Source organism: Tasmannia lanceolata, unplaced genomic scaffold (assembly GCF_043159265.1).
Source record: "Tasmannia lanceolata isolate RefF3 unplaced genomic scaffold, GAP_Taslan_0.1 ptg000037l, whole genome shotgun sequence".
Taxonomy (NCBI): Eukaryota; Viridiplantae; Streptophyta; class Magnoliopsida; order Canellales; family Winteraceae; genus Tasmannia; species Tasmannia lanceolata.
This window is the reverse complement of record NW_027518714.1, coordinates 45,569,095-45,857,452: the sequence shown is the minus strand read 5'-3', so window position 1 is coordinate 45,857,452 and position 288,358 is coordinate 45,569,095. Positions and strand designations below refer to the sequence as shown.

Sequence of the window (288,358 nt, the reverse complement as noted above, 5' to 3'; positions counted from 1 at the left end):
GCTTTAACTACCCTGATAAATGGCTGGTGACCAATTTTTGGGTTGATAACCCACTTTACAAGGTCAATGACCCAAAAAAATGGAAGGTTGGTAAGCCTAAATTTCAATTCCAGTAGCTTCACCTACCCGGGTAAATGGTTGGTGACCCACTTTTGGGTTGATAACCCACTTTAGAAGGTCAATCGCCCAAACAAATGGGAGGTTGGTAAGCCTAAATTTCAATTCCAGTAGCTTTACCTACGCTGGTAAATGGTTGGTGACCCATTTTTGGGTTGATAACCCACTTCACAATGTCAATCACCCCAAAAAATGGGAGGTTGGTAAGCCTAAATTTTATTTCCAGAAGCTTTATCTACCTGGTTAATAGTTGGTAACCATTTTTTGGGTCGATCACCCGCTTCCGAATATTGGTAACCTCGTTTTGAGGTAGTCGATAATCTGAAATCACTTATTAGCTTTAATACCGAGTGAATGGGTTGATAACCCATTCGTCAGTGACCCACTTCCAAATGTTGGTAACCCAAAAAAGTGGGAGTCGATAACCCGGTTTGTCAATTCCAGTAGTTTTATCAACACATGGATCTGATTGATAACCCAATTTTTGTGTCAGTAACCCATTTCTGAATCTTGGTAACCCCGCTTTGAGGGAGTCGATAACCTGGATTTTGAATTCCAGTAGCTGTATCAACCAAGGGAATGGGTTGATGATCCCATTATGTAAGTTGGTAACCTCACTTCCGATTGGTTGATGACCTATTTTGGGCTAGTTGATAACCTAAATTCCAACATTCCAGTAGCTTTATCAACCAAGGGAATTGGTTGATGATCCCATTCTGTGCGCTGGTAACCTCACTTCCGATTGGTTGATGACCTATTTTGAAGGAGTTGATAACCTGAATTCCAACATCCAGTAGCTTTATCAACCTAGGGAATGGGTTGATAATCCAATTGTGTATGCTGGTAACCAAATTCCTACTGTTGAGAAGTCCATTTTTTAGGGTGTACATGCAAGAGAGCAAGAACTAAATAGAGCACAAACAAAGAGCATGTCTATATATAAAAAAAATTGTTTGTGTATTTATGTTCCAATGACAACCATTCTTTACAAAATAACAAGAAGAAGTCATCACAGTATTTGAGTACATTCAAAAAATTCAATTACACCCATACAAGAAGAAGAGAGCTTGGCAAGGTACGCCCGACCTACTCTGTATGGGTGCAGAAGGCCCAATAACAGTTTGGTTAACTTGTTGTCTTACCACGGGAGGTTCTTTGCAACTTCTTCTATTGTGGCCAAGTTGTCGACATCGGGTATTGTTGTAATGTAATCCACCTTTCAATTCCCGATCCGTTATTCTCGTACGCGGCCTTCCTGGTGGTCGCTTTGTAATCGGCTGTAATATTGTCATCCAGGATTTTGGATTTAATTCCCATTGGGTTCTGTCTAGCGTTGGGTGCAAAACCTCAGCGTAAGTATCCCGATATCTCTCTACATGAAACCATTTCTTGCAGTAATCATACGCATCGAATTCTGTTATGCCAATGGCTGCCAATGGTGAATACGTTCATCTCCGGTACCAATACGTACTGCCTTAGGCCCTCAGCAACATAAAAAACCACCCCAACTATTTTCATTCTCCGTCTCAACAACCCCAAATGCTAATGGATATAAACTGTTATTACCATCGACCCCGATTGTAATCAATAAGATTCATAGATACTTCCCTCGTAGATGTGTCCCATGAACCAAAATTATAGGCCTGAGTGTTTGATGAAATGACCGTATGCTGGGACCAAATGTCCAAAATAAGCGAACAAATCGGTCATCTCCCCTAGGTCGTAAATCTCTCGCTCTAAAAATACGCATATAGGTGCCGGGATTTCTTCTCATCATCTGAACTGCAAGTGCAGGAAATATTCGATATGAGTCCTCCACATTCCCACACTTAATCTCAAGTATGATGTTCATCGCGTTGTACGCTTTACAATAGCTTATACTTATACCCCAATGCATCTTGATATATTCTCGTTTGATCCTCGTCCTCACATCATTTGGGCGAGCGAATAAGCGTAAACATGTCTGAGCAACCCAAGCTGCTGTGACAAGAGGGTGATCATTGCCCTTTAATTGAGTTGTACATGTGTGGTCAAGGACAAACGACTTCACTAACACACAAGTCATATGGTTAGTACCCGTTATACGCCATTTGCAACCTTCTACCTTGCATCGAACGGCATACTTCTTCGGTGTTGACTTTGACCTAACGAACACATACCTCTGTCGAATAACATACTCTTTCACAACCTTCTTGACGTGTTGCATATTAGATAACATTGCCCCAACCGTTAACTGCTCAAACTGAAGATTATTAGCATCTACATCATGGACCCCAACAAACATCCCATCTGCTTCCATTGGCCGACTACAGTCAGTCGGAACCGGTTGAGAACCCCCTCTGATAGAAGAATCTGCACTGATAGGCTGAGTGCATGGACTAACACCGATCTTTTCATGATCGTCATCCTCCTCCTCCTCCTCCCCATCATCATCGTAATCATCATCATTACCATTGTCATTATCATCATCATTTCTTTCTTCTTCTAAATCTAAACCCTTCACACAGAAACCATCTTCAAAAACATTACTGAAGTCCACTTCAATATCTCCCACATTTTGGAAGTCATCGATACCTTCAGTAACATGGTTGGCATGCAAACCACTTGCCAATGTTTCATTTAAGTCAATTTGAAACCTGCATAGTTCGACAATATATAATCAGTTTCAATCCATATGATTAATTCATAAATTGAAATATGAAAGTCTTGAAAGATTGCCAAATAACTACAATACCTTACGCCGGGTTTTGCTGGAGCACCTCCCATCTCTTCACTTACATATCTTCCATCAAATTCACTTTCGCAGTCTTTTTGCAAGTCCACTTCAAAAAGCGGACGTTTTTTAGACGGAATCGAAGTAGAAGGAATGTTACGATTAAGAGAGGGTCTACTGGTACAAATATTGTTTGGAGGAAGCATTGACAAATTCAAAGAATTATTACCATTGTCAATTATGCTCTTCGTTAAGTACATCATCACAGAATTGAACATGTATCTGTCAAACATCCACAACATTGTTTGGAGGACATCATCGTCATCGACATCAATTAAAGTGACTATATATGGATCGACAACATATCGACATTTTATCGATAGTGAAATTTGCCTTTCTGTAACACCAATTCTTCTTTGGATTTCAGCTCGAATTCGTCGAAATTGATTCCGTGGCTGACCGATAACAATATCTTCTTCCCCCCGACATATTCCCAAGAAACATCATCCTTCAAATCCCCATTAAAGTGTAAAAGAAGAGAAACCATTGTTTTGGACATTTTTCTAAAATTGTACACAGGGGTTCTAAACAAAGTTTATCAAGCCTCTGAAAGGGGTTATCAAGTTGTTGTTAAAGGGCCTTCTCATCTCTCCTTGAGGGCTATTCAAGTGTACACAATGGGTTGTCAAGTTAATAAATGGGGTTATGGACTCTAAATGGGGGTTTCACTACCTCAATGGGGGTTTGCAAGTCAATACAGAAGGTGTTCTAAGGGGATTATCAGGTCCCTAAGGGGGTTTCAAGTAGTAAATTAGGGGTTTTCAACTCTCTATGCAAGTGTGTTTTCAAGTACCTAAAGGGATTACCAAGTACATAAAAGGGGAATTACCAAGAATGTACAAGGGCTTTTCAACCCCTTCCAATGGGGTTACCAAGCCTCTCCGAGGTGTATAAAGTGTCAAAACATGTTTATCAGGTAAATATATGGGACTTACCAACATCAAATAAGGGATTATCAAGTGCAAAAAATTGTAATTCCTGTACAAAAGGGTTTACATAAACCATCTATATTCGGGTAATCAAACACTAGTACCAACTTTATTAGCAGGGTACCAAATCTAGAAGTGATTCAACTCACTTGTAGCAACTCTATAAGAACGGTTTCATAGATAATAGAAGCACAAGCCCTAAGTCACCATTTTAAAAGGGTTATAAGATAGGGTTATCAATCACAATAAAGACAGGGTTATCAATCACAATAAAGACAGGGTTATCACACACAATACAGACAAGGTTATTATCACACACTAAAGAGAGGGTTTAAACGCATTAATGGTAGCACAAATTCTAAGAGAGTAGATAAGCTACTAACCTTCACTTACACTTCGTGGGTTTCAGGCGTTAATGGAAAAATCTGCAAGAGGAAGGCGGTAAATTTTAGTAGGTGAAAAGTATGAAAGAGAAAAATCTACTCTAACGTGTTCTTTTTGCCATGAGGGGTATTTGAGTATAAGGCCATGTCAGAAAAAGGTGTTTTGACCTCCTTTCACAAGCTTTTAAAATGGTGTAACTCATCCACTATTTTGGCATTTTTGTATCACCAATTGACAATTTCCATATATATAACCAAGTGAACGTTGAGTTCTTGTTGTATACACTAGAATGGTGAATATACCACCTTCGCAAACGTCTCTCTCATCGAAGCTGAAACGATTGGAAATTGAATTAAATTGCAAAACTTTCACACCATTACGTATAAAATATTTAAATAAGCGGCTTATAAAGAAGTCAACAATTGAAATTTGATTCAAAATTTAAAACCTTTAAGGCATTAAAATATTAAAATATCCAACATGTTGGGAATGCAATATATAGTAATTTTTTATTCACCTGCCATCTTACCTTCTTCTCTTGGTAGTTGCACTCCTTACCCTTGGATTTTCGGTTACCAAGTGGGGATAACACGTGTAGCGGACCATCACAAGCTGGATCCATATAGAAGATTCGCTACATGTGTGGTTCGCACATGCAACCTCAAAATTCGGTCAATATTGGATTTGTCACTTAAGGCAACATAAAAACTAATAATAACACCACCATGTTAGTAATCAATCCCTGTAAATCCACCACCATGGTCTAATTACATGAAAAAATTTAAATGCTAGAAAATCAGTGGGCCCCACTTTTTAAAATATGGGAGACAGGGTTGACGTATGGCCTTCATCAAGCCGTTCAATTAACTGGCCATGGCACAAATTGGTTGTACCCCCACCCTATTTTCGTAGGTTGATCTCCGTCCAAATAATGGATGACAACATAAATGGGCTACACCCGTCAAATCATTTCTCAAAGATAATCCAGACCATTCAATTTATGGTCCAAAATGTAAAGTGTTTGTGTCCACACATCATTTCTATGGAATGATCCAAACCACTCAATTTGGATGATCTAAACTGTTCATTTAGTGGATCACTGGGTTGCGCCCTCTAAATCATTTCTAATGCACAATCCGAGCCATCCAAATTGTAGATCTCGATGTAATTTAATCGTAGCCCCAACTATTTTCATGGGCTGATCTAAACCACTCAGTTCATGTGCCACAATGCAAATTAGTTGTGCCCATTAAACCAATTCCATATGAAGATCGTGGCCATTGGTTGCATCCCACACTTGGATTCGGCTAAGATTTTTCCATACTTTAAATTTTCTTTGAAATTTTCTTTCATTAGCTCCATTTTCCTTGGAAATTTAGGACTAACCCTGAAACACCAAAAACAAACAAAATACCTTAGTAGTATCGCCCTAAACAGAAAATATGCATGTTTTTCCTACCTACAATTCACACATAAATTTGCTCCTCAGTGGCAGTTGATGGTAGGATCTTCATCAACGTTCCGAAGACTAAAAAGGAAAAGATTGTGGCTGTTGATGGTGGGTTTTTTTTTTTTACACTATTACCATTTCTACTTTCTTTTCACTAGATGCTTTATTAAAATAAGGTTTGTAGTATGTGCATATGTTTTTGAAATTAAACTCCATCATAAGTATTTTTTGAATGTGTCTGCACCATACACTATTGCCTAGAAAAACCTGCCATTCTTTTTTTTTTGGTATAGGTAAGCAGGGATCAAACCTCGCGGCAGTATCTTTTGTAAAAGGTGCCTTGCCCCCTTTTATCCTCCTTGGATGAAATCTTCCTTGTGTTCTATTCATTGTGATTGAAATTAAAATTGCCAATTCATTTCTTTATTAAGTTGGTAAACTTCCTTATATTCTATTTATTGATTGAAATTAGAGAAAATGACCAAAAAAAAGGGCTTTAATGTGATAATGATGTGTCAAGGGGGGAGAGTTCTAAATGACCAATGTAGAGTGATAGTGACTGGTTTGGGATTTTTAAGACAAATCTACCCCTCAGTTCAAAATCGTGGTTTTTACCCCTCAAAAGTTTACTTTTTTAGTTTCACCTCTCTCTCTCTCTCTCTCTCTCTCTCTCTCTCTCTCTCTCTCTCCGGCCGTCGGTGTGATCTCTCTGGCGTTTCTCTATCTCGACGGCACCCTCTCTCTCGACGGAACCCTCTCTCTCTCCCTCTCTCCGGCCCTCTCTCTCCCTCTCTCTCCGGTAGCCTCTGATTCTGAACGAACCTCCTCTCACAGGTTGGTAGTCACTCCCTCTCAGTTATTTTTTGAGATTTTAAGTTAGGGTTTTGAGAAAATCAGTTTAGAAACAAAAAATTAGGGGTTGTGAGAAAATCAGTTTAGGGGTTTTGGAAAAATCAGTACTCTCTCTCTCTCTCTCTCTCTCTCTCTCTCTCTCTCAGCTGCGAAAATTAGCAACTAAACCCCTATTTTTTAGAAATCTATGGTTTAAAGACCTAAAGTTTTGTTTGCTGGTGACTCTCTTGTTTGGCTCCGACTCCTTTGCTATATTCGGAGTCTCTTTGTGGATGTTTTGGGCTGTATTAGCTTTATATTCGGAGTCTCTTAGTATATGGATGCAGTTATTTGCAAATAGCATGAAAGTTTTATTTTCAGCATCTAAAATGAAACCTGTGTTGCAAACTTCATTCATGAAGAGAAATAAAGAGAGAGTGAACAATTTTCTTACCCGCAAATCCAACGCCGGAGCTGTTATATAATCAACCATTTTCTGGGTACAAATTAAAGCCTGTACATTATAGGGTATAAAACAATAAAATTTCTCAAAAAGCATATCTACACATAATGCTAAGCCATTCCCATATAAATTCATAATCTTCAGATGAATCCTCACTGGTTGAATTGCTGAGTGGTTGATTGCTCCCTAATCCAGAGGTTTTGGAGCCGCATCTAGTTGACGACCCCGGACTTCTTGAAGAAATCTAACATTGAAACAGTATTGGGTGCAAAAACAGGTCACCTACAAGGAAAATTCAACACGCCAGCAAGTTGTTTAAATGTTTCATTTGATTTTATGCATGGTCTTGAGAAAAATTCACATTCTAATGGTTCAAAAGAAAACAAAAATTACATACCAGAAGGCAGGCATGATAGAGCTCGAAACAGTTTCTATCAACGAAATCCAAGTCCCTTCAATTCAAATGATCCCAAAAATACAAAAAAAGGAATCATACTTTAAAGAACGGGGGCAAGCGGGATAGGCCGGGCCTGCAATAAAATTTACAAGAATAGTTTAAAGCCGGCACGGGTTGTATCGAGGATCATAATATAAGAGAAAACACAAGTCAAAAAATTACATACCGGTTTTCCATTGGTGTGGAAGGCCCGATTGGGACCGCGTTTGGCTGAGGAATTACGATTGGTGGATTCTTGCACGATCTCTTATTATGTCAGAGTTGACCGCAAGTACCGTACTTATGGTGCACTCATTTTGCATCCCTCTCTCCGTTCTCACTTTTTTCGGTCGGCCTGGCTGTCGTCTTGATTTTGGCAGCAATACCAACTGCAATGGATGGGTAGGCTCCGGCCATTGCGATCGGTCTAACGTGGGATAAATTGCTCCATCATAAGTCCTCCGATACGTATCGGCATGATACCATTCCTCGCAGTAACTGTATGGGTCTCGTTGGTCCAGTCTCATGGCTGCTATCGCATAGGAGCACGGCATTCCCATCGTTTGGAACAAACGACACATACATGTTTTCTTTTCTAAGTCTACCTCATCAACGTGGTACTTGGACTTGACCTCATATACGGTCCAACCACACTGGTGCGCCATATAACCACCTGCTAGAATACGTTCATCGGCCAACCAATCTTCCGCCTTTGGGGTCAAACTAGTCGTCCACGTTAAACATATGATATCTCACAAATTATTGGTTTAAACCATTGATGTTTCAAACTTTAGGAGTTTAAACCAACAATGTGTGAGAAATTATTTGTATAAACAATTGATCTTTAAAAGATTAGGAGTTTTATGAACTGATTTGTTATATATTACGGGTTTAACCCAATGAATTCTCAAAAATTATTGCTTCAAACCATTTATTTCTCAAACTTTAAGGGTTTAAGCCAATAATGGGTTTGAAACTATAGGTTTTAAACCATTGATTTTTAAAAAATTAGGGGTTTTCTCAAGTGGTTTCTGAAATATTAGGGGTTTAATCCAATGATTTCTGATAATTTAAGTGTTTCAACCAATAATGTATGTGAACTTATAAGTTTAAACCAATAATTTGTGAAAATTTACGTCTTCATCAAATGATTTACAAAATACTTATGGTTTAAACCAATAATTTGTTATCAATTGTTTGTATAAACCATTAATGTTTTGAAAATTTGGGGTTCATTCAACTGATGTTGGGGTTTAAACCAGATATTTCTCCCAAAGTAATTGTTTAAACCATTAATAGTTCAAAACTTAGTTTTTTAAATCAATAATTTCTGACAAATTGTAGGTTTAGACCATGAAGTTTTAAGACAGTAGGGGTTTTCTCAACTGATTTTTGAAAATATTAGTGGTTTAAACCAATGATATCTGACAAAATGGTGGTTTAAACCATTGATTTTTCAAATTTTAGTGGTTTAAACCAATAATGTGTCTTAAATTATTTCTATAAACCATTGATCTTTAAAAGATTACGAGTTTTCTGAACTGATTTGTTATATATTACATGTTTAACCCAATGAATTCTCAAAAAATATTGCTTCAAACCATTTATTTCTCAAACATTAGGGGTTTAAACCAATAATGGGTTAGAAACTATAGGTTTTAAACCATTAATTTTTTAAAAATTAGGGGTTTTCTCAAGTGGTTTCAAAAATATTAGGGGTTTAAACCAATGAATTCTCATAATTTAATTGTTTCAACCAATACTGTATGTGAACTTATAAGTTTAAACTATTGATTTGTGAAAATTTACGTCTTTATCAAATGATTTACAAAATACTTATGGTTTAAACCAATAATTTGTTATCAATTGTTTGTATAAACCATTAATTTTTTGAAAATTTGGGGTTCTCTCAACTGATGTTCGGGTTTAAACCAGATATTTCTCCCAAAGTAATTGTTTAAACCATTAATAGTTCAAAACTTAGTTTTTTAAATCAATAATTTCTGACAAACTGTAGGTTTAAACCATGTAGTTTTAAGACAATAGGGGTTTTCTCAACTGATTTTGAAAATATTAGTGATACCAATGATATCTCACAAATTAGTGGTTTAACCCATTGATTTTTCAAATTTTAGTGGTTTAAACCAAAAATGTGTCAGAAATTATTTCTATAAACCATTATCTTTAAAAGATTACGAGTTTTCTGAACTGATTTGTTATATATTACATGTTTAACCCAATGAATTCTCAAAAATTATTGCTTCAAACCATTTATTTCTCAAACATTAGGGGTTTAAACCAATAATGGGTTGGAAACTATAGGTTTTAAACCATTGATTTTTTAAAAATTAGGGGTTTTCTCAAGTGGTTTCAGAAATATTAGAGATATAAACCAATGATTTCTCACAATTTAAGGGTTTCAACCAATAATGTATGTGAACTTATAAGTTTAAACCATTTGTGAAAATTTAGGTCTTTATCAACTGATTTACAAAATACTTGAGATTTAAACCAATAATTTATTATCAATTGTTTGTCTAAACGATTAATTTTAAAAAACTTAGGGGTTTTCTCAACTGTTTTTGGGGTTTAAACCAGATATTTCTCCTAAAGTATTTGTTTAAATCATTAATAGTTCAAAATATAGTGGTTTAAATCAATAATTTCTGACAAACTATAAGTTTAAACCATGAATTTGTCAAAAATTTGATATTTCCCAACTGTGTTTCTAAAAATTTGTTGTTTAAACCAATGATTTTTCACAGATTACTAGTTTAAACCATTGATGTTACAAAATTTAGGTGTTTAAACCAATACTGTCTGAGAAATTATTAGTTTTAACCATACATTTTCCAATAATGTGTTCCCAATAACTTAAGGAGAACAATAAGTGAAAAAAATTAGGGGTTTTCCAGACTTTATGGGAACAATAACTGAAAAAATTGAAGGAGAAATTGACAGTGAGAGGGGCGACCCGCCATGTGGGGAGCACCCTCTTTTGTGCCGGTGTCGGGGAAAGAGAGGGCCGGAGAGAGAGAGAGAGAGAGAGAGAGAGAGAGAGAGAGAGAGAGAGAGAGAGAGAGAGAGAGAGAGAGAAGAGGTTTGGGATTTTCAAAATAAAATAGGTGAAGAGAGAAGTGGTTAGGGGTTATAAAAATAAAAGAGATGAAAGGTAATCATCACCTGCAATTTGATTTGATAGGGGGAGAGAGAGAGGGAGAGGGAGAGGGAGAGAGAAAAACGTATAGTGAGGGGCATTCTCATCCAAAAAACTCTACATTGGTCATTTCCAAGTCTCCCCTCTTGACAGGTCATTGTCATATCAAAGCCCTTTGTTTTTGTCATTTTCTCTTGAAATTAATATTGTCAAAGCATTTCTTTTTTTCTTTTTCATTTAAAAAAAATCAGTTTTAATCTATCCATTTATAATCATTTACTATTTTGGTCGCCCCGTGCATCCCACGGGCTGTTAACTGGTTATAATTATTTCCGTATAAGTTAATCATTTTTCTTCTTCGTATATTGATTTGTTGGGACATCTCAGCATTTCTTTCTATTTGTCTAAACCAATGGAAAAGGAAGGTGATATTTTCACCCCTCTACAGTACGCATTCGCCCCCTTATAATGTAACAAAGTCACGTGTCGAAATCGAATCCAAACACCAAACCAACTAGTAAGTCAAAATAGGCAAAAACCAATTGCTTTCTTCCCACTTTTTTGGGTTTGGCTGCCCAAATCAATCCATCCAAAAAATACAAATAAGAATGCTAAAGACATCATTGGCCATCTGTCTCTTTGTTGACAGTCATTTTTTGGGCCTCATGCATGTAGACCTGGCAAACAGGCGGGCCGGGCAAACCCGGCCCGTTTACGGGTCACTAAGTTTGGACCCACACCCGGCCCGTATGGGCCTGGTTGATCTGTGGGTCACCCGGATTTTTGACATATATTTTAAGATTTTTTTTGTTTGCGGGTCACCCAGATTTTTGACATATTTTTTAAGATTTTTTTTGTTTGTACAGGGATTTGCTAGCCACCTTCGCCAACCATTTATGTTCACTGTTTGAAAGATTTGTCTTATTGTCGACGTGGTGCAAACAGAAGTACGATTTGTGAAAAGTTGGTTACCAATAAATAATAGCAATAAATAATAATCATGTGGTACTAAGTTTTAAATGAGAAATTACGGAAAAATGGTAGCAAAGTAGTAAAATTAAGAAAAAAAACCGAAAAATATACTGAGATATGACAATTACTGAAAAAACTACAAAGAAAATGCAAAAATTATGACAATTACTGGAAAAAAAAATCAAAAGGTACCAAAATAAAACCTTTTGCACTTCTCTACAGGCACCCGCGGGTCCACCCGGCCCGGCCCAGTTTTGACTGGCCGGGTGGACCTGCGAGTCAATTTCAAACGGGTCAATGATTAGTGACCCGGACCCGTAATTTACGGGCGGTCCGGGTTGACCCGCGGGTCCGGGTCACTTTTTGCCAGGTCTACATGTATGCTACTTTTTTTTTTTTTTTTATGACGTAGGGTGTCCCCACCCCACTTTGTAGAGTAGGACCAATTCCCTCCGGATGCGGGCAATCACCCGTAAACCTCACGCGCATTGACCATAGTTTAAGCCAAAGAGCCACCTTGACATGATTGTGTTGATTCAACCGAATAACACATGTTCGGCCCATTGTCATTAATCCCAACTTAACCCATAAACCTCGTTACTGTTCAGAAAAGAAATGCTAAACTGTTGATTTTTATGCTAAACCTCATTAATCCCAACTTAACCCATATTGTTCGGGTGATGCAAACCATTCAATTGATTGGCCCTCACATAGATAGGGTGTCCACAAAAAATCAGCTCCATAGGATCATCCCAACCTTACGATTTGTGGAGGTAAAATGGACGTGTATGAACCTTCACAAATTTGTTCATTTTTTGCCTCCACGGTTCGAAGGGTTAGGATGATCCTATGGAGCTGATTTTTTGTGGACACCCTATTTGTGTGAGGGCCAAGCAAATGAATGGTTTGGATCACCCAAACAATGTGGGCCTCCACTGTATTTTAAGCTAGTGTGTAGATAACTTATCTACACTTGTGTGTAGAAACCGTTTTCTCTTATTTCCGTATACGTTAATCATTTTTCTTCTTTGTATATTGATTTGTTGGGACATCTCATCATTTCTTTCTATTTGTCTATACCAATGGAAAAGGGAGGTGATATTTTCACCCCTCTGCAGTACGCATTCGCCCCCTTATAACGTGAAAAATTCTCACTACTATTTTGTACCCGTTTTATCTTATTATAATGAAACAAAGTCACGTGTCGAAATCGTATCCAAACACCACACCAACTAGTCAGTCAAAATAGACAATAACCAATTGCTTTCTTCCCACTTTCTTGGCTTTGGGCCGTTTGGCTGCCCCCAAATCAATCCATCCAAAAAATACAAATAAGAATGCTAAAGACACCATTGGCCATCTGTCTCTTTGCTGACAGTATTTTTTGGGCCTCATGTATGCAACTTTTTTTTTTTTTGATGACGTAGGGTGTCCCCACCCCACTTTGTAGAGTGGGACTAATTCCATCCGATGCACGCAATCACCCGTAAACCACGCGCATCGTGGAAGCCCAGGGGTATTTGAACTCTCGTCTCTGGGGAGCATGCCCAAGATTCTAATCCAAAGAGCCACCTTGACATGATTCAAACCTTTACATTATCGGATGTGTTGATTCAACCGAATAACAAATGTTCGGCCCATTGTCATTAATCCCAACTTAACCCATAAACCTCGTTTTACTGTTTAGAAAAGAAATGCTAAACTGTTGATTTTTATAGTTATTTATCTTACGGATGAGATGTCCATTCTACAAGGGACCAAGATAGTTTACAGGAATGATCTTAATTACATATAATGCCCCCCTTGAGCGACCCAAAACAAATTATTAAGTTAATGTGGGACTGCTACCACAAATAACTTAGCCAACAAAGTGAGAAAAGAAAGCCTGCCTCTATCATTCACTGCACGAGATTTGGTCAAGAAAGGGCAATATGTTAGTGTTAGAAATGCATGAACCAAAAAGATCTCACTCGCCATGAGAAATCCATAATCCAAACGTCACTCTATATCTCACCACATGAGATTTGGTCAACTAAAGGCCACGATAGATAGAAAGAAGATCTATGAAGAAGGTCCCACTTGACATTTCAAGCATTCAAAGCAAAACTCTCTCTCTCGACTCTCGACTCTCGACTCTCGACATGTCTATAAATACATTGTCTTATTTCATAACAACAAAACTCAAAAACAGAAAACAGAAAACAGAAAACAGAAAACAGGAAAAAAAAAAAAAAGAAGGCTAAACCGTTAATTCAGAATGGATTCTGCAACCTTGGCAATCCGACCATCTTCTTCTTCTTCTTCTTCTTCTTCTTCTTCTTGCTTGCTGAGATCCCGAAACCCTATCCCTAATTGGAAAACCTCCTTTCTCAAGTTTGCAAAACGCGCACACACCACTAACCCCATCAACAGCAGCAAAAACACTAGCTCTTTCTTCTCTGCGAAATCGACCATTCCAAACCCTAACCCTAATTTTCGTTTCTCTCTCTCCTCCACCTCTGAATCTCCGTCGAACGACTCTGAGCTACCTAGCTGCAAGCTCCAACGTATAGTCTCCGAGTTCCAATCTCTACCAGAACCGATCGACCGAGTAAAACGGCTTCTCGACTACGCAACACTCCTCCCCCGATTCTCCGACTCGGACCGAGTCCCATCAAACCGAGTCATGGGTTGCACAGCGCAGGTCTGGTTAGCAGTTTCAATGGATGATGATGGCAGGATGCGTTTTTCAGCCGATAGCGATTCGGAGATTACTAAGGGATTCTGTTCTTGCTTAATTTTGATCCTTGATGGGGCATTACCAGAGGAGGTATTGGGGCTGAATATGGAGGATTTGGGGGCGTTGAATGTTGGATCACTGCCCGGTGGCACCCATTCGAGGGTCAATACATGGCACAATGTGTTGATGAGTATGAAGAAGAGGACAGAATCGCTTGTTCCAGAGAGAGAAGGAAAGGAGTTCATGGATCCTTTCCCTTCGTTGGATGTTAGAGAGGATGACATTGATGCAAAGGGGAGCTATGCTGAAGCTCAGGTTAGAATTCGTGTTGTTTCTCTATTGATCTTGTTGTCATTTTTTATGTTTGGATTTATGTATTTATGTACTTTGTTCAAGGAAAAATGATAAGGGGAGTGGAACTTTTATAAGAATTGAGTGTTACTTACCTTGGAATAATTGAAGATATAGGTGAAATTGAAGAGGCGGAAAAAAAATGTTTCATTTTGACGTTTGAATATGTAGAGGAATGGATAATTTAAATCAGATCTTAATCTTTGAAGAAAATACTAAAACAATTGGCTTGTTATAATTCATTCACACCCGTTCGGGTCTTGAGAAAATTATTTTTTCTGTGTGGATTTGTAGTTTCATTTGTGGGACAGACGTTAAGAAATGTAAATCAAGAATGATTGATGAAGGACGATGAGAAATGTAAATCAAGGGTGATTTGTGGGTCTGTCATGCCTGGTCCAATCTTTGGTCTCTAGAATTTGAAAATCATTTTGCTTCTAGTGAAAGGATTCATGAACCAGGAGCGGTAGTCTTACCTAGGAAGAATATTCTGGTTCTTAGGATTCGGAAATACTTCTAATCATTAGTGGCATTCTCAGAATGGAATTAAACAACAACCATTAAAACAAATAGTAATTGCATAAAATTGTTCAGAAGCAGTTTGGTCAGTGGGGCCTTGCAAAATTGAAAAAGAGTGTTTTGCTATGTTGTGGAAATATGCTTTTCTGTCAAAAGAAAATGTGTCAAAACCCTGCTCATTGGAAGTCCTACCGTGAGCACACAGAACTTCGTCAGGAATATCTTAATAGAAGAATATAATTGCATTCATGAAGGAAACCAAATGAAATTTGTCATTATAAATAAGCAATATCCGTTTATTTATACAGATATTTGCAGAGAGGCATAGGTGATGGAATGTTCCTCTGATATTTTCCTGACATTATGTTCTGTCCCTTTCGTTCATCATGCTGCTCTGTGGAACTAGTCACTAAAAGCATGATTTGTTAGAAAAGGTTGGTGGCTGTTTAATGTGTGTGGCATGAATAAACAGAACCATTTACAATTTTGCTTCTCTCCGAGGGAAAAAAGAGTTGTTTTCTTTTACTTTTCTTTAATTTGAGTTAGTTTCTTGCATAGTAACTGGAAACTCGATGGGCGGGTGGGAAACTCGTTTTCCCTCAAACGCGTGTCAGAAACATTTGTGAAACGTGATGAAAAAATAGGGGAAATTTTCCCAAATGCATGAGAAACATATGGGAAAATATGAGAAACTTATGTGAAACATGTGTGATACGTGTGGGAAACATATGGAAAACTTGTAGAAAATGTATTGAAAAGTGTGGGACACATGTGAAACTTACGAAAATCGTTTTGTAAAAAGCACACCAAAAAATTGTGGAATATAGATATTGAAAACAATAGCATATATATTGTAATAAAAATAAAAATAAGAAATATTCAAATAGAAACTTGAAATTAACAAATTTTAAATGTACAAACCATACACTTTGTATTCCTCGTCTTTCATATGTTTTCATTAACGTTTCTGTGTTGTTTTGAAATGTTTCTAATGCATTTCATAAGACGTTTCTTAATGCATTTCTCATACGATTCTCTATCGTTTTTCCATTTCTCATTTCACCTTTATTTTTTCCCTGCGTTTCTCGATTCTTTTTTACGTTTCGCTTCCCAAATTCGTTTCCCACCCTGATAAATATGGTTTCTTGGCTGTAGCAAAATTCTAAGTTCAATTATAGTATAATTTCAGGCACAGTTTTTGTTCCCGGACGAGTTAAAGGTTAAAGAACTTGCCAGTTTGTTAGAGGAGAAGAAAATTGGCATTGTTGCACACTTTTATATGGATCCAGAGGTCCAAGGTGTCGTAACTGCTACACAGAAGCAGTAGCCACACATCAGTATATCTGATTCCTTGGTTATGGCAGATATGGCAGTCAAGATGGCAAAAGTTGGATGTCAACATGTCACGGTTCTTGCCGTAGATTTCATGTCGGAAAACGTACGTGCAATCCTTGACCAGGCCGGTTTTGGGAAGGTATGTCTATATTTCTCAATAATGTCTTTCCTATTTTCTGGCATTTATAAAATGAGGGATTTGCTAGGGAATTTCATAGAAAGGCATTTCACGGCTGAATGTTGCATGAGAGAACAGTTTGAGTGTTTCAGTTGGCACCAAGTTTGAATGTCCAAATGCGAATGACTTGATGTTGATGGCCTCCGCAATTCTCTTCAGTAATCCCGCCAACTTATGTGAGAAACTTTCATTGTATGTTCTTATGGTCAAAGGTTATAAATTTTGATTTTGATTTCAGTTTTAGTTGCGAAAAAAGAAATGTTTCTTTTTCAGTTGGAAATTTTTGCGGAAATCCTGTAAAATAATAGAAACATATGGAATCACATGCAAATGATAAACTATGATAAAATTTAAAGATGAAACTTTAGAAAATGCTAGAATAATCACAAATACACACTCAAAAAAAATCAAGACATAAGCAAGACAATTATTCATAATAGTTTAAAAACATTGAACATGACCTTTGAAGTAAAATACCTACCAAGTTGAAGGGAAAGTTTTATAAGACAGTTGTGAAGATAGCCATCTTGTGCGGCTCAGAATGTTGGGCCACCAAGAAGCAGCCTGTGCATAAGATGATTGTAGCGGAGATGCAAATGCTTAGATGGATGTGCGGCCACACAAGGTTAGATCGAATTAAAATGAAGACATCCGTAAAAAAGGTGGGGGTGGCAACAATTGAGGAGAAGATGAGAGAACACCGCTTAAGATGGTTTGGGCATATCCAACGTAGGCCTTTGGATGCTCCAGTGAGAAGAAGTGACTCGTGCCAAGTTCATAGAGTAAAAGGAGATAGGGGCAGACTGAAAACAACTTGGGTAGAAACAGTGAGGAAAGACTTGAGGGCTAGGAACATAACAGAGAACATGACCTTGGATAGGATAGAATGGAAGAAAATGATCCATGTAGACGAACCCAACTAGTGTCAGGATTAGACTTAGTCAATTTGAGCTGGGTAGATCCTTTCACCTTCTTCATGAAATTTTTTCTAAGGGATTCATTAGCCGACCCCAACTAGTTTGGGACAAAGGCTTAGTTGAGTTGAGTTGAGTTGAGTTTAAAAACATTGAACACCTAGTGACACGCACGGGCACATGCACTGGCATGCATGTCTGATAATTTAGTACATAGCCCGCCCGCCCGGTTGTTGAGCCCCTTTCTGATTCCCTCACCCAATCTCATGAGAAGCAAGCCCAGCAGGTCTTGCCTTAACCTGTCCTCACCAGGCTGGCATTGCTAAATGCTCCGCCATGAAGCAAGCTCTCCCGAATACGACAGATGCGGAAGTGGGGAAGCCGGAAGTGCACAACGAAAGAGGGAGGACGAAGAAAGTAGTTGGGCAATTGTATGCATGAGGGTACATAAATAAATCTTCTGGGAATTGGCAACATTTATACATAATAAATGCACCACATTTCGCATCCAATTTATATAAATATATTTCTGTAATGGGAAATGATATCAGCACAACCATGTTTTGATATTTTCACTAACTTATCTTGTCTTTTAGTCTTTAAAGAGTTGTCAAAGGTTATTATAATTCCCAGAAAGCTCTCACAAGCCAATTAAAGGAGAAGAGAAGAGCAGGGTTTGTTCAATTACTAAAACATGTGTAGTTGTAGTGATATCATTTCCCTTATGTAATACATACGGATATAGGAGTTTTTATATGGTGTGAGCCCGTATAGTCCAATAACTTTAAAAAAGAGCGTCCCACACCATAGGATGATCCAAACCGTCCATTTGATGGGCCACAATGTAAATCGGTGGTGCCCAAAAAATGACTTCCATAGGATGATACCGACCCTTCGATCTATAGAGGTTTCCATAATATGCAGTTCCTCTATAGATAAGAGGGCTAGGATCATCCTATGGAAATGATTTTTTGGGCACGGCCGATTACGTTGCGGCCCACCAAATGGACGGTTTGGATCATCCTATGATGTGGGCTGTGCAATGGTTTTTTAAAAACACTGGACTATATGGGCTCACATCATATAAAATCTCCTCATATACCACTACTAAACTTACGATTTTGGTTTATACATTTCGGTCTTTTCGGTTTCGGTTTCAGTTTCAGTGGGGATGAAAATGGAGAAACACTTAACTTTTTGATGATTAAATTAATTGAGATCTTCTCTCCCAGAGTCTTTGGATTGTCCTCTCTGAAAATATGTCGTTGGTGTCGGAGGAGGAGAGGTTGGTGTCGGAGGAGAAGTTTTCGGCTCCAAAGGTATCAGCCGAGATCTTAAAAGGCAAGCCTGTGGAAAAGGATGCTAGGGATAAGTTGACTATATGGTCAGGTGACTGGCCGTGCCTTTATTGCAAATACTATAACTTCAGTTAGCGGAAAAGGTGCAGACGATGCAAGCAAGACAAAGGGAAAATGATCTCTTCAACTGTTTTGCTAACTGAGAAAAGTAACCCACAGCTATATGTGGGGGGGGGGGGGGGGGGGGACCGCAAATGGGGACCTAAGAAAAGAGTAGGCTGCCGCATGGGGACTGGTTTTGCCCCTCCTGTAAGTAATTCAACTTCAAATGGCGGGATAAATGCTGTTGGTGCTGGCAAGCAAAAAACTCTTTAAATCGGATGACCCATATTAGTCCAACACCCTCTCTGGAGGTTGATTGTTCTTCGTTGCTTCAAAACTCGAGGACGGTTTTTTTTTAACCAGGGGAGAATGATGTAGAACGCGTGGCGTTGAACAAGTCTTTTACTTTCTATTTTCTATTTTCATCTTTTTATTTGTAGTATTTTTTTGGGGCGTCAAAACTTGTCCAATTAGCTTGATTTTGGTATTTTTGGAAGGGTTTTTCTATTACCTATCTAAAGAGCCAAAGATTACGATATTTGGACTTGATTTGGGTAAGTTATAGGCGTTTACAGATATGGTATAAGGCTATTACGGGATTACTATTTTAGGTAAATTTTAGTCAAGATTTTAGGTTCTATCCATGTTATTTTAGACGGACGGCTATTATTAGTTTCTTGGGTATTAAGTTAGCTTTTAGGGTTTCTTTTATTATAAATATATGTTACGTAAGCATTGTAATGGACTTTGATTATTGAATGAAATTTGCCGTTCGGCTTTTGAGTTCTTTGAGAACTTTTCTATTTTATTTGGCTTGATCTCTTAATGTGCTACTAAAGATGTAAGCACCTATTGATCGTGGTTCACTTCATTGTTTCATTGTTTGTTTGATTTTTGGAATATATTTGGGGAAATCTAATGTTTTACTAGATTTGCCGAAGTATTTCCATCCTCATCCGAGTTTGATTCACTTCCCATCCTGCGGTTTCGCTGCAATCTCTTCCGGGATTGCATCACATTCTTCCATGATCTTCGAAATATCTAGCAAGAGCAATGCTAGCTAAGGTCTACAGATGAAAAACAGTTCTAAGTCTTTTGAAAGGTATAAACCCTAAAATACAGGAGTGAAATACATCATGGTGGGCTTCACCCTCTTTTGCCACACTTATGAAAGGAGTTACACCATGGGTTCACAGCAAGGGCCCACCCTAATCAACCTGTCTTGCTTCAATTTGATCATGATTAGATGATTTCTGGTCATCAAGTTGACTATCAAATCATGCCAGAAGCAAACCCTGAAGATCTTAATGATTAGTCATTGATTATCCCTTAAGTGATAAAATGTGGTTCAAACATTGTGGACTTGCCCTAATCAAATTCTTATAAGCCATCGATGAAATGGGGTTTGAAGCACGGTTTTAAATTTTGGCCGAAATCTGAAATTTCGGATTTCTGAAACTGAAACTTCCGAAATGTACAAAATTTCTGCTAAAATTTTGAAAAAAATAATATTTTTTATTGTTTTACAGAATTTCGGGCGAAATTTCTGTAACCGACATTTGAAGACTTTTTTACTGAATTTCGACCGAAAATTCGGTTTCGGCAAGGTCCGAAATTTAGTCCAAAACAGAAATTTTAAACCTTGGTTTGAAGTTTGTCTTTTATCTGCAAGTTTTTAGGGAAGAGATATATCCGCCCCTTTTGATTACTTGCGACACCCAGCAGCGGTGTACATGGCAATCAGGCCCATTGAATATTTCTGACATGAAGTACATCAGCCCCTCTGCAGTCATTGGACTCATTGATACACTGCTACTGGGTGTCCCAAGTAATCCAAAGGGGCAGATTTATCACTTCCTCGTTTTTAACATAGGTACTTTTATATTGCACGACCATGTTTTGATAATAGGTGCGAACTCAGCTTTGGCAGCTAGTCAAAGCATATGGGACAAGTTGAGTTCGTGCCTATTATCAAAGCATGGGTTGCGTATATCAGTTGCTTAAAGTTAATGTGATTTTTAAGAATTCGGTTTTACATATGAATTGCACAGGCTCACATATATTCACAATTTTTTTAATCTTTTTTATTTAAAACCAGAACATATTAAATTTGTTTAAGTCGTTAAACATATTTTTCGTATTTCCATTTATTGGATCAATTTTTATTACATATTTTGAACAATTAAACCTGAATTTCCCCTCTCAATTTTGTGTTGTATCATGTTTTGTACTGCTCAGTCCGTGAACCATTCATCGCAACCATGTTGTATGCTTAGAGTCCACTACTCTTGTAACCGAGATTAGCCAAACCAATTTGTGTATGGAGGCAAGGCTTGATGCTGGTTGTATTCAAAAAGAGATGCCAAGTCTCAACCCCATTCAGGAACATTTAGGCACTATTTGGATACGCGGATTTTAGAATCCAGGTTTTTAGTTTGAAAACAATGTAAAAGAGGGTTAGAGAGAGAAGAAGAAGAGGACCAGCCGTCGATTGTGACTCATTTTTTACTTCTCTCCCTTCTTTCCATCAGCAAGAGAATAGCAGATCCTCCCATATTTCTAGGTTTTAGAAATCATAGGATGTAGGAGAGATTCTTAAAATCTGATTTTCTTGCTTAAAATCCAAGAAATGCTGCCACGACAACATCCAGCAGCTTGATTCATACCCTCTTTTACACTGTTTTCAAACTGAAAACCTGGATTCTAAAATCCGCATATCCAAATGGCCCCTTAAGGTCTGCGAAAGAACTAGAATATCATATCTCCCGCCCCTTAGGATCTCTGAATCCATGGGCATGATATTTTTACTTTGCTAAGGACAAACATGTCACAATGTGAAAAGCATGTTACACATTCCTTTGATGTACCCATTAAATGTCTTGAAATTCTTTAATTAATCAAATGCACCACAATGGCTGGCTACTGGGGCATATACTCATAACATTGACATCTCCAGCTCACTCCCCAGCCAAACGGTGAGGTCAACGACGTCCAGTTGCAACCCCCCATGCCGACCAATGGGCGGTGCCGCCAGTAATCTTCACTTTTAAGACTAACTGTAGTTGCCTGACAACCGTTACAGTCAGTTAACCACCGCCGTCCGGCCGAGCACCACTTTTTGGAATTACGGGATCTGCCCCACCCCTAAGCAATAAATGGAACACCTCCCTTCGAGAAATAAAAGGATAATTACGTATATATAACTCCCAAACAACACCCCCCCCCCCCCCCCCCCCCCCCCCCCCCACACACACACACACACACACACACACCACACACACACAAAAACCAACCGCATACAAAACACCGCGTCCCTCAGAACCAACATTGTTGACCTCTCGCGCTCTTGAGCTCTACTAACTGCAACTTCAAGGAATCCTTTTGAGATACCGGTGCCTTCAGCTACAGAAGCCATTGACCCCTAGCCGCGCGTGTTATAACAAGGACTTTATTGGCAACTGCTGAGGAGCGCAGTCAGACCTAATAGGTATACCATTCATCGCATAAGCTTTGCATTGCCTTCTAATATTATGATAGTCGTGTGATTTTATCGACCACCAACTTTTGAAGAAGGCCGAAGAAGGTAATAGAAATGCCCAACTTCGCGGGTAAGGACCTTCAGACTAGGAATTGAGTCCCCTAGAGCAGTCGGTGATCTTAGCTCTGACGAAAGGAAGGGTCCCATCGCGCACGGATCCATCCCTGTAAGAAGGGGTTCGAGCAGACCACCTCCCTTTGTAGATCTCTCCTTCCTCCACTCCATCTATCAACTGGAATAAAAAAGAGAGAAATCGATGCTATCAACCCTTTAAGCTTTCACTTTGCCCAGGAAGCTAAATGAATATTGTCTTTGCTTTCCACACTAGAGACTGATTATCAACCAGGCGGAACCGGTGTGTAACTCTTTCTAGCTTTATAACTAGGTTCCTTACTCGGAATCTCAAGCACATTACCAAACAGAGTCACATTGGGACTTAGGAGCCGTTATTTCTTACATGGCGACTTTTTAAAAAGAAAAAGAAAAAGAGACATGTCACTCATTCCACGGGGTCATGGCACGCCTTCTAGAGGTATGTCCCTTATCGCTAAGGCCACATACCTCCTCAATACGGAAAAGAGAGAAATCTCTATCTCATATCCTTAAGTCAGCCAATAAGAAGGAAATGTGCCTATAGACTATAGACTTACCACCGAAACTCTTCAAGGTGCATGTAGTACGCAAGAGATTGTGGATACGGCTGATTATGTTAAATAGCAGGAGTTTGTATAATTGTTCGGACATTTATATTGTGATCACGTTATAGTTTGAATGATTCTGGTATTAATTTTTATCTGCTACTCTATTATTTCTTGTAGACATGACTTGAATATTTTGTAAGAAGCAGAATGTCTGTAAAAGATATCAAGTGGACCACTACATCTCTATTGATCATGTTGGTGTGGGGGTCCTAATTTTAATATTTTATGGCCATAATAGTAGTCATTTGACTGAATGAATGTTTACATGATCCACTAGTAATAGCTTGATCACTTAACAAAATGGGTGTAAAATAATTGGACATTGACTTGCCACATTATTGATTTTTCAAGACAATGGTTCATTTGATTTTTTTTATTTTGAATGATTAAGCTCAAGTTTTTAAAGCTTCGTGAATGAGAAGAGGCATACAAAGTCTTTTGCTTTTCCATTTTGAAATAACAATACAGCTTACATATTCTTGGCAAAAAAAATTCACATGGAGCAAGCATTGTCTTCTATGCTCTTAGACAATCCATCTAACACATTCTACTCTCAATAAGCAATGACCAAACATTGCTTCGAACAAATGATCCTAACCCTTCGATCACTTATGTCCCTCATAAATGTCAGTATCACAAAGTCATCGTACATTGCTCATCCGTTGGGTGCACTGTCCTTATGTACGAAATTAGAATAGAAATGGATAACAACTATGACTGGAAAATGTCTAGTCAAATGCAATAATAACGCCAGAATAAAACATAGGGAAAATTATTAAAAAATGTGCTGAAATTATGAATCAAGGGCAAAGTTATCAAAATCATGAGAAAGGGGTGTCAGGTATGGTCAACGGAAAGCACGTCTCTCTCGCTGGAAAGCACATCCCGAATGTGAAGGAGTTTGTAACAAAACCACTGAAATCCTATCGGACGTCCGAAGGGGACGTTCGGACGTCCGATTCGGACATCCAATGGTTTCCTTCGAACTCCCGAATGTGTAGGAGTTTTTAATAAAACTACTGGAATCCTATCGGAAGTCCGAAGAACTTCTTCGGACGTCCGAAAGTCAAAATTTGCATCCCATTAAATAGTGGGTCCTAGGTTTAAATTAGTGGTTCCAATATCAAAATAGTGGTTCCAAGGACAAAATAGGCTCACTTTAGAATGTTAGAGCCACTTTAAAATGTTAGAACCACTATTAATAAGCTATAAACCACTATTACACTCTCGGAACCACTATTTAGTAGTCTGACGTATAAATAGTGGTTTCAAGTGTTTAAATAGTGATTATGAGTTTAAACCACCATTGATACACTCATGATCACTTTTAGAACCAATGAAATACTATTAGAATGTATGAACCACTATTTAATCTATCGGGTCTAAATAAAGGTTCCAAGTGTATACATGGATGTTCTAAGTTTTTAAATAGTGCATCTGGTTTTTTATAACGTTTAGAACCATTAAAATACTATTAGAATGTATGAACCACTATTTACACTCTTGGAACCATAATTTTGTGGTTCGGGGGTCTAAATAATTGTTCCAACTATATAAATAGATGTTCTTGGTGTTTAAATAGTGCCTCTTATTCATTAGATGGGGTCATGAGTGTATGTACACACTCATAACAACTATGTATACTCTAGGAACCACTATTGATTGGTTTCAAGGAATAAACAGTGGTGTCGTGGTATAAATAGTGGGTCTGAGGTTTAAAAACTGATTTTGAGCCCTTTTAATCAGTGGTTATGTTTGTATAGATAGGAGTTCCATTTGGGTTTTCCTCTATAGAGAGAGGTCAAACCAAACATGTAAGCAAAGAAAGAGAGCACTATGAAGAGGATGAAAATAAACCATATCACTGTAAACAGAAAACATGCAAAGAACATGTAAAACCTAAGCATAGTTTTATTACCCAAAGTAAAATAACGATAACCAATGGAGTTTTTTCCTAATGGCAATGGCAGTGGGGTTTTACTGTGTGGAAAGGGTTGGCGTGGGCACGAAGAAGATAAAAGGTGGAGGGAAAAGATAGAGATGGGTAATGGCAATGGCAATCGCTTGGGGAACAAGAAGATAAAAAGGTGAAAAGGGTTGGCGAAGTGCATTGGTATCCATTCCTAAAAGGTGTAGGGAAAAGAAAGAGAAGGGTATTCTTATCCTAAAACACCTCTGACTATACCTGACACCACTTTCTCATGATTTTGAGAACTTTGACCTTGATTCATAATTTCAGCAAATGTTCACATTTTTTTAAGGTAAATGATTTCAGCGCTCCATTGTTTTGATAAACACGTGCCGCACTTGTTTGTCCTGTAGTATTTAAAGGTCTTTAAGAGCTTTTTGAAAAACTGTAATATTCCTCTAACAGCCCTATAATTACTACACGATAAAAATTGGAATGTCTTTTATCAAAACATTGGAGTGCAGAAATCAGTTCCTTTTTTAATAATTTTCCCTAAAACATACTTTCCCGAAATGAAGAAGCACATATTTTGGCTAGGGAAAGAAATGGCGCTTTTTTGAGGGAAAAGCGCGAGAGTCGCCTTGGTCTATGAAGGAAAAGCTCAAGCTGTATCTCCTTGCTTGTACATGCAAGCCGTGAGCCGTCTTCTCCCCCCATCTGTTTACTAAGAAGAGAAGAATCAAAAGGATCGCAACTAGGAAAGGGAAAGCCCTCAATAGTAGGATTACCAGTTTGTTTGGGGTCAAGCCCCCAAGCCCCCAAGCTACGGAAGCTCAACGAGACCGAAAGGCGATATACAGTGCTGTGGGGTTGTCACGGATTGGCCGGCCATACGGATAGGGCCTACGCTTACAACTCACCTACGCTCTTGCAGCGAAAGCAGGTTGCTTGCTTTTACCCCTTCCGCTAAAGGGCGGTAAAAGGCGAAAGGGGCTCCCAGGCCGGGATGTCTGGCAACTCATGCATGAAGAAATGAAGATAAGATAGCCGACCCAGCTTTGTCTTAAGCATAGAGCTGGGAAGGGCCATCTTAGGAAGCGGAGCACTCCGCCCGCCACCGCATATGTAGAAAAAGAGGGAGCGGAGAATAAAACATAGGGAAAATTATTAAAAAATGTGCTGAAATTATGAATCAAGGCAAAGTTATCAAAATCATGAGAAAGGGGTGTCAGGTATGGTCAGAGGTGTTTTAGGATGAGAATACTGATCTCTTTCTTTTTCCCTCCACCTTTTAGGAACGGATCCCAATGCACTTCACCAACCCTTTTCACCTTTTTTTATCTTCTTCTTTCCCAAGCCATTGCCATTTCCAACTGGTAAAACTCCATGCCATTAAAAAAAAACTCCATTGGATCTCTTTATTTTGCTCTGGGTAATAAACCCTCAGCATGTCTCTCTTCACTGCCAACCCTTTTCACCTTTTTATCTTCTTCTTCCCTCGCGCCGGAAAGCACATCCGGAATGTGAAGGAGTTTGTAACAAAACCACTGGAATCCTATCGGACGTCCGAAGGGGATGTTCGGACGTCCAATGGTTTCGTTTGGACTCTCGAATGTGTAGCAGCCTAATGGATATTAGGCTGATCCATTAAAATTTTGTTATGGATCCTAGCAAATCCACTGAAGTTTTACAAAAGGGGTTTGTGGTGGCAACTGATGTTGACATTGCTATGCTTTGATAATTCCTCTTTATTAACAAAGAGGGTTTGTTAGGGTATATGACATAAGGTATTTCACAGTTGGTCCGTTGCATGGGAGTGAAGAGAGACATGTTGAAACGTCAACCCTTTTCACCATCTTGTGAATAATGACAAAATATGTTGAAACGTCAGCCCATGTGGCTGCTCTCTCTTGCAGCAAATGCTCCATGAAATGCCCTTTTTGTGATGAGTCTTGGCAAATCCCTTAAAAAAAAAAGGGTAGCAACTGCCATTAACACCATCATCTGTTGATAACAAAGGGTTTTCTAGCATCCATCAAATAAGGCATTTCCCAGATGATCTGTGTCATTTGTGAGCAGCCATCTCGTAATGAAGACAAAATCTGATGAAAGGTGGGCTTTAGTGGCTGCTATTACATGCAACAGACCCTCTAGAAATATGCTTGCTGTGATGGACATTAGCAAAACCCTTATGATAAGGATGTCAAAACCCCAAGCAGCTAACCCACCCTTGGCTAGACCCGATTCCCCCTTTCTCACCCCTGAACCCACGCCATTAAACCCTGCACTCAACCCAACCGCCCATACGCAGCCCCATTTAACTACCCTGTACGCATCCAACTCAGCCCAATTACCCCTGACTCACTCCCAACTCACCCAATCCAACTGATTTGACCCAACCCCCACAACCCCTAGGATCATCGGGTTAACCTGGGTCTAAGATGGATCTAACCCAACCTATCTAACTCAAACTGGACCCGTTCGGTCCAACCCAACTCAACCCACCCCAACCCGAGTCAACCCGACTCAGCCCACACCTAACCCGAGCCACCAACTCAACCAACTCAACCCATTCCATGACTCGACCCAACTTACAACCGACCCCACCCACTTAATTCTATAGCAGATAACCCATACCCCATTAAAACATTAACATCCCACAGCCCTACACCTACTTACCCTCACCATATATCCATCATACATACACCATCTCCATACCATTATACTCAATAGACCCCGCAACTCATGCAACTGCCCAACCCAACCTAACCCGTGCCCCTAGCGCGCACCCTAAGCCGCACCTTAAAGCTGCACCCCCAATCCGCACCCCAATCCGTGCCCCTAAGCCGCACCCTAAAGCAGTGCCCTAAGCCGCAACCTAAAGCCGCACCAATCCGCTCCCTAGGCCGCACCCCAATCCGCTCCCCTAGGCCACACCCTAAAGCTGCGCCCTAAGCCGCACCGTAAAGCCGCACCCCAATCCGCGCCACTAGGTCGCACCCCAATCCGTGCCCCTAGGTCGCGCCCCAATCCGCGCCCCTAAGCCGCACACTAAACCCGCACCCTAAGCTGCACACTAAAGCCACGCCCTAAGCCGCACCGCTAAGCCGCGCCCTAAAGCCGCACCCTAACCCGACCCCGAGCCGAAACCTTTTACTCAACCCGGTCTAACCCAACACGACTCGACCCGGTCTAACCCGAAGCCAACACAACTCAAACCCGAAGCAACTAGCGTCCAACCCGACCCTACCTGACTCAACCCGAGTCAAGCCCAATTCAACCCAATTCAATGTGACTCGAATCCAACCAACTCGGCGTAACCCAACACGTCTCAACCAACCCGACCCAACCCAACTCGGGTTGCACCACCCTGCTGCTCCCTTTGGTACCCTCCAACTCGCACCAACTCAGCCCAACCCAAACCCAAACCCATACACTGTACATGAATAAGAGTAAATTCTCAAATCATGTGAATCATGTATGTTATGCATACGTGCAAATTATCCAACTACCAAGTGAATTGTGTGCACTGTACATACATGAGAGGATAAATTCTCAAAACATGTGAATCATGTATGTTGTGCATGCATGCAAGTCATCTAATTCCAAATTTGTATGACGAGCCATTCCTATACTAGTGGACCCACCCGGTCCAATCTGCATACATCCAACCCAATCCCAATCTGACCTGTCCCTACTTAACCTGACCTTAACCCAAGCCGCACCTAACAGGGTCCTACCCGGACCCGGTTCAACCCATACCTCACATCGGTTCAACCCCACCCAATCGGAGTCACTCTACTTGACCCAATCGGTTCACCCTCACCTCCCCATGACCCATCATCTCACTTTAGTCAGATTCCTTGACCCCATGCCCATCCCCATAGCTTTTACTCACCCATCTATCACTAATTAATCCAAACAGCACCTAAGACCCATTTCCAGCAACCAAACAGCACCTAGGACCCATTCCCTACAACCAAACAGCACTTAGGACCTATCTCCAGCAACCAAGCAGCACCTAAGACCCATTTCTAGCAACCAAACAGCACCTAGGACCCATTCCCTACAACCAAACAGCACCTAGGAGCCATTTCCAGCAACCAAACAGAACCGGCACCTAGGACCTATTTCCAGCAACCAAACAACACCTAGGACCATTTTTAGCAACCAAACAACACTCAGGAACTATTTTCAGCAACCCAAACAATACCTGGAAGCCATTCCCTGTAACCAAACAGCAATCCAGAACTCTTTCCCTACATCCAAAAGACATCCATAACCCCTCATTCCCTATTTGGAACTACGATGGCTTGATCCCCACCACCGGGGTACGTAGGCAACTTGGCACCACCAAGTGCAGCCATATCCTCCCCCATCTTTCCCTTTCCCTCACACTCTCCCATCTTCCCCATTCCCCTCCATTCTTCTAATCTTTTCACTCTTCTTCTTACAAATTGCCAGTTTACATGTTTAGTTTTTGCATTGCATGATCGTTTGCTTTGTCCCTTTCGTTTAAGTCATTGCTTGCTTATAATTTGCTTGTTTAGTGATGTTTGATGAAACGAATGGAAATTTGAAAGGGAAATCCTAAATCTAAAATCCTAAAAGCTTTAGGTTTTAGAATCTCAAGATAGGAGAACTTAGAAAGCACTCTAGATTCCCAAAGTAGCATCTTTAGAGCCTAAATTCACAAACACACTGAAAATGCAAATAGGGCCTCCGCAATTAGTCTTAGGTTCATGTAGTGTAGGTCACACCACTCCCAAATCAAATAATCCAACTCAAACTTATAACCTCTCATAATACATTCAAAACACTCACCTAGGCACTTAGGCATCCTAGCTCGGCATTTAGGAAAAACGCAAATCCTGGCCCGCACGAGTATAAATTGTGAACGCCTAAGCAATTAGAATGTACTTAAGTTAATAAAATTCACATTCAACCCCTTAGTTAAACCTAAATAATTAAAGCTTTTAAAAGTTAGGCAAGGTCGGTGTTGTACACTTCGTGCGGTACACCTTCCGATCTCGTAAGCAGGTAACTTACCTAGAACTCAAAACGTAGACCAAATTCACAGAGTTAATCATGGGTCCTAGATCCCTAATCTAGGTGGCGACTTTGGTCATGGCTTCTCTTATAAATTAGGAATTTCATCCCAAATTTACGAGAAAGGCAATCATATTCAAAATCAATAAACGAAGGCGTTATCATCATAAAAACACAGACCCTCGGGACGGGATCCACAGATTGGCGAATCTGCTGGGGATTGATTACCTAACTTCACAACTTTTAAAAGCTTTAGTCATTTAGGTTATAATTAAAGGGAATAAGTGTAAGACAAAAAATAAAATAGTCAAAAAGTCAAAAATAAATAAATATAAAAAACAGAAAAAAAGAACCAAAAGATGTTGTGTGCTTACTTGTGTATGGAGAAAAAGAACTTCGGTGTTGCTTCATTAATGAACAAAAAGGAAAAAAGTGAAAACAATAATGCATGCTCATAAAATGTAATCACGCAAAACTTCAAAAGAATAATTAAATGACTTGAGGGCATTAGATACGAATCCCTAAATTGCACACTTACATCACTTGCATCTACACCCTTGCATATCATATTCACACACGTCCTATTTAGAAACCCGAAATGTTATCTAGCATGGTTGACTGGGAGGTCATGACCCGGTGCCTCTATGTTAGAGAAGCATTCCACCCTTAGCCTAGTACCTTTATGGTGCATAAACAAATCTGTTGGTTCACGTACTACTACTCTGGACACCGGTAGAGTATATCAAACACGAATTCGCGCTAAGGGAACTCTTGGCCTTACCCCTATATTACCCCACGCATGCATATAGCACGGACATGCGTACATCACATGTGTGAGCCTAGATTAGGATATTCTACCCATCTGTGTTTAGATTAGGCCGTGGTCTATCTTCCAATGGCTACGATCTGTCTTAGGAACATGGACAAAGTCATGAACCAAACCTCTTGGTTCCGCTAGATTAGGGGTTAGGAATTGTGCCCTCCAAGTAAAGCACAAAACAAAAAAGAAAAGAAAATGCCTTTGAGGTTGGGATAATAATCTTGTTGCTCTTAGATCTAGAAAATCCCATCATTTCCTACCAATCATCTCTTATCAACGACTCATTTTCACTGATCGTGGGTTGATATCCTTTAGATTATGGTTCACTTTCATGATTCATCTCATAGCCATAACTTAGGACTTCATCCCCCCTTTAGACTAGGGGCATCTTTTTCCAGCTCATTTTTAAAATTTCATCTTCCCTTACACTAGGGACACTCCTTAAAGATTATCTTTAAACCCCTAAAGTTTATCAAACCTTTCAGACTAGGGGCATCTCTTTAAGGTCCATCTTTAAAACCCTGAGTCTTCATCCTTTCGTAGTTGGGGCATCCCCTAAATATGATGCTATCAGTACTTATTTGTCATAATATCACAACTACATCCTATGTCTCACTCAAATCTATCTGGTTGTGATTTCCTAGGGTCATATTTTCATATTCATTCTATAATATGGCCATCGTTGTTATTCACACTCTGGTGATGTGAAATTTGCAATCTTGGTTAACTTAAGAAATGAAATGCTCCCTAAGAATCGAGCCTAATATTTTTTGCTTCCGTGGCAGGAATTCTACTGAACAAGTCTCCATCCTTGAAGCCCATCCTGTTTGAATGGCTGAACTATCTGAAGTTCCCACACTAGCCAAAATGGAGAAACTTATCATGAACCTCTCTCTACAAATCGCCATGGTAGCTAGCGAAGTCAGTCAAGTGAAGAATCAGATACAACATATGTCTACCCATTGTTGTCAATGTCAAAGCTTCGAGCACTTCATCAACATGGATATCATGACTAAAGATGTCACCCACCCAAGGCAGTATTGCCCAAAATTGCAAGATACCTCCTGAGTCTTTAGTCTACAAGGAAGAGAAGCCAGCTCTAAAACAGGGAAGAAAATTCACTCAGTTGCCAACCTCCCAAGCTAATATTCTGAAGTAGTTGATTGAAGAGAAAAAGTTAAAACTAAAGCCTTTTCTTAAACCCCTTCCCAGGTTCTGCAATATGAGTAAATTTTGTCATTACCACCAACGTCCTGGTCATACCACCGATCGATGCCAGAGCATGAAGCATGCCATTCAAGACCTCATAGATAAGGGCATACTCATTTTCCCTCAAGGTCCAGAGTGCAGTACTACTATCTGTGCCACCATGGAAGAAAGATTTTAGCAAATTATGAGAGGAGGTGTGAAGAATGCCCATCTCATGCCAAAAAGCAGTCTCCCCCTATCAGGGAATCGGGAATCAGAACAATGAGATACTTCAGAATTGTCTCTTCTAGACTCCCCGCTCCAGCACAAATGAAGAAGGCACACTGTTCATGAACTTACAGTGCTGGATCATTGCTGCTGAAGAGTATCTGAGTCAGTCTATCTCCAAATTCGAGTCCAATAAATAAGTCCATTTAGAGTCTTCTTTATATATGTTATGTCCATCAGAGTCTTCTCTTACATGTATAGCCCCATTGATGAGTGCGTCAGATTGATCAGTTCTCAATGTATTCTCATTTATTTCCAAAGCAAGAAAATAGTATTTTGAGCATATTTGAGTGTTTGCTTCTGGACCTAATGTTATAATTAAACTAATTCCCTTCTCAAATGAGAATGCTTGCGAAACTCCCCTTAAGATCTAAAAATGGTCAAGTAAGAGGAGATTCGTTAAGCAAAGCTATTTAAAGAGGACATCGAAATTGTGACTATTGGTCTCGAAACCCGAATTTAGAAAATATAGATTGGCAAAACGTTATCTCCTTAAAAAGCGCAAAGAATCAATCAACCTACTTAGAAAGTTCATAGAAGCCTTGTATGGTCCTATTAAGAGAATCCAGAATTTACAAAGATATTATCCAACAGAAAAATATCCAAATCGATGGAGAAAGACAGCTTTATCAAAAAGTGTTGGGATATCCAAACCCATCTGAAGATCATCCTAAGCAAGGATCCCAAGAATATTCGGAAGCCAAGAGTACAAGAAGTCTCATAATCCCAAATGTCAGCCTATGGTCCCAAAAAGCAAATTCAAATCCCACTAAAGACTTGCCTGGAAATGCCCGCCAGACTCCTCGAAAAAAAGAAAAAAAGATAGAAGAAAAGGAAAAAAAATAAGCCAATGAACCTCTATCAACTCCGAATTCCATGCCTTAACACCAGAAGGCAACCTTCGATTCACTGTATCCAAAAGAAAAAGCCAACGAAAAAAAAAAAAAGGCAATAAAAAAAAAAAGGGAAAAACTCCCAATGCTGGAAAAACTCTTGTAAACCCCTTCGAGCCAGTAAAAAAAGAAGCTAATTTTTTATTTTTTTATTTTTTAGGATTCTGAATCCAGGGGCATCAGCTCTGAACTACGCATGACTTGATTCCTACACTAGGATATGTAGCAACCTGGATACTTGGGTTCGGTCGAAAATTTGTAAAAATCCAAACTCTCTGTTGGAAACCCATTCCCACTTGAAAGTCCTTCTGGTGTAACAAACAGAGGTTCAAGGAAAAAAAAAAAAGTACAAAAAGAGATATGGAGTCTAAAGACTCGCTAGACTGAAAACCTGAAAAGACAGTCTAGGCAAAATTTAGGGTCACTTACCCGCTAAGTCGAAAACCCGAAAGGGCGGCTTAGACAAAAATTAGGGTACTAGCTCGCTGGATTGAAAACCTGAAAGGGCGGTCCTGGCAAAAGTTAGAGCAAGCGGTCCGCTAGATTGAAAACCTGAAAAGGCAATCTGGTCAAAAGGCAATGACTTCCAAAGGTGCAGATCATCAGAAGACAAAATAATCCTTCTACCATCAAAGCAGAATTCAAGATCTAAGAAGTACCAAAAGAATCCGTCTACCATCATAACAGAATTAGAGATCCGAGAAATACCAATAGGAGACAAAAGAATCCGTCTACTATCAGAGCAGAATTCAAGAATCCTTCTACCATTAAAGCAGAATTTAAGATCCGAGAAATATCAACAGGTGACAAAAGAATCAAGCAGAATGCAAGAATTCGAGAAATACCAACAGGCTTACTTTGATACTTCTCTAAACTAGGGGCATTGAAACCGAGCAATCCGAAAAGAGATAATAACCATGACGGAAATACCAAAAGAGGAAAGTAAAGCCTTCAGACACAATATTCAAAATACTCTAAAAGTAGCTAGCCTTACCATTTAAAACATGCATCAGGTCCAGAAGCAAATCTAATTCTTCAGAAAATCCCAGTACTCCACCAAATAGAAGCATTTCTCAAGTCCACTTCATTTTCTCACTTCTCTTTCTACCAAATCTAGTCATTTCCCAAGTCCTCTCCATCCCCCCCTCTTTCTGAAGCTAAAATGTCCGACGTTGGAGAAAGCGGCAGTATGCTTTCCAGGAAAACATAGAAGACTCAAAACCTCCTGCTAAACAAGGAACCACGACTGTAGACACCCCATTTTGATTTGACCGGACCATTTTCCCCAAAATCGAATAAATCTCTGAAATCGAATAAATTCTCGAATGAAATTTCGAAGCCGAATCCTAGAATTCCTGAGAGAGGTGGGCCCCAAGTGCAGAAAAAAAAAACTTCAAAATGGTACCCGCCCGCTGCAGTGCAAAATCCATAAGAGGCTGCTAATATCCCTAGGAATGCTTTTATCAAAGCGTGTGTGTGTCAAATCACTTTCCCATGTTAAACAGGAGGGGAGTGAATTAACCAGCTTGGGGTTGTCCATGGAAGAAAGAGAGGGCAAATATATGCTTCTCTTTATAAAAAAGGGGTGGGATAGCCGAGCATGGGTGCCCATTAAAGCAAATAAAAAAGGGGGTAATGGGGATGTTGATAAAAGTGTAAAATCCTCCTCTAAGGAGGGCATTTTTGGAAGCTTGCATTTCTTTCTCTACAAGCCACAAACATAGGCCATTAGATTAAAGAGATGAGGTGTAGGGCTTGGCTCAGCTAGGCACTCTAGGTTTTAGGGTTTCTAGGATAGAATTAGGGCAAGAGGGATAAGGAATCAAGGGTGTGGATGATCCAATTCATCAAAAAGGGGAATGGATGGCTGAGATTGAAAGAGGGTTTCAACCCTAGCTATAAAAAAAGATGAGTCTCGTAGGTAGAACGAGGAGCCCCATTTTCTAAGAGGAGAACGACAGTAGAGGGAGAGAAGGAGAGAGGTAGAGGGAGATAATTTATAGAGAGAGGGTTTGAGAGTGGGAAGGGAGGAGAGGAGCTCAGTCACCGTCAATCCTACCCGATTCAGGCCTCCATCTCCACCGCGCCACCACCAACCACCACCAGCCACCATAGCCTCATCTTCTTCCTTCGTTCAACCATCATTTCCCACCATTTATTTTCGTCATTTTGTCCTCTGTTTTGGATCCGAAACCCGCACCCCCATACCCGATCACCACCACCATCTTCAACCTTCAAACACCACCACCACCACCTCCGTTTGCAACCTCCCCCACTAGCTCCTTTGTTTTCAAACCCAAATCTGTAGAAATAACCCTTCTTTTCGAAACCAGAGATTACCCAAACCCACATCAGAGCCACCATTTTTGCCGGCCACTTCGTCTTCTCCGACCATTCCCTCCGGTAAGTCTCCATTAACTCCGACCATTCCCAACCTCTTAAACCCACCTTCTTCTACCTCCAAACCCTTGTTCTCTTAACCCCATTGAAACCCTCTCCACTACGACCATAACCACCTCCATCTTCTCCATCTCCGTCCAGCCTAAATCCCAAGACATTCACCTCATCCGGCGGTTATCATCGGAATCCGGCCGGTTCCGACCACCCTACCATCGATCCGACCACAAGCATCATCTCCAGGAACTTCTCCGGTGACCCGAGCCATCCCAGCAGCCCAATCACCTCAAGCTTCTCTAACAAATCCCTTCCAAATCTCTTAAATCTGAGATATTCGAGGAATTTCTAGAATTTGCAACGAGTAATAAAGAAAAATCAAGGATCTAGTTGCAATTTCCAAATCTTCTTCGGCAATTTCATCATCTCTGAGAAGGGGGTTTGCTTGGGGGCTGTAAATCAAGAAGGGCAGAGCACCATCAATGTGGGGTTCCGATCATCGCCATCGCATTCGTATAACACAGGTAATTTCATTTAAAATCCCATTCCCTATTCTGTCTTCATGGTTTGAATACTGTATATCCTCATTTTCCCTTGGATTTCCCTCTTGAGATATGAATTTGATTTTTACCTGACTTTAATCTCAACCATGATTTAACCTCAATCCGTGCTAGCAAAGGGTAATTCAAGGTGTGATTGGGTTGATCCCATTTGCCTAATAGAGGCTTCCTTGTTCATCATGTAAATTGATTATGATATTGGCTAACCATGTCTTGATGGTTGCATGAAATCAGCTTATCTTTTCTATCTTGATTGAGTTATCCGAGTCCGCTTTGGAGCTGCAAAAATCTCATGAGGCAATCTCATCAGTAAAAGACAAGAAGAGTGTAGTGTGATTAATAATTTTGATGGTTGTGCGAATATCTTTAGTGGCTAGCCTTCTTACCTTCGTATGAATAAGAAAATTTCTTGGACAACAGTAGCTTTCCATCTTATTTACATACAAAAGGGAGTTCCAAGTTTGACAACTTGCAAGTACAGTCGTTAAGTTTAAGGAGAATTTTACAAATAAAGGAGTTCCTCCCATTTGTAAGCCAAAATACCGGGCAAGTTGTGTTTAGCCTATAGAGGCAAACCCAAATGGCCACGTGTTAGAATCTGTTCTTGGAGTAGCCTGCAACTTGTATGTTTCCTAGCTTGAAGGCTCGAAGCATACTAGGACTGTCATAATGGTTTAGATTCTCAGACTTATCCTTCATTGTGCCATTTCTTTGAACTATTACCCTCTTCCATCATCGTCAGCAGCTTCCACTTTATGAGCCTGTAAACCTCTTGCTAGGAGGGTGGTGCAAGTTATCTTTTGATCACGAGTGAACCTAGAGAGGAGTATAGAGTTTCCAATTCAGCCTTCAATGAAATTTTGGTATTTGGAACAAGACCAGACCTCTTCATCCTTGTACTTTCATATTGTAATTCCAAATTCCAAGGGCCGTTTGATTTTAGAAATGAAGTAGAGTTCGGGCTTTTGCTCTAGTCCTTCAAGGTGTATGTCTGAATAGCATAGTGAGAGGGTTCCATTGTTTCTCCTGGATTCTATCGCGTATGTTGAACGACATAGTGGTGGACTTGGGTCCACTACTTTAGCTGTACTCGAATTTTGAAGTTATTGTAAGTGTTCACTTGCACAGTGCAAGATAATGGTTGGGTTAGCTTACTTTTCTTTAGGTTCTCCTTCCTACCATGATCTGTGGTTCCCTTCTATTTTGTCCTTTTCTTCCAAAAGGCAAAATCAACTTTCTCTCTTTCTATTTGCTGTGGGTTAGAGTTTGAGACCGGTGTGCTTGCTCAAAAGAAAAATGGATGTGTGTTTGCAAGTGACTTTACTTGTCTTTCCCTTGTAATCCGTAGTCCTTCTCTTATGCATTTGAGGGACATAATGGTGGGAGTTGGTTGTCAGAAATAGTCTCGCTTTGGTTTCGCAATTCTTAATGATTTATTCGAACAATCTAGGGAATGGGTTGGGTGTTTAGTTTCATTTCTCCTATGATTCTCAATTTTGAGTATATATATATATATATATATATATATATATATATATATATATATATATATATATATATATCTTGACCAATCGTGGGCAAAGCCTAGCTTTGAACTCAATTGCGATAGAGCTGTGGCCTTGGGTTTGATACCCGGGAGGAGTCCCTCATTTTCTTTCTTTCTCTTTAGAGATCTTCTTTGTAGTTCCTTTCGTGTCAGGCGATGACGGACGGCAACCTCTTGAGCCAAAACCCCCTTTCAATCAAAAAGGATAAAAACTCATAAAAATAAAAATAAACAACAAAAACATCAAAAAACACTCAAAAGCGTTTTTCGAAAAGCTGTTTCGAACTACATTGGCTTGATCCCTTTCTATAGGGTACGTAGGCAGCTTGGGATCTTCATCCCAAGTTCAGTCAAACCTTTCAATAAAATCATTTAAACCCTTCAAAAAATCATTTCAGCATCCAAAAATATCTTTCAAGCTTTTCCCGAAAGTACAAAAACCAAAATGGGCAAGGATGGTGATTGCCAGGTCACTCGGAGCCTTCTTTTCATTTCATTTCCGATTTTGATCGTGGTTTGCCGGTTTTATCGGTTTTCCGACGTTTTATCGGGTTTTGGGATGGGCGACGACGTAGCGTGGCCCCTTTACAGGGATTCTCCTCGCTGAGCCCAACGATAGGCTATGACGATCGTGAGACTTGTCCGATCTTTAGCGGATCAGGATCACTGAGCTCGATTCCTTTAGAATCGCTCCCTGAGTCTATCGTATGTCCCATTTTATTTTCCCTGCCATTTTGGGTTTGCGCATACCGTCTATTTTCTGATTCCTTCCTTCCCTCACATCTTTTAGTTTATCGTGTGTTTGTCTTTGGTTCCTTGTGTGTTTACTTTCAGCTTGATTATTCTTTGTGCGCTTAGTTTCACATGCTTAGCTGTGGCTATTTACTGCTTTTCTGCTTATCATATCTGCTATTAGTTGCTTAGCCGTAGTTGTGCATGCGGATGTTATTGCTTTCCTAGATGTGATGGGTTAGGAGTAGATGCAGTGAGTTAGGATTTGGATGTTTATTTTTTTTTGCCCATCCCCGGGTCATGTATGCTTAGATAGACGTTTCTTCGGGGGTACTCGTTCCCATTTCACATGATTTTAGCCCAAAACTCTTCAAAATTAATTAAAAATGGCATAAGAGACCAGGTGCTTGCACTTGGGTGAATTGGGGGCGCTTAATACCTTCCCCATTCGTCATCAGGCACGGACTTTTGTATCTCTGGTTATCCGTTGCAACAGAGTATTTCATGGGATCCAGGGCCTAGTTCCTTGGATGGCGACTCTTCTTTGTTATAGGTACATCTTGGTTCCGGGCTGGTCCTTGAATCGAGAGGTATCTCATTTATATCGCCACCCATGCTGTGAGTGGCATCATTTCGAGAGTTCCTTGGTAGAGCTCTCCTTCACATTGTGGAGATCTTAGAGGATTGACGCGGGATCTCGTGTCCCTCGCCCACTCGTCCTCGGGATCGGGGTCCACAACGACGTCCAGGCAAGAATAGTAAAAAGAAGATTCCTGATGAAGTCAATCCTATTGGTCCTGCCATTTGACCTAAAATTCCTGCTATCGAAATAGCAGTCTTTACCAGGGGCATCTTATGGACATGTTTGTAACCCATCAAACATGGTCATAAAAGCCAAGAAAATAACAAGAGCAATTGGGAGCATTTTACCACCTTGAGCAAACCAAGATCTGGTTCCACACTCTTAGTATCTGCCTAGCATCTCGACTGGGTTTGTCCATCCAAAGTTCTTCAAAAAATGTTGAAATCCTCAAAATCCATATCTGTCCATCTCTCCTCCAAGTCATCTTACTCTATCTCATTCAAAGTCATCTCAACAAAAGTCGACTACATCCATCTCAATCAATCCAGGTCACCTCGACCTATCTCAATCAAAGTCATTTTAATCCATCACCCACCTGCACCTCAAAATCTGACCTAAGTTGCACCCGCGCCCATTTGCACCTCAAAATCTGACCTGAGTTGCAACCGCACCCACCTGCACCCCAAAATCTAACCTGAGTTGCACCTGCATCCACCTGCACCTCAAAATCTGACCTGAGTTGCACCCATCACCCATTTGCACCTCACAATCTGACCTGAGTTGCACCCGCACCCAGCTGCACCTCAAAACTGACCTGAGTTGCACCTGTATCCACCTGTACCTCAAAATCTGACCTGAGTTGCACCCGCACCTAGCTGCACCTCAAAATCTGACCTGAGTTGCACCTGCATCCACCTGCACCTCAAAATCTGACATGAGTTGCATCCATCACCCATTTGAACCTCGCAATCTGTACTAAGTTAAACCAATCACACATTTGCATCTCAAAATCTGACCTGAGTTGCACCCGCACCCAGCTGCACCTCAAAATCTGACCTGAGTTGCACCTGCATCCACTTGCACCTCAAAATCTGACCTAAGTTGCACCCATCACCCATTTGCACTTCAAAATCTGACCTGAGTTGCACCCATCACCTATTTGCACCTCAAAATCTGACCTGAGTTGCACCTACACCTCAAAATCTGACCTGAGTTGCACCTGCATCCACCTGCACCTCAAAATCTAACCTGAGTTGCACCCATCACCCATTTGCACCTCAAAATCTGACCTGAGTTGCACCCATCACCTCTTTGCACCTCAAAATCTGACCTGAGTTGCACCTGCACCCAGCTGCACCTCAAAATCTGACCTGAGTTGCACCTGCATCCACCTGCACCTCAAAATTTGACCTGAGTTGCACACATCACACATTTGCACCTCAAAATCTGACCTGAGTTGCACCCACACCCAGCTGCACCTCAAAATTTGACCTTAGTCGCACCTGCATCCACCTGCACCTCAAAATATGACCTAAGTTGCACGCATCACCCATTTGCACCTCAAAATCTGACCTGAGTTGCACGCTCATCCATTTGCACCTCAAAATCCGACTTGAGTTGCACCCATCACCCATTTGCACCTCAAAATCTAACCTGAGTTGCACCCTCATCTACCTGCACCTCAAAATCTGACCTAAGTTGCACCCATCACCCATTTGCACCTCAAAATCTGACCTGAGTTGCACCCGCACCCAACTGCACTCCAAAATCTGACCTGAGTTGCACCTGCATCCACCTGCACCTCAAAATCTGACCTGAGTTGCTCCCATCACCCATTTGCACCTCAAAATCTTACCAAATCTGACTTGAGTTGCACCCATCACCCATTTGCACCTCAAAATCTGAACTGAGTTGCACCCGCACCCAGCTGCACCTCAAAATCGGACCTGAGTTGCATCTGCATCCACCTGCACCTCAAAATCTGACCTGAGTTACAGCTGCACCTTAAAATCTGACCTGAGTTGCACCTGCACCTCAAAATCTGACCTGAGTTGCATCCACCTGCACCTGAAAATCCGACCTGAGTTGCACCCACACCCATTTGCACCTCAAGGTCTGACCTGAGTTGCACCCGCACCCACTCGCATCTCAAAATCTGACCTGAGTTGCACCCTATCGCCAATCCAAATCCTGACCCTTTTGTCTCACCGACCCTAGTCTTACCAGCCTCGTCTGTCGACAGACAAGCTACTTCCGGAGATAGTCGCTTCCACTGACAGGCTATTAATCCATCCTCAATCCTCATATCCCCAAGTGGACAATCGTCCACAAGAACCATATTTCGGCCTCCGGTTGAATTCCCTATTCATTTGGACCAAAACTCCATCCCTAACCTTGTTTGAGTAGACCAAGGTCTCCTATCATCATCTTTTCAATCATCCGTAACCTTCAGCTACACTTCTGTCATCCCATCTTGCATCATTAGGATAGAAAAGCATATTGCATGAAAAAATAATAAAAATTACAAAAATTCTCCATTAGTCTGCATTTAGGATTGCATTGCATTGGAGGGTATCAGGTTGTTTTGTTTAGAACATTTCATTTAAATCGCCATAGAAATACAAATTGATACATCACATCGTCCATCTGAATGGGACTATTGTCAGTTAAAGTTTTGCAAAATGAGAAGGTCTCTTTAGCTTTGGCATGCGGTTACTAAGTAACCTTTGCCAAAGAGGGGCATCTGTAGACACCCTCATTTTGCTACACTTTAACCAACAATAGCCTACTATATTGATCCGTGGAATTTCACTGGTAAAATATGCATCCTCACATTCCCTGGAAACTAAAATGATAAAGAGATGTACCTGGTAAGATAATTTGATCCGAAAAAATAGAAAAAGACCCTGATTGGTGGCTTTAGTGTGTTAAATCCATGTAAGAGTCCCTCTATCATGGATTTATATGTTTTAGGTGATTAATATCTCGATCTAACTTTACGGATCATCAATTGGGACAAAATAAGCTATGGTCATTTCACAGCCCAGGCCCTGATTCCATCCCAAGACCCGATTTCCGTAAATCGTTAGATCGAGGGCAGATCTTGACCTGGGTATCTTCCTTTACCAAGAATTTATGATCATTTAGTCAAAATAGTATTAATCAAGGTCGATCTCAAATTTGGATTAAACATTGGGCCACTTTAATTAAGCAAAAACCAAGTGAAAAGTTACAGAACAAGGCGGGATAAACGAGATCCGTCGAAATTATCTCATTAAATCATCGATATCAAAACTTTCTAATGTCTCAACTATTGTCAATATCATGGTTTAATAGTTTTAACCGTTGACCCAAAGTTTATCGAATCGGTTGGTTCGTTTGGACCACCGATTTGCTCGATCTTTAGAAAAACAATCTACCGACGGAGATCAGGGGCTCGCATTGGTCGAAAATTCTGAACACAGTATTTCTATGGCAATATTGGGCTTAAATGAAAGAGGAAAAATCAATGATTCCAATGACGAAAGAATTATCGAAATCGGACACCAAAATCTCCCGAAAATGGCATTTTTCGTGTTTCCATAGGGTTGCTCTTTCCCCATTTTCTCTCTCCTCTCCCACATGATTTCCCCACTTGGGGAAAAACGTGTGAAACCAAATTCATAACTTATTTGGGCAATTTTTATATTACATAACATTTGGAAAATCTTTGCAAAGATTCCAGGATATTTGGAGACCCCATCTCGCCCGTTCTTTCGATCACATGGAGATTGCAGTTAATCGCCGCCATCCAAATCGTTGCCATTCTCTACAAAGGCAACCAAATTGGACATTTTCCTTGTCCCAAAATTTGCTTCCATATTCAAAAAGATTCCAAGGATAAATGGCATCATCCTGGACCTTGAATTGATTCGGAATCTTTAGTGCTAGATCCTGGCCGCACAAATGCTTGCCATTTTTTTACATGGCCATGTTCAAATGAGAAACTGCTAAAAAGTGGAGAGAATATTCTAGAAGGATTCGATCTTTGCCATTCTTTTCCCTTCCTTTTTCCCTCACTCAATATGTACTCTACACCTCTAGGCCCTAAAGATGGCAGCATAGCCCATCCCTCACCTATAAATACCCCCTCCCCCCTTTCATTCTAGAGATTACTTTATTTTTCAGCCCTCCCCTCCTAAGAAATTCGTCCCCCTCTCCCTCTCTCCCCTACTTGGCCAATCATTCCATTCCCGTCACCAATTTTGCCGAAAGATCGAGCCGCATCGGGATCATCACTTGAAGCGAGGATCGACACCAAACAATGGAGAGGTAAGCCAAAACCTATGATCAACCGAATGAACCCAACCTTGCTAGACCATTATACTACCATTTAACCCGCAACCCGAACCCAAATCAAGGACCCACCCGGTCCAACCTCAACTTGGCCCAACCTGAGTTGTGGCCCCAACTCAGGCCTCGCCCAAGCAACCAACCCAGCCTAATGGATATTAGGCTGATCCATTAAAATTTTGTGATAGATCCTAGAAAATTCACTGAAGTTTTACAAAAGGGGTTTGTGGTGGCAACTGATGTCGACATTACTATGCTTTGATAATTCCTCTTTATTAACAAAGAGGGTTTGTTAGGGTCTATCACATAAGGTATTTCACAGTTGGTCTGTTGCATGGGAGTGCAACCATCTTGTGAATAATGACAAAATATGTTGAAACGTCAGCCCATGTGGCTGCTCTCTCTTGCAGCAAATGCTCCATGAAATGCCCTTTTTGTGATGAGTCTTAGCAAATCCCTTAAAAAAAAGGTAGCAACTGACATTAACACCATCATCCGTTGATAACAAAGGGTTTGCTAGCATCCACCAAATAAGGCATTTCCCAGATGATCTGTGTCATGTGTGAGCAGCCATCTCGTAATGAAGACAAAATCTGATGAAGGTGGGCTTTAGTGGCTGTTATTACATGCAACAGACCCTCTAGAAATATGCTTGCTGTGATGGACATTAGCAAAACCCTTATGATAAGGATGTCAAAACCCCAAGCAGCTAACCCACCCTTGGCTAGACCCGATTCCCCCTTTCTCACCCCTGAACCCACGCCATTAAACCCTGCACTCAACCCAACCGCCCATATGCAGCCCCATTTAACTACCATGTACCCATCCAACTCAGCCCAATTACCCCTGACTCACTCCCAACTCACCCAATCCAACTGATTGGACCAAACCCCTACAACCCCTAGGGTCACCGGGTTAACCTGGGTCTAAGATGGATCTAACCAACCTATCTAACTCAAACCGGACCCGTTCGGCCCAACCCAACTCAGCCCACCCCAACCCGAGTCAACCCGACTCAGCCCACACCTAACCCGACCCACCAACTCAACCAACTCAACCTACCTCGTTTTCTTCCTTTAGATTATTGGTTTTTCATTTGAGGAATACCACGACTACTAGATGCAACTTCTGTTGGAGGTATTATAGTTTGAGTCACACTTGATTGTTTAAGAGGAAACATATCCTCAAAGAATTCTGCATCTCTGGACTCTAATATAGTGTTTACATCTATGGAATTATGTTCAGATTTTACCACTAGAAATCTATAAGCTGCACTATTTTGTGCATACCCTATGAACACACAATCCATTATTTTAGATCTGTGGACCCCGATCCGAGGATGATGAGGAAACGAGTCCCTACATCCTCAAAGATCTCCACATGAAAGAGAACTCTACCAAGGAACTCTCGAAACGGATGCCACCCTCATAGCATAGCACGAGTGGCGATATAAAAAGAAAGAGATATGTCTTGATCCGGAGCCGAGGCTCGAAACCAAGACATACCTAAAATAAACTCAGAGTCGCCATCCATGGATAGGCCATGGAACTCCAAAATCAAATCCTCTGTGCAATGGATAACCAGAAATATATATGGGCTCGTGCCTGATTACGAATGGAGAAGGTCCGAAGAGCACCCCCAATTCGTCCGACTGCAAGCACTTGGTCTCCTATGCCATTTTTATTAACTCCAAAGAATTTTGGGCAAAATCATGTGAAATGGGAACGAAATATCCCCGAGATGACGTCTACCTAATCATGCATGACTCGGGGATGAAATAATAAGCACATAAATGTATAAGGTCTGAACATGAAAGTAAGAAACACATGCATGCTACGACTAAAGGTATAAGGTCTGAACATGAAAGTAAGAAAACATAACAAAATACGCAACAAAGACAACACAATAAATCCTAAGACTCTAAACGATTTGACCCGAGTCTTCGGATGGTCTGATGTTCATCCAAAGAAGCCTACGTATCCCCGCCTCCACAAGAATCAGAGTCACATAGTTCTTCGCACCTATTCTAAACTATGATACCTAAGACATCTAGACCTCTATCCTAGACTCGATCTAAAAGACCGGACTAGTTATTAAAGCTTCTTGTACGATTATTTACATTCCAGTGAATTATTGATTTTAGGACACCCTATATGCCTTAACTAAATGTAGGTTAGCCCTAAGCTAATGCAGGTGGTTCCTACAACCTATGTGTAACTAGCCTGTGTTTCCTAAGAAAAACAAAGGGTGGACTAGCGCATCCTATTCTAGTCATCAGTCGGCAATATGGATCGCTAACTGACCGGACGGAAGCGTTCCTATAACTCTAAGACAAACCCCTAACTCTAAAACAAGCATAAACAAGCACACAACAAATCAAAGACCAAACCCCAACTCTAAAAAAAAAATCTATCTAAGACAAAGTCCTAACTCTAGAGGAAGATCTTTTTGAGATCAAGGCTGTAAAGTTGATTTATTCAAAAAGGTTTAAAATACTACTTACAAAAGTTAGACTGGACTTGGGATACAGATCCTAAGCTGCACTACGTACCTCGTGGAAGAGGATCAAGCCAACGTAGTTCGAACAAACTCTCCTACTACTACAAAAAATTAACACTTCAAATGATTTTGAATTTTTCCAGTTTTCAAATGTTTTTGGATTTTAAGATATTTCGATTGTTTCAAGTGCTTTTGGATTTTTAGAATGTTTTCACCCTTATGGTCAAAGACCTAAGGGAATACCCAAAGCAAAACCCTAGGGACGAACCCTAAGGCTAACAGGGGAAACCCCTAAACCAGGTAAGCTGGTGCCAAAGACAAGGAAATAATCTAACACTACCAAAGGGACGAATGAGTCAAAGACTCTCTAATAATGCCATCACAAAGATAGATGAGTCAAAGACTCTCTAATAACACCTCCTAAATAAACAAATGAGTCAAAGACTCTTTAATAAAACCGCTAAAGGATAAATGAGTCAAAAGACTCTCTAATAACACCACCTAAATGACAAGTGAGTCAAAGACTCTCCGATAATACTACTAAATAGACAAATGAGTCAAAGACTCTCTAATAACATTACCAAGAGGACGAGTGAGTCAAAGACTCTCTGATAATACTACTAAAAAAGATAAATGAGTCAAAGACTCTTTAATAAGGACAAATAAGTCAAAGACTCTCCAATAATATCACAAAAAGGACAAATGAGTCAAAGACTCTCTGATAATGCTCCTAAAAGGACAGACGAGTCAAAGACTCTCTAGATGAGACAAGGCTTGTCTCCAAATAGGGGCTCTATCAATGAGGCAGGGCATGCCTCCTAGACACAAAGGTGGGGCTCCAAGTACCCTATCATCGCCCTCGCGATGATAAGAAAGGGATAGGCAAATAAAAGACTAAGTTAGTCTTCAACTAATAGGGGGTGTACTGACAATGAGACTTGGGTAATCTTCTATGAGTGACTCACGAATGAGACAAAGCATGTCTCAAAAAGGTATAACTCTTCGTACATGAGGCATCCTGACTCTTAAAAGGGGGGGGGGGGCTCTAGAAACAATCCGCCCTAGCTAGATTTGAATGATAAACCCTACACCACTTGCTTCAACCCTTAAGCTCATCTCAACAACTAAGCACAGCTAAAAATAACTCTAGTCGATCATTGAAATAAACAAGGAAATGGATCTAGCTGATAGTCGAAAGAACAAATCCATAGTGCAAGTTACGAACACATCCACACTACTCAAAATGATATGATGAAAATTTCGACATTCAGCGGGTTAAACGATTACATTCTAACATTACTCCTGAACACGCAAGTATTTAGAAGAAAGTTTCTTACTCCTAACAGTTGTCACAATCCAACTAAAGAGAGCAAGCAAGCTAGGGCATATAGCAACAATCAAAGCATGGTTGTACTACCGAAAGGTCATTGTCATTCCCAAAAGGTTATCACAAGCAAATTAATGAGGAAAGGCAAGTTATGCACCAATGGACAGCAGATATGTGATTTTTCACTCAACCAAATTAACATTATAAAGCATAGAACCTGTAGGACAGCAGTTATGCCCCAATGGACAGCAGATATGCGATTTTTTAACTCAACCAAATCACCATTATAAAGCATGGAAACCATAGGACATCAGTTATGTACCAATGGACAGCAGATATGTGATTTTTCACTCAACCAAATTAACATTATAAAGCATGGAACCTGTAGGACAGCAGTTATGCCCCAATGGACAGCAGATATGCGATTTTTTAACTCAACCAAATCACCATTATAAAGCATGGAAACCATAGGACAGCAGTTATGTACCAATGGACAGCAGATATGTGATTTTTCACTCAACCAAATTAACATTATAAAGCATGGAACCTGTACATTTGGCTCAAACAGCTTTGAACATTTTTGTGAAATTTCTCAACGATGAGTTATATGACCAAGGTTTGTATGCATATACCGTGTTACACTTGGAACCAAATTCACTTTTTATCTTTCTTCCCCAGATGGGATGGTGATATAGAAATGAGAGGGGGTTGAACCAAAGATAAAGAAACTCACCAACTCATTTCAGAACATGGGCTGATATGTGCTTGAAACAGGGGCTGAAATGTGTTAAAAATAAGAGGTGAAATGTGCTAAAAGACAAAGCTGAATTGTGCATAACAAAGGCTAAATTGCTGACCAAACTACACCAAAACAGGGACCGAGTTATTGTGCAAAAGATTGAGTAACACTTGTACCAAAACTGGGCAGGTTTGAAGATCAAATCTGTACAGAAAATGAGCAAGACTTGTACAAGAACTGGGCAGATTTGAATACTGATTTGTGCCAAAACTTAGATTGCACTGTGGACAGAACTTCTACAAAAAAGATTCAAGCAGGCAAAATGTGGCTATCCAAATATGGTTGGACTAAGATAGCTCACCAACGCGGTTGATCATGACCCATTCTGCTCAAACAATCTACAAGTCTCATTTCATTCTCTCCCCTTTATTCATTAGAGTAACGGCAAAAATTAAAAAAAAATTGCAACACTAGTCATTTAAAATATACATAATGTAATTTCCTAAACAAATTACGCATAGAAGTCAGCCAATCCATTTTACCAACTAAAAAACAAACATGATCTATCTACTCGAATTATTCAGAATATCAGCTCAAACAATTTATCAAGTCACCATCACAAAGATAAACTTCGAATAGGCACTCATCGACGACTAGAAAATAATTTAAAGAAACCTTTTCACAGAAACTTAACCTGACCAGTCAAAATTTCAAATAGAGAGATTGAGTTAATTTTCAAAATATTTCATTAGCTTAAACCCCTACTACAATCTCAGTCATATTATAAATGTCCAAACACCTTTGAACTCATATATATATATATATATATATATATATATATATATATTACAAAAAAGTATGTCTAAACCCCTGAAATCACAATTGGCCAACAAATACTTCAGACAAAAAATTTATCATGAAACGACCATTTCTTACAGAGGACAAATTAAAAAATGAGCCAATTTCATATGGTTATTAAGAATTATAGCTACTTCCAACCGACTGAAACTTGTTAACTTTATGCCACCACAGATAGTGTGTTAGACGAACCAACAAGGCACACCAATTTTAAACTTTGCTCTATTTATTTTGGCAGCTTTACAAAAACCAAAATTACTGTGTAAAATAACAAAAAGAGGGGAATTCATCTTATAGCCCAACTAATGATGCATTACTCAAATCAGTTAAAATTTCCCTGCAACCTTATTTTGTAAAAAAAAATCATAGCAACCTGGATATCTTATCATAACATGAAATAACTCAAAATGTAAAGCCCTCCTTTACCAAAATTTCATTTCAGCTTCATACTGAAAAATCAACTTTACCAGAACATTATGAAACTGAGATTTTGTAGCACAAATTCCAGGTTTTATAACAGGTCCTTAGTGTTCTTGCAGAAATGCTCTTGTAAAGCTCAACAAATCTCATCATAAAAACATAGATACTAATAAGGAATACACTTTCTCATGAAGAATATTATTACTTAAATTTTTTTGAAAGAAGTCATTTAATTAATAGATGAAAATCACAAATCTAACCTAAATTGTAACTATATAACACTGAATGATCAGCCATGAAGAACCAGTGAATCTACATAACTCTCATAGTCACCAAAAGGAAAATAGCTACAGATCATGGAAGATTTACCAAAATTTTAAATAAAATTGTGTCTATACTTCAACCAGATGAATCATCAAAGAAAAATTATCATGAACTATGGAAAAATTATTGGAAATCTCAAGGAAAATCATAACTACGCATTATCAAGTGATAACTGAACAAAATAATTACAAATCATGTAGAATTTCAATCCATTTTAAACACAATCAGATCAATATGCCCCTCAAATGAACATCAAGGAAGAATTATCACAGATTAACAAGATCAAACAAAAAAGTAAAAAGAAAAAGAAAAATCGATTACCTTCTCTTTTCACCTTTCCTATATAAAAATCAAACAAGACCTTCTTCTTCGATTCTTAACAATCTGTGCTTCTTTCTTCAGATCTGTGTCCACGCTCCAAAATTTAACCGGATTCTCAACCGATGATGATACTTGCTCAGAAAAGAAGAAGGAAAGCTAAATACAAAATATCAAATCTGAGATTTTAGAAAATGAAGAAAATGCAATCTGTAACAAAAAGAAAATTGCAATGAATAAGATCTGATCGGATAAGAAAGAAGAATCGACGGAATTTTGACCGAAACCTCACCGGAAAATGAGGGATTTGGTTAGGGTTTCAATGATGGTATTCTCTGTTAGAGTTTATATGAGAAAATACAAAAAATCAATGACTTAGATGAGAATCAAGGAAGAAAACTAACGAGCTATGATGGCCGAAACTCGGATCGGATCTCAGGCGAGATCAATCGGAGAAGAAGAGAAAGGGTTAGCAATTTGGGAATTTTATTTTCTCAGATCTCTCTCTCTCTCTCTCTCTCAAATTTTTCAACAAAAATCCTATCTCTCCTCCTTTGATTTTGATCGGAAGCGGAGAATAAAAGAAATAGGGTTTTTGAGATCTGGGTTTTCTCTCTTCTCTCCCTCTCTCTCGCTCTGATTTTTCTCAATGAAAATGAACCGTCCTCTTTTTCTCCTCTTTCATTCTTTTTTTATATACCCAAAAAGGAGCTGTCAATATTGACACTAACCACTCTTGATAGATGCACAAAATTGATGGGCGCGCTAACAGTTGTGCAAAAAATGGGCTATATCAACCCCCTTTTTGCAAAAGATAACAGATTTGCCTTTTTTTCTTCCCGCGGACAGCCCCCGTCCTGACTAATTCAACCCCCTTATTACTTATATTACACTACACTATCTACCCCTCTCATTCTAAGCAAACCATGACGGATTTTGACGAAATTTTAAGGGGAACCTGGTGGGACGGTGAAACTTGGAGCTCTAAAACATTAGTTACTAGGACTACCAACCAAATAACGCTATTAGGGTACTGTCAAAATGGGGTGTCTACAGATCCTAACTTTGTTTTCTTAGGGGGAGGTAAGCTCACTTTAGCTTAACACCCCCACACTTTAAGGTATTTAAGACTTGATTTTCTACCTTTTCATAACTCGAATGGAGTTCCATTTTCATTTTTATAGGGTATTTTGTTTAGTATATGACAAGCTGACAATAAGGCTTCCCCCACATGCTGGGTGGTAGCCCTGAACTAGTTAGCATGGCATTTACCATGTCAATTAGAGTCCTATTTTTTTCTTTTTGCAATTCCATTTTGTTGTGGAGAATAAGGTGCCGTCACCTCATGAATAATTTCATATTTTTTACAATATTCAAAAAATTAATTTGAGGTGTATTCACCACCTCGATCTGATCTAAGTATTTTAATCATTTTTTCTAACTGATTTTCTACTTCAGTTTTATAAGTTATAAATTTTTCTAAAGCTTCATCTTTAGATTTAAGAAGATATACCATTGCATATTTAGATTTATCATCTATAAAGGTTATAAAGTATTTATTTCCTCCTCTAGTAATAGTGTTCTTTAGGTCGCAAACATCACTATGTACTAGTCCTAGGATTTCTAAATTTCTTTCTATTGATTTAAATAGTTTTTTGCAAAATTTTGATTCAACACATATTTGACACTTTAGTTTTTATTCAATGGAAACATTTGGAATCATATCTAAGTTCATCATCCTTTTGATAGATTGTGAATTTACATGTCCTAATCTACCATGCCACACATCATAAGATTCAACAATATAAGCAGAAAAATTAGAAATTTTATTGATTTCATTTATGGATACATTGAGCTTGAATAAACCCCCACAAGCATAACCCTTTCCCACAAACATCCCACCCTTGGTGAGGATAAACTTATCAGATTCGAAGACGAGCTTGTAGCCATGCTTGTTCAACAAGTAGCCAGAAATTAAGTTCTTCCTGACTTCTAGAACATAGAGAACTTGGTGCAGTGTGAGAACCTTGTCGGAAGTAAGTTTGAGATCAACCTTCCCTTTCCCCATGACCTTAGCCATTGAGGAGTTACCCATGAAAAGCATTTCGCTTTCATCTAGTTGATGATAGGTGACGAACACACTTTTGTCACAACAGACATGTACTGTAGCTCCAGTGTCTACCCACCAATCACTCACATTGAACACCATGTTCACTTCAGAGTCTATGGTTATAAGCTTCTTCACTTCGATTCCATGAATAACAGTCGAGGATTCCATCATATTGGCTTGAGGAGCGGGTTTCGTTTGAGAGTTTTCGACATTTTGGGAAGTGTCTTTCCCCTTTCGATGTCGACATTGTCTACCATAGTGTCCAAGTTTTCCGCAATTGAAACAACCCTCTTTCTTCTTATTCTTGTCTATATTTTTGTTACTTTTGAAGTGGTTTCGGTTCTCCACCTTCTTCTTGTTTTGATGAGACCCAAAGTTTTTTTTTATTTTCTTCTCACTAGTCTTAACAAGATTGGCCATAGAAAAGAGTTTCGATTCTTTGTCATTTTGATCACAATTCCTATCTTCTTCAATTCGGAGTGTTACTAGGAGATCTTCTAAAGATAATTCATCTTTTCTATGTTTAAGACTTTTCTCGAATCCCTTCCATGAAGGTGGAAGTTTATCAATAATGGCCGCTGAATAGAAACGGTCATCCATTTTGATTCCTTCTGCTAGGATCTCATTCAATAGGGGTTGGAATTCATAAACTTGTCCTAAGACAGATTTTTCATCTACCATCTCAAATCTAAGATAGTTTCCAACTACATATTTTTTCACTCCGGCATCCTCGGTCTTATACTTTTTATCTAAAGCTTCCCACATTTATTTTGGGTCTTCATTCCACAATAAATGTCATACAAGGAATTCGTCATGGCACTTGTAAGCCCAATGGTTCCCACCTTGGCATTCCCATCTTCTTTTGATGATTCAAATACACAAGTGATTTTATATCACTAATGTGTTTGAACGTCTAAGTTGTAGATCATGATTGTGTTAAAACAAGATTGCTTGGATTGAGGCCAAGAAGCTCTCATTGGACCGCATTAGGAAGGCCAAAGACATCGGAAATCCAAGACGCATGAAGACTTGAAGCATTACAATTGAAGATCGAAGTCGTTTTAGAATGTAAAGATTCAATCCTAGTTTAGATTTTAAGAGGCATAAATAAGTATCCACACACCCTAAATGCTTAAGTGGTTGTCCTTGTGGTGTTCCAACAATTTGGAACCCTCATAACAATCCCACTTGGTGAAGATTTGGAAGCCCAAATCAAATAAGAAACAAGAATTGAAAATCTGCTGGAAATAGGCTTCTCGGAGCTCCGAGCTCGGAACTCCAAGAAATTCCTCGGAATTCCGAGATTTGGTCCAGTAACATTTTCTTATCTTCTGTTTCATTTTCCGGAACTCCGAGAAAATCTCTCGGAACTCCGAGACCACTTGTTCGGGAATAAAATTATAGTCGTTGGGGTTTTTGCCAGAATTACCACTATGCCCCCAAACGGTCATATTTTGGGTTTTCTATATATATAGGTATTCTAAACTTTCCAACTATCAATTCTAACACTCTAAAAGCCTATTGGAATATCCTAAGAGTGTATTAAGCTTGTTTATGCCTGTCATCCTCTAGAATTAGGATTTGGATCATAGGCTCAAATTTGTACATCTTCTTCAACCTTGTAAACCCTTGTGAGAGATTTTTTGTTCTTTCTTTCTTGTTGAAACGATTGTATTTGGACGAGTGTTCGGAGAAGCGTAGCCCTCTCTCCGTGGTGAGGATTTCCACCAAGGTTAAAGGCAATTGGAATTGTAATTGGCACTGATCTTCGCCGAAGTTAAGAAGATCAACATAGTGAAGCCATCAACGGGTTTGGTTGGTGGAGTGGAGTAGGCCTCGCGTTTTGAGGACCGAACCACTTTAAATCTCGGGTGCACTCTCTCTTATCTCTTGCTTTACATTTGCACTGCACTTAGGATTTAACTTGTATGCTTAATTGTCTTTTTTATCTCTTAAATCTTCAAAATTGGGTTAGAGTTTTCAAAAGCTTAAAACTTGTTAGGAACCTAATTTTCTCTCCTCATAAGTTGCCATTAGAATAGTAAATATTATCCTAGTGATGAGCTTGTGGGTAAGTTGCTTAGGTCACTTCCTCCACATTGGGATCCAAAGGTAACCGCCATACAAGAATCAAAGGATCTCAAGAAGCTAACTGTGGAGGAGCTTGTAGGATCTCTTATCACTCATGAGATGCTCCTCACTAGCCGACAAGAGGAGAAGAAGCCAAAAGAGAAAGAAAAAGAGAGTAGATCCTTAGCACTCAAGGTGAAAGCGGACTCATCTTCCTCAAGTGAGGCGAATAGTGATGAAGAAGAAGCTTTGAGAAAATTCAAAAGCTTATTGAGAAAGAGCACAAAAAGGATAAAAAGAAGAAGAAAGAAGAAAGTGAAGTTGAGGGTGGTATAAGATGCTAAAATTGTAAGAAGACGGGACACAAAAGACCGGAGTGCCCTCTTCTCAACTCATCTTCCTCGAAGTATAAGGGAAAGAAGAAGGATTGGAAGAAGAACAATGGTCTTGTAGCCGCCTGGGATGCTTCTAGCACTTCGGGAAAAAGCTCAAGTGAAGGGGAAGCTAATAAGGATGATCTTTGCTTCATGGCACTCACCCATGAAGATGAGGTAAATTCAAACCCCTCTTGTAATTCATCAAGTAGTGATAGTGGAAACATATCTTATGATGAATTGTGCATTACCTTGCATTCTCAAATTTCAAAAAATAAAGTTCTTAAAAAATCTATTTCAAAATTAGAAAATGAACTTGATGTTTTGAAAAATGAATCTTCTTCTTCCAAATCTCAAGCTAAAGTAAAAATTAAAAATTTTAAACTTGAGATTGAAACCCTTAAGGGTAGTTTGGATGAGAAATCTTGCCAAATTGCTAAACTCCAAAATGTGGCAAGCTCTTCCAAATCTTATGAAGATGACTTTAATGATTTTTTAAATCAAATAACACATCTTCATAATGAAAATGAAAGGTTAAGATTATGTCTCCATGGATTCCTAAATGGTGATAAAATTATTGACATAATCTTGAAGAAGGCTAATCATAGACCTAATCATGTATTTTATGATAGGACTAGTCTATCTAACCCTCATGTTAGATGTCGTTATTGTGGAATCAATGGTCACTACCAATTCCAATGTGCATCTAAGATTAGGGATTGTGGTGGAACCAAGAAAGCTTGGGTTCCCAAAGCCCCCATATGATTCTCTTCATATGTGTTTTTAGATTAGGGGCTTGCACTTAAAATTGAATATCTTTGTATGGTTGTTTAAATATCCCCTCTTGTGTTGAATAAAAACTTTAAATAGGGAGAGTTCTATGTTTGTCTTTTTCCTTGAAAAAGGGGGAGCTTAAAATTGAAAATTTTATCCCTTTGATTTTCTTTCACCTCATCTTTTTGATTGATGCCAAAGGGGGAGAAAAATCAAGTGTAAGAAAATATATGTATGCTTTTATTGGAAAATCTCTTGTGCTTGTCATCATCAAAAAGGAGGAGATTGTAAGCCCAATGGTTCCCACCTTGGCATTCCCATCTTCTTTTGATGATTCCAATACACAAGTGATTTTATATCACTAATGTGTTTGAACATCTAAGTTGTAGATCATGATTGTGTTAAGACAAAATTACTTGGATTGAGGCCAAGAAGCTTTCATTGGACCGTATTAGGAAGGCCAAAGACATCGGAGATCCAAGACGCATGAAGAGTTGAAGCATCGCAATTGAAGATCGAAGTCGTTTTAGAATGTAAAGATCCAATCCTAGTTTAGATTTTAAGAGGCATAAATAAGTATCCACAGACCCTCAATGCTTAAGTGGTTGTCCTTGTGGTGTTCCAACAATTTGGAACCCTCATAACAATCCCACTTGGTGAAGATTTGGAAGCCCAAATCAAATAAGAAACAAGAATTGAAAATCTGCTGGAAATAGGCTTCTCGGAACTCCGAGAGAATTCTCGGAGCTCCGAGCTCGGAACTCCCAGAAATTCCTCGGAGCTCCGAGATTTGGTCCAGTAACATTTTCTTATCTTCTGTTTCATTTCCTGGAACTCCGAGAGAAATTCTTGGAACTCCGAGACCACTTGTTCGGGAACAAAATTATAGCAGTTGGGATTTTTGCCAGAATTACCACTATGCCCCCAAACGGTCATATTTTGGGTTTTCTATATATATATGGGTATTCTAAACTTCCCAACTATCAATTCTAACACTCTAAAAACCAATTGAAATATCATAAGAGTCTATTAAGCTTGTTTAAGCCTGTCATCCTCTAGAATTAGGATTTGGATCATAGGCTCAAATTTGTACATCTTCTTCAACCTTGTAAACCCTTGTGAGGGATTTTTTGTTCTTTCTTTCTTGTTGAAACGATTGTATTTGGGCGAGTGTTCGGAGAAGCGTAGCCCTCTCTACGTGGTGAGGATTGCCACCAAGGTCAAAGGCAATTGGAATTGTAATTGGCACCGATCTTCGCCGAAGTTAAGAAGATCAACATACTGAAGCCATCAACGGGTTTGGTTGGTGGAGTGGAGTATGCCTCGCGTTTTGAGGACCAAACCACTTTAAATCTCGGGTGTAGTCTCTCTTATCTCTTGCTTTACATTTGCATTGCACTTAGGATTTAACTTGTATGCTCAATTGCCTTTTTGATCTCTTAAATCTTCAAAATTGGGTTAGAGTTTTCAAAAGCTTAAAACTTGTTAGGAACCTAATTTTCCCTCCTCATAAGTTGCCATTAGAATAGTACTCGGGCCTACCCTTGGAATTTCAGCACTAAATATGTAACCACGACACAAAAAGTCATCATTTTCCCATTTTTGTGTAACCTCGGATTGAGCGGGTTCATGTTCTTCGGGACTAGGTTTGGAAGTGTTCAAGACATAAGCAACTTTAAGAGTTGAAAGCCAAAAGAATAAATGTTGTTGCCAACGCTTGAAGTTCAATCCGTCAAACTTTTCGGGACGAGTGTAATCTTCACCGGCCATGTTGAACTAATCTGATAATCTATCTTAAGATTGTTGGATAAAATCTTGGGGTCAAGTAGATTAGTTCAACAAAACTAGTGATACACCGTACAACTAAAATGAAAAGTACGGAATTACCTTTGATGATCTTGTAAGTAACCCACAAATATGTAAGCAAAGATCAAAGCAAATATGAAGAAATTCAAAAGAGTTGAGTGGTAGAGGCACGTTACGAATTAACGCTACCCTTAAGATAGATTATCGCCCCACCACGCTAGGTATGCAATCGGGTTCTCTTGCGACCTATCTCAAGGATACAACACCACTATCTTTGTCGTTGACGGTATGCACGCACCAGCTCGGATCTTGTGAACAACGATTGATGCCGAACAAATTGCCCAAAAGAAAAGATGTTGCAAAGCTTGAAGGCTTAAAATTTGCAAAATACTAGTGAAAATAGATGAACAATATGTTCAAAAGGAAAAGGAAAATTTGTATATCTAGTAAGATGAAAAGAGACTTGTGTATATATATAGGAAAAATTGTCAATTGGTGACACAAAAATGACAAAATAGTGGATGGGTGACACCCTTTTGAAAGCTTGTGAACGGAGGTCAAAACACATTTTACGTACATGGCCTTTTACATTAATGCCCCTGAGGGCAAAAAAACCCATCGTTTTAACTTTTCTTCATCTTTAACTGTTGAGAAGCTTTTATTTTTCACTTTTACTCTCTCCTTTTTTTCATTTTTAACCACCTGCAACTCATTTTCTTCTGCGTGAGGTGGTGACCGGCGTGAAAATCAACCCATTTTCTCTGACGTGGTGCGGTTTCCTGCGCTACTCGGACCTCTCTTCTCCGTTCTCAACCATTTTCCGGCGAAGGCTTCATTTTTTCCGGCGTGTTCCCCATCCCCATCGTCTCAAGGATGGTAGGGTGTCATGTTTCATTTTTTTTTACTTTTATTTTCCTTCTATTAAGTTACTTTTGTGGTGTATTGTTTCATTTTCACTATTTGGAAGCCTTTACACATCTAGGGTTTCATTTTTTTATTTTTTTCCCCTATTAAGTTGGCTTTGATGAGAAACTGTTAACATGTACTATTTCATTTTCAATGTAGAGAACCCCCTTTTTGATAATCTCCTATTTTCAGCGTTGAGAACCCCTTACCCCCTTTTCACTGTTGACAACCCCATCTTGAGATTGATAATCTCCCTTTTCCAGTGTTTAGAACCCCCTCTAGGTGGTTCATAATCCCCTATTTCCAGTGTTGGGAACCCCCTTTTGAGGTTGAAAATCTTCCATTTTCAGTGTTGAGAACCCCCTCCAGATAGATTGATAATCCCCCATTTGTAGTGTTGAGAACCCCCTTTTGAGATTGATAATCCCCAATTTCCCATGTTGAGAACCCTCTCATGGAATAGTTGATAATCCTCCATTTTCAGTGTTGAGAACCCCCTCATTTCCAGTGTTGGTAACCCTCTCTAGGATGTTGATAATCCCCCATTGCCAGTATTGAAAACTCCCTCTAGGTAGATTGATAATCCCCCATTTGTAGTGTTGAGAACCCCCTTTTGAGATTGATAATCCCCCATTTCCAGTGTTGAAAACCCCCTGTAGGTAGTTCATAATCCCCCATTTCCAGTGTTGTGAACCCCCTTTTGAGGTTGATAATCCCCCATTTCAGTGTTGGGAACCCCCTTTTGAGGTTGATAATCTCCGATTTTCAGTTTTCAGAACCTCCTCTAGGTAGATTGATAATCCCCAATTTTTAGTGTTGAGAACCCCCTTTTAAGATTGATATTCCCTAATTTCCAATGTTGAGAACCCTCTCTAGGTAGTTGATAATCTCCCATTTCCAGTGTTGAGAACCCCCTCATTTTCAATGTTGGTAACCCTCTCTAGGTAGTTGATAATCCCCCATTTCCTGTAGGAAAACCTTTTAATATTCATAGATGTTTGTTTTTTATGATGATCGTGGTAAAAAATTTAGTTTTTAATGGGGATTGGTAGAAACTATGGCAGGGGAGCTGTTAAATGGTAGGGGAAGTTGTTTGTGAATGGCTGGGGAACTTGTAAATTTTAAACAGGTTTTATGGTGTGTGTTTGTGTATGTGTTTCAATTTGAATAGGTGAAGTTGTTTGTGAATGGGTGGAGAACTTGTAAATTTAAACAGGTTTTATGGAAGTATGTTTCTGTTTGTAAATGGGTGAAGAACTTATAAATTGAGACAGGTTTTATCGAAGTGTGTTTGTGTTTGTGAATGGGTGGAGAACTTGTACATTAAAACAGATTTTCTGGAAGTGTGCTTGTGTTTGTGAATGGGTGGAGAACTTGTACATTTAACAGGTTTTATGGAAGTGTGTTTTTGTTTGATCATGGGTGGAGAACTTCTAAATGTAAATAGGTTTTATGGAAGTATGTTTGTTTTTGTGTTTAAATTTGAACATTGGAACTTGTTTGTGAATGGGTGGAAAACTTGTAAATTTAAACATGTTTTAGACAATTGTGTTTGTGTTTGTGTTTCAAGTTGAAATGTGTATTTTTTTTGTTAAAATGCTTATAGGTTAAGTACACAGCTTTCTATGGTCCTATGATGTGTTTCTGAGATCAGTAGCTTTATCTAGCCTGGTAAATGGTTCATGACCCATTTTTTGGGTGGATAACCCACTTTAGAAGGTCAATCACCCAAAAAAATGAGAGGTTGGTAAGCCTAAATTTCAATTCAAGTAGCTTTAACTACCCTGATAAATGGCTGGTGACCAATTTTTGGGTTGATAACCCACTTTACAAGGTCAATGACCCAAAAAAATGGGAGGTTGGTAAGCCTAAATTTCAATTCCAGTAGCTTCACCTACCTGAGTTAATGGTTGGTGACCCACTTTTGGGTTGATAACCCACTTTAAAAGGTCAATCGCCCAAACAAATGGGAGGTTGGTAAGCCTAAATTTCAATTCCAGTAGCTTTACCTACCCTGTTAAATGGTTGGTGACCCATTTTTCGGTTGATAACCCACTTTACAATGTCAATCACCCCAAAAAATGGGAGGTTGGTAAGCCTAAATTTTATTTCCAGAAGCTTTATCTACCTGGTTAATAGTTGGTAACCATTTTTTGGGTCGATCACCCACTTCCGAGTATTGGTAACCTCGTTTTGAGGTAGTCGATAATCCGAAATCACTCATTAGCTTTAATACCTAGTGAATGGATTGATAACCCATTCGTCGGTGACCCACTTCCGAATGTTGGTAACCCAAAAAAGTGGGAGTCGATAACCCGGTTTGTCAATTCCAGTAATTTTATCAACACAGGGATCTGATTGATAACCCAATTTTTGTGTCGATAACCCACTTCTGAATCTTGGTAACCCCGCTTTGACGGAGTCGATAACCTGGATTTTGAATTCCAGTAGCTTTATCAACCAAGGGAATGGGTTGATGATCCCATTCTGTAAGTTGGTAACCTCACTTCTGATTGGTTGATGACCTATTTTGGGCGAGTTGATAACCAAAATTCCAACATTCCAGTAGCTTTATCAACCAAGGGAATTGGTTGATGATCCCATTCTGTGTGTTGGTAACCTCACTTCCGATTGGTTGATGACCTATTTTGAAGGAGTTGATAACCTGAATTCCAACATCCAGTAGCTTTATCAACCTAGGGAATGGGTTGATAATCCAATTGTGTAAGCTGGTAACCAAATTCCTACTGTTGAGAAGTCCATTTTTTAGGGTGTACATGCAAGAGAGCAACAACTAAATAGAGCACAAACAAAGAGCATGTCTATATAAAAAAAAAATTGTTTATGTATTTATGTTCCAATGACAACCATTCTTTACAAAATAACAAGAAGAAGTCATCACAGTATCTGAGTACATTCAAAAAATTCAATTACACCCATACACGAAGAAGGGAGCTTGGCAAGGTACGCCTGACCTACTGTGTATGGGTGCAGAAGGCATAATAACAATTTGGTCAACTTGTTGTCTTACCACTGGAGGTTCTTTGCAACTTCTTCTATTGTGGCCAAGTTGTCGACATCGGGTACAGTTGTAATGTAATCCACGTTTCAATTCGCGATCCGTTATTCTCATACGCGGCCTTCCTGGTGGTCGCTTTGCAATCGGCTGTAATATTGTCATCCAGGATTTTGGATTTAATTCCCATTAGGTCCTGTCTAGCGTTGGGTGCAAAACCTCAGCGTACGTATACCGATATCTCTCTACATGAAACCATTTCTTGTAGTAATCATACGCATCGAATTCTGTTATGCCAATGGCTGCCAATGGTGAATACGTTCATCTCCGCTACCAATACGTACTGTCTCAGCAACATAAAAAATCACCCCCAACTATGTTCATTGTCCGTCTCAACAACTCCAAATGCTAATGGATATAAAATGTTGTTACCATCGACCCTGATTGTAATCAATAAGATTCCTAGATACTTCCCTCGCAGATGTGTCCCATGAACCAAAATTATAGGCCTGAGTGTTTGATGAAATGACCGTATGCTGGGACCAAATGTCCAAAATAAGTGAACAAATCTATCATTTCCCCTAGGTCGAAAATCTCTCACTCTGAAAATATGCATATAGGTGCCGGGATTTCTTCTCATCATCTGAACTGCAAGTGCAGGAAATATTCAATATGAGTCCTCCACATTCCCACACTTAATCTCAAGTATGATGTTCATCACGTTGTACGCTTTCCAATAGCTTATACTTATACCCCAATGCATCTTGATATATTCTCGTTTGATCCTCGTCCTCACATCATCTGGGCGAGCGAATCAGCATAAACATGTCTGAGCAACCCAAGTTGTTCTGACAAGAGGGTGATCATTGCCCTTTAATTGAGTTGTACACGTGTGGTCGAGGACAAACGACTTCACTAACACACAAGTCATATGATTAGTACCCGTTATACGCCATTTGCAACCTTCTACCTTGCATCGAACGTCATACTTCTTCGGTGTTGACTTTGACCTAACGAACATAAACCTCTGTCGAATAACATACTCTTTCACAACCTTCTTGAAGTGCATATTAGAAAATATTGCCCCAACCGTTAACTGCTCAAACTGAAGATTATTAGCATCTACATCATGGGCCCCAACAAACATCCCATCTGCTTCCATTGGTCGACTATTGTCAATCGGAACCGGTTGAGAACCCCCTCTGATAGGAGAATCTGCACTGATAGGCTGAGTGGATGGACTAACACCGATCTTTTCATGATCGTCATCCTCCTCCTCCTCCTCCCCATCATCATCGTAATCATCATCACTACCATTGTCATTATCATCATCATTTCTTTCTTCTTCTAAATCTAAACCCTTCACACAGAAACCATCTTCAAAAACATTACTGAAGTCCACTTCAATATCTCCCACATTTTGGAAGTCATCCATACCTTCAGTAATATGGTTGGCATGCAAACCACTTGCCAATGTTTCATTTAAGTCAATTTGAGACCTGCATAGTTCGACAATATATAATTAGTTTCAATCCATATGATTAATTCATAAATTGAAATATGAAAGTCTTGAAAGATTGCCAAATAACTACAATACCTTACGCCGGGTTCTACTGGAGCACCTCCCATCTCTTCACTTACATATCTCCCATCAAATTCACTTTCGCAGTCTTTTTGCAAGTCCACTTCAAAATGCGGATGTTTTTTAGACGGAATCGAAGTAGAAGGAATGCTACGATTAAGAGAGGGTCTACTAGTACAAATATTGTTTGGGGAAGCATTGACAAATTCAAAGAATTAATACCATTGTCAATTATGCTCTTCGTTGTGTACATCATCACAGAATTGAACATGTATCTGTCAAACATCCACAACATTGTTTGGAGGACATCATCATCATCGACATCAATTAAAGTGACTATATATGGATCGACAACATATCGACATTTTATCGATAGTGAAACCTGCCTTTCTGTAACACCAATTCTTCTTTGGATTTCAGCTCGAATTCGTCGAAATTGATTCTGTGGCTGACCGATAACAATATCTTCTTCCCCCCGACATATTCCCAAGAAACATCATCCTTCAAATCCCCTTTAAAGTGTAAAAGAAGAGAAACCATTGTTTCGGACATTTTTCTAAAATTGTACACAGGGGTTCTAAACAAAGTTTATCAAGCCTCTGAAAGGGGTTATCAAGTTGTTGCTAAAGGGCCTTCTCATCTCTCCTTGAGGGCTATTCAAGTGTACACAATGGGTTGCCAAGTTCATAAATGGGGTTATGGACTCTAAAGGGAGGTTTCACTACCTCAATGGGGGTTTGCAAGTCAATACAGAAGGTGTTCTAAGGGGATTATCAGGTCCCTAAGGGGGTTTCAAGTAGTCAATTAGGAGTTTTCAACTCTCTATGCAAGGGGGTTTTCAAGTACCTAAAGGGATTACCAAGTAAGTAAAAGGGGAATTACCAAGAATGTACAGGGGCTTTCAACCCCTTCCAATAGGGTTACCAAGCCTCTCCGAGGTGTATCAAATGTCAAAACAGGTTTATCAGGTAAATATATGGGACTTACCAACATCAAATAAGGGATTATGAAGTGCAAAAAATTGTGATTCCTGTACAAAAGGGTTTACATAAACCATCTATATTCGAGTCATCAAACACTAGTACCAACTTTATTAGCAGGGTACCAAATCTAGAAGTGATTCAACTCACTTGTAGCAACTCTATAAGAACGGTTTCAGAGATAATAGAAGCACAAGCCTTAAGTCACCATTTTAAAAGGGTTATAAGATAGGGTTATCAATCACAATAAAGACAGGGATATCACACACAATACAGACAAGGTTATTATCACACACTAAAGACAGGATTTAAACGAATTAATGGTAGCACAAATCCTAAGAGAGTAGATAAGCTACTAACCTTCACTTACACTTCGTGGGTTTCAGGCATTAATGGAGAAATCTGCAAGAGGATGGCGGTAAATTTTGATAGGTGAAAAGTATGAAAGAGAAAAATCTACTCTAACATGTTCTTTTTGCCATGAAGGGTATTTGAGTATAAGGCCATGTCAGAAAAAGATGTTTTGACCTCCGTTCACAAGCTTTTAAAAGGGTGTAACCCATCCACTATTTTGACATTTTTGTGTCACCAATTGACAATTTTTCCATATATATAACCAAGTGAACGTTGAGCTCTCTTGTATACACTAGAATGGTGAATATACCACCTTCTCAAACGTCTCTCTCATCGAAGCTGAAAGGATTGGAAATTGAATTAAATTGCAAAACCTTCACACCATTACGTATAAAATATTTAAATAAGCATAAAGGCTTATAAAGAAGTCAACAATTGAAATTTGATTCAAAATTTAAAGCCTTTAAGGCATTAAAATATTAAAATATCCAACATGTTGGGCAAGCAATATATAGCAATTTTTTATTCACTGGCCATCCTACCTTCTTCTCTTGGTAGTTGCACTCCTTACCCTTGGATTTTCGGTCACCAAGTGGGGATTACACGTGTAGCCGACCATCACAAGCTGGATCCATATAGAAGATTCGCTACATGTGTGGTTCGCACATGCATCCACAAAATTCGGTCAATATTGGATTCGTCACTTATGGCAACATAAAAACTGATAATAACACCACCATCTTAGTAATAAATCCCTGTAAATCCACCACCATGGTCTAATTACATGAAATAATTTAAATGCTAGAAAATCAGTGGGCCCCGCTTTTTAAAATATGGGAGAGAGGGTTGACGTATGGCCTTCATCATAAGATGATCTAAGCCGTTCAATTAACTGGGCACAAATTGGTTGTACCTCCACCCTATTTTCTTAGGTTGATCTGACCGTCTAAATAATGGATGACAACATAAATGGGCTACACCCGTCAAATCATTTCTCAAAGATAATCTAGACCATTCAATTTATGGTCCAAAATGTAAAGTGTTTGTGTCCACACATCATTTCTATGGAATGATCCAAACCACTCAATTTGGATGATCTAAACTGTTCATTTAGTGGATCATTGGGTTGCGCCCTCTAAATCATTTCTAGTGCACAATCCGAGCCATCCAAATTGTAGATCTCGATGTAATTTGATCGTAGCCCCAACTATTTCCATGGGCTGATCTAAACCACTCAGTTCATGTGCCACAATGCAAATTAGTTGTGCCCATTAAACCAATTCCATATGAAGATCGTGGCCATTGGTTGCATCCCACACTTGGATTCGGCTAAGATTTTTCCAAACTTTAAATTTTCTTTGAAATTTTCTTTCATTAGCTCCATTTCCTTGGAAATTTAGGACTAACCCTGAAACACCAAAAACAAACAAAATACCTTAGTAGTACCGCCCTAAACATAAAATATGCATGTTTTTCCTACCTACAATTCACACATAAATTTGCTCCTCACTGGTTGTTGATGGTAGCGTCTTCATCAACGTTCCGAAGACTAAAAAGGAAAGCATTGTGGCTGTTGATGGTGGGTTTTTTTTTACACTATTACCGTTTCTACTTTCTTTTCACTAGATGCTTTGTTAAAATAAGGTTTGTAGTAAGTGCATATGTTTTTTAAATTAAACTCTATCATAAGTATTTTTTGAATGTGTTTGCACCATACACTTGCATAGAAAAACCTGCCATTCTTTTTTTCTTTTCTTTTTTGGTATAGGTAAGCAGGGATCAAACCTCGCAGCAGTATCTTTTGTAAAAGGTGCCTTGCCCCCTTTTATCCTCCTTGGATGAAATCTTTCTTGTGTTCTATTCATTGTGATTGAAATTAAAATTGCCAATTCATTTCTTTATTAAGTTGGTAAACTTCCTTATATTCTATTTATTGTGATTGAAATTAGAGAAAATGACCAAAAAAAAGGGCTTTAATGTGATAATGATGTGTCAAGGGGGGAGAGTTCTAAATGACCAATGTAGAGTGATAGTGACTGGTTTGGGATTTTTAAGACAAATCTACCCCTCAGTTCAAAATTGTGGTTTTTACCCCTCAAAAGTTTACTTTTTTAGTTTCACCTCTCTCTCTCTCTCTCTCTCTCTCTCTCTCTCTCTCTCTCTCTCTCTCTCGCCGGCCGTCGGTGTGATCTCTCTGGCATTTCTCTCTCTCGACGGCACCCTCTCTCTCGACGGAACCCTCTCTCTCTCTCCCTCTCTCCGGCCCTCTCTCTTGACGGCACCCTCTCTCCCTCTCTCTCCGGTAGCCTCTAATTCTGAAGGAACCTCCTCTCACAGGTTGGTAGTCTCTCCCTCTCAGTTATTTTTTGAGATTTTAAGTTAGGGTTTTGAGAAAATCAGTTTAGAAACAAAAAATTAGGGGTTTTGAGAAAATCAGTTTAGGGGTTTTGGGAAAATCAGTACTCTCTCTCTCGCTCTCTCTCTCTCTCTCTCTCAGCTGCGAAAATTAGCAGCTAAACCCCTATTTTTTAGAAATCTATGGTTTAAAAACCTAAACTTTTGTTTGCTGATGGCTCTCTTGTTTGGCTCCGACTCCTTTGCTATATTCAGAGTCTCTTTGTGGATGTTTTGGGCTGTATTAGCTTTATATTCGGAGTCTCTTAGTAGATGGATGTAGTTATTTGCAAATAGCATGAAAGTTTTGTTTTCAGCATCTAAAATGAAACATGTGTTGCAAACTTCATTCATGGAGAGAAATAAAGAGAGAGTAAACAATTTTTTTACCCGCAAATCCAACGCCGAAGCTGTTATAGAATCAACCATTTTCTGGGTACAAATTAAAGCCTGTACATTGTAGGGTATAAAATAGTAAAATTTCTCAAAAAGCATATCTACACATAATGCTAGGCCATTCCCATATAACTTCATAATCTTCAGATGAATCCTCACTGGTTGAATTGCTCAGTGGTTGATTGCTCCCTAGTCCAGAAGTTTTGGAGCCGCGTCTAGTTGACGACCCCGGACTTCTTGAAGAAATCTAACATTGAAACTGTATTGGGTGCAAAAACAGGTCACCTACATGAAAAATTCAACACGCCTGCAAGTTGTTAAAATATTTCATCTGATTTTATGCATGGTCTTGAGAAAAATTCACATTCTAATGGTTCAAAAGAAAACAAAAATTACATACCAGGAGGCAGGCAGTATAGAGCTCGAAACAGTTTCTATCAACGAAATCCAAGTCCCTTCAATTCAAATGATCCCAAAAATACAAAAAAGGAATCATACTTAAAAGAACGGAGGCAGGCGGGATAGGCCGGGCCTGCAATAAAATTTACAAGAATAGTTTAAAGCTGGCACGGGTTGTATCGATGATCATAATATAAGAGAAAACCCAAGTCAAAAAATTACATACCGGTTTTCCATTGGTGCGGAAGGCCCGATTGGGACCGCGTTTGGCTGAGGAATTACGATTGGTGGATTCTTGCATGATCTCTTATTATGTCAGAGTTGACCGCAAGTACCGTATTTATGGTGCACTCCTTTTCCATCCCTCTCTCCGTTCTCACTTTTTCGGTCAGCCTGGCTGTCGTCTTGATTTTGGCGGCAATACCAACTGCAAATGATGGGTAGGCTCCGGCCATTGCGATCGGTCTAACGTGGGATAAATTGCTCCATTGTAAGTCCTCCGATACGTATCGGCATGATACCATTCCTCGCAGTAACTGCATGGGTCTCGTTGGTCCAATCTCATGGCTGCTATCTGTGGACCCCGATCCGGGAGAGAGGTGGGAGACGAGCCCCCAGCGGCCTCTAGGATCATCCACGTGTGAAGGAGAGCTCTACCAAGGAACTCTCGAAACAGATTCCACCCTCATAGCATAGCACGAGTGGCGATATAAAAGAGATACCTCTAGATTCGGGAACAAGTCCAGATTCGAAACGTACCTAAAAAAACTCAGAGTCCCCATCCATGGTATACGACCATGGATCCTTAAACAAAATACGCTCTGTATACCATGGATAACCAGAAATGTATATGGGTCTGTGCCTTATTACGAATGGAGAAGGTCTGAAGAGCACCCCCAATTCGTCCGAGTGCGAACACTTGGTCTCTTATGCCATTTATTATTAACCTTGAAGAGTTTCTAGCGAAAATCATACGAAATAGGAACAATTCTCAGAAATCGTCCACCTAAGCATGCATTTCCTGAGGATAAAGAAATAAGCATATACAAAATGAAATGAAAGATGTGTCGCCTAAGCAAAGCTAGGTTATGAGTGACATGCCTAATGGGTGTCTAAATTCTGGTGGACATGCACATGCAAGCTACAGCTAAAGGTATAGTATCAGTACAAGAAAGTAAGGAAACACATCAAAACATAAAACATAAATCAATTCTATACATGACTGGACAAGACGAATCCTAAAAACTCTAATGCAAGACTTGACTCGAACCAAGATGGCCGTCCATCCAGCTGCTCTACGTATCCCGGCCTCGGGAAGAATCGGAGTCAACGTAGTTCGATGACCTATTCTAAACTACGATGCCTAACCATCTAGAACCGCTATCCTTGACTCGATCCACTAGACTTGACTGATTTTTAAACCTTTTTACACAATTGCTTAAATTTATGTGAATTGTAAGTTTTAGGACTCTCTATATGCCCTAACTAATGCAAGTTTGTTAGCCTTAAGCTAATGCAGGTGAGCCCTACATCCTATGTGTATCTTGGTTGTGCAACCTAATGAAAATTATGGGCTGACTATATGCTTCCTAGTCTAGCCATCGGTTCGACTAAATGTCTAACCGATCGACTCGAGGCCTCCTAACTCTAGGGACACTCACACGACAGGACACACCATATCAATACAAACAGGACAGACTCCTAACTCTAAAACATCCCAAATAACTAGGACAGACTCCTAACTCTAGGGGAAGATCTTTTTGAATAAGGTTTTGAAGAAGCTTTGTATTTTTTGAAGGTTTGACAAATTTATTTTTAAAGGTTTGGCTGGACCTGGGATGTGAATCCCAAGCTGCACTACGTACCCTGTGAAAAGGGATCAAGCCAACGTAGTTCGGAACGAACTCTTCTACTACGCTCATAAAGCTCAAAAGTATTTCAAAATGACTTAAGATTTTTGATATTTTTCAAGTGTTTTTGAATTTTAAGATATTTCAATATTTTTGAATTTTTAAAATATTCAATTGTTTTTGGATTTCAAATTTCTAATGTTTTTGTGATTTTAAATGATTTCAATGCTCTTGAGATTTTAAGATTTCAATGGTTTATGAATTTTAAAATTTTAAATGTTTTCACCCTTTTGGTCAAAGACCAAAGAGAACACACAATGCAACACCCTAAGGTAAAACCCTTAGGGTAAAGGGGAAATCCCAAACCAACAAACTAGTATCTCAAAACAAAATGTAACAATCCACAAACAAGTAAACAAACGTCTCAAGAACAATGAAAATGATCTAAGAACCCTAACAGGTAAAAGCAACTTTAAAGGATAAACTTCTATCTAATAGACGAACTAAAAGGCTACGGGGCGAACTCCTAACATGTAGGATAACTAATTCTAAATGGGAAGCTAATGAGTCCAAAATTCTCGATTGCTTTATAAAGGAGGGTAAATGAGTCAAAGACTCGCTCTATAAATGAGGGAGACACTAACATGAGGTTAAGTAAATCTCCTAAAAGAGGAACTCCCTAAATGAGACAAGGCTTGTTGTGGACCCCGATCCGAAGAGGTAGTGAGGTGAGGGAAACTAGTCCCTACACCATCCTCTGGATCATCCACGTGAATGGAGAGCTCTACCAAGGAACTCTCGAAACGGATGCCACCCTCATAGCATAGCACGAGTGGCGATATAAAAAGAAAGAGATATGTCTCGATCCGGAGCCAAAACTCGAAACCAAGACATACCTGAAATAAACTCAGAGTCGCCATCCATGGATATACCATTGAACCCTAAAATCAAATCCTCTGTGCAATGGATAACCAGAAATATATATGGGTTCGTGCCTGGTTACGAATGGGGAAGGTCTGAGAGCACCCCCGATTCGTCCGAGTGCAAGCACTTGGTCTCTTATGCCATTTATTATTAACTCCAAAGAAGTTTGGGTAAAAATCATATGAAATAGGAACAATCCTCAGGAATCGTCTACCTAAGCATGCATTTCCTGAGGATAAAATAATAAGCACACATAAAATGAGATGAAAGATGTGTCACCTAAGCATAGCTAGGTTAGGAGTGACATGCCTAATGGGTGTCTAAATTCTGATGTGCAAACACATGCAAGCCACAGCAAAAGGTATAGGATCAGTACGAGAAAGTAAGAAAACACATCAAAACATATAATAACAACATAATAAATCCTAAGACTCTAAATTATTAGCCCGAGTCTTCGGATGGTCTAGTATTCATCCAAAGAAGCCTACGTATCCCCGCCTCCACGAGAATCAAGGCAACGTAGTTCTTCGCACCTATTCTAAGCTAGGATGCCTAAGACACCTAGACCTCTATCCTAGACTCGATCTAGAAGACCGGACCAATTATTAAAGTTTATTGTACGATTATTTAAATTCCAGTGAATTATGGATTTTAGGACACCCTATATGCCCTAACTAAATGCAGATTAGCCCTAGGCTAATGCAGGTGGTTCCTACAACCTATGTGTAACTAGGCTGTATTTCCTAAGGAAAACCAAGGGTGGATTAGCGTATCCTACTCTAGTCATCAGTCGGCGATGTGAATCGCCAACTGACCGGACGGAGGCGCTCCTATAACTCTAGGACAAACCCCTAACTCTAAAACAATCACACAACAAGCAAACAAACAAACAACCTATCAAAAGACACAACCTAACTCTAAAACTCTCTATCTAGGAGAAACTCCTAACTCTAGAGGAAGATCTTTTGAAAATGAAGGTTTTAAAAGTTGCTTATTCGAAAAGATTTAAAATGCTATCTACAAAAGTTTGGCTGGACTTGGGATATAAATCCCAAGCTGCACTACGTACCTCGTGGAAGAGGATCAAGCCAACGTAGTTCGAAACGAACTCTCAAAATAACAAACACTTACAGCAAATCAACTATTTTTTATGTTTTAAATTTCTAATGTTTTTGAATTTTTAAAATATTCAATGTTTTTGGATTTTAAAACTTTTTCCAATGCTTTTGAAGTTTTAAAGTGTTTTTTCACCCTTTTGGTCAAAGACCTAAGGGAAAATACAAAGAAAAAACCTAGGGCCAAACCCTAGAGCCAACAAGGGAAACCCCTAAACCAAGTAAACTAACGCCAAAGGCGAAGGAATGATCTAAGATCACAAGCGAGCACAGCTCTCCGAAGAAGACAAATGAGTTAAAGACTCCCTAACAAGAACAAATGAGTCAAAGACTCCTTAACAAGAACAAACGAGTCAAAGACTCTCTAATAACACCAACTAAGAGATGAAAGCGCAAAGACGAATGAGTCAAAGACTAGCCTGAAAGAGAATGAAACACGAGTCAAAGACTCCACTAATAACAACACAAAGGAAGCAACCGAGTCGAAGACTCTCTAATAAAAGCAACTAGAGGATAAAAGAGTCAAAAACTCTCTAAAGATACTGCAAAAGGAAAGGCGAGTCAAAGACTCTCCAATAAATCCAACTGAAAGAACAAATGAGTCGAAGACTCTCTAGAAAAACTGCGAAAGAGATAAATGAGTCAAAGACTCTCTAATAACAATACCAAAGGAATAAATGGACCAAAGATTCTCTAAAAGAAATGGAAACACGATTCAAAGACTCTCTAAGAGAGACGAAAACACGAGTCAAGGACTCCATTGACAACAACTAAAGGATATACGAGTCAAAGACTCTCTAAGAGATGGAAACACGAGTCAAAGACTCCACTAATGCTAATTAAAGGATAAATGAGTCAAAGACTCTCTAATAACACTACATTAAAGACAAATGAGTCAAAGACTCTCCTAATAACACCACCTAGAAGGCGAATGAGTCAAAGACTCTCTAATCAAGGGCTGACTCCTATGCGAAAGGACTACCGAATAAGAAGAGACTCACAAGCAAAAAGAATAAGAGACCTTGTGCATATTTGGCAAAGGTAAAAACATCCAGCCAGGCCGGACAGCTACCTAGCCCTCAGGGTGCAACAAATGTGCAACCCAATACCCATAAGGGTAGGGGTATGAAGCCAAGCCGAGTAGGGTGTTCTTCCAAAACCAAACGGCGCACAAAGAGGAGGTTTAGCAAGAGAATGAGACCGGACGGGTCTAAAAGAAAATAAGAGACTTTATGCATATTTGGCAGAGGTAAAAACATCCAGCCTGGCCGGACAGCTACCTAGCCCTCAGGGTGCAACAAATGTGCAACCCAATACCCATAAGGGTAGGGGTATGAAGCCAAGCCGAGTAGGGTGTTCTTCCAAAACCAAACGGCGCACTCTAATAACACCATCTAAAGGATGAATGAGTCAAAGACTCTCTAATCAAGGCTGACTCCTATGCGAATGGACTATCGACTAAGGAGAAGCTTACAAGCAAAAGGAATAAGAGACCTTGTGCACATTTGGCAAAGGTAAAACACCCAACCGGGCCGGACAGCTACCTAGCCCTCAGGGTGCAACAAATGTGCAACCCAATACCCATAAGGGTAGGGGTATGAAGCCAAGCCGAGTAGGGAGTTCTCCCAAAATCAAAAAGCACACAAAGAGGATTAACGAGAGAATGAGACCGGACGGGTCTCCCAAACACACAAAGATGGGCTCTAAGCAACCTTATCATTGCCCTTGCAAAGGGAGAAGCAAAGGCTAAGACAACTAATTGACCAAATTGGTCTCTAATTAACAAAGGAACAAACTGAAGTACAACCTCAGAGAGGATTCTACAAATGAGGCTTGCCTCCAAAGGAGGACTGCCTAACGAGACAAAGTATGTCTCCTAGCACAGGCTCTATTATCTAAAGAAGTCTAGAAGACTACGCTAGTCTATCTAAAGAGAAGAAAAAGGTTACTAAGTAAACTCAAATTTCATTCAATTATTATAAAAACAAATCAAATATCCGCAAAGTAAGGTCTACAACTAAAGAATGCACAATCTGTAATAATAACAATCATACAATGATAAACAACGTTAATTAGTCCAGACCAGCCGCTGGATAGCCTAATAAAGCAAGAAACAACATTAAACACTTCTATGCCCAACCACAAGTGCCACTGCCCCGATATGGGGGTGAAATCAGATGATGCTAAAGTAATCATCTGATATCACAAATACACAGGATAATATTCCTACAAACCGCCTTGAAATCAGACAGTACTCATGTCGATAATATCGAATAGAGTAGTCATCTGATTTCCTCCTTCAATTAAACAATTTATTGAAATAAAATTAATTAGCCCAGACCAGCCGCTGGGTAGCCTAAGTAAAATAAGCTTTCAAAATAGTCTCACCTGGACAGTCCATTCATCTTCAGAACCTAACTCAAAGTTTAGTACAAGAGAAGAATATTAAAATTTTTAATAGATTATACGAATGCATGCAATGATATTTCTGATTTTTATAAATTTTGATGCATAACAGGGGGCATATCTGAAAGGTTGAGTATGCCCACTAAACAAAAGAGGGGAGCGCTACTTAGATTGAGCGAGTCCCCTAAAGATGGGCTTGGGCTGTCGCCTTCATCGCCCTATCACTGAATGGGGCTACTAATATCTAAGAGGCATCTAAAAGACTAAGCAAGTCTACTATACAAATGAGAGGAACGCTACTTGGACTGAGCAAGTCCTAAGAAGCTGGGTTAGCTCTATAGAGACCTAAATTGTCTCTCTAAAGGGGAGGCTCCGACTATCGCCATCATAGCCCACCAGCTTATCTCTGTCCTTCGACTTCTAAGCTAACTTCCAAATACATAATATACTAACCTCAAAAGAATGCTAACATCACCAAAGTACACATTTCTTGATAAACAGGGAGAATGAAAAAATGTAAACAGGCTCATTATTACTATGCCACCATCACAACATAGATGTATTAGTTGGCAAAAATTATCAGCAGATTTAAGGAGCAACCTGAAAACAATGCAAGTAGACAGTGCTATGATATATGTGAATATTAACAAACTTAGCTACTCACTTGATTTCAGTAATATAATACCAAAGTCGGGTAAAAGAAACACATTTCATTATCAGTTGCCTTCATGAAACCAAACAAATTCAATGCAAATTCAATGAAATGTACTCATTGCATTCTATAAAAAAAAACTGTCTTATGTGAGCAAGTATATGACGAGGAATATTCAACATCAACAGCAATTAGAAAGGAGTACTATTGTTCTCATATCATCAATTTTGTCGCAGTTGTACTAGAGGCTTATAGAAATAGAACGATGATTTCAAACTGAGAATGACATTACAGGTAGAAAAATGATACAGCAACAAGTAATACATCCAATAAAGTTACAATGAAAAGCGGTCGGAGCATGATATAATAGACTACAGATTATTATTTTTCTATCCTATGGTTTACACCACAAAGCTCACTAGAACAAGCCACATAATGATGGGGTTATGACTTGGAATCTCAGGTGGGAATGTAGGTGTTAAACTTTCTTTTTATAGACCATCTATATGTATCATATGCACACCCAAAACAATGAGAAACCTCTAAATTTTGGACAGGACCCATAAGATGTCACAAGGGGCGGTGGCCACAGGATGGCAAAACCCAGCTAAGCAGCACCTCCTTGTAGGTGATTTTGGCCATCGGCATGCATCAATCTCAGCCCAACATCAGCCTCTTGCTTGTGCAAGAGTGGGCCCGGGCCAGTATCCGCCCCCCTAGTTTCTTGCATCTCTAGAACAATCTTAGCATTGTTCCTCTTCTCCACTGTGTCCTCTCCAAAGTCATGTAATCTACAGTTGATCAAATAGTGATCATCCCGCATGGAGTTGTGAAGGTTGGTGAACCAGACATGGAATCTCTTGGCACAGAAGTAGCCAATGCTGAAGAAAAGGCAACCCAGCCAGGAAAACCGGTAGACGGCAAAATTAACTAATAGTGGGTAGCCCAGTGCAGGGAACAAGTCCTTCGCCAACATGTAGGGCACACACAAGAATGTCAGCAGCTTTACCATGATGGGGATGACAATCTCACGCAAAGCCCACAGCCCCCGTAGTGGTGAGAAGATAATCGCCTCTCACTCTTTGAAAATTTGTTTTCCAACTTTCATCCACCAAGGACGCCATATGATTCAACATAGCCAGCCTGGTCCAGATCTTGAGGAAGATGAGTCCCAATGCCCAATCCCGATACAGGAAGAAAAATGGACTTTCGTCCACAGGCACACGCATTGGCACAATCACCAACAGCTCAAACAGTAAACCAAAAAAAAAAAAAAAAAAACCTGGATGACAAAGATCCATAGCGACAACAGTGCAGAACCTTTAAAAACAATAGCACACCATTTCCAGATTTCAGTCACCAAGTCCCAAACCCTTCCTAAAGTTGTACCCACACTTTCTGACAGACAGCAAGAAGGAGATTCTTTTTCTTTTTTTTTTAAACGGAAGCAGCATGTCACTAATCTGGAGAAAGGAAACTTTTGGGCTGAGATTACACAATTGAGCTCAAAATTGAAAGAAGTAACAACATGACAGGCGATTAATAAGTTGCTGTAACTCATACAAATGAAAGGCTGATGCCAAAATTATCAGCTAAACATGCCTTGGAGCATTCGGCCATGAACAAGGGACTAAAAAGTTGAAGCCCAAAAGTACTATAATAGCACCAATATGTCCAGCAACAAGGGAACTTAAACTTCACTCAAGCTTTTAATCAAACATGATAGCAATTAAAGGGAAAAAACAAAAGCAAGCTTCTAAATCTCCACCACAACAAGCATCTAATTAAAACAAATCAATTCCCATCTCCATTTAGAATGGGTGAGGGAAAATTCCAATATCAAACCAAAATTCTCTGGTCCCTCATTCTTTCAACATGAACATAGTTAATCTCTTATTTCTCCATGACCTTATCATAACACACCACTCGGACACAGGCACATAACTGATTTCCCAAGGACTACATAATCTACATTGGCTGAAATGCCAAAGAATGAGCATGATCATAGGGTAGTCATAATTCATGACACAGACAATTTCTAAAGGATACAGGCGTCAAAATATTATCATAATTCATTACTTCTCTGGGCATGCCACATAAGGTTCAAATCATATAAGATAAACTTTATCCTGATGCTTATCCAAATGTTTAATATGAAAGATACCAATGAAATTAGAACTGAGGATAGGATTTTGCTTCTTAATCATGAGATATAATAATCAAAGCTTCAGACAATCTAATTATCTTCTCTTAATCAAAGCTCTATGGACTAATGAACAAATTTCATTCAAATGTCAATCTTATGAACCTCAAAACTTGCACAGGGAGTCCATACACAAAGAAATAATAATAAAAACAAGAACATATTCCTAACCACTGATAATAAATATAAAAATCAAAACAATAAAGAAATATGGAATTATGATGAAGAGTACCTTCTTCAAATGAGGCTGCAATTTGATGTAAATTAAGGATTCACCAGATCTGATGTAGAGACCGGAAGATTGGTCGGAATTTGCTTGGATCGGCCAGAGAATGATTAGATCCTAACCAAATTGAAAATCGATCGGAATTCGGCAGATCTGATTGGAGAATAAGAAGAACTGAGATTTAGAGTTCCAGACAAGGGTTTCTAGTTTAGATCTACTCTCTCTCTCTCTGCTCTTTCATTTTTTTTTATATATATATATTTTTTAGATTTGAGATCTCAGATCTGAGATTTCTCAGATCTCTCTCACTCTTCTTTATAAACTTCGGAAATTTCTCCAATACCTTAGATCTAAGAGATTTTTCGAATAAGTTGTAATAGATCTAAGATATAGAAATAGAGATAGAGAAGAAACGAGTTAGGGTTAGAAATTACCAAGGTAATGACGGAGAAGAGGGTATCGATGATGAGATATGATCGGAGAAGCTTAGAAGGAAAGAAAATAGGGTAATCAAAACGAAAATTCCGGCTAGGACTTGGCCGGGATCCGGTGAAATTCCAATCGAAGAAGAGAAATCCGAGCTTAAGATTTGGGATTTCCCCTTTTCTCAGATTTCTCTCTCTCTCTATCTCCGACTCTCTCTCTGCTTTGATCGGAAGACGGATCTCCGACGAACGATCGGAGGAAGATGATCGGCGACGGAGGAAAAAGGAAAGAAAACCCAAATTTTCTGCTCTCGTTCTCTCTCTCTGTTTAAAAAAAAAAACGAAAGATGAACAGTGCTCTCTGTTTTTCTGATTTTTTTTTTATATAAAAAGGAGGCTGTTGATAATGGCACTACTATTTTTGATAGGGCGCGCGAATTAATAATCGCACCCTTCCCGCTTTGTCTTATTAGACAAAAGGCAAAACTTCGGCTATTTTACAAAAAGGCACCCCCCTGTGCGGATAATTTGCCCCCCTTCTGCATTTATACAACGACACTGACTCCGTCCGTTCGCAGGGCAAACCAACTCGGATTTCGACGAAATTTTACAGGGACCTATGGGGGACCCTAACCTAGCTTAGGGTGCAATCCGGGATCCTAGCTTGGTGATTGGATGGGGTTTTGCTCAAGCACCGCGAACTTGGGTCCGGTCAAAATGGGGTGTCTACAGATGCCCCTCTTTGGCAGAGCGTGTGTAACACGCGAATGGCAAAGCTGAACAGACGACACATTTTGACTGACCCGAAAGCAAAGCAAATTTTATTTTTTTTATTTTCAGTTTTAAAACGATATTCACAAATGTAAAACTCTACCAACAAAAGGGAGATAGCCTCTCACCGACTCTTAACTCGGCAACTAAGACATCTCAAAGAGATAGTCTCTCCCTAATACTCATGACTCAACTATCTAAACTAGTTAACAACAAAAAAAAAAATGAACGAACGATTGCAAAACACAAACACTTTTTTTTTTTTCAGGCTAAGCCGAAGTAAACATAACAGTTGCTCAAAGAGCACCAACCAAACAAACAAACAAATCATTTCAATCACTCAAAGAGTTTTCATTTTTTAGAAACCATAATGCAACTCGTCTAAGACAAGCATAAATCCAAACACTCAAAGAGTTCTTCCTTTTTAGAAACATGCAAAATAAGCTAAAGACCACTGTATTGAAATTCGTCCAAAACATATTCAAAACTAAACACTCAAAGAGTTTTTTTTTTTTTTTATCATGCGGATCAGTCTAAGACTTGACCAAATATTAGGGTATTCGAATATTTGAGCTAAACTCAAACATCTAATACCGAGGCGAAACTAAGTCTCCAGCCCGGCGGTAGATATACAGATCATTGCTGAAAATAAATCTGTTTAACTACCCGAGTAACTCTGACTCCTTTCTTTCAAGGTAGCGAATCACTCCGGATCACGCGGTTCTGTTAAACAGTTCCACATAAATCCAAATTCGTATGTCCTGCTAAACAGTCCCATACAAACCTCTTCGCAGATACACATGACTCCTAACACGTTAGGAAGCTGCACATTGCGGAACGATGATCATGCAAGTCACTACGTGACATTGCAATACTAATCATCGGGGTACTAAATACCCGGGAGAAAGAAGAAAAGACCAATCCGTGCAACACAGGATCGGAAATATTTCCTTATTAAAAATTTTCAAAAAGACCAAACCGTGTAACACAGGTTCGGTAATTTCCAATTCTATTAAATTCTTTCAAAACGACCAAACCGTGTAACACAGGTTCAGTGATTTCAAACTCTGTTAAAATCTTTCAAAAAGACCAAACCGCGTAACGCAAGTTCGGTAATTTCCATTTCTGTTAAAAATCTCTTTCAAAAAGACCAAACCGTGTAACACAGGTTCAGTAACCTCCATTATCTAAAACCTCTCAAAAATGACCAAACCGTGTAACACAAGTTCGGTAATTTTTTTCTTTGTAAAATTTTTTCAAAAACAGATTGAAGGAACAATCAGATAGTGCAACACTAAATCCGATAATTTCTTATTCTATTAAAACACTCTTCAAAACACTTGAAGAAAAGACCAGATCGTGTAACACATATTCTGGTAATTTCTATCTTTATTAAGAAAAACTTCAAGACAGCAGGAAGTTGAGAAACTCACAATGACTGAAAGAAAAGATCAACTCTTAATGATTTCATTGATAAACCAGTCATCTCTTCGCAAAGAGTAACTAAGATGCATGATTTTTATCAAAGACCGGACTCAAGTAACTTGACACAATTTTTGGAGGTCAAACCTTTTTCAAAGACGCAAAGCATTCTATTGAAGTTTAAAAATCGCTGGAGTAAATTCTAAACTCCTCTGAGACAAAGATTTTTCCAGGAATTTTAACTCCAAAGGAGAATAACCTGACTAAAAAGCTCAATACAAAGAGTGTTCGAACTTCTCTAGTCTCTATTTTATAAAGATATTTATCTCAAGTATCAATGATTACTCGATATCTTTTATGACATAAGTCATAAAAGATGCCCCTAGTATGATTACTTCCATGACAAAATTCATTAGAGAGCAACAAAAAGGGAATGGGCCAAAGGCTTTTATTACTGAATATTTGAGATTACAACAAATTTTCTGATAAACACTTGGGTTTACAAGGTTTTTCAATAGGTACAAGAAACTTGTTCTATTCAAAATTTTCTTATCTCTGCCATATGCTGATACCGGAACTGAGCTGAAAGCTTGTCGACATCTGAAAACTGCTCTGCTTTACATCATTCACAGGAATCACAAATTCTCTGCTTCTCTGAGCCTCTGAGTCTTTATCACCCCGGCTTTGAGAGGAATACTGACTAAACAGGACTCTGGAAATTGACTTTGACTCAACAACAGACTAACTTTGATAAACAACGACCAAAGACTTTGACGAGTTTTAAACAAGACTCCAAAAGAGACTGAATCTGCTTCTTAAACTGATAAACACTTTAAAATGGTTAAAGGTCTACCACTCTTAGAATCTTTTAAATACCATGTTTAAAGATGTTTTAACCTCTTTTCAAGATCTCCGTCATGGTTATTATCCCTTCAGATCGTTTAGTTTCAATTTCCTAACTCAAAGAGTAACAAAAGAAGCTCTGATGGTACTTACTCAGACATTAAAGAAGATCCAAAAAGAAAAATAGAAATTCAACCGGCTTTCAGAAAGCTCTGTCCTTCGTGAAGTCTTGCCATGACTAAATCGCCCTTTTGGGTTTTCGATTTAGCGGACCGCGTGCCTTAATTTTTGCCTGGACTGTCTGCCCTTGCAGATTTTCCATCCAGCAGGCCCAATGCCCTGATTTTTGCCTAAACTGCCCTTTCGGGTTTTCAGCTTAACGGGTCTAAGACTCCATCATTTTTTTTCTTTTTCTGTTTCTCTACAAACCTGGGCCTAAATATACCAGAAGGACTTTCAGGTAGGCTTAGGTTCAAAAAGGCTAAACCCTAATGTATTTGCATGTTACTGGACCGAATCTGGACCCTCCAGACTTCCTACGTATCCCTGAAGAAATGGGAATCAGATCCGCGTAGTTCGCCCTATTTGGCTTTGCAAAAAACGTGACCGAACCCGAATTAATCAGGCTACCTACGTACCCTTAAAAAGGGATCAGGTCATAACGTAGTTCAAACTACTTTCTTTTCTTTTCTTTTCTTTTTTATATATATAAAAAAATGCCCCTAGTTTGGGTTCATCAAAGAAACAAATTGTTTTATAGGCCCAAAGGGTTTGCAAAACGGTTTAAAACATTTAGGCTGCTGACTCAAAGCTCAGGTCGATCAAAGACGGCCTCCTGGTGTATTTAAGCATAATACTTTTTTAACTGATCCAGGTTTGTAGGTTCATTTAATTTTTCTCCATTTTCATTGAGGAGTCTTACGACTTTTCCAGGCAAGACTACATCAACGATGTAAGGACCAGACCAGTTTGGCCTGAATTTACCTCGAGGATCAAATACCCGTGCCCTGTAGGACTTTAAAACAAGATCTCCAGGTTTCAGATCTCGAACACGAACTTTCTTGTTGAAAGCTCTCTCGATTCGCCTCTGATATCCCTGGATATGGTACAAAGCTCTCAACCTCTTCTCGTCTATCATATGCAGCTCATCATGTCTGGCTCTAGCCCAATCAGACTCTGGCAAGTCAGCTTCCATCATCACTCTCAAAGAGGGAATCCTTACCTCAACGGGGAGGACTGCCTCCATTCCGTACACCAAAGAATATGGAGTTACACCTGTTGAAGATCTGATCGATGTCCGATAAGCCCACAAGGCATATGGAAGCTTATTCGACCAGTCTTTATAAGTCTCAGTCATCTTGCTAATAATGACTTTAACATTCTTATTTGCCGCCTCTACAGCTCCGTTTGTTTGAGGTCTGTAAGGAGAAGACTTGTGATGTCTTATTTTAAATTCTTCACACAGGTGTAACACCTCTTTCTTGAAATGCGACCCATTATCTGAAATCAGCTCATGAGGCACTCCATATCTGCAAATAATATTGGCACGAATGAACTTCGCAACTGTATTCGACGTTATGGAAGCATACGAAGCGGCTTCAATCCATTTCGTAAAATAATCAATTGCGACCAGAATGTATTCATGTCCGCTCGAAGATTTCGGATAAACCTTTCCAATTATATCAATTCCCCACACTGAAAACAGCCATGGAGAAGTCATAGAGTGCAACTCCGAAGGAGGAACATGAATAAGATTTGCATAGACTTGACACTTATGGCATTTCTTCACAAATGCGAAGCAGTCTGCTTCCATTGTGGGCCAATAGAATCCAAGCCTCAAAATCTTTCTTGACAACATTTTCCCATTCATATGAGGTCCACAAACTCCTTCGTGGGTCTGCTCAATAAGCTCTGCAGCTTTGTCTTCATCAACACAGAGAAGCTGTATGCCATCAAATGACCTTCTGTACAGTTCTTCACCACAAATAACGAAGTTGGCAGCCAACTTCTGAAGAGTCTTCCTCTCTTTACTTGAAGCTTCTGAAGGATGCCCTTTACCAGCAATAAAATTCTTGATATCTATATACCATGGTTTCCCATCTGGACACCTGGCTAAAATCTCTATTGCATTCACATGCGAAGGGGCCCACTGAAGTCTGACAATTAGCGGCTGAACCTCCATTGATATAGAAATGTCTAACATCGAGGCCAAAGTAGCCAAAGCGTCAGCAAAATGATTTCTGGTCCTTGACAAGTGAGTGAACGTAATGTTCTTGAACTTTTTGACCAAAGATTCCAAATAAGTGTTATAAGGGATCAATTTATCTTCTCGAGTTTTCCATTGTCCATTAATCTGGCAAATGATCAAGATAGAATCCCCAAACACATCAATATCTTGAATTTCCAAAGCTAAGGCTGCCTCTAACCCGGCGATGCAAGCTTCATACTCGGCCATATTGTTCGTACATTCAAACTGTAGCTTGATAGAAACAGGAATATACTCTTTTCGAGGGGATATAAGCACAGCTCCTACTCCTTGTCCTCGACTGTTTACAGCTCCATCAAAGTACATAAGCCACTTAGTACCCGAAGCTTCTTCTTCAATATCCATGATCTCTTCGTCCGGAAATTCTGCCTTCAGAAAAGCATTCTCTTCAACGGGTGCATCGGCCAACTGTTCAGCAACGACACGCCCTTTAATTGATTTCTGAGTGACATAGGTGATGTCAAACTCAGACAATAACAACAACCACCTAGCGGTTCTTCCTGTAAGGGCCGGCTTCTCAAACAAATATTTTAACGGATCCATCCGTGAAAGCAAAAAGATCTTGCTCGAAAGCAAATAATGTCTAAGCCTCTGGGTAGCCCAAACTAATGCTAGACATGTCTTTTCCAACACCGTGTACTTTAACTCGTACTCCAGCATCTTCTTACTGATATAGTAAATGGGCTTCTCCCTTTTAGACTCCGAATCTTGCTGAGCAAGCATGCAACCCATGGCTGTATCTGTGATAGACAAGTACAACAATAACGGCTGACCCGGAATGACAGGTGATAGAACAGGGGGCAAGGATAGACACTGCTTAACCTTTTCAAAAGCCTCCTGACACTCTTCATTCCATTTCTTTGAGGAATTCTTCTTCAGAAGCTTGAAAATGAGTTCACACGTCATCGTCAGATGTGATATGAACCGTCTCAGATATTGAACTTTGCCAAGGAAACCTCGGATCTGCCTCTCTGTCTTCGGCGGCTGCATTTCTTGAATCGCCTTAATCTTTTGCGGGTCTACTTCGATCCCTCTTTCACTGACCATAAACCCTAAGAGCTTTCCTGATGTAACACCAAAGACGCACTTATTCGGATTTAGGCGAAGCTGATATTTCCTGATTCGCTCAAAGAACTTTCTCAGGGCAACAGTGTGCTCAGGTCGAGTCTTGCCTTTCACAATCATGTCATCGACATATACTTCGACCTCTTTATGGATCATATCATGTAAAAGAGTTGTAGCAGCCCTCTGATATGTAGCACCAGCATTTTTCAGACCAAACGGCATCACCCTGTAGCAGTAGGTACCCCACTGAGTAATGAACGCTGTCTTCATCATGTCCTCGGGCGCCATCTTAATCTGATTGTAGCCTGAGAATCCATCCATAAAGGATAGAAGAGCATGACCAGCTGTATTATCAACCAGGAGATCAATGTTTGGAAGAGGGAAGTCATCTTTAGGACTTGCTTTGTTCAAGTCTCGAAAATCGACACACATTCGAACCTTCCCGTCCTTTTTGGGCACCGGTACGATGTTCGCAAGCCATTCTGGGTATTCAACCACTTGAATGAATTTTACTTCTAACAGTTTCTTTACTTCTTCATAAACCTTCAACTCCCATTCAGTTTTGAGTTTGCGGAGTTTTTGCTTCTTTGGCTTAATACCAGGGATTAAGGGTAAGCGATGTTGAACAATTTCTTCACTTAATCCTGGCATGTCATCATATGACCAAGCAAAAACTTCCTTGAACTCTTTGAGCAAGGTGATTAATTCCTCACGTTCTTCAGGAGATAAAATTTTGCCAATTCGAATCTCCCGAATCAAGGTTTCATCACCTATATTCACAGTTTCAATTTCCTCTTCGAGTGGTTTTGCTCGACGACTCTCATCCTGTTGAATCATGTATTTGATTTCAGGGGGAGTGTCGTCGGCATCCTCATCAGAGGGGGAGTCTTGATTGTTATTATTAAGTTTATCAGATTCTGAAACAGAAACAGTAGAAATAAAAGTAGAGACAGGAATGTACACAGAAGAATCTTTTATTTCATTGAATGTTGAATCAAGTACATCAAATGATGAATTACCCACATCGGGCTTTACAATGGACTCTTGAAACAAATTTACAGACTCAACAGATATATTGACATCTGTGTCAATTGACTCTGAACTATGCACTGAAATAATGTCAGAATCATCAATAGAAACAGCATCTGACTCGATCTCGCTGGAAGAAGAGGAATCACCATCGACCTCAGGAGACTCGACCTTTATAGTACCTGCATCAAAAGAATTGTTAGAATAAACAGACTCTGAATCAGACTCAAAGACTGACATGGACTTACGAACAACAGACTCTTTTGAAGGGACACGACTGCTTAGGTAAGTAACCTGAGGTATGACCTGAAAGGTCCAGTTAGTCAATGGTTCCTCTGCCGGGGTGATTAAGTGAGTAGGATTCAGAATCACGGCCCTCTGATCAATCACAGCAATAATCTGAGAATCTTCAAGGAACATTGAATTCAGCAGGCTCGGCTCTATATGCTCTGCCCAATCAGCTTCTGACTCAGCTTCTGTCTGCACACCGATCTGCTTGTCCTCTAACTGCAAATCGAAGAAAATTTCAAAACCTGGCAACCTCTGTCCTGAATTCTCATCTAGCCAAGTTTCGGCAAAGCCACAGAAAGGGACATCAGCACCCTCTTGTCTAAACCGGCCATTCATTGTCAAATTAATTGGCGCCATTGGTAATTCTAACCCTCTTCGGCGACATTCAGCCCATTTTCGCATCAACTGCTTCATCTCTTTAACCTCTTTCTTTGAGGGCTTGTATCCCAGCCCAAATAGACCGTTGAAGGATTCAAACTCAGGGAACTCAGTCAAACCCTGATGATATTTACCCAGCCCCGCACCTAGCATGTATCCCTGTTGGCGAATTATCCTGACGACATTCGAATTTGTACTGGTCAGAAAACAAATTTCCTCCTTTATAGCTTCCTTGAAGGTGATGGCAGTTACTTCTAGCGAGAACCCAGTTAAACTAATATCGTCAGCCTTCTCCACAGTCAGGTCCTGAGTAATCAGCCCTACTTCAAGATCTGGGTCTCCCTTTACAGTTACCACTCCGTTTTTGCGAAGAAACTTCAGCTTTTGATGAAGAGAAGATGGAACAACCCCAAACTTGTGCAGCCAAGGGCGGCCCAGCAATAACAGAAATGAAGCTTTGATGTCCAGAACTTGAAACTCTATTTCAAAGTCTTCTCCTCCGATCTGTATTTCGGTGACCAGAGTTCCGATCACATCTCGGCGAGTACCATCGTACGCCAGAATACCCTGTTCAGATGGGATGAAGTCTGCGGGACCAAATCCAAGAGTTGTAGCAGTACTCAGTGGGCAGACATTCAAAGCAGAGCCGTTGTCAACCAACACCTCTGGTACCCTCTTTTTATTGCAAACCACTGTGATTTTCAAAGATTTTGTGTGGTCTCGGCCTTCAGCAGGCAAATCATCATCAGTGAAAGACAAAGTCTTAGACACTCTTGTCATGGCAACCAAGCTCACCAATTCATCAGGAGTAGTGTCAACTGAAATCTGTGCTGAATTAAGCTCTTGAAGGACTAATTTTCTGTGCTTAGATGAGGCCATGAGTAAACCCCACACGGAATTATTGGCCTGAGTTTTTTTTAGCTGTTTCAACAAGCTCTCCTCTTCTTCATCTACACTGATCTTGTTCTGCCTCGGATTCTCTGCATTCCTTGCAAATTCTGCAGGATTTTCAACACACAATTCCTGAGGCTTGAATACACGCCCACCGCGGGTCATATGACGCATCTCATCACAATGGTCATTTAACAATAATATCCCATCTTCTTCCATTTGGACAAAATACGACTCTCTACTGTCATTCCTCTCTTCAAAGTCCTCAGCTCTTAGTACATACGGAACTGTCCTTGTATTTCCAGCACTGTCAGTCTGAAATACACAAGACTGAGAAGAAGAAGACTCAGCAAATTCATCATCATTGAAGGAAATCACGTAACGCTCTTTCCTTTCTGCTGCTTCCAGGTCCCTTTCGTCAAACTTCATGACATAGGTTTTTTCTGTGGTAATGGCACAAATGAGGTTTGATGGATCAAGCAGAGGCTTACTAGCAAAAATTGCATTGATAGTAGGAGGAGGCATGGCATGATGGTTAGGAAGTGGGTTCTGAGTGACGTTTGGTCTCTCCACTGCCAATTCATTTTTGTCAATCATATTTTGAATGGCATGCTTCAAGGCCAAACAATTCTCAGTCAAATGCCCTGGACCTCTATGATATTCACAATATTGGTCCATCTTCCAGAATGTGGGTAAGGGATTGGGTGGAGGTTTGATATCCGGGAGCCGGATCTTCCTGTCTTTCATAAGCCTTTTGAATATCATTATTATAGGATATGGAAGAGGATCAAACTTTCTGTCAAAGGTACCTCTCCTTGGCGCTCTGGCAGCTTCTGCAGCAACTCTGGCCACAGGCCTGGTGTAACTGACAGTGTGAACTTCCTTGGGCGGGACCATAGGTCTTTTCCCTTCTCGGATCTCTGTAGAAACTTTTGCTCTCAGGCCCTTTGCTATAGCATCTTCAGTCTGAGTACCAGTCTTGATTAGATGATCAAAACTTGGATAATGCTGAGGTGCCAGAAAATGGAAATACTGAGGAGACAAACTCTTCAGAACTAGCTTTATCTGCTCTGATTCAGTCATTCTCTGGCTTAGCTGAGCGGATTTGCGTCTCCAACGCCTGATAAAGAAAGTAAAGGTCTCCTGAGGACCTTGCTTCAACTGCTTTAGGTCTCTCTTCGTGACCTCAATACCTTCCTCCATCGAGAACTGCTCTATCAATTTCTCAGAAATGTCCTCCAGGGTTCTCACCTCTTCCGGTTTCAGCCTTAGGAACCATTTCTTTGCAATCCCAGTTAAAGAGATCGGAAACAACTGCGCCATCTGTTCACGGCTCAGACCGTACTGTTGGGACAAAATGATAAACCACCTCATGTGGTTACGCGGACACCCGGTTCCGTCATATTTGTCATAATCAGGAGCTTTGAAGTTGGGCGGCAGAGATACTGTCGAAGACAGTATCAGTTCAGAGACATCAAACTTCTTAGGCCCCTGGACTTTCATCTGCTCCATATCATGAGCCATCTTGCTAAATTTTTCAGACATTTCTTTTTCAAATTTTTCAAACTTTTCTTTTTCTCCATCAACTTTTGGAGCGCAATACTCTGCAGCGTATTGGGCGTCATCTATATCAACCTCAAAGGGCGAGATATCAGGTCTACGCGCTTCCGGAGACGCAGCACGAGTATGCTGAAGTACAGGTCTAGAGGTGGAAGTCTTATCACTTATCTGAGTCTTCATGTTGGCCATTTCTTCTTTCATCCCGGCCATGTCCCGAGTGAGATTCTTCATCATCTCTTGCATACTGAGCAGAAGGTCAGTTGAGTCAGCCATTTGGTTCACTTCAAAGGAACCGGAAGACTCTGGTGAAGGAGGTAAATGTACTGCGGATGACACAGGAGAATCAAAGTGACGAACAAGTCTAGACACTGAAGTAGGTCTAGACCAGGCAGGTTTAGCTTGGGAGTCCTTTTTGGGAGCGATGGTTGCTATCTTTCAGAATCCTGATTGGAAGTTAACAAACTAGATTAAATGATTGACAAATGAAATAAGATAGTTTGCACCAATAGAGAGAAAAGAAAAACAAACATCCTTTGTATTGATTATATGGACAGGTTACAACGCCAGCAATTGGTTACATGAAAAATGATGAAACCCTGAATTATCGACTGTCTATAACATGTATCAAGTAAAATTTCTTTCTTTAAATTTTCATCTATAATGAAATCAGATTTACAATTTTTGACTCTGATTATATTCAAGTAAAACAAATGAAAACAATAAAAGAAATGACAATCTCGATCCAAAGATCCTTATGGTTCACCAATTCGAGCTCTTCGGAATGCAGGCTCTCCAAATACTCCTCCCTTTCGGAGCTTAAACATGAAAGCGGATCTCCTCTCCGCGATTTTGTTTCTCCAAGCAGCTACTATGGATGCAATGAGGTCAGGAGTAAGGTCTTCACAACAAGGTGGTGTAATGACCTTAGGAGGACACAAAATTCCAATAATCTGGGAAGGAAAACACAAAGGTGCATAGAAAGATGATTTTTCTAAACCCATAAGATGGACAAATGAGTACGGGCAAGTACTGGTAATAATTTGTGGACATGATTGACTCACCCAACGAATTTGATTTTCTCCTATGGTCTGCAACCAATGGTGCCATTCATTAAGCTGAGGTTGCTTAATCTTTACCTTCCAGGAATGGAAACTCTTAAGGGTGTACTCAATGCGGTTTGATGGTTGAAGGATAGTGAGTTTTTCACATAACCACACGTATAACAGTTTGGCACATCCAAAAAAGTTATCCTGCACCTTTCTACTAGCGATAAAATCTAACCCATAAAAGGTTTCAGCCAGCATAGTAGGGACAGGATTTCTCCCCTCATTTATCTGATCTATTATTGTCAACAAAGTGAAAGGAGCGGCACTAGAATCTCTGCGAAGGACATGACGTGCAAAGACAGCAAATACTAAGGCACTACGTCGACACTGCTGAAAACGGGAGTCAGTAGGATCGACGTTATTAGAAAACAGTTCGATGAGGGCTTGAAATTGCACATTTTTCTCAGTTAAGCATGGCAAAGTTTTCACGATCTTATTTTCAAAAAGTTTGCAAAAAAGATCATGAGGGGAGTCTGTGCTTGAAGGTCGGATCCAGAGTCCCTCGGGAGGAAGCTCTAACAAGGCACACCAGTCCTCAAATATAGGACAGAATTGAAAGGACCCGAATCGGAAGACATGGAAAACAGGATCCCAACATCTAGCAGCTGCTTGAAGAAACTTCCAATTTATACCGCGACTATTCAGATGAGCAAATGAACCGATGAAACGCTCAGCCACACTCCATTCTTCACACCTCAGCGGAAAAGATTTAATGGTCTCGGCTATCCACTTGTCTAACAGATTATTCGCCATGATCAGACCTGACACTCAAATAGAACAAAATGATAAGGGAGAGAAAATAACCTTTAAGTAAACAATAAGAATGAATTTGACAATCAAATATACGGGAAGGATACAATCTGGGACATGGAATTTTTCATCAAAGATGAGAGATCATCAAGAGATCAGACAATAGACCACGGCCATAAAATGACAAAAGTAGGTCGCAAACCGGATCTAAATCTGGCGATGAATATCATCAACTATGCGATCAAAAGGATCAGAATGATAGATCATGGTCATAGGGATAACGGACAAGCCATCAACCAGATCTAAGACATAACAGGTTGACAAATAAGGATCTAATCCTACTGAATGATGTATACATGGGAATCCAGATAAGGTAGACCGACTCCAAAGGATAGCAATCATGTTTAACATATTTTTGGATAAAATCCAGCAGCATAACGGCTATACAAGGAGGTCAAGGTCCAAACTAAGTAAACTGACTCTAAAGAGTAGCAGTCATGCTCGAAATGTTTTGCGAAAAAATCGACAGCATAACGGCTAAACAAGAAAGTCAAGAGAAGGCAAACTCACGGTTTTCCTAACTCTAAGAAATAGCGATTATGCTCAAAATATTCTGCGAAAAATTCGGCAGCATAACAACGCTAGACAAGGAAGTCAAGAAAAGGCAAACTCACGGTTTTCCTAACTCTAAGAAATAGCGGTTATGCTCAAAATATTCTGCGAAAAATTCGACAGCATAACGACGCTAGACAAGGAATCCTCGTAACTCAATCAAAGATATATGAATAATGATTACCAGAGAAAGGTGATCAACTGAAAGACTGACCAAAGGTGAGAATGTACAACAACAGGTCAAATCCTATAATGAAGAGATCAAGGACCAAACCTGGCCAAGGAAATGGCAGTAAAAAAGCCATTGACTAGATCTAAATCTGAATAACGAATGGATATAACCAATTGAAATGAATAAGGAACTCTACCTAAGAGGAGAACCCTAATATACATAATCAGTATATATAAGTATATACACATACACACAAATCCTAACCAGGGGCACCAGCCCTAATTCTAATCTAGCGGAGTCAAGAAAATGTCGACTCAAGACAGACTGATGAGTGTGTACTAGGACCGTGTTGTAGTCATATAAAATGAGCTACCCTAGTCTATAAATGGGGCAAAGTTCCTAACTCTAGGCTCCACATGTGTGAGCAACACATGTTCGACCCTATATGAATGCAATACAGATGTATATAAACACAGGTACTTCCTAGTTGGATTTCACTAGGCCAGTAAGTATATACATAATATATAAAACAAAGTAGGGCTCCGGACTCAATCTAATGGGTACTATGCGTATGAAACATACTTAACATGTATAACACAAGTACGCCCCGTGTCATACATAGTATGCTTCATTGCTCATCGGCTGCTGTAGACAAAAGTACGCCCAATGTCTACGACTGCAGCTCTAGCGCATAGCTTGGAAATAGATTCAACAGTACCATCAGGGTGAAGACATCCCAGTCGGGTACGCATTGAATCTATCCCGTGGAGCCAAGAAGGAAAAACAATGAAATAAATAACAAAAATGATAATGCATGATGTGCAGTATGTTAATCCCTCGTTTTAATTACGCACATGTCTGGTGCCCCTGGATTCTAACGATAGAATTCCCATTTAAAATGATTTTAACTCAAATTTCTCCAAAGTTAGTAAAAATGGCATTTTTATAGAGTTAGGCAATGTTCCAAGAAATCCCCAGCAGAGTCGCCAGCCTGTGGACCCCGATCCGAAGAGGTAGTGAGGTGAGGGAAACTAGTCCCTACACCATCCTCTGGATCATCCACGTGAATGGAGAGCTCTACCAAGGAACTCTCGAAACGGATGCCACCCTCATAGCATAGCACGAGTGGCGATATAAAAAGAAAGAGATATGTCTCGATCCGGAGCCAAAACTCGAAACCAAGACATACCTGAAATAAACTCAGAGTCGCCATCCATGGATATACCATGGAACCCTAAAATCAAATCCTCTGTGCAATGGATAACCAGAAATATATATGGGTTCGTGCCTGGTTACGAATGGGGAAGGTCTGAGAGCACCCCCGATTCGTCCGAGTGCAAGCACTTGGTCTCTTATGCCATTTATTATTAACTCCAAAGAAGTTTGGGTAAAAATCATATGAAATAGGAACAATCCTCAGGAATCGTCTACCTAAGCATGCATTTCCTGAGGATAAAATAATAAGCACACATAAAATGAGATGAAAGATGTGTCACCTAAGCATAGCTAGGTTATGAGTGACATGCCTAATGGGTGTCTAAATTCTGATGTGCAAACACATGCAAGCCACAGCAAAAGGTATAGGATCAGTACGAGAAAGTAAGAAAACACATCAAAACATATAATAACAACATAATAAATCCTAAGACTCTAAATTATTAGCCCGAGTCTTCGGATGGTCTGGTATTCATCCAAAGAAGCCTACGTATCCCCGCCTCCACGAGAATCAAGGCAACGTAGTTCTTTGCACCTATTCTAAGCTAGGATGCCTAAGACACCTAGACCTCTATCCTAGACTCGATCTAGAAGACCGGACCAATTATTAAAGTTTATTGTACGATTATTTAAATTCCAGTGAATTATGGATTTTAGGACACCCTATATGCCCTAACTAAATGCAGATTAGCCCTAGGCTAATGCAGGTGGTTCCTACAACCTATGTGTAACTAGGCTGTATTTCCTAAGGAAAACCAAGGGTGGATTAGCGTATCCTACTCTAGTCATCAGTCGGCGATGTGAATCGCCAACTGACCGGACGGAGGCGCTCCTATAACTCTAGGACAAACCCCTAACTCTAAAACAATCACACAACAAGCAAACAAACAAACAACCTATCAAAAGACACAACCTAACTCTAAAACTCTCTATCTAGGAGAAACTCCTAACTCTAGAGGAAGATCTTTTGAAAATGAAGGTTTTAAAAGTTGCTTATTCGAAAAGATTTAAAATGCTATCTACAAAAGTTTGGCTGGACTTGGGATATAAATCCCAAGCTGCACTACGTACCTCGTGGAAGAGGATCAAGCCAACGTAGTTCGAAACGAACTCTCAAAATAACAAACACTTACAGCAAATCAACTATTTTTTATGTTTTAAATTTCTAATGTTTTTGAATTTTTAAAATATTCAATGTTTTTGGATTTTAAAACTTTTTCCAATGCTTTTGAAGTTTTAAAGTGTTTTTTCACCCTTTTGGTCAAAGACCTAAGGGAAAATACAAAGAAAAAACCTAGGGCCAAACCCTAGAGCCAACAAGGGAAACCCCTAAACCAAGTAAACTAACGCCAAAGGCGAAGGAATGATCTAAGATCACAAGCGAGCACAGCTCTCCGAAGAAGACAAATGAGTTAAAGACTCCCTAACAAGAACAAATGAGTCAAAGACTCCTTAACAAGAACAAACGAGTCAAAGACTCTCTAATAACACCAACTAAGAGATGAAAGCGCAAAGACGAATGAGTCAAAGACTAGCCTGAAAGAGAATGAAACACGAGTCAAAGACTCCACTAATAACAACACAAAGGAAGCAACCGAGTCGAAGACTCTCTAATAAAAGCAACTAGAGGATAAAAGAGTCAAAAACTCTCTAAAGATACTGCAAAAGGAAAGGCGAGTCAAAGACTCTCCAATAAATCCAACTGAAAGAACAAATGAGTCGAAGACTCTCTAGAAAAACTGCGAAAGAGATAAATGAGTCAAAGACTCTCTAATAACAACACCAAAGGAATAAATGGACCAAAGATTCTCTAAAAGAAATGGAAACACGATTCAAAGACTCTCTAAGAGAGACGAAAACACGAGTCAAGGACTCCATTGACAACAACTAAAGGATATACGAGTCAAAGACTCTCTAAGAGATGGAAACACGAGTCAAAGACTCCACTAATGCTAATTAAAGGATAAATGAGTCAAAGACTCTCTAATAACACTACATTAAAGACAAATGAGTCAAAGACTCTCCTAATAACACCACCTAGAAGGCGAATGAGTCAAAGACTCTCTAATCAAGGGCTGACTCCTATGCGAAAGGACTACCGAATAAGGAGAGACTCACAAGCAAAAAGAATAAGAGACCTTGTGCATATTTGGCAAAGGTAAAAACATCCAGCCAGGCCGGACAGCTACCTAGCCCTCAGGGTGCAACAAATGTGCAACCCAATACCCATAAGGGTAGGGGTATGAAGCCAAGCCGAGTAGGGTGTTCTTCCAAAACCAAACGGCGCACAAAGAGGAGGTTTAGCAAGAGAATGAGACCGGACGGGTCTAAAAGAAAATAAGAGACTTTATGCATATTTGGCAGAGGTAAAAACATCCAGCCTGGCCGGACAGCTACCTAGCCCTCAGGGTGCAACAAATGTGCAACCCAATACCCATAAGGGTAGGGGTATGAAGCCAAGCCGAGTAGGGTGTTCTTCCAAAACCAAACGGCGCACTCTAATAACACCATCTAAAGGATGAATGAGTCAAAGACTCTCTAATCAAGGCTGACTCCTATGCGAATGGACTATCGACTAAGGAGAAGCTTACAAGCAAAAGGAATAAGAGACCTTGTGCACATTTGGCAAAGGTAAAACACCCAACCGGGCCGGACAGCTACCTAGCCCTCAGGGTGCAACAAATGTGCAACCCAATACCCATAAGGGTAGGGGTATGAAGCCAAGCCGAGTAGGGAGTTCTCCCAAAATCAAAAAGCACACAAAGAGGATTAACGAGAGAATGAGACCGGACGGGTCTCCCAAACACACAAAGATGGGCTCTAAGCAACCTTATCATTGCCCTTGCAAAGGGAGAAGCAAAGGCTAAGACAACTAATTGACCAAATTGGTCTCTAATTAACAAAGGAACAAACTGAAGTACAACCTCAGAGAGGATTCTACAAATGAGGCTTGCCTCCAAAGGAGGACTGCCTAACGAGACAAAGTATGTCTCCTAGCACAGGCTCTATTATCTAAAGAAGTCTAGAAGACTACGCTAGTCTATCTAAAGAGAAGAAAAAGGTTACTAAGTAAACTCAAATTTCATTCAATTATTATAAAAACAAATCAAATATCCGCAAAGTAAGGTCTACAACTAAAGAATGCACAATCTGTAATAATAACAATCATACAATGATAAACAACGTTAATTAGTCCAGACCAGCCGCTGGATAGCCTAATAAAGCAAGAAACAACATTAAACACTTCTATGCCCAACCACAAGTGCCACTGCCCCGATATGGGGGTGAAATCAGATGATGCTAAAGTAATCATCTGATATCACAAATACACAGGATAATATTCCTACAAACCGCCTTGAAATCAGACAGTACTCATGTCGATAATATCGAATAGAGTAGTCATCTGATTTCCTCCTTCAATTAAACAATTTATTGAAATAAAATTAATTAGCCCAGACCAGCCGCTGGGTAGCCTAAGTAAAATAAGCTTTCAAAATAGTCTCACCTGGACAGTCCATTCATCTTCAGAACCTAACTCAAAGTTTAGTACAAGAGAAGAATATTAAAATTTTTAATAGATTATACGAATGCATGCAATGATATTTCTGATTTTTATAAATTTTGATGCATAACAGGGGGCATATCTGAAAGGTTGAGTATGCCCACTAAACAAAAGAGGGGAGCGCTACTTAGATTGAGCGAGTCCCCTAAAGATGGGCTTGGGCTGTCGCCTTCATCGCCCTATCACTGAATGGGGCTACTAATATCTAAGAGGCATCTAAAAGACTAAGCAAGTCTACTATACAAATGAGAGGAACGCTACTTGGACTGAGCAAGTCCTAAGAAGCTGGGTTAGCTCTATAGAGACCTAAATTGTCTCTCTAAAGGGGAGGCTCCGACTATCGCCATCATAGCCCACCAGCTTATCTCTGTCCTTCGACTTCTAAGCTAACTTCCAAATACATAATATACTAACCTCAAAAGAATGCTAACATCACCAAAGTACACATTTCTTGATAAACAGGGAGAATGAAAAAATGTAAACAGGCTCATTATTACTATGCCACCATCACAACATAGATGTATTAGTTGGCAAAAATTATCAGCAGATTTAAGGAGCAACCTGAAAACAATGCAAGTAGACAGTGCTATGATATATGTGAATATTAACAAACTTAGCTACTCACTTGATTTCAGTAATATAATACCAAAGTCGGGTAAAAGAAACACATTTCATTATCAGTTGCCTTCATGAAACCAAACAAATTCAATGCAAATTCAATGAAATGTACTCATTGCATTCTATAAAAAAAAACTGTCTTATGTGAGCAAGTATATGACGAGGAATATTCAACATCAACAGCAATTAGAAAGGAGTACTATTGTTCTCATATCATCAATTTTGTCGCAGTTGTACTAGAGGCTTATAGAAATAGAACGATGATTTCAAACTGAGAATGACATTACAGGTAGAAAAATGATACAGCAACAAGTAATACATCCAATAAAGTTACAATGAAAAGCGGTCGGAGCATGATATAATAGACTACAGATTATTATTTTTCTATCCTATGGTTTACACCACAAAGCTCACTAGAACAAGCCACATAATGATGGGGTTATGACTTGGAATCTCAGGTGGGAATGTAGGTGTTAAACTTTCTTTTTATAGACCATCTATATGTATCATATGCACACCCAAAACAATGAGAAACCTCTAAATTTTGGACAGGACCCATAAGATGTCACAAGGGGCGGTGGCCACAGGATGGCAAAACCCAGCTAAGCAGCACCTCCTTGTAGGTGATTTTGGCCATCGGCATGCATCAATCTCAGCCCAACATCAGCCTCTTGCTTGTGCAAGAGTGGGCCCGGGCCAGTATCCGCCCCCCTAGTTTCTTGCATCTCTAGAACAATCTTAGCATTGTTCCTCTTCTCCACTGTGTCCTCTCCAAAGTCATGTAATCTACAGTTGATCAAATAGTGATCATCCCGCATGGAGTTGTGAAGGTTGGTGAACCAGACATGGAATCTCTTGGCACAGAAGTAGCCAATGCTGAAGAAAAGGCAACCCAGCCAGGAAAACCGGTAGACGGCAAAATTAACTAATAGTGGGTAGCCCAGTGCAGGGAACAAGTCCTTCGCCAACATGTAGGGCACACACAAGAATGTCAGCAGCTTTACCATGATGGGGATGACAATCTCACGCAAAGCCCACAGCCCCCGTAGTCGTGAGAAGATAATCGCCTCTCACTCTTTGAAAATTTGTTTTCCAACTTTCATCCACCAAGGACGCCATATGATTCAACATAGCCAGCCTGGTCCAGATCTTGAGGAAGATGAGTCCCAATGCCCAATCCCGATACAGGAAGAAAAATGGACTTTCGTCCACAGGCACACGCATTGGCACAATCACCAACAGCTCAAACAGTAAACCAAAAAAAAAAAAAAAAAAAAACCTGGATGACAAAGATCCATAGCGACAACAGTGCAGAACCTTTAAAAACAATAGCACACCATTTCCAGATTTCAGTCACCAAGTCCCAAACCCTTCCTAAAGTTGTACCCACACTTTCTGACAGACAGCAAGAAGGAGATTCTTTTTTTTTTTTTTTTAAACGGAAGCAGCATGTCACTAATCTGGAGAAAGGAAACTTTTGGGCTGAGATTACACAATTGAGCTCAAAATTGAAAGAAGTAACAACATGACAGGCGATTAATAAGTTGCTGTAACTCATACAAATGAAAGGCTGATGCCAAAATTATCAGCTAAACATGCCTTGGAGCATTCGGCCATGAACAAGGGACTAAAAAGTTGAAGCCCAAAAGTACTATAATAGCACCAATATGTCCAGCAACAAGGGAACTTAAACTTCACTCAAGCTTTTAATCAAACATGATAGCAATTAAAGGGAAAAAACAAAAGCAAGCTTCTAAATCTCCACCACAACAAGCATCTAATTAAAACAAATCAATTCCCATCTCCATTTAGAATGGGTGAGGGAAAATTCCAATATCAAACCAAAATTCTCTGGTCCCTCATTCTTTCAACATGAACATAGTTAATCTCTTATTTCTCCATGACCTTATCATAACACACCACTCGGACACAGGCACATAACTGATTTCCCAAGGACTACATAATCTACATTGGCTGAAATGCCAAAGAATGAGCATGATCATAGGGTAGTCATAATTCATGACACAGACAATTTCTAAAGGATACAGGCGTCAAAATATTATCATAATTCATTACTTCTCTGGGCATGCCACATAAGGTTCAAATCATATAAGATAAACTTTATCCTGATGCTCATCCAAATGTTTAATATGAAAGATACCAATGAAATTAGAACTGAGGATAGGATTTTGCTTCTTAATCATGAGATATAATAATCAAAGCTTCAGACAATCTAATTATCTTCTCTTAATCAAAGCTCTATGGACTAATGAACAAATTTCATTCAAATGTCAATCTTATGAACCTCAAAACTTGCACAGGGAGTCCATACACAAAGAAATAATAATAAAAACAAGAACATATTCCTAACCACTGATAATAAATATAAAAATCAAAACAATAAAGAAATATGGAATTATGATGAAGAGTACCTTCTTCAAATGAGGCTGCAATTTGATGTAAATTAAGGATTCACCAGATCTGATGTAGAGACCGGAAGATTGGTCGGAATTTGCTTGGATCGGCCAGAGAATGATTAGATCCTAACCAAATCGAAAATCGATCGGAATTCGGCAGATCTGATTGGAGAATAAGAAGAACTGAGATTTAGAGTTCCAGACAAGGGTTTCTAGTTTAGATCTACTCTCTCTCTCTCTGCTCTTTCATTTTTTTTTATATATATATATTTTTTAGATTTGAGATCTCAGATCTGAGATTTCTCAGATCTCTCTCACTCTTCTTTATAAACTTCAGAAATTTCTCCAATACCTTAGATCTAAGAGATTTTTCGAATAAGTTGTAATAGATCTAAGATATAGAAATAGAGATAGAGAAGAAACGAGTTAGGGTTAGAAATTACCAAGGTAATGACGGAGAAGAGGGTATCGGTGATGAGATATGATCGGAGAAGCTTAGAAGGAAAGAAAATAGGGTAATCAAAACGAAAATTCCGGCTAGGACTTGGCCGGGATCCGGTGAAATTCCAATCGAAGAAGAGAAATCCAAGCTTAAGATTTGGGATTTCCCCTTTTCTCAGATTTCTCTCTCTCTCTATCTCCGACTCTCTCTTTGCTTTGATCGGAAGACGGATCTCCGACGAACGATCGGAGGAAGATGATCGGCGACGGAGGAAAAAGGAAAGAAAACCCAAATTTTCTGCTCTCGTTCTCTCTCTCTGTTTAAAAAAAAAAAACGAAAGATGAACAGTGCTCTCTGTTTTTCTGATTTTTTTTTTTATATAAAAAGGAGGCTGTTGATAATGGCACTACTATTTTTGATAGGGCGCGCGAATTAATAATCGCACCCTTCCCGCTTTGTCTTATTAGACAAAAGGCAAAACTTCGGCTATTTTACAAAAAGGCACCCCCCTGTGCGGATAATTTGCCCCCCTTCTGCATTTATACAACGACACTGACTCGGTCCGTTCGCAGGGCAAACCAACTCGGATTTTGACGAAATTTTACAGGGACCTATGGGGGACCCTAACCTAGCTTAGGGTGCAATCCGGGATCCTAGCTTGGTGATTGGATGGGGTTTTGCTCAAGCACCGCGAACTTGGGTCCGGTCAAAATGGGGTGTCTACACTTGTCTCTAAATAGGGACTCCACAAATGAGGCAAAACATGCCTCCTATGAGTACTCTTTGCTAAGGCAACCTTCTCAAGGATACGCTCTAAATGACTCTTTCATCGCTCAATCAAATGAAAAAGGAGAAGCTACCATCTAAAAGATTAGGAAAAATTCTAAACAAAAAGAGGGGAAACCCTACTGGGACTGAGCAAGTCCCCTATAGATGGGTTTGGGTTATTAATGCCCAACGCCCAAACGCACTTAAAAGGCTGGGCTAGCCTACTAAATGAAAGAGGGGAAAACTACTTGGACTAAGCGAGTCCCCTAAGGATGGGCTTGGGCTAGCGCCTTCATCGCCCTTTCAAGAGAAAGGGTCATCTAAGATTTAACGGTACCTAAAAGGAGAAGAAGAGAGAAGATGGTACTATCACAACCAGGTAAGTCCCTCTAATGATGGGCTTGGGCTAACGCCTTCATCGCCCTTTGAAGTCTACTATGATAGGAAGAGAAATCTTTAAAAAAAAAACTCAATCAGCCTCTAATAAGAGTAAGAAAGACACAATCATGAGACTAAACAAGTCTCTAAAAGATAACACTAATGAAACTTAGCGAACTAGGATAAAATGGAAGTTAGAGAAGCAACATTTAAGCTAGGAAAATAAAGGGAATGCTAAGGTAATAGAGTACACAGTAAAGAAATGGAACAAAGTATAAGAATATAAAACGTAATGTCAAAGCACTAAAATAAAGTCTAAAACTATGTAAGGAATTAAATGATATTGACTATGAGATGCCTTGGTAGAATATATGAGACATTTTTATATCCAATGAACTTCTAGAAAGATTTTACAATTTTCACAATTCTCAACCGTCCATTGAATACTACTCCAAGATTTTTTACAAACCTTACCAAAACGTAATTGTGCTAATGTTATTTCCAAACAGGGAACTAGACTAATTCAAAGCAAATACCCAAGCATGACTACACAACATCAATAACCACAAGCCTCATTACAGGTCACACTTTATTCAAATAATTATACCCACTTCATCTTATTCTAATGTAAAAAGAAAATATTACAACTACCATGTTATAAGTACTATTTTTCAGGGAAAAATTGATCAAACCCTTTGCAAACATCAAAGTATGAGTAATCAACGAAGTACACAATGCAATTATCAAAGTGAATAAAACCAATGAGCTGAAAAAAAAAAAAAAAACATTTGGCATCCAAACTTGAAGAATGCTTTAAGTTAGAATAAGAGGACTGTAAAAGTTAAAACCCTTAAATTCTTTTGTCTATAAACTGATACAACATGAGTTACTAAATAACAAATCATATCTGACTGTGCAACATAAAAAAATAAAAGAACTAGAAGTGGCACATTGTTAGCCCTGCTCCTACCAAATACCCATAACCTATCTCAAGCGTTGAATTCTTGCGGGTAACCAAACTAGAACTTGCCAAGCTATTATGATAACAATCAGTTGATATTGCTCATGGAACAGAAAGGAACTTAAAATACCCATGGATATTGTCTTTATTTTGGCATCTACATTAGACCCTCATTCATAAACCCAAGCCAATAACCAAACTTGATTATTCTATCCGCTTAATGAACACTCTGATAATCCCAAATTCTAAGAATGGAACAGGGCCAAATCAATTAAAATTGCAGTGTAAAAATTGCCTGTAGTATAATAAAACTGGTTTCAGTTAATTAGAGAAGCACAATAAGGTGAATTCTTGCCATATCCTTTTGATTCAGTAATGAAGGAACATGAAGGCTTCAATTCTACTGACCCAGATATCATTTTGAAAGATTATTTGAGATGCAACAAACAATTTCACGTCATTTTCTAGAGCAGATTTAACACAAATATAGAACACCAGAAAAGGGAGGAACATTACCTGAGCAGATAATGGCGGTAATTATCAGATTGTAGAAACAGAGCAGATCTCGTGAGCTAACCAAACTACTGATTCTATTTTCCTTTTACTTACTCTTCAATTTTCGTCAAATTCCCTTCCTCACGCTTGATCAGATCTGGAAATTCTAAGAATATAGATCCAAGGCTTTGAGAATGAAAGCTAGAATTGACCAAATTCTAGCTTGTCTATCGGAGAGGATAAAAGCAAGATTTCTTTCTATGTTGCAGATAAAGGATCCTTGAGGAAGAAGAAGAACTAGATGGTCGTAAGCATGATGATAGGGCTTCTAATCGGGTAAAAAAAATGGAGTTAGGATTAATAGAAATCGAAATTGAAACTTGCTGAGATGATTTTGGAAAGGTGAAAATCGGATCTGAGTTGTAACGGAGAAAAAAAAAGGTGAGAAATAGAACTAGAGGATGAGATGAACATAGATCTAAGATTTGACGAAGGCAAAGCTTCAGATCTGAGATTTGAGACAAGGATATGAAGCTATGCTTTGGAAATTCTGAAATAGAACAACAAGGAATGGAAAGAAAAGAAGATGAGATGGAAGTAATAACTGTAAGAGAATGATCAAGAACTAGTCAGAGCTAGATCGATCCGCGGAATTTTGACCGGAGGCTTGCCGGAAAAAGGAATACAAGAACTAGATTTTGAAAAACCTCTCTCTGACTTTTCTCTTGCTAGGATCTTTGATTACCCTCAATTTATACCTCAATGGCTTGAGATCTCCTTTTCTTCACCTTCTTAGAAATGATTGAATTCTGGTGAGATTCCAGAAAAGTTGCCGGAATTTACTGACTAACGGCCGGAGAAGATGATCGGATATTTGGCCGAAAAAATCAGATCTGAACCAGATCCGATCGGAGAAGAAGATATGAAGAAGGAACTCGAAATCTAAGGTTTCTGCTAAAGGAGATTTAAGGTTTGAGGAAGGGAAAATTATAGATCGGAGATTTGGCCGGAGTTCCGATCGGAAACGACCGAAGTTAGACCAGAGGATGATCGGAGAAGAAGAGAAATCAAGTTAAGGTTTGGGGATTTTCCTTTCTCTCTGAGAATTTTCTCTAAAAAATAATGAACAGTATTTTTTTTCTTTTTCGTTGATTTTTCATATATATAAAAAAGAAAGCCATTGATATCGACACACCCCAAATTGATGGGCGCACAGAAATGGTGGGCGCGCCAATATTTGATGAGCGCGCGAAATCGGCTTGGGTCCGGACGGGATTATGCACCCCCCTTTTATACGAAAATGATATTTTTATCTCCTTTTCCCCCATGGACAGCCCCTTTCTTGATTAATTCAACCCCTCCTATACACTTATACTACGATACTCTCGAGGCTCATTCGCTAGGCAAACGAGCTCGGATCTCGATGATATTTTACAGGGACCTTGCTAGGACCCTAACCTACCTTGGAGTGAAATTTGGATTTTTAAAACATTGGTTTGGTTATGTTTTGCTCAAACATGAGAGGTTTAGGGTACGGTCAAAATGGGGTGTCTACACTATCGCATGGGAGCACGGCATTCCCATCGTTTGGAACAAACGACACATACATGTTTTCTTTTCTAAGTCCACCTCATCAACGTGGTACTTGGACTTGACCTCATATACGGTCCAACCACACTGGTGCGCCATATAACCACCTGCTAGAATACGTTCATCGGCCAACCAATCTTCCACGTTTGGGGTCAAACGAGTCGTCCACATTAAACATATGATATCTCACAAATTATTGGTTTAAACCATTGATGTTTCAAACTTTAGGGGTTTAAACCAATAATATGTGAGAAATTATTTGTATAAACAATTGATCTTTAAAAGATTAGGAGTTTTCTGAACTGATTTGTTATATATTATGGGTTTAACCCAATGAATTCTCAAAAATTATTGCTTCAAACCATTTATTTCTCAAACTTTAAGGGTTTAAGCCAATAATGGGTTTGAAACTATAGGTTTTAAACCATTGATTTTTTAAAAATTGGGGGTTTTCTCAAGTGGTTTCTGAAATATTAGGGGTTTAATCTAATGATTTCTGACAATTTAAGTGTTTCAACCAATAATGTATGTGAACTTATAAGTTTAAACCAATGATTTGTGAAAACTTACGTCTTCATCAAATGATTTACAATATACTTATGGTTTAAACCAATAATTTGTTATCAATTGTTTGTATAAACCATTAATGTTTTGAAAATTTGGGGTTCATTCAACTGATGTTGGGGTTTAAACCAGATATTTCTCCCAAAGTAGTTATTTAAACCATTAATAGTTCAAAACTTAGTTTTTTAAATCAATAATTTCTGACAAACTGTAGGTTTAGACCATGAAGTTTTAAGACAATAGAGGTTTTCTCAACTGATTTTTGAACATAGTAGTGGTTTAAACCAATGATATCTCACAAATTGGTGGTTTAAACCATTGATTTTTCAAATTTTAGTGGTTTAAACCAATAATGTCTCAGAAATTATTTCTATAAACCATTGATCTTTAAAAGATTACGAGTTTTCTGAACTGATTTGTTATATATTACATATTTAACCCAATGAATTCTCAAAAATTATTGCTTCAAACCATTTATTTCTCAAACATTAGGGGTTTAAACCAATAATGGGTTGGAAACTATAGGTTTTAAACCATTGATTGTTTTAAAATTAGGGGTTTTCTCAAGTGGTTTCAAAAATATTAGGGGTTTAAACCAATGATTTCTCATAATTTAATTATTTCAACTAATAATGTATGTGAACTTATAAGTTTAAACCATTGATTTGTGAAAATTTACATCTTCATCAAATGATTTACAAAATACTTATGGTTTAAACCAATAATTTGTTATCAATTGCTTGTATAAACCATTAATTTTTTTAAAATTTGGGGTTCACTCAACTGATGTTCAGGTTTAAACCAGATATTTCTCCCAAAGTAATTGTTTAAACCATTAACAGTTCAAAACTTAGTTTTGTAAATCAATAATTTCTGACAAACTGTAGGTTTAAACCATGTAGTTTTAAGACAATAGGGGTTTTCTCAACTGATTTTGAAAATATTAGTAGTACCAATGATATCTCACAAATTGGTGGTTTAACCCATTGATTTTTTAAAATTTAGTGGTTTAAACCAATAATGTGTCAGAAATTATTTCTATAAACCATTGATCTTTAAAAGATTACGAGTTTTCTGAACTGATTTGTTATATATTACATGTTTAACCCAATGAGTTCTCAAAAATTATTGCTTCAAACCATTTATTTCTCAAACATTAGGTGTTTAAGCCAATAATGGGTTGGAAACTATAGGTTTTAAACCATTGATTTTTTAAAATTAGGGATTTTCTCAAGTGGTTTTAGAAATATTTGGGATATAAACCAATGATTTCTCACAATTTAAGGGTTTCAACCAATAATGTATGTGAACTTAAAAGTTTAAACCATTTGTGAAAATTTAGGTCTTTATCAACTGATTTACAAAATACTTGAGATTTAAACCAATAATTTATTATCAATTGTTTGTCTAAACGATTAATTTTAAAAAAATTAGGGGTTTTCTCAACTGTTTTTTGGGTTTAAACCAGATATTTCTCCCAAAGTATTTGTTTAAATCATTAATAGTTCAAAATATAGTGGTTTAAATCAATAAAGTCTGACAAACTATAGGTTTAAACCATGAATTTGTCAAAAATTTGATATTTCCCAACTGTGTTTCTAAAAATTTGTTGTTTAAACCAATGATTTTTCACAGATTATTGGTTTAAACCATTGATGTTACAAAATTTAAGTGTTTAAACCAATACTGTCTGAGAAATTATTAGTTTTAACCATACATTTTTCAATAATGATTTCCCAATCACTTAAGGAGAACAATAAGTGAAAAAAATTAGGGGTTTTCTAGACTTTATGGGAACAATAACTGAAAAAATTGAAGGAGAAATTGACAGTGAGAGGGGCGACCCGCCATATGGGGAGCACCCTCTTTTGTGCCGGTGACGGGGAGAGAGAGAGAGAGAGAGAGAGAGAGAGAGAGGTGGTTTGGGATTTTCAAAATAAAATAGGTGAAGAGAGAAGTGGTTTGGGGTTATGAAAATAAAAGAGATGAAAGGTAATCATCACCTGCAATTTGATTTGATAGGGGGAGAGAGAGAGGGAGAGGGAGAGAGAAAAACGTATAGTGAGGGGCATTCTCATCCAAAAAACTCTACATTGGTCATTTCCAAGTCTCCCCTCTTGACAGGTCATTGTCATATCAAAGCCCTTTTTTTGTCATTTTCTCTTGAAATTAATATTGTCAAAGCATTTGTTTTTTCTTTTTCATTTAAAAAAAATCAGTTTTAATCTATCCATTTATAATCATTTACTCTTTTGGTCGCCCCGTGCATCGCACGGGCTGTTAACTGGTTATAATTATTTCCGTATAGGTTAATCATTTTTCTTCTTCGTATATTGATTTGTTGGGACATCTAATCATTTCTTTCTATTTGTCTAAACCAATGGAAAAGAAAGGTGATATTTTCACCCCTCTGCAGTACACATTCGCCCCCTTATAATGTAACAAAGTCACGTGTCGAAATCGAATCCAAACACCAAACCAACTAGTCAGTCAAAATAGGCAAAAACCAATTGCTTTCTTCCCACTTTTTTGGGTTTGGTTGCCCAAATCAATCCATCCAAAAAATACAAATAAGAATGCTAAAGACATCATTGGCCATCTGTCTCTTTGCTGACAGTCATTTTTTGGGCCTCATGTATGTAGACCTGGCAAACAGGCGGGCCGGGCAAACCCGGCCCATTTATGGGTCACTAAGCTTGGACCCACACCCGGCCCGTATGGGCCTGGTTGATCTGTGGGTCACCCGGATTTTTGACATATATTTTAAGATTTTTTTTGTTTGCGGGTCACCCAGATTTTTGACATATTTTTTAAGATTTTTTTTGTTTGTACAGGGATTTGCTAGCCACCTTCGCCCACCATTTATGTTCACTGTTTGAAAGATTTGTCTTATTGTCAACGTGGTGCAAACTGCAAAGATTGGCAGAAGTACGATTTGTGAAAAGTTGGCTAGCAATAAATAATAATCATGTGGTACTAAGTTTTAAATGAGAAATTACGGAAAAATGGTAGCAAAGTAGAAAAATTAAGAAAAAAACCGAAAAATGTACTAAGATATGACAATTACTGAAAAAACTACAAAGAAAATGCAAAAATTATGACAATTACTGAAAAAAAAAATCAAAAGGTACCAAAATAAAACCTTTTGCACTTATCTACAGGCACCCGTGGGTCAACCCGGCCCGGCACAGTTTTGACTGGCCGGGTGGACCTGCGGGTCAATTTCAAACGGGTCAATGATTAGTGACCCGGACCTGTAATTTACGGGCGGGCCGGGTTGACCCGTGGGTCCGGGTCACATTTTGCCATGTCTACATGTATGCTACCTTTTTTTTTTTTTTTTGATGACGTAGGGTGTCCCCACCCCACTTTGTAGAGTGGGACTAATTCCCTCCGGATGCGGGCAATCACCCGTAAACCTCACGTGCATTGGCCAGAGTTTAAGCCAAAGAGCCACCTTGACATGATTGTGTTGATTCAACCGATAACACATGTTCGGCCCATTGTCATTAATCCCAACTTAACCCATAAACCTCGTTTTACTGTTCAGAAAAGAAATGCTAAACTGTTGATTTTTATAGTTATTTATCTTACGTCACTCTATATCTCACTACATGAGATTTGGTCAACTAAAGGCCACGATAGATAGAAAGAAGATCTATGAAGAAGGTCCCACTTGACATTTCAAGCATTCAAAGCAAAACTCTCTCTCTCGACTCTCGACATGTCTATAAATACATTGTCTTACTTCATAACAACAAAACTCAAAAACAGAAAACAGAAAACAGAAAACAGGGAAAAAAAAAAGAAGGCTAAACCGTTAATTCAGAATGGATTCTGCAACCTTGGCAATCCGACCATCTTCATCTTCTTGCTTGCTGAGATCCCGAAACCCTAACCCTAATTTGAAAACCTCCTTTCTCAAGTTTGCAAAATGCGCTCACACCACTAACCCTAGCAACAGCAGCAAAAACACTAGCTCTTTCTTCTCTGCGAAATCGACCATTCCAAACCCTAACCCTAATTTTCGTTTCTCTCTCTCCTCCGCCTCTGAATCTCCGTCGAACGACTCTGAGCTACCTAGCTGCAAGCTCCAACGCATAGTCTCCGAATTCCAATCTCTACCAGAACCGATCGACCGAGTAAAACGGCTTCTCGACTATGCAACACTCCTCCCCCGATTCTCTGACTCTGACCGAGTCCCATCAAACCGAGTCATGGGTTGTACAGCTCAGGTCTGGTTAGCAGTTTCAATGGATGATGATGGCAGGATGCATTTTTCAGCCGATAGCGATTCGGAGATTACTAAGGGATTCTGTTCTTGCTTAATTTTGATCCTCGATGGGGCATTACCAGAGGAGGTATTGGGGCTGAATATGGAGGATTTGGGGGCGTTGAATGTTGGATCATTGCCCGGTGGCACCCATTCGAGGGTCAATACATGGCACAATGTGTTGATGAGTATGAAGAAGAGGACAGAATCGCTTGTTCCAGAGAGAGAAGGAAAGGAGTTCATGGATCCTTTCCCTTCGTTGGATGTTAGAGAGGATGACATTGATGCAAAGGGGAGCTATGCCGAAGCTCAGGTTAGAATTCGTGTTGTTTCTCTATTGATCTTGTTGTCATTTTTAATGTTTGGATTTATGTATTTATGTACTTTGTTCAAGGAAAAATGATAAGGGGAGTGGAACTTTTATAAGAATTGAGTGTTACTTACCTTGGAATAATTGAAGATATAGGTGAAATTGAAGAGGGGGAAGAAAAATGTTTCATTTTGATGTTTGAATATGTAGAGGAATGGATAATTTAAATCAGACCTTAATCTTTGAAGAAAAATACTAAAAAATTGGCTTGTTATAATTCATTCACACCCGTTCGGGTCTTGAGAAAATTATTTTTTCTGTGTGGATTTGTAGTTTCATTTGTGGGACAGACGTTAAGAAATGTAAATCAAGAATGATTGATGAAGGACGATGAGAAATGTAAATCAAGGGTGATTTGTGGGTCTGTCATGCCTGGTCCAATCTTTGGTCTCTAGAATTTGAAAATCATTTTGCTTCTAGTGAAAGGATTCATGAACCAGGAGCGGTAGTCTTACCTAGGAAGAATATTCTGGTTCTTAGGATTCGGAAATACTTCTAATCATTAGTGGCATTCTCAGAATGGAATTAAACAACAACCATTAAAACAAATAGTAATTGCATAAAATTGTTCAGAAGCAGTTTGGTCAGTGGGGCCTTGCAAAATTGAGAAAGAGTGTTTTGCTATATTGTGGAAATATGCTTTTCTGTCAAAAGAAAATGTGTCAAAACCCTGCTCATTGGAAGTCCTACCGTGAGCACACAGAACTTCGTCAGGGATATCTTAATAGAAGAATATAATTGCATTCATGAAGGAAACCAAATGAAATTTGTCATTATAAATAAGCAATATCCGTTTATTTATACAGATATTTGCAGAGAGGCATAGGTGATGGAATGGTCCTCTGATATTTTCCTGACATTATGTTCTGTCCCTTTCGTTCATCATGCTGCTCTGTGGAACTAGTCACTAAAAGCATGATTTGTTAGAAAAGGTTGGTGGCTATTTAATGTGTGTGGCATGAATAAACAGAACCATTTACAATTTTGCTTCTCTCCGAGGGAAAAAAGAGTTGTTTTCTTTTACTTTTCTTTAATTTGAGTTAGTTTCTTGCATAGTAACTGGAAACTCGATGGGGCGGGTGGGAAACACGTTCCCCCTCAAACGCGTGTCAGAAACATTTGTGAAACGTGATGAAAAAATAGGGGAAATTTTCCCAAATGCATGAGAAACACATGGGAAAATATGAGAAACTTATGTGAAACATGTGTGATACGTGTGGGAAACATATGGAAAACTTGTAGAAAATGTATTGAAAAGTGTGGGACACATGTGAAACTTACGAAAATCGTTTTGTAAAAAGCACACCAAAAAATTGTGGAATATAGGTATTGAAAACAATAGCATATATATTGTAATAAAAATAAAAATAAGAAATATTCAAATAGAAACTTGAAATTAACAAATTTTAAATGTACAAACCATACACTTTGTATTCCTCGTCTTTCATATGTTTTCATTGACGTTTCTGTGTTGTTTCTGAAATGTTTCTAATGCGTTTCTTAAGACGTTTCCTAATGCATTTCTCATACGATTCTCTATCGTTTTTCCATTTCTCATTTCACCTTTATTTTTTCCCTGCGTTTCTCGATTCTTTTTTACGTTTCGCTTCCCAAATTCGTTTCCCACCCTGATAACTATGGTTTCTTGGCTGTAGCAAAATTCTAAGTTCAATTATAGTATAATTTCAGGCACAGTTTTTGTTCCCGGACGAGTTAAAGGTTAAAGAACTTGCCAGTTTGTTAGAGGAGAAGAAAATTGGCATTGTTGCACTCTTTTATATGGATCCAGAGGTCCAAGGTGTCGTAACTGCTACACAGAAGCAGTAGCCACACATCGGTATATCTGATTCCTTGGTTATGGCAGATATGGCAGTCAAGATGGCAAAAGCTGGATGTCAACATGTCACGGTTCTTGCTGTAGATTTCATGTCGGAAAACGTACGTGCAATCCTTGACCAGGCCGGTTTTGGGAAGGTATGTCTATATTTCTCAATAATGTCTTTCCTATTTTCTGGCATTTATAAAATGAGGGATTTGCTAGGGAATTTCATAGAAAGGCATTTCACGGCTGAATGTTGCATGAGAGAACAGTTTGAGTGTTTCAGTTGGCACCAAGTTTGAATGTCCAAATGCCCCTTGAATGACTTGATGTTGATGGCCTCCGCAATTCTCTTCAGTAATCCCGCCAACTTATGTGAGAAACTCTCATTGTATGTTCTTATGGTCAAAGGTTATAAATTTTGATTTTGATTTCAGTTTTAGTTGCGGAAAAAGAAATGTTTCTTTTTCAGTTGGAAATTTTTGCGGAAATCCTGTAAAATAATAGAAACATATGGAATCACATGCAAATGATAAACTATGATAAAATTTAAAGATGAAACTTTAGAAAATGCTAGAATAATCACAAATACACACTCAAAAAAAATCAAGACATAAGCAAGACAATTATTCATAATAGTTTAAAAACATTGAACATGACCTTTGAAGTAAAATACCTACCAAGTTGAAGGAAAAGTTTTATAAGACAGTTGTGAAGATAGCCATCTTGTGCGGCTCAGAATGTTGGGCCACCAAGAAGCAGCCTGTGCATAAGATGATTGTAGTGGAGATGCAAATGCTTAGATGGATGTGCGGCCACACAAGGTTAGATCGAATTAAAATGAAGACATCCGTAAAAAAGGTGGGGGTGGCACCAATTGAGGAGAAGATGAGAGAACACCGCTTAAGATGGTTTGGGCATATCCAACGTAGGCCTTTGGATGCTCCAGTGAGAAGAAGTGACTCGTGCCAAGTTCATGGAGTAAAAGGAGATAGGGGCAGACTGAAAACAACTTGGGTAGAAACAGTGAGGAAAGACTTGAGGGCTAGGAACATAACAGAGAACATGACCTTAGATAGGATAGAATGGAAGAAAATGATCCATGTAGACGAACCCAACTAGTGTCAGGATTAGACTTAGTCAATTTGAGCTGGGTAGATCCTTTCACCTTCTTCATGAAATTTTTTCTAAGGGATTCATTAGCCGACCCCAACTAGTTTGGGACAAAGGCTTAGTTGAGTTGAGTTGAGTTGAGTTTAAAAACATTGAACACCTAGTGACACGCACGGGCACATGCACTGGCATGCATGTCTGATAATTTAGTACATAGCCCACCCGCCCGGTTGTTGAGCCCCTTTCTGATTCCCTCACCCAATCTCATGAGAAGCAAGCCCAGCAGGTCTTGCCTTAACCTGTCCTCACCAGGCTGGCATTGCTAAATGCTCCGCCATGAAGCAAGCTCTCCCGAATACGACAGATGCGGAAGTGGGGAAGCCGGAAGTGCACAACGAAAGAGGGAGGACGAAGAAAGTAGTTGGGCAATTGTATGCATGAGGGTACATAAATAAATCTTCTGGGAATTGGCAACATTTATACATAATAAATGCACCACATTTCGCATCCAATTTATATAAATATATTTCTGTAATGGGAAATGATATCAGCACAACCATGTTTTGATATTTTCACTAACTTATCTTGTCTTTTAGTCTTTAAAGAGTTGTCAAAGGTTATTATAATTCCCAGAAAGCTCTCACAAGCCAATTAAAGGAGAAGAGAAGAGCAGGGTTTGTTCAATTACTAAAACATGTGTAGTTGTAGTGATATCATTTCCCTTATGTAATACATACGGATATAGGAGTTTTTATATGGTGTGAGCCCGTATAGTCCAATAACTTTAAAAAAGAGCGTCCCACACCATAGGATGATCCAAACCGTCCATTTGATGGGCCACAATGTAAATCGGTGGTGCCCAAAAAATGACTTCCATAGGATGATACCGACCCTTCGATCTATAGAGGTTTCCATAATATGCAGTTCCTCTATAGATAAGAGGGCTAGGATCATCCTATGGAAATGATTTTTTGGGCACGGCCGATTACGTTGCGGCCCACCAAATGGACGGTTTGGATCATCCTATGATGTGGGCTGTGCAATGGTTTTTTAAAAACACTGGACTATATGGGCTCACATCATATAAAATCTCCTCATATACCACTACTAAACTTACGATTTTGGTTTATACATTTCGGTCTTTTCGGTTTCGATTTCAGTTTCAGTGGGGGTGAAAATGGAGAAACACTTAACTTTTTGATGATTAAATTAATTGAGATCTTCTCCCCCAGAGTCTTTGGATTGTCCTCTCTGAAAATATATCGTTGGTGTCGGAGGAGAAGTTTTTGGCTCCAAAGGTATCAGCCGAGATCTTAAAACGCAAGCCTGTGGAAAAGGATGCTAGGGATAAGTTGAGTATATGGTCAGGTGACTGGCCTTGCCTTTATTGCAAATACTATAACTTCAGTTAGCGGAAAAGGTGCAGACGATGCAAGCAAGACAAAGGGAAAATGATCTCTTCAACTGTTTTGCTAACTGAGAGAAGTAACCCACAGCTATATGTGGGGGGGGGGGGGACCGCAAATGGGGACCTAAGAAAAGAGTAGGCTGCCGCATGGGGACTGGTTTTGCCCCTCCTGTAAGTAATTCAACTTCAAATGGCGGGATAAATGCTGTTGGTGCTGGCAAGCTAAAAACTCTTTAAATCGGATGACCCATATTAGTCCAACACCCTCTCTGGAGGTTGATTGTTCTTCGATGCTTCAAAACTCGAGGACGGGTTTTTTTTTTTAACCAGGGGAGAATGATGCAGAACGCGTGGCGTTGAACAAGTCTTTTACTTTCTATTTTCTATTTTCATCTTTTTATTTGTAGTATTTTTTTGGGGCGTCAAAACTTGTCCAATTAGCTTGATTTTGGTATTTTTGGAAGGGTTTTTCTATTACCTATCTAAAGAGCCAAAGATTACGATATTTGGACTTGATTTGGGTAAGTTATAGGCGTTTACGGATATGGTATAGGGCTATTACGGGATTACTATTTTAGGTAAGTTTTAGTCAAGATTTTAGGTTCTATCCATGTTATTTTAGACGGACGGCTATTATTAGTTTCTTGGGTATTAAGTTAGCTTTTAGGGTTTCTTTTATTATAAATATATGTTACGTAAGCATTGTAATGGACTTTGATTATTGAATGAAATTTGCCTTTCGGCTTTTGGGTTCTTTGAGAACTTTTCTATTTTATTTGGCTTGATCTCTTAATGTTGTACTAAGGATGTAAGCACGTATTGATCGTGGTTCACTTCATTGTTTCATTGTTTGTTTGATTTTTGGAATATATTTGGGAAAATCTAATGTTTTACTAGATTTGCCGAAGTATTTCCATCCTCATCCGAGTTTGATTCACTTCCCATCCTGCGGTTTCGCTGCAATCTCTTCCGGGATTGCATCACATTTTTCCATGATCTTCGAAATTTCTAGCAAGAGCAATGCTAGCTAAGGTGTACAGATGAAAAACAGTTCTAAGTCTTTTGAAAGGTATAAACCCTAAAATACAGGAGTGAAATACATGATGGTGGGCTTCACCCTCTTTTGCCACACTTATGAAAGGAGTTACACCATGGGTTCACAGCAAGGGCCCACCCTAATCAACCTGTCTTGCTTCAATTTGATCATGATTAGATGATTTCTGGTCATCAAGTTGACTATCAAATCATGCCAGAAGCAAACCCTGAAGATCTTAATGATTAGTCATTGATTATCCCTTAAGTGATAAAATGTGGTTCAAACATTGTGGACTTGCCCTAATCAAATTCTTATAAGCCATCGATGAAATGGGGTTTGAAGCACGGTTTTAAATTTTGGCCGAAATCTGAAATTTCGGATTTCGGTTGAGACTGAAACTGAAACTTCCGAAATGTACAAAATTTCGGCTAAAATTTTGAAAAAAATAATATTTTTTATTGTTTTACAGAATTTCGGGCGAAATTTTTGTAACCGACATTTGAAGACTTTTTTACTGAATTTCGACCGAAAATTCGGTTTCGGCAAGGTCCGAAATTTAGTCCAAAACAGAAATTTTAAACCTTGGTTTGAAGTTTGTCTTTTATCTGCAAGTTTTTAGGGAAGAGATATATCCGCCCCTTTTGATTACTTGCGACACCCAGCAGCGGTGTACATGGCAATCAGGCCATTGAATATTTCTGACATGAAGTACATCAGCCCCTCTGCAGTCATTGGACTCATTGATACACTGCTACTGGGTGTCCCAAGTAATCCAAAGGGGCAGATTTATCACTTCCTCGTTTTTAACATAGGTACTTTTATATTGCACGACCATGTTTTGATAATAGGTGCGAACTCAGCTTTGGCAGCTAGTCAAAGCATATGGGACAAGTTGAGTTCGTGCCTATTATCAAAACATGGGTTGCGTATATCAGTTGCTTAAAGTTAATGGGATTTTTAAGAATTCGGTTTTACATATGAATTGCACAGGCTCACATATATTCACAATTTTTTAAATCATTTTTATTTAAAACCAGAACATATTAAATTTGTTTAAGTCGTTAAACATATTTTTCGTATTTCCATTTATTGGCACTACAACAAAAATGATTTTTGGCAGCGGGCAAGACCGCTGCTCAAAGCCCACAAAACCGCTACCATTACCTTTAGTAGCGGTTATTTAACCGCTACTAAATCTCTCATCGCTATATGTTATAGCGGCAGTTCTCACCGCTGCTACATGGACCGCTTGTGTATGGAACTATTTAGCAGCGGTTATGACCGCTACTGTTTTCAACTCTTAATAGTCTAGGTTCGCCAATATAGCAGCGGTTCGAACCGCTGCTATATGTTTATATTTAGCAGCGGTCCTAACCGCTGCTAAATATCTGAATATAGCAGCGGTTATAACCGCTGCTGAAGTTGCTGCTAAATATATACATATAGCAGCGGTTAAGACCGCTGCTAAATATCTGAATAAGTTGTTGTCACCGCGACTAAAGATCTAACAAATGACTGGGTTTTGCACCATACGGCAGCGGTCATGACCGCCGCTAAAAGTTACATTTAAAAAAAAAATTATTTTCAGCAGATCCCAAAACACGGGAATAACAAATTTGTTTGATACATAACCTGTTTTACAATTAGAACCTGTTATGTTATATACACATCACATTTATAAAAACCAAAAACTATACTATTTCAATCAGTGGCCAGAGCAAATGGACAGACATCATCAACCTCAACTGAATTGTTTGTAGTGCATTCTTTCACTTCATATTCCTTTGCTTCTGTGTTTTCTGCCAGCGTTTGAGGGTCTGAATCCCCTTGAATATGTTCATCTGAATCTGCAAGTGGACAATGAGTTCTGTAAACACTATGAAATCACCATATGCCTCACCAGCGCACCAAATATTATGTATTCAAACCAACCAGATAAGGAGTAAACATTTGGGCATGTCATTGTACCTTTACACTGTATGAATAACTAGAGTGAACCCCCAATGCCAAAACTATAAAAATCAGCATATTATCCAATACAAAAATAGTAAAATTGAACCAGTGAATGACTGAACTAGTGCATAAACCAATGGGACAGTGGCCGAGTGTAATCACAATATGAGTGTATAAACCTGTGGGCAACAGCCATATACATGGTTATGAAATGTGAAAACTTGTAAAGTAGTGGCTATATGCTTATGACCAATCCCAAAACATAACCTGAGAATGTGAAAACTGATAGGGCAGCAACCCCGATATATCTGAACAAATACGAGTCATAATTGTAAAGTGCAGGAACCTGTAGAACAACATCTATATATGCTTCCAAACAAATGCCAATCAGAACTATAGAGTGTAACATGCAAGACAACGTCTATATATATATAAAAAAGCTATGCATACTGACAAAAATGGAAAAAAATTGGGAATGATATCTGTATCTTTCTTTGTTTGTCATTTTCTAAAATGAGGAAAGGAAAGGTAAGGTTACATTCAACATAACTAAAATTATAACTAAGATTGACACATGAATTTGTAGAAAGTGATATTTAAATATGGGCCAATTGCGAATATTTTGTAAAACGAAAGAATATATCTCTGGGCACCATCTTCAGAATCTATATAAAGGCGGCATACAAAACATAAGCACTGAACAGGATGATACCGGTATGCAGCTGCATGCAGGAAGATACGGAGGGTAGCCCATAGTGTATCTTTCGACTCTGACAACATTATTGTGCTACATTCACTGCCTAGAATGAATTCTCTTCTAGGATGATGTGCATCAGATACATCAAATCATTTGCTTTCTTCCCAAATTCAGTTAATCCCAAAACCCATCTGCATAAGAAAACAATATGCCATATGAGTTAGAGCAAACCACTAAATTTTCAGGGACAAAAAGAAACTCAGCATTAGTTTTCAATTACTACAGGGCTTACTTCATATGGTCCTTAAGGGGCTGTTTGGATAAGTGGTATTTAGAATCCACGTTTTAGTTTTAAAGACATGTAAAATTCTGGATTTTATCTATATGCCAAGATGAAAAATCCGGATTTTATGATAGCCCTCCCTAGGCCATAGCAAATGAATAATGTTACAATCTATCATTAAATTGTCCATTTGAGTTTTATGAAGTTACAAAGCTTAGTGAGCTAGATGGCGATTATTCATATCAACCAAAGGATCACAATGATCTAGAATAAAATTGATACAGTTGAGTGAGCATAAACCATACAACATATGAGGAAAATAGATAATTTGTGGGGTGCATTGTGAATAGAAAAAGTAGAAAAGTGGCCCGAGGGAAGGAAAATCACAATCCCGTAGACTAAATCCAAGAGAAAGAGCTCTCCAGAAACTTGTAACTTGCAAATATTGGTCTCTATTTCCTTGGTATCTTGTGCTTTTTTTGATAGGTATGCTAGGATCGAACCTGTAACCTCGAGGTTGAGATACAAAGCTTCAACCATTGAGCTACAGGTTGAGATACAAAGCTTCAACCATTGAGCTACAGGCCCACCCCCCTTGCTATCTTAAATGCTACGGTTGAAACAATTCAAAACCTCGGTCCACTTACTTGGTAGTTAGCCTAGAGTTCCAAAAAAAACATAATTCAAAATCTAAAATAAAACATATTGAATCAGGGAAAAAAAACAACAGCCCCCCTCTCTAAAACTGACTCAAAGAGATAAGACATGATGGCTATACAAAACAGATATCAGAAGGGGTTAGTGGGTTTATCTTCTCTTTGCCTAGGGAAGATGGAAGGTTACACAAAGATTACATGATAGTGTTTATATTAGTGAAGGGCAGACATAGACCCCAAACTTGATGGGTCAATTTCACCACATCCATGCCCCAATGTGCAGTTGCAAACAAAGTAGGTCTCGTGAAAGAAAAATCAAAAAGCTTTCTTGGAAGAAAGAAATTACAAAAGAAAAGCCTCGCAAATTTAAAGCCATACTCAACTCAACTTTAAAGCCATATTTATCTATAAAAAAGGAGGAATATTTTTTTTTTAGCATTTCCAAGATGCTGACTACTTTTTGAAAAAGATCAAGGTATTGTAGAAAGAACTTGAAGAATATCTTAAAGCTAAAGTCCATGTAATTTTCCACGATAATGCCCAAGCAGCACTTTTAGTGGTTGGACTGCAGTACACAACTAAAACACCAATATTTCAATCCATATATACTAAGAAAATATAACTGGAAACCGTAATTCAGCGGGGTTACAAAAATGATGCAATTGGAACTTGTAATTTAGCAAGGATTGTGTTAAAGATAGTGATATAATGGGAAGTACCTTCAATGTGAGAAGATGCCCATTGGCCTGTAACTCTGAGCAGAATATGCATCCCGTGCCAAACATCCCCATTAGGTTAAACATGGGATTGCTATCCTTGTGCCGAGCATCCCCATTAGGGTAAACATGGGATTGCTATCCTTGTGCAGAGCATCACCATTAGGGTGGTCCCCACCATGTCTCCCGTATGATATTGAACCATGGCAAGATACCTGAAAATTGAGTACACCATGGAGAAACATAAGTTTCGGCCAACCAAAAAAAAACATAAGTTTCGATGTCAAGATAGTACAAACAGTTTGTTCAATTGATAAAATCCTTTCCCGCTCTAGAATTTGTCCTGATCAAGTGAGGCATCCAAATAACTAATTGCAGTCACTGTTACGTAGCATAAAAGCATTGAAAAAAGGCATCCAAATGAATGATGGAAAGATAAGAAGTTACAAATAAGAAGAGAATAGAAGCTTTGGCTCCATGACATAGCTACTGTATAGCGAAAATGAGTTTTTTCCCAAGGTAAATAATGATACACAATAAAAATTTCCATATCAATAGTAATGTAATTTCGAATATAAGATTCTTTGCCCACAACATAGGTGTATTTGAAGCCATTTGATTAACTAACATAGCAACCATGTAGCTCAAAAATTCCACACCAACAGTAATGTAATTTCGCATATAAGATTCTTTGCCCACAAAATAGGTGTATTTGAAGCCATTTGATTAAAAAACCTAGAAGCCCTTGACGAACATAAAACAGGAACTCCAAAAATTTGACATTGAAAGGTTTCATGAATACTGCTCTCAAGAGACGCAACCTGTGAAAAAGAAAGTATGAACTATAATGTTTTGGTATTGCTATCTGGTTTTGACCTTACTTGATTCCATGGATTGACAGCCTTGTCTCAGATGGTTATAAATAAGAGGCAGTGAACCTATGGAAAAAAAAAGTAAGACATACTTCTTAGCACTTTAATTGACAACCAATTCTAAGCTAAATAGAGTAAAACCCACAATTCTCAACTCAATGGCATTTTTTCAACATTCACTAAAGCATGGACCATATTACCACTTTGTTGCACAGTGGAAGGAAATAAAGTTGCTTAAATTCAATGGGAATGGAAGTAGAGCCTCAAACCTGTGAGCAATGTCTTGCGGCCAGCAGAGCATGGAAAGGAAGGTGTTTAATTTTCTGCATGTCTTTTCTTGCAGGCCACTTTTACTAAGAGAAATTTGTTCACTTCTGTTGCATGTGAAGAAGCTGGATACATTAGTTTATTTTGTCTGACTGGAAAAAAGAACAGACTAAATTTTTACTATTGTCCCAAAAAGTTTGTGGGCTAAGTTGCGAGTCCAAATAAACAATGGCGTAGGTCCAAATAAAAAATATCGTGGGTCAATCTATGGCAGGGACCAATAAAAGGGTGGCCAAGTACACGAGGCTCCCGCCATTGCAGGGTCTAGGGAGGGCTAGATGTACGCAGCCTTACACCCGCTTTGCAGAGGGCGAGCCTTAGCGCAACGGTAAGGTTGTTCCATTGTGACTTAGTGGTCACGGTCATGCAAATAGGTGTGCTATTTTCCATGAGATAGAGTATTTTAGTTATTTTCTATAAGATGAGGGGATTTTGATCATTTTTATGACATAAGGGCCCTTTGGTCATTTTTCATAAAATAAGGGTTTTTTTTGCTTTTTTGAAAGTGCATCATCACACACATTCGCTTTTTGTGTGGAAGATACATAGCAAAGACAATCACAATCAACCACTTGAGACGTTATTTGGCACTTAATAGAGGCAGAGTAAAGAATAGAAAGCAAAAGACAAGTTACAAAATAGGAGACAATCTTAGCCTAAAGAACCATACAACATGGCAAGCATAAGAGAACCAGTAAGTTGTCAAAGACAAAATGTAATGCCTTGACACCTTATTTCTGAACCGCTTTTACACGCACTAAATCCTCTTCCAAAATTTTCATGTCAAGTCCTTGATATTAAAATATGTACGTTGCCTAGAAGGGGAAACTTCCAACGAGAAGAAAGCTTGTGGAATTCAACAAGCCAACTAAACAAGTCACAAAGTAGAGAAACCTACAAAACAACTTAACTATGTTCCATGTTTTTAAAAAAGTAAAAACAACAATCCAATGTATCATTAACTACCGCAGACACTCAAATGAAACTCAAAGACTTCAATTGGCTTAAAAACTACTGATGGTTAATAAGTTATAATATTACTCAACAGAGATGGTAGAGTAGCACAACAAAAGTTAATAACCAAGCTAAGACTTAACAACATAATGATGAGAGAGGACCCACAAAACCATCCTTCACGGCTTCACTACAGAGAATAATTGGGATCTCCATTTCACCCGAAAAGTAAATCAAATCATAAAATAGCATAGCAGCACAAAGCTCCACTCTAAAATAAACTCTAACTCAACAATAACAATACCAAGAACAATCAACAACTAATATCAACCAAACCATGAATATATTAAGAACAAAAACAGAATAAAACAGAGCAGCAAAAAACAAATGGAAGAAACAAGCAAAATCTTTTAAAAAAAGAACAAGAAAGAAAACGATAACTAATCCCAAAAATCAGAACTACAAAAATCTAATAATTCCAGAACCCAGCAACTAACAATCCCCAATATCATCCAATAAAACCACAAACCCAACAACAATTTCCACCCAATCAGAACACCACCAATCAATCCAAATTTAATCCCAACAATAACAACTTAAAATCAAATCAACAATCAAAGCACCACACATTCAAAAAAAAAACAAGTACTATCACAACAACCCAATTACCACCCCATCTTAAAAACAAAAAAGTATAAACCCAACAAAATCCAAACCGTCACGAAATTCCCCAGAGTCTTAGTCGATTCACAAGAAGACGTAAACACATCCTCAATCCCAGCAAACTGCAAAACCTTCTTAGGAACCCTAGCAGCAACAATCCCAGCCCCACGCGGAGCAGGCACCATCCTCACAGTAACAGACCCACATTTCCCAGTAACCTTACAAGGAACAGTATGAGGTTTCCCAATCTTATTCCCCCAATAACCTCTCCTAACCGGAATTACCGAAAGCTTAGCCAAAATAATCCAACCACGGGTGGAGCAGATAAGACAAAATGGGGGATGGATGGTGGTTGAAGGAGATGGGCAGAAATAGTAGATCTGACGTGGGGAGTGGAAATTGGTCGGAATCCGGCAATGCCTTGCCGGAGAAAATGAGGAAGAAGGGTTTAAGGAGGTTAGGGTTGGGTGGCTGGGACGGTGATGGGTGTTGGCTGAGATGGGTTTGAGGTAGAAGATGAAGAAGAAGATGGTGGAGCGATGATGGGGAAAATGAGTTTAGGAGATAGAAGAGGGTTTGGTAGTGGTAAGAATGAGGTGGTCGGTGGGGAAGGAGTATTGGCTGAGGTGGGTTTGAGGGGCGTAGAGATGGATGGAATTTTAGAGGAAGAAGAAAATGAAGAAGAGGGTTTAGTAGGGATTTAACATGGGAAAATCGGTTTGGGTGGTTCGGCTGATGCTGGGAAGGGAGAAGAGATGAAACCTCCTCGAAAGAAATGGGGCAAAAACAGTAACGGGGACGGAGAAAATACTCACGCGGGACGGAGAAAATTTTCGCGCCCACCTTGCTCGTATATACGAGCGGTCATATTTAATGTTTAGTAGCGGTCATGACCGCTGCCGAGTTTAGTCCTTCGAGGGACATTCAACAGCAGTCTAGACCGCTGGCGAATCAACAATTGGTGGCGGATTTTATGACCGCTCCTAAATGTCCGCTCCTAAATGTCACATTTGTTGTAGTGTGGATAATTTTTTATTACATATTTTGAACAATTAAACCTGAATTTCCCCTCTCAATTTTGTGTTGTATCATGCTTTGTACTGCTCAGTCCGTGAACCATTCATCGCAACCATGTTGTATGCTTAGCGTCCACTACTCTTGTAACCGAGATTAGCCAAACCAATTTGTGTATGGAGGCGAGGCTTGATGCTGGTTGTATACAAAAAGAGATGCCAAGTCTCAACCCCATTCAGGAACATTTAGGCACTGTTTGGATACGGGAATTTTAGAATCCAGGTTTTTAGTTTGAAAACAATGTAAAAGAGGGTTAGAGACAGAAGAAGAAGATGACCAGCCGTCGATTGTGACTCATTATTTACTTCTCTCCCTTCTTTCCATCAGCAAGAGAATAGCAGATCCTCCCATATTTCTAGGTTTTAGAAATCATAGGATGTAGGAGAGATTCTTAAAACCTGATTTTCTTGCTTAAAATCCAAGAAATGCTGCCAGGACAGCATCCAGCAGATTGATTCATACCCTCTTTTACACTGTTTTCAAACTGAAAACCTGGATTCTAAAATCCGCATATCCAAATGGCCCCTTAAGGTCTGCGAAAGAACTAGAATATCATATCTCCCGCCCCTTAGGATCTATGAATCCGTGGGCATGATATTTTTACTTTGCTAAGGACAAACATGTCACAATGTGAAAAGCATGTTACACATTCCTTTGATGTACCCATTAAATGTCTTGAAATTCTTTAATTAATCAAATGCACCACAATGGCTGGCTACTGGGGCATATACTCATAACATTGACATCTCCAGCTCACTCCCCAGCCAAACGGTGAGGTCAGCGACGTCCAGTTGCAACCCCCCATGCCGACCAATGGGCGGTGCCGCCAGTAATCTTCACTTTTAAGACTAACTGTAGTTGCCTCACAACCGTTACAGTCAGTTAACCACCGCCGTCCGGCCGAGCACCACTTTTTGGAATTACGGGATCTGCCCCACCCCTAAGCAATAAATGGAACACCTCCCTTCGAGAAATAAAAGGATAATTACGTATATATAACTCCCAAACCCCCACCCCCCCCCCCCCCCCCCCCCCCCCCACACACACACACACCACACACACAAAAACCAAACAAAACACCGCCTCCCTCAGAACCAACATTGTTGACCTCTCGCGCCCTTGAGCTCTACTAACTTCAACTTCAAGGAATCCTTTTGAGATACCGGTGCCTTCAGCTACAAAAGCCATTGACCCCTAGCCGCGCGTGTTATAACAAGGACTTTATTGGCAACTGCTGAGGAGCGCAATCAGACCTAATAGGTATACCATTCATCACATAAGCTTTGCATTGCCTTCTAATATTATGATAGTCGTGTGATTTTATCGACCACCAACTTTTGAAGAAGGCCGAAGAAGGTAATAGAAATGCCCAACTTCGCGGGTAAGGACCTTCAGACTAGGAATTGAGTCCCCTAGAGCAGTCGGTGATCTTAGCTCTGACAAAAGGAAGGGTCCCATCCCGCACGGATCCATCCCTGTAAGAAGGGGTTCGAGCAGACCACCTCCCTTTGTAGATATCTCCTTCCTCCACTCCATCTATCAACTGGAATAAAAAAGAGAGAAATCGATGCTATCAACCCTTTAAGCTTTCACTTTGCCCAGGAAGCCAAATGAATATTGTCTTCGCTTTCCACACTAGAGACTGATTATCAACCAGGCGGAACCGGTGTGTAACTCTTTCTAGCTTTATAACTAGGTTCCTTACTCGGAATCTCAAGCACATTACCAAACAGAGTCACATTGGGACTTAGGAGCCGTTATTTCTTACATGGCGACTTTTTAAAAAGAAAAAGAAAAAGAGAAATGTCACCCATTCCACGGGGTCATGGTACGCCTTCTAGAGGTATGTCCCTTATCGCTAAGGCCACATACCTCCTCAATACGGAAAAGAGAGAAATCTCTATTTCATATCCTTAAGTCAGCCAATAAGAAGGAAATGTGCCTATAGACTATAGACTTACCACCGAAACTCTTCAAGGTGCATGTAGTACGCAAGAGATTGTGGATACGTCTGATTATGTTAAATAGCAGGAGTTTGTATAATTGTTCGGACATTTATATTGTGATCACGTTATAGTTTGAATGATTCTGGTATTAATTTTTATCTGCTACTCTATTATTTCTTGTAGACATGACTTGAATATTTTGTAAGAAGCAGAATGTATGTAAAAGATATCAAGTGGACCACTACATCTCTATTGATCATGTTGGTGTGGGGGTCCTAATTTTAATATTTTATGGCCATAATAGTAGTCATTTGACTGAATGAATGTTTACATGATCCACTAGTAATAGCTTGATCACTTAACAAAATGGGTGTAAAATAATTGGACATTGACTTGCCACATTATTGAATGCTAATCGTATAAGATTGGTATTTAGATATGTGTACGCCAAAGTGGGAGAATATTAAAAAAAATTCCTTTTCTTTTGAAGCCAAGCCGTGCTAGGTCCATTAGACGTACCGTTGCCACCTTGCTTGAGGTTATTATTTTTTATACTTAACAACTTGCTAAGTTGAGAGTCATTTAGATGTTAATAGCATGTGCTAGTTTAGGGATGTGAGGAGGTTTGAGGTATGCCACTTCCATTTATAAAACCATACACACTCCGAAAACTCACCATTTTCTTGTCATTTGATTTTTTTATTTTGAATGATTAAGCTCAAGTTTTTAAAGCTTTGTGAATGAGAAGAGGCATACAAAGTCTTTTGCTTTTCCATTTTGAAATAACAATACAGCTTACATATTCTTGGCAAAAAAAATTCACGTGGAGCAAGCATTGTCTTCTATGATCTTAGACAATCCATCTAACACATTCTACTCTCAATAAGCAATGACCAAACATTGCTTCGAACAAATGATCCTAACCCTTCAATCACTTATGTCCCTCATAAATCTCAGTATCACAAAGTCATCGTACATTGCTCATCCGTTGGATGCACTGTCCTTATGTATGAAATTAGAATGGAAATGGATAACAACTATGACTGGAAACTGTCTAGTCAAATGCAATAATAACGCCAGAATAAAACATAGGGAAAATTATTAAAAAATGTGCTGAAATTATGAATCAAGGGCAAAGTTATCAAAATCATGAGAAAGGGGTGTCAGGTATGGTCAAAAGTGTTTTAGGACAAGAATACCCTTCTCTTTCTTTTTCCGTCCACCTTTTAGGAACGGATCCCAATGCACTTCACCAACCCTTTTCACATTTTTATCTTCTTCTTCCCCAAGCCATTGCCATATTTCCAAACGGTAAAACTCCATTGCCATTAGAAAAAAAAATCCATTGGATCTCTTTATTTTGCTTTGGGTAATAAACCCTCAGCATGTCTCTCTTCACTGCCAACCATTTTCACCTTTTTATCTTCTTCTTCCCCAAGCCAGTGCCATATTTCCAAACGGTAAAACTCCATTGCCATTAGAAAAAAAATCCATTGGATCTCTTTATTTTGCTTTGGGTAATAAACCCTCAGCATGTCTCTCTTCACTGCCAGCCATTTTCACCTTTTTATCTTCTTCTTCCCTCGTGCCGGAAAGCACGTCTCTCTTGCCGGAAAGCACATCCCGAATGTGAAGGAGTTTGTAACAAAACCATTGAAATCCTATCGGACGTCCGAAGGGGACGTTCGGACGTCCAATGGTCTCCTTCGAACTCCCGAATGTGTAGGAGTTTTTAATAAAACTACTGGAATTCTATCGAAAGTCCGAAGAACTTCTTCGGACGTCCGAAAGTCAAAGTTTGCATCCCATTAAATAGTGGGTCCTAGGTTTAAATTAGTGGTTCCAATATCAAAATAGTGGTTCCAAGGACAAAATAGGCTCACTTTAGAATGTTAGAGCCACTTTAAAATGTTAGAACCACTATTAATAAGCTATAAACCACTATTACACTCTCGGAACCACTATTTAGTAGTCTGGCGTATAAATAGTGGTTTCAAGTGTTTAAATAGTGATTATGAGTTTAAACCACTATTGATACACTCATGATCACTTTTAGAACCAATGAAATACTATTATGTATGAACCACTATTTAATCTATCGGGTCTAAATAAAGGTTCCAAGTGTATATATGGATGTTCTGAGTGTTTAAATAGTGCATCTGGTTTTTTATAACATTTAGAACCATTAAAATACTATTAGAATGCATGAACCACTATTTACACTCTTGGAACCATAATTTTGTAGTTCGGGGGTCTAAATAATTGTTCCAACTGTATAAATAGATGTTCTTGGTGTTTAAATAGTGCCTCTTATTCATTAGATGGGGTCATGAGTGTATGTACACACTCATAACAACTATGTATACTCTAGGAACCACTATTGATTGGTTTCGAGGAATAAACAGTGGTGTCGTGGTATAAATAGTGGGTCTGGGTTTAAAAACTGATTTTGAGCCCTTTTAATCAGTGGTTATGTTTGTATAGATAGGAGTTCCATTCGGGTTTTGAGAGAGAGAGAGAGAGAGAGGTCAAACCAAACATGTAAGCAAAGAAAGAGAGCACTATGAAGAGGATGAAAATAAACCATATCACTGTAAACAGAAAACATGCAAAGAACATGTAAAACCTAAGCATAGGTTTATTACCCAAAGTAAAATAAAGATAACCAATGGAGTTTTTTCCTAATGGCAATGGCAGTGGGGTTTTACTGTGTGGAAAGGGTTGGCGTGGGTAAGAAGAAGATAAAAGGTGGAGGGAAAAGATAGAGATGGGTAATGGCAATGGCAATGGCAATGGCTTGGGGAACAAGAAGATAAAAAGGTGAAAAGGGTTGGCGAAGTGCATTGGTATCCATTCCTAAAAGGTGTAGGGAAAAGAAAGAGAAGGGTATTCTTATCCTAAAACACCTCTGACTATACCTGACACCACTTTCTCATGATTTTGAGAACTTTGACCTTGATTCATAATTTCAGCAAATGTTCACATTTTTTTAAGGGAAATGATTTCAGTGCTCCATTGTTTTGATAAACATGTGCCGCACTTGTTTGTCCTGTAGTATTTAAAGGTCTTTAAGAGCTTTTTGAAAACTGTAATATTCCTCTGACAGCCCTATAATTACTACACGATAAAATTTGGAATGTCTTTTATCAAAACATTGGAGTGCAGAAATCATTTCCTTTTTTATTAATTTTCCCTAAAACATACTTTCCCGAAATGAAGAAGCACATATTTTGGCTAAGGAAAGAAATGGCGGTGATGTTTTAACAAAGGGAAGTGGTATATTCGCCCCCTTTTTTCCCTATGTCAACTCCCTCTAGTGTCTTTATGAATTATGATATCCTTTTACACCACAATGTAGACACCCTATTTTGACCGGGCCCTAAAAGTCCCAGAGTTGAGTCGAATAAAGGTCCCAAAGTTGAATAAACTCTCGAAAGACTAGACCTAAAATGAGAGGAAAGTTCAAGTTTCCATCAGCTTATTGCGCGCATTTGTGGGTACAAATTCCTCAAAAGGTTGATAATGGTCTCAAAGAATATGCTCGCAAAATTTCAAGAGAATGGGATGGAAAATGACAAAAGACGAGACCGATTAGTGCAATAATCAAAGCATCATTATACAAATACTATCTTGGCAGAAGGGGTGTGTATCATCGAAGAAAGGAGTGCCAATACCAGTTCCTACTTGCAAAAAAGAAAGAATATATTTGCCCCTTTCCTTGCCTAGCAGCCCCCATAGAGTAAAAGAGTAGTCAAAAAATACACCACCAAGGGCTGTCAATGGAAATGTAGAGGGCGAAAATGTCATTTCCTCTTAAAAGAGGATCCGATTAGGGCTTTGAGGGTGGGGGTCTTCATCAATTTTCTTTTGGGGTTAGGGCTGCAGAGAGAGAAGGGGAAATACAGAAGAGGAAAGAAGGGAGAGAACTTGAGCTTCAACTCATCGCTACCACCTCCACCATGGCCATGTCCACCACCTAGCTCCTCAATTGCCGCCACCTCCACCTTCCTCCATTACCACAATCACAGCCATCTCACCCCATCTACAGACTCCATCATGAATACACTTTTTCTCCCTAATCAAACATTACCTAAACCCATTTCATTTTCTACCTCCACCATTCCCACCACCTCTACACTACGTTTGCCTCCACCATTCCCACCACCTCTACACTACTTTTGCCTCCACCATCGTCATCTCCTCCACCCCCACTTGCCATCCATCACCTGCAGAACAACCACCATCTCAACCCAAGATCCCTCTTCCTCTTTGATTTTCTCATTGGTTTTCTAGATTTTAGGGATCTTCATTTTGGACAAGAGAAAATTAGAGATAGAGAGAAGTAGAGAGATCAAGAAGAGGGGAGAAAACCCTTGCAGAGAGGGGATTTGCAGAGGAGGCTCGAGCCTCATCCGCCACCACCAATTTCACCATCAGCCCAACTCCATTTCTTTCCTCAAAACCCCATTGCTTCAGCCCCAAATTCCTAGTCGTAACCTTGTTTTCTCCGGCAAGATCCCATCTGCCCGATCGAAACCCAAGATCTGACCCCTCTACATTATTTTTGGCAACCCCGCGGAATCCGGCAATTTCCGACCAATAGCGCCATTCTCTTTGGCAGCAATCCACTGGCCGCATCTCTGGAATCCACCTCGAATAAAAAGTCATCAATATCTGTCAATAACCAAGGTGATTCCCTTCCTTTTGTTTTATTCTTTGTGGATGTCATGCAATTATACAATTTATGTTAGCATATGATGTTTGGTTTGTTCTTGACGTGGTTAGTTGCATTCCCTTCTTTGCGCAACCATGTTCTGTGAATCGCTTAAACTCAGTTTGTCTAATCCACTTTTCTTTTGGACTATATTGGTTACACAACTGTTGTTACAAAAAGACAGGTTGAGTCGGTGCAATTTTGGGAACAAGGCTATGGAAATATTATTTTCGTCTTTTGGTATCAATGCATTCATGTTTTAGTGTTTACATAGACACTCCTTGTCTTTTCTCTTAATTCTGTTTGCCGAAGTCTCCTAACTTAACAATATGTTAAAATAGTCATTGAGCTAGAGTGTATTTTACAGATATGGTTAATCCTTCCATGTGTGGATAAGATACCCATGACTTGTTTTATTTGAACCATGAAGACAAGTGTTCAGGATGTTTGGATGTTGTAATGACCTTTGATGGCCATTTAAATCTTGCTTTTGTAACAAAAGGCAAGAATGGCTTAGTGTAATTATCAGAGCAGAGTAGAGTTCACGCTATTCCTCTGTACCATTTTCTTTTGATATGGGCACCACTATGTTTTGCTAATCACACCAACTCGGTTTCTTCTCTTCAATGGGTTTGTGAGATTTTATTCAAGGAATTGCCAGGATTCCAACAATTCTTCAAGACAAAATGAAGGGCAAGATGAGTTGTAGAAATACCTAACTATGGTTGTGCTGATGTCATTTTTTTTTCCTGTCTTCACATTTGGATGTTGACACTATCATGCTTGATAATTGTACAACCCCACCTTGACTTTTTCTATTCATTTGGGTTGTGAATGTCTTGGAAATGGTCATAGATTTTTGCTAGGCTTATAAATGCTAAAAGATGAGGTGCTTAAGTGTGAGTGCTAGAACATGTGAGAATTAACATCATCTTCCTGACTTCCTGGTTGTAATGCTTTATGGAATTATAGAAACCCGTTGAAGATTATTTGCATGTTAAATTACAAGACAAGCTAGTAAATATCATCATATCTTGAAGTCGTCTCTACCATATCATGTTGCATTTGTTAAGTACATTGGTTGTTTCCCATGAGCATTTCACTATCAATAAGATGAGCACTTAAATGAACAAATGCATCTCATATGTTGTAATGTTGTTATCAATATGTGGCAGTACAGATGGGCTTGATAACGTTAGATTTGTGCTAAATAAACTAATCATCATTGAGTAAGAAGATTTCTTGGGAATTTTTGGGAATCATGTTAGCCTCTGAAAATATCTTGTCTCTTTTTTGAAAGCTAAATTGTAAGACTAAGTGATAATGGTGCTACTAGAACTCCACCATCCTTCCTTTCGTTTCACTTTCTTTAGGTTGTATGTTAACACCTAGATTAAATCTTCTTAGAGTTACTTCATTTTTGCAAGCTTGTCATTGGAATTTAGGATTATCACCAAAGCTTGATCTCCTCATCGATTTTCTTAGACTTTCAGTAAACGGGCTATGACGGAATGCTTCTTGAGCCAACCCTTCCCTCCCTGTATTAGAATTTTCACAGGTTTAGGGATCTCTTCCTCTTTAGGGAGAATTAGGAGTCTGTCCTACCGTCATAAAGAGTTAGGAGTATGTCCTACCGTCATATAGTAATAGGAGTCTGTCATACCCTCATAGAGTTAGGAGTCCGTCCTGCTTTCATAGAGTTTAGGATTCTATCCTACCTTTATAGAGTTTAGGATTCTGTCCAACCCCCATAGAGTTCAGAAGTCTATCCTACCCTTATAGAATTTAGGAGTTTGTCTTACTTTTAAAAAGTCTAGGAGTCTGTCCCCCCTTATAGAGTTTAGGAGTCTATCCTACCCTTAAAAGAGTTAGGAATATGTCATTTCTTCATATAGTCATAGGATTCCGTCCTGCCCTTCATAAGATCTAGGATTATGTCCTTCTTTCATAAAGTAGTTAGGAAAATCTGTTCTGAACTACGAATGGCTTGATCCCTAGCTGAGGGGTACGTAGGCAGCTCAGGTTTGCAACTGGCATCCTGAGTCCAATCATAACTTCAAAAACTTCCACAACTTAAAAAACTTCCATAACTTCAAAACCTTCTTCACAATTTATAAATACAAAAATTCTTCAAAATAACCTTGCAAACCATTTAAAAAAAATCTTGCCATAGAGTTAGGAGTCTATCCTAGACGTTTGGTGTGCCTTAGAGTTAGGAGTCTGTTCTGGATGTGTTGATATGCCATGTCTGGTCGTGTGAGTGTCCCTAGAGTTAGGAGGCCTCGAGTCGTGGTCGGTCAGACACTTAGTCGAGCCGATAGCTAGACTAGAATACACTTAGATAGCCCATTGTTTTCCTTAGGACACGCAGCCTAGTCACACATAGGGTGTAGGGCCCACCTGCATTAGTTAGGACATAAAGGGGGTCCTAAAAATTACCATTCACTTGAACTTAAGTAATAGTGCAAGAAGCTTTAAAAACTAGTTGAGTATAGTTGATCGAGTCTAGGATAGCGGTCCTAGATGGTTAGGCATTGTAGTTTAGAATAGGCCGCCAAACTACGTCATCTCTTATTCTTCCCGAGGCCGGGATACGTAGAGCAGCCGGGATGGCCATCCTAGTCCGAGTCAAATTTCATTAGAGTCTATGGTTTGTCATGTTGTGTGTGGTGTTGAGTCGGATTGTATGTTTTGTGTGTTTTCTTACTTTCATGTACAAACCTTATACCTTTAGCTGTAGCATGCATGTGTTTGTCCACCAGAACTTAGACACCAATTAGGCATGCCAGTCATAATCTAGCTATGCTTAGGTGACACTTCTTTCATTTATTTTGTGCGTGCTTGTTATTCCTATCCCCTTGACATGCATGCCTAGGTAGACGTTATCTCAGGGATATTCGTTCCCATTTCACATGATTTTCGCCCAAAACTCTTCAAGGTTAGTAATAAATGGCATAAGAGACCAGGTGCTTGCACTTGGGCGAATTAAGGCTACTTAACCCCTTCCCTATTCGTCATCAGGCACGGACCTTTTGTATCTCTGGTTATCCGTTGCGACAGAGTATAGTATGGGATCTAGGGCCTACTTCCTTGGATGGCGACTCTTTCTTGTTTCAGGTACGTCTTGGTTCTGGGCTAGTCCCCGAATTAAGAGGTATCTCACTTTATATCGCAACTCATGCTGTAAGGGGCAATCTTTCGAGAGTTCCTTGGTGGAGCTCTCCTTCACGTGGATGTATAGACTTTTGGGGGGCTCGTCCCATGCCTCTCTCGGATCGGGGTCCACACACAAGTGGGTGGCCCATAGAAGAAAAAGAGATGAATATCTCATTTCCAACAAATCTAATTATATATAAGTAAATCTGAATGTCTCACAACGTGGTTGTGTCACATGTCCCATTCTTTATAACTCAATTCTTCTACAGAACAACAACCGTCAAGTACCCAGAGTAAATAGGAAAAAAAACGGATGAAAAAAAGTAGGCATTTTCTCGTTCCTATATTTTAGGCCAAAATCACCCCATTCTTTCTCATGATAGGATTGACGCGTAATCTCCCATTGTTAATCACGTCCTACTTAGTAGGAGCAATAGTAGAAATTTCCAATAGGGAAACGCCAATAAATATTGGAATATGAAATATCCTTTTGTTTTGTAGTTCTCCACCAGAAGTTTGACTCTTCTCTCCATGTCACCGTGAACCCCATCTAGATCTTTTGAGATGCGATACATATATAAGAGGAAGAAGATCGTGGCTGATTGTGATATTATATAACCGCAAGTGCACGGATCGCGTGTAGAAACGGGTCGAACTCAGGGAAGAGAATTGTGATTTCTACCCTTAAACTATTCGAAAAATAAACTTATGATATATTATTGCCTGGAATGTACTCAAGATTTTCGTGGACTACAACCTCGGATCCAATAATATATTTAAGTTTATAAACTAAATAGTTATGGATTGAACACAATGAAGAAACGATCACAAATTTAACCCTTATATTTAGGCAAAGTAACCAATAAAGGATTTCTATTAATTATCTAACTTAATTAGAAAATCAAAATCTAAAGCCTAAATTGATTGAAAAATTGGTTGGTGTAAGCCCAAGGGTTCCCATGGGTTAATCATTCACCTTACATCTTGTTTTGATGCTAGCAAAACAAATTGATTAGCATTTATGGACTGATGTGTTGCTTTGAGGTGTTGTGTTATATACAGGATTTTCATGTCATAATCGCTATTACACAACTCTTCTCAAAACATGGCTTGTGGATCAATGATCAAAGGAACCAAGAGCTTGGGCCTACATTAGAGACATCCTCATTTGAAGATGTTCAAGTCAAGAAGCTCAATATGAAGATCCCACAAGTTTCCTAAGCAAGTGTCAAGAAGGAGCCATGGTGACACCTCTTGTACCTCAACATGCATTGAAGATTGGAAGACAAGTCATAAGAGCCAAACAAGGTCAAGAAGTTCACTCACAAGCCGAAGAAGTCCAAGAAAGTGCAAATGAGCCAACACATTCTAAGAAGACTCAAGGTTCTTATTTTTAGAATGTATTTGAAGTCCTCTTGATTTTATGTTTAAATGCACTTTCAAAAGGTTTTCAAATGGTTTTTATACTTAACATTTTACTTCTTTGAAAACCATCAACACACCCAAAAATGTGTTTGAAAACCTTGGACTTAAGCCCAAAGACCATGGCCCAAAGCCCCTGATCTTTTAAAGTAAAAATGGAATTTTATATAGGGCCGGTCGACCGGGCTAGGCCGGGCGATCGCGGGATGGTACCTGGAATTCCAGGACATCTCGAAATTTATCGGGCCGGTCGACCGTGCTGATCCAGTTGACCGTGGAGATGTTCTTGGAAAGTCAGGAACAATCCGTCATGGGTTTGGGCGGACGACCGCAATGGGTCGGTCGACCGCAAATAGGTTTTTGAGCCTAATTTTCGAGCAGACAAGTTGCCCTCGCCAGACGACCGCCATGGGGCAGGTCGACCACGACGGTAAGAAATTTGAAAATATAAAAGGGCTCCCGATAGGGGCGGGCGACCGCAGTGGCTCGGGCGACCGCGGTGGCTCGGTCGACCGCGACGGTCAGGCAAACTAGCTGTTGGGGCGTTTTCTGCTTGACTTTTTCATGCCAGTTATTTGCAGTTTTACCCCAAACGGTCATATTTTCAATACACTATATATACATGATTAAAACCTATCTCTACAAGCTTTTGAACATTTGAGAAAGATCAAATCCCATTTCTTTGAGCTTAAACTTTTCATATCAAAAGTAAAAACCTCTTTGAGCTTGTATTTCTACATCTTGTTAAGAGGTACTCCATAAGGCTTTCCATTTGTATTTTCTTAGAGCGATTGTGAGCTTTCAAAGTTGTAATCCGCCTATCAAGAGGCATGAGAGTTTTTATTTTCTTTGTTCTTCATTGATTGTCTTCTCTTCGGCCCGTTAAGAATCTTGAAGACGAGGGTCTTCTCTTCGGCCCGTTAAGAAAGGTGAAGACGGCATATGAGGGTGTGTCCCTTCGCCGAAGGCTTCATGCAGATGGGCTTCGCTTTCGCCCTTGAGAATGGAAAAGCTTGGTCATGTAATGGCTTATTGATCCGGCCTTGAAGAATGATCGAGATAGTGGAACTCACGCGCGGACGTGAAGAGTGGAGTAAGTCTTGTGATAGACCGAACCACTATAAATCTTGTGTTCATTGTCTCTCTCTCTCTCTCTTCCTTTCCTTCTCTTGCACATATGGTGATTGGTAATCTCTTACCCTAACTTGTTTACTGTTTTAATGGAACAAGGGTTAGTAAATGCACTTGAATTAAATGTATAAATCCTAATTGCAATTATATATCTATTTGAACAAGGGTTAGTAAATGTGCATGATTAGAATGTCTAAACCCTAGCTATGATCAATATGCTTATTTGAACAAGGGTTAGACTAATTAGTGCTTAATTAAATAGATTAAGTTTTAATCTTCCTCTAATTAAGCCTAAAATTTCTAATTGACCAATTCATCTCCCATCTTGGGTTGTCACACTTGTATTTCAGTTGGAGACTGCTCTAAAGTAAATTAAAATTCTATTGGAAAAGTAATTAAAAATCTAATTTAAACCTTAATTTGATTAAAAGATTACTTAGGGTTAGAATCCACTATGGGATGAGATTGGATAATTAATTGAACCAATTTTTATATTAAATAGTATATTTGATAAATGCGGTCAATGGGGAATAAGATTAATGGATGTTTGCCCACGAGTGTTTGATCAAACATACTACCCAATTTTATAGATTATATAAGAAATTATATTTGTTTGTCGGCAATTACTCATACGAAAGGGGAAAGCCAATGGCATGAATAATTGGGAATCCACAAATATAAACCCCTATATATGATGTTATTTCATACCATTGATTCTAATCAACAATCTTTCTCCTTCCCCCATGGCTTCATCTAAACCTAAGTAAGTAGGGTTTAGTTACTCATGGAGAAAGGGAAAGAAACAAACATAAAGAAAAATAATGCCATTGAAGAACTTAGAAAAGAAAATAAACAAAGAGAACTCTTCTTTAATTAATATTGAAAGCAAAAATACATAGAATTGAAATTGAAACAAAGAACAAAAATTCAAGAAAACTTAGTCTTTTTCTCCTTGCAATGGCCAATGCTCCCTCCTTCAATGCCTTGATGTCACCCTTGATTGAGCCTTGAATTATGGTTGATTGGTCCTTGGTTGGAAGAGAGAAAAGAATGAGAGAATTGAGAGTGGAGAGCAAGACAGAGCGTAAGAGTGTAGAGAAATTGTAAAAGAGAGCCTTCACTTCAATATATAGAGGAAATCCCCTTCTATTTTCAACTCTCAAAGAAGTATACAAAAATAACTTGGCATTTATGTCCTTTTAGCAACTTCCACCTTTTTTTTGTAATTTGATCAACTTTCACTTTGTCTTGGTAATTTGAGCAATTGTAAGCAAATTTCAACAACTTTTCCTCTTTTCTTTGTAATTCAGGTTAACTTTTTCTCCTTTCTGGACGTCAATTGCAAGTGCCAAAATCGGTGGACTTGAATAGCAAGATGCCAAAAATCCAACCTTCGTTCACATGTGGAGTTTTATAGACAGCAAGTATCTTAAAATTAGAATAACCTTTAATTGCCTTTTATATGTTGGGAAAGTAATATATAGCAATTTTTTATTCACTTGCCATCTTACCCAAGGGTGAGCATTCGGTTTAAACCGAACCGAATTGAGCAAACCGAAATTTTTTCTGTTACTTAAATTTCTAAACCGAAACTGAACCACTTTGGTGATGAACCGAACTGAACCAATTTGGTGATTTCGGTTGTTCAGTTTTTTCGGTTCAAACCGAAGGAAGAAGAAGAAGAATAGCCCATGAATAAGCGGATAAACTCTTCAGGTTGAGTAGCTTCTTTGGTGAGATTGCTATGTACCGACCTCCGGCGGGTTTTTTCCCGGCCGGTGCCAGAGAATAAGGAAAAATCGACAAGTTTGAAACTGCGACGGTTATCACAATTTCTATGCCGGATTTCTTCAGAGCTCCGGCATCAGTAAGGACAACATTATGTTTCGTCATCCAATAAAAACCAAAAACCCAGATTGATTTTACTGAGCTCCGGCATCAGTAAGGACAACATTATATAAGAGAAAAAATAATACATTTCTTTGCTCTGTTTGTTGAAGTTTCAAATGAAAAGAAAAAACCCTGCACTTTCTAAGAAAAAACAGTTGGAAAATGGAGAAGAGAAGAAAGCTCTGGGCTTCTTCTCCTTCTTCTTGGATTAAGAAAACTAGGGTTATTATGATATATTCTCAATTCACCTATTTTTTACCCAGTACACCCCCTGACAGCCACCATTACTAATGACTACTCTTTTGTTCTTTTTTATACTAGTGGACCTAGTGGTGGCACTTTGAATATTATATTCCTTATTCACCCCTGACAGTCACCGCTTTGAATATCATATTCATGCCACCATTATTAACGACTATTCTTTCAGCCTTTTTTATTCCAGTGGACAATCCTCCCCATTCGGTTTTTCGGCTCTAACCGAATTATTTTATAAAAAACCAGCACCGAAACCGAACATCGAGATTTAATAGAAATAGAAACTGAAACCCAACCGAAATACCATTTAACCGAACTGAAATAACAGACTCAATTCGGTTTGGTCGGTTATTTCGGTTTTAACCGATTAATGCACACCCTTAATCTTACCTTCTTCTCTTGGCAGGTGCACGTGTAGCCGACCATTAGAAGCTGGATCCATATAGATGATTTGCTACATGTGTGGTTCGCACATGCATCCTCAAAATTACGTCAATATTGGATTTGTCACGTATGGCAACATACAAACTGATATTAGCACCACCATGTTAGTGATAAATCCCTGTAAATCCACCACCATGGTCTAATAACATGAAATAATTTAAATGCTAGAAAATTAATGAGCCCCACTTTTTAAAATATGGGAGAGAGAGGGTTGACGTATGGCCTTCATCATAGGATGATCTAAGAAGTTCAATTAACTGGCCATGGCGCAAATTGGTTGTACCTCCACCCTCTTTTCGTAGGTTGATCTGACCGTCCAAATAATGGGTGACAACATAAATGGGCTACACCCATCAAATCATTTTTCAAAGATAATCCAGATCATCCAATTTATGGTCCAAAATGTAAAGTATTTGTGTCCACACATCATTTCTATGGAATGATCTGAACCACTCAATTTGGATGATCTAAATTGTTCATTTAGTGGATCATTGGGTTGCGCCTTCTAAATCATTTCTAATGCACAATCTGAGCCATCCAAATTGTAGATCTCGATGTAATTTGATCGTAGCCCCAACTATTTCTATGGGCTGATCTAAACCACTCAGTTCATGTGCCACAATGCAAATTAGTTGTGCCCATTAAACCAATTCCATATGAGGATCGTGGCCATTGGTTGCATCCCACACTTGGATTCGGCTAAGACTTTTCCTTTAAATTTTCTTTGAAATTTCCTTTCAATAGCTCCATTTTCCTTGGAAATTTAGGACTAACCCTGAAACACAAAAACAAACAAACTACCATAGTAGTACCGCTCTAAACATAAAATATGCATGTTTTTCCTACCTACAATTCACACATAAATGTGCTCATCAGTGGTTGTTGATGGTAGGGTCTTCATCAACGTTCTGAAGACTAAAAAGGAAAAGATTGTCGCTGTTGATGGTGGGTTTTTTTTTAGACTATTATCGTTTGTACTTTCTTTTTACTAGATGCTTTGTTAAAATAAGGTTTGCAGTATGTACACAGTTTTTTGAAAGTAAACTCCATCATAAGTATTTTTTGAATGTGTCTGCACCATACACTATTGGGTAGAAAAACATGTCATTCTTCTTCTTTTTTTGGTATAGGTAAGCAGGGATCAAACCTCGCGGCATTATCTTTTGTAAAAGGTTCATTGCCCCCTTTTATCCTCCTTGGATGAAATCTTCCTTGTGTTCTATTCATTGTGATTGAAATTAAAATTACCAATTCATTTCTTTATTAAGTTGGTAAACTTCCTTATATTCTATTTATTGTGATTGAAATTAATATTGTCAAAGCATTTGTTTTTTATTATTCATTTAAAAAAAATCAATTTTAATCTATCCTTTTATAATATTTACTCTTTTGGTCACCCGTGCATCGCACGGGCTGTTAACTGGTTATAATTATTTCCGGAGAGAACGGTTTCTACACACAAGTGTAGATAAGTTATCTACACACTAGCTTAAAATACCGTTGAGGGCATATTGTTTGGGTGATCCAAACCATTCAATTGATTGGCCCTCACATAGATAGGGTGTCCACAAAAAATCAGCTCCATAGGATCATCCCGACCCTACGATTTGTAGAGGTAAAATGGACGTGTATGAACCTTCACAAATTTGTCCATTTTTTGCCTCCACGGTTCGAAGGGTTAGGATGATCCTATGGAGCTGATTTTTTGTGGACACCCTATCTGTGTGAGGGCCAAGCAAATGAATGGTTTGGATCACCCAAACAATGTGGGCCTCCACTATATTTTAAGCTAGTGTGTAGATAACTTGTCTACACTTGTGTGTAGAAACCGTTTTCTCTTATTTCCGTATACGTTAATCATTTTTCTTCTTTGTATATTGATTTGTTGGGACATCTCATCATTTCTTTCTATTTGTCTATACCAATGGAAAAGGGAGGTGATATTTTCACCCCTCTGCAGTACGCATTCACCCCCTTATAACGTGAAAAAATCTCACTAGTATTTTGTACCCGTTTTATCTTGTTATAATGAAACAAAGTCACGTGTCGAAATCGTATCCAAACACCAAACCAACTAGTCAGTCAAAATAGACAATAACCAATTGCTTTCTTCCTACTTTTTTGGGATTGGCTGCCCAAATCAATCCATCCAAAAAATACAAATAATAATGCTAAAGACACCATTGGCCATCTGTCTCTTTGCTGACAGTATTTTTTGGGCCTCATGTATGCAACTTTTTTTTTTTTTTGATGAGGCCCCACCCCACTTTGTAGAGTGGGACTAATTCCATCCGGATGCGCGCAATCACCAGTAAACCATGCGCATCGTGGAAGCCCAAGGGTATTCGGGGTATTCGAACTCTCGTCTCTGGGCAGCATGCCCAAGATTCTAAGCCAAAGAGCCACCTTGACATGATTCAAACCTTTACATTATCGGATGTGTTGATTCAACCGAAGAACACATGTTCGGCCCATTGTCATTAATCCCAACTTAACACATAAACCTCGTTTTACAGTTCTGAAAAGAAATGCTAAACTGTTGATTTTTATAGTTATTTATCTTGCGGATGAGATATCCATTCTACATGGGGACCAAGATAGTTTACAGGAATGATATTAATTACATATATAATGCCCCCTTGAGCGACCCAAAAAAAAACTATTAAGTTAATGTGGAACTGCTAACACAAATAACTTAGCCAACAAAGTGAGAAAAGAAAGCCTGCCTCTATCATTCACTGCACGAGATTTGGTCAAGAAAGGGCAATATATTAGAAATACATGAACCAAAAAGAGCTCACTCGCCGTGAGAAATCCATAATCCAAACGTCACTCTCTATCTCACTACATGAGATTTGGTCAACTAAAGGCCACGATAGATAGAAAGAAGATCTATGAAGAAGGTCCCACTTGACATTTCAAGCATTCAAAGCAAAACTCTCTCTCTCTCGACTCTCGAGATGTCTATAGGCAGTACATACTCTGGACAGATGGAAAAATGGATTGTGAAATTTTGAAATCCGGCCAAAAGGTTTCTCCTTCATCCCTACTTAGAGTAGATTTTGTGGGTTTCTCCAATTTCCTTTTAAGAAGCTTTCCTTTAGATCTAGACTTCCGGGCCTTGATTTTTAATCCAAGGGGGCTCAAGCCAGAAGCTCTAGGTTTAAGAGATTCCAAAATATTCCTTGATTTTGGAATATGACCAATCGAGATCCTCTTCCTGGTAGGAGGATCCATCCGTCTAGATTTTTCTTTTAGGGGTAGAAAGGTCATTTATCTTGGAACCGGACCCAGCAGGCAACGGGCAAGCTTGACCAAACCTCTTGTTCACAGATCCCAACGTGCCTCCCGCAGATCCATTCTTGGGCATTGCGCCTTTAGAATTTGATTGGTCTGAATTAAAATAAGAATTCAGAGAAGTGGGCCCAGGGGTTTAAGACATTACCCATCTGTATTATTAAAGACTAAGAAAATGAGTTTTGTGTGGCTTGGTGAAACGCTAAATAAATCCTAATAAAGTTGCTGGTTGGATCAATGGGCCTGCACATCCACAAGATGTGAACTGATTGTTGCAAAAGAATCTAAGCTTGCCTTTGGCAACTTTTTGCCAAACAGATTCCTGGGCGGAGAATGTGAAGGGCAAACGAATCTGAAGAATCGTGATCTGTAACCCCCGCCCCACAACACCCAATTCCCAAAAACTCATGTGTAAATGCTCTGGGGAATGGGATTTTTCGAAGCTACGCGGAGTCGCTCAGAGAGATTCGCGGAGAACGAGAATTTGATGCAAAGCATATTGAGTGCTAATACTTAGCCAGTTTTCTTTTAACCAGCTATTTTTCAGCCGTATATGGTTTTTGGGCAGTTCCTCCCACGCTGTTCAGCTGTATGTAAGAACGAAAGATTGAAAGCCTAACAAAATAAAGACTGAAAATCAAGACAGAAGGCAAACAGGTGAGAAATGCCAAAGGCCCGCTTTGCAATAACTCAACCATGCCTGCTGCGAAATGGGGTCCAGCTCACAAGGAACATGGGCCTTTGATCAAAACAACTCAAATGGGGCATGATCATCAATCAGTCCATCCCAATCGTCTATCAACTGCCTCCGAGTGAAGCGAGGCTCATGGATGGTTTGCTCATCAATAATTGAACAGATCGCATGACCCCGCCCAGCCACCCAGAATGTGCTCCACCCACACACGGGGCTTCTCTGATCAAACAAATTTATCTGATCACAGTAAAAATCACACCAATCGGACAAACCTGGCCATCCAAATTATTGATGCACACCAACAGTTAAAATTGTTACGTGGGCTAAATGATTGTGAGGATTCTGGATACACATAACATAGTTGGGATTTTTAGTCATCTAACTATTTAAACATTCATTTCATTCTCTGTCTGAAAGGGAAAAAAAGGGCGGCTCAGTAGTACACTACACCATTCTCTGAGCGAAATCCAGGAAATACCAGCATTCTCTATCTCAAGAAACCAAGGAAAGACTGCCTCACCATTCATAACTCAAATAATACCTTACATTAATAATTAATCAACAATATCTAACAACCAACCATTCAAAAAAAAAGCACCATCTAACTGCCGATAATGCCTTTAGTATCACAGAACTATTCTTAATGAAAACATCACAAAATTTGAGAGAACTTTGATGGTAAATCCTCAGGTTGGTCTATGTAGTTACATGTTTCTAATACGGTAATACCTCATTTACCGTTCAGATTGTATGCAGAGTTAGACTTATTCTTCTTCCTTGAGATGCTGCTAGGTTCATCTGATATGGATACCCTCTTCGCCCTGCTAATCAAACACTAATTAATAGCGATAAATGTTGGGTAAACGAATAGCTATGTGGAAGGGCAACATACCTTGTGGTGAGCCTGCCTGCTTCATCACCATCCTGTTTATCTTCATCCGCGTCATCTGATGAATTATTTTCATCTGCATCATCTGCTGAGCAATATGTTTTCAAAAACTTACTACAACTGCACTCAATTGGACACAGTAAGGAACAGAGTTCAATTTTAAACATCAATAGCAGAGGAAGAAGACTTTTTTGCATCATTCAGCTCATAATATATTGCCAATGTTGAAACCAAAAACACACTGCAGACTTAACTAATATATTAGTCAAAAGGGCAAATTGGAGTTTATCATCCATGCCAACTCCTGAGTTGGCAGAATCTGACTCAGTAGCCACAAAAGTTTAAAGTACTGGGGCATGTTTACTTAATTCTTTTAGCAATAGCACGTATACATCTAAAGATGCAGTTAAGATGCAGGTTTTTATGAAGCATGTCTATTAAGATGCAGTTACAAGCAATGCTCTAAAGACCGGACCAACCGGCTGGTTTAAACAGGCTTTTATGAAGCAATCTGTTACCTGAAAAAAAAATGAAACTCCAACAAAATAATCAGCAATCTTCTTCCTCTTTCCTCCTACATTCTCATCCCACGACACTCATCTCCAGAACCATGGTTACAGCCTTATAGTTTCTGCCTTTGTCTCTCTAAATTCCCTCCCTAGAAGCATATTTTGCTGCAACTAAAGAACCACCGTAATCAATCAAAAAATCAACTAAAGAACCACAGTAAAAGTGGCTTTGACAATCAGGGCAGAGAGAGAGAGAGAGAGAGAGAGAGAGAATCAGAAATGGATGGCGAGAGAAGGAAGAAGAGGATTTCCCTGCCTTGAAATTGATAGAGAGAAAGATGGTTTCTAGTTCCTTAATAAAAGGGTAGAATCAAAAGATATATTTTTATAAGTTGGGTAATTGAAGGAAAAACAAAAAAACGATGGAGGGGGATTGGTATTGCGAAGTTTGTGCTTATCAGAACTTCCAATGGAGGCGGTTTTGTCGCTGGGAAAAGCAACATAATCGGAAATATGCACCTGAAAGCATTCATCCAAATTCATGGCAGTGGAAAGAAGAAAAAAGAAAAAAAGGAGAGCTGAAGAGGGTTCTAAATGGGGAATTAGCAGATTGGCAGTGCCCCTCCTGTAAATATTTTAATTTTAGCTAGGGAGATAGATGCCGGAGATGTTGTTTGGAATCAAAGAGTGGGACTCAGCCTCCGGGTGAGAAACACAATAATCTAGCCTCCGGGTGAGAAACACAATAATCTGGACCCCGACTCGGATCCTGATGAATATGACCTTTGGCCCGACTGGGGTCTATCGCCTCCGAATAAAGAATCACTTCTATCAAGCTCCAGCTCCTTGATTTTTGGCTCTCAAATTCAGGAAAACTCTGCGTTGGTGGCGGAATGTCCGCCTGTTCTTTCACCCAGGGAGCCGTTGGACCCTCGGGGCCCTCCCCTTTGATTTCAAATGTCAAGCCTCCCTCCTTGTCAGAATGGTCTCCTACCTGAGGCCCGGGCTATATCCGGCCTAGTACCGGAAATTGGTTAAAGTTTAAGAAATCTTGGTGAAGAGCCCTTCAAGGCATGTCAGTCCTTTCCGCACTTGGTCAAGGAAAGGACGCTTTGCAGGAGCGAGGAAATATTGAGGTATTGTCAAAGAAAGATCTACCTTATCCCTTCCGAAAAGTTGCAAAGGGGGTTGCGTGAAGAATCCCCAAATAAAAATGCATGATGCAGACTTTCGTAGGGAATCCCTACCCAAGATAAAGGAAAAAGTAGTAGGGCCCCCCTTGGATTCATTTGGTAAGCCCGCCCTGCATCGTAATCCGCTTGTTTCTTGTAGATGAGGAGCCCTCCTATTTAGTAGATAGGCTTCTTATTTGGTAGAAAGGCCTCTTAGTTAAAATTTTGGACATTTCTGTTGTGGTGGTGGTTTGAGTAAGCTAGGAGTATATACAGTATTATCTTGTGGAATGAAAAAGGATAACGACACTTGCGTATTGGTATATGGGTTTATGGTGACGGCCCATTTTGGCGGTGACGACTCTTTTCGTCGATATTAGGATTTGCCTTGTCTGGAAAGCAACCTAATTTTGTAACAACTGACACTATCGAGAAGAGGTTGTGGGCCAAGGATGCGAAGATATGGGCTTTATTTAATAAGAGAGTAGGTCAATTTATCAGGTCTGTTCGTATTCTTAAGTAAAGGTACGTTTCTAGTGGTTAAGAGAATGGCTGCTCCTTCCTCTACTTCATCTATTCCCCGTACCTATAAAAGACTACGCAGAGAGATTCCAGATTATATGGAGTGGTTTCAACATCGTCAATGAGTTCGTAGCCTACAACATAATTCTGCAAAAGCCTCAGTGGAAGCCCCCCCCCCCCCCATCGCAGAACAAGTTAAAGGGATTATCAAGCGACAATGGAAGCAATTTCAGGAGGACTACAAACTAATTGCCGAAGAGTTCTTCCCTCTAACAGGTACACTCAATTTAAAGGAGTTTTGTACACCGGTGTAGAAATTTCCTTTTTTCCAAGGCTAGTTGGAGTATACCAATATCTTGCGACGGCTTGAATGGGAGGCAAAACGAACCTTATGCATTCGCAAGATAGCAGAGCTATCCGAAAGAACCCAGTGGAAGAGGTTCCCTATCCGCAGTTTGCCTCGGATTTTTTCCCTATGATATGAAACTGGAACTAGACATTGGGATCCTAATGGTGGAACTAAGCGAATGTGCGTGATAATCTCAAGCTAAGGTTAGCTTTGTTAATTTGTTTTTGGAAAATTGATGGATGGTTTTTTTGGAAGCTGAAACATAGAAAAATAAGCAGAATGAATCTTAGGTAATAGTTTATATGGATGATACACTTGGGGAATTTTAATTTTGCTTTTTGAAGAAAGAACGGATTGGTGGGAAGCCCGGGTGGGGGTCCTAATACTAGAAGAGATATGGGTGCAGGAGGGATAGTCCCAATACTACTTTGGTAAGTCAGGGTATGCCCTGATTTGCCCTTATAGATGCTATGTAATGTTACTAGGGACTTCTTGTCCCCTTTGTATCTTTCATGGTATCAATAAATATATGTCGCCTTTCAAAAAAAAAAAAAAAGATACATCTTTATTTTCTTTTTGTTTTTCAAAAAGTAATTAGTTTATTGAAAGGGGCATGGTTCAACCCCAACTGAAGCATGGTCAAACCAGGTTGGACCAAACCGGAACATCTTTCGGTTCTGTTACCTGTCCGGTTTTTAAAACATTGATTACCAGTAGGGGTGCAACTCGGGTCGGATTCGCCCAAACCTATTGGGTTCAGCCTGAAAAAAAAAAAAAGTCAGGTCGGGTCAGGTTGAGTTTTCCCATCCCGAGTTGAGTTATGGTCGCGTTCGCGTTGAGGGTTTGGGCAACCCGATCCGAGTGAAACCCGACATTTTTATCAAATTTTTTTTGTTTGTAAGCTTAAAAACTCGAGTTGGGTCCGATTGAACTCGGGTCAGATTGGAAAAAAGGGTAGAGTTCCTCGGGTCTGGTCGAACCTCGCCGGGTTGGAAATCAAGTCAGGTCGGGTTCGGGTTGGAAAAAAGGGGTTCCTCGAGTCGGGTCGGGTTGGCCTCGACCTGATCCAACCCCTAATCACAAGAAGTCCCACCCATCCAAGGCCATACAACTAGGCCCTCTATAAACAAAAAAAAGTGAAGCTAAGCTTGAGCAATCCACTGCCACAGAATTCACAAGGAACAAATAACAAACATAAACTTAGTTATCGATTCAGATTCGTTTGCTATTTCGTTATAGTTTAGTGGAACAGAATGTTTCGGTATTTTGGCCGTTTTGGGGTTCCGTTTTGGAAAAGATGCTACAGCCGGGGAAAATTTTCCTTTTAAAAAATCTAAGAAAAAGGAAAATTGCTAGAAAAATATACGAAACTATTATATGAACCAAATTTAATAAAAGAAACATGTTTTATTACTTAAACCACTGTTTAAAAACGTGGATGTGGCGCAGAACGCGGCGAAAGAAAAATCCTTGTCGACTCGGCGAGGGCATGGCCAAGAACGCAGTTGAAGCGGCTGGGTATGTAGTTGACGCGGTCATAACTCAGTAGAGTCAAAGGAGTTTTATTTGAATCTATAGGGCAAAACACGAAACACAGGGGCAAAACGTGGAACGCATCCAAGGGGAAAAGGAGACGACTTGCGGGAGTCCACAACGATGCCAAGGAAATATTAAATTTATCGCGATACATCAAAAAAAGAAAGAAACTTAATGGGGTTTAGATGTGTTTATAAAGAGTTTATGATGTAGCACAATACCTAATTTAGGAAAAATCCTACATTCCTAGTGGGATTAAGACTTTAGGACAATTTAGGGCTTACGCGGAAAACTAAAAGAACACTTAACAACTTACGTAGGGCCGAATTAACGACTAATTAATCTATGGGCAGCAGTAATAATGACTTAAATAGCATAAATAATTGTAAAGATTGTAATTAAGCATTAACTAAACCTTATACAAATCAATCAAAGTGATCAGGATTCGTTAGATGAATTGATAATAGAAAGATTAGTCTGAAACCAGGCCTACGCATGCAACCAATTAAAAGAAATAAAAGCTAATGTAAGTACCAATGAAATAGAAGTCACACAAGCATGAAAATAATAATATCCAATTAAGAAAAACAAAAAAAAATAAATAATAATATCCAGTTTTGGGTTGTAGGGGTATTTCGGTAATTTGGCAGATCTGTGATTTTTGTTTAATACTGCTATCCAAATCTTAGGTTACGGTTTAGAACGTAAAAGAAAGGTTAATCTAGGGTTTAGGCTCTAATTTGATAGTAGGTTTAGGAAAGTTTTTACATTGCTTTCATAAGATGTATTTATAAGAAAAGAAACCCTAAAAGATAACCTAAAGTTAAAAACCAATCTCAACCATTCATCTAATCTAAAGCAAAGCTAAATAAAGATAAAAACTTACATAAAATAGTAATCCCGAAAGAGACCTATACCACTTCCTAAAAACACTCATAACTTGCTCAAAACACATCCAAATCATGTGATCTTGGGCCCGTTAGATAGGTAATTGAAAAACCTTTCTAAAAATACCAAAAACAAGCCAAACGAATGAGATTTGATGCCTAAAAAGTAGGCTACAAATAAAATGACGAAAATGGAAAGTAAGTAATAAAAAAAAGACGTCACGTCAATGTCTGAGGCCCATGCTAGAGTCCCCGCCATCAGTCTTGTCCACGTCTACGCTTGTAAACCTTGAATCTACGCCAATTGTTGATGTCCCCATCAGTTTATGTGGGTTTATATAGGGTTTTCATGTTTGGGGAGGAAAAATGATTGAAAATACCCTTCAAGCAGCTATAAAACGATCAAAGGGCTAAAAATAAGGGTAAAACAAAAAACAAGTCGTTAAGGCGCAAACTGTAATTTTTTTTCAAAAAAAATTGAGTGTTTCAACCAAAACAGGGACGAAGCGGAACGAAACAGACGAAACGGAACAAAATGAGACGAAACGGCTGAAACTGAACGAAACGGAACAAAATTCTAGCCAAAACGGAATAGAATGTCTTAATGTTCCCTTTTTCGGACCGAAACGAAACGAAATTGATAACTAAGTAAATAGGCGGTCTCTAGTTTTCTCCCCCCTCCTTCAAAAGAATACATTAATTTGCAAGGTGGAATTTCTTTTTTCTTTTGGATGTACGTAACAAGTGTCACCTTCCCGGTAAGCATCAACCGACACAAAACTTCCACGTGAATTAGAATAGAGGCTCCCCATACGTTAGATAAGGAGAGGTGGATCAGTTGGAAGCCAATAGAATCAAGAAATTAGATTTGACAAAATACAATTGTGGGTCTTTCACCTAAATCCTCTTATTCGAACCAAAAGGAAAGATTGACATTATACAATGAATTCAACAGGATAAAAATACACTTGTACTCCTCACTCTTAAAAGATCAGAACTCTTCAAATAGAAGTATTTTGGAATCTTCCCCTAGAGTCGAAGAGAAGGGACATTTTTTAATCCTCCACTTGAGGTTCAGTGAAGGTAATAGGAAGCAAATGTGCTCATACGATCAAGCGTAATGTTGATGGGAGTTCGGAGCGCTACAAGGCGTGTCTAATAGAACTCGAGCACTGATGGACCAACGCCGCATACAATTCTCCTAGCTCCTTGATTATACCACTTGTAATGGAATTGAAAGGGGACGGGAAGCTTATTGGGTCTAACCCTAAGATAGGAAGACTCTTTTATTTGAATTTCGGTGAAGATTCATCAACTGGTGCTTGCCTTCTTGCTCCCTGCCTTACGCTAGCACCCACTAATAGGTGGTCCCCCATTAGTAAGTTCACTTGCAGCTTGCACCTTGATACTTTCAATCTAAAAAGGAAAGATTGAGTGACTGACCGGACTAAATGAGGGAAGCCTAATGCAAGTCAATAAATCATTCATTGTAGGCCCATACCCCTAAGCTCAAGTCGTCGTTTGTTTTACCGACATACAGCTAAAGAAGTTCGGGACACGGTCCATGAGCATCCCTTTGGCAACTTGTCCAAGACAGATTGTACTTCACCCTCGACAATTGGTTGCGTCTTCTACAAGTCTCTTTAAAAGTTGCCCCACGACAGAAACATTCATACAAGTCCTCTCCAGGAGGGCATTGTTCATTCATTCCCTATTTCTGATTTTTTTTTAAATGATATTCCCTATTTCTGATTTGGCGATGGATTTCCATGCTATTCCTTTCGTAGTGATGTGGGACTGTAGGAGTACTCTTCTTTGGGTTGAAATGGGCTAACGAAATCATTTCCAATTATGTATAACCCCCACTGGAAGTCCCAAAATTCTTTTTATTGAATTATGGAAAGTTTAACATCAATGATAATCTTCCATGGAATCTTGGTCATCAAGTACCTTCTTATTCCTCTAATACCCACAAGCCCCATAACATCGCATAAGGCGTTAGTCTCAATAGGAAGGGAAACTCTGAACTAATATGAATCGAGTCATCCAAAGTGTCTTGAAAAGTAAAATCGATGAACAAAAATTCTACAGAGCTCAGAGGCATGATGGCAACAAGAGAGCCCAAGGGGATGTGTGAATGGGCTGCAAGGGACAAGGATTGGCAGTGCTCACGGTGCCACTATCACATCTTTGGTTGGCAGCGTAACTGTAGAAGATGCCCACAGGCTAAGCCGCTCCTACCTTCCTCATCCGGTGCACCTTGTGGAAAGGAAAGGAAGCTATTGGGACATTCTAAGCATAATCGAGACCTTAGATCTGGGACTTGGTTCTGCTCTCCTTGCCAATATGAAAATTTTAGGTGGCGGGAAGGTTGTCGATGGTGCCGTAGGACCAGATCCCCCTCTAAATGGGTTTCTCACTTTACACCTAAGGAGGTATCCATTGACGGTGAGGTTGATCAATGGCCGGACTCGGGTAAAATCTCTCGTCTCCACAATCCAGGTCTTCCATTAGTTTCCATCTCGGGTTGGGAAGTGGATGTGCGAATGGGCTCCCTAAAAGCGTGCTTGATAGGGAAAAAGTTAAACCCTCTCGAAACCCTTCAGGATCTCTGGAAATGGGCTCAAGACTATTGGGAAATCCCCTCTCTTCATTGCCTTTCCTTATTGTCGCAGAATGAGGTCCTTTTTATGTTCGAATCTGAATCTCAAGCCTTACAAATCCTGGCAAAAGGCTTTGTGGCCCTAGATAATCATTTGCTGTCTCTTTCCCCTTGGACAAGGAATTTTGTTCAAGGAAGTCCTTTGGGTTCGCTTCTTTGGCATTCCCTTGCATGCCTGGGCTATCTCTACGGTGGAGGCCTTAGGGAGTCTCTTCGGCGAGGTAGTAGAATCTAAAATGGAAGGTCATCACCGAAACTGTATGAATTTTGTTTCGGCTAAAATTATAGCCCCCCGCTGGATCTTCCCTATTTCAGATGTTATCCTCAGAATCCAAGACCAATCTTATACTATAGGGGTTGAACTCATAAATGAACATTTGTCCTCGCCTGTGGATTGCCGTTTGGCGGGTCGGACCTGTTCGTCCGTCTGGCGTGCCGTTGGATCCTGTAGGGGATTCAAATTTCAAATTCAAGATTCCTATCAATCCTGGCGGGCCTTCTGAGAGTCTTTCACTAATTACTGACAAAGGTGTGATCGGACCTACAGTTTGGCATGAAGATGCTTCTGATTGTTTAGTGGGGCCCAAGTCTGGTTCTTATTTGCGTCGTAGCAACTCCAACTCTTCTCGCCTTCGCTCTTGTGCCAAAAATCCTCGATTTTTGGGATCTAGATTGCCGGATAGTCTTCTTATGAAATTATTTAGAAAATCCTTGGTATTAAAGACTAGAGCTAGAAGACTAAACGGTAGTCTATTGAAATTCCGAAAAATTCTCAAAGTCTGACAGATTTGGCCCTCTATAGACATTTTACAACGAAGGGTCCTGCAATAAAGACGGATAAATTTTATGATTGCATGTGTTAGGGGTGTAATCTGCTTTGGAACTTACTCTAGGTTGGGGCCCACTTCAAATGGGTCGGGACTTAGGCTCTAAGTTGGTTCGTCATCTTTCTTTCTCGGTCCCTTTGTATTGAAGGTAGTTGGTAGGGGTCCATCTTGGGAAGATGCGAGAAGACCCTAATGATGGGATGGCTTGGTTAAAGTAGAATTTTTGTCTTGGCACTAAGCTTTTGGGATGGGTCAGTTTCAGGGACCTTACAGGCCTATTCAAAAGGCGGTGAAGCACTTATGCAACATACTCTTGTCTATAGGAATGGAAGGCCAAGATCCCATGCATCAGGAATCCTCATCATGCCTAGGGGGGCGTAAGAGAAATTTATCCATGGAAATTGTGGTGCTAGAAAGCATCCTTCATAAGATTAGAAGGATGTCCTATGATGAGAGATTAGCCTCCATTAACAGATTTCTAGAAAATAGCAGAATCCGGAAAAGAACATGGGATGTCTCAAAGGAGATGGCTATTTCTTATTTGGAGGAGGAAATCGAAACTCGAAGAAGCCCGGGGTTCCTGAACAGTAATCCGGAATTGGCGACTTTACCGGTGTCTCTTCTACAAAGTCTTCTTGACAACCTTGGTAAATGCTCCCCTTAGTGTATAGGAGGTTTTGGTTCTGATGGAAGTTTTTGAGGCTGGGGGTCAGATTGAGGTGGGTTATGTAATGTCCCTAATGTGCTGGGATTTCTTCGGAAATCAGGAGTTTGGCTCCCTGAATTTCTCTGGTGATGGAAAATGAGGATTGAAGTAACTTACTACAAGGCTTTTTGTTTGAGAAGGTTGGGGAAAAAACTGTTCCATTGAGGGGTAAATCTTCTCTGGTCTAATTCAGGGTATAATCTTGTCAGCCTTTTCCAATACTATGTAATGTAAGTGGGACCTCTGGTCCCCTTTGTAATTATTATAGTATCAATAAAATATGTCATCTTTCAAAAAAAAAAATCGATGACCCATTTCGCTTTTGAAGCCCTCTAAGAAACCTCAACAGTTATCAAACTAATGACATTACAAATTGACTTAAATTTATTATTCAAGATGCGATTGATCTGGCCTTTCCAAATTACCCAAATAGTTAGCGAAAATAATAAATTACATAATGGATCGATTGCAGTTCCAAATGTGATGCGCTCTAGGGAAATGGATGAATAGGTGGGTAGAGGTTTCCAAGGGAAACCCGCAGAAAATGCAGTCACACTCATCACATATATTTCTCCGAATGAGCTGGTCACTCATTAGAATTTTACCATGAAGGGAATGCCAAAGGAAGGGTGTGGCTCTGAACACAGAAGAGAACACAATAGTCTTGGAAATCTCGGCCCTGGAAAATTGGCACAAGAGATGGCAAAGAAACACTTAATAGGAAAATATTTTATTCTGGGGTCAAACCATATATCTGCATACTATATGTAGAAGAAAAATAAAGAGTAACAAACATCCATTAGAGATTCTTATTGAGTCCCCATCCTGAAAGAGCAAGAGTAACAACCGCCTAAAGCCTTCCCCATCAACATAGTCAAAAACCGACACCCCAGGGTTGATAGCAAAGGCATGGAGGTATGTAAAGGACTTATCCAGAGATTCCCCATACCAGTTATCCAACCAAGAAGAAGTGCTCCCCACCATTTCTAATTTTGTACGAAGGTTAAGAAGAGAGAGTGGAAGATCATCTTCTAGTTTCACTGTAACAAAGATTCAGCATCTACGGATGTTTTTAATGCTCAGACCTTTATAAAACTTAGGGCGGTAGATCATTCTCCCAATTTATATTGTGAATTCCCCTCAACATAAAATCATCATTCGAAATAAATTATTGTAGAAATCTATTACAATTTCCAAAAAGTTCTCATTTCTCAGCCAATCAAATAATAAAAGACAAGGTGAGTTCGTCTCCTTATCAAAACATGGCAGTGCAAATAACATTAACCATTTTGAAATATCATATCTACTCTATCCGCCATATGGGGGAGGGATCATGTACATAGATAGAAAGTATGTAGGGATGTTTGAGAAAGACGCATTAAGCAAGGTACTCCTCTCAGGAAGAGAAAGGTACTTCCAAATTCATGATTCCAGAAGAGGTTGAATCCTATCAACTATCAAAGGTCCCAATTGTGTTGGCAGGGGTTTCTGTCTTTAATGGGAGGTCAAGGTATTTTAACAGAAGGTAGGGCACACATAATCCTAACACGAAAGCAATAGACTCCAGTTCGAGGAATCCACATTAATGGCTAAATCTAAAGATTTTGTTTTGCTAATTATTTGACCAGTGGTCTCTTAATTAAGGGATGGATATGAGGACATTGCTAGATGCTTGGGGCAACGATGCATCCGAAAAGAGAATAGTGTCATCTTCATACTAAGGTGAGAAATAAGGAGGTCACCAGGGCATACTTCTAGGTCTTTAAGAAAACCGATCATGCAGCTTTTGAGATAAGGTGAACGATGTTCTCTGTTGCCAGAGTAAAAAGGAATGGGGATAGAGGGTTCCCTTGCCTGACCTTTAGGCCTTAAAGTATTCAACCTGACCACCGTGAAAAAGAATAGAAATATGGACAGAGGATACATTGTCAAAGCTATCTTCCTTTTCTTTCTTTCTTTTTCCCTCTTCGGTAGGACTTTCAAGTGTCATCTTTTCAAATCATTTGTAACATCAAACATAATCCTCAATTTACACAAGGAAAAATCTCTCCCATTGTTGGGACAAGCAACAATAAGCAAATTCTACAAAGCATTCAAATCGAATAAGAGAGTAGTATTCATCAACAGAACTACATAGAAAGAGAATATCGTAAAATTCCAAATCCCACCAGAAGATTACTCACATCAAATCATTAAGAAACTATAAGAATTATTGATGACACTGTTAGAAATGGAGTTAGGGTTAGAGAGAGGAAGAAGAAGAGAAATGGAGAGACGGAGAGTCTCCAGACTCTCCACTAGGGAGCTCCTCATGTAAATGATGTACATATAGGCCCATCTAGGGCAACATGTGTACTATGTCTGTAATACCCTCTAACCTACAACTAAACTACCCTGATACATTATTCAACACTCCCCGTCGAGCTGGAGTGTATATGCTAAGGAACTCCAGCTTGGCACAAAGAAACTACAACACTAAAAAGTATAGCAAAAAGACCATACAACAAAAAGTATAATAAGCTCATACACACAGCTTGGTACAACACTCCTCAAGCTGGTGGTGAATACATAAAGAAAGCATAATAATAAAAGACAGCAACGGCCAAGGAACAGCATCAAGATCAACGGCCATTAAAACGGAGCAACTCCCCTGAAGTAGCACAACGGCGAGAGCGATCAAACAGGGCCTCCCCCTGAATGAGAGCACGGTGAACAAATCCACATATCAACGAGCAATCAAGGTGCCATGGCAAGATCCAACAACGGTCTAGCGAGCAAAAAGGTCACACCAAAGGTGCGCACATGAGCAATGGCGAAGCACCACGAGCTTGAACACCAAGCAACACAACAGCAATAGAAGAAAATAACAACTGATGGGGAAACCATTGGAGACAAGGTCGACAGGGAAACCATCGCCTGTAGAGAAGAAGAGAAGAAGAAGATAACCCACCAATGATAGGGAAATCATCATCCGGTGACAAGGTCGACGGCATGAACATCATCGCCTGAAGATAAGAAGATAGAACAAGGATAATCAACCAACGATGGAGAAATCACTGTCTGGTGACAAAGTCGACGGCATGAACATCGTCGCCTGAAGATAGGAGGAAAAGGAAGGAGAAGATAACCAACCAACGATGGGGACACCATCGTCTGGAGATAAGGTCTACGGCATGAACATCATCGCTTGAAAAAGAGCCAACCATCAATGGGGACACCATCGCCCAGAAAAGAAGGTCGACGGGAAACGAAGTTGTCACCCGTAAAAGAGTCGACCAACGATGGGGATGCCATTGCCCGAAAAAAGAGAGGTCGATGGGAAAACGAAGCCGCCGCCTGTAAGAGAGCCGACCAACGATGGGGAAACAACTTCCGGAAAAGAAAGGTCAACGGGAAAACGAAGTCGTTGTCTGTAAGAGAGCCAACCAACGATGGAGAAACTGTCGCTCAGAAAAGAGAGGTCGACGGAAAAACGAAGTTGTCGCATGTAAGAGAGCCGACCAACGATGGAGAAACCATCACCAGAAATAATACAGGCATAAAATCAGACAACACGAAGAGACATGAAAACAAGACATTGAAAAACAAGATAACACTCCCTCGAGAAGGCAATACTAAGACAACACTCCCCCTAAAGAGAAGACAACAAATATGACAAAGAACAACATGATAACATGACACACTCACCCCCTCAAGTTGAAGGTCGAATACCTTCAACTTGCCTTCAACTTGCAACGAAAATAAGGCTAGCAAGGCACAACACCACTTTGAGACATTTCATCAAACACTTGGTATGCGCCTTGAAGAAGAAAAATGAACGAAGGAAACAAGGCACCACACCTCTCTCGGACATTTCATCGAACACTTGGTGTGCGCCTTGGAGAAGAACACAAAGGCCATGAAAGCCAAAAGTATAGAAAATAAAAAATAAAGAGATCTGGAGGGAGTTTTGGGAAGCAAAAAAAAAAGATTTAGGAATAAGTTGGCTTCCCAAATCGGAGGAGAAAGGAGGACAGGAGAGAAAGGAGATGGGGGAGAAAATCTTTCAAGGTGCTGGATTTGGGAACGGCAGTAGGCGGGAGACACTGTACCTGTGGATACTGAATAGAGAGTGTGAAATCTGTATACCTGGACTTAATCGAGGGTAGGTATTCTATGAAGGAAGGATTGGAGACTCTGGACATTCAAAACCATTGTTGCAAAATAAATCTGCTCCGATTAGCAAACGGCCTAAGCATCAAAAACTTCCGGGAAGATGAAATGACTAAGCTTGTCGGTAGAAACCAAAAAATTCACAAAGGGTGGGAAAAGAGAAGCACTAGGAAGAGAACCATCCCAAAACCACCACCAAGCAGAATGGAGATGTTAGCTTGTGATTGGTCTTGTAGGTGGTGTACAATGCAGATGGTGCAAAAAGGATCCGGAAAACGCAAAAAGAGGAATGGATGTAATGCTACATCAATCAAGACAAATTTTACAAACAGCGCATGGCCACCTATTGGGGCATCGAAGATAGAAGTTGCAAAAAATGGCCATGTGGTTAATGTTTTGGGGAAGGAGGTTGAAGAAAGAGCAAGGTTTCTTCGAAGATGCTTGATTGGAACGGTTAAGTAGGAGATGTGAAACTTGGAAGACCTTCACTCATGGGCAAAATGGTTCTGGGAGCTTCCTGAATTGCAGAAGCCAAGCCTCTTGGAGAAAAGGGAAGTACTATTCAATCTTGGGTCAGAACACCGAGCAAGCAAGCTATTAGAAGGAGGAATGGCTGTGGGAGAATGGCTACTTAAACTAGAACCATGGAGCGCAAGCCATCGTGCGGGTCTATCATCAAGGTGGATTAGAATACATGGAATCCTCCTCCATGGGGGCAAAATCAACAGTAGAAGTTCTAGCGAGTACTTTGGGAACGGTCCTAGAGATTGAGATGAATACACAGCTCGATGATAAACTCGAATATTCTACAGTCAAGATTCTCGCTCCCTCGTGGATGCCCGGGCGATGTTCTATACTCCTAAAGGTAGACAGGAAGGTTTGCAATGCCGGGGCCCTTGATGAAGGTTTGTATCATTCCTCCACAATGGCCGACGATATAGAGGCGAACGATGACAGACAATGGCACAAAGCTGTGGTACTGGCCGGATCGACAACTGCTAAACCTGGCCAGAACCCAATGGGGAAGACGAAGTTTGAGCCGTCGATGAAACGGAATTTTCAATCAGACCGTCAATTCAATCTGAGACTTTCTGATAGTCTTTCGGAAAACGCTGGTGGGGACCAATTACAATCTGACCGTCGATTGGCATCGGGTAATGATGATTGATTGAGAAAAAAAGAATTCAAAGGAAATAGTATTGCAGTTAATATTGAAGGGACAAAAGATGATCGCAATCGCACCGTCGATTCAAACGGTTGCAACACTGCTGTTAGGGGGGGGGGGGGGGGGGGGGGGGGGAGAATTCCAGGAGAAATGGCTGTCACTCCATCGAATGGTCCAACAGTGTTGAAAGAAAGATGATGAGTGATGATCCGAATCAAACCGTTGTTTGGAATTTCAAAAAGCATAGCAGAGGGGCGGAAATTTCGAAAAGTGACAGCTATCCTCTAGACGGAGGTGTTGCCACAACAGCTGCGAAGACTGCTAGCTGGCTCAGAACCAGAAATTTCCAATTCAAAAAAGAAAAAATCACGCATGGAGGGATGAGCAGCCTTTTGGGAAATATTATGGAAGGCAGGCGTTCTCCAACGAGTTACATCGGATGTAAATCAACCTGCTAGGGATTCACAAAGAATTACAGCTGAGAGGCATGCTGTTGATGATGAAGGCAGATGGCCCTTAATTCTCGATGGCGCCAAGCATGATCAACGCTTATCTCATCGTAACAGCAGCTGGCGTTCACCGAGAAAGAGTTCCATGCATAGAAGACATGTGGTGGATAACTAAACAAAACCGGCTATGGTGGGTAGACCGGTTAAACATTCTGGTAATCTGCATCAACAGGCCAAGAGTAAAGTTATACTTCCACCTGTCGGTAAGAGAAGAATCCGGAGAGTTAAGGATTTGATCCGGAAAAAATATTCTCAATTGTTTGAAGAACTATGGGGGGATACCCTCCGCATGGTCGAGAACTCAAAAGAGATCTCACCATCAAAGAGCGAAATCGCACAGGCATTTCTAAATCTCAAAAGGCGGAAGGCAGAGGAAATTGCTACGAAGGGGAATAATTCTAAATATCTGAGCACCATAATCAAATCTGGGGTAAAACAGGGAAGGATTCAATCTCATCCGAATAATACGGATGATACGGGTGATACAGAAATAGGGTCTTTGAAGAAAAGATTAACAACTACTTTGGTGGAAACCTCATATGCACATCTTCACTCTACAATTCCGGTTTCCGAGGATGGGCAGAATGAAATTCCCGGTGCAGTCCCTGATACTTTACAGGGCTCTCTCAAGATCGAGTTGCAAGGAAAGGTCCGGGAGGCTATGGAAAAGGCGGGTACTTCAGAAAATTGCAGTGAAGAATCATTGGTTAATGGCGCCGATCAATGCAAAATAACGTTCAATTCACGACCAAGAAATAATGGCGGGAATTGGAAAAGAGTTCGGAGCGGCTTATGAAGAAGACGAATCAAAGACATGGCGCATATTGCAAAGTATCGAAGCGAGAGACGATTCGAATATGGCCAAGAAAAGAATGACCCGAAAGGGTTCCAGGGAGGTCGGTGGCATGATTTGAGCCACTGCCGGGGAATAGAGAAGATACAATCTGGAAGATAATGAAGGATTTTTAGTGGAAGTAGGTTTTGGAGAGGATGGTGGAAGGATTTGATATATTTTTAATGGGGAGCCGCCAGTGTTTGGTGGTGGATCGAGGTAGAGGCGCCGGAGATCGGATGATGATGTTGGGTGGTTGGCTATCATGCACGGTTAGGGGCATACAATAACTCTGGACCTTCGAACGGGACTTTTGAAAATCGAATTTGCCAGCTAGATTATGGTGGAGAAATTGGTGGGACGTGGCAGGTCACGATCTTGACTTGGTGGCCCCAGAAATATAGCACTTTTTGCTGGATTCGGTCACTTGAGGTTATTGGGTAACGTAAGGGGTAATGAGTTTGTCTTTTGGGCCAAGGAGAATGCTCCTGGGCAATTCATACTATGTAAATCTGGTGGGACTATCGGTCCCCATTGTAAATTTTGCTAGTATGAATATATATATATATATATATATATATATATATATATATATATATATATGTCGATTTTCAAAAGAAATAAGCTGGCTTCCCAAATGAGATCGTAGTGAGAAAGTAAAGGAGAAATGAGAGATTTGGGGTTGTGAGTTGAGATTGGTAGTTTTGAAGCCAAAAAATATAGAAAAGAGAAAATAAAGGGTTGGCATAGAGATTTAGGAAGCCAAAGAGGGATTTGGGAAGAAGATCTTCCCAGATGAATTCAAAAGAGAAAGAAAGGAGAGTTGTGAATGGAGGAGAAACCAAAAAATGGATTTGCAGGAGGGTGAAACAGGGAGAGGAGAGGGTACGACAAACAGGAGGGGAGGGTTGCCTTACGGCAAACAAGAGAAGAGGGAGGTCGCGCGAGGGGAGAGGAGTTCTTTTTTTTCTTTTTCTTTTTGTTTACGGCAAGTTACGACATACAAAAAGGGAAAGAAATGGCAAATAAATTAGGGAGACAGAACAGAATACGTGAAGGAGAATAAGGAGAGATTTTAGGGTTTTCCAAGAGAGAAAATAGGGTGAGAGTATAGGAAGAGAGATTTGAGAGAGAGAAAATAGAAAGAGGGAGAATAAGAGAGAGATTTTCGAGAGGGTGAATACAAAACAGCGAGAGAGAGAGAGAGAGAGGGGTCGCGCAAGAGGTAGAAAGATAGAGATGCGAGAGATGGGAAACGTGGGAGTGGCGTGGAGAGATAGTCTTCTTCTTTTCTTTTTCTTCTTTAAGATCTATGCTCTGATACCATGTTAGAAATGAGATTAGGGCTAGAAGAGAGGAGGAAGTAGAGGAGTGAATAGATGGTGGAGAGTCTCCACTAGGAGCCCCTCATGTAAATGATGTATATATATGCCCATCTAGGGCAACATTTGTACAATGTCTGTAATACCCTCTAACCTACAAGTAATGACTAAACTACCCTGATACATTATTCAACAGATACAAGTAAAAATAAACAAATTCTACCTAACACTCAAATTGAAGAAAAGAGTGCAGCAATCTTCAATAACAAGAACCTGTAGAAGAACCAAATTTCGTCTACCACATTCTCAACAGAGAAGAGAAGAGAATATAGTAAAAGCCCAAATTACTCATGAAAACTAATCTTGGCAATCATTAAGAAACTAAAACAATAAGAGAAACTCCTTATTGCCCTCAACCCAAACACCAATTAAATCTTTTAGGAATCCAGTGAAAACTTAAATGAGAAAGCGAGGAAGGTCCACAAAATAACTTCTTAAAAAACATAAATAACCCCCGAAATCATTCCCAAATATTTTATGATTGGTGATATTATCATGTTGAAGATATCACGGGCCATGCTAGCCACATCATGATACAACACCTAATCGTTTTTAAAAATCTTTAGGACAAATATGACTTTTCTTGTTATTCATAATTATCATGCATACCATTCAAAAAAAAAAAGCCATTATCATGGTTACCTTCTCCGACATCTTCATCCATTTCATGACTTGGGCTACAAGATCCCCAACGATCATTCCCATCATCAAAGTCCCAACGACTACCAACAGGAGGAATCCAGAACTTAGGTTCTTCTGAATCACTGGCATTATCTGCGTCACTGCCATTATCGGCAGTTTTCTTTTCCTGAGGATCACTGCCATTATCTGCATCACTGCCATTATCGGCGGTTTTCCTTTCCTGAGGATCATTCCTGTTGACCTCATTCTTTGATTTATTCTTAACAGCCTTTTTACTCAATTTGGATGGCTTGTGTGGCAGCTTTTCATCCTTTTCTACCATTCCTTCTGATGTCACTTTGTTCACTTCCTTTTGTTCTGTTCATAAAAAACATGTCAGCAACGAACATCATTATCTCATGGCGCAACTTTCATGGGTATATTAGTGGAGGCTCAAACTCTGAAAACATACGGGAAACAAAGGATCTCCATATAAGCAATGTGCTCCAGATGGTTTAAGTTTTGAGAAGATTCTGATAACACAATTATGAATTCCACATAGACATATGGAGAATTTATTTAGTGAACTGGAAATATGTGCCTTGTATAGCTTCCAAGATGGCTTACAAGGAAAATCAACTTTATGATGCCGAGTTTGAAAGAGTAGGAACGTAAAATCCTAGGGCTTTACAAACAATAACCAAACAGTCTTATGAGTAGGAGAACGATTAACCCAAAAGAACTTACTGTCCATTTAGATGTACATAATATAGAAGCAGAAAGAAAGTAAAACAGATTCCTATTTCTTTACTTTTCTTTTTCTCTTGATTTGAGAGGGAAGTCCAACAGTAAAAAGGGCATAAATTTGGAAATTTTGTAGTGGGAAGGGACTGTCATGTGAATAGTAAATGGAAACCAACCAACCCACACTAGGAAAAAGAAAATATGTCCTTCTACTTGGATTTTCCCTGTTTTGGTGCAACCAAATGGACCCTCAATGAATGAACCCAAGAGCAAAATACAAACCTAATTTATGCAAGAACCTTCTCCCGCTTATATGCTTCCAAATATGTTCTTCAGATTTATTGACGGAATCTCCTGTTAGTTTACAAATTATCTTTGACCTGCAACAAAATAACGAAAGCATCAACTATGGATGGCATAAAAGCAAACTGTTGACAAGAATACCAAAACATTCAGCACTATGATGAGGATAATGATACCCACACAAGGCAAAGTACATAACAAATACTGAGTCACTACGGGTTTCATGCTTAATACTGGATATAGGTATGATACCTATGGAACTTAGGTTTGATGGGCCAATGAAAATATTTCGTGACAACCAAGTAGCAAGAAATTGTGTGTTTCATGAAAGCACTATACATATTAAAGTAGGCTGTTATTTATTAGGAAAAAAATGTTTGGAAGGAGGGGTGCTGGTGTTTATTTATTTATTTTTGAATGGTAAAATTTCATTCAAAGAGGAGGAAGACCGAGGTGGTCCACCCCAGAAAAACACAGATGAAAGAAATAAACAAAAAACCGAAGAAAAATACAAGCGAAGAGGAAAAAGCCAATCAAGGGGGCAGGAAATCAAACATCTCTAGCCCCTGTCTTCCAACCCATCCCTTGCCAATCTATCATCAACGCTATTGGCTGATCTTTGTAAGTGATTGAAAACATTTGAAGATTCTCCTATCCGATCCTGAATCTCATAAAAAAATCGCGCGAACCACCAAGGTGGCACAACCACCCCTCTAAGCCATCGAATCACAATCAGCAAGTCACCCTCTACAATCGTCCTATTCAATGTTCTGAAAATCGGAATCGTATCGTAAATCGTAAGAGGGGTCGAATCGTAAATCGTAAGATTTTTTCAGATTTATATATAAAAATCAGAAAAAATTAATAAAAAATAGGAAAAATTACAAATAAGAATAAAAATAGCAATTATCAATTTTCCATTCAAAACCATTAAAATAAATAACATGAAATGCTTGATAACCACTTAACCGATTGTCATAACTCATAAGTAAAATTAATTAACCATTCATAACTCAGTTCAAACAAACATAATAGGGCACACGGCACACCCTTGTTTGTTTTAGATTAAAATCAGGACTTCTATTATTGATTAAAGGCTCTGTTTGTTTTGGATTGTGAGAACATATTGTGAGTACATAACATTAACAGATTATTTGACCCACAATTAAACGTAAATTTGGGTCTAATAATCAGTTTTGCACTCGAAATCAGTTCTCAAAATCCAAAAAGAAACAGAGCCTTTTAATCAGTTTTGGACTCTAAATCAGTTCTTAAAATCGAGAACAAACAGAGCCTAAAAGGGGTCAGTACTATTTGTTTTGGATTTTAAGAACTGATTGGAGTCCAATCGGTTCTCAAAAGCCAAAACAAACAGAGCCTAATCAGTTTCAGACTCAATCGGTTCTCAAAAGCCAACACAAACAGAGCCTAATCAGTTTTGTATTCTAAATCAGTACTCAAAATCTAAAACAAACAGAGAAAAGGGTCGGCCCTATCTATTTTCGATTTTAAGAACTGATTTGAGTCGAATCAGTTTTTAGAATCCAAAACAAACAGAGCTAATCAGTTTTGGACTCCAAATCAGTTCTCAAAATCGAAAACAAACAGAGCAAAGGGTCAGCCCTATCTGTTTTGGATTTTAAGAACTGATTGGAGTTGAATCAGTTCTCAAAATCCAAAACAAACAGAGCCTAATAATCAGTTTTGGACTAAATCAGTTCTCAAAATCGAAAACAAACAGAGCCGGAGTGATGGAGAAGGTAGGAGGAGAAAAAAAAACAGAAAACAAAAACCTACCTAAAACCGAAGTGGGTTTGGGAGCTTTCTTCTTTTCCTTTTCTTCCTCATCTCGTATTCCACTCTTTCTTCTTCTTCTTGCCTTGAACGAATGGAGGAGGAGATTGGAACCCTAAGATCGAAGTGGGTTTGGGCTTTTTGGGTGCTTTTGTAACCCTAAAGGCGTCGTAAACATGAGAAGTCGAGAGAATGGGAAGATAAAGTCGTAAAAACCCTTTTACATAAGTTGTGAGGCCCACTTTATTTAAAAAAACAGATTCTGGATTGAATCGGACGATTCACTTGCATCGTACGAGTCACGATCGAATCGTACGATTCAATCCAAAAACGATTCAAGCTAACGATTTAAATCGTGAGGTGTACGATTCGATTTGAATCGTACGATTTTGACAACGTTGGTCCTATTCATTAAGGCTCGGTCTAGATATGTGATTCCTTCATATGCTCCGCTAGAGTCTCTAAAGACTCCACCGATACCTGCAGGACCGGGATTACCCAAGCTTGAGCCGTCCGATGGAGCAACCCATTCTTGAATTGTCGTGGGTTGCCTTTCCCTGCTAAAGCGAACCTCCTTCCACCCCTCCCATAGATCATAAGCTAAAACAAATTGGAAGACTGGCAAGGTAAAGGGAGCAAACTTCCTTCCACCCCTCTTTCCGTCTGATGGAGCTACCCATTCTGGTGTTTATTTATATTAGTTCTTTTGTTAGTATTGATTATTTTATTTTTTATTTTTTATTTTTGAATGGTTTTGTTATTATTGTTTATAAGCGAGTGTAGGGGTAGAATAGCCTTTTTCATCGCAATTCAGTCATTAGTGGCACTTTGTAAGTTGGGATTTTCCCTCAATGCGAATCAATGAGGTTTGACTAACATCAGTCTTAACCTCGCTACTTCTCTCACCTTTCTCCTCTTCATTTTCTCTCACTTTTTCTCCCTTTGTTTCTTATTCTCTCTTCCTCCTTTGCTCCTTATTCTCTCTTCCTCTTTCTGTCACTCCTCTTCTATAGAGAGATATTTATAGTAAGCTTCGGATTGCACCCAAAGCAGCATTGAGTTGGGATTGGTGGTCGGCTGTATGGTAGACAGTACTACATTTGTGCTTGCACCCAATATCCTTTCTCCTTGCAGGCTGGTCCACCCATAATTGTCCTCTAATATGCTTAAAGAAAATATGAAGCCCAATAAGTAGAGCATCAGCCTCAGCCTCGTTGGACTCTATAATCACTATAGGTAGAGCTACGTCATCCTTAATTGTATGAGCGATTCCAAGAGAACCCCCAACAAAATTCCAAGAGAACATCGACCAAAATTCAACTTCAACGTACTAGGCAGGGTAGGTTTTCACCAAGGTTTTGAATCGGTTTTGGTTTCGGTCATCAGCGAAATGGAAACATTTCAGTTTTGGTACAAAATTTTGGCCGAAATCTTGTAAAATCACAAAAACATTTCGGTAAAAAAATGTGGCCGAAATCCAGGTAAGATTCTTCATCACTGGGTTTCCTTTTTATTTTTTGTCATTTTTTAAAAGCAACTTAAGGCTGTGTTCAGTTGCTCTACTTAGAAGTGAAAGGAAAAGGAAAACGTGCCTTTTCATAAAAGACTGAAATTCGGCCATTTAGTTCCACTACTTTTGGGAAGGAGAAAATGACGTGGAATCTTTGTCGGGTGGCATGGATTCCCCGTCGGGTGCCTTTCATTTTTTTCATTTTCCATCTAAAACCGGAGGACTCTTCAATTTTCCACATTCAAATCGTATCGCGCTCAACTCTCTCTCTCTCTCTCTCTCTCTCTCTCTCTCTCTCTCTCTCTCTCTCTCTCTCTCATAACAGGTTTGGTAACAGAATAAGAAGGCAAAAACGGCAATAGAGAAGAGCACTGAGTTCCATCTAATAGGAGTTGACAAGCAGTGGGTTTCATCTATTTAACAGGGGTTGATGAGCAGTGGGTTTCATATGGATTTGGAGATGGAGTAGGGGTTTCGTGGCATAGGGTTTCTGTTATCTTAGCATAGGGTTTCATGGCATAGGGTTTGGATTTGGAGATGGAGTAGGGGTTTCATGGCATATGGATTTGGAGATGGCGTAGGGGTTTCATGGCATTTGATGATGAAGGTGAGGTTGACGATCATGGCCTTGTTTTTGCCCAAACCCTCTTTCCTTGTCCAGTGGCTCTCTGCCTTATGCAAAGTGCGAACAAATCCACCAATTCTCCATTTTCTCGGCAACAAAATGCACTTTTTATTTTTGTTTTCATTTTCTTTTTCTTTTTCTTTTTGCCACATCATTTCCGACGGATTCTGGTGTAGGGAATGCAACTAAACTTTGCTTTTTTTATCTAAATAGTTACATGTTTCAGACAAAATCCAGAAATTTCGGACAAAACCCTGTAGCAGCCGAAATTTAAATGTTTCGGCCGAAATTTAAAACCATTGTTTTCACTTCAAATCATGTAGCATCGAGAGTTTAGTCTCAACTTTCAAAAAAATCGAGAGTTAGTCTCATTCCTTTAAACTTAACTATTCATGAGCATGTAGCATAGATCACTCTTCTAAGATGCCAACACCCCACGACATTTCAAGATAAACTTTACATTTTTTGTCAGAAATAGTTACATGTTTCAAACAAAATCCCAAAATTTCGGATGAAATCCTGGAGCCGAAATCGAAATGTTTCGGCCGAAATTTAAAACCATGGTTTTCACTTCAAAGTATGTAGCATCGAGAGTTTAGTCTCCCCTTTCAAACAAATCGAAAGTTTAGTCTCATTTCTTCAAACTTAACGATTCATGAGCATGTAGCATAAATCACTCTTCTAAGATGCCAACACCCCACCCAATAACTCGTTCAACATTTTCCTTTCTAACCATATTCGATGTCAAAAGGTCAACAACATCTCTTTATTTTATTTTATTTTTTTGCAAAGGATAGCCAATAGTATTAATAAGGACCGAGGTGGTCAAGATACAGTCATTGAGAGGGGAAAACATAGAAGAAAAATGTACAAAATAATTTCAAGTTACGGCGAAAGAGGGTCGAAAGGACTAGGGCTTCCTTAGTAACTCCGGCTCTAGCCAAATTATCCGCCTCTTGATTAGCAGATCTCCTGACATGGTTGAACACCACTTCCGTGGTCCTCACCCAATCAAACATTTTGTCAAAAAATCTATCAAATCTCCATGGGGGTTTGTGTGTTCCAGTGAGCCATCTAATGACATTGGATGAATCTCCTTCCACCACAATATGATCAAGGTTGTTTTGCTAAACCAACTCTAGGCCTTGATAGATTGCGCGCGCCTCCGCCTCCGAACCATATGTCGTCCCAAAAGGTCTTGCATAGGCCCAAAGTCCTGCACCTAATTCATTTCTGAGACCCCCCCCCCCCCCCCCAACCCACCCCACACACACACACACACACAACATCCCACCCAACTCCAGCAGGGTGAATCCTAAGTGGATCCAACAAAGTTGAGCTTAAGGAACCCTGGTGGAGGGGCGTCCACACTTGTATCATTTTATGAATGCTCTCTACACTGGCGCAAATATCTCTCCAACTCTCCCAAAGATCATATGCAGAAATGAACCTGAATGGAGGAAGAGCTTTTACCCAACAAATTGTTAATGCTATAATTTTCACAAACAAGTATCATGTGCCTTTGGATTTGCCTTTGAACATTCTGTCGTTACTTTCCTTCCAAATAACCCATAGAGAAGCAAAGAATGAGACTTGCCAAATAATTTTTCCTCTTTCCTTCCATGGGTTAACTGACCATCCAGAGAATAACCCAATGAGGGTGGCCGGAAAAGATATTCCAAATCAACTAAGTAATCTGCCCCATAATTTTCTAGCCATCTTACAATGCATGAATAAGTAGTTTCCCCCGCCTCTACGCAGACAGCGTAGTGATCGACAATGAGAATTCCCCTTTCTTTAAGGAAACTCACCGTTTAAAAAGGTCAACAACATCTTCAAACTTTCAATTAGCAGTTGCCATCAAAGTTTAAAATTTCGATTTCGATTTCAGTTTCGGACATAACCGAAACCAAAATTACTCCGGCCGAAATTTCAGTTTCAGTTAGTTTCAGTTTTGGTCTCAACTGAAATCCGAAATTTTGGGTCAAAATTTAAAGCCATGGTTGACATATTGGCCATATTGGCTCCCATCATTATTCCTCCATGGAACAAGATCATGAAATGCACTAACTGCAATACAACCCTTTATTCTTCAACTCCAAATGAGTATTCACTTGCTTGTGGCCCTTCTATTATATCTAATGAAGTGATATGTAGGTTTTATACAAAACCCTACTCAAAAAATCCAAATTTATTTCTTGCACTCAATGCTCAAAAGTTTGGACTCAATTTGGAAACTGCCATATGCCAATCAAGTTTTACTTGGACAAGTTTTCAATCAAGTAGAACAAACCAAGAAAACTTCAAAAAATGTGGGATATCTAAAAACAGAGTTGGACATGTGGATTTGAGTGCGGATGTTTTGGGGTGTGAGGGAGAGGCAAGGTATGGGATTGGAGTATGTAGAAGTTTTTCTCAAACAAGTGTAAAAAAAGTTCAAAACTCAAAGAAGTCGGTCATTGACTTGACTGAATATTTATTACTCGGTCCTCTGAAACTTTTATACAAAGCTTGACAAACCCAAGTTGACTTAAGACCTAACTTGACCATGAAAGTATTTGAAAAATGAGTCATAACCATTTTCTGAATGGAATAATGTTCAGCCAATGCTGATTTTCAAACTTAGGAAAATAAATGATACCTTGTCCACTTGCAATTATAGTTAGAATATATTTACCTGGATGAAATTCAGTCTACATGATGATATGCAAAGATTTCGATATAGATGAGTCTCAAAGCATGATTTTCAAAAGAAATGATGCATGCCCGTATGTGAGGGCCAATCATGAACTCAATACCAGTTTTCAGGATGGAGTTTCAAAGAATGGCATGCAGAAGTATCAAGAATGCAAACCGATAAATTCACCCCAACAGCAGAAGTGTTTGATTTATGCAAACTATCATCAGCTAGCACATGAATTCATCAAAGAGAAAGGAGGAAGGATCGTTGTACTAGTTCCTCATATAGAAATCATGGCATGTAAATGACAAGAAAAGAAGATAACCATATATAGAATAAGTTCATGGTAGACTTCAGGCTAGTGATGTTACGATCCTAAGTGGGGCCTGCGTAGGTATGGGACTATGTGGGACTCAGCCAACTATGGGACAGGTTTCAAGGGCCTAGCCTAACACATTCCATCAATCTTGGGATTTAGGCGTATTGGTTATGTAACTAACATTTGGTATCATAGCAGCCATCACATCACGTGGAAATTTGTAAGAATTTAAAATGGTCCGTCCCAATGCTGCAAGCATTTCATTCTTAATCCAATTTCACAATAACAAAACAAATCAATAAGTAGACTTCAATACACCCAACCCAAAAACAAAACAAAAATGGAACTTTACTTTCTTCTGATTTGGTCTTATTTTTTTATGGGTTTTTTGCATAAATTTTATTCCAATAATAAATAAATAAAAAACCCTATTTAATAAGTTCATCAAATCATAAAAAACAAGTGCTATTAAATAAAACGCGAAAAAATGGGAAAGCAGAGAGGGGTTTATACTTGGAATCAGGATGTTGCTTGAACAAATTGAGAGGAGATTTCTTGTGGAGAAGGGCGGATTCGATAAGCCCCAGACGGCATCTCTTGCTTTTACCGTACGACTCCATGTCTCGAGCGAGCATTTCGTGCCCTGTTTCCACGCATTTGAAGCGCCCGTTTGGAAGTTCTGTAAAAGTGGGAGAACCCAGCAAGGATACACCCTCCTTCAACCCATTCTCTTTCTCTTCTTTCTTCATTCTGTTTCTAATTTTTTCAGAGAAAAGCAAGAAGGGTTCAGAAATTGAAACCTCTTCAACTCAACCCAAAACTTCTGCAACTCCATGTATTTACCTAGTTTTGGAATTTTGTAATAGAGAAATGATATCAGCACTCCCATATTTTGATTATCGCACTCCTCACTTTATTAAAAAAAATATGGTATGGCCCGCACCCGCACCATAGGATGATTTAAACCGTCCATCAGATGGGCCACAGCCTAAATAGATTGTGCCCCAAAAATCGTTTCCATAGGTTGATCCCAACCCTCCGATCCATAGAGGGAAATAAATTCAATAATATTAGATCGTTGATCTAACCCTCTATAGATCGGAGGGTTAGGATCAACCTATGGAAATGATTTTTGGGGCACAAATTATTTAGGCTGTGGCACATCTAATGGACGGTTTGGATCATCCTGTGGTGCGCGTCATATCACACTTTTTAATAAAGTGAGGAGTGCGATTATCAAAATACGGGTGTGCGGATATCATTTCCCTTTGTAATAATGTGTCAAATGGGTTGGGTGTCATTCCTAATAGGCTTTTTGAGGCCCAATTAGATGGGTCTCTATAGCCCATGCTCCGAAGGTGGACCCGGGCTAGGGCTTGATATACTCTCCCCTCCTGAAAAAAAAACAAATAGACACATCTGCCTACTTTTCCACGGATTTTGTATGATGGGTGGGGCCGAAAAAAGGTATAGTGGAGCCCGCTAAATCTAAAACATTCATTTGCAAGACGGGAAATAATAAATTCGCAACCCTTTAACATTGTTAAATGCCACAACATACCCTCCTTCGCAGGGGTGCAAATTATCTTCCAGGGGGTGAATTTATCATCGCCCTTGTTAGACCCGTCGTAGTTATGTTGGCTGCAAAATCTTATTGATTTGATGGTCCCAGGCCTAGCCCTCAGATTTATTTGGTGAGAAAAATGAACGGCTTAGAGAGTGAAAATAAAATGACAATGTAAAAACTAGACGAAACAGAGGATTAGGATTATATGATGGGGACAGCAAGTGAATTGCCAAAGTATTTCCACAAAATACACACATTTATCAAATAAAATATCATTTTTATCAAGTGTGTCCTTCCCCTTATATTAAGAGAAAGTAGTATTTAAATATGAAATAATCTTGAAACTAATAAAGATACATACCATATAAGAAAATTGATAATATTTTACCCTTCTAACTGATTAGAAGAATGGAAAGATACAAAAGAATCTGTAGGATGTGTGTGTATAAACATACAAAAAGAGGCATTAGGAAATGCACGCACCGTAGAGAGAAGATACTCATTGTCACGCCCCCCAAACTGAGATCCGGTTCAGTCACGTAACAGCGCCACATATTCACCATGAACCATGAACATGTAAGGCATTCGAACGAACCATATAATCAAACAGAGCATAATTTAACTAGCTAATCTCATAAATATAAATGATACAAATGAATGAATGAAACAAAGAAGGTTGTTTCTCCGTTTTTTGCTTCAACATTCAGCCGTTCGCTCACGGTCATTGTGGCTCCGTGCCCTATTGATGGATCCACTACAATCATGCGAATAGGATCCGGGACTGGAACTCACAATGGACCACCTACTGCTAACTAAAATGTCTTGTCCTACTACTACTATCTCAAATAAATAAATAAGGGATTTTTGCAAAAAGACTATTTGCAAATAGAGTTGTGAGGTTTGATATTTTGCAAAAAGTTTGGCCACGTTTTGCAAATCACGTAATGTTAATCGTATCTTGACGGAGTTCAAATGGGGGACGATTTTAAATGAGAAAGGGACAAAACTACCCTTTTATTCCCATACCGTAAAAACCCTAATTTTTTTTTTTCTAAATCCAAGTAGGAGAGGGAGACAAAGAGACACGGGAAGAGGGAGAGGGTTTCGTGATTACAAATTTGGGATTCATTCTCAAATTCTTGAGACAAGTAAGTAAACTTTTTATTTTATTATCTGGTTTCTTTATTCTTTGTATGTTTTTCCCTTTCTGTTTTTCTTGGCTCCTTTTGAATCTTTTTCTGCTTTCTGTGTAGTTTTTTTCCCTGTTTTCTTTGCCATGCTCTTGATTCTTTTTCTGGTTTATTTGTTCTGTGTGTACCTTTTCTGGTTTTCCTATCTCTATCTTTGAAAATTTTTAGTTTGATGATAGTATTTTTTTTAGTTTGATGAGAGTATTTTTTTTTTCTGTTTTATCATTTGTTCTTGGTTTCTTTTTTCTGTGTGTATTGTATTTGTTTGTAACTCCACAGAGGAAGAAAACTTGTGTGTATTTTAATTCGATGAAAGTTTTGAACGAACTAGATTTCCCAACTGCCATATTGCCCACTTTCAGGAGAGATCTAGATCTTTGAACTGAATTTTTTATTTTATTATTTTATTATTTTTTGCCCCCTTTCAGGAGAGATCTAGATCTTTGAACTGATTTTTTTTTTTTATTGTTTTTTTTTTTTTAGACAGGGTTCAAGGAACAAGTGCATGATTTAGCTCCTTAATCTCTTATATCTGAGAATCGATTATTAGACTCAAATTTAAAGTTGATTTTGAGTCCAATAATCAGTTTGTTACTCACAATCAGTTATCATAATCTTAAACGAACAGGGCCTTGGGAATGGGTGTTTTAGTTTTCGTGCGAATGTAGTTCGATAGGCTTTTCAACTTTCAAATACATCATCTTTAGGTGCATTCAGTGCTTTGCTTTGGATTCTAGTGTTGATGGATGGAAGATATACCATGTGAGATTCACTTCCATGGAAAATCAAATCAATGTTAGCTTCCGCAAAATGAAGAGGAGGTTGAGTTGTATATCACTGCGCATGATATGGACATACACAATCCATGTCAAGAAGGAAGTAGTAAAGATGCACATCATGTTTATGTGCAAGATGACCTTGATGAGAGAGAGCACAATAATCATATGGTACATGATGAGCACGAGTTAAATGATATGGTACATGATGAGCACGAGCTTAGACATTCTTTTGATATTAAATTCTTGTATAATGGGAAGGTACGAGTGAGTGCACGTTGTAAGACAGATGGTTGTCAATGGCGAATTCATGCATCATTGACAGAGGACACCAATACATTCATGATAAAAACATTTGAGAGAGAGCGCAGTAATCATTGTCGTTCTGTTAATAATGAAGGAAATCAAATGTCAACAGCTTCTTGGGTATGTGATAAAATCAAAGAGAGAATAAGAAAAGAGCCTGAGTGGGCTGTGCAGAGTATAAAGAACCATCTCTACGTGACTTATCATCTTAAACTTCAATATCATAAAGTCTGGCATGCTAAACAAAAAGCGTTAGAGATTGTGTTCGGTTCATTTGAAGATTCATTTAGTCATGTCCCCCAGTTTTGTAATGCTCTTCTAACGTATAACCCAGGAAGCATTGTCAAGTAAGTAAATTCATTTTTTTTCTGAACTTATATATATATATATATATATATATATATATATATATATATATATATATATATATATATATATATATATATATTTGGTTCATATGTTTTTGCTGATTATTTTCTTTTTATGCTAGGTACTCAACAGGTTCGGATCATTCTTTCGAGCACATGTTTCTAGCCCTTGATGCTTGCAATAGAGGATTTATTGGTAGTTGTCGGCCACTTTTAGGGTTGGATGGATGCTTCTTGAAGGGAAAATATAAAGGAGTCTTGCTTGCACCAGTTGCATTAGATGCAAATGATGGTCTTTATCCATTGGCATTTGCAACTGTAGTAGCAGAAGATGAGCCCAATTGGAGATGGTTTTTAGAACAATTGAAGCAAGTGAGAGGAATGCCTATAGATTTGACTTTTATATCAGATAGACAAAAAGGCCTTATTAATGCAGTAGCTAATGTATTTCCTTTAGCAAATCATCGATTTTGTGTACGCCATATGTACAAGAATTTCAAGAAGGTCTTTCCTGGATTAGCATTGCAAAAATTATTTTTTTAGCAGCAAAGGCGTATTTGGTGCATGACTACAAGGAAGCACTTGAGGAGATTAAAAAGTTGAATCCAGCGGCTCATGAATGGTTCAATCAAATACCTCCTGAGATGTGGTCGAGGTCACATTTCGATGAGACACTGAAATGTGACTTGTTATACAATAACTTCTAAGAATCTTTCAATAGTTGGATATTGAAGGCTAGATACATGACTATAGTTGATATGTTCAATTATATTAGAAGAGAGATGATGTTAATGTTTAACCATCGTCGTGAAGAAGGAAGACATTTGTTAAATTCCTCAGAGATGCTCACACTAAAGATTAAGAAGAAGTTAGGCAACATAAACAAAAATTCAAGTGCATGCCAAGTGTTTTTTACTGGTGCAGATGATTATGAAGTTCACACGAAAAGTAAAATATTTGCAACCCAACTTAATCGTCGCACATGTTCATGTCGTCAATGGCAAATGTCTGGGATACCATGCATACATGCAGCCGCAGTTATAATTGAAAAAAGAGAGCAAGTTGAAGATTATTGTGACAAATGTTTTCATGTCGAAAAGTACATTGAACAATATGCTCATTTTATCTATGCACTCCCTGACAAGAGTACGTATGTGGCCTAATGTAGAGTTAACCTGTTAACCTATACAGTTAGGGGTGTCAATGGATCCAGACGGTCCGACGGATCGTCTGAATCCGAACGTTAATGAACGGGATCTAAACATATGAATAGGATCCATTGGCATATTTTGGATCATCAAATCTGGGATCCGAAAATTTTTGGATTGTGCATGGGCACACCACAAATGCCCATTGGATAGTCACGATCCCAAATGGTTTACAAAAATACCTCCAAATTTTGTTAATGCTAACCCTTCTATGAAGGGTATTTTGGTCAAAACCTCTCTTATCACTTAATGAATCAGATGGATGTGATTTCACTCATTTAAGTCGTTTTATTTCATACTTTCACGAAGGAAAAGAGAGAGGGGTTTTGTTCTTTATGCATCATATTCTTTGATAATAGTTATACATTATATCTGTGTATGTAATTTTGATTAGTTTTATTGTTTACAAGTAGTATTATACACATAGATTAAACATAGATAAATTTTTAATTTAGTTGAAGAAAACGCATGGAGACACACTAATAGTGGATTGCCATTTTATCTCTTTTTTTTTAAAATTAATTGTATACTTAGCTTAGTGGGACATAATAGGACACTCTGATGGACGGTCCGAATTAAAATGGATCATGATCATGACGTGGAAAGTAGGATCCGAAGAACAATCCGACTCCGACCCGACCGATAAGGAATTTGAATGGATCGTGACTGTGACATAGGTGGATCCGACCCAAAGTGGATCCGTTGACAACCCTATATACAGTCTTTCCACCTCATACCCGTCGACTGCGAGGAAGGCCGAAGAAGAAAAGAAGACGTGATCCTGATGAAGGTCAGCAAAGTAAGCGATCTAAGACCGTCAGATGTAAACGATGTAAAAAGTTTGGTCATAATTCTCTAACTTGCAAAGATGCTATTCCTAGTCAATCATCAAGTGTAAGAAGGCGTGCATCTACATCTATGCGACGGGCTTCGATTTCGTACAGAAGAATATACCACCATAGCCAGGGAGGTTGGAATTAACTTGACTAGTATGGCGTCGGGTGACAACTTGAGAACATCGACTTCATAGTCAAGGAGGTTGGAATCGTAGTTACAAACTTTGGATTTTGGAACAATCTAGGGAGGCAACTTTTTGTAGATTTTTGGAAATGCTTGAAAAGAGGGGCTGGCAGTTTCAGAACTCATACTAAGTTTTAATTGTTGGTAGATTCTGTAGTGTATTCAAGTATCAAATTTTGTCTCAAGTACCAACATTCCACTTTCCTTACTAAAAGATTACTTGGGTTGTGGGAATCTCATCTTTCATTGCTCATTGTAATGCAATGTAACTACCTTACTACGGGCATGTAGAGTCTCATCTTTGATTGGTCAAAACCGTCCACTTAATATGCCTTTCTTTGGGTCTCATTTTCCCCATAACAAGACCAATAATCAAATTCTAACACCCAATATTATGTTATTTTTGTTGTTAGATATGGACGATGCAAAGCTATCATTGATTGAAGTCAACTAAGGGTGCAGCTCGGGTCAGATCAGGTTGAGCTTTTGATAAACAATATTGAAACAGAATCAACCCGAACTGCCCCAATTTTAAGGGAAAAGCTCAACCTGATTTCCTACAAATCCACCCAAGTTGCACTCCCAAAATCAACAACAAACAATACACATGATTTTGATGTGGGAGTTACAAAGCAATTTCAATCAAATGAATGGTTCGGATCAACCAAAGGTGTGTTGTATCAGGTTTTGGTTGTGCTGCATCGGGTGTACCACATTACATCAATGCATGCCTCTCAATGGGTGCCATTATAAAAACTAGGGGTGTGGGAAGATAGTAGTATCTCACTTCAGTGAAGAATGAAAGCGCCCAAGTGCAGAATGAAGACAGTACCAGTACCAGACAAATTATATTAGTTGAAGAAATGGATTGATGTGGCCCTATTTGGATTGCAAGAAAAACTTTTCTAATGGAATTTTTTTTTTCTAGAAAGTTTTTTCTTCCCACAATTCAGGGGGAAATAATATGATTATGGTTAATTTAGAGGAATATAATCTTTAATTGAGGGTCCCTCTAAATAAAAATTGAACAAGGTTGGTTCAAGTTATTTTTACAATTTTTTTTCCAAACTTTTCCACAAGATTCCAGAAATCCAAAGGAGGGGTGGGAATATCATAATGCCACCCCTAATACTCTTTAAATAAAGGGTATTTCTGTCTTTTTCTAACTAAAAGTAATATGCCGTTTCAATTCCGTGAAGTGACCGTCCAATTTACTGCATTTGCAAACCATGGCCAAATGTCACGACTCTTTTTGCAAAATGTCAAACTTCACGACTCTATTTGCAAATAGTCCATAGGAGAAGACTCTTTTTGCAAAAACCCCAATAAATAATTGTCTCATTCCCAGATCCCGTGAATCAGACATCCTACTGTTGGCCATCTGTAACATAGAATACATGGAATGACAGAAAGCTCAATGAAATAGACAAGTTCTAACTAACAATTAAATAACACGAATATCATCATGAAATTCATCAAACATTTAAGCAACTGTTTTCACTGGCATTCTATGTAGTTACTGTATACTGCCATGGCAAACTAGCTAGCAAAACTGATACAATAAAATCTGGCATAACACGCTGATAACTGTAACTCGCATGGTGAGACTAGTACTGCAAGACTACATCATCACGGAACCTGCCCACAATCCTGCTGGAAGCCGGATCCCCACTATACTCGTGGAAGATCTCACCCTTGAAGGTACTGCAAGGGATCATGCTCTTAAAAATACTGTGAGAAACAACAACTGCGGCTTGAACCGAGACCCTTCGTATACTACAGAAAGTCTCACCCAGGATGTGTCAATCTAACTAGATCCAATCTTGTCCCAAAAAAGGGACTACAACTGTTGCATCCTTCTCGGACAAAACTATGTCCCGACGCATAATTGTGACTGAACTAAGTCATCCTGGCATATATCATACAACTGGTAGTTCCATACTCGGAACATACGATACTATGTATCAAAACAATCAGTGTATAATGTTAGAATTTTTGAACAAAAATAATAATAAAAGATTTGAAAAGTCAAAGATGTTTTTTCTTTTTGTTTAAAAATTTGGAGGGAAGATTCAAATTATGTTTCCCTCTCTTGTTTTAAAGCAAAAGACTTTTGCATGTGTGGGGACTTGAACCCAAGATCTTGGTGAGTGTGCTTGTGGTGTGTTTTCAAAACCAAAGGCAAATTAATAGTCCCACATCGCTTTGGAAGAAAATTCTTCTCATCCATATAAGATGGAGAGTTGGAGAAAGGCTTGAGCCTTCAAGGGGCTTTAGAATTTGTTGGGTCTTGGGCTTTTAGAAGAGCACAAGCCCATATGTAAATCACACACACACGCGCGCGCGCGCGCCTCGCCTCGCCGGGTCTGGGTTTGGGTATTAAATAAAAAAGGTTATTTTTATTGCCCAAAAACGGTTTTTCTTTTTACCCCATGTTTTTTATAAAGATACACCCCTTAATTGCAAAACCGTTTCAAATCTCAACAGTCACAAATATGACTGTTGGAGAGAAACATTTTTGTCTTTTAATGGTGATTAATTATCCTCCAACAGTCATATTCTCATCTATAAAAAGAAGAGAACAGCACCATTGGAGAATATAGTTTTTACAGAAAACATCAAAGTTTCTGCTTGTCTTCTTCCTTTCCTCCGTTCTGATCTGAGCACAGTTCTACGGTGATTCTGGGTGGACCAGTCAGCGAGTGCACGTGGACTGGAGCCAACTTTGGCTGTTTTATCTTGGAGCATCGGTTCGCGGATCCCGGTTTGCACCGGTAGGGGGCGGATACGATTCTTAAGGAGAGTGACCAGTGGCACGACTCAGCCTTCTTCTTCTCGATCTGTTTTACAGAAATGTTTTCTATAAAAGCTAAGTATTAATTTATTTACATTTCTAATTTCTGGATTCAATCAAGCCATATATCAGACCCTACTGGACAACATCTAATTTGTCCAACAATCTTAAGAATCGTATTTTTCAAATCTGATCATATGGCTTCTGATAATCCGAACCCAACTTCTGTTGATACCATCTCTGTTGAGAATTCCAATCCAACGGTTGTTCGCACCTCTGTTGTGAACAGAATTCTCAACACCATTCCAGATTTTTCCAAGATCGAACGCCTTACTGGATTGAACTATAAAAGATGGAAACAACAGATCTTGTTTGCTCTACAACAAATTGGTGCCGCTTTTTTTCTTACACAATCAAAACCATCTGAAGATTCTGCAGATTTTAAAATCGGAATGAAGCACAAGACAAAAGAATGGACCTTAGACCAAGTAGTTGTTCGGATTAAAATCGAAGAGAAAAACAGACTAAAAGATAATCAAAAAAATGCCAAAGAGTATACCTCTAAGGCAAACATTGTTGAGACTAAGAATGATGGGTCTAAGAATCTGAAACCGAAGAAGGAAAAGAACTTCAAGAAATTTGGACCCAAAAAGAAAGGAGTCTGTTTTGAATGTGGAAAACCCGGACACTACAAGAAGGACTGCCGACACCGAAAGACTGGTTCGTCCAGTGCTAAGGTTAATTTAACCGAGGCAGATGTGATTGCAGCGGTTGTGACTGAGGTAAATCTGGTGGAAAATCCAAAGGAGTGGGTTCTGGATACTGGTGCTACCAAGCACAGTTGTGGAAACCGAAACTCCTTCTACAACTACACCTTAGTTAAGGAAGGGGATCAAGTTTTCATGGGGAACTCACAGACCTCAAAAGTCGTTGGTAAGGGCAAGGTCTTGCTGAAGTTAACTTCAGGGAAAGTACTTGCACTTCAGGAGGTGCTGCATGTGCCGGATATACGGCGTAACTTGGTGTCTGGTGCGCTCTTGAACAAGAATGGACTAAAGCTCACTTTTGAAGCAGACAGGGCAATCATTAGCAAAAATAATGTGTTTGTAGGGAAGGGCTACAATGCAAATGGTTTATTTGTTCTTAATGTACTTGAAATCCTGAATGAAAAAGTATCCTCTTCTTCTGCTTACATTGTTGAGTCCTTTGATATTTGGCATGGTAGATTAGGACATAGAAGTACACCTTACATTAAAAGACTTTGTAATTTAGGTTTAATAAATGAAAAAATTGAACCTAGTAAAGAAAAATGTGAAATATGTGTTGAAGCAAAATTCACAAAGAAACCTCACTTTAGTGTTGAAAGAAAATCTGACTTATTAGAGTTAATTCATAGTGATCTAACTGATTTTAGAAATCTTGAATCTAGAGGAGGTAAAAGGTACTATATGACCTTTATAGATGATTACTGTAGATACACTAAAGTATATCTTCTTAGAACTAAAGATGAGGCTGAACAAGCCTTTATCAAATATAAAAATGAAGTGGAAAATCAGTTAGATAGAAGAATTAAAAGACTTAAAACAGATAGAGGTACAGAATACTCTATAACTAAGTTCTGTGATGATAATGGTATTATCCATGAAACCACAGCCCCGTACCAACCTGAATCAAATGGTATAGCAGAACGAATGAACAGAACATTAAAGGACATGTTTAATGGTATGTTGATAAGTTCTGGTTTACCCTTGAACTTGTGGGGGGAAGCACTTCTTTCAGCTTGTTATATATATAACAGGATACCTCCAAAGAAAAAGGGTCAAATACCATATGATCTGTGGCATAACAAAATGCCTAGTTTATCTCATTTGAGAGTTTGGGGTTGTTTGGCTAAGGTTGGAATACCAGAACCTAAGAAAAGAAAACTATGACCTAAATCATGTGATTGTGTATTCATAGGATATGCTCAAAATAGGATATGCTCAAAATAGTACAGCCTACAGATTTCTAGTTTTGAAATCAGTTGAAAATATCCTTGAATATAACACTATAATTGAATTTAGGGATGTTGAGTTCTTTGAACATCACTTCCCTATGAAGAAAGAAATTCCTAAAGAACCTAGTAATGATTCAAGAAATCAACTTGAAACTGAAAAGGAATTGGATTCTGAGTTTCAAGAACTCAGAAGAAGTAAAAGACAAAGAAAAGAAACAAATCTAGGAGATGGGATGTTCACCTATCTAATAGATAAAGATCCTGTAACTTACTCTGAAGCTGTAACATCTCCAGATGCTGTATTTTGGAAAGAAGCTATTAAAAGTGAATTAGATTTCATAATAGAAAATCACACTTGGGAACTAGTGGACCTTCCACCGAACAAAAGCACTAGATAGCAAGTGGATATTTAAAAAGAAGCTAAGACCTGATGGGACAATTGACAAGTTTAAAGCAAGACTAGTAGCTAAAGGCTTTAGACAGAAAAATGAGATAGATTATTTTGATACCTATTCTCCTGTTGCTAGGTTGTCCACCATTAGGATATTATTAGCTATAGCTTCTATTCATAAATTGGTAATACATCAAATGGATGTAAAAACAGCTTTCTTAAATGGAGATTTAGAAGAAGAAATTTACATTAAACAACCTGAAGGATTCATTGTGTCTGGTCATGAAAACAAAGTTTGTAAACTAATTAAGTCACTGTATGGTTTGAAACAAGCACCTAAACAGTGGAATGACAAATTTGATAGTGTCTTAATTACAAATGGGTATAAGATAAATGAATCCGACAAATGTGTTTATAGTAAGTTTAATGGGGATAAAGGTGTAATACTTTGTGTATATGTAGATGATATACTAATTATTGGTACTAATTTGGACATAGTAAAATCTACTAAGAGATTTTTAATGTCAAACTTTGAAACCAAAGATATGGGTGAAGCTGATGTAATCTTAGGGATGAAGATCATCAGAAAAGAAAATGAAATAATATTGTCTCAGTCTCATTATGTAGAAAGCATTCTAAGGAAATTTGGACAATATGATAGTTCACCTGCAAAGACACCTTTAGATTGTCAGGTACACCTAAACAAAAACAAAGGTGAGATGGTATCCCAAAAGGAATACTCAAGGATTATAGGTTCAGTGTCATATTTGATGAACTGTACTAGACCTGACATTGCTCTAGCAGTTGGAAAACTTAGTCAACACACTCATAGACCAAGACATGAACACTGGCAGGCTTTGACTAGGTTGTTAAGGTACCTAAAGGGTACAATAAACTTTGGACTGCATTTTAAGGGGTATCCTGCTGTCTTAGAAGGCTATAGTGATGCGAATTGGATCTCTGATTCAAGAGATTCGGTGTCTACCAGTGGATATGTATTCACCCTTGGTGGTGGTGCGATTTCTTGGAAATCGGTTAAACAAACTTGTAGTACAAGTTCCACTATGGAAGCGAAATTTATAGCCTTAGCCCTAGCAGGAGCTGAAGCCGAATGGCTCAGGAATTTTATGGCCGATGTGCCTTTATGGCCAAGGCCGGTTCCCTCAGTGTCTTTACACTGTGATAGTCAAGCTGCTTTAGCCAAGGCCAAAAGTAAGACCTATAATGGCAAAAGAAGGCATATACGCCTGAGGCATAATTTGGTAAAGCAATACTTGAGTGAGGGAACAATAGCACTCGACTTTGTAAGGTCGGAGAGGAATCTGACAGATCCTCTGACAAAGCCACAAATAAACAAGGTGGTTTATGAGACATCGCAAGGAATGGGGTTAAAGCTCGTGGCATGAACCATTAGTGAGGGACACCCAACCAATGTGAAAGGAGATCCCTGGAATTTGGTTCAATGAGTACTAACAAGTCACCGGATGGTTTGTTAACACTATCACCCCCTACTCCTAGATGCAAAATGATGAAAGATAGTGTTCACTGCAAATGAGAGAGGATGAGTTATAGACTCTTAATCAGATCATAACCTGTATTGGGTGGTATGTTACTTGCAGTGCATACTTGATGACTGACCTAAGTGAATGTGGAGGTAAGGTCGCTTCCTATGAGAATTTAACGAGTAATTCTTTAGAACATTCATGAGAACCAAGAGGGGAACAAGGTCAAAATGTTCCAAAACTATGAATGAATCACCAAGGAATCGAATGTAGAGTGTGGATAACAGGTTAGTCAGTTACACCAACGAGGAAAGGTTGAAGGAGTCTAACTCTACCCGTACTCGGTAACATAATCTGTTTATCCTAAATATCGGTTGAAGTCCAAAAGACACCGGTATGAATCCACTCTATTTTCTAATGTGCTCAGATACTTCCGTTTTTCAATTTTCAACTGTATTTTGAATCTTGTGGGGGATTGTTAGAATTTTTGAACAAAAATAATAATAAAAGATTTGAAAAGTCAAAGATGCTTTTTCTTTTTGTTTAAAAATTTGGAGGGAAGATTCAAATTATGTTTTCCTCTCTTGTTTTAAAGCAAAAGACTTTTGCATGTGTGGGGACTTGAACCCAAGATCTTGGTGAGTGTGCTTGTGGTGTGTTTTCAAAACCAAAGGCAAATTAATAGTCCCACATCGCTTTGGAAGAAAATTCTTCTCATCCATATAAGATGGAGAGTTGGAGAAAGGCTTGAGCCTTCAAGGGGCTTTAGAATTTGTTGGGTCTTGGGCTTTTAGAAGAGCACAAGCCCATATGTAAATCACACACACACACGCGCGCGCGCGCCGGGTCTGGGTCCTGGTCCGGGTTTGGGTTTGGGTTTGGGTATTAAATAAAAAAGGTTATTTTTATTGCCCAAAAACGGTTTTTCTTTTTACCCCATGTTTTTTATAAAGATACACCCCTTAATTGCAAAACCGTTTCAAATCTCAATAGTCACAAATATGACTGTTGGAGAGAAACATTTTTGTCTTTTAATGGTGATTAATTATCCTCCAACAGTCATATTCTCATCTATAAAAAGAAGAGAACAGCACCATTGGAGAATATAGTTTTTACAGAAAACATCAAAGTTTCTGCTTGTCTTCTTCCTTTCCTCCGTTCTGATCTGAGCACAGTTCTACGGTGATTCTGGGTGGACCAGTCAGCGAGTGCACGTGGACTGGAGCCAACTTTGGCTGTTTTATCTTGGAGCATCGGTTCGCGGATCCCGGTTTGCACCGGTAGGGGGCGGATACTATTCTTAAGGAGAGTGACCAGTGGCACGACTCAGCCTTCTTCTTCTCGATCTGTTTTACAGAAACGTTTTCTACAAAAGCTAAGTACTGATTTATTTACATTTCTAATTTCTGGATTCAATCAAGCCATATATCAGACCCTACTGGACAACATCTAATTTGTCCAACATATAATCTATGTGTACACTGACACATCCATATATGATTTGAAAACCTTAGAACATGCACAACTTGCAAAAACAATCTTCTATTGGATGATACAATCAAAATTAGAACAAGCCTACTCACAGTGAGTAATCCGTGAATTCCGTCATGCGCAACCCCAACTTGAGGGTTTCAACTTTCAAGAAAAGTTAACTAATATTCACATCATTCCATATTAGGGTTTTATCAAGCATTATTGTCTGGTTAGAAGACTCAAATAGCCTTCGCAAGCCTAACTGGGAAGAAAATAGTAGACCGTTCTAGGGTCCTTCTTAGTATTTTGAAATTAACATAATTAAATATTCCTTAAATATCTTTGAAACCAATTTTAATAGAAAGTAGACATTCCCAGCATATCCGTAGAGTAACGGATAAGAAACGAGTAAGTTATGATTTTTCGAAGATAGAGCAGTCGATGGGGGGAAACTGCCGTGCAGACGTCCGCCCCGGGATGGATGTACCCCCCGCCTCCCCCCTCGGGACTGGATTTTTGTAGAACATGACTTTCCCCTATTTTGGCACCAAAATGGCTCTAACTCACTTGTTTTATATAGAAATTGGGCCTGGTTGGTACCACTGGAGAGCTTCCCAAGAGGCCGACAACCTCACCTGAATCCCGCTAAAACTTTTATGGAGAAAGGGAACAAGAGAAATCTCCAACATCTTTAACCCTAATTTTTACTCAAATCTAGATTTACAGTTCTTCTCCCAAGAATCTAATCTTTCCCCGGGGAAAACACAAAACATCAAATATAGATCTATATTAGTGATCTCGGTATGAATCTCCCCATCAATTCCACCAGGGAATTAATTTGAAATTGTTGGATGGAGATCAACCCTTGCCAAACACAAATCCTAGGTCAAACCCTCTACAGTCCTCCATAAATTCTCTTCTTCAAGAAGAAGATAGGAGATCATTGTGATTCAAAATTGAAACAAATATTAACTTCTAGAATTATCACATACCTTTAAAGAAAACGACTTCTTCTTCTAGGGTTCCACACGTTTTTCTTTACCAAAATCCACCATTGGCTCTTGAATTCTCTCTCTCTCTCTAGCCCACATGTTTTCTCCTCTTGGATTTCTTGCAAAATTTTGGATGGAGATGGGTATTTATAAATCTCCTTTAAGAATCCTTAATTAGTAGGTTTGCAAAAGCCCTAGTTTCACTTAAACTAGGAAATATTTCTTAATAATTATTTTTGTGTGGGACGAAAATATCCCTCCAAAAATGCAAATACGCTTTGGGGTATTTCGTTCATGAAAAACTCTCACTCGTTTGAGTGGATGGGAGAGAAGGGAAAGATAAATGAGGTTGGGTTTGCAATAGGACGCCCTTGAAAAAACCCAGCCGCAAAGGCATCTTATTAGATCCACTACCTAATGAACAGTTGTAATTACATTGAAAAAATACAAAATTAAAGAAAAGATAAATGAGGTTGGGTGACATGGATCTGATGGGCACCCTTGCGGCTAGATTTTTGAAAAACTAATTAGAATTCCTAGTATCTATATCACATGAGGAATGCTAAACTGAAGGGCACCCTTGCAATAACCAAGCTTCAAGGGCGTCCTGTTGGATCACTGTCATCAAACCTCATTTATCTTTTTGTTAATTTCGTTTCTTTAGTGCTCTTATAAATGCAATTGGACAGTATATACACGTCATCAAATTGCATTAATAACTACACTTAAATGTAAAATTAAAAGAACAATAAATATGTTTAATTATGATTCTAATAATTCGTTTGACACACTCACAATCGGTTATAAAATTCCGAAACAAACAAGGCCAAGCATTCCTCATACTACCAACAGGATATGAAGATGTTAGTGATTTTGGATTTTCAAAATCATGTATTAGTGTTTTGGAAAATGTTTTATAAAAAGCGTTTGGGAAAAAGAAAATATTTTCTTGGAAAGATTTGCTTTTACAAAAGGATGTAGAAGTGTAGTTGAAAAGATAGTCCCGTACCGGATGAGAGAAAAGAAAGAGAAGGGCTTATAAAGCACTACACTTTTTTATTACTTGTTTGATTGCACTTTGGGTTGAACCCATGGTTGGACCCGCGGGACGGTGGTTCGTAGGCCCATCAAGCCGACCGGTTGGGTTGGGCTTCGGTTCGGGCCTAACGGTTGGCCCAACGGGCCCATAACTCCAACGGTCAAAGGGTGTGATCAAATGGGTTGTGTCCCTTTCACATTATATTGAGAAAGTTCTCAAAAAGTTTAACCATTTTGAATGTTCACCCATTTCAACACATTTTGACCCAAATATAAAGTTGTATCTTAATACTGGCAGGACTATTTCTCAACTAGGGTATGCTAGTGTAATTGGCAGTCTTATGTATGCTATGACTTGTACTAGGCCAGACATAGCATTTGCTGTAGGTAAACTTAGTAGGTTTACCAGTAATCCTAGTTTTTCTCATTGGAATGCAGTCTATAGAGTTTTAAAATATTTAAAGAAAACTATAGACTATGGTTTATGTTATAGTGGGTATCCAATTGTAATAGAAGGATACACTGATGCTAGTTGGATAACTGAGCGTATAGACCATTTATCAACCAGAGGGTGGATTTTCACCCTTGGTGGGGGAGCAGTCTCCTGGGCCTCTAAGAAACAGACATGCATAACAACTTCAACTATGGAAGCAGAGTTTATAGCTCTGGCAGCATGCTGTAAAGAGGCGGAATGGCTTCGGAATTTGTTATTAGAAATTCCGTTATGGTCTAAACCAATGCCATCGATTTATGTCCATTGTGATAGCCAGGCCACACTATCAAGGGCATATAATCATGTTTATAATGGTAAGTCCAGACATATAGGACTTAGACATAGTACTATAAGAGAGTTACTTACTAATGGAGTAGTAACTATTGATTTTGTGAGATCGAGCCAAAATTTGGCGGATCCATTCACTAAAGCTCTTGCAAGAGATCTGGTGTGTAAAACATCATTAGGGATGGGGTTAAAGCCATTAACCAATAATCACCAATGATGGAACCCCAACTCAACACTTGAATAAACATCAAGTCTTGAGTTCAATGAGTCCAAATACATCATATGGAGTGATTGCAAGCACTATAATCTGTATTATTTGCCATCCCAAGGTAAAGTACTTGGTACCTGTAATGTTTAAAAGGAGAAGGCTGAGTATTTAAACTCTTAATAGGCTTATAACATAGTGTTGGAGTGTTTTAGTTACATGGGCACTCTTGATAAGCCTACCTATGTGAGTGTGGGAGTGGTGCCGCTTCCTATGAGACCTGACTAGTCTCTAGAGCGCTCATAAAATCAAGATATAGACACAAGGCTAGTACATGTGTCGGTTTCAAGAAATTGCCCAAAGAGGTGAAATCTTATGTGTGAGACGTATCCGGTTAACCAAATAGAATAGCTAGTTCGAAGATACGTCTACTATGCAATTCTGGTTAACTTTGATGTGTCCTCACTAAGTGAAGGTTCAAATCGAGAGATACCTTAATTTATGCATAAGATTTCCAAGTCTGATGAGAAAATTTTCTTTGATTTTGAAAATGGTGGGGGATTGTTAGTGATTTTGGATTTTCAAAATCAAGTATTAGTGTTTTGGAAAATGTTTTATAAAAAGCGTTTGGGAAAAAAAAAATGTTTTCTTGAAAAGATTTGCTTTTACAAAAGGATGTAGAAGTGTAGTTGAAAAGATAGTCCCGTACCGGATGAGAGAAAAGAAAGAGAAGGGCTTATAAAGCACTACACTTTTCTATTACTTGTTTGATTGCACTTTGGGTTGAACCCATGGTTGGACCCGCGGGACGGTGCAACGCACCGTTCGCACATGCGCACGCGCGCGCGCGGCGTGGGCAATGGGCTATAGAGCGCATAGTGGCGCTTTTTTAGGCCCAAATGGTTCGTAGGCCCATCAAGCCGACCGGTTGGGTTGGGCTTCGGTTCGGGTCTAACGGTTGGCCCAACGGGCCCATAACTCCAACGGTCAAAGGGTGTGATCAAATGGGTTGTGTCCCTTCCCCCAACGGTCAAGTGCCAAGGGGGTGCGATCCACACCATATATGGTTGATCTAACGATGACTGGGTTGGAGAGAGGTTTTACTCAAACCAATAGTCACATCTAGGATCGATCAGGACCGTTCAATATCAATGGGTGCGATCTAACGGTCAGATTTCAAACATTCTGGAAAGGTGCCCTGTAGAGGTGTTTTTCACACTGAAAAGACACCAGGTGGTCTACAAAATGTGCAGAATTCGGTCATTTCATAAAGAAAAACGAGTTGGAAATTCTGACTGACTTTACACTCTCTTCTACACTCCTACAAAATCCCCAAGTATTTCTACATACTGTTTTTCTGCAAAAAATATTATCTAGAAATTTCTCTAAGGCTTGAAATTTCGGAAGGGCATTTCGGGTTTGATTCCGCTAGTGCTACGCGTCATCAAACATTAGTAGGGCTTCCCTACTAGGCTTCATTGTATCTTGGAGGCAATTCGCGGATCCCCTTTGCACACTACTAGTGGGGGCGAATCTTGTCTTAAGGAAAGTGATATCACGCCTTGAAGCAACAAGTTTATGTTTTCTATCAACAACAGTACCCTCAATTTGTCAACAATACTTTTCAAAGGCCTTTGCAGATTTCTGCAAATTCCTCTTCGCTAAATAATCATGAATGTACACATCTTACATGTTTTCATTAAACAAATAAAGCAGCACCACATAAAGAAAAGGGAGAGAAGCCAGCAAGAACAGAACCCTACACAAACAAAAACAAAGCACATAAACAAAACCAACAAATAACAGAATGCATCCACATAAAAAAAGAAAAGAAAAAATTAATCACCAAAGGTAATCTACATAAAACAGATCTTATAGGCATAGATTAATAGATGATCCAACTGTATACTGCTCTTTCTGGAGCAAATTTCCTGCAAGGATCACGTCAATGGGTTTTCGATGATACACCAAAGTTATAAAAAAAGAAAGTGGAATTTACTTGCTGAAATAGAAGGGAAAATGAGAGAGCGAGAGAGGGGGAGAGAGATTGAGGAAAGCAAATTAAATAGATACCTGAGAAATGGGAAAGAAAAGAAAACCATAGGATGGGAAAAAAAACCCTATATTGCTTCACGTAGATCCTTTCCTTCACATTTATATATTGCAGAGAGAAGATTTAGTTTCCTATATGGTTAGAAGAGTCCTCTCTCAAAATAACTCTTAATAAATGTTAATCCGGGAATACAAAGAGTCTTTGCGTTATTTGATTTTTGGGAAGATAAAAGGCCACATATGTAATTTTGGTGGTTTTAAAATAGCCTAATATTTTGGTTGCTATGGATAGTCATGCGTTTAATTGGTTGCTATGGATAGGCCATGCGTCAAAATCCTCTCCCACTTTCTCTTTAAAACTTAACTAATAGGGAGAGAGATTATAGGAGATTTAATTGGAATTCCTTTTCAATTTAGAGAATGATAGATTTTACGGAGAGGGAAAGATTATACGGAGAATTTGATAGAGGAAGAGATTTTAGGCGAGTCCTGCATGGAGATTATATGCTAAACTAGAGCGTATAGAGAGGTAACATGTGGCAGCACCACGTTGTGCAACATTCATCTTTACTTATATATAATAATAATAGATAGGGGTTTATAGGTAAAAAATGGGAAATGATCTATTCGTTTCCTTTTGTTACATGGGACAACCCTCACTAGTGTAAAGTAGTCATAAACACACTAGAGTGGCTAGCCCAAGTAAAAAAGGGGGAGAATATATCACTTCCCTAAAAAAAGTGTGAACGCTACTACCCAACCTGTATGGCTGACAAATGCATAGTATACAGTATAGTTACCGGGACTTCGTTTTTTTTTTAAATGGTACCAGGACTCCATTTTAAACAACGTTTTATTTTTTTTGGAAAAAAACGTGTTTTATTGGTTTCCATTTAAAATTTTTACGTGAAAAAAACTCCGTTTTTGGAGGAAAATGTTGCACTAGAGGGGATGTCCCAAGTTTAAAAGGGGGAGAAAATATCACTTCCCTTAAAAACAAGTGTGAACCCTATCAACCACCCAACTAGTATGGCCGACAATGCATGGCACTATATACCACAGTTAGCAAAACTCTGTTTTTTTTAAATAACATGTTTTATCGGTTTCCGTTTAATATTCCTTTTAAAACTTTATAGTGAAAAACCCCCTTTTTTAGAAGAAAACATTTTAAACATATTAAATGCATTTTCTGTCAACTTTCCAACTTTACCCTAAATGACGAAATTTTACGGGCAGTGATAAATCGATCCCCTAATATCTTAATCGACCTCATGTCTCTCTCTCGGTCGATTTAAGATACATGGGGTCGAATTACCACTGCCCAATTTTAAACGTTGGTTGTGTTTTGACAACGTTTTGTTTTAAACAAATACAGAGTCTTGTCTTCCACAATTCAAGTTACAAGGGGGGTGGATTATCCTACCAGGGGTGCGAATTTATTATCTACCCGTTTAACCAATACAACTTTTTCTCGTCTCCTTTTTCGCCGTATCACGTTTGGATGACTATGGTATATATATCCCCACATGGAGTACGAAAGAGTAATAAAATCCCTCTACTCCTAAGAGCCTGACCGACCCGATTGTCCTCGCACGTTACTTCTCCCGCTGCCTCCCTTTATTATACCAAAACAGACCCCAAATCTCAAAATTCCTGTTTTTATATCTACAAGAGCATAACTCAAAGCTCCAAAGGGGGTTCGTCACACTACAAGATTTGTACAATTCTTCGGATCATCAGCTAAAGACAAAGGTCAGTCAATAGCTAAATTGCTTGCTTTAAGAGATTTATCGATAATGTCTATGATTATTGCACCCTAATTATTATGGGTTTTTTTTTCCTTCTCATTTAATGGTGATTTTTTATGGGCATTGTTCCTTTGATCAGAAACTTGATTCATATGATTTCACTTTTTGGGTGCTTTTTATTTTGCCCCTGCTGCTTGATTATTATATGTTTTACTTTGTCTTGGCCTCTGGAATTTTCTTCTTCTTTTGCCATGAACTAGATGTTCTGTCCCAAAGATAAAATGACCCAATCTGTATGAAGAATTTGAGATCTCTAGTTTGATGGGTATGTGTTCCATTTCTGTATTTGCTCTGTGTTTGGTTATTGCTTGATTTGTGTGATCTAATTTTTGTGTCCCTGTGTTACTTTTCACTTGTTCAAAACAGCAAGTTTGGGCAATGATAGGAGACGTATATGAGAAAAGTACGCAAGAAATACAAACACAGTTTTTCTAACTTGAAGGGAGATTATCTCTACGTGAATTCAATTCAGAAAACAATATTATTTCCTCTTTCCCACAATTACAAAAGCAAACTAATATCGAATAGACTCTCAATCTCGAATAATTATTAACTCCAAATCTCCTAAACGGAATCAAAACCTAAACTGCTATTTTGAAGGAGCACTCCCTCTAAAACAGGAAATCACGATCAAATAAAAAGGAAGCAATCCTACTGTAAAAATCAAATAAAAAAAAGGAAACAATCCTACTAAAAAAGGAAACAATACTTTGAAGTTTAAACTCGTGCGTCACCAAGCACGTAACTGGAAATGTTCAAAATGGACCTGGGCATTATGTGTCCAGCTGCCAGAGAGAATTAAGATATTGGGCAGACCTCAAAACTCTGCTTTTGGATGTTAAATATTGTTACACTCTGCGCGTGCGCGCGTGCACACACACATATCTATATAAATATAACATGGGAGCTCCCTAAGGGGACTCTCACCTTCTCCCTCATTCCTTCCTTTTCTCCTTCTCATTCTCTTAGAGACAATGTACATCTAACATGGTATTAGAGCTAATCCTGGAGGATTATAGCTGAAACAACAAAAAAAGAGAAGAGCCTTGGAAGAAAAAAGGGAAAATTTTGTGGAACGTTTCCCTTCTAGCCATAATTTGGGTCCTGTGGAAGGAAAGAAATGTGTGACTATTTAAAGTTTATTTGAGGGGCTCTGATTTCCTATTCATTGAAGTGATTGCCCTCACAATCTCCTAGGTGAAATCTCATTCATTCTTTAGATTTATATCTGCATGACTTTTGGGAAGGATGGAAAGAAGTATGTATGAGCCCGGAAAAGAAGGAAAAAGTAGTACAAAATTGGGACCGTCCACCTATTGGCTTTCTTAAGCTAAATTTCGATTGTTCAAGTATGGGTAATCCGGGACTGGCCGGAATTAGGGGTGTTAAGAAATGATCAAGAGGAAATAGTATGGGCCTTCGTGTGCCTTATTGGGGTGGCGGATGCGACGGAAGCCGAGGTTCGTGCAGTGCATCAGGACATTAAAACTCTTGGCAACAAATAGTGTGGATAATGTGATCATTGAAGGGGACTCCTTAAATGCCATCTTCCATACCTTAGGACTCTATGTTCATAATGTCATCATGCTTGCTTTTGGTACTCTAGAGAGACAAATCTTGGATTGAAGGGGACCAAAAACATCCTTGGAGGTTTGATAGATTTTTTTTTGAGACAGTAAAAATGAGAATATATTAAAAGACGAACCGAGATGGTTCAAGCAAATTACAGAAAGAGAAAAAACGAAAACACAAAATCAAGGTGGGAGATAATCAAAACACTCCAAACTAGACCTAAAAACACCCGCCCTTGCTAGGGAATCTACATCTGAATTAGTAGATCTCCTCACATGCTTAAACATTATAGACGATTCAAGAACTATATAATCAATTTCCTCGAAGAAAGATAGAAAACGCCACGGAGGAAAAGCCGCACCCAGAAGCCAGCGTACAACATTAGAGGATTCCCCTTCCAACTATCACCCTATCTAACAAAGAATTATCCAAAAACTTAATCCCACGATGGACTGCTCTCACTTCCGCTTCATTAGCATCCGCCACTCCAATGGGGCCCGAGAAAGCCCAGAGAACATCCCCCTTGGAATCTCTGCATAACCCCCCAGTCCCTGCATCACCAGGATTGCCAAGAGACGAACCATCAAAATTCAGTTTTAACATCCCATCTGGAGGAGGGAGCCAGGATTGCTTGATTTTGACTTTGCTAACCCCCTCCTTACAAATAATCTGCCATCCTTCCCATAGATCATACGTTGAGGCAAAATGAAACAGAGGAAGGCTTCTAGCCCAAGAAATGACCGTTGCAATGATCTTGATAAATATCCAATAAGACGGTTTTGCCACACCGTCAAATACTCGGGAATTTCTTTCCTTCCAAATGAACCACCATGAAGCCAACAGACACATCTTCCACGGCATCTTACCCTTTCTTTTCCAGGGGCACCATTCCCAACTTTTAATAAAATCTGATATGGTGTTAGGGAGAACCCATAGTACCCACCCCAAAGCGAGATAGAATAAAGCCCCATAGATCTCTAGCAAACTTACAATGAATGAACAGATGATTAATGGATTCGCCATCCGATAAACATAAAGGGCAATGGTTTACCAAAATCATCCCTCTCGTCCTCAAGAATTCAATTGTCTGGATGCGACCACAATATACTGCCCACGCAAAAAAAGAAACCCTTGGCGGGCAAGAAATCTTCCAGATCGAAGCAAATAGAGGCTCTACTTTGCTACACACCAAATGTTGATAAAATGATTTAACAGAGAAAAATCCGGATGAACACCAAAACCACACTCGGGAATCGACCCCCCTCCTCTTAATATAACACCCTTCAATCAAGGACATCAACTCTAAAACTGAATTCAACTCTCTATCAAAAAATTTTCTTCTGAACTTCGGCTTCCAAACCACTATCGAGTTAACCCTCTCAAAGCAATTTGCCACCCAAGCCACCTTCTGAGAAGGCACCAAAAACAGATCAGGGAATAATACCCTAAGAGGAACTGCCGAGCACCACGGGTCTGACCAGAAACGGATTCTATCTCCAACATAAACCTTAAAGCGAATACCTTTGCTAAATAAAACCTCAACCTTGAAAATATTCCGCCAAACAGTTAGACCTTTGAACTTAAAATTATCCGCAGTACACCAATTCCCCTCCCTCAACCCATATTTGCTCCCTATCACTTTAACCCGTAAGGCAAAGGGTTCCGACCCAAACCTCCAAAGCCATTTTCCCAACTGAACCGAGTTAAAACCTTTAATTCTCCTTATTCCCAGCCCTCCATTTTTCAATGGAAGACACACAGAACTCCATTTAACCAAGGGAATTCCTCCAGAGGAATGAGAGCCTCCCCACAAAAACCTCCTTTGAATTTGTTCAATTCTAAGCACTACACTTAGAGGGCATTTGAACAAGGAAAGAAAATAAATCGGAATGTTTGATAGAACTGCTTTAATGAAAACCAACCGACCTCCTTTAGAGACTAAGTTGCGTTTCCAGGAATCTAATCTCCTCTCAACTCTGTGGATGATTGAATTCCAAAAGTGTTTATTCGGTCTTCCCACCCCCAAAGGAAGACCAAGGTAAGAGGCAGGCAGAGAATTCAATGAACATCCCAGACCAAGGTAAGAGGTTCGATAGATTCTTCGATGAGATTTTCGATAGCATGAGATCTTCGCCATTAATCTTTAAGTATGTTTGTAATTCGGCAAATGAGATGGCCAACACTTGGCTATTTAGGGGTGTCAAAAGAGTCTTTGGCCCTATTTTATTCTCTTCCACCGTGATTTTATGTTGTAGTTTAATTGTATTTTTCTTCTGTATGTTTATTTCCCCTCTTGTATCTTGACCATCTTAGTCTCTTTTTCAATAAAGTTGGTGATCATTCAAAAAAGAAAAGAAAAGACAACAATAACAACAAAAACAAAAAAAAAAACAAAAAAAAAAAAAAAATGAAGAAAGAAAGGAAGTGAGAGTCGTTGCCGCTTTCCTCCAACTTGTCATCTCAAGAATCGACGCCGCCCACCTCTTCACCTTGTCGTCCACCGCTCACCTCTGCACCATCGCCGCCCTCCTCTAAATTGTCACCATCGCCGCCCTCTTCCAAATTGTCGCCTTCGCCGCCCATCTCATGAGTCGACGCCGCCCTCCTCTTCACCTCGCCACCCACTGCTCACCTCTGCACCATCGCTGCCCTCCTCCAACTCTCTTCACCGCCCTAACCCATAACCCCTCAATATGTTTTGTGTGCTCATTAAAGACTTTATTCATAGTGATTTAAATTGCACTCTTATTGGTCAATGGTGAGGGAAAATCCATTATATGGACACATAAAAGCTATTTTCGTCGAAGAAGATTTTCCTGAGTCTTTGAGGATATTAACTCCATGAACTCCAACAACGATCATTCTCTAATAGGATCACCATCAATCCCACCGAGCTTGCTTTAAATATGTTGCACATCATATTTATATGCATGAGAAAGATGCACAGTTGCATATTGAGATCGAATTTCCCTATCTAAAAGAGGTTCTATTAGTATAACATGAACGCTCTTAATAAAAGATATTACCTCTGATTACTCATCGAGAGGAATATTGAGTGAAATTCTTTGATTTTCCATGGACTTTGGAACTACAATAATTCTCCTAGAAAGGAGACTCTTATAGTTGTTGATGATCTTGATATTTGGACACTTCATAAGAATCCACCCGAAAGAGAGGACTGAGTTATAGAGAATTTTGCACATCATATTTATATGCATGAGAAAGATGCACAGTTGCATATTGAGATCGAATTTCCCTATCTAAAAGAGGTTCTATTAGTATAACATGAACGCTCTTAATAAAAGATATTACCTCTGATTACTCATCGAGAGGAATATTGAGTGAAATTCTTTGATTTTCCATGGACTTTGGAACTACAATAATTCTCCTAGAAAGGAGACTCTTATAGTTGTTGATGATCTTGATATTTGGACACTTCATAAGAATCCACCCGAAAGAGGGGACTGAGTTATAGAGAATTTTGATGCCATGTCTCTTTAAGAATATCCTCCTGGAAGTTCAAATTTCAAGAAAATTTATTACTCGTTTGAAAGAACTACTGTAAGAGTTCAAGCATAAAAAAACCAAGGTGACGATCCCTCAAAGGAAGAATATTCCTCCTTATAGAAATTAGAAATTCTACTTCTCTCGCAAAGAAGGTTAAGCTCTCTTATAGTAAAATCACTGAATACTATCTTTCATAACTTCCTCAGGAGTACTTTCAAAGTGATAAGGACAAAAATAAACCTCCCTATTATCTCTGAACAAGAGTCTGCTGCTCCGAGTATCATAGGCATGAGGTGTGCACTCATGAAGCATTAAACCATGCATACCATTTGACCCTCAGTTACAACTACGGTCATATGTTGGAGGGAAATAAGTTCATACACATGACTAGAAAATACATTATCAAACAAATTTTTTTTGGGGTTTTTGTAACGGGCAATCTGGCCCTAGTCATGATTAATACTCCACAATGTAGATGGAGCAAGAGGGTACTTAGTACCTGAAGCCATTCTAGATTTTGTAACAAATGCCTTTTGACGACCAAAATCACTAGTTTGTGGAAATACAAATCACACAAACTGACTCAACCATATTGATAAGTAGGAAGCAAAGAAGCGTTTTCTGGAGAAATTGTCTACTCAGCTTACCGCATAAAAGATCAAGGAAGAATGAGAAGGTCAAGGAAGAATGAGAAGGTCAAGCTTCTAAAGTTTTTATTCACACTAAAGAAAGGACTTATGCAATCGTTGAAGGTCACACGAGACTTGTTCTTATGTTTTGAATGTCGACAAATATAATTGATATAAATCAAGGTCTATTTGTCAAAGTAAAAGAACCAGAGAACAAAAGGAGAGAAGAAGAGCTAAAGAGATGAAGAATTATGGAAGAGGAAGAAAGAGAGGATGAGAAAACTAGAGAAGAATGTTTGTGTGGTTGGAGAAAACCCAATCCCACCTGCGAACCTTTTATTACTTGCACAAGAGAGAACCCCTAAAATGTAATTGAGGCCCACACACTTAAGTCTCAAACTTAAGTGAATTAAGTGAACCTGAGTAAGATGAAATTACAAATTTATCCTTCTATACTAAAGTATGACAAAAAGAATAAAATTCGCCTTTCACTTGTGGAAGTACAAGAGGTGAGCCTCATGGTCGCATCCCAACAAACCTTTAATCTTCGATTCTACTACATTCCTTTCCCTCAAGCTGGAGCATAAATATCACACATGCCAGCTTGACAATAATATTTTGCATATGAGCTTGAACCGTAGCCTTAGTAAATATATCATCAAACTAAGATCCAAATTGAATAAATGGAATGGAGGTGTTATGAAAAGACACTTTCTCATGAACAAAGTGACAATCCACCTATATGCTTGGTTCTCTCAAGGAAGACTGGATTAAAGGCTATATATATGGTTGCTTGATGATCACAATGAAGCTTTATAAGGTTAGATCCCTCAACACCCATAACCGTGAGACGAAAACGAAGCCCCATTAGCTCATATGTTATGTGCCCTTGACCAACATTCAGGTTCTGCTGAAGAAAGGGCAACAGTATATTGCTTCTTACTCTTCTCTGTCACTAAATTCAACGTGTTAAATTTCGGTTTCGGTCGGCGTGGAAACGGAAACATTTCAGTTTCGGTGGATATCTTGATTTCAGTGACATATCATGCAACTTCATGTGGCTAATCTTGTTAAAAGCTTTATGTGTAAGCCAACTTGTTGTAACATGCATAACCAATTACACGTATATGTATGTAGTTATAGACTTTGCCATTGTTATCCATCTTGACATGTGTCTAATTTTTTCGAATCCTCAAGCACGAATTTCAGCTAATGTGTTACATAATTTTTTTCTATAGGTTAATTTGTTTCCATTAATTTTGTGCATACAATCACATTAATCACCTATCACTTGTAAGATGGTTATTTTCCACATGTTCAACATCTTGAGCCGTTAGAAAATATTAGTTGCATATTTGTCATGTAAGATGGGTACATGGACTTAAAAACACACCACACCAGATATTACTATTTGTGATCAAGATTAAAAGAGTTCTCCCATTGTCTAAACGCTAGTTTGAATAAGATTACAGTATTTTCTTCTGCCATTCAAAAAAAAAAAAGAGATTAGTCTTTTCTAGGTCATGATATCTGCCTAAGTCTAGGTTATGTTCTCAGTTGAATAATTTGGAGTGGGAAAATGGTTTTAAATTTCCATCCTAAATGCTAGTTTGAATAAGATTAGTCTTTTCTTAGAATAATTTGGAGTGGGAAAATGGTTTTAAATTTCCATCCTAAATGCTAGTTTGAATAAGATTACAGTCTTTTCTTCTACCATTCAAAAAAAAAAGAAGGATTACAGTCTTTTCTAGGTCATGATATCTGCCTAAGTCTAGGTTATGTTCTCAGTTGAATAATTTGGAGTGGAACATAGTTTTAAATGTCCATTGAAACTGAATGAAACTACCGAAAGTTTCTGTTTTTTTCCCGACTGAAATGCATACCGAAACCGAAATGTATGCTGATACCAAAATCGTAAGTGTATTAGTGGTATACAATATTTATATGCATTACATAACTATATTTATATGAATTGCACGTGGAATGTGTTGTATATATTATATATAAATATTCAAATGAATTACTTGTGAAATGTGGTATGTACCGACATGCGCGAAAATGCATGTCACTTGTCGTTCAATCGTGTTAAACCGTCATGGATGACTGTCTTGGTTATGTGATGGTTTCTAAGCAAGGTTTCAAATGTCGGTTTCGGCCACCACCGAAACTGAAATATTTTGGTTTTGGTGGAAATTTATGCTGAAAATATGTATACTTTTGACAAAAATTTCGGGTTTTTTTAAATTTCCACCGAAATGCATAAAATTTCTGTGGGAATTTCGGTTAAATGCCTATCTTTATTTATTAAATGCCTATCTATAGTTTTTTGTTTTAATATTTTTCTCCCCTTTGTTAACTTACCAACTTCTCCAAAAGCTTAAGCTGTTGGAGAAAGGCATTATTTATCTTTTATACTTTAACACCCTTAAATGAGGAATGGATGGAATTTGGATCAAAGGATATTTCATTCCTAGCCTTTTGCTTCTTCGAAGTTTGATTATATCTTCGTCCATTTTATGTGATTCTTATTCTTACGGTTTACACTTGTTCTTGTATCTGCATTAATTGTACCTTACATCGAAATTTTCTTTAACATGTTTTTATGGAAATTTCATTTTCATCTGGTGATTCTCTTATTGTATTTTATAAGAATATACTATTATGAGCTTACTCTAGGAAAATATTTTCCACAGATTTTGGTCCAATCTTAATTCTCTTAGGGTCAATCAACCATAAAATGGCTTACTGCCTTTCTTTTGAGACTCTGTCTTTGTTTTTATTTTTTCAAAAAACCTTAAAAAGGCTCGATACCCCCCTACGCTTTTAAATATGTCAAATTTTGTTTCCTTTTTCTTCAATGTTCATATGAAGTTTTCTTATTTTTTATTATGAGAGCCTATTTAGTATGTTAATTGAGTTCAATAAAGGTTTCTCCTTAAAACTAGAGTTGAGACATCTATTTATTGAAATAGAGTTCACCATTTCTACCCCGGTTTGTTTTTTCTTTCAATTACGCCATTTTGTTGTGGGCTATATAAGGCTGTTATTTCATGTATAATTCCCCGTGTTTCACAAAAATCTAAGAATTCACTCGTGGTGTATTCCACTCTCCCATTCGATTTAGGGACTTTAATGTTATGATTTGATTGGTACTCTATATCTTCTTTATTGACTTTAAACTTATTTAATGCCCCATCTCTAATCCTTCAGAGATATTCTAAAATGTCCTTAGAATAACCATCTATGAAATTTGTAAGGTATTTTTTGTCCTTATTCAAAGTGTTCATATCACAGATGACACTATGAATCAAGTATGCAATATTTGTGTTCCTATCAACCATAGTAAATGGTTGTCAGGTTATATTATTTTCTACACATACAACATAGTTTCCGCCATTAAGTTTGCTGAGCTTTGGAATCAAATTTAAAAATTCATGGTTTCCATGCTACGAAAATTAATATTTCATGATATAGGATGCCATAAACTGCACAAGTCAACCAGGTAAGCAAATATGCACTTTCATTAATTAAGTTCAACTTGATCATCCCACTGGAGGCATATCCTTTTCCTCACAAGTTCCATTATTCGACAAGATAAACTTGTCAAATTCAAATACGAGCTTGAAGCCATATTTTCTTAACTGGTAGACAACATGGGTTTTTTATTGTTATTAAATAGTAACAAGGTTTTTGAATTTCGGTATATAGAGTGCATCATTTAGCCTGCAAACTTTTTATGAAGTTTGGTATTTATTTTTCCTTTTCCATCTTCTTTGGCAATTGCATCATATAGAGATCATGCCTGTTTGTCACTATTTCATAGGTAGTAAATATGTTTCTAGTTTTTGCAATATGCTTGGTGATTCTTGAATTGCCCACCTATACCGTCTTTTTTTACTAAGACATGACTGCAATGAGATCATCCTCGATTGCTTGAACTCGTTCTTAATTCCTTTTAAGATGGTGAAAATCTTTTTTTAAAGAAGTAGCGGGGGGACCCATGGTTTTAAACATCGGTCGAAGCCCACACTAACGTTTCAGTCTCGTCGACCAAATCGTCCACTTTAATATAAAAATTACTGGAATTTGGTCAACACGTTGAAATTTCGACCTAAGTGTACGGTGAGGCTTGGGTATTCACATTTTTGCTTGGTAAGTGCTTATTTTATAAATATATTTTTTCTTCTCTTCAATTATGGTGTAAATGCATCATGCATGCATATGAATTAGTGTGTGAATTATTTTTCATGGATTTATGGTTTTAAAAATTAGAAAAAGTACTTTTAGAATAAAAAATAATCATATATGGATGTTAACATCCCAATTGTATTATATGTGAGTTCTTGCCCGATCTTCTGATTGACGAAGTCAGATTTTTTTGTTCATTTCAAAAATTATTTATTTTTGTGAGAAAACTCTTGAAGTCAAATCAAATGGCATGTTCTGATTTTTTTTAAGTAGAAACTTTTTTGTTTTATGTACTTGCTAGCTATGCTCAGCTTGTGAAGATACAAAGTAGTATCTCTAATGAGTGAACTGTGACTAGGGGTGTTCATTATTCGGTTATAACCGAATAATCGAACCTAACAGAATTGGTTTGGTCGGTTCGGTTCGTTTTTTTTTCTTTTCGGTTCGGTTATTTTTTTTTTGGAAATTCGGTTATTCGTGTTCGGTTTTGGTTATCTCAAAAAAATAAAAATAAAAATCGGTTAACCGAATAACCGAAATTATGGATAAAAACCATTATTTTTCCAAAAAAAAGTGCTATATGATCACTCCGTAGGATGATCAAAACTGTCCATTTGATTTATCACAACTTAATTAGGTCGTGCTCAAAAATCATTTCGATAGGATGATCCTAGCCCTCCTATCCAAATCAAAGATTTTTCTTTTTTTCCTCTTTTTCTCCCACTATTCAGTTATTCGGTTATAACTGAATAACTAAATTTTTAATCGGTTCGGTTTTTGGAAATTTCGGTTCGGTTTCGGTTATCGAAATTTGATAACCAAAATTATTTCGGTAATCAAATTTCGGTCTATTTGGTTCGGTTATAACCGAACGAACACCCCTAACTGTGACTAGAAGTTGTAATGGTTTGTAGAGTGGAAGAAAATAGTCTGTTTTATACAAGTTGTAGTTTCTGGTTGCATACCAGGATTACCTTAGTAACTAATGACCTTTCCATTTTAAGTAGCTACTAACAAAGAACAGCCCTTTGCCAAATGGATGCATAGATATCTTGACTAAATTGTCTAACCTGTTGCTACATTCAGCCACACGTAATGGCCTCCGCAAGTGGATACATAAGAGCGCAAGGAAAACAGCCTCTTTTCTCTTTTGGGGTTATATCTGATGTCCAGTATGCTGATATTCCTGATGGACGCTCATTCCTTGGTGTTCCTCGGTATTATCGGCATAGCTTTCTTGTTTTGCAAAGAGCAGTCAAGCAATGGAACAATCACTCGAAGCACAAATTTTCTGTCAATTTTGGGGACATCGTTGATGGGTTCTGTCCCAAAGAGCAGTCCCAAACAGCAGTTGAAAAAGTTGTTAAGGAATTCGAGAATTTCAATAGCCCCATCCATCATATGATCGGCAACCACTGCCTCTACAATCTGCCCCGGAGTGATTTGATTCGACTGTTGAAAATGCCGTCATGCCATGGCCGTTCATACTATGATTTCTCGCCAAGTCCGGAGTATAGATTCGTAGTTCTAGATGGCTTTGACATTAGTGCCATTGGTTGGTCAAGTGATCATCCGAATTCCTTGGAGGCTATGAAGCTCTTGGAGGATAAGAATCCAAATATTGACAAGAACAGTCCGAATGGAATGGTGGGTCTCGAAAGAAGGTTCTTGATGTTCAATGGAGCAGTTGGAAAAGAACAGATGGAGTGGCTTATTGGTGTCCTCCGAGATTCGACCATGTCTGAACAGAAGGTTGTTGTATGTTGCCATCTTCCTCTAGACCCTGGTGCGGCATCCCCCGAAGCACTATTATGGAATTATGATGAAGTGATGGCTGTAATCCACAGATACAATTGTGTGAAGGTTTGCTTTAGTGGCCATGATCACAAAGGCGGATACTCTGTTGATTCGCATGGGATTCATCATCGAGTTCTTGAAGCTGCTCTCGAGTGTCCTCCTGGTTCGGACGCATTTGGTCATGTGGATGTATACCATGACAGATTATATCTTTCGGGTACAGATCGGATGGCGAGTACAGAAATGATTTTCAGTTCTTAAGGTACCTTTCGAAGGCATTTATTCCGTTTATTTTTTCTTATTCCAAATCATGGAATTGCAATATAGAAAGAAGCATATTCATTTATAAGGAAATTTGTTCTACTGTAAATCATTTATATGATTTGAAGAGAAAAATTATCTAACTTTTCAAATGTTCAAGATTGAATTGAGTCGCCTTTTAAGCAGTAGGTACTGGAATCTGCACTGTAATTTGTTTTTTTTTTTTTTTTTCGACAGCTTAATGTGAAGGGAAATGGTATCTGCAATTCTGCACTCCCATATTTGATAATGGATTCCCCTCTTCAGCTTGCACTTTTCTAGTTAGATGTTAAAGGCTGCTAAATTCTGAAGAAACTATCAACATCCAATCAGAATAGTTTTTAACAAAGTAAAAGAATGTTATTATCAAAATATGGGTGTGGATATGACTTTCCTAAATATAAAAAAGGCTAGGGGTTGCCCCATGAAAATATATAACAAAAAATATACAAAATCAGTACTTTCTTTATAATGGCTTCGTTTGTCCACTCCCAAGTTTAGGTTGCATGGTGAAGAATTGGATTTTCCGAAGCTATGTAGAGTTGCTTAGGAGATTTGGGTTCTCCCATTCCTGCCGAGAATGAGATTGGTTGCGGAACATGCCCTTCGATTGTGTGCAAATTGGAGACGACTGGTCACTGAACTAGTCGGGGAATCCTGGACCATGGACATCAGCCATTTTTGTTATGCAAGCTCATGATTTTAGTAGATAATATTTCCCCTTCTTCCGTAGCAAAATTAGTTGATCTCCATGTTAGAGTATATGCCCTCAAAGCCAGTGTATTTGTCGTATTAAAATTCATTTATTAATAAAAGGTTTATTTCATGACATCTATTGGGTATTTATATTTCAGTATATTTGTTGTATTAAAATTTGGGAAATGATATCAACACTCCAATGTTTTGATATCACACTCTAGTAGCTTGTATTTTAGTATTTAAAAGGCTGTCAACAGGTTGTTACAGTTTCCGAAAAGCTCTCACAAGCACATTAAATACTAAACGACAAGCAAGGAGAGCGTGGATATCAAAACATTGAAGTTCTGATATCATTTCCCTAAAATTTATTTATTAATAAAAGGCTTATCTCATGACATCTATTGGGTACACATATTTGAATATGTGTGATGTTCTTGCTATTGACACATGCTCATCCATAGGCAGCAAAGTATGAATATCATGCTCATGGATTCACAGATCCTAAGGGGCAGGGAGATATGATATTCCAGCTCTTTGTACACCTTAAAAGTTCCTAGCCGGGGGTGAGACTAGACACCTCATTTTGTACACAGCCAGACAATCCAGCCTGTCGACAAGAATAAAGGTAAGGTATTCTGCCCAGACAGTATCCTTTATATGTCCTTTGACCCGAGGGGTCATATTGTTATGTGGGCCCACCCTATGGCTTTGGTCTACCTTATAATGGCTTTGGGTTCAGGGTCACATTTGGGTAGTTCTGGGTCCTTGGGTAACCCACGAGAGGTCAATAGGGATGCCCGGCATGAAATCCTTCGACTCTTATAAAGAGGAAAGTCATTTAGAGTTTTAGTCATTGCAGGGGCCTTTAAAAGTATCTGGTCAGTCGTGGATTTGGTATAATGTTTATCAAAGAATTTGTAAAACACATGTGTATTTTGAAATGGTTTTGCAAATGCATTTGTGGGCCCATGCTATATGATTTGAAGGTATACCTTTGCGTGGGTCCAAGGCGTAGTGAGAATCCATCCTCCCCCCGCCGTCCTGTAGGACCCAGTCTAACAGATGAGGATTGGAGTAGGGACGTATACATAAGATGTGATTAAGGGTATTGGATAATCTTATGGTCATATTCAGGGTTACGTTTTGGTGGGGGCCATTTGCCCAATGCTACCATAGTGTGACTATGGAGTGAGGTCGCAGTGGGGCTCATCTTCGGTTCTACAGGATCCAGGATTGACCGTTGGATCCTTGTGACGACTCTGCTCATAACTCGCTTGACCCGTTACGGTCCTTGGAGGATTAGGGTCTCGGATTTACACATTGGACGGACAGATGGGATTTTGTATCAGATAGATGGAGGATTTATGCATATATATGCTGTATGCACCTTAGTGCATATATGGTGAATATTAGTTAATTAATATGATTAATTAATGTTACTATTCAAAAAAAAAAAATGATTAATTAATTAAGGTATAAATGGGCTGCTAGATTCCTACTGGTTAATCTTTTTTTGAAGAAAAATTCCTACTGGTTAATCTGTTAGCTAATATTTGATTGGTTGGTTTGAAAAGAGATAAGAGTGAGAGTGAGAGAGATTTAAAGGACTCTTAAAGATAATTATGGATTTTATGTGATATAAAAATAAAATACTATAAGGAAATAAAAAGGAACCATTGAAAAAAACAAATAAAAAGAAATGAAAAGGAAAGTGTGTTGGGGTCCAACTCCAACTTTTTGGCTTTTAGAGTTGGACAACCAAGCACTCTCCCTCGTTTTTCGTCAGACTTTTAGAAACAGAAAAATCTCTCTCTCTCTCTCTCTCTCTCTCTCTCCATTGTTCTCTTTGATCTTCTACCATGATTCGAGTTCTAGTTTAGAACTAGAACAAGAAGAAAAATTATCCAATCCTCTTATCTGTGGCTATCAAATGAAGACATTAGTTCAACTTCGGGGTGTCTACCTTGAGAAGGCAAGATACCAGGCGAGGAGTAGATCAAGCAGAGGTTATCTGTCAGATAACCAATTTGGTATAAATTCTAATTTTTGTATTTTACTTTCATCACCATTGGCACATTTAGTCTCTAGTGATTATGGGTTAAGACAATAGATCAGATAAAATTTTTGTTTATATATGATTTAGGCCTTTCTGCTGCGTGTAAAATCCCTTGCCTGATCGGTCTGAATCTGTTCCCCAACTAACACTCTATAGACCAGGATTTCTCAGTTAGCCCATGAATCATAATCATGGAGTCTCCCTCTGCGCACAATTTTCTAGACATTTTCTCCTTGAATATACATTGACTTGTACAGAGTGCCCTTTAGCATTATCAGGACTTGTAATGGAGACGGAGCTATTTTTCCATTTGTATAGCAAGCTAGGGTTTATTTTATCCTAGGATAGGCTTGCTATCCTCCTTTCACATCGAGAACAAGGCCCCAGTGGGTAGGGTATACTGTGCAAGCAGAGTAGCCAATCCCACGAATAACTTATCCAAAGATTTCTATCTCCGTCCAAAACCATCCCATTGTTGGAGGTCTTGGACAAAGCCATAGAGATCATCCTCCAATTCTTTACCATTGCAGTTTCTCTTGTTTCTTTCAGCCCAAATATGTCATATTACTGCATAACTACTTTACAAAAGATATATAAGTTATCCATGGAAGGCCCACTAGATAGCTTAGGTATGGAAGTATAAAATTCCAAATGGTATGCCACTTTGCAATGAAGAAGATGGTTCATGGGTCAAAGGGGTTTTCATACATTGCATCTTGTAAAACACCAAAACTACACTCTAATCCCCACTTAAACTGAAATCTCACCTTCCTCCCCACTTTACTGCCCTTGTTTTATAACTATTGTCCTTTTTCATGTCCAACCAATTGTAAATGTCTTCTCTCTCTCTACAGAAGAATTAGGTTTTCAACTCTTACAAGCATTCTGATGGATAATCAGATGCAACTGAACCACCCAATTGCCATCACCAGGGCCCAATCAATCATAAAGGGCCCCAATTTCCCCAAAATTAGTCATCAATCAGAAAATTTGACCGTGCTAATGAGCTTAGACTGACCTAATTGCTTTATATAACCTCCAGATCTATCAAATTCAAGTATTCGGCGCCCCGATTAAGCAAATGAGTCACGGAGAGTCTACATTTGGTAGGATTTAGAAGAAATCACACGATAAAATTTAATTTGATGTCAAAAATTAACATCAAATTAAGATTTCACAGTGTGGATCGATCAAAATCGTTGAATAGGCTGAAATTGGGTGTTGGATTGAAAGACCTAAATTCCTATTTTTCAAACAATACCCTTGCTCTTTTAAAGAAAAATTCATCTTCCCAGATGCATGCACTCCATCTACCTTAAGGGCCCGTTTGGATACCTCATATATTGTCTTTGGATTTGGAATTAGAGTTTTGAATATAAAATGAATAGATTCGGCAGCTCATGTTGAGGGAAAGAGAGAGGGAAGGGGGTACTTCCTGTTGGAGGGGAAAGGTTGAGGAGAAAAGAAGGCGAAGGAAACTGCCAGACCTGTGGATTTCCAATTTCTTATTTGCATAGCATATTTGGAAATCTGATTTTTTCACTGTCAGTTGCTGAATTGGAAATCCAAGAATTTGATCCGGATCCAAATTACAATGCTAAAAAGGCTGCAAATGTGAGAAATCCAAATCAAAATCTTCTCTCCATCCAAACGGGCCCTAATGTTATGTGGATTTGCTAGGCAATTTCATCAGAAAGATATTTCGTGACTCACTTTTGTAGGAGAGAACAACCACACAGGCTCATTTTTTAGCAGGTTTTGTCCTATCCATTTAATTCATCTGAGGTGCCTGTTTCGACTGGATTGCTATCTTTCAATTTCACATGGCAATTTATTTTCATGTGCCCAAGTTTGCCACATAAGTATAAGTAGAGCGTATGATGTCGATGGCCCGAGGTATAGCACTCAATGGGCTAGGGTGGCCCCCATTTCGCTTTACCAACCCAGGAAAACTCCGAATAGAAACCTGATCGGACGCCGTAGCCACATTTTTTGATAACCTGTTCCGATCATCAGTTTTTTGCTTCGACTGCATCTACGAGAGGGGCTGATGGATACCCCTCTCGATTTACGGAATGTGAACCTCATAATTTGGTAACTTCAACTCCATTAACAACTACTTATGAATCGTTTTTTGTGGATCAGTACATTTCGATCGGAAAAGAATTAATAGAAAATGAAAGAATCGGAATTGAACGATCTCTTTCTCGATACAAATGACAAGGAAAAGAAAGATGAAACATAAATCATGGATCAACTAAGCCCTCTCGGGGTTTTGTTTAAGAATAAGAATACCCTTTCAATTTTCATTACCCATATTGGATGACTCTCCATCTCCTCTTTACTTGGAACACTCTTCTTTTCTTTATATTTGTTGAAAGTCTTCTTGTTGCCTAAGAACAATGCTTCTCTTTTACTCACAGATATTGAACAACCCACCATTTGTCTAGCTAAAGACTCTTGTGAAGCAAGAAGATTCTCAAACTCCATCAAAGATGATTGCCGATCCAATCTTTGAATTGATGTAACATAAGGAACATACTCTCCTTTCAACCCATGAGTAATGTGCGGCTTCATTCGTGCCTCCGAAATTGGCTCTTCCAAACCCAATAGAGAAATCTCTGAGCAAAGATTCTTAATCTTCAAAAAGAATTGAGAAATAAAGAGATTGCTTCATGTAGTATTTGCCAAATCATTTTCAACATTTGTAGACGAGCCATATTTTTTATTGAGCAATCCATCAAGGGTATTCCTAATATCGCTCGCCGATTTATACCCAATGATGTGCTCAAACAAATCATACAAAATTGACCTCTTAAAAAGAAATTTGGCATTGGCATTCACCAACCTTCATGTCTTCAATACATCAACATTTTCTTGTATATCTTCTGTAGCCACATTGGCATTACAACAAACAACCTTCAATAAATCTTCTCCCGCTAAATAAGACTCAATGCTTGTTCTCCATTTCTTGTAGTTCAATTGATTTAGTGACTCAATGCCGAGTCCACTAACCCTTTCGCTTATCTCCATCTCCACCGATTAAACTTCTTCACCAAGAAAATCTTGGCATTCACCAACTACCACCCTTGTGCCTCTGATACTACAAAGAGAAAGATGGATATTACAACCCCAAAATATCCGCTTCTAATATGAAACCGAAGTTTACATTAGCCCAAGATCCAACAAAGTAGAAGAACAAACACCGACAAGATGTATCCAATATATGATAGAGGAACAACATACAAGATAAGAACAATTAAAGAAGAAAGCTTCAAAATATAGACAAAAATGAGACAAGTTGGATCTTTCCTTCAAGCACAATCTTGCACACATGCGTGACTCAATGGAAAATGAGTAAATGAGATTAGTTCTAGTCAATGGAAAATAGAGAGTAAATGGCTTAGGCAAGTAGGGGTGTCAACGGATCCATTTCGGATCGGATCCACCTATGTCTCCGTCACGATCCATTCAAATCCCTTACCGGTCGGATCGGATTCGGAGTGTTCTTCGGATCCTACTTCCCGTGTCCCGGTCACGATCCATTTCAAATCGGACCGTCCATCGGAGAGTCCTAGTATATCCTACTTACATTGTACACAATTAAAATGTTAAAAAGAAGTTATAATGCTTGGTCGACTATGAGTAAACCACTGTCCTTTACTAGATCATAAAACATATAATTTCTCCCAAATGACTCATAGCCCTACTACTTGCACCATGATGGAAATCTATGAATGGTGCTATTCGCCAAATGAAATCCAAACTGGTCTTTTCAATACCAAAATGAATAAAAATGTGATTCTTTTTTTTTTATCTTACTAAAACTCATAGATTGCAAATAGAGAGTGAGCTAAAATGTGATCCAAAAATGTGATTCAGACAGGTCGTTTCTTTCTGGTTATTGCCTATGGAGCACTTGCAAGGCAAGATTGTGACTATCGACGGAATGGAGTGGCCTAGTGGATTAGGGTGTGGGTGAGTGACTAGCGATGACGTGAATAGATTGGCCGAGTTGATTAGGGTTAAGGGAAGAAAACGATGGAACAAGAGGAAGATATGTATCGATCAATGTAAATGGAGGAAAAGGAAAGTGAATCACGAAATCGTAGAACTGTGAAATTTATTCGCTTTTACATAAATACCCTGCACATTACATATGTAATATTACATACTTTATAAGGGTATTTTTGTAAAAATATTTCGGATCGTGACTATCCATTGGATTTTCTTTGCATGTCTGGATCCGGTCCTAAACGTCCATGGATCTTTCTAGTATGCCCATATCCCGTCCATTAAAGTTCGGATTCGGAGTATCCATCGGACTGTCTGGATCCATTCACACCCCTATAGGCAAGTGGTAATGGGTACGGGAAAGTGAAGACTTAAATGCTTAGAAAAGTAGTGGTGGGCTTAGAGTTTTAGAGAAGCGTTTAAATTTGAAATATGAGGGAAGTGGGAAAAGATGGTGCAAACATGTGTGACTCACACATGTGCAAGCTAGGCTAGCAAATGACTAAAATGCCGATGGACACAAAATTACATTTTTGTCCTCACTACATCTCTTAAAATAAAAATAAAATAAAAATAAGCTAAACAAAATGTGTTTCTACAATTTAAAAATTAACACTCTTCCTTCATATTCAACAGTCGGATCAACATTACTCTCCTTTTGTGTAACAGTAACAATGACTACTCAGATTTACAATCTTTCCCTACATAGCCAAATTTGAAACTATGGCCAGAATACTTTGATATTTTGTAGTCTATGTTCCTCAGCCATCACTCACAAACTCCATGTGGAATGAAACACCCACCGGTTGGGCTGCATCAAAGGGGAAGGAACAGCTGTACTTGTGATCTTTAGATGATTATTTGCTTTATTAAAAAGAAACAAAAGACGATAAGAGTTTTTTTTGCTCCATTATGGGATTATATGATTTCCTTATTTCCATTTATTCAAGTAGTGATTTCCACACCAATTCATTTTGAAAGATAGAATTTGAGGGCAGAAACGAATCACAGCCAATGTTCTCGTACACGTCATTTTATAATTTTCCACGGGAAACACTTCTAAAAAAGGGATCCCATTCAGAAGAATAAAACGATGATGAAAATGACAGAAAATTTAGGCATTTTCAGGTATTTTTTGCATTTCATGGTTGTCTTCTTATGCACATAATAGGGATCATCCTTTTGTTTTTTTTTTTTTTGGGAAAAGTACAGTTACGCCCCTCAACTTTCTGACATTTTCAACTCTGGCCTTGCATTTTAAAAGTCTGTAGACCCCCTCTTTTGAAACACTCTCAATGCTAATGAAGACCCCATACCCCTCTCCAAACCTCATACCCGAATCCAAACACTACCAAAAACATAGTTGTTGCACATTGTTTGGATGATCCAAAGCATTTATTTGATGGGCCCTAACATAGATAGGCTGTGCCCAAAAAATCAGCTCCACCGGATCATCCTGAACCTTTTGATCTGTGGACAAACCGTCAACTAAGGGGGTCTATCTTATACAAATTGAAACATCATGGGGTGTGGTTGGTGAAGCGTGTTTGGATATTTCTGAGGTCCTAGTTTGTCTTTTCTTTTTTAATTAGCTTTTAAGAGCTTTTTGGGAACTGTAATAGCCTTTTGACAGCCCTTCAAATACTAAAAGACAAGAAGCTTGTGTACATAACAAAAGATGGCAGTGCTGATGTCATTTCCCTATAGAGAAACATCCACCCACAAAATATCAAAGAGTTAAGTTAAAGAGGGATCCCCTCACAAAATACCGAAGAGAGGGAAATCAAAGAGACACATCCCCGCACAAAATACCAAAGATGGAAGTTAAAGAGACACATCCACGCACAAAATACCAAAACTCTTTAGAAGTTTCAGGAGACTTTTATCATGATTCTTGTCCCGCACAAAATACCAAAGATGGAAGTTAAAGAGACACACGCACAAAATACCAAAACTCTTTAGAAGTTTCAGGAGACTTTTATCATAATTCTTGTCCATCATTGCAATACCAGAAATAATGTTGTATTCTACTGCGCACACACTATTTTCTGTTTTTCTTATTTGATATGCTTCTATCCTTCATTACAGTTGCAATATCAGCACCTTGTTTTTCACAATATTTTATCCTTATCCTAGAGAGAGAGGGTGAGGGTGAGATTTTTCTTCAGTTTCCCCATCAATTGAATTATTATACTTGATGGGCACAAGCTTGAGAGCAGATTTCTTTAGCACTACTGATGGGGTATAAAAACAGCAACTTATTAGCTGTCGACACGTGGCCCAAGGGTGGCCCACCGCAGATCCCACGTCAGCGGGGGGTAGTTTGGTAATTGGCAGGGGTAGTTTGGTAATTACAGCAGAGTAGGTGAGCTTCAACTTATAGCTGGCCGACACTTGTCTTGGAGTAATAACTCCCCAATTACCCTAGTTTTCCCTCTATAAAAAGGCTTCCAAAGCTCATAAAAAGGGTAATAACTTCTGACCACCACTCTTAAACTCGCTCTGCACTCCTGCTCATACTGACTTGAGTGTCGAAGGGCCTGTCTGGAGTAACACTCCGGGTTGGTCATTCTGACCCCGTTTGCTCCTTGCGCAGGGCTCAGCTACTCAGCTCCCTCACCTCGGTTTCTCGGGTCCTCCAGCTTGGCTCTTACGTCACTGTCATATCTGTTACCGATTTTAGGCCTAACAGATTGGCGCCATCCGTGGGACCACGAACTAAAAGCTGTTCAGATCCCCTTACAAAATGGCAGGACGGAGGAACGCTCGGGTACCAACTGCACGGACTACTCGAGCCGTGCTGCCTCGCAGGACCCGGAGTGAACGAATCGCCTCACAGGTGGTTGCTCCCTCTGCCACAGCCGAGCAGAGCCCCGCTCGCTCGGACCACCTCAATCCTACTCCTACTCCGGATCAAGTTCAAGCTCTTTTTCAGCAGATGACCGCTCTCGTCGGTCAGTATCAGCAGCTGATCCAAGCGCCTCCCCAACCCCCTCCAGAAGCTTCACGACCTGCCCAGGAAAGGTCGAATATCCACAGGGGAGAGTCGGCGCGCCATGGTGAGGACCGGACTCACCACTCCACGAGACAAGTCCAGCACTCCAGAGCCCGGCTCGCCCACACAGAACCTCACCGCCGCCGGAGATCACGGTCCCGCTCTGCACGAAAGCATCTAGCCCAAGAAGACCGCGCGCCACCGGAAAAACTTCGACCTCATCGTAGGAGTCCGGAAAGCCAGTCCGGCTCCGCAGCGAGCAAATCCGTGGAGAGAAACAGGTCACTGGACCGACCAGACCGTAGAGCTGATCCGATCCTACGGAGGATGGAAGAGATGGACCACCGAATAGAAGAGCTGGCAAAGGATCAGAGCTGGCCCGCTTCCAGGGCGTTTTCAAGCAGAACGCCATTCATCGACGACGTCATGGGTGCCCTAGCACCCAGAGGATTTAAAATGCCAACAATCCCGTAGTATGACGGGACCTCTGACCCTGTGGACCACCTGGAGACATTCAGGACAATGATGCTCCTCCACGGCGCGTCAGACGGCTTCCTCTGCAGAGCATTCCCGACCACACTGACTGGTGCGGCCAGGGACTGGTACTTAAGGATCAGACCGAACTCCATCAGCAACTTCGATGACTTCGGGGAAGATCTGGTCCCCCACTTCATGAGCAGCCGTAGGCCAAAAAAAACAACAGCATCCTTGATGGCCTTACGGCAGGAGGATAATGAACCTCTGAAAGCCTTCGTCAGCCGCTTCAATAGGGAGGCACTCCAAGTGCCGAATTTAGATCCCTCAGCCGCTACAAACGCACTTCTCGCGGGTGCTAGATCTAATGATTTCCGCCGATCAGTGGCCCGCCGGAATCCGCACTCTCTAGCAGATCTAATGGCCGGGGCAGAGGAATATATATCAGTGGAAGAAATGCTGGCTGCCCTGGACTCAAATCGGAGGAGAACCTCTGAGGACAAGAACCCTACTAAACAGCGTAGGGATGACAAGGCCGTCAGAAGAGAAAAGTCTCCCCAGAGGAGGGAGGAGAACTTCACCCCTCTCAACACCTCCCGGAGACACATACTGGCCGCTATCAGTGGAGAAGAGTTCGTGAGGTGGCCGGTCAAAATGCTCTCCAAGGGAAACAGGAGAGACAAGTCGAAGTACTATCGGTTCCACAGGGACCACGGTCACGACACGGACGAATGTTGGCAGCTCAAGGAAGGAATCGCGCAGTTGATTGGCCGGGGCTATCTGAAAAAATACATCCGAAGTGACGGCCACAGAAGTGAGCGCAAAGGAAAAAGTCTCCAGAGCCGGAGCCCTCGGCGGTCACCACCGCCCCCTGCCCGGGGTCAGTCTCCTCCGCCATCCAGTCCACAACCAGATACACACCGCCCCCAGCTAAGGGGGGTTATTGGCACAATTATGGGCGGACCCGCAGCGGGGGGCACATCATCAACTGCCAGAAAAGCATATGCACGCCAAGTCAATGTCGTGCACACATGCAGCAAAAAGGCGAGGACGGAGAATGAGATCTCATTTTCAGATGCGAATCTCGACAATCTGATACTGCCACACGACGACGCACTGGTCTTAACCATGCTCGTCGCAAACTACGAATTGAAGAAAATCCTGGTCGACAATGGGAGCTCGGCAGACATTTTGTACTATCACGCTTTCGAGAGAATGATGATAGGCGACGACCGTTTAAGGCCGGCGAATTCAGATCTGTTCGGTTTCTCAGGAGAGGTCGTCAAGGTGGAGGGGCAGATCGAACTCCCCGTCCTCGTCGGAGAGCCGCCCTGCCAAGCTTTCGCCATGGTCAACTTCCTGGTAGTGAGGGCCACTTCGGTCTATAACGCTATCTTGGGACGGCCTGACCAGAACCTGATTCGCGCCGTCACGTCAGCTTATCACCAGAAGATGAAGTTTATTACGCCAAACGGCGTGGGAGAAGTTCTAGGGGACCAGCCGCAATCCAAGGAGTGCTATGCAATGGCACTCAGGGGCAAGAACGCGGTAGAGTCGCTGCCGATTGAGTTACTCGATCTGAGGGATGAAGCTCAGGGAACTCAGCTCGCTGAGGACCTCATCTCCATCCCCTTGTGCAAGAATGATGATGAGAAGGTCGTTCAGATCGGCTCCTCACTAGACAGTGGCACCCGGCACAGCCTCACCCAGTTTCTTCAGGACAATGCAGACGTCTTTGCATGGGCTCCTATTGACATGCCCGGCATCGACCCAGAGGTCAGCACGCACAGACTTGGGGTTGACCCAACCTGCAGGCCGGTGAAGCAGAAAAGGAGACACTTCGCCCTTGAAAGGCGGCAGGCGATTAAAGAAGAAGTGGAGAGGCTCTTGAGAGCTGACTTCATTCGAGAAATCCAATACCCGGACTGGTTGGCAAACGTAGTCCTGGTAAAAAAGACAAATGGGAAGTGGAGGACCTGCGTTGATTTCACTGATCTGAACAAAGCCTGCCCCAAGGACAGCTATCCGCTCCCAAATATCGATCAGCTCATTGATGCCACTGCAGGTCACGAGCTACTGAGCTTCATGGACGCCTTCTCCGGATACAATCAGATCAGAATGTATGAGTCAGACATACCGAAGACTTCCTTTGTAACAGACCAAGGAACCTACTGCTACCGTGTCATGCCCTTCGGCTTGAAAAATGCCGGGGCCACGTATCAGAGGCTCGTTAACAAGCTCTTCCGGAACCAGATTGGCCGCAACATGGAAGTCTATGTCGACGACATGCTGGTCAAAAGCCGAAGTGCGCAAGATCACGTCTCCAACTTGAAAGAAACATTTCAAGTCCTGAGAGAGCATAAGATGAAGCTCAATCCCACCAAGTGCACCTTCGGGGTTAGGTCCGAAAAATTCTTAGGGTTTATGGTAAGCCAAAAGAGGGACAGAGGCCAATCCGGAGAAGATAAAGGCCGTGGTGGAGCTCACTCCACCAAAAATCATTAGAGAAGTGCAGCGGCTAACAGGAATGGTGGCCGCCCTGGGGCGCTTCATCTCAAAGTCTGCAGAGAGGTGCCTGCCCTTCTTCAACGCCGTCAAAGGACTCAAAACCGCGCCCTGGACAGAGGAGTGCCAGGCCGCGTTCGAAGAGCTAAAGCAGTATCTGTCCTCTGTACCACTGTTAACAAAGCCAGAACCGGGTGAGGAGCTACTCTTGTATCTGTCCGTGAGCCCCATGGCCCTAGCAGCTGTCCTAGTTCGTGAAGAACTCGGCCAGCAAAAATCGGTCTACTATGTTAGCAAGGTCTTGCATGATGCCGAAATCAGATACCAGCGGGTCGAGAAATTGGCATATGCCCTGATCATAGCAGCCCGGAAGTTGAGGCCATATTTTCAAGCTCACACAATAAAGGTCCTGACCGACCAACCGCTCAGGCAAGTTCTCCATAAGCCGGACACCTCAGGATGGCTAGTGAAATGGGCCGTAGAGCTGAGTGAATTCGATATCCAGTACGTGCCGAGGCCAGCAATCAAGGCTCAAGTATTAGCAGACTTTGTGGCTGAGTGCACCATCCCCCAGCAGATCACCGAATCCGAAATTGCCGAAACCCCGGCTGCGGAAAAGGTAATCACAAATGAAGAGCAACTAGAAGATGCAGCTGAAGAAGAAATCATCCCCATACCGGCGGGACAGGATCCATCCCCTGGCGGACCGCTCTGGGAAGTATACGTAGACGGATCTTCAAATAAGGGCGGCTGTGGAGCCGGTCTGGTTTTAACTCGGCCGGACAACTTCAGTATTGACTATGCCCTGAGGTTCAGATTCCGCGCATCCAACAATGAAGCTGAATATGAAGCCCTCCTCGCCGGAATGAATCTGGCAGTCCAGACTGGTGCCCAAATACTAAAAGGCTACTGTGATTCTCAGCTGGTTACAAACCAGATTCAAGGGGTCTATGAGGCCCGCGACGAGCGCATGATCAAATACCTCTCCAAGGTCCGCCATTTATCCACCAAGCTCAAAAGTTTTGAAATCATCAGAATCCCCAGAACAGAAAATGCAAAAGCAGATGTGCTGTCTAAGCTGGCCGCGTCCGGATACACAACTCTCGGGAATATATGTATGGAATTTCTCCAGAAATCCAGTATCGAGAATAAGGCCGCTGAAGTGATGCAGGTGGAGCACGAGTCCTCCTGGATGGACGAGATCATCGATTACCTACGTAGTGGGAAACTACCCGAAGCCAAGAAAGAAGCCCGCAAAGTGACACAAAGAGCGGCCCGGTTTTCCCTGGATGGTGAGAACCTCTTCAAAAGGTCTTACACCCTCCGTACTTAAAGTGCCTCCGGCCCAGCGATGCCACGTACACCCTGCAAGAGACGCACGAAGGTATTTGCAGCGAGCATCTAGGGGGTAAGGCCCTGACGATCAAAGTGTTGCTGAGAGGTCTGTACTGGCCCACATTAAGACAAGACGCATTGACCCTGGTCAAGAAGTGCGAGAGATGCTAGAAGTTCTCTCCCACCATTCACCAACCTGCCGTGTTTATGGCCCCGATCATCAGCCCACTCCCCTTCACAATTTGGGGGATGGACATCTTGGGCCCCTTTCCACCGGCCTCCGGAAGGTGCACGTTCGTAGTAGTGGCCATCGATTATTTTACCAAGTGGGTGGAGGCTGAACCTCTAGGCTAGATCACAGAGCAGAACGTACAGAACTTCTTTTGGAAGTCAGTGGTTTGCAGATTCGGGATCCCACGCATCTTGATAACAGATAACGGTAAACAGTTCGACTGCCGGAACTTCCGGTAGTTTTGCTCCGACTTGAAAATCGAACAGAGGTTTACTTCAGTAGCACATCTGCAGACTAATGGGCAGACAGAAGTGACGAACAGAATCCTGCTTCAGGGAATTAAAAAGAGGCTGGATGATAAGGCTGGCCGATGGGCAGATGAGCTTTATCATGTCCTGTGGGCGTATCGCACCACCCCGCGCGCACCAGCGGGTGAAACGCCATTCAACCTGTCCTTTGGAACCGAGGCAGTAATACCAGTCGATGTAGGCACCCCGTCTCCCAGAGTCACCAACTTCATCGAGCAGCTCAATGATGATGGGCTCCGGGCGAACCTCGACTTGCTGGAAGAAGCCCGGGAAGAGTCTCGAGTCAGGGTCACGGCTTACAAGCAGAAAGTGTCCAACTATCATGATTCGAGGATACGTCCTGGTGGCGTCTGGATCCGGGTCTGCGATCGCGCGGTCGGTAGAGGGCCTCCGCGGGGTCTGCAATCACAAACAAAAGGGGGTCAGGGGGTCCGGGATGGGTCCCGGACGACCACTTCGACACCCAAGTCAGATCCTTCAACCAGTCAATATAAAGAACAGCTAGAAAGGGAGGGGGTTTTGACCAGGGTTACCAGGGCCGGTGCGCGGGGACATTTCTGGGTGCATAAATGAGTGAGTCAGAGGGGACTAGCAGGGAGGGCAGGATGGGATTCCTGGCCTCCTCTGTTGTTGCCTCGCCTCTTTTTCCGGTATTGCGGGGTGGAGGATGGGTGAATTCCCGGCTTTCCGGGGTCTGAAGGAAAAAAAAAGGTCCTCCTCTTCTTCCTTTCCCTCCCCTTTTAAAAGGGGGTGTGCGGCCCTTTTCATCATTATGGAGGAAAAAACTTCCTTTGCAGGATTGGGCCGTCCCTCTGCCTCGCCGGCGCGCGTGGCTTTGGCGGCCATTTCCTTCCCTAATTTGTGATGATGAGGCCTGGGTGGTGAGAGTGCCCTTTTCATCATTATGGAGGGAAAAACTTCCTTTGCAGGATTGGGCCGTCCCTCTGCCTCGCCGGCGCGCGTGGCTTTGACGGCCATTTCCTTCCCTAATTTGTGATGATGAGGCCTGGGTGGTGAGAGGGCAACACGTGGCATGAATGTGTGGTCTTTGCCCTTTTCCAACACCCTTCTTCATGATGGTTGGGCTCTGCTCGTGCATGGATGACACGTGGCGATATCTGCTCGTGCAGCCGTATTTGTGCCCCATCATAACTCCCCCTTACTCCTTTGGTCCATTGAATGGGCCAAGGGAGTAACGTTATGTTCGAGGTAAGTCATGATGAGGATATTTACGAGGGCTCCGGGGTGCGAGGAGACGTGCTGTTTTATCTGGCGGCTGTCCTTGGGAAGCGGCAGCGTCGTTAGGGAGGCTGCGTTGTCTCGAGGCACCAGGATTTCTTTTCCGAGTTTAAAAGAGGGGAATTACCCTGGTGTCTTTTTGTGGCTCTTCGTCGCTCTTCTTCTTTCCTTTGCGGTAGGGTTTTTTTTTTGTATATTTTCCAGTAACATGTCTGGCTCTTCTTCACGGGTTAGGGGCAAGACCTGCTTCCTCCAGGAGTCGTCGAGCGACCCTGACTTGTCCTCCGATCCGGGGGAGGATCTCGTGGCTCGTCGGAAGAAGGCTAAGGGGGGCCCGGGCGCTTCGTCGGGCTTCCCCCCCTTTCGCCTTTCTTCCCTGCCTAGGAAGGACAGATTGTCCAGGTCCCGTGTTGCTCGGGAGTGGTCGTTTTTCTCTCGAGCCTATCGTCAGGGAACGGAACTGCGTGGGCGTGTTTCGAAGATGGGTCGGGAGATCGAGGACTTGAAGCGGGAAAACGAGGCTCTTCAGAAGAAAGTTCATCTTCTCAACGAGCAGCTGTTGGAATATGAGGTGGACCCCTTGCTGGAGACCTCTTGGGAGGAGGAGGGGAGCTCTTCTGGGGAGGAGTCGTTCTCCGATTAAGCTTTGGCTTTTTATGTTTTCCTGCGTGTCTATCCTTCTCTGGCGGGGATCTCTGAGGCCTGCGTGCCCTGTGCTGTTTTTTGGTTTCTCTTTATTTTGTAGGCCTATGGGCCAGGAGGATGTTAAGGGGTAGCTTATGTGTATTTGGGCCATATCTCTTAATGTTGTTGTTGGCTTGTGATGGAGAATCTCTGTGTTTGCAAGAATTTGCGATGCTCCGACCTTTCCGGGCGCTATCTCTGTTTTTTTTTTTTTTTTGGCGGCGGGGGGGGGGGGGGGGGGGGGGCCCGAACCTGCGTGGGGTCGGGATAGCAAGGCGTGTCGAATTCGTATGATTTCGCCCTTTACCCTCTACTTCCTTTATGAAGGTTAGGCTTTATGTAGATCTGGGGACGACACGTGGCGTGCTCCGGTGATAGCGCCGTCTTTGCATGTTATCGTGATGTGGCCTTTAATCCATGGATTGGCCTCGGGGAGCGGGCCCGTTGGCATAGTTAAAGGATAATGTGGTGAAGGCGTTTATGGGAGCATTGGGGTGCGAGCGGATATTCTGCTCCGTCCGGCGGCTCCTTCCCGAGGCGCCGCTTGGTTGTTCAGTAGGAAACGGACACGCGGGTAGTAAGTGCTTCATTTTTCCACACCGGGTGTCCTATAAGGGTTCTATAAAGGGGTGAGCTTTCCTGAAGTCAGGAATATCGCCCTTTGTCTCTTGTTCGCCTCTTTGATATCTTCCGGCCTTTCTTCAGGCTTTGTCCGAGATGTCGTCGCCTTTCCAGGGTCCTTTTGCGGGCGGCGATCGCAGGTCTGATCGCGACAGGAGTCGTCCGAATAACCCCGAGGCAAATTCTGGCGGGTTGGGGCCTCAGCGAGGGGTTCCGGAGGGGGACGTGGATCATCCTCCTTCCCTGCACGAGGGGGAGTCTCATGAAGCGTTTATCCACCGCAACCGTTCCTTCTTTTCGTGCGTCCATCATAGGGGAATGGAGGTTTTTAGCCGGATGAGGGACATGGATCGGGAGATTGCTGCTTTGCGCGCGGAGAACGATCTGCTGAGGAACCGGGTGCGTTGGTTAAATGACCAGGCCCGTTTGGCTGGGAATCGGCGTTGGGGAAGCTCTTCGGACGGGGAACAGAGTGATAGGGAGATTTCTGATGCGGAGAACTCTTTCAGCGGCCAGTCCCTCTGAGCTGATTGCGGTGGGAGTTCGAGATTTTTGGAGGAAGTCTCTTGTCTTTGCGCTTTCTCCTTCTTTTTTTTTGTCTTAGGGATCTTGAGGGCTTCGGGCCTGCGTGCCTATTGTCCTTACTTCCCTTTTTATAGGCCTTTGGGCCAGGAGGAAGTGGTTTATGAATGGCGCCTTTCTTTTTCCTGCTTCTGATGTGTGTTTTCTCCTTTCGTGTTTGCTTTTCTTTTACATGCTTGCTTTCTCGCGCATTTTTGAGCCCTTGTCGCTGCGTTCGATATTTTTGGCCCGGTGGTATTTTGTATGGGATATCTAGTTATACCTTTTTTCATCTTGTGGAAGGGTATGTCGGGCCCTTGTGACGGGGTCCGAGCCCTTTCTTTACGAACGCAGTTTTGTCCATCTGGTGGAGGTGTGTGGATGGCTTGTTGGGGAAGTTATGTCGTGGGTAGGGGTAGAGACGTCCTTTCCGTATGGCGGTTGCCTTGGGTTTCTCAATCGGCGCCACGTGTGCGCGTCCCATCGACTTAGAAAGGGCGGGAGTTCGAACGACAGGTGTCTGAAATACTCAAGAGGGGGGGTGAATTGAATTTAACTCAATATTAGGCCTTTTGAAAATTATCTATAAACCCTAATTGGAATTTTTCTTCACTTAATTAAATATTTGGTTAGTGCAAATATAGTTGAAAGAACAAAGTGAAATGCCAAACCAAAACAATAATGGAAATGCAAGAGTGAGAAATTGACACACCGATATATAGTGGTTCGGCCAACGGCCTACTCCACTCTACTCAAGGTCGCACTTGAGGGATTCCACTATAGGAGACCTCCACGATGCCCGGCTCCGAGGCGGTTACAAATCCAAGGGATATTAAACAAGGATGCCCTTACACCTTTACAAAGACTCTCCTTCTCCGCCGAGTTCTAAGCGGTTGCTCTCTAGGGAATTAAAAAGGGAATGCCCTAGCCACCTATACAAGATTTGAAAGAGAGTAGCTTGGCTTCTTCTTGAAAGCTAGATGCTCTTTGTAGACCCTTGATTGCTCTTCAAAGATGGTGATTTGCAAGTGAAAGCACTACTATATCCAAACTCAAAAGATTCACAAGTGAAAGGCAAGTTTGGGATGAAAAACAAAAACTCAAGCTAAAATGGATTGCAAGTGTTTTTGATGCTTAAGGATGTTTTTCAAAGATCAAGAGAGAGTGAAAAACTTCTCTACATGTTGTATATATAACCACACCAAAGAATATGACCGTTTGGGGGTGGACATATCAAAAACCAACAATTAATTTGAATCCCAACGGCTATTTTTTAGTCTGTCGCGAGGTTCTCGGAGTTCCGAGAACCATTCTCGGAGTTCCGAGAATTCTCGGAGTTCCGAGAAATATTCTCGGAGTTCCGAGACAACGGCCAGAAGAAATAAAATTTCTACTGGACCATTTCTCGGAGTTCCGAGAAAGTGTCCAGATGCTACTGGACCTTTTCTCGGAGTTCCGAGGGAACTCTCGGAGTTCCGAGCTCGGAGCTCCGAGAAAAATTCTCGGAGTTCCGAGAAGCCTAAAAATCCGCACTTTTTGATTTCTATTGCAAATTTGATTTTTAGCTTTTGGAACTCAACTCCTATGGTTATTTTGGAATGTTTATGAGGGTCCCAACATGTTGGTCCACCACATAACCATTCACTAATGCATTTTAAGTTCTTAAGTGTTCTTTGAAAACCAAGTTGAAAACACTTTGCCTTGACTTGGAAATCTAAAGAGAAAGGATGTACAATGATACCTATGTAGCTTTCAACTTCTCTTTAGTCTTGGTCTTCAATTGATCTTCCATCTTGTGTATGCTTGCTTGAGAGATGAGGTGAGCTTCACTTAGCTCCTTTGACTCTTGTATGGGATATCTCCAAGCATGACCATGTTGTGTGTTGGTTTCTTCAATGATCAATCCTATCTCAAACACAACACTTCAAAGCAAATTGATTAGTATTCAAAAACACAATCAATTATGTTTAGAATCATCAAAACAAGATAGGAGAGTAGACCCTTGGGCTTACAATCTCCCCCTTTTTGATGATGACAAACAAAATTGATTATGAGGTGTGTGTGGAGTGACATAGTAGGCAAGTGAATACTAGAACTCCCCCTCAATATATGCACACATATAAATGATACAAGTTATAAGCAAGTGGTGCATATAGTCAATTGAATAGATAATCAATTTCAAACTTCTCCCCCTTTTGTCATCGACAGAAAGGGTGTAAAAAAAATAGGAGTGGATAACTCCCCCTGAATCAATGCTTATGGTATAAAATTATATATCCAAGTAATGCACATATACCTGTTCATGATCGAGATGTTGACATATGTCAAGATGTTAGGTATTTTAATTAAAGTGAAGATACCTCTCCAACTTAGAAAAACTAAGAAGGCTAAGAATATCAATTGAGTGATTTTTAAGATTAAAAATTTGACATCTCATTCATGCAGATACTACCAAACAAAGATTATATATATAAATACTATATAGATAAGCTGGTTAAAGGCACAAAGTATTTATTTGGCAATTTCTTTGATTTGATCCGCACTCCATATGTTTAAGGCACCTCGGATATAGCAAATTCTATCATCACTAAGGGGTTTTGTAAAGATATCCGCTAATTGTTCTTCAGTGTTGATATATTTTAAGCAAATATCCCCTTTTTGTGAGTGATCTCTGATGAAGTGGTGCCTAATCTCAATGTGTTTTGTTCTTGAGTGTTGTATGGGGTTCTTTGTTAAGCTTATAGCACTAGTATTGTCACATTGGATGAGAATATTTTCCATTTTGATTGCATAGTCCATCAATGTGCTTTTCATCCATAGGACTTGAGCACAGCAAGCTCCAGCTGCCACATATTCTGCTTCTGTTGTGGACAGAGCTACTGAATTTTGCTTCTTGCTAAACCATGAAACAAGTGATTTACCCAAGAATTGGCAAGTCCCACTAGTGCTTTTCCTATCTACTCTACATCCAGCAAAGTCTGCATCTGAATATCCGATGAGAGTGAAGGAAGATGATCTTTCATACCACAGTCCTAGACTTTGGGTTCCTTTTAAGTACTTGAAGATCTTCTTAACTGCCGATAGGTGAGATTCTTTAGGATCCGATTGAAACCGAGCACAGAGACAGACAGTAAACATAATGTCTGGTCTGCTGGCTGTCAAATAGAGCAAACTACCTATCATACCCCTATACAATTTCTGATCCACAGATTTGCCAAATTCATCTTTTTCTAGCTTAGCAGTAGTACTCATGGGAATTCTTGATGTCTTACTGCTATCCATGCCATACTTCTTTAATAACTCCTTTGTATATTTTTCTTGATTTAAAAATATTCCATTTTTGTATTGTTTAATTTGGAGTCCTAAGAAGTAGGTTAACTCTCCCATCATGCTCATTTCAAATTCATTTTTCATTAAGGTTGCAAATTCATCACACAATTTTTGATTAGTTGAGCCACAGATGGTATCATCCACATAGATTTGGACAAGGAGGATATCATGATTTTCTCTTTTGATAAATAAGGTTTTATCCACCTTTCCCATCTCGAATCCCTTTTCAACTAAGAAAGTGCAAAGCCTCTCATACCAAGCTCTAGGAGCTTGCTTTAATCCATATAAAGCTTTATCAAGCCTGAAGACATGATTTGGATGTTTGAAGTCTTCAAAACCTGGAGGTTGCTCAACATACACTTCCTCTTGGATATAGCCATTCAGGAAGGCACTTTTGACATCCATTTGATATAGTTTAAATCCTTTATGAGATGCATATGCCAAAAGTATCCTAATAGCCTCCATACGGGCAACAGGAGCAAATGTCTCATCATAATCTATCCCTTCCTCCTGATTGTACCCTTGGGCTACAAGCCTAGCTTTATTCCTAGTGATAATTCCATTTTCATCCAATTTATTTCTATACACCCATCTCGTGCCAATGACTGGATGATCACTAGGTCTAGGTACTAGCCTCCATACCTTGTTCCTTTCGAATTGACTCAACTCTTCTTGCATGGCCATCAACCAATATTCATCCTTTTCTGCTTCCTTGATGGATTTTGGTTCCAATTCGGATAGGAATGCCAAATTATTGCTCACACTACGATAGTATGATCTAGTTCTTACTGGCAATGTGGCATCACCTAAGATTTGGGATTCAGGATGATCAACCAATGTTCTCCTATCCCTAGGTAATGAGGCATCATTTTCATTTTCTACTTCCTCACTAGGTGGTGTATGACTAGTAGAAGCATGAGGAGGAGCACTCAATTTTGGAAAAAGATGTTCAACAGGTTCATCCTCATCATGTGGCATTTCTTGAGGTGTTGGCTCTCTTTCATCAAATGTCACATGCATGGATTCTTCTACTACTAGGGTTCTCCTATTAAATACTCTATATGCTTTGCTATGAGAAGAATACCCTAAGAATATTCCATCATCCGACTTCTTATCAAATTTATGTAAATTATCTCTAATGTTCAAAATGAAGCATTTACATCCAAACACTCTAAAATAGCTTATATTTGGTTTCAAGTTTTTCCAAAGCTCATAAGGTGTTTTCTTAGAGATTGGCCTTAAGTATACCCTGTTTATGATATAGCAAGCGGTGCTAACCGCTTCCGCCCAAAAATATCTAGGGAGATCATTTTCATGCAACATTGTTCTAGCCATTTCTTGGAGAGTTCGATTCTTTCTTTCTACTACTCCATTTTGTTGAGGTGTTCTAGGTGCGGAAAAATTATGTTTAATGCCATGTTCATTACAGTAAGTGTCAAAGTGTACATTTTCAAATTCCGTTCCATGATCACTTCTAATGTGGGAGATGGCAACACCTTTTTCATTTTGAATTTGATTGCATAATGTTAGGAAGTTTTCATAAGTTTCATCTTTATGTCCTAGAAATATGACCCATGTGAATCGTGAGTAGTCATCAACAACTACAAACACGTACCTCTTTCCACCTAGGCTACTAGTCTTCATTGGTCCAAAAAGATCCATATGAAGTAGCTCCAAGGGGTAGGAAGTTGAAATCATATTTTTAGGTGCAAAAGTGCTTTTCAATTGTTTTCCTAATTGACAAGTTCTACAAATGTGATCCTTGATGAATTTGAACTTAGGCAATCCTCTAACACTTTCTTTTGAGGAGAGGGTAGAAATGAGATCCATTCCGGCATGACCCAACCTCCTATGCCATAGCCAAGAATCCTCACTAATGGCATTTAGACAAGTCACTTTTTGGAGTCTAAGATCATCTAGTCCAATTGTATAAATGTTATTGTCTCTAGACCCTATGAATTTTACTTCTCCATTTATCTTATTTTTAACAATGCATTTGTCGGGATTGAAGACAACTTCAAAACCATTATCACATAATTGACTAATGCTAATAAGATTATGGGACAAGCCATCAACAAAGAGTACATCATGTATGGGAGAGGTAGAGTTACCTATGGTGCCTTCACCTTTGACCTTTCCTTTCTTGTCATCTCCAAAGGTAACTTCTCCACCATCCTTGAGTGATAGTGATGCGAATTGAGTGAGGTCTCCAGTCATGTGTCTAGAGCATCCACTATCAAGGTACCATGTGTTCCTCTTGTTGTGGCTTTTAAGGCATACCTACATAGGAATAGGCAAGTGAGATCCCTTAGGTACCCAAATCTTCCTAATCTTGCTATGTTCATTTGTTTTCACTTTAGAGTTCAATTTGATCTTATCTTGTTTAGCATGTAAGCAAGCAACTTTATAATGACCTAACAATCCACAGTAAAAGCAAATTTTGGTACTACTAGAGGAAGTCTTTTCGAGTTTGTTTTTATAGTTAGATATTGTGGTATTCCATCTATGTCCAAGTCCACTTTTATCACTTGACATTCTTTGAAGATTTACAAGTTTATCCAATTTTAATGAACTATTTTCAAATTTTTCAAAGAGTTTCTTGAGTTCATCATATTCAAAAGATAGTTTACCGTTTTCATGCTTTAGTTTGTTATTTTCAATAGAAAGATTTTGTCGATTTTCATTCAAAGTCTTAATGGTAGCATTTAGCTCATGAATCTCTACTTTGCATTTTTCATTTTCATCATCTAAGAATTCATGATCCTTTTTTAACCAACCAAATTCTTTTGTCATGTTAGCAAGAGAATTTTCAAGTGATGCAATTTTATCAAATTGAATTTCAAGTTCATCATTTGCACTTTGTAAGGAATCTAAAACTTCTTGTAAGATAATGACATCATTTAAAGTGTTTACCTCATTGTTGTCGTTTGTTGAGGCCATGAAGCACACATTTCTTGCTAATAGGCAATCTTCCCCATCATTTTGTTCGCCTTCGCTTTCAATCTCCTCATCCCATGTGGCGGACATTCCTTTCTTGCCTTCTCTTCTCTTGAAGCGGTTGTTTGAAGTAGGTTCATTGTTGAGTGGACAATCCGGGCGAATGTGTCCAAGCTTCTTGCAACCGTAACATCGGGGTTGAGAAGATCCATCACCAACTTCTTCTTTCTTCTTGAATGGAGGATTGGTCCTTCTATTTCTCATGCCTCCCATGTTTCTTTGCAAGAACTTGATCCTTCTTGTTAGGAGAGCTACTTCATCCTCGATGTCTTCCTTTGCATCTTCACTTTCACCTACATTACAAGCAAAAGCAATTCCTTTTCCTTTTTCGATTTTAGTTTCGATTTCGGGTGCTTTTGTTTTGAAAATCATTTCATGTGTGATCAAGGACCCTATAAGTTCATCTAGGTTCAAAGTGTTCATGTCCTTGGCTTCGGTGATTGCGGAGGTTTTGGATTCCCAAGACAAAGGTAGGGACCTAAGAATTTTAGTTACTAAATCTCTATTGGAAAATTGTTTTCCAAGTCCCCTTAATCCATTTACAAGGTTGGTGAATCTAGTGTACATGTCGGCAATTGTTTCATCGGGTGTCATTTGAAAAAGTTCGTATTGCCGAAAAATATGGTTCATTTTAGATTCTTTAACTTGATTGGTTCCTTCATGGGTGACTTCTAGAGTGTCCCAAATTTCCTTAGCCGAATTCAAATTTGATACTCTATTGAATTCTCCGGGAGATAGAGCACAAATGAGAGAATTCATGGCTTTGGCATTATAATTCGAAGCTTGTTGTTCGGCTTCGGTCCAATCATTTAAATTTCTTGTGGGTAGGATATATTCATTATTAATTGCTCTCCACATTTGATAGTCTTGAGTTAAAAAGATTTTCATTTTAGTTTTCCAAAAACCATAATTTGTACCATCAAAATAGGGTGGCCTAGTGTTTGAATAACCTTCATGATGTTGAGGGTAGTTTGCCATTTTTGAATCTTTACTCTAAACCGGTTAGGGTTTTCAAAAAAAATAGAGACGAGGCTCTGATACCAATTGAAATACTCAAGAGGGGGGGTGAATTGAATTTAACTCAATATTAGGCCTTTTGAAAATTATCTATAAACCCTAATTGGAATTTTTCTTCACTTAATTAAATATTTGGTTAGTGCAAATATAGTTGAAAGAACAAAGTGAAATGCCAAACCAAAACAATAATGGAAATGCAAGAGTGAGAAATTGACACACCGATATATAGTGGTTCGGCCAACGGCCTACTCCACTCTACTCAAGGTCGCACTTGAGGGATTCCACTATAGGAGACCTCCACGATGCCCGGCTCCGAGGCGGTTACAAATCCAAGGGATATTAAACAAGGATGCCCTTACACCTTTACAAAGACTCTCCTTCTCCGCCGAGTTCTAAGCGGTTGCTCTCTAGGGAATTAAAAAGGGAATGCCCTAGCCACCTATACAAGATTTGAAAGAGAGTAGCTTGGCTTCTTCTTGAAAGCTAGATGCTCTTTGTAGACCCTTGATTGCTCTTCAAAGATGGTGATTTGCAAGTGAAAGCACTACTATATCCAAACTCAAAAGATTCACAAGTGAAAGGCAAGTTTGGGATGAAAAACAAAAACTCAAGCTAAAATGGATTGCAAGTGTTTTTGATGCTTAAGGATGTTTTTCAAAGATCAAGAGAGAGTGAAAAACTTCTCTACATGTTGTATATATAACCACACCAAAGAATATGACCGTTTGGGGGTGGACATATCAAAAACCAACAATTAATTTGAATCCCAACGGCTATTTTTTAGTCTGTCGCGAGGTTCTCGGAGTTCCGAGAACCATTCTCGGAGTTCCGAGAACCATTCTCGGAGTTCCGAGAATTCTCGGAGTTCCGAGAAATATTCTCGGAGTTCCGAGACAACGGCCAGAAGAAATAAAATTTCTACTGGACCATTTCTCGGAGTTCCGAGAAATTGTCTCGGAGTTCCGAGAAAGTGTCCAGATGCTACTGGACCTTTTCTCGGAGTTCCGAGGGAACTCTCGGAGTTCCGAGCTCGGAGCTTCGAGAAAAATTCTCGGAGTTCCGAGAAGCCTAAAAATCCGCACTTTTTGATTTTTATTGCAAATTTGATTTTTAGCTTTTGGAACTCAACTCCTATGGTTATTTTGGAATGTTTATGAGGGTCCCAACATGTTGGTCCACCACATAACCATTCACTAATGCATTTTAAGTTCTTAAGTGTTCTTTGAAAACCAAGTTGAAAACACTTTGCCTTGACTTGGAAATCTAAAGAGAAAGGATGTACAATGATACCTATGTAGCTTTCAACTTCTCTTTAGTCTTGGTCTTCAATTGATCTTCCATCTTGTGTATGCTTGCTTGAGAGATGAGGTGAGCTTCACTTAGCTCCTTTGACTCTTGTATGGGATATCTCCAAGCATGACCATGTTGTGTGTTGGTTTCTTCAATGATCAATCCTATCTCAAACACAACACTTCAAAGCAAATTGATTAGTATTCAAAAACACAATCAATTATGTTTAGAATCATCAAAACAAGATAGGAGAGTAGAGCCTTGGGCTTACAGTGTCAAAACCCTAGCCCTTTTTAAAGCCTTTTTGGGGATTTCATTTTTTACTTTGTTCCTTCGTCTTCCTCGATTAGAACGGATTTTTCTCCGTGGCGATTCTTCTACGTGTTGTTTGTCGTCCACGCTTCGCTCGGTGAGTTCTGTGTCTTTGTTTCATAGCTTAAGATGTCTGTTGCGACTGTGCCTCAGAGCCCCTCTTCCGCGTCTGTAGAGGTGGTGGAGAGGGCTCCGGTGAGAAAGAGGAGGCGGTTGTCTGTAGAGGGTGGGAGCGGCGTCGCTGAGGATGTGCGGCAGCCGACGGAGTTGAGGGATAGTTCCGGGACCTTCGGGTCGTCGGTGGGGGCCGCTACTTCGGAATCTCCGGCTCGAGTTTCTTATGCTCGTGGGGCGGAGATTGGGGACATTCGGCCTGGCGCCGTTATTTGTCCCGGCCGGGTGGCGTGTTTCAGGAATACTTTGGAAAAAGGGGCGGCGGAGAAAATTAGGAGGGAGTTCCATATCCCCGACGATTATGGGATTAGAGTCCCCTCCTTTGTAGAAGGGGTGTGTGGGGGTACCACGGAGGAAGAGGTAGCTTTTCTACGTGGAAGCTTTCCGGGCGGGGGTTAGGTTTCCGCTCTTGGACATTATAATAGAGGCCCTCGAGTTCTACCAGGTGGCTCCTTCCCAACTGGCGCCTAATAGTTGGCGCACACTCCTGGCCTTTGTGGCCAAGGCGGGTCTTCATAAGGTTCAGCCCACCCTTCCGCTGCTCCGGGCCTGCGTGGCCCTCAGTCGGTTGGTGAAGGGGGAGGACAGCTGGCTTTATTTGACCCAGCGTCCTCAGGTGAAGATTGCAGCAAACTTGCCTTTGTCCATCAAGAAGTGGAAGGAGGAGTATGTGTTTGTTACCCCTCCATCGGTCGCTGGCTGGGATTTTCCTCGTTCTTGGAGGCGCTCTGTTGAGTGGCGGAGGAAGTCCCTTCCCGACGAGTCTGACTATAGCAAGTTTGACTTGTGGAAGCTCGCTTCTGGGGAGGCTATTGACGTCTCCGAGTTTAGATGGGAGAGGAGCCTGAAGAGGTTTGGCTTGGTGGGAGCTGTGGAGAGGAGGGTCCGTTGTACGGGCGAGGGAACGGGGGAGAGTTCAGCCAGCTATCGAGGTGAGCCCCTCCCCTCTTCCTCTCTCTTTTTTTTTTTTTTTTTTTGGTTTTCCTTTGTTTTGAGCGATTGTTATTCTCTTGTTTGCGGCAGGAGAGATGTCTTCTTCTGGTGACGTTGGTAAGGGGAAGGAGGTTGCGGCGGTGACAACGGGCTTGTCGAGCCGGAAGAAAATTCCTTCTGACTTTATGGCCGCGGCCAGGCTGGGTCGGTCGCAAGCGAGGCTCGCAACATCTATGCCTTCCAGCACCTCTGGTCGAGCGGTTGGAGAGAAGGGGCCGGTTAGTTCCTCACCCCCGGGGTCTGAGCATCCTGCCAGGAGGGTCACCAGCCGCGTGGCGCGTCCTTCAATCTTTACGGAGGACGTGCCAAGTCGGATGGAAGGGGCGGTAATGACTAAGCTTCTTCTGGAGCGGGCGGAGCTTCCCCCGCAAAGTTTCCAGATGCGAGGGGAACTGTTTAAGCCTGGCTGAAGGATAGGTGTTGAGGACAGCGTTCTTGCGAATCCCCGGGTTGGGGTGGAGCTAGGGGTGACAACTGCCCTTCCTTGTGACGAGGCTGAGCTGAAGGGCTATGATCGTAGGGCCCTGGGGGCTCAGTATTTTCAATCAACTTCCTGCGTAAGTAATGGGTTGATGGTATTTTCTCTCCTTGCTGTCTTCGAGATTGCATGTTGGAATTTTCCTGATAACTTGCCTTTTGCAGTCCCAAAGTTATGCCAGGAGGATGGTGCAGTGCCTTCTTGAGGATGAGGCTGAGATAAGTGCTGTGGGGGAGCTGAACCGGCAGTTACGCGAGGAATTGGGCAGAGCCCGGGCGGAGAGAGCGACCTTTGATGACACTGTTGCTCAACTCCGGGAAGATCTCCGGGTAACTGTGGTGGGGAGGAGTCGTGCGTCGGACAAGTTGGCGCTGGCCCGGCGAACTCATGCCCGGGAATTGGCGAAGGCACGGGAGGAATGGCGCGACTCTGCGGAGTTTTTTAAGGCTGCGGCTGCATTCAGCGTGGATATTGAGATTGATGCGTTTGCTGAATGCCGGCGGCGCGTTCAAGAGGTCGATCCCTCCTTCCCTCTCGATAAGCTGATGCATGAGTCTGAGGTCGATCCTTTGCCGGCACCGGCGGAGGTGGCGGAGCCGGTAGGAGAGGAGGTGGCTGCCCCGGTGGATCGCGTAGTTGCCGAGACTTCCGAGGGGGGCCCAGTGATGTTGTGAATGCCTCGGGGGGCTTGATCTTTTCTTTCAATGTTCCTGGTTATTTGGTCTGTAATAACTTTTGAACTACCTATTTGTTGTTGTTTGTTGTGTAACCGTATTGACATCTCTGCATATACATGATGTGCCGCGAGGTTTTCAAGGTCCTCAGGCCTTTGCGAATTGTGTTGGTGAGAGTATTCTTAGTGCACCCCGTAGGGCGTCTGTTTATGGGAGGACTATCTTCCCCTCGAATGATCAGTTCGGGGTTAATGGGTCCCGCCTGCCCTTAAAGGGGGAGGTCTTTTTTTCATGGGGAGCGTTTTAGGGTATTCTCGGGGGGATCGGGCCCGATGTTACCTCTGTCTCACTCCCTGTTTTCTTTCGGGTCCCTCACTTATCGTGGGCCGGAAAGTGGAGATGTACGCTGCTTTTGTAGAAGTGCTTTTCCATTAATTTGTTGACAAGAATACATCTTTGCTTCTAGAACACAAAAAGGAAACCAAAACACTTGTCATATTTTTAAAAGAAAGGCACGGAACTTACCCTGTCGTTTTACTGATAGAACTTTCGGAGGTTGTCCATGCTCCAACTGCGAGGGACCGGGGTCCCATCGAGGCGTTCTAGTTGGTAGGCCCCGGGTCGAAGTGCTCGAATGACTTTGTACGGTCCTTCCCATTTGGGTGCGAGCTTACCCGTGTTGCGGGGGTCTGATACCTCTGCACGCCGTAGCACCAGATCTCCGGGCTTTACCGAACGCTTTTTTACCCGGGCATTGTAGTATCGTTCCACCTTTTGCTGGTAGGAGGCGGTTCGGAGGAGGGCTTGATCTCTTTTCTCGAGCACGAGATCGAGGTTGTTCCGGAGGAGTTCGGAATTTCCCTGCTCGTCGTAATTCGCGGTGCGGAAGCTGGGGAGGCCAATTTCTAGCGGAATGACCGCTTCGGTCCCAAAGGTTAAGCTAAAAGGGAATTCTCCAGTTGCGGTCCGTGGTGTTGTTCGATAGGCCCAGAGGACGCTAGGGAGTGCGTCCAGCCAGTTTTTTCCGTCTTCTCCCAATCTCTTCTTGAGACTTTGTAGCAAAATCCTGTTGGTTACCTCGACCTGCCCGTTGGCCTGCGGGTGTGCTACGGAGGCGAAACAGTGTTCGATGCTTAGGCTATCGCAGAATCTGCCAAATTCGGCGCTTGCGAACTGGGGACCGTTGTCTGTTACAAGGGTCTTTGGAATGCCGAAACGGCAAACGACGCCGTGATAGAAGAACTTCTCCGTCGCTTTGGAATTGGGTTTCACCACGGCTTTGACCTCAACCCATTTGGTGAAGTAGTCGATGGCGACGTATAACATCGTATGCCCCCCGGGGGCCTTGGGGAATGGTCCGAGTAGATCCATGCCCCACATGGCGAAAGGCAGGGGTCCTGCTATCGCGGTGTACGGTGTAGCCGGTTGGTGGGGGGTGGTTGCGTACCTTTGGCATGGGCTGCATTTTTTGACGAATTCCTTGGAGTCCCTAAGGACCGTGGGCCAGAAGTAGCCGTGCCTTACGATTTTCTGGGCTAGGGTCCTGCCACCTCCATGGTCTCCGCAGATCCCTTCATGTACTTCTCGTAGCGCGTAGTCTGATTCGGAGGGCACCAGGCACCGGAGGTACGGCCATGTGTATGACCTTTTGTAGAGCCTGTGCCCGTGGACCACGTAATGGGCGGCTCTTGCGGTTAGGCGCCGGGCTTCCAGCTTATCTGCGGGTAGTATACCGTTTTTCAGGTATTGTATGATGGGGTCCATCCAGTTTGGCCCCGGTGGAATCTCCAGAACTTGCATCTCGTCGATGCTGGGGTGGGGCAGGATTTCTGTGAGCACGGTGCCGAAGTCATGGGTTTCTTCGGCGGCCATTCTTGATAATGCATCCGCTCGGTTGTTCATGTCTCGCGGCACCTGGAGGATCTCTACCTCTCCCATCCCTTGCAGTTTTTCCTTTACCTTGTGGAGGTATCTTTTCATTCTGGAGCCCTTGGCTTCGTATGTTCCGTTTACCTGGTTAACGACAAGCTGTGAGTCGCTATAGACTTTCAACTTGCCTGCGCCGAGCTCCGCGGCTAGACTTAGTCCTGCTAGTAAGGCTTCGTATTCGGCCTCGTTATTGGAGGCTTTGAAATCCAACCTGAGGGCATATTCCAGTGTGAACTCTTCCGGGCCATGGAGGACCACTCCCGCTCCGTGTCCTTTATTGCCGGCGGAGCCATCAACGTACAGGATCCAGGGGGTTTCGCTGTTCTGTGCCGAGGGGTCTTGCATCCCGTCGTCGCAAACCGTGTGCGCAGTGAGGCCCTCGCTGCTCTCCATTGTTGCTGGCTCTTCGGCCGGGGCCGTGAATTCCACTATGAAGTCAGCGAGGGCTTGAGATTTGATAGCCGGCCTTGGGCGGACTTGTATGTCGAACTCGCCCAGCTCGACGGCCCAACTTACCATCCTACCCGAGGTCTCTGGTTTCTGGAGAATCTTCCTGAGGGGCTGATCGGTTAGCAGGACTATGGGGTGGGCCTGGAAGTAGGGGCGGAGCTTCCGAGCGGCACTGACGACTGCGAGGGCGAATTTCTCTATGTTCGAATATCGGATTTCCGCACCGTGGAGAGTCTTGCTCACGTAGTACACAGGGTGTTCCTTTTTGTCGCTTTGTTTGGCTAACACCGCGCTTACTGCCGTGGGGCTGACGGCCAGATATAAAAATAGCTCTTCCCCCGGCTCGGGTTTGGCGAGTACGGGCGGTGTCTGGAGGTATTGCTTCAGAGAGTCGAAGGCCTCTTGGCAGGCCGGGGTCCATTCGAATTCCCGTATGTTTTTTAATTGTTTGAAGAAGGGTTGGCACTTCTCTGCTGATTTGGGCATGAATCGGCCGAGGGCCGTGATTCGCCCTGCGAGCCTCTGTACTTCTACTGCTGTCGTCGGGGGTTCCATGTCTAGGATGGCCTGGATTTTTTCTGGGTTGGCCTCGATCCCTCTTTGGCTGACCATGAACCCCAAGAACTTTCCGGAAGTTACCCCAAAGGCGCATTTCGCGGGGTTCAGCTTCATTCGAGCTCGTCGTAGGGTATCGAAAGTTTCCTGAAGGTCGGAGATGTGTCTGGCGGCTTCCAGGCTTTTTACCAGCATATCATCGACATATACCTCCACGTTCCTTCCAATCTGCGTTTGGAATAGCTTATTCACGAGCCGCTGGTAGGTGGCACCTGCGTTTTTTAACCGGAAGGGCATGACAGTGTAGCAGTAGACGCCCTGATCGGTGATAAACGCTGTTTTCGGGATGTCTGGCTCGTGCATTTTGATCTGATTGTAGCCTGAGAACGCGTCTAAGAAGGTGAGGAGTTCGTGTCCGGAGGTGGCGTCGATGAGTTGGTCTATGCGCGGAAGGGGATAGGGGTCTTTTGGGCAAGCCCGGTTGAGGTCGGTGAAGTCTATACAGGCCCGCCATCCTCCGCTAGCTTTCTTGACCATCACGACGTTTGACAGCCACTCGGGATACCGGATTTCCCTGACGAATCCGGCTTGTAGCAGTTTTTCCACTTCGGGCTTTATGTGAGTTTGGCGCTCTACTGCGAAGTTCCTCTTTTTCTGCCGGACGGGTTTAAGGGCGGGGTTCACATTCAACTTGTGGACGGCCATTTCCTTGGGTATCCCGGGCATGTCCTTGGCGGACCATGCGAACATGTCTTTGTTTATTCTGAGGAAGTTGATCATCCGGTCTCGCAGAGGGCCTGTTAACATGGAACTTACCCGGACTTGTCTCTCCGGCTGATCTTGGGTCAGGGAGATGGAGTCTAGCTCCTCGGCAGGCTCTCCTCTGATTGCGCGAGCCCGCTGCCGAGGGTCTTCACTGCCGATTGTGAAGTTTTCTGCTGGGGCGTTGGTTCCTCTTAGGCTTGCCGCGTAGCACTGGCGTGCTATCATTTGCTGTCCCTTGACCTCTCCTACTCCGTCCGGAGTGGGGAATTTCATCTTGAGATGGGGGGTGGAGACTACGGCTCCCAAGTCTCTGAGAGCAGGGCGCCCAATGATGGCGCTGTAGGTGAACGGTATGTCTACGACCAGGAAGGTGGTCAGGATGGTTTTCTGCAAGGGGTACGCCCCGAAAGTCACGGGCAAGTCGATCTTGCCGTCTACCCGTACGGATGCCCCGGAGAAACCGTAGATGGAGTATTCCGCGGGTCCCAGCCTTTCCCTGCCCAGTTTCATTTCTTCGAAAGTTCCGAGGCGTAGCACATTGACGGAGCTTCCTGTGTCCACCAAGATTTTTCCTATATCGAAGTTGGCGACGACTAGCCTGATGACCAGTGCATCGTCATGCGGGACTTGTAGCCCGTCGAGGTCTTTGTTGGAAAAAGTGATGATCTGGTTTTCATGGGGCGGATTTGTTCGGGCCTTCTTGGAAGGTATGTCCATGGAGAATACCCGTTCCGCGTATGCTCGCCGACCGGCTGTTGTCGGCCCTCCCGCTGCGGGTCCGCCTGCGATGATATTGATTTTTCCTATGATGGTAGGCGGTTGCTCGCGAGCCTGTGGCTGTTCGGGGGGCTCGCCTTTTCGGGGGCGCTGGTGGCGGCTCGTGTCGTGTCTGCTGCGGGATCGACGTCGGCTTCGAGGGTGATGCCTACTGGGGGATCGGTGTCGGCTTGTGGACCGGTGGCGGTTCGGTGACCGGTGCCTACCTCTGGGTTCGTCGAGTGGGCACTGGGCCTCGCATGGGCTTTTGTCAGGACTCCTGAGGTACTGGTTTAGGTGTCCTTCTTCGGCCAGTCTTTCCAGCTGGAGGCGGAGGTGGAAGCAGTGGTCAGTTTCGTGGCCGTGGTCCCCGTGGAATTCGCAGAATTTCCTGGCGGACCTCTTCTTTGGATCTGTGGCCATTTTCCTGGGGGGGGTCAGGAGACCCTGATCCCTAATAGCTGATAGAACGTGGGAGAGGGGGAACTTTAGCGGGGTGGTTCCCAGCCTTTCGAAGATGGGGATAGGGTTACGGCCCGTCTGTCTTTCATCGGTTCGTGGCCTTATGGCCCTTCGGCCGTCGCTTTTTCTCTCGTCGGGGCCGGGCTGATTCTGTTCTCGAGCGCAGGCTTCTTCTGCTCGGACGAACTTAGCAGCCTTTGATTCAAGCTCCTGTAGGTCCCGTGGGGGCTTGAGGGTGAGGTGCAGCTTAAGATTCGGATCGGTGGTGGCATGCTTGAGTGTGGCGACCGCTATTTGGACGTCCATGTTGGAGAGTTGGGCCAATTCGGCGTTGAACTTCAACATGAAGTCTCTTAGGGTCTCGTTTCTACCTTGGCGGAGGGCTAGGAGGGCGTCCGCAGGATCATGGCGGAGGCGGTTGTTGGCGAACCTTGTGCTGAACTTTCGTCCGAATTCGTGGAAGGATGCGATGGAGTCGGGCTCCAATCTCATGTACCAGTCGTTGGCGGTTTTTCTTAGTAGGGATGCAAAGGCTCTGCACATGAATCCATCCGACGCGCCTCGAAGCGTCATTACTCTCTTGAAAGTCTGGAGGAACTCGAGGAGGTCCGTGCTCCCGTCGTATAGACCGAAGCGGGAGAGGTCTATGCCTGCTTCTGCGGGGGTCTTTAGGACCTCTGAGGTGAACGGGGATGCCGTTTCCCTTTCCCACTCATCGAGGATGCCGTGGGCGTAAGATTTTTTCATTTCTAGTTTTACCTCTCGGATCTGCCTTTGTAGGTCCGCTATTGGATCCAAGCTGGGCGGTTGTGCCGAGGTTGCAACTTCTTCTGCCCGAGCCAAGGGCGGTTCCCGGAGATGGGTATCTTGGACAGGGGGGGCGCGGCTGTTAGTAACCTGTCTCCTGCTGCCTCGCTGATGTCCCCCGGCTGCGTGGGGCAAGGGGCTATTTGTTGATGGGGACGGCGTTCTGCGAGTCGGTGCTCGCTTTCGCCGGGGATGTCGTTCCCCTGACTGTTCCTCGTTGCCTTCGTCGTAGGCTTCTGTCCGGTCTTGTGTTGTCCCGGGCTTTTTCGAAGCCGGGAGAGGCAAACGTTGGAGTAGTTCGTTGCGGAGTTCGTTGAACATCTCCATGGTGGGGACCATCTGCGGCGTGCTAGAGGAGGGTCGGGGTCGGTCCGAAGGCGGTGAGTTTCGCTCTTGGGAGCTTGAGGAGCTGGCTTGTGCGCGCTGGGCCTGACTCCTGGTTATTACCCCTGTTTCTGGCTGTTGGGTGTGGTTTCTCATCGCCATAAGGCGTTCAGTTACTCGACGAGTCCCACGGATGGCGCCAATATGGTGGCGTCTGGATCCGGGTCTGCGATCGCGCGGTCGGTAGAGGGCCTCCGCGGGGTCTGCAATCACAAACAAAAGGGGGTCAGGGGGTCCGGGATGGGTCCCGGACGACCACTTCGACACCCAAGTCAGATCCTTCAACCAGTCAATATAAAGAACAGCTAGAAAGGGAGGGGGTTTTGACCAGGGTTACCAGGGCCGGTGCGCGGGGACATTTCTGGGTGCATAAATGAGTGAGTCGGAGGGGACTAGCAGGGAGGGCAGGATGGGATTCCTGGCCTCCTCTGTTGTTGCCTCGCCTCTTTTTCCGGTATTGCGGGGTGGAGGATGGGTGAATTCCCGGCTTTCCGGGGTCTGAAGGAAAAAAAGGGTCCTCCTCTTCTTCCTTTCCCTCCCCTTTTAAAGGGGGGTGTGCGGCCCTTTTCATCATTATGGAGGAAAAAACTTCCTTTGCAGGATTGGGCCGTCCCTCTGCCTCGCCGGCGCGCGTGGCTTTGGCGGCCATTTCCTTCCCTAATTTGTGATGATGAGGCCTGGGTGGTGAGAGGGCGACACGTGGCATGAATGTGTGGTCTTTGCCCTTTTCCATCACCCTTCTTCATGATGGTTGGGCTCTGCTCGTGCATGGATGACACGTGGCGATATCTGCTCGTGCAGCCGTATTTGTGCCCCATCACGTCCCAGAGAATTCCGAGCAAGGGATTTAGTCATTAGAAAAGCTGCTATCTCCTAGCCGAAAAAGGTCGGGAAACTTTCTCCGACCTGGGAGGGACCGTATCGAGTGAAAGAGGTGATTCGCCCGGGCAGTTATAGGCTGGAAACGCTGGAGGAACACCTATTACCCCATGCATGGAACTCAAAGAATCTCCGGAAATACTATCAATAGCCAATCGCCAGTCGTAAAAGGTGACTTTGTAAATGTAAATATTGTTGAAAATAAATGATAAAGACTCTTTTGCAGATCTCCGCGTACTATTGGAAACCCAGTTCACTAAAACTAGGGTACTCGACGCTTGGTTCGCCACGGCCCGTCTCCGCAAAGACCGGGAGCGCACTATTGGTCCGGGACCAGTCCGGATGCAAAAAACCAAAGCTCCTCAGAAACCCAGTTCACTAAAGCTAGGGTACTCGACGGTTGGTTCGCCACGGCTCGTCTCCGCAAAGACCGGGAGCGCACTCCTGGTCCGGGACCAATCCGGATGCAAAAACCAAAGCTCCTCAGAAACCCAGTTTGGTAAAACTTGGGTACTCATCAAATTGGAAACCCAGTTCACTAAAGCTAGGGTACTCGACGCTTGGTTCGCCACGGCCCGTCTCCGCAAAGACCGGGAGCGTACTCCTGGTCCGGGACCAGTCCGGATGCAAAAACCAAAGCTCCTCAGAAACCCAGTTCGCTAAAACTTGGGTACTCATCAAATTGGAAACCCAGTTCACTAAAACTAGGGTACTCGACTCTTGGTTCGCCATGGCTCGTCTCCGCAAAGACCGGGAGCGCACTCCTGGTCCGGGACCAGTCCGGATGCAAAAGACCAAAGCTCCTAGGAAGCCCAGTCGCCAGAGCAAGGGTCCCAGACGGTTGGAACACCACGGTTAGCCCCTGCCAAGACTGCTTCAACCTAAGCTCGAAACGCATGTTTGGGATGTTATCTACCCAGCATAGAACAAAACAGTATTAACTTGAAGTAGACAAGTGGAGAAGAGGTGGACAATAAAAGTTTACTTTCCATTCATGAAGTAGGGCCTCGAAGGACCATTACAAAAATAATGCCTCGAAAGGCTGTTACAAAAGTTGGGCCTCCAAAGGGGCCATTACAGAAAGAAATCGCCAAAAGAGAAGGAAATGAGGGAACTCAAGGCACCCCCTGGCTACAATCCCGTGCTGGATCCGTCTCCGGGGCCACGGGTGCGGCCATTGTGGCCAGCCTGTCACCTCCAATCGTCGGTGGGTCAGGGAGAACCATTCCGGTCAAAACCACGACCGGATTGGTTTCCTTAATCTGCCCAAGGCAGTCAAAGAATCCGATCTTGTAGGCCTCACTGGACAAAGTAAGGAGTTCGTCCTCCTTTTCCTGAACGGCTGTCATCTACCTCTCGCGGGCTCTCTCTCTCTGATTGTTAAGGGCTTCTGCTGCCTTCTCCTTCTGTGCGGCCAGCTGAGCGGCAAAATCCTCCTTCAGCCGCTTGTTTTCCTCGGCCGCCTTCTCGATGGACTTCTGCAGCTCTTTTGCCTGCTGTATCAATTTCCTGTTCTCCTCCTCGGACTTTGTTATAGCCTCCGAAAACTTCTGGCTCTTCTCTCGGAGGTCATTATAGTACAACAAAATCTGCAGACCACCCGGAGTGTTAACATAGGGAAGCGACGCAAGAAATAAAGATAAGCAAGCACTCGAGGGACGTCTCACCTGGTAAGCGGACGAAAAGATGGCCTCATCAGCTGCAGCCGGAGGTTCGCTGAGAACCTGAAGTTTGTCATTGCTAAGGAGAACTTTGCTGAGGAGCTCCTTAGCTACCCGGCTCTCACCAAGGCCGGTGTCATTTTTTTGAACGGCCCAATTGGGCCGAAAAACATTGTCTCCGGACCTCGCCGGGGGAGGACGGACTCCAGTAGATGGACCCCCCGTGCTTCGAGGACCCTGCACCACGGCCATAGGCGCCCACCAACTTCACTGTGCTCTTGGCTTTGGGAGGCGGCGGCGTATCCTGGGTTTGGGCCGGACTCGCTATCTATACAACCTTTCTTTGTTGGCCCTGCTGGACCTTCCCGAATGCCCCCTTCCTCATTTTGTCTATCAAGGACTGCTGCTGCATCTCTGAAAGTCGACATACACAAACAAAACCAGTCAGAAACAAGGAAAAGAGGAGAAATAAGTTTTGAACAAGACTAGCCACGTACGTGCCGGGGTCGCAGTATTAAGGCCAAGCCCAACCAGAACCTCTTCCCCGTGGAAATCTGAACAATGAATGGGTCCCTCACTGTCCAGCTCCTCCCGGAGTAAGGCAAACATCCTCGCATCCCTGCCCTCAAGGAACGGTTTGCGACTCATGATGACTGTATCCGGGGTGCCCCACTTCAAAGGAACCGGCCAGGGCTCGTTGGACTCCCTGTCCTCGACGTAGAGGAACCTGTTTCTCCATAAGTGTATCGAGGAGGGAATGACAGTGATCATTTTCACCTCCGGGCGCTGGCTAATGTAAATCCAACCCCCGCCCTTGTGCCTCTTCAATTGCGCACACGCGCGGAACACCGGCACAGACAAGTTCCTCTGAAGCCTGCCATGGACGAGGTATACGAACTCCGTCAGCATCCTCCATGAGTTGAGCGCCACCTGAGCCGGGGCCAGCCCGTAGTGGCGAAGCACCGCGGCGAAGAATGGGTGCAGAGGGAACCTGAGTCCAGCCCTCAACGACTCATCGTATATACAAACATCCGAGCTTTCATTACAGGCCCTATCTCCCTCCGTCGCCTCCCTCAGCCCAAACTTGGAGGGAACACAGTACCTATCCCTAATGTCTGCCATCATGGACTCATCAAGGTAATTCTCCTCGTGAAGAGCCTGTATGTTGTACTTAGGATCGACGTCCATCCGGGCCCTCGCCACGACCTCAACGGCCCGGCTAGGGAGAAACGTTGTGGACGGCTCGCCGGCGTCACTACCAACACTCCCCTCTACTTGGAGGTAACTATCCGTTGGAGGCGGAGTGGTGTTCAAGTCCAAAATCACTTCGTCCCCAACCACCTCGTCATCACTATCTACGATCTCCACACTGACATCAGGACTTTTCATTTGGGGGGCTGGTGTCCAGGTCGGCCTATCCTGGGTCCTAATCGACGACCTAGACCCTGAGCTACTAGAAGACGACTCCCCCGAACCGGACTCAGAACTAGAGCTACTACTTGACATGAAAACAGGAAAAGAAACGAATGAAAGGCGCGCTCAAGAAGATTACCGGACAGAACTGAAATCTCCCGGTTTCGAACTGAAAGCTCGCAAATCCTCAGCCGTTCACAACCACGAACTATGCAACCCGAACTGACAGAACAAAAAGCGGAAGGAGAGTAAAAAGTGAAAAGTAAGAAATGAAAGGAAAAAACCCCCCTTTTATAAGCCTTGGCGATGGGAACCTGCATTTAATGAAGGGCACGCGCGTCGAGGGAGCTGTACGGCGAAACATGTCTTTCATTAATGGCGGGCACAAACTTCGAGGCAAGGGCGTAAGTGAAAATACGCACGTATCTCCAAAAGACTAAGGGCATCCGTGAAAGTGCTCGTGTGGAGGATAGCTCTTAAAAGCGATTGAGTCCGGCGACAAAAACAGTCCGGCTTGGGCCGGACTAGATATAACGCGTTTGGCTAAATGACAAAAAACAGTCTGGCTTGGCCGGACTGGATATAACGCGTTTGGCTAAACGACAAAAAGCAGTCCGGCCCAAGCCGGACTGGATATGACGCGTTGGGCTAGACGACAAAAAGCAGTCCGGCCCAAGCCGGACTGGATATGACGCGTTGGGCTAGACGATAAAAAGCAGTCCGGCCCAAGGCGGACTGGATATGACGCGTCTCGCTAAACGACAAAAAGCAGTCCGGCCCAAGCCGAACTGGATATGACGCATTTGGCTAAACGACAAAAAGCAGTCCGGCCCAAGCCGGACTGGATATGACGCGTTTGGCTAAACGACAAAAGCTGTCCGGCCCAAGCTGGACTGGATATGACGCTTCTCGCTAGACGACAAAAAGCAGTCCGGCCCAAGCCGGACTGGATATGACGCTGTGGTACCCGAATCCCGCGAGAGGGGTGGGGCGCGAGCCGCCGCGCTCTCTCTCTTGGTCTCCTGTATCCACGCGATTGGCGTGTGCATTTAATTATTGATTTGAATTCGTCTTTCATGTGAACTTGGGATCACTAAGGCAATCCGAATTCCACACGAAAGAGACTGACAGAGTCGCCACCTAGATGTGGGATCTAGGACCCGAAATTAACCAGAAATCTAGACTCGCTACCTGGTTACGAGAATGGAAGGTATGGGGAGTTATCCGCCACATGCACCATTCCTGCCCGATAATCGGTCTTCGATTCCAAAAGCTAACTCTTTTAAATTTATTTTAAATGGCTCATTCAACTCTATGTTAATGTGCGAACTAAGTGACATGCATCCTATGATCTAATTTCAATGTGAATCCTAGATGTGTATCTTGATTTATTAATTTGTCTGGATTCATTCTAAGTGAAAGTTCTCCTAGAATTCTAATTTCATGGAAAGCCCTAAATGATTTGATTAAGCATTTACAAGAAAATTAATATCCAAAACACCACAATTTGTTGTGGTGCCGACTCGCGGGTGGTATGCCGTCAGACATCCAAGCTGCCTACGTACCCAAGCCTCACTGGGATCAGAGTCGACGTAGTTCGGTGCACCTAAGCTAAGTTACATATGCCTAACTCAACTAAGACACCGACCTAGACGGGATTGACTGTTTCAACAGTTTTAGGAGAAGTTATTTAATTCAAGTTGAGGATTTTATTATCTTAGGATTTCATCTAAGATGCTATATGATTCTCATCTAAATGCAAATGGTCCCTTAGACTAATGCAGGTTTGCCTTACATCCTAGTTTACTAGGCTTGTCCTAGGGAAAGATTGGGTGACTAGTGTAACTAGACCTATGGCACGGTTGCTATACATAGCAAGCGTCCGTGATGAGGCTGGACTCCTAACTCTAGGACTCTCTAAAACTTAGGACACGACACGACACCGGTGTTCCTAAATTGGGCTCTAAGGGTCCTTACGACGGAAACCGTGATCCAACGGTTCCGAAAGACACAAGACAAATCGATTTAAATTCTCGAGGTTAGTGAAAAAAAAGATGGAAGAGATGATGAAATAGTGTGAGGGAATGAGAAAGATAGAGAAAGGTGTGACTGAACTTGGGAGTGCCAAATTGCCTACGTACCCCGCGATGGGGATCAAGCCACACGTAGTTCCGCTGGGGAGGTTGCTTGGATTTTGGAAAACAGGATTGGTATTTGGATCAGGAATCGGGTTTGTATTTGAGCATTGGACTTGAGATTCAGAAACATTGATTTAGCAATGGGATTTTGGAATTGGGAATTTGCATCAAAGAATTGAGCATATAGGAATCATCAAGGGTTTGAATTTTGGGAATTCAAAATGGGCGGGCTTATGAGATTCGGTCAAATGGATTCAGACATGCGACTCAGATTGTGTTGGGATATGACTTGGTTAGGCAAAAGGGAGGAAGTTCTATTAGGTGTAAAAGGGCATTAGTAGAATAGGGGAATGACTCGGTTGTGACATGGAAGGCCGCAACTTGGTCGAATGCGACTCGGTTGCATTGGGATGGGTTGATTAAGGAATTGGATTGAGTCAACTAAGGGGAGAGTCCAATCGGTTAAAGAGGTTGAGCATACTCGACTAGAGAGTTGGGTCAACTCGACTTGGGAGGTTGGCTAGAGTTGACTCAGTTGAGCTGGGTTGGGATCCCACTTGGATGGATTGTATTGGGGCGATTTGACTTAAGCTGCAGGTGGCCTGGCTGGGTTAGATTTAATGTAACCAGATTTATGGATAAATGGTGTGCCTCAGTGAGTGGACAAAGGTATGGCTTGGGTTGATGTGACTCGATTGAGTTGTGCTAGGGTCAGGTTAGGTGGGGTTAATGGTTGAGTTGGATTGGATTGGGTTAATGGTCAAGGTCAAGTGCGGGTTGACTTGGCTTAGACTGGATTGGAACTGGTTGAGCGTGGATTGGGGTGCGGCTTGAGGTTTGGGTGGTTGGAGTATCTTAGGAACCAATAGGGCAAAGTGGCTCTTAAGGGGAATGAATTAATTGGGCCGAATGGGCCCGATGGCCGGGTTAACTGGGTTGGCCGGGTCTATTGTAGGGGTGTATGAGGGTACTGTTGGGTGGATGAATGAAAGGCATGTGGTGTATGATGTGTGGCTATGGTTATAGGGTTTAAGGCTTATGGGTATGGGTTTAGGTGTGGTTAATGGTTAGGTTGGATTGGGTTAATGGTTAGGGTCAAGTGAGTCGGGTCTAAGTTAGGAGCAAACCCGAGACTAGCCATGGTCTAACTAGGAGGAAGCAGGGTACAAACCAGGGTGCGGACCAGGGTGCACCAGGGTGCGAACCAGCAGGGAACCAGGGTGCGAACCAGCAGGGGAACCAGGGTGCAACCAGCAGGGAACCTGGGTGCAACCAGCAGCGAACCTGGGTGCAACCAAGGTCTAACCAGAGTGCGAACCAGCAGGGAACCAGGGTGCGAACCAGCAGGGGAACCAGGGTGCAACCAGCAGGGAAACCAGGGTGCGAACCAGCAGGGGAACCATGGTGCAACCAGCAGGGAACCTGGGTGCAACCAGCAGCGAACCTGGGTGCAACCAGGGTCTAACCAGAGTGCGAACCAGCAGGGAACCGGGGTGTGAACCAGTATCGAACCTGGGTGCAACCAGCAACGAACCTGGGTGCAACCAAGGTCTAACCAGAGTGCGAACCAGCAGGGAACCAGGGTGCGAACCAGTATCGAACCTGGGTGCAACCAGCAACGAACCTGGGTGCAACCAGGGTCTAACCAGAGGCTAACCAGGGGGAACCAGGGTGTGAACCATTAGGGAAAAATAAAAATGAAGATAAGATGGGTTAAGAGAAGAGGGAAACATGTATAACTTCAAAGTCTACCATCAAGAAGAATGAGTAAAGATTGATCCTAGATGCTTCCTAACATGGTTTTTTTTTTTAAAGTAAAAGATATGCATGAAAACAGACCCTACATAGAATTGAAATAAATGCCTACCTCTTTGAAAACCCACTTTGTGTTTGATTTTTCTTTGATGTTAATTCCTTGAAGATGATTCCTTGCTTGATAATGACTGCTTTTGATATATATCACCCAACGTATCACCCGATCCGGCAAGGATGGCCGAACCCTTGAAGAGATGAGGGAGAGGGATGAATTTTCTAAGAGAGGGATTCTTTTTCTTCTTTTTCTTTGGATGGTGGGATGAGAGGGTATTTATAGGAGAATGGGATAGGAGGTTAGGTGAGGTTAGGTGAGGTTAGGTAAGGTTAGGTGAGGTTAGGTAAGGTTAGGTGAGGTTAGGTGAGGTTAGGTGAGGTTTGGGTGGTTAGGATGAGAGGAGAGGTTAGGTGAGGTTAGGTGAGGTTTGGATGGTTAGGATGAGAGGAGAGGTTAGGTGGTTTTGGATGGTGAGACCCAGGTCAAGATCTGTCATTGATCTAACGATTTACGGAAATCGGGTCTCGGAATGGAATCAGGGTCCGGGCTATGAAGTGACCCTAGCTTATTTTGTCCCGATTGATGATCCGTAAAGTCAGATCAAGATATTAATGACCTAAAACATATAAATCAATGATAGAGGGGGTTCTCACATGGATTTAACACACTAAATTCACTAATCAGGGTATTTTTCAATTTTTCGGATCTAATCATCTCACCAGGTACATCTCTTTATCATTTTGTTTTTTTCAAAAAATTTGAGGATGGATCAATATATTAGGTTATTGTTGGTTAAAGTAAAGTAAAATGTGGGTGTCTACAGATGCCCCTCTTTGGTAGAGACGACGTAGTCATCGAATACCAAAGTCAAAATGACAGAACCATTTTGCGTAGCTTTAATCGACAAAGGACCCCCTAAACACAATGCAACCTAATATAATGCAAGACCTTAGATGAAATCCTAGAATTGGAATGCAATAAAACAAACCCGCTGCGGTGCCGCTGGCAACGAGAGAAATGGGATACCATTTTCAAATGGATTTTCGGAGGGAAAGGAATATCGCTTTTGAACAGCTTCAGAGGAAATGAGACGTCATTTTCAAATGGTCTCAGAGAATAATGGATGACTTTTGAAAGATTCTTAATGAAAATGCAGCATCATTTTTGAATGGGCTTGGGCAAGATGAAATACCGTATTTATACGGATTCCAAGGAAATGAGACATCATAGTTGTATGATGTTCAAAGGGTATAAGAGACCATAGTTGTATGGATTCGAAGAGAATGAAATACCGTATTTGTACGGATTCCAAGGAAATGAGACATCATAGTTGTATGATGTTCAAAGGGGATAAGAGACCATAGTTGTATGAACTCGAAGAGAATGAAATACCGTATTTGTACGGATTCCAAGGAAATGAGACATCATAGTTGTATGATGTTCAAAGGGGATAAGAGACCATAGTCGTATGGACTCGGAGAGTGAAATACCGTATTTGTACGGACTCCAAGGAAGCGAGATATCATATTTGTGTGATGTTCAGAGAGAAAATATCTTTTTCCAAATGGATTCAGAGAGATATGATGATTTGAGCTTTGAGAGAAATCGAAATTTCCAATTAACAACTTTAGAAGCAAAGGATTTAATAACACTATGCAGCAAAAGAACTTCAGGGCTTAAATATGGGATGCCACTTCATTAGCAATCTGCCTCAGTTTGAGGCATTCTAACCTTCTTCTATTCGTTGACCGGAGATTATTCTTTCAAAGATCTTCGTCATTTGTGACAGCGTCACCTTTTTCCAAGTTCCTCAGAACCTGTTAATGAACCTGCCTTCAGAGTGATTGCACCCTACAACAATTCTAAAAATAATTTTTTTTTTTTTTTTAAATAGAACTACAGACACTTGTAATAAAAACACAAAATAAGAAAGATTACTCCAGTAATCTCGTGATGCTTCTGACTTATCAGTATTTTCTTTTGGGTTAGACTAGCCTCTTTTAAAGAACGTTTCTCCATTGATAAACATCTTCACTTATTTTTAATACAGTGATACCTCATATATCTTTCTATCAACTTTCAGATTGCTTCAAAATTAATGCCCCTAGTTTCGAGAATCATTGTGTATTAGCTTCGCCTGACCTACCGCGAGTTCAGAGACCGATGTAATTTTTTTGGCGTGAATCCAATCTTACCACGACCAAGTCTTCCTTTTTTGGATTTTCAACTTGGTGGACCGCTCGGCCTTAACTTTTGCCTGAATCGCCTTTTCAGGTTTTCGACTCAGCGGGCCACCCCCTTACCTTTTGCCTAAGCCGCCCTTTCAGGTTTTCAACTTAGCAGGGGAATGATCCTAAATTTTGCCTAGATCGCCTTTTCAGGTTTTTCAATCTAGCGGATCTTCAAGCTCCATTTCTTTTCTTTTTTATTATTTTTTTTTTATCTTCTTTTCTTTTTACTTGAACACCAAAAGGACTTTATAGGTGAGGTAGGGCTTTTCAAAGAATGGCTTAAGGTTTTGCAAGGGTCTCGACCGAACCTATGAACAGGTTGCCTACGTATCCCAGTGTAGGAATCAGATCATGCGTAGTTCAGGGCGAATGCCCCTAGTATATTGGGATTTGAAGGAAAATTTTATTTAGGCTCAAAAGGGTTTGCAAAAGGTTATAAATTTTTTGATTTTTGGTTATGAATTTGGGATTTATTCGGCCAAAGGACGGCCTTCTGATGTTCAAGCATAGAACCTCTTGAGTTGATCAAGATTTGTTGGTTCTGGCAATATTTCTCCATTTAAATTACGGAGCTTGACGGCTTTTCCGGGTAAGATTTGGTCCACAATGTATGGTCCTGACCAATTTGGTTTGAACTTGCCCCTTGGGTCAAACATTGGTGCTCGATTCTCTTTTAGAACAAGATTGCCTTCTTCTAAATCTCTGACCTTAACCTTTTTATTAAAAGCACGGGCTATTCTGCGCTGATAACCTTGCACATGGTAAAGCGCCTTTAATCTCTTCTCGTCTAGCATGTTCAACTCTTTATACCTGGCATCTGCCCATTCATTTTCTGGTAACTTGACTTCAGTCAATACTCGGAGCGAAGGTACACGGATCTCAACAGGTAGCACTGCTTCCATCCCGTAAACAAGAGAGTAAGGGGTTGCCCCAGTTGAAGCCCTAATTGATGTTCTGTAAGCCCACAAGGCGTATGGTAACTTATTCGACCAATCTTTATAAGTTTCTGACATTTTGCTAATGATAGTCTTGACATTTTTGTTTGCAGCTTCTACCGCTCCATTTGTCTGCGGACGATAAGGCGAGGATTTATGATGCTTAATCTTGAATTCTTCGCAAAGAGAGATTACTTCCTTCTTGAAATGAGATCCATTATCTGAGATAAGTTCATGGGGAATTCCATATCTGCAAATTATGTTGGTGCGTATGAATTTAGCAACTGATGAGGATGTAAGCTTTGCATAAGAAGCGGCCTCAACCCACTTGGTGAAGTAATCAATAGCAACGAGTATGTACTCGTGACCATTAGACGACTTGGGAGAAATCTTGCCAATGATGTCAATTCCCCATACCGAAAACGGCCAAGGAGAGGTAAGAGAATGCAATTCGGTGGGTGGTACATGGATGAGATTCGCATGTATCTGACATTTATAGCATCTCTTCACAAATGTGTGACAATCTGCTTCTAATGTCGGCCAATAATACCCCAGACGTAGGATCTTCCTTGCCAACATCTTCCCATTCATATGAGGCCCACACACCCCTTCATGAATATCTGCCAGAATTTCTTCTGCCTGATCTTCAGTGACACATAAGAGTTGAATTCCATCGAAAGACCGTCGATACAACTCTCCTCCACAAATGACGAAATTAGCTGCCAATCTCTGCAAAGTCCTTATTTCTTTACTCGACGCCTCATTGGGATGCCCCTGGCCTGAGATGTAGTTCTTTATGTCTGTATACCATGGCTTTCCATCGGGACATCTTGCAGCTATTTCTATAGCATCAACATATGCAGGAGCCCATTGCTCTTGAACCGTGATGGGCCTCATCTTCATATTGTGAGGTATGTCAATCATGGAAGCTAACGTTGCTAAGGCATCGGCGAATCTATTCTTCAACCTTGGCAAATAACTGAAAGTGACGCGTTGAAATTGCTTAGCGAGAATATCCAAGTATTCATGATATGGCAATAGCTTTTCTTCTTTGGTTCTCCACTCTCCTTGAGTTTGGCAAATGATTAGCTTCGAATCTCCATATACGTCAAGATTCTCTATGCCTAAGGCCAATGCAGCCTCAAGCCCAACAATGCATGCTTCATATTCTGCCATATTGTTGGTGCAATTGAATTGTAACTTAACGGCAACGGGGACATGCTCATTTCGAGGCGACACAAGCAATGCCCCTACTCCTTGTCCTGTTTGGTTTGCTGCTCCATCAAAATAGAGGGTCCAACCAGTTTCTGGATACTCATCTTCAACCATCATGATCTCTTCATCTGGGAACATCGGCTTGAAATGCTGACTTTCTTCTCGGGGTGCTTCCGCCAATTGTTCAGCAATGGCTCGGCCCTTTACTGATTTTTGGGTTACATGAGTGATGTCAAATTCAGACAACAATAATAACCATCTGGCAGTCCTGCCTGTCAGGGCTGGTTTTTCAAAGAGATACTTCAGAGGATCCATCCTCGACAAAAGCAGGACCTTATGTGATAAAAGGTAATGCCTGAGTCGCTGAGTGGCCCAAACCAAGGCTAAGCAGGTTTTTTCTAGGACAGTATACTTTTGTTCATACTCCAACATCTTCTTGCTAAGATAATACACAGCCTTTTCATGATTGGTTTCTGGATCTTGTTGTGCTAACATACAACCCATTGTGGTTTCTGTTACTGACAAGTAAAGCAGCAATGGATGCCCCGGTATCACTGGTGCTACTATCGGTGGCTCAGACAAACTTTGCTTTATCTTTTCAAAGGCCTGCTGACATTCCTCTGTCCATTCTTTGGAAGAGTTCTTCTTTAAGAGCTTAAAGATAGGTTCACAAGTTGATGTCAGATGAGCGATGAATCGCCTTAGGAACTGTATCCTTCCTAGGAATCCCCGAATTTCCTTCTCGGTTCTAGGCGGTGGCATCTCCTGGATAGCCTTAATCTTCTGAGGATCTACCTCTATACCCCTTTGACTCACCATAAATCCAAGCAACTTACCGGAGGTAACCCCGAACACACACTTGCTAGGATTCAGGCGAAGCTGGTATTTGAGAATTCTTTCAAAGAACTTCTTAAGGTTCGGGATATGATCTTTCCTTTCCTTGGCTTTTACAATCATATCATCGACATAAACTTCGACTTCTCTATGTATCATGTCATGGAGCAAGGCTGTAGCTGCTCTTTGGTATGTCGCACCGGCATTCTTAAGACCAAATGGCATTACCCGATAGCAATATGTCCCCCATTGTGTAATGAACGAGGTCTTAGCCATGTCCTCGGGTGCCATCTTAATTTGATTGTAGCCCGAGAAACCATCCATAAAAGATAGTAATTCATGCCCGGCCATATTGTCCACCAAGATATCGATATGTGGTAGAGGGAAATCATCTTTTGGACTTGCCTTGTTCAAATCCCTGAAATCTACACACATTCTCACCTTTCCATCTTTCTTCGGTACAGGTACTATATTTGCGAGCCATTCTGGATATTCCACCACTTGCAGAAATCCAGCATTCAACTGCTTAGTAACCTCTTCTTCTACTTTCAGGACCCACTCAGGCTTCATTCTCCTTAGCTTCTGCTTTTTAGGTTTAATCCCAGGCAATAAAGGTAGCTTGTGCTGAACAATGTCTTCGCTCAACCTGGGCATATCTTTGTAGGACCAGGCAAAAACTTCTTTATATTCCTTAAGTAGGTTTATTAATTCATCGCGCTCTTCAGAGGATAGAGTATTTCCAATTCGTATTTCCTGTATTAAATCTTCTGTTCCGATGTTTATAATTTCGATTTCATCTTTAAGAGGCTGGGCTCGGCGCTCCTCCTCTTGTTTGAGCATATGCTGCAATTCAAGGGGAGTTTCGTCGATCCCCCCTTCCTCATCTGAGGAGGGAGTGTTATCATTATTATTAAAGTCAGAAGCAAACACAGAGACATACTGAGAATCAGATTTCATTGAATTGAAAGAAGTTACATCATTATCATTGGACTCATCCTGAACAGGTTCAGGATTCACATAGTAAATAAACTCAGAAAATGACTCGCCTGGACTAGGCACTGACACTGATTCACTCGACTTGACTAGACTTGACTTAGCAATAAAATAAGATGGAAAAACATCAGAACTCCAGTTTGAAAGATTTTCTGTTGCAGGTGCAATCTGACTCTGAGGTTCAGTAAAGGTATCATTACTCTGAATAACTGCCACTAGCATATCTTCACAATCTGTCTCTTCTTGTTCTTCAGAATAGTAATCAACATCAGGCACATTTTCTTCAAACAAAGATTCCAGCACATCTGGCTCAAGGTAGACTAACCAGTCCTCAACAGTTTTCTCAACATAATATATCGGCGGTTCTGTTTCTGGGAGAGCAAGGCCACTGAATATTTCAAAACCGGGTATCATGATCCCTGTCACTGAGTCATACCATGGTTCAGAAAACCCATAGTATGGAAACGTCTCACCTTCTTTGATAAAATGACCATTCATTGATAAGGGATATGGAGCCATTAGGAGTACCCTTCCGGTGCGGCGGATTTCTTCCTTCAATTTCAACAATTTTTCCATGGCTTCCTCCTCCTCTTCAGTAGGTACATATCCAAGACCGAAAATTCCATGGTTTGCTTTGATTGGGCGCCAGTGAGATGCCTTGCTTGGATCACGGCCCAAATTCATACCAGGGAAGTAGTTCATTTTTCTCATCATCTTGGCCACCACAGAACTGATGGCGAACGGCAAACACAACTCCTCCCGAGAGGCATCCTTGTAAGAGATAACAGCAACCTCGAATGCGAAACCATTCAAGTTGTAGTCATCTGCTTTTGCAACTGGAAGGATTAAAGTTTCTCCTGTTATTTGCCCTATTTCTGGCTCTTCATCACCTCTGACAGTGAACAACTTCCCATCTTTAATGAACTTCAATTTTTGGTGAAGGGTTGAAGCGACAGCACCTTCCTTATGTAACCAGGGACGTCCTAGAAGCATATTGAACGAGGCTTTGATATCAATAACTTGAAACTCAACCTCAAATTCTTGACCGCCCATAACGATCTTGGTGGTGAGGACTCCGACCACATTTCTTCGGGTATTGTCATATGCGAGGATACCAAGGGTTGATTCGGCAAAATCAGTGGGACCGAAACCCAAGGTAATGGCAGTTCTTAATGGACACACATTCAACGCGGATCCGTTATCTACCAACACAGATGGTACTTTCTTGCCTCCACAAACAATAGTGACATGAAGAGCTCTAGCATGATTCCGACCTTGAGGAGGCAGCTCTTGATCTGAGAAACTAATGGCCCTGGTGGCCTGGGTTAGAGCAACAACTTCAGCCAGTTGCTCCGGAGATATCTCTGAGGATACCTGTGTTGTATTCAATTCTTTTAACACAGCCTCTCTGTGTTTCTTTGATGCTATCAATAATCCCCATACAGATATAACAGCCTGAGTTTTCTTTAACTGCTGCACAACTTCATCATCTGGATCTTTCACATATTGCGGCTCCTCTCCTCGAGCCAATGCCCCTGGATTTTCGACTCTCAATTCAACAGGTTTGAAAATTCTTCCGCCCCTTGTCACATGTCTGACTTCATCCAATTCAGGCTCATCATAAGTGATAATTTGAGGGACTTGTGGCTCATAGGTGATTACCAAGGGAGGTACAGACTCTCTTAGGTGTGATTCATCACAGAATATGATTTGGGGTTCAGAGATGGGTTCTAAGGCACATATGAGGGTAAGAGGGTCAAACTCAGGATCTCCTATGGTTATGGCATTAACGGCAGCAGGAGGATTTGCATGACCAGGTAATGGGTTTTGGGTGACATTGGGTCTTGGCTGGAATGCAATGACTTTCTCATCAATGAGTTTCTGGATTCTAAATTTCAAGGCAATGCAGTTGTCAGTAAGATGACCAGGACCTCTGTGGTACTCACAGTGTAGGTCAGCTCGCCAACTTGCAGGTAGAGGATTGGGGGGAGGCCGGATGGCAGGTAAGGTTATGCGACCTGAAGCAAGACACTGCTTAAGCACCTCTGAAGATGGAATGGGAAGAGGGGTAAATTCTACCCGGGTTTGTTGCCGAGGTGCGGTTGCGGTTTGAGCATAGTCCATTACTAAAGGTTCTTGGGACCTAGAGGATTGAGCATTGGAACGGGAAATACTATTGACTTGGGCTGGAGGGGACTTTTTGAAATCTCTGGGGTTTGGGTTGCTACGGTTGAATACACCTTGAGCCATAGCCTCCTCTATCTGGGTGCCAGCCACGATGAAGTGTTTGAAGTCTGGATAGTATTGCAAAGACATGTGATACTGGAGCTGGGGGGAAATATTTTTCATGATTATCTGGACTTGTTCTTCCTCAGACGGGCGCTCCATCATCTGAGCTGCTATTCTCCTCCATCTTTTCACAAAAATCAAAAAGGATTCCCTCAAGTCTTGCTTTGTTCTCTCTAAATCCTTTCTGGTGATTTCTGTCCCATCATCATATTTGAATTGCCTGATGAACTGCTCGCCGATATCCTTCCATGTCCTGTAACGAGTCTTGTCCAAGACCATGAACCATCTCCTCGCAACCTTGGTTAGGGAAACTGGGAACAATTGAGCCATTTGCTCAGAAGATAACCCTTGAGGCTGACACATGATGGTGAACATTTGCAAATGTGTGATTGGACAACCCACACCATCATATTTGTCGAAATCGGGCATTTGAAAATTGGCAGGAAGGCGAATTTCGGGAAATAAAGTAAGATCACTGGGATTGAAACCACCCTGGTCTTGAAACTGAATGTCTTGAACTTTCCTGGTAAGAGTCTCTAATTTCTCCATAACAGACTTATCAACCATGGACTGAGAAGGCCTACTGTGATTCTCGCTGTACTGCTCTTTTTCTAAGTCTTCTTCGACTTTATCAGGGATATTGATGAACACTGTTTGGGCAGGTGCTACTGGAGTAGCTGCTTGGCGCATAGGCCCTTTATCCTTGGACAACGACGGTTCCAACTTTTCAGAAAGCTGAGCCTTGATAACTCGGTTTTCTTCTTTGAGTTCTTGAAGCTGTTGGAGAATCAAAGTAAGAGTATCGGTAATAGCAGCGGGTGGAAGACCATCTTGGTTGTCTGCCATTGGTGAGGATGAGGACGGGAAAGAAGGAGATGCTGGGGTTCTTAGAGAAGGTGGCGGAGAAACAGATTTCCTCTCTAACCGCGAAGAGACCCGAACCCAAGGAGTATTAGGGTTAGCTATGATGTTTATTGCCCTGTAATATCCGAAAGACATATTTTAAAATCAGAGAGAAGAATAGACGATGATGCACACATAGACAAAGATAATGAAAGAGAAGGATGGACTTTATTGATCAATCATTAAAATTTGAGTACATGGTTCAATCTTTCAAAGATAAACATGGAACTAAGCATTCTTTTTAGACTTCTTCTTCGGACGACAATCTTCCTCAACTGACTCCTTTAAAGGTTTGATGATTCTTGCATCCCAAGCAGATGAAACAGCTTTGACAATCTTGGGCTTGAGACCCTCAGGCGGATAGAAATGATGAAGGGGAGGCACAATGGATTGCTCCCTTCCATACTGACGCTGAATCCTGGCAGGAACATAAAAGGATGTCTTTTTGAAACCAAGAAGGCGAACGTAGTTAGCTTCTCCGGTGTTGAAGACAGTTTCTTGGATTCCGGGAATTTGCCAATAAATCTGATCTTCTTGGCGAGAATTTAACCATTCAACCCAATCGCTTTTATGATCGAAAGAAACATCATGACGCCATTCACTGAAGGTGTATAACGTATGATCAAAATGGACAGGAGCTGCAATTTTTAGCTTGTGGCATAACCACACTTGAAGTAATGCAGGACATCCTGAGAAAGACCCAACGAAAGAGCGAATATAAGAGCTTGGACCTGAACTGGCACGAAGGTGAGCCATATCATCCAATCCATTGAAAGTTTCTGCAAGCATAGTAGGAATTGGATTGGCGCCACGATCCATTTGATCAACGAGGTCCAGAAGAACAGCTGACGCAAAGCGAGAAGGCTGGACAGTGAGGAACCTAGCAAAGGAGCAGAATCTCAAAGCGCGCCGTCGAGCTTTTTGAATATCAACAGCACCAATGTATCCAACAGGAGGGTAAATGTCAATCAGTCGCTGCATGGACACTTCTTGGCCTTTCATGAAAGAGTTCATGGATTCATCTGGATTATCCATCAAGCAAAGGAACAAAGGACGATAATCTGGAACACAGGATGGCTTCACTAGAGGGCCATCCACAGGATATTCCAATAAGGCACACCATTCTTCAAAGGTGGGACACATTTCTTGGTTGCCAAAACGGAAGACATGATGATCGGGATCCCAACACTCTGATGCGGCATAGAGTAATCCCCAATCGAGCTTGATGGTTGCCACGTAGCCGAAGAGATTTTTCTCTTGTTCACTTATGGCGTAGATATGGGATTCTCTTAATGTACCACGGATCCAATCAAGAATTGTACGAGTAGACATAGTGCCCGTAAGCCAAGAGAAGGGATATAAGAATGATCAGGATTACATGAACACGAGATTGGGATAAGTTCCTACCAGTACAAGGAAAGTATGAATACATGATCGAATCACACGATAGAAGAATGAAAGGCATACGATCGAAAGATTAGATGAGATAGCATAAGATTGCTTTCAACGGATAGATCAAGAATGACTAATCCTATGAGATCTTTGGAAATGATAGGATTTATATCCTAACCCCTAAAGGAAATTTTTTTTTTTTTAATCTCGCACATTTTAACAGTGTGACCTGAAGGCATCAACCCTAATCCTAATCAAGCGGAGTGGAGAGAGGATCTCGACTCATGACTTTGTTCGTGTACCTAGGACCGATCGTAGCCATTGGAAGATGGTCTACGGCCTAATCTAGACACAAATAGGCAGGATATCCTAAACTAGGCTCACACACGTGATGCACATGTGTTCGTATACTACATGCATGTGTGGGTTAATCTAGGGGTAAGGCCAAGAGTTCCCTTAGCGCGAATCCCTGTTCGATATACTGTACCAGTGTCCGGCGTATCAGTACGTGAACAAGAGATCCGTTTACGTACCATAATGGTACTAGGCTAAGGGTGGAATGCTTCTCTAGCACAGAGGCACCAGGTGATGAAATCCCAGTCAACCATGCTAGATAACACTCCGGGTTCCTAAAATAGGACGTGTGTGCACGTGAGATGCAGAGTTTAGATGCAAGTGATGTAAGTGTGTGCAATATGTTTGCGCAATCTATGATGCCTTCAGGTTTTGTTAGATTAAGTTTGAGTAAAGTGTGATGAGAAAATAAAACAAGACAAACTAATCTAACAAGTATAGAGTTTTTATGAGCCAATTAAATTAAATTCAAATGAATTATCTTTTGAAATTTTAATGAAGTTAGGTGGTCCCCAGCAGAGTCGCCAAACTGTGGTACCCGAATCCCGCGAGAGGGGTGGGGCGCGAGCCGCCGCGCTCTCTCTCTTGGTCTCCTGTATCCACGCGATTGGCGTGTGCATTTAATTATTGATTTGAATTCGTCTTTCATGTGAACTTGGGATCACTAAGGCAATCCGAATTCCACACGAAAGAGACTGACAGAGTCGCCACCTAGATGTGGGATCTAGGACCCGAAATTAACCAGAAATCTAGACTCGCTACCTGGTTACGAGAATGGAAGGTATGGGGAGTTATCCGCCACATGCACCATTCCTGCCCGATAATCGGTCTTCGATTCCAAAAGCTAACTCTTTTAAATTTATTTTAAATGGCTCATTCAACTCTATGTTAATGTGCGAACTAAGTGACATGCATCCTATGATCTAATTTCAATGTGAATCCTAGATGTGTATCTTGATTTATTAATTTGTCTGGATTCATTCTAAGTGAAAGTTCTCCTAGAATTCTAATTTCATGGAAAGCCCTAAATGATTTGATTAAGCATTTACAAGAAAATTAATATCCAAAACACCACAATTTGTTGTGGTGCCGACTCGCGGGTGGTATGCCGTCAGACATCCAAGCTGCCTACGTACCCAAGCCTCACTGGGATCAGAGTCGACGTAGTTCGGTGCACCTAAGCTAAGTTACATATGCCTAACTCAACTAAGACACCGACCTAGACGGGATTGACTGTTTCAACAGTTTTAGGAGAAGTTATTTAATTCAAGTTGAGGATTTTATTATCTTAGGATTTCATCTAAGATGCTATATGATTCTCATCTAAATGCAAATGGTCCCTTAGACTAATGCAGGTTTGCCTTACATCCTAGTTTACTAGGCTTGTCCTAGGGAAAGATTGGGTGACTAGTGTAACTAGACCTATGGCACGGTTGCTATACATAGCAAGCGTCCGTGATGAGGCTGGACTCCTAACTCTAGGACTCTCTAAAACTTAGGACACGACACGACACCGGTGTTCCTAAATTGGGCTCTAAGGGTCCTTACGACGGAAACCGTGATCCAACGGTTCCGAAAGACACAAGACAAATCGATTTAAATTCTCGAGGTTAGTGAAAAAAAAGATGGAAGAGATGATGAAATAGTGTGAGGGAATGAGAAAGATAGAGAAAGGTGTGACTGAACTTGGGAGTGCCAAATTGCCTACGTACCCCGCGATGGGGATCAAGCCACACGTAGTTCCGCTGGGGAGGTTGCTTGGATTTTGGAAAACAGGATTGGTATTTGGATCAGGAATCGGGTTTGTATTTGAGCATTGGACTTGAGATTCAGAAACATTGATTTAGCAATGGGATTTTGGAATTGGGAATTTGCATCAAAGAATTGAGCATATAGGAATCATCAAGGGTTTGAATTTTGGGAATTCAAAATGGGCGGGCTTATGAGATTCGGTCAAATGGATTCAGACATGCGACTCAGATTGTGTTGGGATATGACTTGGTTAGGCAAAAGGGAGGAAGTTCTATTAGGTGTAAAAGGGCATTAGTAGAATAGGGGAATGACTCGGTTGTGACATGGAAGGCCGCAACTTGGTCGAATGCGACTCGGTTGCATTGGGATGGGTTGATTAAGGAATTGGATTGAGTCAACTAAGGGGAGAGTCCAATCGGTTAAAGAGGTTGAGCATACTCGACTAGAGAGTTGGGTCAACTCGACTTGGGAGGTTGGCTAGAGTTGACTCAGTTGAGCTGGGTTGGGATCCCACTTGGATGGATTGTATTGGGGCGATTTGACTTAAGCTGCAGGTGGCCTGGCTGGGTTAGATTTAATGTAACCAGATTTATGGATAAATGGTGTGCCTCAGTGAGTGGACAAAGGTATGGCTTGGGTTGATGTGACTCGATTGAGTTGTGCTAGGGTCAGGTTAGGTGGGGTTAATGGTTGAGTTGGATTGGATTGGGTTAATGGTCAAGGTCAAGTGCGGGTTGACTTGGCTTAGACTGGATTGGAACTGGTTGAGCGTGGATTGGGGTGCGGCTTGAGGTTTGGGTGGTTGGAGTATCTTAGGAACCAATAGGGCAAAGTGGCTCTTAAGGGGAATGAATTAATTGGGCCGAATGGGCCCGATGGCCGGGTTAACTGGGTTGGCCGGGTCTATTGTAGGGGTGTATGAGGGTACTGTTGGGTGGATGAATGAAAGGCATGTGGTGTATGATGTGTGGCTATGGTTATAGGGTTTAAGGCTTATGGGTATGGGTTTAGGTGTGGTTAATGGTTAGGTTGGATTGGGTTAATGGTTAGGGTCAAGTGAGTCGGGTCTAAGTTAGGAGCAAACCCGAGACTAGCCATGGTCTAACTAGGAGGAAGCAGGGTACAAACCAGGGTGCGGACCAGGGTGCACCAGGGTGCGAACCAGCAGGGAACCAGGGTGCGAACCAGCAGGGGAACCAGGGTGCAACCAGCAGGGAACCTGGGTGCAACCAGCAGCGAACCTGGGTGCAACCAAGGTCTAACCAGAGTGCGAACCAGCAGGGAACCAGGGTGCGAACCAGCAGGGGAACCAGGGTGCAACCAGCAGGGAAACCAGGGTGCGAACCAGCAGGGGAACCATGGTGCAACCAGCAGGGAACCTGGGTGCAACCAGCAGCGAACCTGGGTGCAACCAGGGTCTAACCAGAGTGCGAACCAGCAGGGAACCGGGGTGTGAACCAGTATCGAACCTGGGTGCAACCAGCAACGAACCTGGGTGCAACCAAGGTCTAACCAGAGTGCGAACCAGCAGGGAACCAGGGTGCGAACCAGTATCGAACCTGGGTGCAACCAGCAACGAACCTGGGTGCAACCAGGGTCTAACCAGAGGCTAACCAGGGGGAACCAGGGTGTGAACCATTAGGGAAAAATAAAAATGAAGATAAGATGGGTTAAGAGAAGAGGGAAACATGTATAACTTCAAAGTCTACCATCAAGAAGAATGAGTAAAGATTGATCCTAGATGCTTCCTAACATGGTTTTTTTTTTAAAGTAAAAGATATGCATGAAAACAGACCCTACATAGAATTGAAATAAATGCCTACCTCTTTGAAAACCCACTTTGTGTTTGATTTTTCTTTGATGTTAATTCCTTGAAGATGATTCCTTGCTTGATAATGACTGCTTTTGATATATATCACCCAACGTATCACCCGATCCGGCAAGGATGGCCGAACCCTTGAAGAGATGAGGGAGAGGGATGAATTTTCTAAGAGAGGGATTCTTTTTCTTCTTTTTCTTTGGATGGTGGGATGAGAGGGTATTTATAGGAGAATGGGATAGGAGGTTAGGTGAGGTTAGGTGAGGTTAGGTAAGGTTAGGTGAGGTTAGGTAAGGTTAGGTGAGGTTAGGTGAGGTTAGGTGAGGTTTGGGTGGTTAGGATGAGAGGAGAGGTTAGGTGAGGTTAGGTGAGGTTTGGATGGTTAGGATGAGAGGAGAGGTTAGGTGGTTTTGGATGGTGAGACCCAGGTCAAGATCTGTCATTGATCTAACGATTTACGGAAATCGGGTCTCGGAATGGAATCAGGGTCCGGGCTATGAAGTGACCCTAGCTTATTTTGTCCCGATTGATGATCCGTAAAGTCAGATCAAGATATTAATGACCTAAAACATATAAATCAATGATAGAGGGGGTTCTCACATGGATTTAACACACTAAATTCACTAATCAGGGTATTTTTCAATTTTTCGGATCTAATCATCTCACCAGGTACATCTCTTTATCATTTTGTTTTTTTCAAAAAATTTGAGGATGGATCAATATATTAGGTTATTGTTGGTTAAAGTAAAGTAAAATATGGGTGTCTACAGACGCGTTCCGCAAGACGACAAAAAGCAGTCTGGCCCAAGCCGGACAGGATATGACGCGTTTGGCTAAACGACAAAAAGCAGTCCGGCCCAAGCCGGACTGGATATGACGCGTTGGGCTAAACGGCAAAAAGCAGTCCGGCCCAAGCCAGACAGGATATGACGCGTTTGGCTAAACGATAAAAAGCAGTTCGGCCCAAGCCGGACTGGATATGACGCGTTGGGCTAAACGGCAAAAAGCAGTCCGGCCCAAGCCAGACAGGATATGACGCGTTTGGCTAAACGATAAAAAGCAGTTCGGCCCAAGCCGGACTGGATATGACGCGTTGGGCTAAAAGATAAAAAGCAGTCTGGCCCAAGCCGGACTGGATATGACGCGTCTCGCTAGACGACAAGCCGGACTGGATATGACGCGTTCCGCAAGACGACAAAAAGCAGTCTAGCTCAAGCCGGACTGGATATGACGCATTCCGCAAAATGGTAAAAAGCAGTCCGGCCCAAGCCGGACTGAATACGACGCGTTCCACTGGACTGATTCTCCAGCCGGACTGACAAATTCTGGACTGGTTCTCCAGCCGGACTGACAAATTCCGGACTGATTCTCCAGCCTTACTGACAAATTCAGGACTGATTCTCCAGCCGGACTGAAAAATTCCGGACTGATTCTCCAGCCGGACTGACAAATTCCGGACTGATTCTCCCAGCTGGACTGACAAATCCCGGACTGACAAATTCCGGACTGATTTGCAACTCACCGCACTTCCCCAAGTCATCACAATGGCTTGGAGAACTGGGGGGCAACTGATGGAGTATAAAAACAGCAACTTATTAACTGTCGACACGTGGCCCAAGGGTGGCCCACCGCAGATCCCACGTCAGCGGGGGTAGTTTGGTAATTGGCAGGGGTAGTTTGGTAATTACAGCAGAGTAGGTGAGCTCCAACTTATAGCTGGCCGACACCTGTCTTGGAGTAATAACTCCCCAACTACCCCAGTTTTCCCTCTATAAAAAGGCTTCCAAAGCTCATAAAAAGGGTAATAACTTCTGACCCACCACTCTTAAACTCGCTCTGCACTCCTGCTCATACTGAATTGAGTGTCGAAGGGCTTGTCCGGGGTAACACTCCGGGTTGGTCATTCTGACCTCGTTTGCTCCTTGCGCAAGGCTCAGCTACTCAGCTCCTTCACCTCGGTTTCTTGGGTCCTCCAGCTCGGCTCTTACGTCACTGTCATATCTGTTACCGACTACTATCCCAAATGATTCGTTCGTATCTATTTCTTCAATTTTCCTCCCCGAAGGAACTTCCCAGTTGAAAGAATAGAGAAGGTTTGCAAGGGCAAGCTCCACTATCACTGTCCCAAAATAGATACCAGGGCAATGCCTTCGACCTGCTCCAAGTGGTATGAGCTCAAAATCTTGCCCTTTGTAATCAATGGAGCTATCGATGAATCTTTCTGGCAAGAATTCTTCTGGTCTTTCCCAAGATTTGGGATCTCTCCCAATCGCAAATACACTGACAAAAACCCTAGTTTTGGCTGGAATATCATATCCATCTATGCTACATGTCTTCATTGTTTCTCTTGGGAGAAGTAGTGGAGTCAGAGGGTGTAATCTTAGAGTCTCCTTAATCACAGACTTGAGGTATTGAAGATGCTGAAGATCGCTTTCTTCAACTTTCTCTTTCCCCCCAACAGATCTTCTAACTTCATCCTGCACTTTCTTCATTGCTTTTGGGTTCCTCATGAGCTTTGTCATTCCCCATACCATCAATGCTGCACTTGTGTCTGTGCCCGCTATCGAAACATTCTGCAAACAGACATACTAAAGATTTTAGTTAACAATATTGTGGGGTGTTGGGACCCTGGTAGAACTCACCCTTAAAAGCTAGTCATTAAGGGGAGGGTGCCCAGGTCCTTATAAGCCCATCCACATCTATCTCACTTTTCTGATGTGGGATCCTTGCTTTTGCATGGAACAGGTTGGTGTTCCACATGAAAACAAAAGATCCCACATTGAGAAAACTGAATGGATGTTGAAGGGCTTAGAAGGACTTGGGTACCCTTCTCTTAACAGCTAGCTTTGAAGAGTGAGTTCTACCCGGTTGCCCACAAAAATAATTCGACATTTGAAATTTGACTAGTAAATTAAATATTAATTTGAGACGAATTGACCTAGTTTTTTTCTCTACTAAATCAGTCGAATATTAGAAGAACAAGCAAGACTAAATGAAAAATCTGTTAGGCTTTTAAAAAATTGTTTTAGTGTGTAAGAGAAGTGAATTTGGCCAAGGAGATCGAGGAACACGTAGATTACCATAAGAACTCCCTTGATGTGATCTCTTGTGAGATGAATATCCTTCTGGACTTGTGTCAAGACATCGACAAAGTCTTTTTGATCTGATTAGGGTCTTTTCGGATCCAAGTGTTCATCGATGACCTGCTCATAGAAAGCATCCAAGTCCATGGAATTCTTCTCAAGCCTGCCATTTAGCCCAGTAAGAATATCCATCCACCACATCCACCGCAAAACGTCGGCAATGAAGAACCCACCCAGTAATGTGCGAGCCTCATCAAGAATTCCATGAAATTTTGCTTTCTCATGCTCATCTCCTCCTTCATAGCTCCTGCCAAAAGCAACCCGGGAAATCACATTGTTTGGGAGGCAGCATCTCACTCAGATTGACAGAAGAAAAGGAGGATTGAGATATGGATTGAATCATTTTGGAAACCTCCGAGTCCCTTACGAACCCAAATGATTGGACCTTCTTGGTAGTTCAAGAACAGATATCCTCCGCATCTCTCTCCAGTACTGCCCATAGGGAACGAAAGAGAGGTCTAAGAAATTGTAAGAGAGTTTCTTGGAGCGACGAGGGAAGAAGGCCTGTTACAAAAATCGAGATCATGGATTTTCATGACCTCTGTTGCCATTGTGGCAGAGGAAACAACTAGCAACGGTATGCGACCGAGTTGAAGATACATGAGGGGGCCATATTTTTTTAGAGAGTGACCATAGTGAGCGATGGGAAAGCTTGCCAAATTGATGAAGGTTGCCAAGAATGGGCATCTGAGGGGGGCCTGGAGGGAGCTTGTATGATTTTGCGCACTTGGTTTTGAGTTGGATAAGCAAAAGAGGAATAACTATCAGAAACAAAGAGAGCCATGAAAACAAATTATAGAGAGCCATGAGAGATTGCACTAAATGTTGTAATGGTTGAATGCTCAAATAAGAAACATGACAGGTCACTTTAACTAGTTTGGCAATGCCACTTTTATTTTTTTATAGACTGAAAGATGCCAACTTTTTTAATGGAACCACTTGCATCACATGAACATGTGTTTTTTAATTAATCCACCTATCCATCGTTGAAAACCAACAGGGAAATCGGCAAGAAAAAAAGTGATGTATACAAGGGATACTAGAGACCCGTGGGAGGTCAAAAAAAGAATTCTTTATCACTTATTTTTAGAAAAAAAGAAAAGTAAGAAGAAACATTCATAAGGAAGATATAATTGTAAAAATAGAGATTAGAAATCAGTATTACAGAGTTGAGAAGAAGCTAATGCCCAAATTAGGAAGAAATTAACAATTAAAAATAAATATAAAGCCAAAATGAAAAAAAGCAGCCAAAACTTTAAGCCCAAAATAGAAAGAAATCAAAAACATAAAAATAAAGGCCAAGTTGGGAAGGAATTAATAATAAAAATAAAGCCAAAATAAAATGAATAAAAACACAGCCAAATCTTAAAGCCCCAAATAAAAAGAAATTTAAAAATTAAAAATAAAGCCCAAATTAGGGAGAAATTTATAATATAAATATAAACCCAAAATAAAATACAATACTAAATTCACAAAGGAAAATAGTCTGATACCTTTATTCACCTTATTCCCAAACAAATCACACACCAATATTCTCAAGAGTTTGAAAATTAGAAGAAAACAAAATCCATTGAAACCATTTTTTTTAATCTTTGAGATATATCCTTTCTGTTCATACATGTTTTTTTTGGAAGAAAATGTCACTACCCAAATTTCCATAACCTTGTTTGTGTTTTTCCTCAATTATTAATTAAAATGCTTTTCGGTGGCTTCTATTAATAACATTGTTAATCCACAAAGCATTGACTTTGATAACTACAAAGAAAAATTGATATCTATAAAAACTTGTTAATCCATAAAGCATTGACTTTGATAACCACTTGCCTCCTTCTAAATAATTCGAACTTCACCTTGAAATCTTCCTTCCTAACCATCTTATTTCAACTTTTGGATCATGAGTTAAAGAGCCACTTAAGAAGACCACAAAACCATGTGTTTAAGGTGCCACAGCACATTTCCTGGGTCAACTGTGAATACAAAAAAGAATCACAGAAAGAACAATGAAATCAAATAAAAAATATCAATTTGTAAAAGAGCGGAGTTACAATTATTGAGTAGAAGAGAAATGGTAATAAATTGGAGGGATCTTCTTAAGGAGCGTAGAGAGGTTTTTGATTTTGGTTCATAGGTCCTATGGATAAATAGGTAATGGGGTACACAGGGATATGGAGGAGAAGAGACGGTAGAGAGTGGTGAAAAGGAAGGAGGTGGAGAGATGTAGATATAAAATGAAGTAAGAGTGGCGGAGCAATAAATAGGAAACCGAATTGAATCAGGAAATCTGCACCAACGTAAGAATGCGTTTTTTGAAGAAGGGAATTACGAATTTAAGAGTCACATGTAGGATTTGCGAACGATTCGTTTAATCCCATCATAAATGGTAACTCCTCATTTAGTATGGGAGGAGGAGAGTTTTAACGAATGTCAATGTATTTATATAGTTAATTGCCTTTAATAAGGAAGAACGATTAGCACAATCGTGAGATGTGTATGCATTTAGGTCGAAAATCTAGGAATATTAAACATAAATTGTTTTAGACTTTTTCGGGAAAGATATTTCGAGAAGCAATTTTTGGAATTCTTGGCAGCTGTGGTGGTGACACTTGGCAGCACCACAACTACCACATTCAACTTTACATATACTAGTACGATGGAAAAAGATAGTGGTTAATTAGAAGTGTTGAAACTTTTGATGATAGAGAAATTAAATAACTGATATAATTGCAGGTAAATTAAAACATTGTAAAATAGAAAAATAAAGTAATATTTGACATTTGTTAATTCTTGCACGATTGAACAATATCCAATTTAGACATAGGGCAACTATTTAAATATGAATTTAAATAGGTTATACAGAAGTTATAGCTTGTTCTAGTGAAGTTGAAGAACTAATATCCATGGGAAACAGTTGAAGGTCACTGGATGTTAAGGAGAAAACTTGGAGCCCTTCATCATGTATCATGTGAAGAACGAAGAACCTGAAGCAATAAATAAAATAGAAACAATGGAATGAGTTTGAGTATATAAATTAATATTATGTTTACTTTTTGAATCAGTATTCTTAGATGAAAATGGAGGGAAACTATATATTACATTTGTAGGGAATTTCATCGGGTAGAACTTACCCCTAAAAGCTAGCTGTTAGAGGGAGGGTGCACATTCCCTTATAACCCATCCACATCCATTTCACACGTCCGATGTGGGACTATTTCTTTTGCGTGGAACCCCAACATTCTCTCCCTCCACGCGGAAGCAACGTGGACCATCTCGCCCCTCCACGCGGCGGCAACGTGGGAACCACAAGATCTTCTCCGAGGGAATTCCACCATCCTCGGAGGCACACCGGGTTTACCGAGATCTTCCCAGGAGTTACCATGCCCCAGCGCTGATACCATTTGTAGGGAATTTCAGCGGGTAGAACTCACCCCTAAAAGCTAGCCGTTAGAGGGAGGGTGCCCATTCCCTTATAACCCATCCACATCCATTTCACACTTCCGATGTGGGACTATTGCGTTTGCGTGGAACTCCAACAATATTGAATATACAAATCAATCATATGAGATCTATTTTGACTGAGAAAACCATAAGTGCTTTCATACGATTTGTAGTATGAGTACAAACAAATCTGATGCAAATTAGAATAAGGTATTTGAAGATATGATATTGAAACATGAATTTAAATAGGTTTTACAGAAGTTACAGCTTGTTCTAGTGAAGTTGAAGAACTAATATCCATGGGAAACAATTGCAGGTCACTGCATGTTAAGGAGAAGACTTGGAGCCCTTCATCCTGTATCATGTGAAGAACGAAGAACCTGAAGCAATAAATAAAATAGAAACAATGGAATGAGTTTGAGTGAAATTAATACTATGTCTACTTTTTGAATCAATATTCATAGAAGAAAATGAAGGCGGGAAAGCAATTTAATACTTTAGTCCAGCAAATGGCAAACATATTTGATCAATACAGAAGTCTGGCTGAGAACTTCGCCGCTCAAGCAAGGCCAGACAACCGACCACAGCTATCCCATAGGTCCTCCAATGCACGAACAGAGGAGCCCTGGCGAAGAAACCGCCGCTCCCCTATACCAGAACATCGACAAAGAAGATCGGCACGCACCATAACCTCTGCACATGCAAGAAGAGATGAAAGACTATGATCGAGGTCCGTGGACCGTTGCTCTCGTGATGAAGTAGAGTCCAGAGGACAAGCTCAGCAACATCATTGTTAGGGGTGTCAACGGATCCACTTCGGGTCGGATCCACCTATGTCACAGTCATGATCCATTCAAACTCCTTATCGGTCGGGTAGGGGTCCGATTGTTCTTCGGATCCTACTTTCCACATCATGATCACGATCCATTTTAATTTGGACCGTCCATCGGAGTGTCCTATTATGTCCCACTATGCTAAGACAATTAATTTTTTTTAAAAAGAGATAGAATGGAAGTCCACTGTTAGTGTGTCTCTATGCATTTTCTTCAACTAAATTAAAAATTTATCTATGTTTAATCTATGTGTATAATAATGCTTGTAAACAATAAAACTAATCAAAATTACATACACAAATATAATGTATAACTATTATCAAAGAATATGATGCATAAAGAACAAAACCCCTCTCTCTTTTCCTTCGTGAAAGTATGAAATGAAACGACTGAAATGAGTGAAATCGCATTCCCATCCGATTCATTAAGTGATAAGAGAGGTTTTGACCAAAATACCCTTTATAGAAGGGTTAGCATTAACAAAATTTGAAGGGTATTTTTGTAAACCCTTTCGGATCGTGACTATCTGTGGACCCCGATCCTGAGAGGACGAGTGCGATGAGGGACGCGAGATCCCCCTGCAATCCTCTAAGATCTCCACATGTGAAGGAGAGCTCTACCAAGGAACTCTCAAAATAGGTGCCACTCTCACAGCATAGCATGAGTGGCGATACAAAACGAATGAGATACATCCTGATCCGGAGTCAGGGCTCGAAACCAAGATGTACCTAAAAATAACTCAGAGTCGCCATCCATGGATACGCTATGGAACCAAAACAAATGCTCTGTCTGCAACGGATAACCAGAGATACAAAAGGTCCATGCCTGATTACGAATGGGGAAGGTCCGAAGAGCACCCCCAATTCGTCTGAGTGCAAGCACTTGGTCTCTTATGCCATTTATTATTAACCTCGAAGAGTTTTGGGTGAAAATCATGTGAAATGGGAACAAATATCCCCGAATGGACGTCTAACTAATTATGCATGACTCGGGGATGAAATAATAAGCACACATAATATAAATGAAAGAAGTGTGCCGCCTAATCACAGCTAGGTTATGAGTGATATGCCTAACTGGTGTCTAAGCTTTGGTGGGCAAACACATGCACGCTACAGCTAAAGGTATAAGGTCTGCGCATGAAAGTAAGAAAACATAGCAAAACACACAACATAACAAAACAACAAATCCTAAGACTCTAAACGATTTAGCCCGAGTCCTTGGATGGTCTGATGTTCATCCAAAGAAGCCTACGTATCCCCGCCTCCACAAGAATCAAGGCAACGTAGTTCTTCGCGCCTATTCTAAGCTAGAATGCCTAAGACACCTAAACCTCTATCCTATACTCGACCTAAAAGACCGGATTAGTTCTTAAAGCTTCTTGAGCGATCACTTAGATTCCAGTGAATTGTAGATTTTAGGACACCCTATATGCCCTAACTAAAATGCAGGTTAGCCCTAAGCTAATGCAGGTGGTTCCTACAACCTATGTGTAACCAGGCTGTATTCCCTCAGGAAAACAAAGGGTGGACTAGCACATCCTATTTTAGTCATCAATCGGCGATGTGGATCGCCAACTGACCCGACGGAGGCACTCCTATAACTCTAGGACAAACCCCTAACTCTAAAACAAGTACAAACAAACACACAATAAATCAAAGACAAACTCTTAACTCTAAAACTCTCTATCTAGGACAAACTCCTAACTCTAGAGGAAGATCTTGTTGAAAACAAGGTTTTGAAGAAAAAGGATTAAAGCATTTATTTACAAAGTTTGGCTGGACTTAGGATGAAGATCCCAAACTGCACTACGTACCTCGTGGAAGAGGATCAAGCTAACGTAGTTCGAAATCAAACTTCCTAACTACGCTCACGAAAACTTAACTTCTCTAAATGATTTAAGGGGTTTAATATTTTTTTAAATGTTTTTGATATTTTTTAATGCTTTCAAATATTTTTGAGTTTCAAATTTCTAATGTTTTTGGATTTTAAAATATTCCAATGCTTTTGGATCTTTAGATGAATTCACTCTTACAGAGAACAAACAAGCATAACCATAAACTAGGGCAAAGCCCTAAAGCAAAAAGGGGAAACCCCAAACAAGCAACAAAGGTCTCAAAGAGACGATCCACGACAACCAAACAGGCGTCCCAAGAAGAGAGAAAACAATCCAAGATCCCAAGCAAGCAAAGCTCTAATAAGACTGAGTTAGTCTCTAATCAAAGCGAAGTAATCAACAACTCTAAAGAAGAAACTCCTAACTAATAACACTAAAGATGGGTACAAATGAGTCAATGACTCTCTAATAATGCTACCAAGAATGGGGTAAAAAAAAAGTCAAAGGCTCGCTAGAAGAAAGGGGTATTCTAACATGAGGCTGGGTAAACCTCGTAAAAGGAAGACTCCCTATATGAGACAAGGCTTGTCTCTGAGACACAAATGGTGTAAACATCTGATGAGACTCGGCAAGTCTCCTAGATACAAAGGAGGGGTATGCTACTTGGACTGAGCAAGTCCCCTAAGGATGGGCTTGGGCTAGCGCCTTCATCGCCCTCACAGAAATGGTGGCTCGTATTCCTTTTGATCAGCCCAACAGATACAAGTCAACTGGAGGAAATCTCCTTGGGGCAGATCGTGTTAACCTGCCCTAAAGGCTTGCATGCAACTCCTTCAGTTCACATTGCAACACTGGACATAGTCAAAACCAAAAGGAAATGTCCACATGGGATGAGGCTTCATTGCAGACAACTAAATAGAAGAGACGAAAACATTAAGTAACATAGATAGGACAACAAATAGCGCAACTCTATCCATTCATCCGCAGGCCAAAACAGCCACAAGAAAAACTTGCCAAAGGTTCCCCCCCCCTCAATACTTTTCGCCAAATTTTTGGTCGAGTACCAACATAAAAGGTTATTCAGATTATGCCCAAGAAGACAGCAAAGTGTCTAGATAGCTCCACATGTACACTGAAGTTGTATAGACAAACATAGCATGTTGTAAAATGAATAGCCCATACTTCAGCAAAGAAGCTGAGTTTATGCAATTGTAAGAACATGATAGATTGAAACGCTATTCTAAGCCAAAAGATAGCAGAAATCTAAGTAACCTGTTGTAACCCAAATTCCAATAAAGCATTCACCCCAAACATTAAACTACAGTTACACTATTCTCCTCTCTATATAACAAAGAGAAGCAAGCCAGCCACTATAGATGATTGCCCAAGCATCAGATTATTGGCTATATTAAATCCATTTTTCAAAGCTTTTGCGAACTGATTTAAGACATAAAAACAACTTTTAATCATGTATCAAATACCTTAAAGAAATTGGTTTATAGTGACATAGAAGGCACGCAAGACATAGAGTTATCATTTTGTGGGACCCGATCCCGCGAGAGGGGGGTGGTGGCGCGAGAGCCGCCACGCACTATCTCTTGGTCTCTCGTACCCACGCGATTGGCGTGTGCCTTTTATTATTAATTTTAATTCATCTTTTATGTGAACTTGGGATCACTAAGGCAATCCGAATTCCACACAAAAGAGACTGACAGAGTCGCCACCTAGATGTGGGATCTAGGACCCATAATTAACCAGAAATCTAGACTCACTACCTGGTTACAAGAATGGAAGGTATGGGGATTTATCCACCACATGCACCATTCCTGCCCGATAATCGGTCTTCAATTCCAAAAGTTAACTCTTTTAAATTCATTTTTAATGGCTCATTCAACTCTCTTGTTAATGTGCTATCTATGTGACATGCATCCTATGATCTAATTTCAATGTGAATCCTAAATGTGTATCTTGATTTCTTAATTGGTTTGGATTCAATCTAAGTGAAAGTTCTCCTAAAATTCTAATTTCATGGAAAATCCTAAGTGATTTGATTGTTTCAACAGTTTTAAAAGTGATTAGCCCGAGTCCTCAGATGGTCTGGTATTCATCCAAAGAAGCCTACGTATCCCCGCCTCCACGAGAATCAAGGCAACGTAGTTCTTCGCGCCTATTCTAAGTTATGATGCCTAAGACACCTAGCCCTCTATCCTAAACTCGATCTAAAAGACCGGACCAATTATTAAAGTTTATTGTACGATTATTTAAATTCCAGTGAATTGTGAATTTTAGGACACCCTATATGCCCTAACTAAATGCAGATTAGCCCTACGCTGATGCAGGTGGTTCTTACAACCTATGTGTGACTAGGCTGTATTTCCTAAGGAAAACCAAGGGTGGACTAGCGTATCCTACTCTAGTCATCACTCGGCGATGTGGATCGCCAACTGACCGGACGGAGGCGCTCCTATAACTCTAGGACAGACCTCTAACTCTAAAACAAGCACACAGCAAACAATCAATCAAACAACCTATCAAAAGAAAAACCCTAACTCTAAAATTCTCTATCGAGGAGAAACTCCTAACTCTAGAGGAAGGTCTTTTGAAAACAATATTTTAAAGGTTTTTGAAGAAGGTTTAAAACGTTTATTTACAAAAAAAGTTTGGCTGGACTTGGGATGTAAATCCCAAGCTGCACTACGTACCTCGGAAGAGGATCAAGCCAACGTAGTTCGAAAACGAACTCTCAAACTACGCTTCTAAAAGAAACACTCACACTTCAGATTTTTTAAGGTTTTTTTATATTTTCAAATGTTTTTGATATTTTTAAAGTTTTCAAATGTTTTTGAGTTTTAAATTTCTAATGTTTTTGGATTTTAAAGCTTTTTCAATGCTCAGGACCTTTAGATGTTTTCAATCTTAAAGGGAACACGCAAGAACAACCACAAACTAGGGCAAAGCCCTAAATCCAAAAGGGGAAACCCCGAACAAACAACTAACGTCTCAAAGAGACGAACCATAACAAGAAAGATAGCGTCCCAAGAAGAGAGAAAACGATCCAAGATCCCAAGCAAGCAAAGCTCTAATAAGACTGAGTTAGCCTCTAATTAAAACGAAGTAATCAACAACTCTAAAGGAGAAACTCCTAACTAAAAATATTAAAGAAGGGTACAAATGAGCAAATGAGTCAATGACTCTCTAATAGCGGTGGAAAAACGAGTCAAAGACTCCACTGATAACAACTAAAGGATAGACGAGTCAAAGACTCCCTAAAAGAGATGGAAACACAAGTCAAAGACTCACTGACAACAACATCACACAAACAAATGAGTCAAAGACTCTTATATGAGGCAAAGCATGCCTCCTATGGGTACACCAATTTCGGCCCAGAATGGCATCCAAGGGAGGGAATCGTGCGCTCTTTCCTTGCGCAATTTAATACTTAGGTTATAGCATCTTATTGCCTGGCAGATCTCAGGATTTCCGTGGACAGTAACCTCGGAGCCAATAACATGTTATAGCTTAAATATCTAAATTGTCAAAGATTGGTTGCAATTGGGATACGATTATGGATGCACTGGCCATTTTTCGAGGGAAATCTAAAGACCCTAAGATTTCTGTTTCAATGGATTAATGAGTTAACATGTGACAGAGATTTAAGGTTCTTTAGAAATTTTCAGATGATTTTCAATTAATTTCGGATTTTCAATGGATTTTATCAATTTTAAACATATGAGTGTTTTTACAAGTGAAACTGTAGCAAACGAATTCGAAATGAATCAAAATTTCTACAGCAGTAAGATGGGTATCCATGCAGCTTACGGGATGAATTTTGTGGATTTGTACATTAAGCTCATATTTAATTTTGATTTAACAACAATAAGACCAGATTGCAAAAATAACACAGAAACTACTAGAAATAGAAATCTAAATTCCATGAAATTTCTACATTAGTAAGATATAAGTGAAAATAGCATGCTGTAAGATTTCCATGAATTTAGAAAACTATTTACTATCAGTTTCGGATTTTTTAAATTTCAAACCAGATTATGAATTAACACTACAGCTCATATGAAACAAGATCAAAATCACTTGAAAATTTTACAGAAGCAAGAAGTATAGAATTTAAGACTACTGTAAAAATTTGGAGAATTGTATCTGTGATTTGACATCAGTAACAATTCTCCCAAAATCTGATAATTTTCAAAGAATGCATAAAATAATATACCAAACAAAATCCAAAAATTCTCACAAATTCATGGTAGAATGTATCATTATCATATTATTTTCCCACGAAATTTCATTATTTGTGGAATCTGTTTAGTATATCTTTTAGTTTTCTTTGTTAAAAATCATGCAAAAATCCGAAAATATACCAAATAATTCTAAAAAATTCCGAAAACAGTGTACCTACCTGTGATGAGTTCCTCGCCGAATCCAAGAGCCGAAGAAATCCAAAAATCCGGCCGACGTGCGATCCGCTCCGCTTCCTTCTTTGTTTTTATATTTTCCTCTCTCTCTTTCTCTCTTATTTTCTCTCCCTCTCTTCTTTTTTTTTTCCTTCTCCTCTTTTTTTTTTTTCTTCTTTTTTTTTCCCCTCTTCCTTCTCTCCTTTTTTTTTTCTCTCATCACCTCTCTTTATATAGTGAAAAACTTAGTGGAGAGGTGGAAATAAATAATGAGAATGGTGGGTGTGGTGGAGAATAATGGAATATATAATGGTAATGGTGGGAATGGTGGTGGGAATAATGGAATATATAATGGTAATGGTGGGAATGGTGGTGGGGATAATGGAATATATAATGGTAATGGTGGGAATGGTGGTGGGAATAATGGAATATATAATGGTAATGGTGAGAATGGTGGTGGGGATAATGGAATATATAATGGTAATGGTGGGAATGGTGGTGGGGATAATGGAATGTATAATGGTAATGGTGGGAATGGTGGTGGGGATAATGGAATATATAATGGTAATGGTGGGAATGGTGGTGGGAATAATGGAATATATAATGGTAATGGTGGGAATGGTGGTGGGAATAATGGAATATATAATGGTAATGGAGATAATGGTGTTATTTTAAAGGGAAAAATGAAGTTGGTGGAAATGGTAGAGAAAGTTAAGTCATGCTAATGGTGAGTCCCACTTTGTGGGTTCCGCACAAGCGGGTCCCACATCAGCGGGTCCCACACAAACGGGTCCCACACAAACGGGTCCCACATCAGCGGGTCCCACACAAACGGGTCCCACACTAGCGGGTCCCACACAAACGGGTCCCACACCAGCGGGTCCCACATTCTCTTTTGCTCGGATTCTCATGAATAACCCTTCTCAATACTCAACAGAAAAATACGAAACATGGCGGAAACGACCAAAAATATTTAGAAATGTAACAAACGGACGCGGGAAGGAAAGACATTGGAAAACCGATGGAAAAAAAACCCTAATTTCTTAAGGCAGAGCAAAATGGGGTGTCTACATGCCAAGCATAGCGAACTTGGGTCCGGTCAAAATGGGGTGTCTACAGATGCCCCTCTTTGGCAGAGCGTGTGTAACACGCGAATGGCAAAGCTGAACAGACGACACATTTTGACTGACCCAAAAGCAAAACAAATTTTTGGTTTTTTTCAGCTTTAAAATGATATTCACAAAGATAAAACTCTACCAACAATAGAGAGATAGCCTCTCACTAACTCTTAACTCGGCAACTAAGACATCTCAAAGAGATAGTCTCTCCCTAATACTCATGACTCAACTATCTAAAACAAATACGCAAGGGCTCTATTAAAGCAAACACAAACACACTCTTTTTAACAACAAAGCTTTAAGAAAACTAACACAATGAAATTATTTTTAGAGAATGTAGACCATTATCAATGCAAATATAAATCAATCACCCGAACAAATGTGAAACAATCACTCAAAGAGTCGGTAACACTCTGGGAGTTTCAAAACAATCACCCAAAGAGTCTGTAACACTCTGAGAGTCTCAAAACAATCACTCAAAGAGTCTGTAACACTCTGAGAGTTTCAAAACAATACAGAAATCTTTATACTCAAAGAGCCCTAACTACCCGAAGAGTCTCTAACACTCAAAGGGTCTCAACTACTCAAAGAGTCTCAAACGCACACGAAAAACCTTTATACTCGAAAGAGTCTCAACTACATAGAGAAACCTTTATACTCAAAGAGCCTCAACTACCCGAAGAGTCTGTAACACTCAAAGGGTCTCAACTACTCAAAGAGTCTCAAACACATCAAAGAAACTTTTATACTTAAAGAGCCTCAACTACCCGAAGAGTCTGTAACACTCAAAGGGTCTCAACTACTCAAAGAGTCTCAAATACATCAAAAACTATTTATACTCAAAGAGTCTCAACTACCCGAAGAGTCTGTAACACTCAAAGGGTCTCAACTACTCAAAGAGTCTCAAATACATCAAAAACTAATTATACTCAAAGAGTCTCAACTACCCGAAGAGTCTGTAACACTCAAAGGGTCCCAACTACTCAAAGAGTCTCAAACCAACACAAAACATTTATACTCAAGGAGTCTCAACTACCCGAAGAGTCTGTAACACTCAAAGGGTCTCAACTACTCAAAGAGTCTCAAATCAACACAAAAACATTTATACTCAAAGAGTCTCAACTACCCGAAGAGTCTGTAACACTCGAAGGGTCTCAACTACTCAAAGAGTCTCAAATCAACACAAAATATTTATACTCAAAGAGTCTCAACTACCCGAAGAGTCTGTAACACTCGAAGGGTCTCAACTACTCAAAGAGTCTCAAATCAACACAAAATATTTATACTCAAAGAGTCTCAACTACCCGAAGAGTCTGTAACACTCGAAGGGTCTCAACTACTCAAAGAGTCTCAAATCAAATCAAAACATTTATACTCAGAGAGTCTCAACTACCCGAAGAGTCTGTAACACTCAAAGGGCCTTAACTACTCAAAGAGTCTCAAATCAACACAAAAATATTTATCGATCTTATATCGAGTTCATTGATAGCATAGCGATCTCCTGCCGAGAATAAATGGGAGTGCATGATCTTTGCTGAAAGCAAAACTCAAGTAGATTGATGAGATTTTTAGGTGCTGACTCTCTTTAACAGATGAAAAGCATTCTAATGAGGTTTGAAGGATGCAGGAGTAGATTATATACCCCGCTGGGAATTGAAGTTTATGAAACTTTGACTCCAAAAGAAACAACTTGATCAAGGAATTCAACTCAAAGAGTATGTTCAAGCTTCTCTGGTTTCTATTTGCTAAGAATAGATATCCCAGTTATCATTGTGTAATATCTTTTATGACGCAAGTCATAAAAGATGCCCCTAGTATGATGTGCTTCCATGACAAGGTTTTAAGAAAGCAGAACCAAGGTAAGTAGGAAAAATTTGAGTTTGCATGGGTTCTTTCTTTGGTATAATGGTAAGACCACCTTCACAAAGGCTGAACGTAAGAGTTCTTCATTTTGCTCAGTGCTTGAGGCTTTGATGTTTCAGGCAGGTCTGAATAACAAATCTCTTGCCCTTCTTTGATTCTTAAACCAGGATCTACTCTAGATTTTTCTTTACATTTCGGAAGGTGTACACCCATTCTCTCCAGTGCCAAACACTTTTGATTCTAAAAGAAAATAATGAGAAACAAGGAACAGACTCCTGAGGACTCTTTCAAAGAAGACTTACAATATTCATGGGACTTGACTAAATTTTGATTCACTCTTAAATCAAATGTGTTATTTTTAAATGGTAAGGTCAGCCACTCTTAGAGTAGTCTCAAAAACCATGCCAAAAGGCTCTAGTTTCCTCCATCAGGACATCCGTCATGGTTATACCCCTTCGGATTGCTCGGTCTTAATGCCCCTAGTTTAAAAGGATATCAAAGTAAGTCTTGTCGACACTACTCGGATTCCAGGATCCTGCCCTATAGAGGTTGCTTCTTGGTCTCCTTGATTTGTCTTTTCGGAAGAAGTTAAAATTAATGTCTTCCAAGTTTTTAGTCTAAAAGACCACTTATCTCAACTTTTGCTTTCCAAGCTTTCAGTCTAAAAGACTACTTATCTCAATTTTTGCTTGTACTCAAACTTGGGAATTCTACGTAACTGAGGAACTCCTTCTGCTTCTATTCAACTCAACTTTTCATGGGAAGTATTTGCCTCTGACTAGATTGTCTCTTCAAGTTTTCAATCCAGCATACCACTACCCTTACCTTCTGATAAGTCAATCATTTTGCTTGTTGACTTAGCAAGAAAAATGACTTTCACCTTTCTCTAGGCCGCCCTTTCGGGTTTTCAACCTAGCGGATCTTCAGACTCTCATTCTTTTCTTTCTGTTTTTCTTTTCATTCGCCTCGAACCTTTACTTGTTTCACCAGAAGGACTTTCTAGGTGGGCTCGGGTTCAAAAGGGTTGAATACCTAAGGTTCTAAGGATTTGGACCGAATCTGGTCTAGCCAGACTACCTACGTACCCCAAAAATGGAGGATCAGGTCCGCGTAGTTCGCTTAAGGATTTTTCAAAGAATGGTTTAGCATTTAGCTTCAAAATTTTGAAAAGGGATTTTATCCCAAGGTTTGACCGAACCTGAATTAATCAAGTTGCCTACGTACCCCTGAAGAAATGGGGATCAGGTCCGACGTAGTTCGGGTGCATAAATGCCCCGGGTTTATAATGTGTTTGAAAAGAAATTGTTTAATTTTGCTTTTGGCCCAAAGGGTTTATAGAAGGATTTTTAAAAGTTGGGATTTTGGCTATAAAAGCTCAAACGATTAAGGATGGCCTCCTGATGTATTTGATGTACAAGCTTTTTTGCTTAAGGTTCAAAGCCTTTGAATTTTTTTTTTTTTTTTTTTTTTTTGAGGAGTCTGGTGGTTTTCTGGCAAAACTTCAACCACTGTGCTCCACTCACATCTCAAAGATCTTGAATTTATGCTCAAGATTCCACAACTCTGTCTGAAAATCTTCTCTCAATATCTCATCAGCTCCACAGGATGCCTGACGCTTATCTCTTTAAAATTTTATTCCTCAACTGGATGTCTAAAGCAGATGAAGTCTTGCTTTGATCAACGACAGGGAATTCCCCTGGTTTATCCTTATAGGATCAAGCAAAACTACCTCAAACCCCTCTAAACAGGTTTATCAATTCTTTGCGCTCCTTAGGAGATAAAGTTTTTCCAATCCATTCATCCCGAGTTTCGAATTTCGATACCTCTATCAATGGCTTCGATTTCTTCTTTAAGTGGCTATGCTCGACGCTCTTCCTCTCGTTTGACCATCTTTCAGATCTCGAGGTGAATTTCGTCTGCATTCTCATCCGAGAAGGGGGTCTTTAGTTGTTTAAACATTAGATCTAAGAGTGAATCATAGAGTATCAAAGATACGAAATCAACAATTTTATTGAATTGAAGACTGTAAGTACATTGATGATTTTTGACACACCTCAATGGGCTCTTCATCAGTTCTGACAGAAAACTGAATACTGACTCCATATAAGAAAGATTGACAGATACACTTCTTTTTTTTTTTTTAACATCTATGGAACTGAACTTTTTCAACTTAGAGAGAAGAAAATTGATGTACGCTCAATGAAAGACAAATCTAAAGACACAGGACACTTCTTCAAAGATAGTGAACTGACGCTGAAAGCTTATAGGTGATACACCTTCCTCATGATAATGATAACTATAAAGTTCAATCCCGGAGTAGAAATCCCAGAAAAAGCAACTCCACAAGGTCTAGGTTAAATGGGGCAACAAAAGGCTTATGTTGACAATGTGGGTAAAACAATAGACTGCCTGGATCAAGTATGATTGGAAATGGTCAGTCTTTAGAAAGAATGGTCTTTCGCTAAACACAGACTCTTGACTTGGAAGCACACACACTAGATCAATAGTCATGGGATAAAGATTCTGAACAAATAGAGAAAAGAGTAATCTTGAAATACACCAAAGGGTATTTTATTCTGAAAATCAAAGAAATACTGTCTATGAAGGTCAAGGAAAAATAGACAGTGATAATATGACCTACATCAACGGGGTTTCAATGAATTCTCAATCCACACCTTAAGTCTCATTTGAGTATAACTGCTCTTCTTTTTGGGAATGAAAGAGTCAGGAACGATAAACATCCTTAATCTAAATAAGTTTCGATCTCAGCAATGATCATGCACTCAAAGAATACAGGTAAGATCAAACTTTCCCATTAATGATTTCGATATGATCCAAGGGTAAAAGATATATGATAGGTAAACATGGATCAATGAAAAATCAATGGCTCAGATAATAGACCATGGCCATAAGAATGACAAAAAGTAGGGCCAAAGACCAGATCTAAAATCTGAATGATGGATATCAACAACTGTACGATCAATATGGGATGAGATAGCATAAGATTGCTTTCAACGGATGGATCATGAATGACTAATCCTATGAGATCTTTGGAAATGAATGGGATTTACATCCTAACCCCAAAGGAAAAGTTTTTTAATCTTCGCACATTTTATCAGTGTTACCTGAAGGCATCAACCCTAACCCTAATCTAGCGGAGTGGAGAGAGGATCTCGACTCATGACTTTGTTTGTGTACTTAGGACCGATCGTATCCATTGGAAGATGGACTACGGCCTAATTTAGACACAAATGGGTAGGATATCCTAAACTAGGCTCACACACGTGATGCACATGTGTTCGTATACTACATGCATGTGTGGGTTAATCTAGGGGTAAGGCCAAGAGTTCCCTTAGCGCGAATCCATGTTCGATATACTGTACCAGTGTCCGGCGTATCAGTACGTGAACAAGAGATCCGTTTACGTACCATAAAGGTACTAGGCTAAGGGTGGAATGCTTCTCTAGCACAGAGGCACCAGGTGATGAAATCCCAGTCAACCATGCTAGATAACACTCCGGGTTCCTAAAATAGGACGTGTGTGCATGTGAGATGCAAGGGTTTAGATGCAAGTGATGTAAGTGTGTGCAATAAGTTCGCGCAATCTATGATGCCTTCAGATTTTGTTAGAATAAGTTTGAGTAAATGTGATGAGAAAATAAAGCATACAAACTAATCTAACAGGCATAAAAGAGATAGAGTTTTCATGAGCCAGTTAAAATAGATTCAAATGAGTTATCCTTTGGAATTGTAATGAAGTTAGGTTGTCCCCAGCAGAGTCGCCAGTCTGTGGGACCCGATCCCGCGAGAGGGGTGTGGTGGCGCGAGAGCCGCCACGCACTATCTCTTGGTCTCTCGTACCCACGCGATTGGCGTGTGCCTTTTATTATTAATTTTAATTCATCTTTTATGTGAACTTGGGATCACTAAGGCAATCCGAATTCCACACAAAAGAGACTGACAGAGTCGCCACCTAGATGTGGGATCTAGGACCCATAATTAACCAGAAATCTAGACTCACTACCTGGTTACAAGAATGGAAGGTATGGGGATTTATCCACCACATGCACCATTCCTGCCCGATAATCGGTCTTCAATTCCAAAAGTTAACTCTTTTAAATTCATTTTTAATGGCTCATTCAACTCTCTTGTTAATGTGCTATCTATGTGACATGCATCCTATGATCTAATTTCAATGTGAATCCTAAATGTGTATCTTGATTTCTTAATTGGTTTGGATTCAATCTAAGTGAAAGTTCTCCTAAAATTCTAATTTCATGGAAAATCCTAAGTGATTTGATTGTTTCAACAGTTTTAAAAGTGATTAGCCCGAGTCCTCAGATGGTCTGGTATTCATCCAAAGAAGCCTACGTATCCCCGCCTCCACGAGAATCAAGGCAACGTAGTTCTTCGCGCCTATTCTAAGTTATGATGCCTAAGACACCTAGCCCTCTATCCTAAACTCGATCTAAAAGACCGGACCAATTATTAAAGTTTATTGTACGATTATTTAAATTCCAGTGAATTGTGAATTTTAGGACACCCTATATGCCCTAACTAAATGCAGATTAGCCCTACGCTGATGCAGGTGGTTCTTACAACCTATGTGTGACTAGGCTGTATTTCCTAAGGAAAACCAAGGGTGGACTAGCGTATCCTACTCTAGTCATCACTCGGCGATGTGGATCGCCAACTGACCGGACGGAGGCGCTCCTATAACTCTAGGACAGACCTCTAACTCTAAAACAAGCACACAGCAAACAATCAATCAAACAACCTATCAAAAGAAAAACCCTAACTCTAAAATTCTCTATCGAGGAGAAACTCCTAACTCTAGAGGAAGGTCTTTTGAAAACAATATTTTAAAGGTTTTTGAAGAAGGTTTAAAACGTTTATTTACAAAAAAAGTTTGGCTGGACTTGGGATGTAAATCCCAAGCTGCACTACGTACCTCGGAAGAGGATCAAGCCAACGTAGTTCGAAAACGAACTCTCAAACTACGCTTCTAAAAGAAACACTCACACTTCAGATTTTTTAAGGTTTTTTTATATTTTCAAATGTTTTTGATATTTTTAAAGTTTTCAAATGTTTTTGAGTTTTAAATTTCTAATGTTTTTGGATTTTAAAGCTTTTTCAATGCTCAGGACCTTTAGATGTTTTCAATCTTAAAGGGAACACGCAAGAACAACCACAAACTAGGGCAAAGCCCTAAATCCAAAAGGGGAAACCCCGAACAAACAACTAACGTCTCAAAGAGACGAACCATAACAAGAAAGATAGCGTCCCAAGAAGAGAGAAAACGATCCAAGATCCCAAGCAAGCAAAGCTCTAATAAGACTGAGTTAGCCTCTAATTAAAACGAAGTAATCAACAACTCTAAAGGAGAAACTCCTAACTAAAAATATTAAAGAAGGGTACAAATGAGCAAATGAGTCAATGACTCTCTAATAGCGGTGGAAAAACGAGTCAAAGACTCCACTGATAACAACTAAAGGATAGACGAGTCAAAGACTCCCTAAAAGAGATGGAAACACAAGTCAAAGACTCACTGACAACAACATCACACAAACAAATGAGTCAAAGACTCTTATATGAGGCAAAGCATGCCTCCTATGGGTACACCAATTTCGGCCCAGAATGGCATCCAAGGGAGGGAATCGTGCGCTCTTTCCTTGCGCAATTTAATACTTAGGTTATAGCATCTTATTGCCTGGCAGATCTCAGGATTTCCGTGGACAGTAACCTCGGAGCCAATAACATGTTATAGCTTAAATATCTAAATTGTCAAAGATTGGTTGCAATTGGGATACGATTATGGATGCACTGGCCATTTTTCGAGGGAAATCTAAAGACCCTAAGATTTCTGTTTCAATGGATTAATGAGTTAACATGTGACAGAGATTTAAGGTTCTTTAGAAATTTTCAGATGATTTTCAATTAATTTCGGATTTTCAATGGATTTTATCAATTTTAAACATATGAGTGTTTTTACAAGTGAAACTGTAGCAAACGAATTCGAAATGAATCAAAATTTCTACAGCAGTAAGATGGGTATCCATGCAGCTTACGGGATGAATTTTGTGGATTTGTACATTAAGCTCATATTTAATTTTGATTTAACAACAATAAGACCAGATTGCAAAAATAACACAGAAACTACTAGAAATAGAAATCTAAATTCCATGAAATTTCTACATTAGTAAGATATAAGTGAAAATAGCATGCTGTAAGATTTCCATGAATTTAGAAAACTATTTACTATCAGTTTCGGATTTTTTAAATTTCAAACCAGATTATGAATTAACACTACAGCTCATATGAAACAAGATCAAAATCACTTGAAAATTTTACAGAAGCAAGAAGTATAGAATTTAAGACTACTGTAAAAATTTGGAGAATTGTATCTGTGATTTGACATCAGTAACAATTCTCCCAAAATCTGATAATTTTCAAAGAATGCATAAAATAATATACCAAACAAAATCCAAAAATTCTCACAAATTCATGGTAGAATGTATCATTATCATATTATTTTCCCACGAAATTTCATTATTTGTGGAATCTGTTTAGTATATCTTTTAGTTTTCTTTGTTAAAAATCATGCAAAAATCCGAAAATATACCAAATAATTCTAAAAAATTCCGAAAACAGTGTACCTACCTGTGATGAGTTCCTCGCCGAATCCAAGAGCCGAAGAAATCCAAAAATCCGGCCGACGTGCGATCCGCTCCGCTTCCTTCTTTGTTTTTATATTTTCCTCTCTCTCTTTCTCTCTTATTTTCTCTCCCTCTCTTCTTTTTTTTTTCCTTCTCCTCTTTTTTTTTTTTCTTCTTTTTTTTTCCCCTCTTCCTTCTCTCCTTTTTTTTTTCTCTCATCACCTCTCTTTATATAGTGAAAAACTTAGTGGAGAGGTGGAAATAAATAATGAGAATGGTGGGTGTGGTGGAGAATAATGGAATATATAATGGTAATGGTGGGAATGGTGGTGGGAATAATGGAATATATAATGGTAATGGTGGGAATGGTGGTGGGGATAATGGAATATATAATGGTAATGGTGGGAATGGTGGTGGGAATAATGGAATATATAATGGTAATGGTGAGAATGGTGGTGGGGATAATGGAATATATAATGGTAATGGTGGGAATGGTGGTGGGGATAATGGAATGTATAATGGTAATGGTGGGAATGGTGGTGGGGATAATGGAATATATAATGGTAATGGTGGGAATGGTGGTGGGAATAATGGAATATATAATGGTAATGGTGGGAATGGTGGTGGGAATAATGGAATATATAATGGTAATGGAGATAATGGTGTTATTTTAAAGGGAAAAATGAAGTTGGTGGAAATGGTAGAGAAAGTTAAGTCATGCTAATGGTGAGTCCCACTTTGTGGGTTCCGCACAAGCGGGTCCCACATCAGCGGGTCCCACACAAACGGGTCCCACACAAACGGGTCCCACATCAGCGGGTCCCACACAAACGGGTCCCACACTAGCGGGTCCCACACAAACGGGTCCCACACCAGCGGGTCCCACATTCTCTTTTGCTCGGATTCTCATGAATAACCCTTCTCAATACTCAACAGAAAAATACGAAACATGGCGGAAACGACCAAAAATATTTAGAAATGTAACAAACGGACGCGGGAAGGAAAGACATTGGAAAACCGATGGAAAAAAAACCCTAATTTCTTAAGGCAGAGCAAAATGGGGTGTCTACATGCCAAGCATAGCGAACTTGGGTCCGGTCAAAATGGGGTGTCTACACATTTACAGACCATCACAAAAATTCAAAAGGGATTAAAGGTTGAAAGGTATCGAAACAAACATGGCAAATGCTTTAATTCTCATTAATTGCCTCATATGGACATCAATGAAATAATTTTCAACATGACACACAAGTTTTCCAGGTACTAGAACAGATATCCAAACAGATTCCGGATTTGAGGCAATGAATGCTTGGATTCAAAAGAAAATTTCAAGGATCAAACAATGGAACTGAGAGCGACCGGACTCTTAATAACCCAAACCCAAAATTCATCAAATTCCACACAATTTGCCGAAGAACCAACCATGAATGAGAAAACATAAATTTGAACAGCCATATTGGCCTTAACCATAACTGACTTAGTAAAGTCTTGCTCGAACCAATTGCAGAATTGAGAGGAAATTGCAGACCAAAATGCTATGAAAATCAAGAATTAAAATATAAGAGCACAGAGGATAAAGGGGCAAGTTGTACCTTCCCGAATGCTGCCCTGTGAATCTTCTCGATCTTTTGATCAAGGGCTAAATTGCCGCAGGGCAAAGATGGTTGCGGCTTGATGCGAAAGAGGCGATGACGATGGCAAATGGTGATGAAGCTCGTGAAGACAAATGGCGAACACCGGCCAAAGGCGAGGAGATTGAACCGGCCAGATTAGGGAGTTGATTGCTGGATTCCAGTAGAGCTACCCGAATCAATTGAATTGGACAAAGTCCGACGGATTCGCCGGAGATAGGAGAAATAAGTAGAAATTTGGGGTTTCTATAGAGGCAGCAGAGAAGATGGAAATGGAATAGGAGGATGGATGTGATGATGATGATGATAAAAAATGGTGTAGAGGTGGTGTTCGGGTGTCGGCCGGGGATCTGGTTGTGGAGGAGGAGATGGTTTTGGAGGTTGTAGAAATCCGGTGGAAAAGGGGGTTTTAATGGAGAGGGTTTTAGAAGTGGTTAGAAAGGGAAATGAAGTGGGTTTGGGGGGTGGAGATGGCAGAGATGGGGGTAGGAATGAAGTGGGTTCGGTCGGAATTAATGGGATTGGCCGGCCGGAGTGGGATGGTGGTGGATGATGGAGTATTGGCTGTAGTTGGAGATCGGCCGGGGACAAGGTTGGTGATGGAAGAAGGTGGTGGGTTGCAGAGAAATGGGTTTTGAGGGGAAGGAGAAAATGGAGTGGGTTTAGGTTAAACAAAAATGGGGTTTATGAAAAGAAGGTGATCGGTCGGAATCAATGGTGGCGGCCGGAGCTAGGGGTGTGGGGTGGTCTTGTCGGAGGAGATGGCAGGGGATGAGGTTAGAGGTGAAGAAGAAGAAGAAGATTAAGAAAAAGAAAAAGAAGAAGAAGAAGAAGAAGAAGAAGAAGATTAAGAATAAAGAAGAATAAGAAGAAGAAGAAGAAGGTGGGATTTGACCGGAGATGATGGTGGTGGTGATGGAGGTTGTGAAGGTGGGGGTGGTCGGAGATGATGGTGGTGGTGATGGAGCTTGTGAAGGTAAGGTGGGGGTGGTCGGAGATCCGGTGGGTTGGAAAAGGCACGGCCGGATTCCGGTGAGGAACCCATCGGAGAAGATGGGTAGAGGGGATCGGATTCTCCTGTCCCTCTCTCTCTCCCTCTCTCTCTCTCTCTCTCTCTCCCTCTCTACAAATATTTTTTTTTTTTTGTAAAACCCTAACCGATTGGGTATTTAAGAGGCGAAATGATGAATTCGCACCCCCTATTACTACCTGGACAGCCCAATCTAGAACCTCTTTTTAAAATTTTTTATACAAGCAGGGGGTGCCCATGTAAATAACAAAAGGAAAACATTAAGAAAATATATTCTCCCTCCTTGCATGATCTCAGCCCTTCATATTACCTTTATGAACAAGGGCTGAGATCAAAAGCCTTTAACCTCCTAGGAAGCTTCCCAATATTCCCTCATAACTAATCCTAAACCTAACCCTTTCACTAACCTAATTTAGGGCTTAATGGTGGCTTGGAGGGGAAGAAAAGCATCTTCACTATTTACGAAATTGCCCTGGTTCAGGATAATACACCCCATAATTATGTTACACACTAATCCGCATACCCCTATATCTCCATGGACAGCCCACCACAGCAAATTTGAACTGGCTTTTCAAGTTCCAGCGCACCCCTATTTATGGCTAAGTCGCCACCCTTATTCCTACACTACACTACTCTACAAACGTCGTCCGTTTGCTAGGCAAACCGCGCCGGATTCTGATGAAATTTTATGGGGACCTAAATAAGACCCTAATCTATTCTAAAAACAAATTTGGGACATTAAAATACTAGTTTGATAGGGTTTATATCCAAATGACTCTATTAGGGTCCGGTCAAAATGGGGTGTCTACACTATCCAATGGGCATCTGTGGCGTGCCCATGCACAATCCAAAATTTTTCGGATCCCAGATTTGATGATCCTAAATATGCCCATGGATCCAATTCATATGTTTAGATCCCGTTCATTAACGTTCGGATTCGGACGATCCTTGGGACCGTCTGGATCCATTGACACCCCTAATCATCGTAGATGGAGAAGCCCGAACAGCCAATCGAGGTTGACCTCCAACAAACTTCGGGCAAATCCTCACAAAAGGAATGAAAGAGAACATGACAGGGTCGACAGTGTAGAATGGAACTTGTAAGAGTTTGATCACCGTTTGAAGGACCTTGCTAAAGGGACTCCTTCAGAACATAGAAGACCCTTCTGCAACAAACCCTCGTTCAGTGAGGAGGTCCTCCAGGCCGCACCACCACAAGGGGTCAAAATGCCTCAACTACCACAGTACGATGGCACAACAGATCCAGTTGACCACCTCGAGACATTTAAGATGATGATGCCAATACGTGGCGTGTTAGACAACTTTATGTGTAGAGCTTACCCGGCGACACTGATCGGAGTAGCCCGAGATTGGTATTCGAACCTCTAGGCAGGCTCAATCGGGTCTTTCGAAGAGTTCGGAGACCAATTGGTCAAGCATATTCTCAGCAGCAGGAGAACTCGAAAGACAGCTGCATCGTTGATGACCGTTAAACAAGGCAAATGCGAGTCGCTCAAGGACTTCATCGCCAGGTTCAACAGGGAAGCGCTGCAGATACCCAACCTAGATCCTTCAACAGCCATGAACGCCCTCCTCTCGGGGGTGAAGTCTGCAAACTTCAGGTTGTCCATCGCCAAGAAACACCCTCCTCACTCGCCGATCTTATAACTCGAGCTGAAAAGTACATAACGGCCGATGAGACCCTAGCTGCGATTAATCTCTTTCCCGAAGCAGACAATGAGATTAAACGCAAAGTTCGGGAGGAAGAGAGGAATACGTCACCCTCATGTCATAAGAACCGGAGAGAAGATAGGAATCAGAGGCGAGACAGAAGCCCCAAGAGAAGGGAGGAGAATTACACTCCCCTCAATGCCCCGAGGAGTCAAATACTTATGGCCATCAGAGACGAGCAATACCTCAATTAGCCTCCGAAGCTGATGTCTAAGGGGAGCAAAAGAGACCGGTCGAAGTACTGCCGGTACCACAAGGACCACGGGCATGACACCGATGAATGTCGCCACCTCAAGGAAGAGATCAAGAACTTGATTAAGAGGGGCCACCTTAGAGATTTTGTGGGAAGGAAAGATCGGCCGGCTGAGAGGGAGTTGTCACGCAAAACTCCAGACCGTTCGAGCCCGGCACAATCCAAGACTCAAGATCAAAGAAGCCCTGGTAGAGAGAACCGTCCCCCACAACCTGCTGGAATCATCAACACAATAATTGGTGGTCTAACGGCAGGCGGGACCTCTTCATCAGGACATAAAGCATACGCAAGGGAAGTCAGTTCAGCCCATCTCCTAGGGAAAAGGCCGAAGATGGACCAAACCATATCTTTCTCGAACGAGGACCTCGAAGGAGTTTTGTTACCCCATAACGATGCGATGGTCATCAACATGATCGTATCCGACCTTCCCGTGAAGAAAGTATTGGTGGATAACGGAAGCTCGGTGGATATCTTATACTATCATGCTTTCAAACAGATGGGAATCCCAGAAAAACGCATGAAGCCCTTCGGTTCCCATTTATATGGTTTCTCCGGAAACATCGTACAGGTCGAAGGTTCTATAGAGCTACCCATTTGGATTGGCAGCGCCCCGAACCATAGCTTCACAGTGATAGAGTTCTTAGTGGTTAAAGCCTAGTTTGACTATAACGCAATTTTAGGAAGGCTAGGGCAAAACCTGCTAAGAGCCATCATATCGGCTTATCACCAAAAGATGAAGTTCGTCACCCCTGAAGGTATCAGAGAAGTCAGAGGAAACCAGATTGAATCCCGGGACTGCTATGCAACGCTCCTGAAGGGCAAACCCACAGCCGAATCGCTCCCAATCGAAATGTTTGACCTAAGAGACGAGACCCAGATAATGAGGAATGAATAGGTCGAAGACCTAGAGAACATTCGGATCAGATCCTCGCTCCGAAAGTGGAGACAAAGAGAAGGTCATCCGGATCGGATCCTCGCTCCCAGACGACCTCAAAACAAGTCTAGTCAAATTCTTCAGACAAAACTCAGATGTATTCGCCTCGTCCCCAGTAGATATGCTCAGGATCGACCCTAAGCTGAGCGTCCACAAGCTCAATGTCGACCCTGCTTGCAAGCCTGTAAAGCAGAAGAGAAGAAGTTTCGCACTTGAAAGACAGAAAGCTATAAGGGAGGAAGTTGAGAAGCTACTTCAAGCTGAGTTCATCAAGGAGATATACTATCCGAACTGGTTGGCCGACGTGGTTATGGTAAAAAAGTCTAACGGGAAGTGGAGAATCTGCATTGACTTCACTGATCTGAATCAAGCATGCCCAAAAGATAGCTATCCCCTCCTTAAAATCGATCAGCTCATTGATGCTACACCGGGACAAGAATTGCTCAGTTTCATGGATGCCTTTTTCGAGCTATAACCATATCAGAATGTGCAAAGAAGATGTCCCCAAAACGACGTTTATTAGGGACCAAGGCTTGTACTGTTACAGAGTTATGCCCTTCGGTCTGAAAAATGGTGGGGCGACATATCAAAGGCTACTCAACCAGTTGTTCAAAAAACAAACAGATCGGATGCAACATGGAGGTATATGTAGACGATATGCTCGTGAAGAGCCTCCAAGCCGACCAACACGTTGCCGATCTGGAGGAATCATTTGAAGTTTTGAGACAAAATAATATGAAGTTGAACCCGACTAAGTGTGCTTTCAGAGTGAAAGCAGGAAAGTTTATAGGTTTCATGGTCAACCAGAGGGGTATTGAGGCAAACCCGGAGAAGATACAAGCCGTGTTAGAAATGAACCCATCGACTACTATCAGAGAAATTCAGCGGCTCACCGGACGAATTACTGCTCTTGGGAGATTCATCTCCAAATCCGCGGAGAAATGCCTTCCCTTCTTCAAAGCTCTGAAGGGAGTCAAGAATTCGCCATGGACACAGGAGTGTCAAACGGCCTTTGACGAATTAAAGGCATATCTTACTTCGCCGCATCTATTTAGTAAGCAGGAGCCGGGGGAGCAACTCATCCTCCATCTAGCCGTCACGACGAACACTCTGGCCGCCGTCCTGGCCAGGGAAGACGGTGGCCAACAGAGACCTGTCTATTACGTTAGCCGAGTACTACATGATGCAGAGCTCAGATATAAGAGGGTTGTGAAAATAGCCTACGCACTGGTGATGGCAGCTCGCAAGCTGAGGCCATATTTCCAATCACGCACCATCGATGTTCTGTCAGACCAACCGCTGAGACAAATACTACATAAGCCGGACAGTTCTGGAAAGTTGGTGAAATGGTCCGTAGAGCTCACTGAATCTGATATCCGTTACAA

General features: G+C 40.6%; 6 protein-coding genes, 3 long non-coding RNA genes and 5 pseudogenes across 18 annotated transcripts; 6 read left to right on the top strand and 8 right to left on the bottom strand.

Moving 5' to 3' along the window:
• Positions 1-13,714: 13,714 nt before the first annotated feature.
• On the top strand, positions 13,715-16,728 carry LOC143861136 (quinolinate synthase, chloroplastic-like; annotated as a pseudogene).
• A 57,933-nt stretch (positions 16,729-74,661) lies between these two features.
• LOC143861485 (putative E3 ubiquitin ligase SUD1 pseudogene) lies at positions 74,662-75,355 on the bottom strand (annotated as a pseudogene).
• An 8,878-nt stretch (positions 75,356-84,233) lies between these two features.
• Positions 84,234-84,910, bottom strand: LOC143860280 (uncharacterized). Its single transcript, XR_013239656.1, has 2 exons — positions 84,611-84,910; positions 84,234-84,486 (listed from the first exon to the last, which is right to left on the bottom strand). It is a non-coding gene; the product is annotated as an uncharacterized LOC143860280 (long non-coding RNA).
• An 11,151-nt stretch (positions 84,911-96,061) lies between these two features.
• Positions 96,062-97,480, bottom strand: LOC143861484 (putative E3 ubiquitin ligase SUD1 pseudogene; annotated as a pseudogene).
• Positions 97,481-106,852: 9,372 nt separating this feature from the next.
• On the top strand, positions 106,853-109,544 carry LOC143861483 (quinolinate synthase, chloroplastic pseudogene; annotated as a pseudogene).
• A 5,138-nt stretch (positions 109,545-114,682) lies between these two features.
• LOC143861177 (uncharacterized) lies at positions 114,683-118,696 on the bottom strand. Its single transcript, XR_013239930.1, has 5 exons — positions 118,540-118,696; positions 118,280-118,336; positions 117,402-117,613; positions 115,759-115,934; positions 114,683-114,940 (listed from the first exon to the last, which is right to left on the bottom strand). It is a non-coding gene; the product is annotated as an uncharacterized LOC143861177 (long non-coding RNA).
• An 8,340-nt stretch (positions 118,697-127,036) lies between these two features.
• On the top strand, positions 127,037-135,155 carry LOC143862526 (uncharacterized). Its single transcript, XR_013240341.1, has 2 exons — positions 127,037-127,923; positions 134,968-135,155. It is a non-coding gene; the product is annotated as an uncharacterized LOC143862526 (long non-coding RNA).
• A 5,608-nt stretch (positions 135,156-140,763) lies between these two features.
• Positions 140,764-167,773, bottom strand: LOC143862004 (uncharacterized). 2 transcript variants are annotated; one of them, XM_077372997.1, is made up of 5 exons: positions 167,446-167,773; positions 159,984-160,081; positions 158,979-159,335; positions 141,130-141,211; positions 140,764-141,072 (listed from the first exon to the last, which is right to left on the bottom strand). In XM_077372997.1, the coding sequence occupies exons 1-5, from the start codon at positions 167,679-167,681 to the stop codon at positions 141,066-141,068; spliced, it is 780 nt and encodes a 259-aa protein (XP_077229112.1). In that variant the 5' UTR covers positions 167,682-167,773; the 3' UTR covers positions 140,764-141,065. The 2 variants fall into 2 exon arrangements, with proteins under 2 accessions (XP_077229112.1, XP_077229111.1); XM_077372996.1 differs by having other exon boundaries at positions 140,764-141,058; positions 167,446-167,772.
• A 2,764-nt stretch (positions 167,774-170,537) lies between these two features.
• Positions 170,538-171,682, top strand: LOC143861482 (uncharacterized). Its single transcript, XM_077372408.1, has 2 exons — positions 170,538-171,118; positions 171,262-171,682. Exons 1-2 carry the CDS (start codon positions 170,538-170,540, stop codon positions 171,680-171,682), a joined length of 1,002 nt encoding a protein of 333 aa, XP_077228523.1.
• Positions 171,683-188,150: 16,468 nt separating this feature from the next.
• Positions 188,151-202,512, top strand: LOC143861905 (manganese-dependent ADP-ribose/CDP-alcohol diphosphatase-like protein). Of its 5 annotated transcripts, none has more exons than XM_077372869.1 (3): positions 188,151-188,343; positions 199,382-200,354; positions 201,553-202,512. In XM_077372869.1, the coding sequence occupies exon 2, from the start codon at positions 199,391-199,393 to the stop codon at positions 200,351-200,353; it is 963 nt and encodes a 320-aa protein (XP_077228984.1). In that variant the 5' UTR covers positions 188,151-188,343; positions 199,382-199,390; the 3' UTR covers position 200,354; positions 201,553-202,512. The 5 variants fall into 5 exon arrangements, with proteins under 5 accessions (XP_077228984.1, XP_077228985.1, XP_077228986.1 ...); XM_077372870.1 differs by lacking the exon at positions 201,553-202,512 and adding an exon at positions 200,894-201,198; XM_077372871.1 differs by lacking the exon at positions 201,553-202,512 and adding an exon at positions 200,889-201,198.
• Positions 202,513-213,157: 10,645 nt separating this feature from the next.
• LOC143861481 (uncharacterized) lies at positions 213,158-214,468 on the top strand. The gene has a single exon (XM_077372407.1). The coding sequence runs from the start codon at positions 213,158-213,160 to the stop codon at positions 214,466-214,468; it is 1,311 nt and encodes a 436-aa protein (XP_077228522.1).
• Positions 214,469-237,341: 22,873 nt separating this feature from the next.
• On the bottom strand, positions 237,342-244,117 carry LOC143859976 (uncharacterized). 2 transcript variants are annotated; one of them, XM_077370463.1, is made up of 3 exons: positions 243,447-244,097; positions 238,035-238,442; positions 237,342-237,956 (listed from the first exon to the last, which is right to left on the bottom strand). In XM_077370463.1, the coding sequence occupies exons 2-3, from the start codon at positions 238,278-238,280 to the stop codon at positions 237,717-237,719; spliced, it is 486 nt and encodes a 161-aa protein (XP_077226578.1). In that variant the 5' UTR covers positions 238,281-238,442; positions 243,447-244,097; the 3' UTR covers positions 237,342-237,716. The 2 variants fall into 2 exon arrangements, 1 of the variants encoding a protein (XP_077226578.1); XR_013239531.1 differs by lacking the exons at positions 237,342-237,956; positions 238,035-238,442 and adding an exon at positions 240,397-243,231 and having other exon boundaries at positions 243,447-244,117.
• Positions 244,118-251,973: 7,856 nt separating this feature from the next.
• Positions 251,974-258,641, bottom strand: LOC143862712 (uncharacterized). Of its 3 annotated transcripts, XM_077373791.1 has the most exons (3): positions 258,111-258,609; positions 252,987-254,192; positions 251,975-252,865 (listed from the first exon to the last, which is right to left on the bottom strand). In XM_077373791.1, exon 2 carries the CDS (start codon positions 254,119-254,121, stop codon positions 253,018-253,020), a length of 1,104 nt encoding a protein of 367 aa, XP_077229906.1. In that variant the 5' UTR covers positions 254,122-254,192; positions 258,111-258,609; the 3' UTR covers positions 251,975-252,865; positions 252,987-253,017. The 3 variants fall into 3 exon arrangements, 2 of the variants coding, with proteins under 2 accessions (XP_077229905.1, XP_077229906.1); XM_077373790.1 differs by having other exon boundaries at positions 251,974-254,192; positions 258,111-258,607; XR_013240440.1 differs by lacking the exons at positions 251,975-252,865; positions 252,987-254,192 and adding an exon at positions 254,202-257,896 and having other exon boundaries at positions 258,111-258,641.
• Positions 258,642-259,997: 1,356 nt separating this feature from the next.
• Positions 259,998-262,056, bottom strand: LOC143862654 (cytochrome P450 71B35-like; annotated as a pseudogene). Its single transcript, XR_013240421.1, has 2 exons — positions 261,187-262,056; positions 259,998-260,679 (listed from the first exon to the last, which is right to left on the bottom strand). The product of XR_013240421.1 is annotated as a cytochrome P450 71B35-like (transcript).
• Between the last annotated feature and the right edge of the window lie 26,302 nt (positions 262,057-288,358).

Bases quoted from the DNA above. Each gene is read 5' to 3' on its own strand.
- LOC143861482 (XM_077372408.1), top strand. From the start codon at position 170,538: ATGGACATACACAATCCATGTCAAGAAGGAAGTAGTAAAGATGCACAT. The intron at 171,119-171,261 runs GTAAGTAAATTC...TTTTTATGCTAG, and splicing joins AACCCAGGAAGCATTGTCAA to GTACTCAACAGGTTCGGATC.
- LOC143861905 (XM_077372869.1), top strand. From the start codon at position 199,391: ATGGCCTCCGCAAGTGGATACATAAGAGCGCAAGGAAAACAGCCTCTT.
- LOC143862712 (XM_077373791.1), bottom strand. From the start codon at position 254,121: ATGTCTACTCGTACAATTCTTGATTGGATCCGTGGTACATTAAGAGAA.
- LOC143862004 (XM_077372996.1), bottom strand. From the start codon at position 167,681: ATGAAGAAAGAAGAGAAAGAGAATGGGTTGAAGGAGGGTGTATCCTTG. The intron at 159,336-159,983 runs GTTTGTATTTTG...TTTTATGAACAG, and splicing joins AAGGTTCTTGCATAAATTAG to AACAAAAGGAAGTGAACAAA. The intron at 141,212-158,978 runs GTAACCATGATA...ATTGCTCAGCAG, and splicing joins GGATGAAGATGTCGGAGAAG to ATGATGCAGATGAAAATAAT.
- LOC143861481 (XM_077372407.1), top strand. From the start codon at position 213,158: ATGGTGGCCGCCCTGGGGCGCTTCATCTCAAAGTCTGCAGAGAGGTGC.
- LOC143859976 (XM_077370463.1), bottom strand. From the start codon at position 238,280: ATGGCCGTGGTGCAGGGTCCTCGAAGCACGGGGGGTCCATCTACTGGA. The intron at 237,957-238,034 runs GTGAGACGTCCC...GGTGGTCTGCAG, and splicing joins TCTTTTCGTCCGCTTACCAG to ATTTTGTTGTACTATAATGA.